We start from the raw sequence: 288358 nt of genomic DNA, 5'->3' as shown, positions 1-288358 counted from the left end.
CTGAGTATCTGAACACTGCTCTCAAGAAGTTATCATGTTTGCAGTCTGTTTTGAAGAAAAAATACAGATAGAACTGGGTTGTTGATGTGAGGAAGGAGGAAAACAAATATATCCCTTTTATTTCTTTAAAATTCAGTACTGGCTACCTATATTACCTGTCAAACATTAATAGAAATAACTACTTGGTAAAATAGTCCTGCTCTGACTGAAGGTAAAGATACATACAAATGCCACGACCCACAAATCGAGCTTCAGAGATATTCGTGCACATGGGTCCCTGGACTCAAGTACAAATGAATGTGCCAACAAGATTGCTCCCAACAAGGAAGCACTGGAAACATACAGGTGTCAGAAGCAGTAGGCAGTTGAGCGTTGATAGGCTAGATAATTATACAGCCATGAAGAGGAAGTATCCATGGTTACATTCAGTAACATGGATGAATATTACAAAAGAGTGCTATAAGAAGAGTAACAAGAATGTATACACACTGTTTATAAACTGTTGCTAAAGGATGCATACATAAATGTTAAAATAAAGAAAACAATAGGAAGAGCGACAAGTATACATGTGCTAAACTCAAGGATCAGTTGTTGAATCATCATAGAAGGTGGGGGCTTCCCTGATGGCTCAGAGGTAAAGAATCCACTCGCCAATGCAGGAGACGCAGGAGATCCGGGTTTGATCTCTGGGTTGGGAAGATCCCCTGGAGGAGGAAATAGCAACCCACTCCAATATTCTTGCCTGGAGAATCCCATGGACAAGGGAGTCTGGTGGACTAGAGTCCATGGGGTCGCAATGAGCCGGACAGCAGAATAGAAGACAGGCTGGGAGTTATCTTGGTGAGAAGGGGAAATGAATGAGAAGAGACACATAAAGACATCTGGGGTTCTGGAAGTGTCCTGTTTACCAGCCTGATTGGTGAATGCACAGGTATACAATGTATGATTATTTATTAAACTGGATATTCATGTATATACCTTGCTGGATAGGTTTCATATTTTTTGATTTAAAAGGTTACAATAAAAAGTTAATTAAAGGGCTTTTAAATGTTTATGGGAAACATAATTTCCTTTGTATTGTCTATAAAAATCTATATATCACTCTTATAACAGCCATCGTGGGCATAATTGTAATGTCACTGAATTGCTGGACCATATAACTCATACTTATGTAAAGAATATTGGAGAAACTAGAGATATGTAAGGGAATAAAATATCTAAATATGTCAACAGCAGTGATTTTCGCTGAATTAACAGTTTGCAAATAGACATCTGTGAGTCCAAGTTAAATAATGCTTTGTAAAGAGAAAACATAAAACAGAGAAAGCTGTAGCTCACAGCAGAAGATTCAGCAAACTCTAAGTATATTGATTTTTTTGTACTTAGAATAAAACTCCTGTCTCACACTTGATGCATGTTTGTAGGGCAAGGAGGAGAAGACTGAGTGATGAGGGAAGTGATTTTACTTTGCAAGTGCAGGCTCTGGAGGCCCGTATGATTTGCCATGTGGGAGGCAGAGTCCTTTCAAAAATCAGATCATCACAGCTGTCAGCCAGTCAGAAACGCAGGTTAAGCTGCCTTTCTAGATTTTGACATTGGTTAATGTGTTGTTGTTGTTGTTCAGTCGCTCAGTCGTGTCCAGCTCTTTTTGATCAACCCCAGGGACTGCAGCACTCCAGGCTTCCCTGTCCTTCTCTATCTCCCAGAGTTTGCTCAAACTCATGTCCATTGAGTCAGTGATGCCATCCAACCATCTCATCCTCTGTTGCCCCCTTCTCCTCCTGCCCTCAATGTTTCCCAGCATCAGGGTCTTTTCTAGTGAGTCAGCTCTTTGTATCAAGTGGCCAAAGTATTGAAGTTTCAGTTTCAGCATCAGTCCTTCCAATGAATATTCAGGGTTGAGTCCCTTTAAGATTGACTGGTTTGATCTCCTTTCAGTCCAAGGGACTCTCAGGAGTCTCCTCCAGCACCACAGTTTGAAGGCATTCATTCTTTGGTGCTCAACCTTCTTTCTGATCCAACTCTCACATCTGTACATGACTACTGGGAAAACTATAGCTTTGACTATACAGACCTTTGCGAACAAAGTGATGTCTTTGCTTTTCAATACACTGTCTAGGTTTGTCACAGCTTTTCTTCCAAGGAGCAAGAGTCTTTTTAATATAGTACATGCATATCCCCTGCATTAGAGATTATTACAAAAGAAATGTGTAGTATTGGTACTTCACATGGCACTGGGTTTGAGAAACAAGAGCCAGTTACAGAAATACAACGAACAATTTGATGTGTTATCAGCAGAAGTTACAGAATTACTCTGAGCAAAGAGAAACAAGGAGCGCCTGATCTTTACTGCACACCTGGGACTGTGCCAGTCTATTTCACAGGTAATCTCAAGCAATCTTACCAGCAGGGCTTCCTGTGAAGCAGGAACAAACCCCCAAGGATGATGGACCGTTCTCCCCTATTTCACAGACAAGGACACTGGGATTCAGAGCAATAAACTCACCTGTACAGAGTAAATGGCAGCATCTGGGAAAAGTGTGAATTTCAAGAAAAACTTAAATTGCTGTCATAGACAAGATATTAAGAAAATGCAAGGACTTCCCTGGTGGCCCAGTGGTTAGAAGTCCGCCTTGCAGCGCAGGAGATGCAGGTTCCGTCTCTGGTTGGAGAACTAAGATCCCATGTGCCACTGTACAACCAAGCCCAAGGGCCGCAGCTGCCAAGCCTGTGCTCTTGGAAGCCTGAAAGCCACAACTAGAGAGTTTGTGCACCACAATGAAAGATCTCACATGACTCAAGTAAGACCCAATGCAGCAAACTAAAAAAAAAAAGAAAGCTCAGATGCTTTCTACAATATACTTACTATATGTGAAGACTAAGCACTCAGCTTAAATAAATAAATATTCAAAACGTGACCCATTGCCAAGTCTTCCTGACTTCAAGACTTATTACATAGCTATAATAATCACGAGAGTGTGATATTGGTGGAAGGACAGATATGTGGATCAATAGAAATGAAACAGTGAACCCAGAGGTAGACCCACACACAAACAATTAATTTTTGAAAAAGCAGTAAAAGTAATTTAATGGAGGAAGAATAACCTTTTCAAAACATGGTGCTGGAGCAATTACCAGTGCATAGGCAAAAAACAAAACAGGGACCTTGACCTGATTCTCACATCTGACAGAAAAACAAACTTCAAATGTGTAATAGTTATAAATGTAAAACTCTGAAACTTTTAGGAAAAACATGGGAGAGGATCTAGGATAAAGCAAAATTCTTAGGCTTGACACCACAAGCATGGTCCATAAAAGGACAAATTGATAAATCTGACTTCAAAATTTAAAACTTTTGCTCAGCAACAGACCCCGTAAAGAGGATGAAAAGACAAACTCCAGAGTGGGAGAAAATATTTATAAACCATATAGGCAGCAAAAACCTGCTATCTGGAATATAAAGAACTCCTAAAATTCAACTGTAAAAAAAAAATTGAGCAATCTAATTAAAATATAGGCAAAAATCATTTCACTGAAGAAGGTACACAGATGGGAAATAAGCATACATGAAAATGTGCTCCACATCGTTAGCCATTAAGGAAATGGAAGTTAGAACCACAATCAGATCACACTCCGCACTGACCAGGATGGCAAAAATAAAAAGTAAAACCAGCACCAGGTGCTGGTGAAGTTGCAGAGAAACTCACTGATGGAAACATAAGATGGCACCACTCTGGAACCACTTTGGCAGCTGCCTAAGAAACTAAACATAAATGAAACACACAACCCAACAATTACACTGCTGGGCATTTATTCCACAGCAATGAAGACCTGACATTCACACAAAACCCTATAAACAAATGTTTGTAACAGTCCCAAACTGCCACCAATTTCGATGTCCTTCAGTCAGTGAAGAGTGAAACTGATGGGGCCAGGTACACAGCACAACTCCGACGGGTCTCCAGATTCGTCTTTGTGGGTGAATGACTTATCTTGAGGGGGGTCTTACACCTCTTCATTCTTGGTACGTCAATTGTTTTCAATCAAAGGCTGACCTGAGGCTTTGGCATTAGAAGGTTTCAAGAACAGTTTGAGGAAAATCCCTATTGTTGTCCAAGTGTTTAAGTTAGCCTGCCATCTTCAAAATTAAGGTGTAGAGTCATGAGCAATGTTTACAGTTTAGTATTTTCATGTCTTCCTAGTGCAGCAATTCTGAAACTTTTGAATCTCAGGACCTCTTTAAATTCCTGAAAGTTCTTGAGGATCCCAAAGAGCTTTTGTTTATATGGGTTAAATCTACTTCATATATACTATATTTGAAACAAACACCCAGACATATAAAAAGTTTTATTAATTCACTTAAAAGTAACAGTAAATAAATCCTCTGTGTGTTGACATAGATATTTTACTTAAAAGAATTATATTTTCTTAAACAACGAAACAGTGAGAAGGGTATCATTGTTTTCTATTTTTGCAGACCTCTTTCATGTCTTGCTTTGTAGTTTGCAGATCCCTTTAACAGCTGGGTTCTCATATTTGCTTCAATTTGTTGCAGTGTTTTGGTTGAGGTGAAGCATATAAGAAAGGCCAGCCTCCCACAGGTATGCAGTTAAAAAAGAGAGATCTGGGTGACCCTTTGGAAATGTCTTGGGCCCCCCAGAGATCTGTGGACCACATTGAGTCTGAGATCTGTAAATCCACACTGATCTAGTGGATTTCCTCAGATTTCATTTGTCTTCTTTCTTCAAGGTTGCAGAAGACACAAAAAGTTTGACATTGTGTTCAAGTTTTTGGAGGACTTAGTCCTTTTAGAGAGCTTGGGGAATAGTGCTTTCCAGGAGGCACTAGTGGTAAAGAATCCACCTGCCACTTCAGGAGACGTAAGAGATGTGGGTCCGATCCTTGGGTTGGGAAGATTCCCTGGAGGAGGAAATGGCAACCCCCTCCAGTATTCTTGCCTGGAGAATCCCACAGACAGAGGAGACTGGCGGGCTACAGTCCATGGGGTCGCAAAGAGCTGGACACGACTGAAGCAACGTAGCACACATGCATGCAAACCGAAAAAAGGATGATGAAGAAAAACAGCATCTCCAGAGGCTGTTGATGGAGAGGGGTAGGGTCTGTCTTTTCTTAAAAATCGTACCCTGAAGACAAGGTCTCAGTGAGCCCACAAGGGCCAGCGTTGGGGGCTGAACAAAGTCCGTGACCCAGCCCTAGTGCCCCAACGCACAGGTGACCCAGCCCTGGGAAAACGGGGCGTTTCCAGCAGCTCTGGAACCACAGTGTCTCTCTCAGCTTTCCTTGTAACAAGATTAGTCTTGCTTTTCCCTCCTCTTTATTCCACCGTCTTGCGGGCCACCTCTTGGCTTTTGCAGTAATGTGATTAGCTGGCCTGTGGCCCACACCGAGGCCACTGACACAAAGATCTCTGCTTAGCTGAGTGCACCTCTTTCCTAAACAGCATCTCAGTGTTTATAATCACAGGGCCATTGTGAGTGCTGGGATTCCAATAGGACAGGATATTTACGATACCGCCTACCTCCCCCACCTCCATAAAAGTCCATTCAAGGAGACAGTTGGAAAAGGAACAGAGACAGATGTGTGTCCTTCCCAGATGCTGACAGGCCTCAATTGTTCTGCATATGTAATGACTTTTTACGGCTCTTTGCAAAGGCCTCTTCTGACTTTTAAAAAGCTGCCGAAGTCAAATATAGGTAGTTTTAGTAATCTCCCCGGATGCTCCAGCTGCCTAGAAATCCTCTGTCAGAGGGTGTACAAAAAAGCCTGCCTCCCTTTCCTGTTTCATGGCTGTAACATTGATCCCTTAGTATTTATATATGACTGTTCATGTACATGCAAGAGTCCATAGCATCTTATTTGGAGAAGAGTCCTTTATAAACATTCAATGGTTCAATAATTGTTTTAACGGCAATTTATGTAATTAGAACATAAAGAAAATAAAATGAATGGAGAATGTAGACCCTCCTATGAAGTTTTTAACAAATATTTTAATGTTTCTATATTTCTGAATATAGAACTTTAAAGTTGAAAAAACTTTTCAATGTGGAATTAGCTCATTTGATTTTTATAGCCACATGATCTTGAAGGAACGTTTCTTTTTAAAAAATTTGTTTATTTTCTAATAGATAGCCAATGAGAATGTGCTGTATGGCTCAGGAAACTTGAACAGGGGCTCTGTATCAACCTAGAGGGGTGGGATGGGGAGGGAGATGGGAGGGAAGTTCAAAAGAGAGGGGATATATGTATACCTATGGCTGATTCATGTTGAGGTTTGACAGAAAACAACAAAATTCTGTAAAGCAATTATCCTTTAATAAAAAATTTATTAGTTAAAAAATTTTATTATTTTCTAAAAATTGAAGTATAGTTGCTGTACAATATTATATAGGTTTCAGGTATACAGTATAGTGATTCACAATTTTTATAGGCTATTCTCTTATTTATAGTCACTATGAATGTTCCCTCTATTCCCTGTGCTGCACAATATATCCTTGTAGCTCATTTTTTACCTAATAGTCTATACTTCTTACTCCCCTACCCCTATGTTACCCCTGAAACTTATTTCTTTTAATGCAAATTAATGCATTTGATAATTTCTGATGGATAAGATTTGTTCTGGTCATTTGGGTAGTTTAGGTTGAGCTGAACAGGAAAATATCCAGGATTGGAAAATTCTATCTGCGGTGCTGATCAGCTTCTTCTTTATTTATTTTAAAATGTCTATTTATTCATTTGGCTGCACCAGGGCTTAGCCGTGGCATGTGGGATCTTTAGCTGAGGCATGTGGGATCTAGTTCCCTGACTGGGGATTGAACCCAGAACCCCTGCGTTGGGAGCGCAGAGTCTTAGCCACCGGACCACCATGGAAGTCCCTGATCAGCTTCTTGCTGTACTCCTCTCACCTTAAAAATCCTCTGCTAAGAGTTAGCTCCCTTGGTTTGATCCCTGTGCATAGGGTCGCCACTCTGTGCTTCCGCTATGACTTCAGAGGGACACTCAGGAGGATACTGAGTGCCTCACAGGTCTGTTCCCACTGTCATATTTCTTCCAAAACCCGAAGCAGAAAAATGAATACCCGACTGATTTTAAAAATGGCAAAAGACAGCAAAGTCCTTGAAGAGATGCTTCCAAACCCAGACATTATTCCTCTGCATGCTAGGCCCAGTTCAAGTATCTTCTCATCGGTGAAGTCCTTGGCACCCTCCATCTGAAAATGCTCTTTTTCAGTCCTCATCTCAGTTAGGCGTGTCCAACAGTCTGCTGGTAAACGTTTAACAACCAGCTCTTTGTGGAGAAGGTGAACCCTGGTTTGTAGTGCTTGTGATGTAAACAGTCCTGCCTGGCTGACTTTAGTCCCACCAAGACGTCACTGGACTTCCCTGGTGGCTCAATGGTAAAGAATTTGCCTGCAATTCAGAAGCCCTTGGTTCAATCCCTGGGTCAAGAAGATCTCCTGGAGGAGGAAGTGGCAACCCACTCCAGTATTCTTGCCTGAAGAATTCCATGGACCGAAGAGCCTGGCAGGCGGCAGTCCGTGGGGTCAAAGAGTCGACACAACTGAAGCAACTTAGCACGTGCCCATGCGTGTGCACACACACACACACACACACACACATATATATACTTTTTAAGGGGCTTTCCAGGTGGCACTAGTAGTAAAGAACCTGCCTGCCAATGCAGGGGACGTAAGAGATGGGGATTCGATCCCTGGGTTGGGAAGATTTCTTGGAGAAAGGCGTGGTAACCCACTCCACTATTCTTGCCTAGAGAACCAGATGGACAGAGAAGCCTGGAGGACTGCGGTCCGTGGGGTTGCAAAAAGTCAGACATGACTAAAACTTTCACTGTCGTTCTTTTTCATATTCTTTTCCATCGTGGCATATCACAGGCTATTGAATATAGTTCCCTGTGCTACACAGTAGGACCTTGTTGTTTACCTATTCTCTAATATTCAGGCTTCCCTTTTGGCTCAGCTGGTAAAGAATCCTCCTGCGATGCTGCAGACCTGGGTTCGATCCCTGGGTTGGGAAGATCCCCTGGAGAAGGGAATGACTACCCATTCCAGTATTCTGGCCTGGAGAATTCCATGGACTCTATAGTCCTTGGGGTTGCAAAGAGTTGGACACAACCAAGCGACTTTCACTTCACATGTAATATTCAACAGTTTGCATCTGCTAATCCCAAACTGCTATGTGGTGCAGCCAAAAAAAAGGGAAAAAATCCAACAAAATAAAAGCACAAAATATGACATATGCTGATACATGTGGAGAGAGTGAGAGCCCTGATTACATTTAACATGTAAACACACTGATATGAAGTATTATTTTTCTTTGGACCTTAGACCAGTGATCTCATGGCTGATACAGACCTACAGTTATTTTACCACACTGATCCAAATATGTAAAGCACTTATTGTTACCATAAGCATCAAACATGTTTATTTGTTAAATGTTCATTAAATGTCCATTTAGGTTGTGTGTTAGTCCCTGCAGTCAGAGTGATTCTTTCTTTGAAAATGGTGACCAGAGGTCTCAATCCTATTTAGCCAAACCTATTACTAATACCTAGGAAATGCTCCCAATTCCTGGTCCTATAGGTGATGTCTCATCTAACATCTCCAAAATTTCTGGATTGGGCAGAAGTTACAGAAATTTCCAGTTTCTATTACAGGTTTTTTCCTGTGTTTTTATTAATTTAGGCTGTCATTTCCACAATACATACGTTTATTCTCAGAAGTGAAATCTGACCAAAATATAGATGGAAGCATTTTAAAAAGAATTTCATTCCAACTGCTTTAGCCATTCATCTATAATTATTTGGGGCATATATCAGAGAATCATTTTCTACTTTAGGTGAAGTATGACTCAGTCAACAATCTCTTGTGAGTGAATAACATCCTGGGATTCATGGCTGGTCCCCACAAGGCGCTGCTAATAGACTGATTCGCTCAGCTCCTCATCCTTGGGAGGAAGTCCAGCTTCACCCCTCTTCCTCCTCACCCCCCAGCCTCAGAAGGGAACTTGGGCTTCTGGTATTTATAGATAAATATACAGACTGTGGCCCAACACTGGACACCTGCATAAGCTCATAAAAGCGTCCCCGGTTCAAACAACCAGTTTTACATTCTTGGCCAGTTGTGGAAACCCCACCCTCACTGGGCTGAGGCAGCAGCAAGTTCCAGCTAAGGCACGCACACACTCAGCTTGTCTTGCTGGACTGACCGCCTCTCTAGGAACCAGATGGAAGCCATTGCTATGTTAGGATACCCATCACACGGACGAGCAGGTGGGGGACCCAGAGGGAGGAGACCCCAGAGGCGTGATTCGGGAGCCCCTCGGAGATGAGGACAACCTTCAAAACCAGGCTCTCAGTCCATCACTCCCCACACCCTGAGATTCCCCGTGTGAGATGAGTTGAGAGCTGGTTTTACCGGAAGAAAGGGGACATTTAAACCTTATCAATCATGCCCAACAAAAAACGCCCCCTCTTCCCAAAACTAAAATGCATTTGTCGTCAAAAGACCTTTTCATGAAGGCAGTTTTGTCAATACGCCATCTGGGCACAAATAAAAGGGTCCATTTGAATGCACGTAAATGCTGTCGGCATTCAGGTTGCTCAGACTGTGGGTGACAGTTGTGTTTTAGACAGTGCTACCTGCACCCGTACCTCTCCAGTTCCTCCTGGAAGCCAGATTGCTGCATCTCAAGGCTGCAGTTTCCCCTGCCTATAAGACAGAAAGCTGTGAGGCTCCAGGCTTCTTAGGTCAAGAAGAATTGATTTAATTTTTCTTATTCAACTGATTACTTCATATATAACATGAATAGAAGGCACTTATTTAAACGTATCTTTCCTGTAGTATTGTTGCTGTTGTTCAGTCAATTAGTTGTGTCCGACTCTTGGCGACTCCTCCCTGTCCTTCACTATCTCCTGGAGTTTGCTCAGACTCATGTCCATTGTGTTGGTGATGCCATCCAACCATCTCATCCTATGTCATTCCCTTCTCCTCCTGCCTTCAATCTTTCCCAGTATCAGGGTGTTTTCCAATAAGTCTGCTCTTTGCATCAGGTGGCCAAAGTATTGGAGCTTCAGCTTCAGTGTCAGCTCTTCTAATGAATATTCAGGGCTGATTTCCTTTAGGATTGGCTGGTTTGATCTTGCTGTCCAAGGGACTCTAAAGAGTCTTCTTCAGCACCACGGTTCGAAAGCATCATTTCTTCAGCAGTCAGCCTTATTTCTGGTCCAACTCTAACATCCATACGTGACTACTAGAAAGACCATAGTTTTTACTAGATGGACCTTTGTCAGCAAAGTTATGGCCTCCAAATTAACGATTTGCTTATCGGTTTTCTTTAAAACATTTTCTCCCAAGAAGATCAGAGGTGAAGGTTCTTCTGAGAATAGTTTCAAAGTCTATGGTACTTCCTTCCTGGAACACCACATGGTGGAAACAGAGCCCAGGAGCAAGTCTGGAAGAATCTGGATGGACGGGGTTGGGGTGGGCAGGAAGATGTCAGGCCCTCCTCTGCAGGATCCTGGCTCAATCCAATAAGAAATTGGAAGAGGGAGATGGAGAAAATATTTCTGTCTGGTTATATTTTCACATGGATGGGCCCTTTTTGAAAAAAATGTTAAGACCTCATGAAGAATTAGATATGGGCTTCCCTGGTGGCTCAGTGGTAAAGAATCTGGCTACCATTGCAGGAGACATGGGTTCAATCCCTGATCTGGGAAGATCTCACATACCTCGGAGGAACTAAGCCCGAGCACCACAACTACTGGGCCTGCGCTCCAGAGTCTGGGAGCCGCAACTATGGAGCCCACGTGCCGCAACTACTGAAGCCGGAGCGCTCTAGAGCCTGTGCTCTGCAACAAGACAGGCCACCGCAAGGAGAAGCCCGCACCCCACAACTAGAGAAGAGCCTGTGCAGCAACGAAGACCCAGCACAGCCAAAAAAGTACTTGAATGTTGGTTTTTTAGAAAAGAATTAGCTATTATAAAAAATAAAACTTAAAAAAATAAACTCCACATGTGACCAATAAAAGGGCCAGTGCAGTCACACGGGGCGAAAAACGACGTTTAGTCCTCTGATAAAACACTGCGAGATGTATGAATCATCCACACATATCCTTGGACGTGTCCTTTGATATTGGAATCTGAGTTTTATGATCTGCCTGTAATTAAAGTTCTGGGTTAAGTTTTTAAGGGAGAGAAAATTAAACACTTTAAAAGCCAACACCTTGTTTCTCAAGACGTAACCCGGGGCAGGTTTTTATGGTCGCACTAGGGTTTTAGTCACTGGCTGGCACTCGCATCCTCATTTTCATGTTGCTGCTAGCCCTCTTTATGGCAGGGTCTGTGCGTCCCGCAGGGGCTGCAAGTGCAGACCTGCCCGTTCAGCCTACGTAGACAGGCTCTGTGGCCACAGCTCGTCGGTCCTGGTCGTGGGGTGAGCACTGGACCTGCGACAGTGACGAGGGGTGAGGGCTAATACTAAAGAGAGTGGGCCAGGCTTGGAGGCGGCCAAACTATAAGCTGAGAGAAGTCAGAACGGGACACAGTCACTGTGTCTGAAAGAATAAAGAGCCTCTCTGAAATCACAGGTATCTTCACTGCCGCAGACACAAAGGTGTGCCGGGCCAGCTGGTACAGGCGCCTGAGAACCTCCCGGTACCTTCCAAATCAGTTATTAAACACAGCCATTCTTTTCTAAAGACATTTATTTATTAGGCTGTTTTGGGGCTTAGTTGTGGTGTGTGGGTTCTCTTCATTGCCACGGGTAGGACTTTTTGCTGCGGCAGGCTCTCTAAGTTGCAGTGTGTGGGCTTAGTTGCTCTGCGGCATGTGGGATCCTAGCTCCCAGATCAGGGATTGACCTCGTGTCCCCTGCATTGCAAGGCAGATTTTTAACCACTGAACCACCAGGGACATCCCCTAAAGAGTCATTCTGAACAATAAATCGTGTAAGAAAAGAAGGTGGTATATTCAAAGTTGATCACTTACTACTTGTCTTTTACTGCACTTTACTATTTATCTGTATTCTTGAGGTCATTGGATTATTGTGGAAACCCTATAAGGATGCTTTACTGGGCATCTCTTATCAACCCCACATTCAGTGATGTCACACATCAGTAGGTGGAAACCAGCCTTGGTGAGAGTGTGTGCACCATAGAAACTGGCAAAACGCTTGATTCATTGTTAAATCAGTCAGAGCTTGATTACGTATCAGGGCTTGATTTATTGTTTTGCTGATTGTCTAGACTTCAGAAAGTGATGGAGGAAATGTTAATACTGCAGATTAAACTGAGAAAGTATGTTATATGTATAACTGTTAAATTGTGAGTATCTGGAAAATTCAAAATGTATCCTTCCAGTATATGAAAATATTATCTGACGTGGTAAAGAGTACACACACATCACTGATAAATAACTGAAGTTTTGATAGTTTTTGTTGTTTTACTTTTACACTTGAGCAAAAATAGCAACTAACAGTTATGTTGGAACTATGTTTGTTCATCAGTGGCACCTCTAGGTTGGCTGTGGATTCAAGTGTGCAACAAAAATTAACGGACAGCATTCTGTGAGACTCAACTAGATAAATGGAATTTACAATCAATAGTATTACATATTTTTGGGGGGGAAGGAATAGTTAGGGACTTTGGGGGGTCATGCACACACTGCTATATTTAAAATGGATATCCAACAAAGACCTATTGTATAACACGTGGAACTCTGCTCAATGTTATGTGCCAGGCTGGATGGGAGCAGGGTGTCGGGGAGAATGGATACATGTATATGTAGGGCTGAGTCCGTTTGCTGTTCACCTGGAACTACCACAACCTTGTTAATCAGCTATGTACCCCAACAGTGAGGGACCGGGAGGCCTGGCGTGCTGCAGTCCCTGGGGTCTCAGAGTCAGACATGACTTAGTGATTGAACAACAGCACCCCAATACAAAATAAAAAGCTTAAAGTTTAAAAAAATTACATACTTTTTAAAAATTTGTAAATTATATCACGTCTATACATCTATTATATACACACCTATAATGTATAATAAACCTATATATTATTATACAATGTATAATAATTATGCAATAATAGTGTATAATAAACCTATATATTAAGTACATTATACACACACACACACATTTTTACCCCCTGAGAACTGATTGCTTAATACCTATTGCCTATGACTGTACATACTGGTGCAATGTAACGCCAGACTTGCAGAACTCAGACCACAGGCCACTGTGACAAGCTGAAACCCTTCTGATCTACCTCCCTCCATCCGTTTCCATATGACACAGAGAAAGAGCCCCTCAGATACATTCAGCAGAATTATGCTCATTTTAAACTTTGCAGTAGGGGCGTGGGTGGTGGTTTGCTTTGGAGCATTGCTGTGTTACGACCAGAAGTTTAAACAGATGCTAACATACCCCTACACACTGCAGAGCTAACCAGACAACTCGCCCTGATCTAAGTGGGCGGTAGCAAAGCTAAACCCACAGTAGGTTATAATTTAAAAGCCAGAAAAGCCGCAATCGTGACACATGACCAGCTCAAGACAGACAGGTGACAGTTTTCCTCCCCCCAAACTGCAGGAATCCCAGCTGTGCTGCAGGGACCCGGAGCCAAGCCTCATGATAGCTGGACCTCTGGGCAGGGGTGGTTGAGAGGGGCGCTGGGTGTATCCAGTCTTGCGCTGTTTAGTTTGTGAATAATACACTAACTCCTAATGGCTCACTGTCAGGTCACAAATAATTAAGGCGTGAGTCATCTGTAAAGCTGAAAGTGTCTGGAATGGCCTGTCATTCATAATGCAAGAGGAGGGAAATTTCCCTCCTTTCCCAGGTGGTCTGTGGTCACAGAAGCCCCTGCTTCATAGGTCCTGGGGCTCTGTGGACCCTGACCATCTCACACGTAAATGCTCTGTCCCCCACGTCAGACTCAGACACGGAGTCCTTATTTCATTAAGATCTGGTGGTGGCTCGTGAACAGTGAGGGTGGCATCTTCGTGGAAGATCAAATCCTTCCTGTCTTCACGGCACCTCCAGGTCCAAGTCAATCACAGCACGTCTCAGGCAGCACCTGGCTGCCCTGCCCCAGGTAGAAGGCCTTCTCTGATCACCCGTCACTGCAAAGGCCCAGCTCCACCCCAGGTGCGGGGGTGCTTGGGCAGACAGGACTCTATCCTCCAAACGAGGGCTAAGTAAAAGTCGCTCAGTCATGTCCGACGCTTTGCAACCCCAAGGACTATACAGTCTATGAAATTCTCCAGGCCAGAATACTTGAGTAGGTAGCCGTGCCCTTCTCCAGGGGATCTTCCCAATCCAGGGATCAAACCCAGGTCTCCCACATTGCAGGTGGATTCTTTACCAGCTGAGCCACCAGGGAAGCCCAAACAAGGGCTAAGCGGCTAGTTATCTCTGCTAGGGAAATCCTGTGTCTGCTTTGTGGGTGCTTTAGAGAGCTTATCTTTCTGTTTGTTTGTTTATCTTCCCAATCCAGGGATCGAACCCAGGTCTCCCACATTGCAGGTGGATTCTTTACGAGCTGAGCCACCAGGGAAGCCCAAACAAGGGCTAAGTGGCTAGTTACCTCTGCTAGGGAAATCCTGTGTCTGCTTTGTGGGTGCTTTAGAGAGCTTATCTTTCTGTTTGTTTCTCCTGATCGAAACCGCTTTGGCCCATGGACAAACCAGCACCAGAACTGACCCAGCAGCCTCAACTGAGAGTTGACTTGGGGGTTAAAGGTTACAGTTTTTGAGAAAGGCAGTCAAACATTAATGATGGGTAAACTTCTTTCCCTCTTGCCCCATGAGCTGACTGGGCGATCCTGTTTGTTCTACAACGTGGACAGTATTTGCTGAGGGTAATTGAAATCCACCGCACAAACAACCTCCCTCATCTCCTGCCGCCTCTGGGCCGCTGTGTCAGGTGAGCACCGCCAGGCGTTATCAGGCAGCCGGAAACAGCCTGGTCCTGTCCCCGACCTGCTCTTCATCAGCTCCCACACTGGACAGACGCTGCGTGTTCTGCCAGACCCGCTGGACCAGAGACTGGAGTGTCTCAGATGCTAGGAGCCTCATGGGTTTCTAGAGCTTAGTGTTGTTGTTGTTCAGTGGCCAAGTCTTGCCCCACTCTTCGTGATCCCATAGACTGCAGCATGCCAGGCTTCCCTGTCCTTCACTATCTCCCACAGTTTGCTCAAACTCATGTCCATTGTGTTGGTGATGCCATCCAACCATCTCATCCTTTGTTGTCTCCTTCTCCTCCTGCTCTCAGTCTTTCCCAGCATCAGGGTCTTTTCCAGTGAGTCAGTTCTTCACAACAAGTGGCCAAAGTATTGGAGTTTCAGCGTCAGTCCTTCCAATGAATATACAGGGTTGATTTCCTTACTGTCCAAGGGACTGTCAGGAGTCTTCTCCAGGACCACAGCCTAGAGTTTATACCTCACTTGCAAATATGCATCCCGTGGTGCCCAAGAAATTAGGGCATTTTCATCACCAGAGACACTGAGTTTATACCTGTCTCCAGCCCCCAGGCTCCTGGGTGACCCTGGGCCATGCTCCAAATTTGACATCTACAGTGTGATGCATTTCTTTGTTCATGGACATGTTTCCATGCTTGGAGCAGTGCCTGACACATAGTGAGTATCTGTTAAACCCCAAAATGAATCCTATTACCTCTTCCTTGGGGCTTCCCTGGTGGCTCAGATGGGAAAGAATCTGCCTTCTAATGCAGGAGACCCAGGTTCAATCCCTGAGTTGGGAAGATCCCCTGGAGGAGGGCACGGCAACCCACTCCAGTATTCTTGTCTGGAGAATCCTGTGGACAGAGAAGCCTAGCGGGCTTCAGTCTATGGGGTCGCAAAGCGTCAGACACGACTGAGTAACTGACACTTTTCACCTCTTCCTCACTGGCTGCCCATTGCCTTCATGCCACTTCCCATCGCTCCTGGGGGGATGTGGCTGTTACCTGGCCCGTGAGAAACAACCAAACCAGGCCAGCGGAGCTGGGAACTGACCCCTGTGGGCCTCGGCAGGAAGTCAGTAGGCTCAGAGACCCTTGTGGGCCCAGGGCTGAGGCCCAGCAGGTGCCTTTTCGTCTTCCAGGCAAAGATCAAGCTGGCCCACGTGGGAGTGCATCAGCTGGAGGAGAAGGAAGCACAGTCCAGCCTGCCCTGTGGACACCAGGAAAACAGCTTGTTGTAAAAATCAAACTGAATTCTTAGCTGCCTTTGAGAGCGTGGCCAAAGCCATCCATGACAGACCATCCCCTCATTCGAGCTGATGTCCCTTGGTGCCTGGGAACATCTACCCCATCCCAGGCTCTCACAGTCCCAAGGTCTGTGGTCCTGAGGCTTGGCTTTCCTAACACAGCCCAGAAGGCCTCCTGTTGGAGAAGGAGCCACACCTGTGAAGACGTCTGAAGGAACCGCATCTCTAGGCAGTGAGAGAAACCCGCATCAGCCATCACATTCTTAGAAACGTCTCTTGTGATGAGTACTCAGCAGGGAGCTTAGGCTCACTTACCTGAGGCTGAAGCTTGCATGCAGGAAAGCACACAGTGTCACCAGTCACAGCTGATACACGCCAGCAAAGCTGTGTACAAGAGCCCTGCGAACGCAGGTCATGTGGGCGCTTGGAGGCGCAGACAGCCTGAGCCCAGGTGTCAGCCACACTCTGAAAGTCGCCCCCAATGCCTTGCGGGTTCTCTCTGCAGGCCTGGAGAATGCGGCACACTTGTGTTTACACAGATAAAAGTTGGCCACGAGATGATTGATGCTCCCAGGAGCCACAGCATGAGTCGTTGACGCCTACAGATGGACATTCTGCATCTCACATCATCTCCGGTGAATCAGACACAGTGTGACTGCACAGCTTTGACAGCCTTGGAGAGCAATCCAATGTATTACTATTTTTCACCATGGTGCTAGCGCTCAGTCACTAAGTCATGTCCGACTCTTTGTGACCCCATGGACTGCAACCCTCCAGGCTCCTCTGTCCATGGGATTTTCCAGGCAAAAACACTAAGGTGGGTTGCCATTTCCCTCTCCGGGGGATCTTCCCAACCCAGGGATTGAATCTATGTCTCCTGTGTCTCCTGCATTGGCAGGAGGGTTCTTCACCACTGAGCCACCTGGCAAGCCCGTTTTTCACCACATAAAAATCCAAACCATATAGTTGGGGCAAATAACAAATCTTTGGGAATGGATCCTTATTATCCGATGTGGTTATTTACTTTGATCCACTCACAAACTGAGTGGATCAAAAACTGAATACTGATTTGATTATGTGCCTATAAAGGTAACCCAGGACCCAGACTGAGTAACTGTCCGTCAAAGTCTCTTCTGACAACAGCAAGCATTATAGCATGCCAATAACATTTTTATCAGGTAGTTAAGTTAATTACCTGTGGTAAACGTGTTAGTGAGACAAGCGCGGTTTGTTGTCAACATTTGCCGACCACTTTAAAACACTGCCCGGCTGTGTGGGAGGAATCAAGGGTACAAGAGTTTGCAGATGCGTGGACACCTGCCGGTGAACTGTAAAATCTGATGCAAGCTTTAGGCTGAAACCTGCGTGTTGTTTTTCCACCACAAGATGGCTCTGTATGGTTTCTTCTCAGAAGAAATATGGGCTTGTGTGGCAAATCTGTGTTTGTGAAGCAGCAGCAAGCCCTGGGCAATGGTCCAAACTGGATGGTCAGTTTTTAAAGGAATCTTCGTCCTATTCTCCATGGTGGCTGGACCAATTTACATCCCCATCAACAGTGTACGAGGGTTTCCCTTTCTCCACATCCTTGCCAACATTTGTTGTTTGTAGACTTTTTGGTCTGGAGAAGGCAATGGCACCCCACTCCAGTATTCTTGCCTGGAAAATACATGGACGGAGGAGCCTGGTAGGCTGCAGTCCATGGGGTCGCTGAGGGTTGGACACAACTGAGCTTCACTTTCACTTTTCACTTTCATGCATTGGAGAAGGAAATGGCAACCCACTCCAGTGTTCTTGCCTGGAGAATCCCAGGGACGGGGGAGCCTGGTGGGCTGCCGTGTGTGGGACCACACAGAGTCGAACACGACTGAAGTGACTTAGCAGCAGAAGCAGACTTTTTGGTGATGGCCACTCTAAATAATGATAGCTCATTGTGGTTTTAATTTGCATTTCTCTAATAATTAGTGATCCAACAATTCCACTCCTGGGTATATACCCAGAAAAATCCAAAAATACCATTTTGAAAAGATACATGAACCCCAGTGTTCCTAGCAGCGTTATTTACAATAGCCAGAATGTGGAAGCAACCAAGTATCCATCAGCAGATGAATGGATAAAGAAGATGTAGTATATACAAACAATGCATTACTGCTGTTCAGTCACTGAGTCGTGACGACCCCGTGAACTGCAGCACACCAGACTCCCTGTCCTTCACTATCTCCCAGAGTTTGCTCAAACTCACATCCATTGAGTAAGTGTTGCCATCTAACCATCTCATCCTCTGTTGCCTCCTTCTCCAGCTGCCTTCAGTCTTTCCCAGCATCTTTCCCAATGCATTAGTGCTCTGCCACAAAAAAGAATGAAATACTTCCATTTGCAGCCATGTGGATGGACCTAGAGGATATTATACTTAGTGAAATGAGAGAAAGACCAATACTGTATGATATCACTTCTATGTGGAATCTAAAAAATAAGCCAACTAGTGAATATGAAAAAAAGGAAACAGATTCACAGATAAAGAAAAACTGGTGGTTACCAGTAGGGAGAGGGAGGTAGGGGTAGGTGATTAAGCTACTATGTATAAAATAAACTCTAGGGATCATGGCATCTGGTCCCATCACTTCATGGGAAATAGATTGGGAAACAGTGGAAACAGTGTCAGACTTTATTTTTTTGGGCTCCAAAATCACTGCAGATGGTGATTACAGCCATGAAATTAAAAGACGCTTACTCCTTGGAAGGAAAGTTATGACCAACCTAGATAGCACATTCAAAAGCAGAGACATTACTTTGCCAACAAAGGTTCGTCTAGTCAAGGCTATGGTTTTTCCTGTGGTCGTGTATGGTATGGATGTGAGAGTTGGACTGTGAAGAAGGCTGAGCGCCGAAGAATTGATGCTTTTGAACTGTGGTGTTGGAGAAGACTTTTGAGAGTCCCTTGGTCTGCAAGGAGATCCAACCAGTCCATCCTGAAGGAGATCAGCCCTGGGATTTCTTTGGAAGGAATGATGCTAAAGCTGAAACTCTAGTACTTTGGCCACCTCATGCGAAGAGTTGACTCATTGGAAAAGACTCTGATGCTGGGAGGGATTGGGGGCAGGAGGAGAAGGGGACGACAGAGGATGAGATGGCATCACTGACTCGATGGATGTGAGTCTGGGTGAACTCCCGGAGTTGGTGATGGACAGGGAGGCCTGGCGTGCTGCGATTCATGGGGTCGAAAGGAGTCGGACACAACTGAGCGACTGAACTGAACTGAGGGATACATATCGTAAAGCACAAGGAATACAGCCAAGATTTTATAATAACTGTACATGGAGTATAATCTTTAAAAATTGTCAGTCAATGAACCTTGTGTTATGTTGTAAATCAACTATAACTCAATAATAAAGAAAGAAACAAACTCAGGCAAATGTTTCATAAGAGTGTTAAGGGCAAAAGCCAGAGCATAGGATACAATGAAAGACAGATAAAAATTGATAATTAAAAAGCATATACGTTAAAAAAATCCAAGAGCAACTTGAAAAATTTAAACATGATGGCAGAAAATATAACAACATAAAAATAGTATATAATATTTTATTTATTTTTAAAACTCCTGGTATTAGATATCCTTTCTTCATACCCGATGTGGACAGTTCTAACAGCCTACAGAATCAGTCCCTATCTTCCCCTTTAAAAAAAACGTTTTTGGCCGCACAGGGTCTTCATTGCTGCAGCGGGCTTTCTCTAGTTGTAGAGTGGGGGCCACTCTGTAGTTGTGGTGTGTGGGTTTCCCACTGAAGTGACTTCTCTTTTGCAAAACACAGGCTCCAGGGCGCCTGGGCTCAGTAGTGTGGCGCACCGGGTTAGTCACTCTGTGGCCTGTGGGATCTTCCAGGACCAGGAATCAAACTTGTGTCCCTTGCATCGACAGGCGGGTGCTTAACCACTGGGAAGTCCAGTATACAATATTTTAAAAACTCAGTAGAAAGCTTCGAAGGTAAAGCTGGGGCAATCTTCCAGGAAATAGATCAACATGAAAAATAAGAACGTACAGGTGAAAACATTAGAGGAGGAGCATCACTGAAGAAGTAAGCCAAGGAAACCTCCAAAGATGCCGGACATGGCTTTCCAGACTATGAGAGCCCACTCTGTGCCTGCCCCAGTGGTGAAAACAGGCTCTGTACATCTTTGTGAAATGTCAGAACACCGAGAGACGGAGAGGATCCTCAGAATTTCCAGTTTCATAGCAGGTCCTGGAGCCGCCAGTCCAGGTGAGGAGAGGTCAGACGTGCTCCGGCAGGAATTTCTCCAAGAAGGTAAAGCTCATAGAACACCTGATGTGTTGGAGCATAGTGAGGGATCACGACTGGCAGGAGATAGGTTGAATTAGAGATAAGTACAAAAAGCACAAAAGACCAGGTAAAAACAGCAACAAAACCCAGACAGGTTTTAAACTTGGTAAATTTAAAAGTTTTGCAGAAAGGAAAGAGACGTCACAGTTTACTGCCTGAATCAGCTGTGGCTAGCACTGATATAATCGTATTAGTAAACACATTGAAGGTGGTCTAACAAAAGCTGTGTCATAATCCCAGCCGTCTATGTGGTGACTAAGAGCACAGACCCTAAGGCCAGACCGCCCAGGCTGAAACCTGCGCCAGGTCATAATAATCCGATTATGAGCTGTGTCAGTGGGCCGGCCCGTCACTCTGACTCAATGTCCTTATCCGTAAATTGGGGATCATAACCGAACCTATTTCATAGGGCTTGGGGGAACAGTGAATGAATCAATACACAGGAAAGGCTTAGAACAATGCCTAGCCTGTGGCAAATTCTATACACGAGTAAACCTAGGATTTCCCTGGTGGTCCAGTGGTTAAGAATCCGCCTGCCAATGCAGGGGACACGGGTTCTATTCCTGCCCAGGAAGGTCCCATGTGCTGCGGGGAAACCAAGCCTGCAAGCCATACGACTGCGCCCACTGCACCCCAATTACTGGAGCCCACACACCCTGGGGTCTTCGTTGCTGGACCAAGTGGCTCAGGGTGAAGAATCTGCCTGCCAATGCAGGAGACGCAGGGTTGATCCCTGGATCAGAAAGTTCCACTGGAGGAAGAAATGGCACCCCACTCCAGTATTTCTTGCCTGGAAAATTCCATGAACAGAGGATCCTGGCAGGCTACAGTCCATAGGGTTGGGAAAGAGTTGTATATGACTGAGCAACTGAGCACACACTTTCACACGCTCTAGAGCCTGTGCTCCACCACAAGAGAAGCCACTGCAAAGAGAAGCCGGCACAGCAACCAAAGAAACGCCATGCAGAGCAACGAAGACCCACAGCAGCCAAAAAGAAAGAAATAAAACGCTATTATGTAACACATTCAGGTTTTGTTTTTTTTTTAAGATGAACTTGAGATACAGAAATATAATTTTTTTTTAAATATATATAGCATAGTTAGTACTGTTATTTATAACTGTTTAGGAGAATGGAGAAAGTGTGTGTGTGTGTGTTAATCTTCATATTCCATAAGAGAAAATCAACAGAAAATGCCTAAAACTTAAAAATCAAGAAGTAGCACTATGAAAATGTTATTCGAAATATAAAGAAACATAATGTACCCCCCTCAAAAACAAAAAAATAAGAAAAAGGCTGAGATGAGTATAAAATTGTTGCTTCTGGAGAACAAGAGGTTGGAGAGAGTCTGGGTGGAGGTGGCAGAGGCCTGTTGTTTTTTGGAATAAATCTCATAAAATGATTTGAATCTTGCTTTGCCGGAGCAGACCCTGGGACAGGATTTGTGGGCATGAAGGAAGTGCTGGAGGGGAACCAGTGGGACAGGGGACGTGGGGGAGGGGGCAAGGCCCAGCTTCCTGCCCCTGCAGGCAGAGTCGCTGCCTCTCCTGTCCCCCTGGCTAAGGCCACCACCCAACGGCCCACAGGTGGGGGGCCCTGCAGCCCCGGGGAGGGCCCTTGGGAGAGTGCTGGATGCTGGCGCCCAGAAGGCTGGTGATAGGACTCAGAAATGTAAAATTATCTGGGAGGTGGCCTTTAAATCGCTACAGGTCCTAAAAATCTAGTTCAAAACTCCTCAATTTGCATCTCAGAGCCAGAGGCTCCCAGACGTGTACAGCAATAAACCCAACTCACCCCATTCCCCCGGGGGGCTCCTGGAGGTTTCACAGCCGCCTTCCTAGGAAGATTTGCCAGTTTCTTTTCAAGTACCCAAATAGCTCAGTGTGTACTTTAAAGTAGGAAGCAAAGGACCATTTCAGGGCCAAGTTCTTCCTGAACCCCTGGAATCACGGGGGCGCAGACAGACCCCCTTTCCACGGGGGGCTTGAAGCTGGGTGGCTGCCACTCAGGAAATGCATGCTCATTACTTACTGTCCCCCTCCCCCATGCAATTAAATAAAAATGACTGTTTAATACATTTTACAAATATACAAATTTTAATCCAATTATAATATTCAAACAGCACTCTTTTGCAAATACAACCAGCAACAAATGATTCATTATTGCTTGAAGTAATTTTGCAAGACAAACCAGTCCTTTTGGTTTTCTCCCAGATTCACATAGTTTCTTGTATTGCTCAGTAGCTTTATAGACCTTATATGTGATGCCATGAATAACATAAAGTCTTTCTTCATAAACACATAGTCTTTCTTCACCAACCTTGCTGTCAATAAATGGGCAATTTCACTCTAACATTTTGAACCACCATCTAGCGCAGCAGTGGTCTGGGTGTCCGTGAGGTGTCACCTCGGAGACTCTGGGGTGCACCCCCTGAGCACCATGTGGGTCTGGCCCAGCACCTCATATAGAGATTCCCAATAAATACCTGGAAGTCCCAACCTTGACCCATTCTGTACAGATCCTCCTCCCTTCGTCGTTCATCACCGAGAGCGTCATAAATGTCACGTCTCTGTGGGAGGCGAGGACGTCAGTTACTTGTTTGTGGCTGAGATCGGCTGTCACACACCATCCCAGGGAGAACACACTTCCTTCTAGAGGACAGTACTGCCCCTCTGTGGCCTCCTGCCCTGTGGGATTCTGGAGGAGCCCCCTGAGCTGGAGACAAGCCCTACTGGGAAGAGCCATGAACTTCAGGACTTAAAATCATACCACAAAAAGCAACCAAAGATCTAAAATTCCAACCAGGCTGCTGGATCCATTAGTCTCAGCTGCCCCAAGTGTTACTTTTGAAAAAGCGTTTTCTACTCACTGTCTGGAGTAGGCATTCTTTTTTCTTTTTAAAAAATTTTTATTTTTTTAAACACCAAAACATTTTGTATTGGGGTATAGCCTATTAACTGGTGGCTCGGACAGTAAAGAATGTGGGAGACCTGGGTTTGATCCCTGGGTTGGGAAGATCCCCTGGAGGAGGAAATGGGAAGCCAGTCCAGTATTCTTGCCTGGAGAACCCCCATGGACAGAAGAGCCTGGTGGGCTACAGTCCATGGAGTTACAAAGAGTTGGACACGACTGAGCGACTAAGCATACATGCACGCGCACACACACACACACACACACACACACACACACACGGCCGATTAACAATGTTGTGGTAGCTGCAGGTGAGCAAAGGGACTCAGCCATACGTATACATGTATCCATTCTCCCCCAAACCCCCCTCCCAGGTTGGCATGTAACACTGAGAAGAGTTCCATGTGCTATAGGTCTTTGTTGGTTATCCATTTTAAATAGCAGTGTGTACATGACCTTCCCAGAGTCCCTAACTATCCCTTCCCCGTGGCAACCATAAGTCCATTTTCTAAGCCTGTGAGTCTCTTTCTGTTTTGTAAATAAGTTCATTTGTATCAGTTCTTTTTAGATTCCACCTATAAAGGATGTCTCATGACATTTCTCCCCTGTCTGACTTCACCCACTGTGACACTCTCTAGGTCCATCTGTGCTGCCACAAATACTACCATTTCATTCTTTTTTGTGGCTGAGTAATAGTCCATTGTCTATATGAACCATTTTCTTTATCCATTCCTTTGTCGGTAGGCATTTAGGTTTGAAGTAGGAATTCTTAACCTGAGTCCACATCCCATGAAACTGTATGCACTCCTTGTTTGTGGAGAGGCATGTGGGTTTTTTAATGAGGTCACCCTGGGGATGACCTCCCCACAACATCAGTTATAATGATGGGCTCTAAGGCTGACAGAGAGCTTGTGCTGTGCAGAGGAGTATAAATTTTTGCTACATTTGGTAGAGGAAATACTCACATAAACCAGTTTCTTTGACCCTATTTCCACTGGCTAAAGGAATGAGAAAAGGCCTGGAAAAGAGAAAGCCAGAACAGAACCATTTCAATGTTCTCCAGTTGCAAATAGACGATGGCATTTCCTCTTTTTATAAAGGGGCAGCAACCTACCCAGGAGAGGCAGCAGCTGTTTCAACATGTGCTCAAATTCCTATTTCTAGAAGATTAATACTTGAGATCAGCTATTTTCTCTTCTCCACAGGTAACTGACTATTAGTAGAGGTTCTTTTAAGAGTCTTGGGAAACTTTGTATTGATATTATCATAGACATTAGAGCAGTGGTTCTCCAGGACACATTCTGCAAGTTCTGAACATGGCCCCAGATGTCCCAGGGCTTCCCAGATGGCTTAAGAGATGGTAAAGAGTCTGTCTGCAATGCAGGAGACCTGGGTTCAGTCCCTGGCTCGGGAAGATCCCCTGGAGAAAGGAATGGCTACCACTCCTGTATTCTTGCCTGGAGAATCCCATGGATTCTCCACATGGAGCCTGGTGGGTCCATGTGGTCACAAAGAGTTGGATATGACTGAGTGACTAATACTTCCACTTTCCAGACGTTCCCAAAGATCCAGGAGGCCCCTGCTCTTCCTGTCTCTTCCCTCTGTCTGGAGAGAGATGGTTCCTATTTCTTTGTGGCACTGTTGGGAAAACTTTGGACTCAGTCAAGAAGAAAGAGTGATACAAACTGAGAAAACAGCATGTCGGGGGAGTAGATGATGGCTGGGTGTGAGTAAGGAAGGAAGCCCAGTAGACTTGGACCAGAGTGGTGGGATGCACAGTGAGGCTGAGTGTGGGGTACAGCAAGGAGTCGAGTCTTTATCCTAAAGGCTCTGGGATGCCACTGAAATCCCTGGCACTGGGGAAGGATCCCTTAGCAGTGGTGTGGAGAAAGGACTATAGAGCAGGAGCTGGCTGCAGGATGCATCTGGAGATCAGTTGAGACAACAGTGGAAGGAGATGCAGACAGTGGGGGTAAAGAAAGATGGATGGCTTTCATCCCTAAGGAAAACCAAGGAGCCATCCAAAAATGGGACGAATGCTTCTGCTCATCTCTGCCAGGAGGCAGGGCGGCATCTCTGTGGGCTCGATCAGAAAAGCTGATGGAGGAAATTATCAAACACGAACATCTTGCATGGGCTGCAGATAGAAACTGTGAACACTCAAGCACCTGACCCTGTGAGTAATCAGACAGCAATCAGGCCCTGCTCACTAGATGGAATCTGGCTGCTTCCGGCTTAGATGGATCTGAAGCGGGTGAGGGGTGACTAAGCGCGGGCCCTACCCCGGCCCGGCAATTACAGCCGCAGGAGAACACCGCAATCAGGCTAAAGCAAGAGGAGGGCTAATTGGAGCAGCCAGGCTGGAACTTCGTGGTGAGCAGGCAACCAAGTGGGGTGATCTTGGATCTCCCGCTGGTCACTGATGGTTCCAGGGGAAGTCGTGGGGGGAGGGGACGGTCCAAGAACAGATGCTTCCAGAGGGCGAGGACTCTGCTGACAGAGGACAGCTGGGAGCAAGGGCAAAAGAGCAGATGATGCCTGGGGACCTCTCTTGACTGCTTAGATGATCAGTGACCCCGGAGGCTCCCTGACAGACGAGGGAGATGGCAGTATCAGGGAATGTGGCCGATGGGCAGAATCTCTCTTGCTCAATCCTACCTTGGTCATCCTTGGGCTGACCTTGGTTCAACCCTTCACTCACTTTTTGTTTGAGCCAGTGTTTGAGAATGTAGTGTCATAATAGTTTACATAAAAAGCAGAGACACTACTTTGCCAACAAAGATTCATATTGTTAAAGCTATGGCTTTTCCAGTCAAGTATGGATATGAGAGTTGGATCATAAAGAAGGCTGAGCGCTGAAGAATTGATGCTTTTGAACTGTGGTGTTGGAGAAGACTCTTGAGAGTCCCTTGGACTGCAAGGAGATCAAACCAGTCAATCCTAAAGGAAATCAATCTAATATTCCTTGGAAGGACTGATGCTGACGCTCCAATACTTTGGCCACCTGATGCAAAGAGCCAACTCATTGGAAAAGGCCCTGATGCTGGGAAAGACTGAAGACAGGAGAAGGGGACGACAGAGGATGAGATGGTTGGATGGCATCACTGACTTGATGGACATGAGTTTTTGAGCAAGCTCCAGGAGTTGGAGATGGACAAGGAAGCCTGGCATGCTGCAGTCCATGGGGTTGCAAAGGGTCAGACACGACTGAGTGACTGAACAACAGCAGCACTTCATGGTTGGCAAAGGTGCTTTACATGTATTTTCTTGTTAATCTTCACTATCTCCGATGTAGGTATTACTATCTTCAACGGGCTGATGAAGAAACCAAGGTTCAGAGAGGTCAGTCAATTGACCAAGTTCCCAGGTGATGCCCATAACAACTGTGTGAGGAGAGAAGGAAAGCAAGTTGGGAAGAGTTGCCCAAAGTCATACGCAAGTAGTTAGTTGCAACTGGGGTTGAATCCAAAGGTCTTTCTTCCCCACGCCTATAAAAGAGGGAACAGAGAATTCCCTGGTGGTCCAGTGGTTAGGACTCTTCGCTCTCACTGCCAAGGGCCCAGGTCCAATCTTTGGTCAAGGAACTAAGATCCCGCAAGCCACATGGCATAGTCAAAAAAATCAACCAATAAAAAAACGTTCAGAGCTTTAAGTTAAATATGGGCTTCAGGGATGATGCCCTGGTGCCTTGCTTGATCTGCAAGGACAGTGGCCCTGGCTGACTGTTTTGGCTGTGCTGGACTGACACGGGAGAAGTAAACATTAGAAGAAAAGAATACAGTTGGGATTAAGGGACTGTATACTGCAGGGAAGTCCATATTTGAGCTGTTTTGTCCACTTATCACCATACCTATGTGCATTCTTTCATGCTATGTATTTGACTTTTGGATAGGAAGACAGTTGTGTGGTGGTTGGATGCTGGGTCAGAGTCCCCCTCTTGTCAGAACCCTCTTTGTTCAGCTGTTGTCTCCTTAGGGTGAATTCAGGACTATTGGAGTTATTTCGTGTGATGAAAGACTGACTGTGTGTTAGTGAATGCTGGGTAACAAACCACCCCAAAATTTAGTGGCATAAACCAACACACACCTATTATCTTACCATTTCTGCAGGTCAGGAGTCTGGGTGTGGCTTACCTAGGTTCTCTGCTTCACGGTCTCTCCCAGGCTGCAAAGAAGGAGGCAGCCAGGTTAGGGTCGAATCCCAGGGTCTGGCTGGGGCAGAACCTGCTTCTAAGCCTACACGGTTGTCAGCAGGATTCAGCTCCTCCATGGCTGCTGGGCCGACAGCCTCAGTTCCCTATTGGCTGGAAGGCCATCCTCAGTTCTTTGCCTTGTGGGTGTCTCCAGCATGGTAGCTGTTTTGTCAGAGTGCACAAGCCCAGAAGGGAATGAAGGTCTGGGAGGAAGATGAAATCCCATTATTTTGTAAACCTAACCACATCTCATTACCTTTGCCTTATTCTATTAGTTGGAAACAATTCACGGGGTCCAGTCTACCCCAAGGAGGGGGTGATTACACAAGGATGGGATACTAGGAAGCAGTGATCATGGGGGGCCATCACAGAAGCCTGTCAACCACAGGCCACGTGTAAGGATAGAAGGCATAAGCCAGCACAAGGTGGGGGAAAATATTTTTGAATTTTTTTTCTATAAAGATTTATTTATTTATTTGGCTGTGGTGGGTCTTCATTGCTGGATGTGGGCTTTGTCTAGTTGAGGCAAGCAGGGGCTACTCTTTGTTGTGATGCATGGGCTTCTCACTGCAGTGGCTTCTCTTGTTGCAGAGTACACAGGCTCTAGGCTTGCGGGCTTCAGGAGCTGCAGCATATGGACTCAGTGGTTGTGGTGCATGGGCTTAGCTACTCCGTGACATGTGGGCTCTTCCCAGACCAGGGATCAAACAAGTGTCCCTTGCATGGCAAGACAGATTCTTAACCACTGGATCAGGGAAGCTTGATTTTTTAAATTACTTTTTAAGTTGAGCTCTGAGCCAAGCACTTCACATGAACTGACTGTCTCGTATAAACCTCACAACAATGCTCTGGCATACATATCGCTATCCTCACTGCACAGATATCACAAAGTTCAGAGGAATTAAATAACTATCGTGTGGTCAAATAGTAAATGCTACAGACAGCAAGCAGAGTTAGGTCTGCTAAACTACCAAGCCCATTCTTTTAACCACCACCTTCACTGAGTTGCCTTTTTACCTGTGCACTTGAACGTCTCCTACCTGCCTCCTTCTTGATGGTCCTGTGGTCACCCCCTAGAGCCTGGACCTCCTATTCTGCTGATAACAGTAGCCTCTCAGTCTTCCTGACTCCAGGACTTTCTCTTCTAATCCTACTATAGACACTCTTTTCCTTCAGTACCAGTGTTAGAAGGTATAAGGCATGCTGGATAATGGGGAGAACTGAGGTCTAGAGAAGTCTGGGGAGGATCGATCCCTGGACACTTTTCTGGTGGCATCACAACCAACTGGGAAAAGCCAGTGCTCTCTTACTATAATACCTCCCGTCAGGGGACTGAGCATGAAAACTTGGGTATGGAGAAGCACCTGGGAAGAACAGATAGGTAAGGGGATGGGAGGCATCGGGAAGGCAGAAGCAGAGCGTGGGACTTGGCATGTGTCAGGAGAACGAGAGGAGGGAGGATGTGGAAGAGGTTTACCATACACCTCACCACTTCCAGGGCACAGTGGAACATAGATGAGACAGCCAGAACCACCACCGGGGGATACCATGTACGATGTTCACGGTCATAGGAAGGATGTGTGTGGACTTGTCCCTGGAGAGGGGCTGGGTCAGCAAAAGAGAAAAGCAGCATGTGAACACATGTCCCAGACACCCTCTCCCAGTCCTCCAGATACCTGACAAGACAGGCTATTATCCTCATGGAAGCCCTGGCTGGCTTTCAAAACTGCACTTCTTTGCAGGGTTCATCACCTTCAGACAGGGCTTGCTGAATGATTCAGAGTGATGAAGTTTGTGAAAAATACACACCTGGCAGAACATCACACAATCCTGTCATTGTTATTCTCCTCCAAGGATGTTCTTTAAATATGTGGTCCCCCAGGAACCAAGATACCCATACCATTCAAGCCTCTGAACAGAGCTGCTCAAATTCCAATTTGTATCAAATCACCCATAGATCTCTCGGATTCCAGAAGGTCCAAGGTTCCCATTTCTAATGATGCTGCTACTCCAAAGACCACACTCTTGTGCGACCAAGCCATAGAGCAGTGGTCCCAAATTTGTCTGCACGTTGGAATCACTTGGGGAATTTCCAGACTGTGGATTCTCGTTTTCCACTGCCAAAACTGTGATTTAATTGGTCCGGGATATGTGCTGGACTAGGAAGTTTTAAAATATCTCCACGTGATTTTAACCAAGTTTAGGAAGGAGGCACTATCCCGGAAATTGCGGAGGAAAGTTGTAAGAGCTTGCAGGAAATTAATCCATAAAGAAGGCAAACCCAAAATTTAATAGTAAGAACTGGATAGTTTGGATGATGCAAGGTTAGTACTCTGCAAAGGGTGGTGGCAGATGGAAAATACATATAAGCAGTGCTTAGGGGTCCATGGAGGACCCATGACTCGCGGGCGCCTTTTGCTGGGGTAGGACAAAGCCCTGAGCCCTTCATTCCTCGCCTCCGCTCTTCCCCGGGAAAGGTAGAGGCGCGGGCAGCCGAGAGGGCTCCCCGGAGCAAACGCATACGCCGGCGCGGGCGGGGTCTCTCGGAGCATGCGCGAGCGCCACGCCGGCGCTCCAACCCCGCCCCTCCGGGGTCACGCTCCCGGAAGTGCCGTGGGCCCACGCGTTGGGTCCGGGGGAGCGGTAGGTGGTCAGCGGTTCTGCGGCACGTGGGTCGGCACGTGACGGAGCGCTTGGCCCAGGGCAACCTGGAGCCGCCGGCCTCGGTGGCCGAGGCGGTGTCGTCCCTGACTATCGCCGATGCATTCGTTGCAGCCGGCGAGGGCGCCGCCCCGCCGCCCCAGGCGCCCCCTCGGAGCTTCATCTGTTCCTTCCCCAGCTGCAGCGCCGCTTACAACAAGGCCTGGAAGCTGGACGCGCACCTGTGCCGGCACACAGGGGAGGTAACCGGGCTGCGGCCACCGGGGGCGTGGCGTGCGGGCCTCAGACCTGGGGCAGCCAAGGCCGCCGCCCACTCCTTAGGTCAGGGGAGGATCGAGGACGCAGACAGGTCGTTCTAGGACCGAGAGATACCCTTGTCGTGGGTCCAGGGCTCACTAAGCAACGCTTTAATCTTTGATCTTGAGTGATGGCCAGCCACCGCCTCCCTAGAACTTGAGAATACTTGCAAGGTTGGAATACCCTCTCCCACCCTCACCCCTCTGGTGGCTCAGATGATCAAGAATTCGCCTACAATGCAGGAGACCCGGGTTCAATCCCTAGATCGGGAAGATCCCCTGAAGGAGGGCATGGCAACCCACTCCAGTTTTCTTCCCTGGAGAATCCCTTGGACAGAGGAGTCTTGGTGGGCTATATAGTCCATGGGGTCGCAAAGAGTAGGTCACGACTGAGTCGACTGACACTTAACTTTTTTCACTTTTCACCTCCCCAATTCCACCCCAATTGGCCTTCAAAGGCCCCGCCTCCTGGGACTGGAATGGCGGGAGAACTTCTGAGTCCTAAGGGTCTGCAAGCAGCCTGTGTTCATTCATTCGTAGTTCTGCACCATTCTAGCCCGGAGAGCTGCAGACCCGACAAGCCTGGCTTCTGGTGTCACGGACCTTACCGTTTAATCGGAACAGACCGAGGAATAAGTAGGAATGCAGCACAGTGAAGAGAGGGCTTCTGGAGGGCGGTGGGGAAAGCCCTCTCTTAACCTGAGTGAGAAGGAAAGGTTTCCGCCCTGCAGACACTTGAGGGAAAAATAGGGCAGGCAGAACTGCCAAAGGAGTGTGTGGTCCTGGGGGCAGACTCCGGGCAATGTGGTTGCGTGGGGGCACCATCCAAGGGGAACCTGAGGGGCAGGCCAGGAAGGTCGTTTGCAGACCAGGGTGCAGATGGCTTTAGAGCCTGGGTTTTGTTTTGAGGGCTGTAGGAAGCCTTTGGGAGGTCACAGATGAGGAAAGGACATCTCATGGAGGCCTAGGAATCAGTCCCGTTTCCTGGGTTTTTACCTTTCCTTTTAGACTCCTGGACTGTGTTTAGGATATTGGCACTCCCAGCTTCCTTCACGCCGGCTGGAAGACTCGGAGCCACGTCATCCCACATCCCACACGTCAGTTTGACAAGCGTTTTTCGAGCCTCCTCCATGCCAGGCTGTGCAGAGTCCTGTGTACCTGCCTGGCAACGCAGTTCTTGTCTTCCTGTCCACCTGCTTTGCCACCAGTACTGTCATCTGAGGCCGCGGTGCCTCCTTCCTGCATGGTTGTGGGGCACGTTTTCTATAGTTCAGTATACAAAACTGGTGATGTGGGGGACCCTTCCTCCCAGCTCCTGGGTCCCTAGTGGTGGTTACACGCTGGGCCGTGAGCTTTTCTGGGTGTGACACAGTCCTCCGTAGCTGTGCCAGGCATTCCCTGAGCAGATGATGGGCTTGTCCAAGATGACACAGAGCCTGCCCTGGACTCTGAGCAGACGAGAGGATGCTGGGGAGAGGAGGCAGGACCTGTGGACATGGGCTGTGCTGATAGCAGCCAGGAAACCTTTGAGGGGGCCACTGCCGAAGCTCAGTGTAGGTCAGGAGCAGCTTCACGAAGCTGTAGTGTTACTGTGGAGGCTGCCCCCCTTTCTCATACGTTGCTATTCCTAGGTCAGAATCTGCTGCAGCAACCTTGTGAGCAGCCATGGCAGTTTGGTCATGTAACCCCAGGCGGCAGGTGCTCAGCACTTACTGGGTGGAAACCACCTCTGCAGACAGAGTCCACGGCTTTGCCCATCACACAGATTAAGGCTTTAAATAACACCAGTGTTACTGACTGGGACGGGACTGACATTCTTTTTCTTTCCTTCCTGCTAGAGACCATTTGTTTGTGACCATGAAGGCTGTGGCAAGGCCTTCGTCAGGGACTACCATCTCAGCCGCCACGCCCTGATTCACACCGGAGAAAAGCCCTTTGTGTAAGTGGGGAACTGTCTTTGGGCCTTTGAAGTGGGTCGTATTTGGCACAGAAAATTGATCGATGACTCATGAGATCAAGAACGTGGGGCTTCTGCATCTCCTCAGAGGAGATTTGGTTTGGAATATGTGGAGGAGAGTCGGGGTTTTGTGTGTCATCGTGTGTGACAACTTCAGGGGTGGGTTCATCTGAAGGTCTCTTGAATCTGATCCTCTCAAATGCTTCCCTGGCAGATTGAGGGCTCTGCATCCTCAGGGCCTTTACGAACCAATCAGCTGCTGGGATAACAGACATAAGCATGAGAAAGTAGAACTGTAACAGTTTATCTTCTGTTTCTTTCAAAGAAGCCCCTGCTCCTTGCCATGCCAGTATTAATTTCATTCTACTCAGAGTTACTCCTTATCTCTGAAAGGGTGGATATACTATTTTTCTTTTAAATCGACTACTTTAAAGCAGTGGATCTAGAATTTGGGGTGCCTCAGAATCACCTGGAAGGCTTGTTAAAAAGATAGAAGAAGCCTGCCTGCTCATCAGGAAGGACCAGTTAAAGTATATGTATATCTATATGGTGGGATACTATACAGCTATAAAAAGGAAGGCAGGCATTCCCTGTGAAACTTGTAAGAAAATCTCCAGGGCTAATTAATTGAAAAACCAAGGTTCAGAAGAGGGTGTTTATCAGGCTACCTTTTTGTGTGTTAAAAAGAACCCGGAGGGTAAACAGGAAGACCTCTATTTGTATTTGCTTCTGTTTATATAAAGAAATCCTAAAAGTTATAGAACAAAACTTGAAATATTCTTGCCTGTTTTGGGAGCAGTGGGAGGCCTGGGTGGGTAGGAGGCAGGGGTGAAAGGATTCGTGCATTTGTGTCCCTTTTCATGCTTTTTGGTTTTTACTTATTAGTAAATGATGGCTAAGATTAGGGCTTGTAAAGGAAGCCGTGCTTCACCCATCAGATTTATGAAAAGTCATCACAATAAGAGCACATATTTTTTAAAAAGTTCACAGAGAATTTAGATAATTCAGGGTCAAGATATAGAAACACTTGTTAAGGGAACCTGTCCCAGCTTGGTGAGATGCTAGAGGCCACAGCAGTTATGGTTCCGCTCTGTCTGCTTTTTGCCTCTAATTATAAGCTGAAACCAGTTGTTTTTGAGGTCTTTTTGGAAGTGCAGTTTGTAGAGACATTTCAAGCAAAATTAAAGTGATCAAATTCTAAACTGAGAACAGCTTCAATGTGATATAAGTTTAAGCAGGGTGTGGGCTTTCGGAACTAGTGTTTCCACCTCTCCTCGGCCCACTGTACGTCTGCTGCACTGTGCTTAATTTCAGAAGCCTTACCTGAAAATGCATTTCATTACATGAAATCAAACTGAGATGCCTCCATGGTATGGCTTAACACTTCAAAATTTGTTAAAGAATATTTTATACTATATTTCAGAGTAGATAGCTTTTATAAAGTGGGAGGAGGTAAACATCTTAAAATTTCTCTTCCCTCGGTTTGTTAATATTTTGGTTTATACAATTTCATAACAGTTGTACAGCTAGTGGCTGTGAACAGAAATTCAACACAAAATCAAACTTGAAGAAACATTTTGAACGCAAACATGAAAACCAGCAAAAACAATATACAGTAAGTATGAATGATTTTATATGCTCAAATTCCCTAAATTTTATGTTTACTGCCTGTGTATCTAGAATGTTCATGAGCTAAATTTTGTCTGTCAAATATCTGAATTTAGTTTGACACTAGCTATAATAATATCATAATATTGGTATTGGTATTGTTTTGAAAGCAGACATTTTTTGCTAATTGTATTGTTGGTTCAGTTCAGTTCAGTTCAGTCGCTCAGTCATGTCCGACTCTTTGCGACCCCATGAATCGCAGCACACCAGGCCTCACTGTCCATCACCAACTCCCAGAATTCACTCAAACTCATGTCCATCCAGTTGGTGATGCCATCCAGCCATCTCATCCTCTGTCATCCCCTTCTCTTCCTGCCCCCAATCCCTCCCAGCATCAGGGTCTTTTCCAGTGAGTCAAATCTTCACATGAGGTGGCCAAAGTATTGGAGTTTCAGCTTCAGTGTCAGTCCTTCCAATGAATACCCTTCCAATGATCTCCTTCAGAATAGACTGGTTGGACCTCCTTGCAGTCCAAGGGACTCTCAAGAGTCTTCCCCAACACCACAGTTCAAAAGCATCAATTCTTCAGCACTCAGCTTTCTTCACAGTCCAACTCTCACATCCATACATGACCACTGGAAAAACCATAGCCTTGACTAGATGGACCTTTACCAAATGAAACATTTTTTGCTGTTTCAAACATGCTACTTTTTGAAGCTTCTTGAATTTTATAGTAAATGGGTGAAAGAAGGAAGAAAATAACCTCTGCAGTATTTTTATCTTGAAAGGATTCTGTTATGAACTGTTCTTTTTTTCCAAGACTAACAAACCTTTACTAAACAGTGCAGTTTTGAAGGTTGTGAGAAGACCTTTAAGAAACATCAGCAGCTGAAAACCCACCAGTGCCAGCACACCAACGAGCCACTGTTCAAGTAGGTACTTCGCATGGGTGAAAACCTCTTCAAGCTCAGGCAGAGATAAGATTAAAATGCACAGGTGGCGTGCACATGCTCAGAAACAGTTTCTTTCTTTTTTTTTTTTTTAATTTTATTTTATTTTTAAACTTTACAGTATTGTATTAGTTTTGCCAAATATTGAAATGAATCTGCCACAGGTATACCTGTGTTCCCCATCCTGAACCCTCCTCCCTCCCCATACCCTCCCTCTGGGTCGTCTCAGTGCACCAGCCCCAAGCATCCAGTATCGTGCATCGAACCTGGACTGGCGACTCGTTTCATACATGATATTATACATGTTTCAATGCCATTCTCCCAAATCTCCCCACCCTCTCCCTCTCCCACAGAGTCCATAAGACTGATCTATATATCAGTGTCTCTTTTGCTATCTCGTACAAAGGGTTATTGTTACCATCTTTCTAAATTCCATATATATGTGTTAGTATATTGTATTGGTGTTTTTCTTTCTGGCTTACTTCACTCTGTATAATAGGTTCCAGTTTTATCCATCTCATTAGAACTGATTCAAATGTATTCTTTTTAATGGCTGAGTAATACTCCATTGTGTATATGTACCACAGCTTTCTTTATCCATTCATCTGCTGATGGGCATCTAGGTTGCTTCCATGTCCTGGCTATTATAAACAGTGCTGCGATGAACATTGGGGTACACGTGTCTCTTTCCCTTTTGGTTTCCTCAGTGTGTATGCCCAGCAGTGGGATTGCTGGATCATAAGGCAGTTCTATTTCCAGTTTTTTAAGGAATCTCCACACTGTTCTCCATAGTGGCTGTACTAGTTTGCATTCCCACCAACAGTGTAAGAGAGTTCCCTTTTCTCCACACCCTCTCCAGCATTTATTGCTTGTAGACTTTTGGATCGCAGCCATTCTGACTGGCGTGAAATGGTACCTCATAGTGGTTTTGATTTGCATTTCTCTGATAATGAGTGATGTTGAGCATCTTTTCATGTGTTTGTTAGCCATCTGTATGTCTTCTTTGGAGAAAGGTCTATTTAGTTCTTTGGCCCATTTTTTGATTGGGTCATTTATTTTTCTAGAATTGAGCTGTAGGAGTTGCTTGTATATTTTTGAGATTAGTTGTTTGTCAGCTGCTTCATTTGCTATTATTTTCTCCCATTCTGAAGGCTGTCTTTTCACCTTGCTAATAGTTTCCTTTGTTGTGCAGAAGCTTTTAAGTTTAATTAGGTCCCATTTGTTTATTTTTGCTTTTATTTCCAATATTCTGGGAGGTGGGTCATAGAGGATCCTGCTGTGATGTATGTCGGAGAGTGTTTTGCCTATGTTCTCCTCTCACAGGCCCTGGGCCTGGGACTTGCACCAGCAGCAGTGCCGGTCCCCGCTCGCAGCCCTGCTGCCTCTTCTCGTGCTGCTGGTGGCCGGAGTGCAGAAGTGGTGCGCTTGTTCTGGCTCCCCAGAGCCAATGCATCTACAGCCCTGTTTTCACACCATCCCCTGGCAGCAGCATTAAGGAAACCAGACACAAACGATTCAGGATGGCTTGGGTATTTACCCCAGCCATCTTTCTCTGGCCATGGAGATGAGGTGTATTGTCCAAAGTACAAACATGGAAACAGTGTTTAATTTGATCACATAAGCATTAATAACAAAAACAAACTTTTTTTTCTGGGTTTACTCTGCCCAAGGCTGGTCAAGTGACTTGCATCTCATCTGCAACTACTGCAACTAAGTCTGAATTTGAAGTCCCAATTTTGTGACTGCTCTGGTTGTAGGAGAGGGGCTTTCCTGAGAGGGGCTCAGACAGCAAAGAATCTGCCTGCAGTGCAGGAGACCTGGGTTCCATCCCTGGGTCGGAAACATCCACCTGGAGAAAGCAGTGGTGACCCACTCCAGTATTCTTGCCTGGAGAATCCCATGGACAAAGGAGCCTGGTGGGCTACAGTCCCTGGGGTCACAAAGAGGCAAACACAACTGAGTGACCAACGCTTTTACTTTAGTTTTGGGAAGAGGAGACTGGCAGGGTGGGACAGCATACTGTTTATTTTAGTAGTTAGTTCTCTCTGCGAGTGGGTCGATCGGCTGACACTCATGTGTTGTTAACCCAGGTGTGCCCACGAGGGATGTGGAAAACACTTTGCCTCCCCCAGCAGTCTGAAGCGGCATGGGAAGGTCCATGAGGGTAGGTCCCCGTGCCCACCCTGACGGGCACAACAGCCGTAGTGTGTGTAATACTCTGATCTAGCTTGTTTTTGATAATAATTTTCCTTTCAGTCTAATTTGATTGTTGTTTATACTGAATATTCACAAAAGACAACATACCAATCTGTTTGTTTTTTAATAGGCTATATATGTCAAAAACAATGTTCTTTTGTGGCAAAAACATGGACAGAGCTTCTAAAACACATGAGAGAAACCCATAAAGGTAAGGCCAGGATGGGGGGACATGATAGAAATGTAATATCTGCCCCTGTAGAACTATTACACATGCTCGGGAAAGTAATAGATTATCATCTATTACTCTCTGTAGTATGTCTCTGTAGTATGTCTTGTTAAGCGCTGGGTCCCTCGGGTGTTGGACACATGATCAGAGAGACCCGTAGCTGCAGGTTCAGGAGGAGCTGGGCCGGGTCTCCAGGCCTGTGCTCACCTGGCATCTTAAGGCTCCAGCGGGGGAGGCACGTGGGGAGGCCCTGGCTGGAGTCTGTGGGGGCAGCTGGGGAAGCGTGCCCTCTGTGCCTGAGGACAAGGGAGCAGACGGGTCTGTGTAACTTGCTCCCCTGCCCGCAGCCCCATGCAGAGAAGCCCTGTGTTTAACAGGGCTGGGGAACCGTGTATCACATAGGAATGTAGGAGAGCTAAGGCAGACCTTCAAGAAGCAAGCACTGGAGTTCGCTTCCTCCACCCGACATTCCGATGGGTGTGTTGTCATCAGGCTTCTGGCGTCAAACCCATTATTTGATATATTCAGTGTTTGCTTTTTCTCTATGGTTAACGCTGGGGACGCGGGCTCCCCTTGCTTCTGCTCCCCCAGAGGACATAAGGTGTGGCGTGTGCCAGAAAACGTTTAAGCGCAAGGACTTCCTGCGGCAGCACATGAGGATGCACGCCCCCGAGCGGGACGTGTGTCGGTGTCCGCGGGCAGGCTGCGGCCGCACCTACACCACCGCGTTCAACCTCCAGAGCCACATCCTCTCCTTCCACGAGCAGCAGCGCCCCTTCGTGTGCGAGCATGCCGGCTGCGGCAAGACCTTTGCCATGAAGGTGAGCCCCGCCCAACTGCCCGCTTCGGGGACGGGGACCGCCCTTGGGTCTGCATCTTTTCTGCCAGGCTCCTGGGAGATGCAGGGGCCGGAGGGCAGGGGTCTGGCCCATCATTCTGGCTCCAGCGGGAGTGGTTCTCCACTAAGCTAAGCAAACACCAGATGGGTCCCTGCCCCTTGAAGTCCAGCCCTCAGCATGGCTGGAACCTGCCGGAAATGCACGTCCAGGCCCCGCTGCAGACCCACTGACTCAGAAGTCTGGGGGATGGGTCCACTCATTTGTTTTTTAACCAACTTCCCAGGTGATTCTTAGGTGACTAAATTTGTGACCCAGTGGCCGGTGGCACCATATGCATACTGTTAAAGAGTCTCCTGATGTCCTGGGTGTCCTTTTGAACTGGAATGGTCTGGGGATTGGGAACTGGGTGGGGTCTGAGAGCTTCGGGATGTTAGTCCAGATTTTGAGAGCAGGACCCCGACCCTGTGGACCTGTGCCCAGTTGGTGCTGTCACAGGCAGTGACTGAACTACAGTAGACAGTGGAGGGTGAGGGTCGTGGTCAGCGACAGGGCGGAGACCAGACCTGGGCCAAATTTTCCAGGGGTGTTGCGGGTGCTGTAGACACCGGGGCAGTTAGAAGAGTCTCCCTCCTTCAGCTCAGAAGAGTCCATTCAGACCTGGCCCCCTTCCACCCCTGCCCCCTCTGCAGGCGGGGACCACACACACTCCTAACCTGGGTCCTGCGGGAAGGCAGGGATTTCAGTGGAGGAGGGAGCAGTGTGCTCCAGTGCTAGAGGTCAGGTCCCTCCACAGAACAAAACAGAAAGAAGGATGTTGGTTTATCTGAGTAACTCATGGGACTTAAACAGACTCCAGGGATGTCTCACGAATATACTCACTGTCTCTCTCTCCTTCACTGCAGCAGAGCCTCAGCAGGCATGCCGTTGTGCATGACCCCAACATGAAGAAAACCAAAGTAAGTTGAGACTTAGCATGCTGTTAATTTTAAAACATTAATTGCTTAAACCAGATGCTAAATATGCTATTTGGCGTATTTTCAACTACTTATTAGTTTGTGAGTCTGTACGCCTATCGAAGGCAATTACGTGGAGTTCACATCCTTATTTACGACAGTTTTATTGTATGCTGCAGCAGTTGCATACCCGACAGGCATACGATTCTGATAGTTTTGATTTGGAATTAAAGTTAGTCATCCCTTGGTATCCACGGGGAGTTGGCTCTGGGACCCCCCAGGATACCAGAGTCTGCAGGTGCTTGAGTATATGTAGATTTCCGACTGTGCTCGTGTCCATGTGCCTAACCCCCTCCCCTCCTACCCCTGAGTTCCAGGGCCATCTGTATTTGCATGTAACCTCCGCACATCCTCCTGTGTACCATGAATTATCTCCACGTTACTTATGATACCTAATACAATGGAAATGCTGTGTAAATTGTTGTCAGCACACGGCAAATTCAAACTTTGCCTTTTGGAACTTTCTGAATTTTTCCTTTTTTAAAAACACTTTGGATGGGCTGTTGGTTGACCCAGCTGCAGAACCTGCAGAAATGAGGCCTGACTGGCTCTGTCTTCCTTATTCCCTAAGGTGAGGCCGTCTCGTGGGAAGCGGAGCCTGGCCTCCCGGCTCAGTGGGTACGTCCCTCCTAAGAGGACACAGGGCCAGGCTGTGCCTTTGCCCAGGAATGGGGAGCCGCTGAGCTGCATGGAAGGCCACGTACTCTCCACGTCGCCATGTTGACCGCAGCTGCACACCCGCCTGCGCTGTGTGGAGGACCACAGACCAGCCAGTGCAGCTCTCTCCCCTGGAAGCATGTGTCTATTAAAGTCACTGGGGCAGGACACCAGATGCTCTGTCCTTCCCGTCTCCCCCGTTCAGAGCGTCTCTTCTTGGGGTGTCCGGAGCTGCTCTCCACGCAGCCTCCTCCTTTTTGCTCAAGGGACGAAGAACACACATCACAGCCTTGCCTCCTCTGATGGGCTGTGGCCGGGATGAGAAGGTTGCAATTCCAGACATGGTCTGGACGATTCGATTACACATCTCCTCCTAGAAGAGGAAACAAAAGGCTAGTATAAAACCAGCACCTCTGATTCTTTCCAGTGTTCATGCTTATCTGATACCCATAAAAGCCAACATTCTTCAATTGCTATATAAGGGATCTGCTAAGTCAAATCGTATAGACCTGGTTAAGCTGATTGAAAACTGTACAATAACCAGGTGGTTATACAAACTCCATGTAACTAGTCCAACGCACTAAAGGTTTGATAGCTTTGAATCCCCTGTCATGACACTGAGAGGCTGTTTGACCCAAACCACCCTCTCACAAAAAGTGCAAAGCGGTGGGTTTGGGCACTGGCAGGGCCCCCTTATCCCCCTAGGTTGTCAGCTCGGTGCTGGTCCCAGCTGTCCTTCACAGAGTCACTGAGGTGGTCAGAAAAAGACACATGGTTCTAGAGATTCTGGGTGGGCTGGACTGGGCCCAGGGCCTGGGTCATTCTAGTCTGGAGCTAGGGCTGAAAACCACTGGAGTAAATGCTGCCTTTATCTGCTGCTGTGTAACTCCAAAAGCGAAATCCACAGATCCTCCACAGACTTATCCTGGGACTGTAAACTAACACGTTCTAGAAGAGTTTGACTTGAATGCTTCTCAGAGGCATTTATAAACAGGAATCGGACTTAAAAAGATGAACCCATACAGTCTCTAGTTTTCTTATTTAAATGTTAGACCCTCTACAATCTGTGAAGTAGAATAGTATATAGCCCTTAAGTGAGAAAGTAGTGTTCTCACATGGTGAAGTACTTAACGCTACAGTGGGAAAAAAGTGTGTACATTTTGCATTTTGAAAACCCAATTAGAAAGCTACCACCAAGACTGGGCGGAATTATTACTTTTCTCTGCCTTTACGTTTTCTAGGTTTTCCACAGCTGTATTTGTAAGTTCAGAAAACAAGCAGTGGCTCAGGCCTGTCTTCACTTACCATTTTGTCCTCGGGCTCGTCTGCACTCTTCCCTTTCTTTACTGTAATCTGGACTTTGTACTTTTTTTCGATCCACTGCTGAATCTGTTTACTCTTTGTGTCCAGATCATGTTGTCCAATATTTGAAGAAAAAGTCAGCTCCTTGGTCAGGGTGGGTCCTAGGTTGAAAGAGCGAGATCTGGGGCTAGTGTGTGAGGCCTGTGTTTATCGCACGCATGTCCTAAGGTCTACGCTGCTACAGGCCCTCCTGGTTTTAACAGTTTCACCCTCCAGTTAAATAGAGGAGACAGACACAAGGTGAAATACCACTTTTGCCAAGTAAGAGTACCTAAACAGGGAATGCTTCTGTTTATCATTACCATTGTTTGATGAAAGAACAAAGGAATGGTCCTTTAAAGAGAACCAGGTACTTTTTTTTTTTCATTTTGGGTGGTGTTCACTGTACTTTTTCTTCATCCTTTTTTAACTTAAATAAAAATAATTTTTCTAAAAAGATACACCTCCTTGCTTCTCAGAGCTCCTACCGGCTGGTTAGAGTCCTCTGTTAGCCCTTCCGCCACCTCTGAACCAAGCTTCTCAGGCTGTTCACCTTTTTTTAAATGTGATGCAGTTTGATGCCCTTAGCACTGCAGCGGGCCTCTTCTGGATATTTTTTGTTTTCTAGTCAATATCCCTGTTGCTAGATGTGTTGTCCAGAGAATCGACACATTCTGACCTCTAGTGATCAGCAGTTACTAGCCATCATGAAAAACAAACCTCTTCACTTAATTCAGCTCACGGCTTCTGTAAGGTTTAAGTGACAAGATGGTAAAACACGTTGAGTGTTCCTACCCTGACTATCACAGTGGGCATGGGGGATGCTCTGGGGATGACTTCAGAGTTAGGAAGAGCTTCTCTGTAATCAACTGCCTGCCTCTCCTCAGAGATGAGAGGAGAGAAGGAGGAGGGGACCCAGGGCAGGTGAGACGCCAGGACAGGACTGGGAACTCGTCCCCACCTCTCCCACACCTCACCCCATGCGGCGCTCTGCGGTCCCGGCCCTGGGAGGCCCCGCCACGGGGAAAAGAGGGGAAAAGAGCGCCCATCGTTTTGGCGGTGGTCGCCTTGTCTGTCTCTCATTTTGCACAGGGGTAAAGGAAGAGATGACGGATACAGAGTAGCAAGGAGAAAAGGAAAAGAAGTAAGTGGATGGAAAACACACTGGACACAGCAGTAAAACCGGATTCCCGTTACTCACCGCCTGTGTTTACAGGCACTTGGCAGATGCCCGATTTAAACTGCAGATCTGCCAGCCCGAGGGACATGAGAGCAGAGAGCAGGGTACCTACCCGGCTTGGGTGCGGCCCTCTCTGCCTCTCTGAGCCGCAGCCGCTCCTGGTGGATCTGTGCGCCCGTCAGGAGCTGGTACTGCGGGGGCTCGGCGCTGGCGTCCCTCTTCACCAGCCGCAGGTCCCGCTCAGCCATGAGCCTGATCACGTTTGCCCGGTGCATGTGGCCCAGGTCGTTGCCCTGCTCATCCAGCACGTGAATGATGCGCTCGTTGATTTTTCTCCCAACGCTACTGAAAGCCGTCTCGTTCTTTTTTTTCTTTGTCATCTCGTCCTGGGTGTCTTCAGTGCTAAAAGCTTTCGCGTGAATGAGGCAGGACGGTCTTGGGGGCTGCTGTGTGGGCGCTGGCCCCTGTAAAATGTATTTGCCCAAACATCTTCTGATGCAGTAATTCTCAGTCTTTACCGTTTGTAATGTTAACTTCTTGAGGAAAAGAGCAGCCATCCTATAAAGCAGGGAGAAAAGATCATTAAAACCCAGCCGTTCATTCCTTCGGGTTGGTGCTGTGGCGCACAGAGGCAGCTGGTCAGAGGTGAGGGAGAGGACACAGTGCCTCAGACAGCGCTTCTCGGGGACGCTCCTGGGTCTCCTGCTCGAGCATTGCCGGGGTGTGTAAGGCTGGGACTCCCTCTGGTCCGACTTTGATCCTCCTGGGCTGTGTATCCCAGCCCTCTTGCCGTCACCACCACACACACCCACTGTTGACCAGTAAATAGCACAGGAAGTGACGGGAGGTACGCACTCTGACTGCCCTGCCCCTCAGGTACCCAGGTCGATCCCTGCAACGCCATCCCTGCAGAGGTAACTGCCCGCCCAAGCCCAAGCCCTCCATGCAGGCAGCACCCTCGGGTCAGCACGTGCAGGACTGAGTTCCACCTGCCCTCCCGCCCCAGCTCAGGCCTCCTGTTTCTATATCACACACGCACTTCATGTGTGATACAGAGCTAAGCGATCCCCAGACAGCTAAGTGATCCTTGGCCCTTCTTTTTCTCTTAGCCGTTCATCAGCAGATCCCGTCGTTCCACCTCTAAAAGCCACCAGGACCCAACCACTCCCCACCCCCTCCCTTGCCGTCACCCACCCCCGAGTGCGGTGATCACCTCTCACCTGCGTCAGGTCCCAGCCTCCTGACCGCCTCCTGCAGCTGCCCTTGGCCCTGATGACCATCACCCATGCTTAAAGCACAGACGTCAGACAACGGCCCCACTGTGCTCACAGCCCTCCAGGGCCCCCGCCTCACTCCAGAGCCCTCCCCCACCCCACCCCACTCCGCCACAGCACCCAGCCCACCTCCTCCACTGACTCTTCCAAGCTTGCAGCTCCTTGCTGTTCTTGTAAACACTGTACACACACACCCCCACCCCTATGTGATCCTTTCCCTCAGATAATGTAGCTTTGTTCAGTTCTCGTCCACTCTGTAAATGACACACCCCATCCTTGCAAACCCATCACTTTGCCCTTTAAAAGCATCCACTGCTGACATTTATCTCCACACAACGTTCGTGATCTTCCCTCAGTAGAATGTAAGCTTCATGAGAAAACATGTCTGTCCGCTGGGTTAGGAGCACGGCAAGGGACCCACTGGTTCTAACCCAGCGCCTAGAGTCTGTCCCAGAACATGCAGCATCCTCAGTATCCTCATGGGGCCGATTCCAGGGCCCCCGGAGACACCCAAATCCACGGACACTCGAGTCCTGCATGTAAAACGCTGTGTGTTTGCATGTAACCTGTGTACATCCTTCCACATACCACATTGTCTCTAGGTTACTTACAAAACCCAACAGGGGAAATGATGTGTCAATAGCTGCCTGGCATAGCAAATCAGTCTTGCTTTTTGGAACTTTCCAGAGTTTTTTTTTCCCTGAGTATTTTCAGTCATGGTTGGTTGCATCCATGGATGCAGAACTGGTGGACACGGAGGACTGGCCATACGTGCTGAATGAATGTGTGAGTCAAAGGAGACGGTCAGGAGGGAGGCAGTGTCCGCAGGCATTATCCCGGGCCTTCAGGTGCATCACCCCACCCGCCACACAGAAGGCTGCTAAGTGTGGTATCTGTCTATTCTAGAAATGCTCAACTTTCCTCCTTATATCTTCTTCCTTTATTCAAAACTTAGGGTCTTTTTTCCCAGGAGTATTCGATCATATCACTGCATCAGCTTCTTCTGACGATCTTCTATAGTACCATCAGAAAATAGTCAGACTTATGAATAAACCTTGAATAAAATGACCCATGCTTTACCAAAGAAGAAAACAGTTCCTAGCTGGCATTTCAAATGTCCACCACCCTTCATGAGACCTGTGATGTTTCATCCACGGTGAATGAGGCGCCTGGAGTCATGCAGAAGGACCCCACCTGCAGACGCTGCAGAGGCCCCAGGATTGGACTGAAACTGGGTTTAAACAGCTGAGCCACATCAAAAAGTCTACAAACAATAAATGCTGGAGAGGGAGTGGAGAAAAGGGAACCCTCTTACACTGTTGGTGGGAATGCAAACGGGTATAGTCACTATGGAGAACAGTGTGGAGATTCTTTAAAAAACTGGAAATAGAACTGCCATATGACCCAGCAATCCCATCGCTGGGCATATACACCAAGGAAACCAGAATTGAAAGAGACATGTGTACCCCAATGCTCATGTTTACAATAGCTAGGACATGGAAGCAACCTAGATGTTCATCAGCAGATGAATGGATAAGAAAGCCGTGGTACATATACACAATGGAGTATTACTCAGCCATTAAAAACAATGCATTTGAATCAGTTCTAATGAGGTGGATGAAATGAGCCTATTATACAGAGTGAAGTAAGTCAGAAAGAAAAACACCAATAGTGTGTATTAACGCATATATATGGAATTTAGAAAGATGGTAACAATGACCCTATATGCGAGACAGCAAAAGAAACACAGATATAAAGAACAGACTTTTGAGCTCTGTGGGAGAAGGCAAGGGTGAGATGATTTGAGACAATAGTACTGAAACGTATATTACCGTATATGAACTAGATCACCAGTCCAAGTTCGATGCATGAAGCAGCCACTCAAAGCCGGTGCACTGGGACAACCCTGAGGGATGGGATGGGGAGTGAGGTAGGGGGGTGGGGGTTCAGGATGGGGGCACATGTACACCCATGGCTGATTCGTGTTGATGTATGGCAAAAACCACTACAATACTATAAAGTAAGTAGCCTCCAATTAAAATAGATTAATTTTTTATAATTATAATAACTAATCATAAAACACCATTAAATATATACCACTATGAAAAATTAAATAAATAGCTGAGCTACTTACTGCTCAACAGCAAACAATCAGACACTTATTCATGGAGGAAGCCCCCAAAGCAAAAAAAGCAGAAAAGTCTAAAGATGCTGGAGAAAACTTCTATTTATCATGAAAAAGCACACATGCCCTGTGTGATCATTACACAGGACAAGGGAGCAAATAAACTAGGCACAGGAAAAAGATGGATTTCAGAAGAACCCTGGAGTTTTCCTAAGACTGAAGACAGTGATTTTCTCTTCTCTATTCTTCCTAATTATCATTCTCTAATTTTTATAAGGAGGGGATATTTCTTATACTAATAAATTCTATGTATTTACAAAATAAAAACTGTTTCTGAAACATAACATAGGTTTTTTAAAAAGCTTTAAAAAGACTTTCCAAAAAGAGGAAAAGGTAAATAGTATATTTACCTTTATTTTTTTTAAAGCATCTTTGCTGCTGCTGCTGCTGCTGCTAAGTCGCTTCAGTCGTGTCCGACTCTGTGCGACCCCATAGACAGCAGCTCACCAGGCTCCGCCATCCCTGGGATTCTCCAGGCAAGAACACTGGAGTGGGTTGCCATTTCCTTCTCCAATGCAGGAAAGTGAAAAGTGAAAGTGAAGTCACTCAGTCATGTCCGACTCCTAGCGACCCCATGGACTGCAGCCTACCAGGTTCCTCCATCCATGGGATTTTCCAGGCAAGAGTACTGGAGTGGGGTGCCATTGCCTTCTCCGAAAGTGTCTTTACCGTTATTCAAATTTTTAAAGGGTTTAAACCTTCTTGACTTACACAGCAGTTATGCTTCAATACTAGCTGAATTTTGACTTTAGATCAGCGAAGTTGAAGATATACACATTTCTTCAAAATAAACTTTACATAGATAAACATATAAATACAGAGTTAGGGGGGAAAAAACCTGTGATATTAAATGTGAGAGACAAATAACAAATTCAAGTCATTAAGAAACTTTTAATCAGGAAAATTCTCAAACACGTACAGAAGAAAGAGCAAAAGGAAGGCCGAAGCATCCATCGCTCAGCTCCCTGACTCTCAGCACGCCAGCCAACGTGCTTCCTCTCCACCAACAACTGCTCCCTGGACCCCAACATCCAGTAACGACTTCACAGTAAATCCCGTCTCATCAATAGCCAATTGAGTACATCACCTCTAAGAGCTGAGGACTTGCTTATCTTCTGAATAACAACAGTACACATCCCAACTAATAATCATTCCTCTACATCATCAAATATCCAGGCTTCAGATGTCCCTGGTGGTTATCATTCTGTTTATGTTTCATTTACAACTTGATTGCATGAAGAGACTCTCACTGGCCAAATGTGTGATCATTTACACATCAGTGACTGAAATTCATTTCAACACACCAACCATGCAAAAATCCATGAAAAAGAAAGACAGTTTGCCACAACTCTACGTGACTAATACCCTGACTCCTTACTTTGGAAATTGGTCATTAAAGAAAAAGAACTAAGTATTTATCCTACCTTTTTAGGAAGAACTGTAATCATCCCCAGTCGATGAAGAAAAGTGTTCTTTAGAGGAGAATGCCAGCTAATATCTGGAGAAGAAAAGTAAAAGTTAATTGAAAACCACCATTTTCCCAACTCCAATCAGACCACTGATTCAGGCTTGTTGTTCAGTTTCTAAGTCGTGTCTGACTCTTTGTTCAGGCCTAGATGGTTGCAAACATCATTAGGTAAAAAGCTGATAAGGAAATAAGGAGTTCATGGGGTGCCAAAGGGTGACCCAAGGTACACTTCCAAATGGAAGCAGGAAACACATGCTCCAGCTGTCACCCCATAACAGGTCAGACTCAGCACTCTGATATCCTAACACTTGTCTTTTCGTGGGATGGGTGATCCTTCTGTGAAACAGGCCTGCCCAAAAAGGCTGAACCGGAACAGCATCAAGCCTCCTGGTTTTCAAGGATGTAAGGGCCAGACTCTGAGAGGAACAAATCAGATGACACAACAAGAAAACCACTGACAAATCCAGACTATGGGACAAGACCTCTGGCTTCACGCCTTACAAAAAAATCAGTGTCACTGGAAACTTGAATTAAAAGACTAAGGAGACATAATAATAAAATTCAATGATTGAAAAAGAAGCAATTAAAAAGACACATGGGGATAAGGGAGGAAGAACTACATATGGCCTAGATTCATGATGGATTAGACTCTATCAGAAAAGTACTATTTTCTCAGCCATGAAAATGGCATTCTTAGGAAATCTTAGGGAGTTAGTCACAACATCTGTTTACTTACTCTGAAATGGTTCAGCAGCAAATGTGATTATGGCAACATTTGCAGAAGCTCGATTATGCTTGTATGAGTGCTTAGTTGTTAGTCTTTCAACTTTTCTATGTTTAAATTTTTTTTTCATAATTAAAAAGTTCATTTTAGAAAGAACAACCTACAGGGAGGAAAAAATTCACTAGTCATGCCAATATGACTATTCCAGTCTGTGTAATTGTATATTTACTGTAATTTAATAAACTGGCACTCTGACTTTATGTATCCTTAACAAATACTTCTTTCATTAGCTGTAAGTCTATGTTTAAGCAGAGCCTATGTCTAAGGAACTTTACAAACTTAATGGTCTGACTTTTTTTTTTTTTTAATTGCAAATTGCCTTTCTTTCTCCATCTGGTTTTCATCAGATCAAGTCCAAAAGTGCCTTACCTGGTAAATGGTGATGATTTCAGTTTAAAGTAGAATGTGTACAATTTTCTGCTAACTGAAGTAGCTAAAAGCTAATGTAAGAAGTAGCTAAAAGCTAATATTTTGGAGAAGGGCTCTCAGAAGCTGGGGGCCCACCTGCATCATCTGGGGATGCTTTTTCAGAACACACGATGTGTCCTCACCCCTCTCCTAGTTAACAGCTCCAGGGTTAGGACCCCCAGAAAAAGATGGCGTAAGAAAGTGAGTAATAAAGCATTACAGTGTAAGTGGATTCAAGTAACTTACGCTGAGATGTCTTGGGCTACCCTTAACCTTTCAAGACTGATGCAAAATAGGAAGCCCGTTTCTCTGATGAGATGTCTTTGTCAAACATATAACAGCCTGAATGAATCAGATCTATCAAAATGAAAATGCTTATGTTCTTATGACAATACTGGTATACTTGGTCACTCCCACAACTATCGTTTCTGAGACATCCAAAAATATTTTAAGAGCCAGTTACCTTAAAGCCAGTTACTTAAAATGCACAATTTGATAGTATGAGATATCCATTTCTGATTTTGTATTTATTCAGACCTTACTGAAACCATGCTGTGCTGTATCAGCTGCATCTACTGGTAGTTTTAATTGAGTAGCTAACTCCACATTCTAGAGAGAAACAGAGGGCTTTTCGCTGTTGTTCTTAACTTACTTGAGACGGGATCACTGAAAAACTCCACATCCTCTGAGCACTGGAACAGACTGACAGGTATCCCCAGAGCCCGTCTCCTCTGGTCGTGGCTCCTCTTCTGCAGCTCCTGCTACTTTCTGTCCTCACTCCACTTCCCGGTGTTCTTCTGCATCATCCCTGACTGTCCTAGATGATATAAGAAAAAATGTCAAGTTACATTATTCCAGATGTACACAACAGGGGAATTGTCTTTGATCCATATATTCCATAAGAACTGGAATGTAAACATTTAGCCATAAAGTGGGCAGTCCTGAAATGTGTGGCACTTCCATCCTTCACACTGTCACATCAGTCTTCAGTTGTCTCAAAGGAATCACATTCTTTGAGGACTATTACCAAGTTTAAGCTTGTACTGCTCACCACACGACAGACCAACAAATCGACAGATGAGTTGTTGGGATGAGGAATGGTGACTTTGTTTAGAAAGCCAGCAGACTGAGAAGATGATGGACTTGTGTCCCAAAGAACCAACTTCCCTGAGTTAGAATTCTGACTTCTTTTACATGAAAAGGGAAAGGGGTAGTCAGGTTCCAGCCAGACTCCAGAGGGGATATGTTAATTTCTTCCTCCTTGCAGCCATTCAGAGGTGGGACTGGACAAGGTGTTTTCTGCGACCTGAACAAAGGTATTAGAGCTTCACCTGGGAGGCAGGGTTTCTAAAGATGGACCACGGTGTAATTTAAGCTTGCAGGCAACATCTCTTTAATGATTAACTGGAATACATTGGCGCTTCCCTATTATAAGGCAACTTTCCCCAACTTTCATTAAGAAAATGCTTAAATACTCAGAAAAGTTAAAATATTATACAGTCAACACCCCAATACTCATTCACCTAGATTCCACTATTGCTCTCCTTGGTATATGTATATTTACTCCTCTTTCCATCCATTTTATTATGTTTTGATACATTTCAAAGTAAGCTGCAGACACTGCTACACTTCACCCTCAAATACTTCAGCATGCATATCATTACCTAGAGTTCAGTATTCGTTTACAACTCTTATCATTTTGAGACAAAATTTACAAACAATGACATGTACAAGTCTTAAGCATATAATTTGACAACACCTCTGTAACCAAACTCCTATCAACTGACGAGATGAAGATAACTTCTATTTACTTGTTCACTCACTGCTTTTCTTTCCTACATAGCTGATATTGTATATTGATATCTATTATTTCCTAGGAGATTGGAACAAAAGTTACATGGATTCTAGTGGACTAAAACATTTATGCAATTAATTTTTCCAATTCTGATGACTTTCAAGAAGCCTCTGTCACGCCTTCCAAAGGAGTTTCACTAAGTCCTTCTGCCTGCAGCCTGCTCCCTGCCCCATGTGCCCGCTCTGGTAGGGGCTGAGCATTGCAGACCCCAGGCCTACAGGTTGCTGTCTGCTGGCTCTGGTTTTGCACAAAGTATTCTCCATACCGAGATGGGCTGTTTAAGAGCTAGAATAGTGACTAAAAACACTGGAAAAAGCCAACATAATATCTTGGCTAATTATTTAACCACATTTCTTTAGCCATAAAATTTTAAATTTATTTTTTAGTTATTTTATTAAAATAAGCATCCAGAAAACATTTTAAAAAAAGCTTTTAAATCCTGAGTTCAAAAAAAAAAAAAAAATCCTGAGTTCAAGACTCAATACTAAAATATGTACTTAATCCTGTATATAATTCTTCTAATCTGTCATCTCACCTTCCAGGACCCCCATCTCAGAGACCAGCATCTTTTCCAGGTCTGCTCTCCAGCACTCCCACAGCTAATCCAATACCAAGGCTTCTCAATGTTACTTCCAAACACTAATCAAATCCACCTACTTCTCTCCTTGTCCATCGCCACCACCCTCCTGAGGACACCTCCCACCATCAGTCTCCTAACTACGCTCTTGCACCTTGAACTCCTCCCCTCTGCACTGCTCGTGCTGGTTCCACACGCAGTGCCCGCCCACCTCAAAATTGCCTGCAGACTAAAGACCTACAGCTTTCAGGAGGCCAAAAGGCCCTTCCCGCCTCATTCCACACCAAACTTCCTTTATGCCTAAACCACACTGGCCTTGCTATCTTGAATGCTCTTCCCCCTTGGTTTAGGGAACTCCCTTCCTGCCGAGCGCTGCCTTTCTCAGGGAATTCCTCTGATCACCTCCAAGCCTACGCCAGATCTTCCCTGAAAGCGCCCCCGCCCCGCCCCCCGCATTTGTTTTTCGAGGTCAACGGTCAAGTATCCCCACAGTATAACCTCTCTTTCCACGATTATAATTTTGTGATTATTACTGATTCCTTCACTAGACGGTGAGTTCTGTGAAGCAAGGAACACACGTGGCATACCCTTCCCGGAACCGCGCCTGGCACAGTAAAACCTCACAGCTTGCCCTCGGAACTGCGGCTATTCAGAAAGAAAATGTTTTTACTTTTTTCAAGGAGCCCTATGCCGGGGAGCCCAGTAAATGATAAAAGGGAGTAAAAAAAGAAAAAGAAATCCCAGATGGTTCGGCGACTTTCCTCCAGCATTCCTCCTTGGGCGGCCTCGGAAAGCAAGGGTATACAGGTGTCTTCGCTGTCTCACCTGCCAGGCGCTGAGCCAGAGGCCGAGGGGCGGGGCTACGCGCGCCGAACGGACCAATCAGGTGCGCTTGCGATGGCCACGCCCACCCACGCGCCGCGGCGCGCCCGGGTAGGAGCCGGGCGTAAGCAACGTCCAGCGTGCGTGTGTCCCCGTACGTGCGCCATGATGGCCGGACGGAAGACGTAGGGGCCGAAAGGACGGGGGCCCGGCCTAGCCAGGGCTCTAAGACAACTTTACACCCCGGCCGCACTACGGCCGCACGGCAGCGTCTGCAGTCCGCCGGGAGGTGGGCGGCACTGGCCTTTCAAAAGGACGACGACACGGCCGAGCGCTAGGCCGCAGGCCCGCCCCTACGACCCCGTGTTCCCGCCGCAGGTTCCCTCACTCGCGCAGCGCCCCTGGCCTTTGGGTTTACCTGTGTCGAGCCGCCGATTGATGAGGTTTGGCGGCAGCAGCCCGCAAGCGGGCTCCCCGGTGAGACCCTCTTCGCCTTCCGTAGTGGGCGGGGCCTCGCCGGCTTTAAAGGGAAGGCGACGGTAGGAGGAGAGCGTTTCCGGCTGGCGGCTTCAAGTCCTCCGACAGAAAAGGGCGCGCATTGGCCGCTCCCCTGGCTCCAGCCGCCGCAGGTGGTGCGGCGATCGGAGGCCCGCTTCCCCTCGATCCCTTACGTTGGCGCCGACCTCAGTGTAGCTGCGTGCCCAGTGGGCTTACAGCTTGCATACGTCTTTCTTATTTAATAAAATACTACTTTGATAGGATGGTTAATCAGTTCAGTCCAGTTGTTCAGTCGTGTCCGACTCTTTGCGACCCCATGGACTGCAGCACACCAGGGCTCACTGTCCATCACCAACTCCCGGAGTTTACTCAAACTCATGTCCATCCACTCGGTCATCCTCTGTCATCCACTTCTCCTCCTGCCTTCTATCTTTCCCAACATCAGGGTCTTTTCCAGTGAGTCAGTTCTCATCAGGTGGCCAAAGTTTTGGAGTTTCAGCTTCAGCCTCAGTCCTTCCAATGAACATTCAGGACTGCTTTCCTTTAGGATGGACTGGTTTGATCTCCTTGCTGTCCACGGGACTCTCAAGAGTCTTCTCCAACACCATAGTTCAAAAGCATCAATTCTTCGGCGCTCAGCTTTCTTTAGAGACCAACTCTCACATCCATACATGACTACTAGAAAACCATAGCTTTGACTAGACAGACCTTTGTTGGCAAAGTAATGTCTCTGCTTTTTAATATGCTGTCTAGGTTGGTCATAACTTTCCTTCCAAGAAGTAAGCGTCTTTTAATTTCATGGCTGCAATCACCATCTGCAGTGATTTTGGAGCCCAGAAAAATAAAGTCAGCCACTGTTTCCCCAGTCCTGGGTGTTCATTGGTAGGACTGATTTTGAAGCTGAAACTCCAATACTTTGGCCACCTGATGGAAAGAGCTGACTCATTTGAAAAGACCATGATGCTGGGAAAGATTGAGGGCCGGAGAAGAAGGGGACGACAGAGGATGAGATGGTTGGATGGCATCACCAACTCAATGGACATGGTTTTGGGTGGACTCTGGGAGTTGGTAATGGACAGGAAGGCCTGGCGTGCTGCAGTTCATGGGGTCGCAAAGAGTCGGACGTGACTGAGTGACTGAATTGAACTAAACTGAGGTTGGTCATAGCGTTTCTTCCAAGGAGCGAGCGTCTTTTAATTTCATGGCTGCAGTCAGTGACAGTGACAGGATGATAACAAGCTATTTCATAAACAACTTTATACTTACTGTGATGGGAGCCCTGCCTTAAAGTTCAGGTGGACAGGCAGACTTGGGAAGTAGAGGCTCCCCTTGGTTCCCAGGTTAGGGGCGCTAGCCACCTGCAAGAGCACTGGGCCGGGTGGGGAAGGCCCACATGGCCCGCCACCCAGGAGAGCTCAGAGTGGTCAGCGTGTAACCAAGGGGACACGTGCATGGCAGGTGCATGGCATGTGCTGGCTCCAGGGATCATGTACCTGGTCTCTTCCCTCACTGGCTTTGGGGTCCACAAACCTGCAGCCCGCCTGGCCAGGCCTGCCCCTTTGGCCTCTTCTCCATAGGAAAGTCCTCAGTGGCAGTGGGAATACCCGGCTGGAGCTCTCTGAGCCCACCTAGGTAGAGAATCCTCTGGTTTATTTCAGAGCCTGTGACTTCTTTAGGGTACTTGTAATCCAGCAGGATGCATCGCTTTATTCTCATTAAATAGCTCCTCAAGCATTACCTCTTTGATCACAGATGAGGAAACTAGGTCAGTCTTGAATAGCTCCTTGAGAGCAATGAGCCAATTTTTTGTTTGCTCATCAAATCCACGGGGTCTGGCCCAGAAGGTGAATATGAACAATGAAGTGGTAAACCCAGGAAAAACTGTCTGCCTCAAAGGCTAATGGTTAGTATTTGCATGTTGACCTTTTTGAAGAGTTAAAATTTCAGTTTCATGTTACCAGGAATATTCTTTAATAACAACGTGGTTACTTAGTGTAAGTCTGGGAATGGAGTGCCCAGCACAAAACTTGGGAAATAGTGGGTGCTGACTACTGTGCTCCATGCTTTCCTTCTATCAAGTCATCTGCTGCTGCTGCTGCTGCTAAGTCGCTTCAGTCGTGTCTGACTCTGTGCAACCCCATAGACGGCAGCTCACCAGGCTCCCCGTCCCTGGGATTCTCCAGGCAAGAACACTGGAGTGGGTTGCCATTTCTTTCTCCAACGCACGAAAGTGAAAAGTGGAAGTGAAGTCGCTTCAGTTGTGTCCGACTCTGTGCGACCCCATAGACGGCAGCTCACCAGGCTCCCCCATCCCTGGGATTCTCCAGGCAAGAACACTGGAGTGGGTTGCCATTTCTTTCTCCAACGCACGAAAGTGAAAAGTGGAAGTGAAGTCGCTCAGTCGTGTCTGACTCTTAGCGACCCCATGGACTGCAGCCTACCAGGCTCCTCCATCCATGGGATTTTCCAGTCAAGAATACTGGAATGGGGATCAAGTCGTCTAATCTTCAGGAAAAGCCGATTACCCCATTTCACAAATGGTGGAACGAAGCCTGAAGAAGGTAAGTATTAATGGTTTGCCCAAAATCTGGCAGATAATAGACTCAAAAAAAAAAAAAAAAAATCCACTCAGGCAGCCCAGTGCAAGAGTTGGTGTTCTCAATGCTGAATGTCTCTTATGAAAAGAGTGAAGCAGTGGGGTTCAAGTCTGTGAAGATACTAAGTGAAATGTGTGGAACTGAATGAAGAGTTTAATACCCAAACTCAGGACTTAACAGTTTGGTGAGATTATGACCAAGTCGTCATCAGTAACTGGAGCTTCCTGTCAGCACCCCTTTTGCAGCCCCTCTGAAGTACGTGTAGCCAGAGTGGATGCTTTGAGGAGTTTTCTAGATTGCCGGCGTCAGGTGTCTCAACTTCAAGAGACAGACGTTAGTGCTCCTGGAAGGAGATGAGCAGAAAGGGTGGGTGTCACAGACATGCCCTCAGAGAGAGAAACAGGCTCTTTTTATCTCTTCTGAACTCTGCTTTGACCTCAGCTGAAATGGGACCAGACAGCTTTCAAAGAACCATTGAGAGTTTTGGACTCAGCCCCACTGGGGGCCAACTTTAAAGACCCTTGACTAACGAAAGTAGAGCGGGCAGCTGGCTTTTTCAGGACCCCTCCCTGTATTTATGGCCTCTGCCTGCTAAGGCTCCCTCCTTGGTTTGGGCATGTCATGTGACTAGGCCACAAAGCCCTTGGAAGCTGTCTGATTTGATATGTGCATGGAAGAGGGTTCTCAGTATAGAGAGCTTTCCCAAATGTTATTGTCTCTACCTATAATTCACCAAAAAAACCCTACAAAACCCAGAATGTAAAATTGTAACTCCATAATATGACTCACATCCTGGTGACTAAAATTCCTACATTTTCCACCACAGCGTAATTTCCACGTTATTTCCTGGTTGGTCCCTGAATGGCACATTTCCTCACATACTGCAGATATTGGTGTTTTTGCCCTGAGGAAGGATTAAAGGAAACAATTCTGTCCCTCTCCTTGCCTGTTAGCTTTCGGAGTCCGCTCTCTTCCCCCGTGATGCAGAGGGAGGCGTGGGAGACAGTTGCTTAGCCCCGGTCGTTGAGGTTCAGGAGTCTTTACTCTGTGATTTCATCAAAAGTTATTAACTGTAAGCTGTATCTTCATGATGCCCCAGTGACTGCAACAAATTAAGAAGCTAGTCTGATAATAGTCCTGTGTTTAGTTTGAAGTTATGTGGATGTGGCAAAGCTGGTCTGGGGTCAAATACTCAGCCTATTCTTCAACAAGTAGCTATTAATGGATTGTAGGTAGTTTATATACCCTCTTTCCACCATTCATTAGATTGTAAACTCCCATCAGAACCGTTTTGCTAAAACAAAAGAACGGGAGTCTATTACGTACAAGAACCTGTACAGTGCAGACTGAGTCCAGGGAGAGTGTTGACTTGAATGGCAGCCACTGTCTCATCTCAGAGCCATTTAGTAACGGAGAAGAGCCGTGCTCTGCTCTCTTGAGCATGTGTTTACAAACTTGTGGAAAGGGGCAGAGAAAGCACGGCATGCTCGGGACTGGCTGACAAAGTGTGACTTCAAAACCTCAGCTCTTAACACCTGAAAGCTGGAAGCCTTCTTATGACATCTCTACCATTATCCCCAGGCAGGACTGCGATGAATCCATTCTGAACATGTAATCAGCTAGACACTTAAAAAACAGAGCACCAAAACCCAGGCAAGGAGACCCAGCCCTCCGTCAGGAGCTCATCTCAGTGTTTTAAGGGGCTCAGGGACTCCTCCTTTACGAACCTAAATCCATCCGGCAGCTACTTCTGCTGGTTCCTCAGAAGAGCTGCACCATCTGGTGACCACATCTACGTCAAAACCTTTCACATACTCTTAAACTATTATTAGATTCAGAATAAATTTCTTTACCACGTGAAAAGTTTCCCATAACATTATATTCCAGATTAATCGTTTCTCTTATTGGAAGTGATGGCACCGGACTTCCCTGGCGATCCAGTGATTAAGACTCTGCACTTTCACTGCAGAGGGCACTGGCTCGATCCCTGGTCCAGGAACTAAGATTCCACAGCTGTGTGATGTGGTCAAGGGAAAAAAGTGATAACACCAATAATTGAAACATGACAGTGGTTGGGAATGACCAAAACAAATTTGTCGAATGAAATCGTGATGAATATTTTTTTAAAAGTTCTCATGTCTGCCAATACATGGACAAGATGGTTGGATGGCATTACCGACTCAATGGACATGAGTTTGAGCAAGCTCTGGAAGATGGTGAAGGACAGGGAAGCCTGGCATGCATGGCGTCTATGAGGTTGCAGAGTCAGACATGACTCAACAACAGAGTCGGACTCAACAACAGGTCTGCTAAGTAAAACATGTTTATATATGAAAGGTCCTTTAATTGTCTGTGAGAAAGCCTGTTATGCAACCAAATAAAGCAGAAAATCAGTTCAAAATTCTCCTTTGGAGAAACAACAGGGCCATATGCTTCCATTTCAAAGATGTTCCATTCAGGAGTGAGTCAGTTAACTTTGGTCATTTTGAAATACTTGATGAAAATAATTTCTGTTACCATCATGAGACGTCGTGTAGAAACACGAAGAGCTGGTGCAGAAAACCTTAAGAAACGTGCGTTGTCTTGTACTGTGAAGTCAGCCTAAAGCAGGACCAAGTCATGAGTATTCTCTGTGATAAAATCCACTAATGTGTTTAAACACTCACATGAGATCTTCTAGTTACAAGGCTGCTTAAAGAAGTCAGGGCTAACAGCAAATATAATGTTAGTGGTGAAACAAACTTGTGCTCCTGCCACTTCCCATCTTTGAGGGACATGGAATTAAAAATGGATCATTCCATCTTGGAGAGTCCTCGGCTGCGGAGTTTGATCTGTTCACTGCAGGGAGGAACACGTACAGTCCCACTGTGCGTTTCTGTCATTGGCTGCTTTCTCCCCTGCAAGTTGTTCAGTTGCAAAGATTTTAAAGGGTGATTTGCTGGCAGCCTGGGATGTATCCATGACCTTAGCAAAGTGGAAATGAAAGCTTTCAGTTTTTCTTCTTTTCTTTCTTTTTTTGCAACAGTAAAACTACCAATTTTACAGTCAGTTGAACAGCAATAGATGAATTTGTTTAAAGTCTGTGTTCACAAAGAAAACCTGAACTTTAGTGGCTTGAATGCCTGATGCTGCAGCGCGATCTTTGAAGGGCAGACACTCTTACAGCTTGCTCTAGGCCACTGTCACCTGCTTCTCTGCACAGGTGCTGACCCCTCGGTTGATCTGGGGCCTCCTGGCGGGGGAGCAGGAAAGCTGGGCCTTTGTGTGCTGCAGAGAACGCTTTTCCAAGGCCTGTGCCAGTTTTCTGCAGCGGCCACAGGAAGCAGAAGAAAGAAAAGGTTAAGGGCCACAACGAAGGTCAGAGGGGGTTTAAATTTAGTTAACGTTGGAGGTTATAGCTTTTAACAACAGCTTTAAGAAAACTGATTCGAAGATGCAATTTGTTTCTTCTTTGTCAACTGTTATTTTTTTTTTTATCCTATTGATAGTGACAGCTTAACAAAGTTTTTATATGCTAGAGGTTTTCATCCTTTTAGAGGATAATGGCCTGTTCCTAAAAAGAGATGCAGGTGGAGAACTTTATAAAGCTTCCATGACTTTCAAATTGGGAGCTTTAAAATAGACTCCCTGCTTGGCTGAGTCAAAAATAATCTGTGAGGGATGTTTAAAAAAAAAAAAATCTCTATTGGAAATGGGGGACCACTTTGGCAGTCAGATACAGAGGCTCAGATTTCTAGAACTTTCTTTGTATTTTGCTTTCAGCCATTCTAGGATAGTTTTCCAAGTTTTTATTCAAAATTACCAAAGACACCTCCCCTTATCTTTTCATATGTGTATTTCTTTAAATTTAGAGCATGGTATTGTTCATTGTATCTCTTTGTTAGCAAAAGAGATGGCCACAGATTTCTGTACATGCACTCTATGTTCCTGTCATTCTGTTAGTCCATGTTTTCTATTCAAGGATGGAAATGTTGTGGAAATTAGTCTTTCAAAGGAGAGTCATGTAAACTCTAGCTTCTCAATGGGAAACCCACACTGTTCAATAGGTATGATTACCCAGGGCTGACATTGAATGTCCTGTATCACACAAGGCCTTGTGTATTATTTAGCTGCATTTCTACCATATGTAAGAGGCTGGACTCTCTTGGAATGGGTTTCATACATTTATTTAGCTGGAGTTTTAAAATGCTGAGCTTGGGTCTATAGAGCTGTGCTTTCTATTGTATGTTGAGCAGGGTAAATGTGACCTGTACATCCAACTGCTGTCCTGTAAATGCAGCCATGAAATTAAAAGACACTTGCTCCTTGGAAGAAAAGCTATGACCAAACTAGACAGCATATTAAAAAGCAGAGACATTACTTTACCAACAAAGGTCCATATTGTCAAAGCTATGGTTTTTCCAGTAGTTGTATACTTATGTGAGAGTTGGACCAGAAAGAAGGCAGAGCACTGAAGAACTGATGCTTTCAAACTGTGGTGCTAGAGAAGACTCATGAGAGTCCCTTGGACTGCAAGGAGACCAAACCAGTTAATTCTAAAGGAAATCAACCCTGGAATATGCATTGGAAGGACTGATGCTAAAGATGAAGCTCCAATACTTTGGCCATCTGATGCAAAGAGCTGACTCATTGGAAAAGACCCTGATGCTGGGAAAGATAGAAGGTAGGAAGAGAAGGGATGAGAAGATGAGATGGTTGGATGGCATCACTGACTCGATGGACATGAGTTTGAGCAAGCTTCAGGAGATGGTAAAGGATAGGGAATGCAGGCATGCTGCAGTCCATGAGCCTGCAAAGAGTCAGACACAACTAAGCGACTGAACAACAACAACAACAACAAATGCATATATTTGACAGCATAACGATTTCCAGTTTGGTGAGGACTCATTTAATTATTATTTTGGAAATGAAATTCTTTGTATAAGAGATGTTAATCTTCCAGATACCTAAGCGTACCTCTCAAGTGAACACAAAACTTCCTAACATTTTGAATAAAAGTGTTTTATAGAATCGATTATAGACTTTACTGCTTTCTGACACATGGTATAATGAATATTGTTCTCAAGAATGGGAGTATCCTCAGCCATTAAAAAAGGATGAAATAATGCCATTTGCAGCAACGTGGATGGACCTAGAGATGGTCATACAGAGTGAAGTCAGAGGAGGAGAAATATGGTATGACCTCTCTTATATGTGGGATCTAAAAAGAACTGATACAAATGAATGTACAAAATAGAAAGAGACTCGAAGACTTAGAGAATGAACTTATGGCTGCCAGTGGGAAGGATAGTTAAGGAGTTTGGGATGGACATGTACACAGTGCTATATCTGAAATGGATGACCAACAAGGTTCTACTGTATAGCACAGGGAGCTCTGCTTCATGTTGTGTGGCAGCCTGGATGGGAAGGGAGTTTGTGGGAGAATGGATACATGTCTGTGTGTGGTTGAGTCCCTTCACTGTCTACTTGAAACTGTCACAACATTGTTAATCAGCTATACCCTGATACAAAATAAAAAGTTTAAAATAATAATGAAAAAGAATGGCAAAAAAAAAAAAAAAAAAAGAATGGCAGTCTTGCTATGAATACGTGTCTCCATATGGTGGTGTATATGACACTCCCATCATAATCAATGCTGCTACATGCCCAAACTGGCATGATTTTGAATTTGTGATTCTTTTTATAGATTTTCTTACTCCTCTCTTGCCATTATATTGCCAGCTACCCCCTGTTGCTCTAAGTGCCTTTGCATCTTTAATAGTTCCTAAAGTTCTGCTCAAGGTCAAGTTCAATCTCGTCTGGCCTCATGCAAGGGCTGCTCCATCCCACCTTATTCCAAGTCAGCCCACACACTGCTGCCAGGATAATCTCGTTTTAGTAAAAAGCTCTGTTCACACCAGTGCCTTGCTGGAGACACTGCCGGTGATTTTGCACGGCCTGCCTGCTGAAATGGACTGTGAGTTTCCACTGCAGGGTTTCTCACCCTCTGCGATGATCCATTAGCCTTTTGTAGTTGACAAGCTGCTCAATTTGTCTGTTCTGCCCAGACTCCTTTTTCCATCTTGGCTCCTGGACATGACCCCTGAGAGGGGAGCCTCACAGTCTAAATGTCCAGCCTGCAGACCCTCTCCAGTTCTCAGCTCACTGGACCAAGGCAGGACCTACAGCAGAATGGTCCATCCGCCATGACAGTTTGCAGTCAACGTGGGAGATTTGCTGGGTGTCAGAGGGCACTTGGGGCAGAGAAACTAATTGGATATCCATTCTCCTCTCCCAGGTTTTAGCTGAGCACATTTGTTGTTGTTCAGTTGCTCAGTCACGTCCAACTCTTTTCGACCCCATGGACTGGAGCGCTCCAGGCTTCCCTGTCCTTCACTCTCTCTCAGAGCTTGCTCAAACTCCTGTCCATTGAGTCAGTGATGCCATCCAACCATCTCATCCTCTGTCATCCCCTTCTCCTCCTGCCCTCAATTTTTCTTAGCATCAAGGTATTTTCTAATGAATTGACTCTTTGCATCAAGTGGCCAAAGTATTGGAGCTTCACTTTAGCATCAGTCCTTCCAATGCATATTCCAGGGTTGATTTCCTGTAGGATTAACTGGTTTGATCTCCTTGCACTCCAAGGGACTCTCAAGAGTCTTCTCCAACACCACAGTTCAAAAGCATCAATTCTTCTGTGCTCAGCTTTCTTTGTAGTCCAACTCTCACACCCATACCTGACTACTGGAAAAACTGTAGCTTTAACTAGACAGACCTTTGTTGGCAAAGTAATGTCTCTGCTTTTTAATATGCTGTCTTGGTTTGTCATAGCTTTTCTTCCAAGGAGCAAACGTCTTTTAATTTCATAGTTGCAGTCATCATCTGCAGTGATTTGGGAGCCCAAGAAAATAAAACTGAGCACATAGCTGCCCAGAATAAAGACAACTCTAATCCCCTGGGGCCCACAGGGTTTCATTTCCTGTCTTTGGATAACTCTTAAGCAGATTTTCTTTTTTTTTCCTTTTTTCTTCCCTTTTAAAAGTATATTATTTATTTCTCTATCTTTAGACTGCACCACAAGGCTTGTGGGATCTTAGTTCCCCGACTGGGGATCGAACCCATGCCCCTGCAGTGGAAGCTCAGACTGTTAAGCACTGGACCACCAGGGACATCCTGATGTGGATTTTCTTATCTGTCTGTCGATTGAAACCAAACATCTTTACAGCTTTAACCCTCTTCACCCTCCTCTGCTAAGCAGCCAGACCATGATTTGCTCCTATCTTCCTTGTGTTTTCTGTGTCTGCCATTCACACCCTGCCCTCTTTCTGGAATCCAGCCCAGCACCCTGTCCTCACGGAAACCTCCCTTCACCCAAGTGGGTGGGTTTTTCCGTTCTTCAGATCCTGTTATTTCTCATATGCTTGTTCTGTGCCATTTATTTTTCTCTGTCTCCTAATGCATTTACTTGGACGTTGGCACATCCCACCCTCTACAGTGTCAGCACCTTCAAGGCTGGGACCCTTGGTCCCTGCGTCCTGCAGAGAGGTCAGCCTCGGACCTGCATTTCTTTAATGCACATTAAGACTCTGTTGTGGGCTGTGAAGCACACACCTAAGCCTTTTCAGATGGGGGTCTCTGAATAAACTGTAGGAGCTCTGCTGCAGGATTTCATGTCTTCTAGATGTTTCCCCCATCTCTGCTCTTTTGGAGCTGACAGTCCTTAACCAGAGACCACAGGTGCTGGGTCACAATTTTAGCAGGAAACTTTCTAAACCACTTGGGAAGCTCTCTGAGGTTAGCATCTTTTGTTGAAACAAATTGCTATGCTCAGTAGCATGCCTGCTGAATTAGAAGCATGAACAGTTTATAAACTATTTATGAAAAAAGTCACAGGGAAGCTCAGTGTCTGTAAAGGGGTAATAGCTGGGTCTCCAAACTTTTGTGCTAATTACCATGTTATGGACTCTATAATTGCAACTGACATTCTGTATAATCATCACGCATGTGTGTATACTCAGTTGCTCAGTCGTGTCTGACTCTTCTGACACCATAGAGTATAGCCCACCAGGCTCCCTTGTCTATGAGATTCTCCAGGCAAGAATATTGGAGTGGGTAGCCATTCTCTTCTCCAGGGGATCTTCCTGACCCAGGCATAGAGCCTGGGTCTCCTGAATTGGCAGGCGAGTTCTTTACCACTAGTGCCTCTTGGGAAGCCCATATTCATCATAAGAATTGTCCAAGGATTATTAAACCATCAAACATGTATAACCTTGGGTTGACCTTGCTGCCTCTAAAACAGAAAGTTCACAAGGAACTAGAACACCCAGTCTTAATCACTTCTTTAACTTTCTGTACGTGGTTGATGGGTTTTTATGACTGTCATGGTCAAATGTTTTGATAACATGTAATGCACTCATATCTAAATACTTTGAAATTTTATATTTCATATCCTCTTTAAATCAAGATCTACCAAGATATTTTCATTTTATTCTATAGTATGCCAGGCTTTTTTAATGGATATAAAGTTGTGTATATGAATATATCAATTTAGATCAAGCTTGTTTGTTATTTAAATTCTCTGTGTACACTTTTCATTTATTTGAATTTTTATTCTCCATAAAAAACAAAAACTATCTAACTATAGAAAAATTTTTTGCAGGTACTTTTTTTCCCCCCATGAATTAGGCATGCAATTGAATCTCTCCCCATTGCCGCCATTTGTATTTTGTGATAAAAACATGATTAACCTCAGGCCAGAGAAGGCACTGGCACCCCACTCCAGTACTCTTGCCTGGAAAATCCCATGGATGGAGGAGCCTGGTAGGCTGCAGTCCATGGGGTCGCGAAGAGTTGGACATGACTGAGCGACTTCACTTTCACTTTCACATGAATCTTACTGTAAGAATCAGACATCATACAACAGGTCCATGTGTAATTATAATTGTATCTTTAAATGATCACTATGAGGGCATGCAACAGAATAATGAGAACTAATGAGGAGAAGAACTGCCCTGAAGCATGTGGGATCTTCCCAGACCAGGGATGGAACCCGTGTCTCCTGCACTGGCAGGCGGATTCTTTATCGCTGTACCACCAGGGAAGCCCCCTCCCCCGCCCCACATTTCTGCTGCGTCCTTTATAGGCTGTGACTGATGGCCTTTCACAACTTCTAGTATCCCCTTTCACACTCAGCCATCGTGTCAGGATCCACTGGTGTAGGTGAGTGTTTTACACTAGCAATAGTTTAAGTCAAACGTTGCCACTGACTTTACTGTTTGCAGATTAGAATGGATTTGAAGTTACTCCTTTGCTAATTGGCCACCAGCTCACTTGCTCTCTCAAGTCGGGGAGAGTTGGCTGCCAAGTTACAGCAGAGGGTGCATCACTCCCCAGACCTGATTAGGCCAGGCTCTCGCTTCTTGCTGGACTCCCCGAGTGTGGCCAGGGGGCTCCTATGGGAGCTTTGCACGCTTGCGGGGCTGCCGCAGAGGGGGACACCTGTTTTCCCAAGTGTCCAACTCTCTGTGACCCCACAGACTGTAGCCCTCCAGGCTCCTCTCTCCATGGGTTCCTCCAGGCAAGAATACTGGAGTGGGTTGCCATTCCCTTCTCCAGGGGATCTTCCTGACCCAGGGATGGAACTCGGGTCTCCCATATGCAGGGAGACTCTTTACCATCTGAGCCACCAAGGAAGCCCAAAGGTGTTTTTCTTTCCACTGGTGCTGGCATTAGTGAAAGTATACACCCAGGCTGAGAGACACATTCATACAGTGAACGTGACAGAGTTGGAAAAGAAAATGCGGGACGGCAGGGATTCAGCGTGGGCAGGAGGTTGGGAGAGCCCCAAGCCGACACTGGGCCAGGGAGGCTGAGCTGCCAGAGGGTGGACCCAGGGGCAGGTGGCAGGGGAGCAGGTTTGCTGCCTCATGAACTGCAGAAACGTGATGGTCGGTGAAAGAAGCCAGTCACAAAGGAACATGTATTGTTTTTCCATTTATAAGAGCCATCCCCAAATGACAACTATATGGAGACAAAAAGTAGATGATGCTTACTTAGAGCAGGAGCTGGCAATGGGGAAGGATTGTGAATAGAAAAGTTTTTTCTTTAGGTGATGGAAGCATTTCTAAGATTAGATTGTGGTCATAGTTATACAACTCTATACATTCACTAAAACTCCATTGTAAAAATGGGTGGACTTTACAGGATGTAAATTTTATGGTGTGTATTCATATTAGGTATCAATAAGGCTATTTTGGGGATGTTCCAGATGGCACAGTGGTAAAGAATCTGGCTGCCAATGCGGGAGACACAAGAGATGCAGGTGCGATCCCTGGGTCAGGAAGATCCCCTGCAGTAAGAAATGGCAGCCCACTCCAGTATTTTTGTATGGAAAATCCCATGGACAGGGGAACCTGGTGGGCAAGTCCATGGGGTTGCAAAGAGTCGGACATGACTGAACACAAGGCTATTTTTAAAAAGCCAAAGGATTTATTATTTTAATAATAATCCAAGCTCTTCTAGGAAAATATTATATAAAAATATCATTTTACCAAATTTCTATTCTTAGTATTACATCCATTTTATCTCACTCAGTGACCTGTAAAATGCTCACTGGGATGTTAAATATGAATGGCATTTTAATTTTTCTAAAATTATCATTCTGCAAAAAGGCAGCAGGTATTTATTTCAATTCATATGGTATTAGATAGGAATATATTTATTTTCCCCAGTGAGTCAGTATTCCGTGGAATTGAGGGTGATCAGATTTTATACTTTTGCCTTAGCAATTATGGCATTATAGCAGGATTTTCATAACTTGAAAGTATAATTGGACTGCCGCTGACAGGATACTTTATTACATAAAATGCAAATTAAAATACAGCTACATTTTGCATAAATTTTGAGTCAGTTTCAGTGAGAGAGATTTTATAAATTCAGCCTGAGTGTAAATAGAATTTCCTTTACAAATTAACCTGTATAAACAGTAATGCTTATTATTCCACAAGAACATAGATTTCATATTTTCACCACCAGTTGTCTAAACATTCTCGTGAGAGGAGACTGCACTAGAGCTGACGCTTCATATACAGTGTGTGAGTGTCCAGGACGCTCTGTAGACACTGGGCCTGGACATCGGTCCTGCAGATCCCACAAAAATCTCTATGTTTATCAGACTCTTTAGGGAAAATCTTGTCTTGCTGGTCGGCTGGTCTCCCTCCTGGTGCTCTTATCGAATCATTCTCACCTGCCCTGAGGACCCTTTCCTAAGAGGGAATCAGGCCTCAGAGGCCAGGAACTGTTTGGTGAACTGTGTCCCTAATTCCACAACAGAACGCCCCATGGGCTTCCTGAGGGGGGCAGCACACACAACCGTTAGCAAAGCCACACGCAAGAAAGCTGTGCAGGAGGGCCTCTGACCACAGCAAGGGTTTGTCAGTCAAGCACCAACACTGAGAAAAACGGCCCAGACAAAGGGAGTGCACGGGGCTCAAACCACCCTGGGAAGCAACTTCCTGAAGTCCAGCACTGGAAGTAGTAACCTACCTCCGCCCCCACCTGCTCCCCACCCCCCAGCCACCACACACACAGCCCCAGGCCTGGGGATGCCCTTGGGATAGCCCAGCGTGTTTCATTGGACCTGGTACTGTATTCACTGGATGTGGTGTTGTGCAGTCCCTAGACGCGGTGTTGTGTAGTCCCTGAACATGGCGTTGTATATTCACTGGATGTGGTGCTGTGTATTCACTGGACGCGGTGTTGTGTAGTCACTGGACGCGGTGTTGTGTATTCACTGGACGGGGTGTTGTGTAGTCCCTGGATGCGGTGCTGTGTATTCACTGGACGTGGTGTTGTGTAGTCACTGGACGTGGCATTGTGTAGTCCCTGGACATGGCGTTGTATATTCACTGGATGTGATGCTGTGTATTCACTGGACGCGGTGTTGTGTAGTCACTGGACACAGTGTTGTGTAGTCACTGGACACGGTGTTGTGTAGTCACTGGATGCAGTGCTGTGTATTCACTGGACGTGGTGTTGTGTAGTCACTGGACGTGGCATTGTGTAGTCCCTGGACATGGCGTTGTATATTCACTGGATGTGGTGCTGTGTATTCACTGGACGCGGTGTTGTGTAGTCACTGGATGCAGTGCTGTGTATTCACTGGACGTGGCGTTGTGTAGTCACTGGACGTGGCATTGTATATTCACTGGATGTGGTGCTGTGTATTCACTGGACACGGTGTTGTGTAGTCACTGGATACAGTGTTGTGTAGTCACTGGACACGGTGTTGTGTAGTCACTGGACATGGCGTTGTATATTCACTGGACGTGGTGCTGTGTATTCACTGGACATGGTGTTGTGTAGTCACTGGACGCGGTGTTGTGTAGTCACTGGACGCGGTATTGTGTAGTCACTGGACATGGCGTTGTATATTCACTGGATGTGGTGCTGTGTATTCACTGGACATGGTGTTGTGTAGTCACTAGACGCGGTGTTGTGTAGTCACTGGACGTGGCGTTGTATATTCACTGGATGTGGTGCTGTGTATTCACTGGACATGGTGTTGTGTAGTCACTGTATGCGGTGTTGTGTAGTCACTGGACGCGGTGTTGTGTAGTCACTGGATGCGGTGTTGTGTAGTCACTGGACGTGGTGTTGTGTAGTCACTGGACATGGTGTTGTGTAATTACTGTATGCGGTGTTGTGTAGTCACTGGACATGATGTTGTGTGGTCACTGGATGTCTAATTTGCAGCTTCAGCTTCTTGGAAAGGACACTGTAACTTAGCCCCAGCTGGGTGACCAGCCTTGTATACAGATCCAGGAGGGGCGAGATGCCAGCTATCTGGGGGTTCAGCCACCCAGGAACCCCCAGCACTTCCCACTCCCTGCTCCTGGCTGGCACGGGTCTGCTGCACCCCACTGCTACCACCTGGGGCTGTGGCTTTTCCTGCCTCCGTGGCTAGGGCTGGGTCCCAGCTGCTCTGTGAATCCTTCCCTGACATTCTTTTCTGAGGTCGCCTACTCACTGGTCTTATTGATGGAGGGATTCTGTTTTGTTTTTGAGAATTCTGAGTCAGAAAACTGAGCCTTGACACCTAGGAGTCCTGGTCTGAATCAAGGCCCCCTGTAGGTCCTACCTGACCCCAGCCTGAAGGCTGAATGGCTTCAGGGCATTAGTAATAATAATGATATAATATGTGATATATCTACACACACATATATGTGTACTGCCTACTGTGTGTGCCAGCTGCCCTTCTAAACATGTTACATCTATTGACTCACTCAGTTCTCATAAAAACTTTCTGATTAAGTACTACTCTTGTTCTTATATCAGTTCAGTTCAGTCGCTCAGTCATGTCTAACTCTTTGCGACCCCATGGACTGCAGCACGGCAGGTCTCCCTGTCCGTCTCCAACTCCTGGAGCTTGCTCAAACTCATGTCCATTGAGTCGGTGATTCCATCCAACCATCTCATCCTCTGTCATCCCCTTTGCCTTGTTCTTATATATTCTTTCATAAATAAGGATGCTGAGACAATAGAGTTTAAGTAACTTGCCCAAGGTCATACAGCTAATTAACAGCAGAGCTGGGATTAGAACCTCAGAGGTTTGTCTCCAGAGTTTATGCTCTTACCTACTGTACTACCAGTGAGAGTTAAAATAATATTTTATCTATGCATTTCATTTTATGTGGTATTTTATCTATGTAATAATAAAAATAGTGACATTATCAAATTGATTATACACCTATGTCTGACTTAAAGTGAGTTATAATCCCAGAACTTCCTTTAAAAACTTGTAGGGAGGTGATACTGAAAGTCATTTAGAGAGGAATATTTATGTTAGTTTATACTTTATTTTCAAAATTCTCTGTCTTCCGTGTGGAGGACAGAGCTCCGTTGTGAGATTTATTTGCCAACTCCATCTTTTACCTCCTAAGGTTCCTTGAGAAGTTAGTTTTTTCAAATATAAGTTCATTTATTTTAATTGAAGGCTAATTATTTTACAATATTGTAGTGGTTTTGCCATACATTGACATGAATCAAGTTAGTTTTAAATCTCTGGACTCTTGCTTCTTCATCCGTAAAATGGGATAATATTGTCAAAGAGTGCAAGGATAAAACAGGATAAATTATTTTGGAAACTATAAAGCAGCATAGAAATGTAAAGATATTCTTCATTTCCTGATCCCAAGTCCCCTCGAAATACTTCTCTCTGAGCATTTGCTGGGCATGAACTGATAAGGGGATAAGCTAGGTGAACCAGTGCTACTCCAGGTGTGGTGTGGGGACCAGTAACGCTAGCAGCCCCTGGAAGCTTCTTGGAAACGTTGTTTCGCGGTTTGTTCTCAGGTTTACCCATTCAGAAATTGATTGTGGGCACGGAGTCCGCAGATGTGCTCAACAAGCCCTCCAGGTGATTCTGATGCACGCCAAGGTTCGAGCAGCACTGGTGTGGAGTACGTTTAGTCCATTCGTCAACAGATATTGATGGAGTGTCTCTAGAAGGGGCCGGTGGCTGGGTCTGGAGGGTACGACAGAGATGGTCTCCTCAAAGAGGTCCTTCTCTGTGAACCACTTCTCATCCTTCAAGATGCTGCTCCAGGGCCCCCTGGAGGCCCCACTGTCCCTGGTGGGCGGGGCATGTCGGCCGCCGCTTTGTGGCCCCACCTTCTCCTCCACCCGTCCTCCCACCTGGAGGTCCGGCCTCCGAACTGGTCCTCCCAATCGCTCTGTGTTCGGTGTGGCCTCTGTGCTCCTGAGCGCCCTGGCCTCTGCCCCGGCGGCCTTCCCTCTCCTCCGCCTCCATCCTCCCGGGCGCTCAAAGGAGGCCTCCCAGCCCTCCAGTAAGTCAGCCACGTGTCTGTCCCTCTGCACCCACTGTGTGCCTCCACCAGGTCTTTCTCAGGTCATAAGGTAAGGCGTTTTGTGTCCAGTTTTCCCCTAAACTAGAAGCCTGTGTTTTAAATTTCTAGATCTTTGGAGCTTGATAACGTTCATGGCGGGAAGACCCGGGAGGTGGTGGGGGACAAAGCAGGGAAGTGGGGCAGGAGGGTTGGCGGAGAGCGGCGTTTGCCTTTTTCTTTGGAAGGCATCACCTCCATTCACCTGTTGTGCAAACTGGGTGATTTTGTCTTCCACGTGGAAGGGACCTTTCAAAGCCCAACTCTTGAAATGACCCACAAATGTAATTAAACTCTAGCTGTTTCTTTCGCATCTTCTACCCATAAGGCACTGTGGTGGCTGCAGTGAATGGTCCTGCCCTCAGGCAGCTCCCCATGGAACAGAAAAACACAGGGCCCAGCACCCCTGACCCAGCCAGAGGGTTTTTTTTTTTGATTAGTTGGCCACTTGGAACCCTCCGGAAGACATTCTAAGTCTTCGAAGCCTTCCTAAACATAGGGCTGGTGCCCCGACCCTCTGCAAAGTCCCCTGTTCATTCTAGAAGTTTGTGCTGGGAGCCCTGGCTGGGTGTGCAGTCCTGCAATCCTGGTTGCCTGTGCAGGGGCTGCTCTTTTGTTTGGAGTTGGGAAGTGAGAGGAAGCTGGTGGTGGGGAGATGGTGTGGAGTGTGGAGGAGACGGGGGTCAGTGGGGGAGGCGGGAGGGCCCCAGGGTGGGGTGATAAAACAGAGTTATGTTTCCAGAAGCACTGCGGTTCATTTGAAATATTGATTCCTGTGGGGAGGTCACAGCCCAGCCTTTGTGGTGCTTTCAGAGGAGCTATTTATACATTTTGATCTTTGTTTTGGAGTCAACTCCTATATTGGTGACACTCTGGCTTTGCTGAAGTAGTGTTTAAAAAAGAAAGTAGTAATTACTAACTTCATCCATGGAACAAAAGCTTTCTCATAAGCGTCTACTCCCACTGCTCGGGGAGGGCAGCTGGAATCCTATTCCTCTCTAGCTAAAGCAGCGTTCTTGGGATAAATTAAATAAAGACTCACATGCCCTTGAAATCTTGAGTTTTGGAGTCCATATAATGACTTTTCGGGCTTCCCTGGTGTCTCAGATGGTAAAGAATCTGTCTGCAATGCAGGAGACCCAGCCACTGATCTCCCTACGGGCCTGTGTGTGGCCATCCACGAGCAGGCTCGGCACAGACCACGGCCAGGCCATGGTGTCGCTTAAGTGGAAGGCAGGAAAGAGTGTGAAGAGTACATGAGCACCATACATAACAGTACACGGCAGCGTCTTTAGTGTTAAGTGAAGAAAATTTAAAATGCGTGTGTGTGTGTGTGTTAGTCTCTTGGTCACGTCTGACTCTTTCTGCTCCAATGGACTGTAGCCTGCCAGACTCCTCTGTCCATGGGATTTCCCAGGCAAGAGTACTGGAGTGAAAATGCATGCATATCATGACAAAAATAAGTAAAAATGTTATCATGTGGACCACAAATGAGACAGCATCTTTCAGTGACCCAGTTCCAGGGACTGGCAGAGTTAGAATGCTCCAGAGGGCGGCAAGGGTAAGTGCTCTTCCACGGATGGTTCACCAGAACTGAGGACATGGGGGACTTCAGGGTAAGCCCCAGGGAGAATGGGCCCCGGGTATGTTAGAACCTTAGGAAGTAAAGTCAGGAAGGTCCTGGGGAGTGTTTCCTTAGCAAATCTTTATTTTGTGGACCATCAGTGTGCTGAGATTTCTTTAGGTAGCCATGCCTGCTGAGTGATTGCCCCAGGTTTCAGCATCTGTAAAATATAAAGCTTCAGTCTCCCCTAAACAAATGTTACATCCTTTTCCGACCTTTAATCACAGGAATTATTAAGGGTGATGCGTTGTATCTTTTTATAATTTTTTATAAGAGAGAAATTAGTAGAGTCTAGATTATCTTTGTGATAAAATAAGGATCAGTTGAGTCGCTCAGTCACGTCTGACTCTTTGCGACCCCATGGACTGCAGCACGCCAGGCCTCCCTGTTCATCACCATCTCCCAGAGCTTGCTCAAACTCATGTCCATCAAGTCGGTGATGCCATCCAACCGTCTCATCCTATGTCATCCCCTTCCCCTCCTGCCTTCAATCTTTTCCAGCATCAGGGTCTTTTCCAATGAGTTGGCTCTTGCATGAGGTGGCCAGAGTATTGGAGTTTCAGCTTTATCATCAGTCCTTTCAATGAATATTCAGGACTGATTTCCTTTGGGATGGACTGGTTGGATCTCCTTGCAGTCCAAGGGACTCTCAAGAGTCTTCTCCAACATCATAGTTCAAAAGCATCAATTCTTTGGCACTCAGCTTTCTTTATGGTCCAACTCTCACATCCATGCACGACTACTGGAAAAACCATAGCCTTGACTAGATGGACCTTTGTTGGCAAAGTAATGTCTCTGCTTTTTAATATGCTGTCTAGGTTGGTCATAGCTTTTCTTCCAAGAAGCAAGCATCTTTTAATTTCATGGCTTCAGTCACCATCTGCAGTGATTTTGGAGCCTAAGAAAATAAAGTCTGTCACTGTTTCCATTGTTTCCCCATCTATTTGCCATGAAGAGATGGGACCAGATGCCATGATCCTAGTTTTTTGAATGTTGAGTTTTAAGCCAGTTTTTTTTTACTCTCCTCTTTATTTAACACTAGTGTGTTATTTGGAGAAGGCAATGGCACCCCACTCCAGTACTCTTGCCTGGAAAATCCCATGGATGGAGGAGTCCATGGAGTCGCTAGGAGTTGGACATGACTGAGAGACTTCACTTTCACTTTTCACTTTCATGCACTGGAGAAGGAAATGGCGACCCACTCCAGTTTTCTTGCCTGGAGGATCCCAGGGACGGAGGAGCCTGGTGGGCTGCCGTCTATGGGGTCACACAGAGTCGGACACTGAAGCAACTTAACAGCAGCGTGTTATTATGCCAGACTTGAGGCTAGTGTTAAATAAGGATGTTATTTAACTAGTGTTAAAATAAGGATGATCAGGATGAAATTCATAGTTTGACTTTGGAGAGTATTTTATTGGGAGACTACTAATTCTTTTTCTTAAATTTAATTGATTTATTTTTGTCTGCACTGGGTCTTTGTTGCCGTGCACGGGCTTTCTCTAGTTGCTGTGAGCGGGGCCCACTCTTCCTTGTGGTGCCAGGGCCTTATTATCGCGGTGGTTTCTCTTGTTGCAGAGCTCAGGCTCTAGAGCATTCGGGCTTCAGTAGTTGCAGCACGTGGGCTCAGTAGTGTGGATCCTGGGCTCTGGAGCACAGGCTCTTGCATCATGTGGAATCTTCCTGGACCAGGGATCAAACCCATGTCTCTTGCACTGATAGGCACATTCTTTGCCTACTGAGCCACCAGGGAAGCCCTGGAGGATATTTTTGTTTCAAAATCAATTTTTTTTTAAGGTTGAGGCAAATCACTACCTTTAAGTCAAATAATGAAAACAGAATTCATTCATCGCTCAAATCATGGGCACCCACTACCTGCCAGTGTTCTAGAAGCTGTGCACACGGCATAGAGGACCTGTGTAGGCACGTCGGAACTCAGCTGCCCCACCCGGAGTTTGAAGCTTGAAGAGAATGAGTAAGTGTCTCAGGGTTGAGCCAGCTGCAGCTTGCCGTTTCATTGTGGTTCTGACTTCCTGTTTGGAAGGTAGTTAGTGAAGTAGGGTACAGTTGATTCCAGCATCCAGAAAAAGACAGATATCGGAGACAGAGAAAGGGCAGTGGCTGTGGGGGGCTTGGGAGGGGAAGGGATACATAGCAGAGCTCAGAGGATGCTGAGGGCAATGAGAATACTCCGTGACCCCGTGATGGTGGGTCCATGTCCTTATACCCAGAAGATGGACCCCACCAAGGGTGAATCCAGCTAAACACTGGACTTTGGGTGTTGACGAGGTTGATTGATGTAGGTTCATTGATTGTAACAAATGCACCACTCTGGTGGGGGTGTTGATAGTGGGGAAGGCCCTGGCTGTGTGGGGATGGGAATTCTCTACTTTCTGCTCAGTTCTGCTGTGAACCTAAAAACTGCTTTAAAAATGTATGAGTGTGTTGGGGGTGGGGTGCTCAGTTGTGTCTGACTCTTTGTGACCCCATGGACTGTAGCTCACCAGGCTCCTCTGTCCATGGGACTCGCCAGGCAAGAATACTGGAAGGGTTGCCATTTCCTTCTCCAGGGGATCTTCTCGACTCAGGGATTGAACCTGTGTCTCCTGCACTGGCAGGCTGGTTCTTTTACTGCTGAGGCACCAGGGAAGCTCTCTCTAAAAAAATAGTCTATTGAAAAAACAAAACAAAACCTCAACAATGTGGAGTTCAAACCAATCTTTAATGATGGGTTAGAATATTCTGTGTTTATTATTTATGTTCATACATATATGTATGACATATGAAGTTCTCAATCAAAATAGTTAATCAGCAAAAGAAGAAACAGTTCAGAAAAGATGAGCTAGTCAGGTTTAGATGGCAGCCACCCTACTGTGTGGAATAATGCAGATCTGAATTTGGCTAACGACCTGACTGTAAGGACAAAGAGAAGTGTTTGGATACCAAGGTCTGAGCACCCTGGGTGTGGTTGAAGCCCCATGGAGCACTGGAAGCTGGGCACGGTATCTGCATTGCAGTGGAGGGAACTCCAGTGGCCCCCTGGACCGCCTTGGACTCATTGGATTCTCAAGGCACAGCAGGTGGGGTCCTTGGGTCCAGCGGCATCGGTGTCCCTGGGGCTTGTTGGAAGTGCAGGGACTCAGGCTCTGCCCCAGCCCTGCAGGGTCAGAATCTACGTGAAGTGTGAGATGCTCAGCTGGGGCCTCACCAGGAGCAAAGCCGAGCCTGTGGAGTTGGGGGCTGGACCTGCACAGCTCACGGTGCTTCCTGACCTTCCAGAGAGCACCTGTCTCCACGGGAGCCCAATGATAAGGGAGCACTAACCACTGGGCCTCCCTGTGGACGGCTGGGTGTGGGGGACCCTGGGTTTCAACACGGCCCTGTTTACTAGAATCCACAGTATCCTCCTTGAAGTGGTCACTTTGAGACTCACCCCAGGAGACTGCCTCTGTGGGCACAGAACCCAAGAGCTGAAATGATCTTATCTTAAAGAAAACACTGAGATTGCTGCATGAAAGGAGCTTTGGATCTTATCTGCAGAAGGCCTGTCTGTGTAAACAGCTACAACTGGAGACATCTGCTCCTTTAGGTGAAGTTTCCTGTGACCCTACCTCTGCAGCTCAGAGCTCTGTGGGGCCTTGTGGTTTTCTATCACTATCCTTCAAGGGGCGTTTCAGGTGGTGCTAGTGGTCAAGAACCTGCCTGCAATGCAGGAGACCTGGGTTTGATCCCTGGGTCAGGAAGATCCTCTGGAGATGGGAATGGCAACCCATTCCAGTGTTCTTGCCTGGAGAATCCCATGGACAGAGGAGCCTGGTGGGCTACAAGGTCACAAAGAGTTGGACACGTCTGAAGTGGCTTAGCAGGCATGCGCATCCTCCCAACCTTCTGGAAGATAAGAAGCCCCTCCTAACCTGTACATGTGGCTAGAATCCCTCCCTGCAAGCCTCTACTAGGAACAATACCTTTTATGAGTACTTGCCAAAGCTCTCGCAGCCAGAGGGGATGGAAGTGGATGGAAAGCCAGGTCTGGGTGCAGAGCTTTGGAAGATCTGCTGTAATTCTTCTGAGCGTGAGTGAGGGCACTGTGGGGGAGGGGCCAGAGCACACTTGCTCCCCTAAGTGCTGCCCACGTGCGGTGCTGCTTCCCGGGGAGGGAAGGGTGGGAGAAGGCTCTGCGGTTCCGGGCACCTTGTGCCTTTGTGACCCGAACCCTTCCCCTCGCCTCCATCAGCAGTCCCCCATAGATGCTAATGCTAACCGGAACAAGTGTGGGGAGGCAGAGGGTGGGGCAGCTGGTGGAAATCCTCACTAGAGGATTTGACATTGAACTTGACCATTGAACTGTTCCTGCCATGAGGAAGACCCAGGTGATGGCGGAATGGCACCCCTGGTTTGGGGCATCCTTTCCCATTCTCCCTGGCACTGTTCTCCCGAGGGTGAACTGAGAGAGCCCAGAGCATCTGCAAGCCTCAAGCCTGGGGCACTGGGCTCCACGGAGAGCAGTGCCCTGGGGGGTTACCGGGCATCAGGAGAGCAAAGGTTAGTATCGATACAAACACACAGATGACTGCAGAATGAGGAATGTTACAGGTGAACGCAAGCCGGGCATTCAGGTAGAGAAGGATTTGTTATAGGAAGAAAGGAAGAAAGTGACTGGCTTTAGAGGGAAATCAGTGCCCTCCCTTTACAGCCAAGCCTTCTTATACCCTATCAATGGGAAATCGTGCCCGGAAGGGAGAGGGCCTTAGTTTATCTTTAGCCCGCAGCTGGGATCTTGTGGTCACGTAGTCGAAGGGGTCTCACGGTCGGGTGGTCACGTAGTTTTGAGAAACTGGCACCAGTAGGGAGAAACAGGATATCGCCTTAAGGAAAAAACAGGATGCCCACCAGGGCAATGTGGCCACTGTGACTTCATCCCTTGTTTGTCAGGTCCGCACAATGAGCCATTTTTAAACTATATGCTATGAGCCCCTTGCGAACCCTAACAAGGAGTGTGATTGGAAATGCTGGTGTGGACCTTGCAAGCGTTGGTCGGTGAGAGAGAAACTGTGAACTCGCTATTTCAGACGCTTCTTTCAGATTCAGGGCTGACAAAGGAAGCCGGGTTATGTGGGGCATCTCCACTGGGATTTCCTTTTCGAATATCAGCCGGTCAGCTTCCTTCTATGCAAATCATTTTGAACATTTATCCTGCTTTTCATTAACACATTCTCCCAGGCCATCACCCCAGGCTCTCTCCTCTGAAGCATTTCACAGGCGAGAAAAACTCAACAGCGGTGTGGGGCAGATACTGCGTTTGTGGAGTTTGAGTTTTTATTCTGTCTTCTCTGGCTGCAATATGTTATTATACACTATGTCCACACCCAAGAAGCTTTTTTTTTTTCCAGTAAAGAACAAAACAGAGTCACAGATAAGAGAACAGACTTGTGGTTGCCAAGGGGGAGAAGGGTGGAGGAGGGATGGAGGGGTGGAGTGGGAGCTTGGGGTTAGTAGGTGCAAACTGTTGTATGTAGAGTACATGAAAAGCCAGGTCCTGCGGTATAGCACAGGCAACTATATTCAATGTCCTGTGTGTGTGCTTAGTCGCTCAGTCGTGTCCGACTCTTTGTGGCCCCATGGACTGTAGCCCACCAGGCTCCTCTGTCCATGAGATTCTCCAGGCAAGAATACTGGAGTGGGTAGCTATTCCCTGCTACCAGGGACCTTCCCGACCCAGGGATCGAACCTGGGTGTCCTGCACTGCAGGCGGATTCTTTATCGCCTGAGCCACTAGGATGTAATGATCCATAATGGAGAGGAATATGGGGGGAGGGAAGTGGGGGAGGAGGACAAGACAAAGCTGAGATTAGCTACTCCTGGGTCAAAAAGCCCCAGAATCTCAAGGGAGATCTGAATTCTCCCAGCAGCATGCTCTACAGGATGCTACTCTTGTCACCCCTCTGACGGGCCAGACACCAGGCAGCGCCTGAAGATAACTTGTGCAGGAGATGTGCTCATTGCTAAAGACAGTTACTGAGGACCTGTCAAAAGGCAGGAACAATTTTAAGGCTTTTGGAAAAAATTGACCAGTTGTCCTTCAGAAATATTGTACCAAGTATATATTCTCATCAGCAGGGTGTAATAACGATTTCATGGACTCTTTACCAATATTGCTTATTTCAAGTTTCAAAAACTTAGCCAACTTGCAAAACAGAAGGATATTTGAGGGTAGCAGTTCATTAATGATGAAGTCAAGCATTTTTTTCTAGATGCTTGTTTTTGGCTATTATGAATATATTTATTTGAGACCATAAAACAACTTTTGGCTATTTATATTACTTTTGAATGTTGTTCTACTCTATAAATCCTTTACTAATTTTTCTCACAGAGACTTAATATTTTTCTTGTTGATTTTTGTGAGCTTTTTATATGTGAAAGATACTAATTCCTTATCCTAGTTAATTCAAATATTCTCCCAGTTTTCCATTTGCCTTTCAACTGTGCTTTTTGACATGCATTCAGTTATTTGCCTTAAAATTTTCTTACTTTATTATGAATAATTTTTAATTTATAAAAATTAAAGTAAAAATATTTTAATTGTCAAAAACAATTTGTCTTAAAATTTCTTGCTTTATGCTTATATAAATTTTCCCTTGCTTTATTGAGATATTATTAATGTAAAAGATACACACATTTTAAGTGTACAGTGTGATAATTTGACACACATTTACTGTGAAATATTTACCATAATAATGTTAGTTAAGACCTCCATTGGCTTACATAATTACCTTGTGTGTGGGGTGCGGGGTGAGGAACAACAGTTAAGATCGACTCTTAACTTTCTTACATATCATATAGTACTGTTAATTATAGTTGTTGTTAAATAAGTTCTTATCTATTTAGATATCAGATGTGTACATTTCTCATGTCTTTTTGTTTATATTTTACTCCATATTCCCCCTCTCCAAATAAGTAATAAATTTTACAATACTGAAACATAAGTCCTGAGCTCAAATCCTGGCCTAGTCATGAATTCCTATGTGACTCTAGGCAAGTTAATGCATCTATTTTATAAATAGTAGTGTGTATCTATTGGAGAAGGCAATAGTGACCCACTCCAGTACTCTTGCCGGGAAAATCCCATGGATGGAGGAGCCTGGTAGGCTGCAGTCCATGGGGTCGCCAAGAGTCGGACACTACTGAGCGACTTCACTTTCACTTTTCACTTTCCTGCATTGGAGAAGGAAATGGCAACCCCCTCCAGCGTTCTTGCCTGGAGAATCCCAGGGACAGGGGAGCCTGGTGGGCTGCCGTCTATGGGGTCGCACAGAGTTGGACATGACTAAAGCAACTTAGCAGAGCAGCAGCACTCTCTCAGTCGTGTGGGGTGCCATCGCCTTCTCCGAGTGTGTATCAACCCCAAATTCCTAATTTATCCCTCCCCCTTCCCCTTTCAGTAACCATAAATTTGTTTTCTGTGTCTGTGAGTCTATTTCTGTTTTGTAAATAAATTCATTTGTATCAGTTTTTAAGATTCCACATGTCAGCAGTATCATATATTTGTCTTTCTCTGTCTGACTTATTTCACTTAGTATGAAAATGGACCTTATGATGGATCTTAGTCTGGGTCCATCCATTTTGCTGTAAATGGCATTATTTCATTCTTTTTTATGACTGAGTGATATCGTGAGTCTGAGTGAACTCCGGGAGTTGGTGATGGACAGGGAGGCCTGGCGTGCTGCGATTCATGGGGTCGCAAAGAGTCGGACACGACTGAGCGACTGAACTGAACTGATATTGTATTATATATATGTACCACATCTTTATCCATTCCTCTGTCCATGGGCATTTAGGCTGCTTCCATGTCTTGGCTATTTTAAATAGTGCTGCTATGAACATAAGGGTGCTTGAATCTTTTTAGAATTTTTCTAAAACTGAAGGATAGTGGATTTACAATGTTGTGTTAATTACTACTATATAGCAAAGTGATTCAGTTATACATATACATGCGTATATATACACATGCATTCCTGCTTTTTAAAATATTCTTTTCCATTATGGTTTATCATAGGATATTGAATATAGTTCTCTGTGCTCTACAGTAGGACTTATTGTTTATCCATTCTTGATATAAACCCTTAGATCTGCTCACCCCAGCCTTTCTCTCCATCCTTCTCCTAAGCCCCTCCCCCTTGGCAACCAAAATCTGTTCTCTAAGTCAGTGATTCTGTTATAGCTTCACAGACAGGATCATTTGTGTCATATTTTAATTCCACATATAAGTGATATCATATGATAATTGTTCTTTCTCTTTATGACTTAGTTCACTTGGGATGATAATCTCTAGTTGCATCCATGTTGCTGCAGATGGCATTCCTTTGTTCTTTTTTACGGCTGAGTAATATTCCATGGTATATACGCACCACATCTTTTTTATCCGCTCATCTGTTGATGGATATTTAGGTTGTTTCCATGTCTTGGCTGTTGTGAATAGTGCTGCTGTGAACATGGGGGTGCATATATCTTTTAAAAATAATTTTTATTTATTTAGTTCTGTTTGGCCGTGTTGGGTCTTTGTTCCTATGTGGGCTTTTCTCTAGTTGTGGTGCTTGGGCTTCTCATTGCCATGGCTTCTCTTGCTGCAGAGCATGGGCTCTGGGGCTGGTGGGTTACACTTACATTTGCGGGTTAGCAGTTACATTTCCCAGGCTCTAGAGCGCAGGCTCAATAGTTGTGGCCCTCGGGCTTAGTTGCTCTGCAGAATGTGGGATCTTCCCAGATCAGGGATCAAACCCATGTCTCCTGCATTGGCAGGTGGATTCTTCACCACTGAGCCACCAGAGAATCCCCAGATATGTTTCTGAATTAGAATTTTATCTGGGATATATGCCCAGGAGTGAGATGGCTGGATCATGTGCAATTCTATTCTTAGTTTTTTAAGGAACCTCCATACTGTTTCCACAATGGCTGCACCAATTTACATTCCCACCAACAGTGTGGTCGGGGGGTCCCTTTTTGTCCACAACAAGGGCTGTAGTTTTAATAACTTTGCAAAGTTATGGAACCCCCAATCACAGTAAAAAAAAACCAAAAAACTGATTTTCATCAAATACCGATTCTGTTTTGATGGCAAATATCTTCACAAATAAGACAACCTTAAAATGTTCTGTAATGTGGTGTGACACCGTTATTCTGGTGCTTACCAGGAAGTGGAGTCGACTCTTCAAATTGTACTTTATTCACCAGAAATAGGGACTTCTTTTTGCATCCTGTGAGGAGCTGTGACATGATGACAAGACACCTTAGCGCTGGCCAAAACCACAAAGCTCCATAGTTTTGGATCTGTGTGGATATTTTAAAAGTAACCCCCAGCCGTAACAAACAGCCTTCCCTCCTGGGGCCCAGCCCCTGGGCCCTCTGTGCCCTCCAGGTCCCCTTCGCTGTTCAGGCCTCAGGCCCTTTGCTCTAGTCCCACTTTGGTGTCTTTTTTATGCCTGAGACCCAGCATTGTGTGGGGGAATGTGTGCTCACAGAGGTGTGTTTCCTGACACCCCTTTAAACATTCCGTGTGCCCAGCTTGTATTTCCCTTTGGCTGCAAATAAGACTATTTGCTGAATGCTCCTGAAACCAGAAAGATAAGTATGGTTTATATAAAAAACAAGGCGGCAGGCAGCACAGGGATTGGTTGGCACCTCAGTCAAGTCATGGAGTTCTGGCCCCTTCTGCCGTCCTTGAGGTGCAATTTGCTTTGTGGACACAAGTATCAGCTTCTTATCCAAGAAAGAAGGAATGGAGTCAAGCTTTCTCTTTCTCTCGCTTCATCTCTCTTTCTTGTAGAAGCCCCCCACCCCCGTGTTTCTCTGGGCACCTCACTGCCCATCTTGGGCCAGGTGCCCCACCTTAGTTTAAATAATGTCAAGGAGAAAAGTAGACGAGCAAGGCTCTTAGACCAGTGGACAGAGCTCACCATTGACCAGACCACATGGTTCTGTGCATAAGAAAAGGGGACTAGTTATCTGGGAAGAAGGTCATCTCCGGTCAGCTGTAGGTCACTTTTTTCCTTGCCTTTTCCTTGAAGGTAGACCAAACATCCCAAGGGGGGGGCAAAGGTCCTGCCTTCTGTGTCTTTCTTGTCCCGTCTTTGAGTGGCTTGTCTGAAGGAAAGCTAAATAGATAGTTTGAAAATCATAAGTCCTGGGGCTTCCCTGCTGGCTCAGTGATAAAGAATCCGCCTGCCAATGCAGGAGATTTGAGTTCGATTTCTGCTCCAGGAAGATCCCAAATGCCATGGAGCAACTAAGTCCATGCACCACAACTACTGAGCCTATGTTCCAGAGCCCAGGAGCCACTACTACTGAAGCCACTACTACGGTGCCCTAGAGCCTGTGCGCTGCAAACAGAAAAGCCACCGCAACGAGAAGCCCACACGCTGCAACTAGCGAAAAGCCCGAGCTGCAACAAGGACCCAGCACAGCCAAAAATTAATAAGTAAAGAGATAAATAAAATGATTAAAACTATATATGTTCTGATATCATACTCAGCAGTAAAAAGACAAAATTATTGATAGATGTAATGACGGATGGATGTCACAGAGGGTTTTGTTATGATGAGCGAAAGAAGCCAGACACTAAACAGTGCATCCTCCATGGCTCCCCTCTCACGTAGATCTAGAACAAGAGAAAGTGCTTTTAGGAGAAAAAACTCAGAACAATGGTGACCTCGGAGAAGCGTGAGGATTACCCAGGAAGGGATACAAGGACATTTTCTGGGAGGAGGCAGTGTTCTGTTCTGTGATACAGGTGTGCTTCCCAGGTGGTTAGTGATGAAAAGTCTGCCTGCAGGAGGTGCGAGAGATGTGGGTTCGATCCCTGGGTCGGGAAGATCCCCTGGAGAAGGAAAGGGCAGCCCACTCCAGTGTTCTTGCCTGGAAAGTTCCATAGACAGAGGAGCCTGGTGGGCTACAGTCCATACTGTCGCGAAGAGTCAGACACGACTGAGGACGCACGCATACCTGAATTACAAGCTGTGTGCATTTCAACAGACATACATTTCACAATAGCCTTTGGGGTGGGCTTGGGGGGAAACATGTGGATGAAACTAGAATGGCAGGATGTTGCTGGATGATGGGAGCCTTCGTCATTTGTTTTTGATTATGTGTTGAGTTTTTCAAAATTAAAAAAAAAAAAAGTATTTTCTCCTATTTCTTTCATTCCATCTGGGTCTTTAGTGTGAATTCCTCTCACTGAGGCCCTTCTCTGCAAACATCTGGGTCACTGGGCAGAGGATGGGGTGCGGACTCTGCCTTCAGCACACCCTGAACCTTTGCAACTTGCGGCCTGTGGACACCTTGAAGCTGAGATGGTGGCTCCTCTGTGTGCCTGGCCCAGCGCACAGAGCCCTGCCAGAGGGGGCGCTCAAAAAATAAATATTTGAATAAATGAATAAGTTAACAGGAGAGTTAAGCCAATCTGGCTTAAACCAAGAGGTTTAAGCCTCTTAAACCCCCTGGAGGGACTGAGATGAGAAACTGGCCCCAGAGAGCAGAGTGGCACATCAAAGGAATCATTTCAACAATCCCAGACTCTTGTATCTTCCCAAACATAGAAAAGAGAGGTAAATTCCTTACCTTGAGACGTCTGGTTTTCTTTAGTTAGCAGGAATCTTTTGATGTTTCGATACCTGCTCTCTGTTGCAAAAACTCTCATCTGTCCTGAGCAGTCCCTCAGAAGTACCCAAGACGCTGTGTCCTGGGCTTAAGTCCTCAGTTTTGTCCACTGAATAAAACACCATTCTCAATGTTTAGGTTATGCATCTTTTTTTTCAGCTGACATTTCCCTTTTTTTTTTTTTTAACTTTTTTATTGAAGTGTAGTTGATTTACAATGTGTGAATTTCTGCTGTACAGCTGAGTGACTCAGTTATACATATATATACTTTTAAAATTATTTCATTATTTTATTTACTTATTTGTATTTTGGCTATCCTGGGTCTTCATCGCTGTGTGCAGGCTTTCTCTAGCTGCCGTGAGCTGGGGCCACTCTCCGGCTGTGGTGCCCGCGCTTCTCATTGAGGTGGCTTCTCTTGTTTCAGAGCACAGGCTCTAGGAGGCTTGAGCTCAGCAGTCAGGGTGCGTGGGCCCTAGAGTGCAGGCTCAGTAGTTGTGAATGGGCTTACTTGCTCCACAGCATATGGGATCTTCCCCGGACCAAGGATCGAACCTGTGTCGCCTGCATTGGCAGGCAGATTCTTTACCACTGGAACACCGACACTTCAATGGGAAGCTTTGGAAATACATCTAATCCTTCCTCACCCTTCATGATCTCTGCTTTCTGCTGAATGAGAAGGGCCTGTCGGACCACCTGGATGGTGGGGAAGAGGAGATCAGAGGAAGCCATGAACGGAAGCTTGGCTGTTGCATCCTAAGTTTATTTCCTAACTCATCCCAGCCCACGGCTGAGCTATTAGACAGCAGTGTTGGCTGGATGCTCGGTCCTCTCCTCGCTGGAAGTATTTCCTGCTAAGATAACAGCTGTCCGGGCCTCCCACAGAGAAGGACAAGACCGCCAGCCTGAAAGTGGTCCGAACATTGATTCGGTTCCAGCATCCAAGGGTTCTTCTGCCTCTGCTGTTTTCTCTTTTTAAATCCGATAAAGCTAAGGCAGGAGCAAATCTTACTGTAATAGGAAAAAATGAAAACAACCCCACCACAACCCAGCCCTTGGGCCTGTGGTTTCAGTAATTAGCTCAATGTGTTAATGAGAGTCTTCAGGGAGAACGGCATTAATTAATGGGTGAATCTCACTGTAATAAATGTATAGGCAATTTTCTAAATGCAGATGGCAGAGTCCGCCCTGATGGTCTACCTACAGCCACTCAATACAGTAAGTGTTGGAGGAAAGTGGTCCATTTGTGAAATGCTTCATGATCCTGATTAGGAGTGAAATCGTGCTGGTGTTTGCTCTCCTCTGTATTATTCATCTCTCCAGGCTGAGGATCCATTCTTCCCCCACCTCTGTTGCATCCTAAGGCTTTTTATTGCTCCCCTTGTCCTGAATGGGGAGACATGTCTCTCCTTCCTGGGGGGCTGAGCTGGACCTCCCTGCTTTGTGCGTTTTCTTTCTTGGTTTCTCAGCCCCAAGCCGGCCGGGGGTCTTTATCTCCTCTTTCTGTGAATACCATAAGTGGCTAGGATGTGGTCCAGTTGGGGATCAAGACACCATTTTAGAAAAGGTAGCTTCCAGGATATGTGACACTCCAAAGCCACCATTTCTTTAAGAAAACATTTGCTAGTAGTTGGTTACAGACACTTAAAAGAGACCAGTAAGGGGACCTCCCTGGTGGCGAGTGGATAAGAATCCGCCTGCCAGTGCAGGGGACACAGGTTTGACCCCTGGTCCGGGAAGATTCCACATGCCGTGGAGCAGCTAAGCCCGTGTGTGCCACAGCCATTGGACCTGTGTTCTCTTGAACAGGAGAGTCTGGAACCTAAAGGGCTGAGCCCATGCTCCCCAACAAGAGAAGACACCGCACTGAGAAGCCCACACACCTCAGTGAACAGTAGCCCCAGCTCACCCCAGTGAGAGAGAGCCGGCGAGCAGCAATGAAGACCCACTGAAGCCAAAAACAAATAAATACATAAATTAATTAATTAAAAAATTTAAAACACAGTCAGGACAGGGCACTAAGAAATGAATTCCTCTCTCCTTTTCACTAACCCTCTGGGTCAGGTTTACCGTCTGGTTTCACTTTAGAACCTGGGCTCAGATTTAAGAGTGTGTTTCCAGGCCTGCCTTTGGACCGGGCTGTCTCCTCAGGCTTCTCTTGGGCACACCACGGGGACGTCACAGCCACATTCCAGTTCAACTGCTCTGGATCAATAAACTTGAAAAACGACCCGGACGTCATAGCCACATTCCAATTCAACTGCTCTGGATCAATAAACTTGAAAAACGACAAGAAGTCAGAATTCATCGCCACCATTATCTAGACGATAAATCTGTTTAACAAATCTCTATGCACAAGATTCAAATTAATTGGAAAACCCAGTTAAATAGAAATGGCTTGGCTTGTGACTCTGTGTTTTAAGAATCAAAATGGGAAACTGCTGGATGGTCAGTCGTTGCTTAGGACGAAGACCCCCTGTTTGCCTCTGGACCAACTCCTTCACTGGGCGTTTCCCACACTCACTGCAGACACTGAGTCACCATCCTGTGCTTGGTGAACCTGAGAGGTGTTCAGGAGATGATGGAGTGATGGTGGTGGAGGATGGAGGATGTTCTGAGGCTCTTGCGCCTGCCAGTCTCTGTCTGACGCCCCCTGGAGGGAAGCTGAAGCAGCACATTCCAGGAACACCTGTTTGTACATGAGGTGGGATTCCCCCACCCCCACCCACAATGAGGAGTAAGCTAAATCAATCAGACCTTGTGTTCTGATGAAAGGATTCTGAATCCAGCACAAAAATCCAGGACAGTCACAGAAACTGTATGGTCCTGGAATCAACACATTATTTTAAAAAACTTTTTATTTCGTATTAGGGTATAGCTGATGAATAATGTTGTGCTCATTTCAGATGAACAACAGAGGAACTCAGCCATACATATCCATATCTCCATTCTCCCACAGACTCCCCTCCCATCCAGGCTGCCACAGAACTCAGAGCAGAGTTGCATGTGCTATGCAGTAGGTCCTGGTTGGTTGTCAATGAATTTTCTTTTTTAAGCACCGAAATGAAATTTGAGATTATGGAGCACTCATAGCCCAGATGAGAAGAGGTAGACTGAAGGGACTGGGATACTTGTTTCAAGCCAACTAGACAGAGTGGAAGGAGGCCCACACCAACTCCCAGCCTCCAGAGGAGCATACAGGTCTCCTTGACCCGGGAGGGGGCTGAGGCTCCCCGCTTACTGTTTTCTCGCCAGCCCTGAGGTGTGCACCCTTCTGGGGCCTCCACTGATGCACTGGCCTCGCTGTGCTGGACCTGGCCTAAGCCTCGTCTTTGGAGTCAACAGGTTGCTAAATTTAGACAAGAGCAGCAGATTTAGCAAAGTGAAGAAGCCACCATGGCCAAGCCAGGCCCTCAGAGGCTTAACTGGATGTAGTCCATGTGTCTGCCATAGTCTCCCACCCAGTGCCTGGGTCCTGGGGAGGCTGGGAGGCAGCAATCCACGTAGCAGTTACTGTGGGCTGAGAAGAAAGAGGCAAGTCTGACTCCCTCCTGTGCCGGTGGTTACTGGGAGCCGAACACGTGACAAACGGTGTTAAGAAAATCCTTGCTGGGAGTTTGAAGAGACACTGTGTGCAGGACCAGGAGACAATCAGCCCCCCACCTCCCCACTCCCCGGACCCTCCAACCAGAACCAGGTGTGTGCCGTCCCCTCTGCTATGAGAAAGCAAGGACCACGGACACTCAGCCTCCAAGCCTGGGCTGTGTCGCACACGCTTGCTGATCTGTTCTGAACAGTTCCATGACCCGAGTGAGCATTGAGAGGGAGACCATTGCCAGTCCACTCCGGGACCACATTCATGTACCACGGAAACAGCGTGGACCTGTGCTGGGCGCCCAGCCGGACAGCTTCATCTTTTACCATAACTCTTTTATTCAACAAATCTGTGACCGTCCACCTTCTTATCCCCCCAGGCACCAGTGCTGGGGATAAGACAGTGGGGAATGTGGATGCTTTTCCTGACCTCATGGAGCACGTGGTCCGGTGGCGGAGAGCAGGTAAAACGATTAAGTCACAAGGCCCCCTTTGCTTGTCCGATGAATACACCCAGTGATTTGTTACAGGGGCTTTTGGGTGCTAAGGGGACAGGTCTGTCTCCCTGAGGCCAGGATCAGGAATCTAGCCAGACTGCAGGCCCTAGATGGCAGAGGAATCGAGGGTCGTTTACAGAGTTAGACTGCCTAGGTTACAGTCTTGTCCCTGTCGCTCACCAGCTGCGTGACCTCTACCAAGTCTACCATGCACACCTGAGCCTGTTCCCTCCACGTAGAACTGGGCCCAGCGCCTGGCCTCTGATGGGGCCATGTCTGTGCTGGTGTCCAGGGCCAACTGGGTGTCTGGCACATGGGAAGTGTTAACTGTTGGCTTGCCAAGAGATCTTGGCCTGAAGTTTTAGTTTACTGAGGGCAGTTCAGTTTATTTGCTTAACAGTAACAACAATCTTGGCAGCTAGGGGGCCTGGTAGGTGATCAGGGAATATGATTGCAGAGTTCAGGCTGGAGGGGCAGGCAGGTCAATGGCTGCAGCAAAGAGAGGGGTGGCCCTGGACCCCAGGGCTGCCCCGAGACTCTGTTCGGCAGTTCCTGAGACTGCAGACTGGGGGTACCGTGGGGCAGCAAGAGAGAGGAGTGCTGGAAGCTACTGTGATTATGAAATCAGAGCGCTTTCCTGACTTTTCCGTCTCTTGTTCACCTTTAGGCAGAAAAACTGAACCGGGGCCTGGCTCACTCCTGTGTCGGGGCCTGGCTCACTCCTGTGTCTGAGCCTGGCTTCTCAGAGGAAGACAGGACGGGATGTTTTCCTCTCATTTTCACTGAAAGTGTGAGGAGTGAGGATGCCCGTCCTGAGCATGTCCTGAGGAGAGTTTAAGTTCCTAGTTTAGGTTCTAAAACTGCAATCTGAGCCCATTAGAGAGAGCCTGGGCTGCTGACTCGCACGGGAAAACAGTGCATTAGCCTATTTCCTTCCCGTAAAGACCTGTGAAAGCCAGTGTGATTTTTGCAGAATGAGGTTATTGCAGCCAGTAATCAGCTCGGGCAGCACCAGCAGGCCTGAAATCAAGCAGATGGGGTCAAGGCAGGCCTGTGTGCCAGAAAGGGGGAGCAGGGAATGAGGCTGTCTGCCTGGTGTGGGATGTGAGCGAATTTATCTGCATAGTCACAGTCACCCGAGGGCGTCAGGATCAGCCCCATTTTACAGACAGGGAAGCTGAGGCTCAACCCTCTTGGATTCTGGTCCCTGGCACTGGGAGTGGAGCAGCCTGAGGGAGGAAAAGCCTCCCAAACGAGATGGCCCAGGCTGGAATCCCTCCTCCACACCCACTGGCCAGGTGATCTGGGGTTGCATGTTCTTGATTTGTGGGAACCTCAGTTTCCTTAGGGGCAGAAGGGAAGAGAGAATGGACGTTGACAGTGGAGACTGGAGTGCGAGTTTGAATGGGGTGTGGAGACAAACGTCCTAAGTAACGTGGTTGGCTGGGCACGCTGTCCCTCTTCTGTTTGAGGCCCTCTTCTCTGTGTCTTCTTGGCCGTTCTGCTGTTGCGTGAACATCTCACGTGCTCCGAGTTCTTTACAGACCTGGAATATTTGTTGGTGTCCCATGTGTTAGAATCCCGAATGCCTGAACCCTCGTCTCAGCTGGAAGAGGGGAGAGATGGTGGGTGTGGCCAATGGGCAGTTATTGAGTGATATCCACAGAGCAGCCCACCCCCTCCATCCCATCCCTCTGGGCCATCACAGAGCACTGAGATAAGCTCCCTGTGTTATATATAGCAGCTTCCTACTACCAGATAGTGTATATGTGTCTATGCTACGCTCCCAATTCGTCCCACCCTCTCCTTTCCCCGCCGTGTTCACAAATTTGTTCTCTGTCTGTGCCTCTATTCCTTCTCTGCAGATAGGGTCATCATACCATTTTTCTAGATTCCATATATGTGTTACTATACAATCTTCGTTTTCCTTTTTCCAATTTACTTCACTCTGAGTGACAGACTCTATGTCCATCCACGTCTCTACAGGTGACCCAATTTCATTCCTTTTTATGCCTGAGTAATATTCCATTGTATGTATGCATCACAACTTTATCCATTCATCAGTTGATGGACCTTTAGGTTGCTTCCATGTCCTGGCTACTGTAAACAGTGCTGCAGTGAACACTGGGGGACATGTGTTTTTTTGAATTATGTTTTTCTCAAGGCATATGTCCAGCAGTGGGATTACTGGGTCATATGATATTTCTATGTTTATTTTTTTTTTTAGGAACCTCCATACTGTTCTCCATAGTGGCTATATCAATTTGCATTCCCACCAACAATGCAAGAGGGTTTTCTTTTCTCCACCTCCTCTCCAGCACTTATTGTTTGTAGATTTTTTTAATGATGACCATTCTGACCAGTGTGGGGTGATACTTTTTGTAGTTTTGATTTGCATTTCTCTAATAATGAGCGACGTTGAGCATCTTTTCATGTCTTTTTTGGCCATCTGTATGTCTTCTTTGGAAAAATGTTTATTTAGGTTTTAAACCCATTTTTGGATTGGATTGCTTGTTTTTTTTTTAATATTGATCTGCATGAGCTGCTTGTGCATTTTAGAGAGTAATCCTTTGTCAGTTCAACAAGGTATTCTCAGCTCCTCTGAGTGGCATTCCTCTGGGCCCAAGGAAGCGACCGCAGAAGGCTTAGCAGGCCGGCGTGCCTGGGAACGGGGTGCGGGGGTGCACTCCCATGCCATCCAGTTGGTGGTTGCCCCACTCGCTCGAGGGTGTTCTCTGCAGAGCTTTTCACCTGGTGGTTCGCTGTCCTGTCTGGAGCTCCTTGAAATGAAGACTGTCCGTGCCGGCGTGGTCCTCTCATTGTTGTCTCTGGTCTGTTTACTCCCGACTCTCTTTAGGGAGGAAAATGCTAGAAACCACATCGTAATGGGCCAATTAGTCCCAGTGCTGTGCGGTGTTGACTGTTTAGTTACCACCATATTGTGTACAGAACTAATTGTGGTGAAAGCAAATGAATGGTCAGGAAACAAACAGGCTACTAGAAAATAATTACTTGGAGTGTTTCTCTTTAGTACCTGTGCAGGGAATTCATTATAGTCAACAGCCTCTAAGCTGCTCGAAATAGTGGTATTTGTCATTTTCATAGAAACTTGATAATGACATTAATTTATCTTAATGGCCTGTTCTATTGTTATAAATAGTAAAATTAGCTCAAATTGTCTTGCTTCTGCTGGTTTTGGATGGCTGCAGAGGGCCCCACAGCCGCCGACGAGTAGATAATTTGGTGTACTTGACAGATTTCCAATAATTTGTTATGTGGAACATGAGTAATGCTAGTACCATTAATGTTCATTTTCCTCTAAATTCATTACTGCCCTTTTCCCTTTTATCTTTTTTAATGTCTGGGCCATTTTTCTGTATTTCAAGTGGAGCCACAGAGCCTATTCGTATTCAGCCAGCTATTAACATTCTGCACATAGCGAGCATCCCATAGAAAACAACTCTTTATGAAATGATGAGCCCGGTCGCTCTTTATGACAGAAAAACAGGCAGAAATGGGGTGCTTACTGGTATCAGGGCCTGGGTGTAATTAAGTCAAATGTAATTTTAAAGAAATTTAAATGTTTTCATTTTATGGCAAAGGTAAAATATACTCAAGGGAGACTCTAAGAAGGTGTAAATGCATTAACCACACTTACACCTCCCTTCCACATCACTCTTGTCTCAACTTCCCCGGGGCATTTATCAAAGGTGAGCAGGCAATGTTTCCTAACAAATTCCATTGTAATTAACCCCTAAGAAATAGGACGACTCATTTCATTTCTGTAAGCAGATATGTTGACATAATATCTGAAACAAATGTGAAGGCTCTTTATCATCTGGAAAACTCCTACGATTTGGTTTGTTCGCTTTTTCCAGATCTTTGTCTGTATTTCTCCCATTTACTGGGAGAGATCATAAAATCAGTTGCTTCTGTCCCTCAGCATTTTCTAAGTATGCATCCTCTTCTTTTGTGTCATCATGTGAAGGCTTTCAAATAATAGCCCGATTAGAGCTTTTTATCATTTTAATAATGGATATATTATGGTTCAGTTCAGTTCAGTTGTTCAATCATGTCCGACTCTTTGTGACCCTGTGGACTACAGCACGCCAGGCTTCCTTGTCCATCACCAACTCCTGGAGCATGCTCAAACTCATGTCCATTGAGTCGGTGATGCCATCCAACCATCTTACCCTCTGTCGTCCCTTTCTCCTCTTGCCTTCACTCTTTCCCAGCATCAGGGTCTTTTCCAATAAGTCGGGTCTTCACATCAGGTGGCCAAAGTATTGGAGTTTCAGCTTCAGCATCAGTCCTTCCAATAAATATTTAGGACTCATTTCTTTGAGGATTGACTGGCTGGATCTCCTTGCAGTCCAAGGGACTCTCAAGAGGCTTCTCTAACACCACAGTGCAAAAGCATCAATTCTTTGGCACTCAGCTTTCTTTATGGTGCAACTCTCACATCCATACATGACTCTTGGAAAAACCATAGCTTTGACTAGACGGACCTTAGCATGAAAAAAAAAGTGTGCACTGTTTACTCTGGACAAGAGAAAGGCCACTGCAATTCCAGGTGGGTTTCTTTTTCCATCCTGGGCAGGTATGTGCTAATTCCTAGCCTGAGTGCCTTGACCCACCCCAGGTTGAAACGCCCATGTGAGTACAGTGAGAACATCAGCATGTTTGGTGAGAAACAGACTTTATATTAAAGCTGCATCTTTTTTTAAAAAAAGAAACCTGACCAAAAAGAAAGATTGACTTTCTCAGGATGCTTTCTTTTCAAGATGAGGGGGATGCTCCTTGCTGTGTCTATGCAGAGCTCACCCCAGGCTAGTATGGTTCTACCGGAGATGCCAAGGAAAGAAGATGCACTGAGTTTTTAAAATGAGATGCAGGACACATCTGTCAAACCCACAGTCCCCAAAATGATGACTTTCTCGCTGAAATAGCAAATCAACATTTAAAGAACCTTTCCTAGTTCCTAGTCCCTTTCATAGGACAAGATGATTTCTTTTCTCCACGGATACAAACAGATTTTAAAATCGGCTTGTTCAATAAAATCACCCAGATGCACTCCTGAGTGTATGTAGGCCCAGGCCCTGCAAACCCTGGAGAGGAATGACAGATAATGTACTAATAATGTGATGTATCGGGCGGGGGGGCGATTCATAAAATATTTATCCTAAAGCAGAAAATGTGTCTGTCTGCCTTGTTCATTTATCAAATAATAGTTTAGGGGAATTAGGTACCAGCTGAATCCCTTAGTCAGTGTGGTTGGTCTCACCCAGAGTCCATTAGACCAGGTTATGTATCTGCTGAGGACGAGGCATCCTGTCAGCAGTGGTGCATAATGGATCATGAAAGATAAATGGGATTAGGCAATTGAATAATTAGAGGAGCGCCCACCAGCACGGTTCTAAGTAAAGGGCCGCAGGGATTTCCATTAGAAACCTCCATTTCACTGGTTAGAAATCCATCTGGGAAAATTTGGCCAATGCTGAAAGTTGGAGCCCAGTGCGGAACTAAGGAAAAAGAATCTCCCCCAGGGAGTATCCTGGCACCCAAATGCCAAAGTAGGGGTGATCTAGGAGACAAGATGTTGGCAAGCCTTGAGCCTTGCCCCCTTCCTCCACCTGAGTAGGTCTCCCAAGCACCTGATTTGACGGAATTGAGCATTTCCCTAGAGAAGGGGAGGTCTGATCTGCTCCTCTGTCCTCAGGCTTGGAGCCCTCGGCCATGCCTTAGGGAAGGGCTGTGCTGTGAAGGCTGTACCCTGGGGTTGTGCAGTAGACAACTTATACAACCGTATTCTGTCACCCTCCAAGGGCGAGACCTCCAACACTGAACGTGGTGCCTGGCACATAAAGGCTGCTCAAAAATATTTAATGAGTGGGCCTCCCTGGTGGTCCAGTGGTTAAGAATCCACCTGCTGGTGCCAAGGACACAGGTTCAATCCCTGGTCTGGAAAGATCCCACATGCCATGGGGCAACTTAGCTGTGTGTCACAACTACCGAAGCCTGTGTGCCTAGAGCCCATGCTGTGCTTAGTTGCTCAGTCCTATCGGACTCTCTGTGACCCCAGGGACTGTAGCCTTCGAGGCTGGCTCTGTCTGTAGGGATGCTCCAGGCAAGAATACTGGACTGGCCCTTCTCCAGGGAATCTTCCCAACCCAGGGATTGAACCCAGGTCTCCCACACTGCAGGCAAATTCTTTACCATCTGAGCCAGCAGAGAGCCCATGCTCCACCACAATAGAGGCCATCATGATAAGAAGCCCACACACCTCAACTAGAGGGTAACCCCGGCTCGCCACAACTAGAGAAAGCCTACACGCAGCTAAAAACATCTAGCCCAACCAAAAATAAAAACAAATATTTTAAGATATATATCTGATGAGTAAACAGTAGATGATTTTGACCTTTGCTAAATTCAGTGAGACACAAGAGAAGACAAACTGCGAACAAAGGTGGCCCCACGCTTGACAGAGAAGTGAGTGAAAGTCGCTCGGTCGTGTTCGACTCTTTGCAACCCCATGGACTATAGAGTCCATGGAATTCTCCAGGACAGAATACTGGAGTGAGTAGCCTTTCCCTTCTCCAGTGGATCTTCCCAACCCAGGAATCGAACTGGGGTCTCCTGCTTTGCAGGCGGATTCTTTACCAACTGAGCTGTCAGGGAAGATCAGAAGCTTTTCTGCAGATGCAGGCTGAGAAGAGAGTAAAATCTCGGGGCTCTTTTTAAGAAATGCAGAATGCATTTCCTCACTCAGGATTTATGGAGCAGCTACAACATGCTGGGATACAACACGAAACGCAGGCTCCCATCTAAGGAGCATTGTGTCCATTGAGGGGACGCCATGCCAGGAGAGAGGACTGTCCCCGACGCAGGGAGCCTGGGCAGGAGTCTCGCTGGTCTGGAGGACCCCAGGAGTCCAAGCCCACCTGTGTGCTGTGATGCCCGCACAAACATTCCAATGTCTTTTTAGTCCAAAGGGGTTGAACTCTATTCCAAAAGCCACTGCTGGAAGGAGAGAAGGTGTTTATTAAAGCTGCCACTACATGCAGAGGGAAAGGCAAACTCCCCTGGCCTGGCGTGGCCTCTGCTCGGCTAGGGGGCCTGGGCCAAGACACCGACCTTAGGCTTTAAGTCCAGTCTCCCCAGTGTCTGGGGGGTTGACCTGTCAGCACTCAGGTTCCTGGGATCCAGTGAAGGGCAGGGGCCCGAGTGTGCGGTGAACATGGACTCTGAGCAGATGCGGTTTGCTTTGCCCATCCCCTGGACACTAACACCGAACCTGCAGCTCTCATTCGTCAAACACACACACCTTATCGTCCACCACACGTGTTTGAGTTTGGTCACACTGGTTCTGTTTTATATTATAGAGAATGAGACTTAAGAAGGTGCAGCAATTTGCTCTCATCTGACAGTTAGTAAGTAATGACATAAGTGGGACTGGAACTCAGGTCTGCCCGGCACAGGGGCCTTTGGGCCTCGGGATTTGTTCAGCCTGCATGGAGGGGAAGTCCTGCACGACTGGGGACATGCTGGCCGTGTGCATATGACAGTCTCCGTGTGCCAAGCTCTGCCTGGTGGGGACATTTCCAGGCACAGTTGTTCCCAGGAAATGCTGCTGGAGACCTTCTCAGTGTGTGCAACCCATCTCCTGGATCCTTTTGGTCCTGAAAGCCAAATCCTGCAACTCCCCGTTCCATTCCCCCCAGACCCTGGCACCCGCCATTCTTTCTGCCTCTATGAACTTGACTACTCTAGGGACCTCATATAAGTGGAATCACACATTATTTGTCCTTTTGTGTCCGGCTTACTTCACTGAGCATCATGTCCTCAGGGTTTATCCACTGTGTAGCCTCTGTCTAGATTTCCTTCCTTTTTTAAGGCTGAGTAATATTCCATTGTGTGTTCACACCACAGTTTGCTTATCTGTTCATCTGTTGATGGACACTTGGGTGGCTTCTACCTCTTGATTACCATGAACAGTGCTGCTACACACACACACACACACTATATATATATATATATATATATATATATATATATATATATATGCTTTCTTAGATTCTTTTCCCTTATAGGTTATTACCAAATAACCTCGTTTATCTATTTTATATATAGTAGTGCGTATGTGTTAATCCCATCCTCTTAATTTATCCCCGCCTCCACCCTTCCCCTTTAGCAATCATCAGTTTGTTTTCCATGTCTGTGGGTTTTAGCAGGGCTTTCGAAGATTAACTGTTTGAACAACTGGGTTGAAGTTCTGTCCTCACTGCGGGGTGAGTGGAGGAGCAGTGTGGGGTCAAGAGCCTGGGTGTGGACTGATGCTGTGGGGGTGAATCCCACCTCTGCTGCCAGAGCTGCTATGTGACTTTGGGCAAAAGTTTATTCACCCTCTTGGCGACTCAGTTGCTTCATCCATAAAATGGAAAAGCAATAGAACATGCCTCTTGAAGTTGTTAATGGGATTAAATAAGTTATTGCACTTTTAGAATAACCCCTGACAATAAGTACATTAATACTTACTAAATATTAGCTATTATTGTCACTCAGTTTCTGCAATGATGTTTATTAAAAATTGCTCCCTTCTCCTTTGTTTTCTTTTTCCAGCTGATCCTAGTAGTTAAGGGCATGTATCTAGAATTTATGCTTTATTTGGTTGGTTATTTTTTCTGTTCTTAAGCCAATGTCACTGTCCTATTGATTATCATTTGGTTATATATTTTATAATTATCTGGGAAGTGAGTTCTCCTGATTCTGGAGAATTTTATTTTCCTTCCCCAATGGAATGTTCTTAGCTACTTAATTTTCCAGTTGGATTCTTAGTAAAATTCCTGTGAAAATTTTTAATTAGTTTTTGAACTGTATACTTTTTAATTAATTTTAATGCAATGTGAAGGTTACTCTCCATTTACAGTTATTACAAAGTATTGGCTATACTTCCCATTGTGTATAATACATCCTATCTTACATCCAGGAGTTTGAACTTTATCTGTAACTAATTGTAGTTTTAAAAATCTTTACTGTGTTGTATCTTCGTAGCTTGAAATAGAACCCAACACCCAACTTTTTAAAACTTCCTTTATTTCTCTCACAAGAATTTTATATTTTTCTTTCAACAGATCTTGAAATTGCCACAGTATGTTAATTTCTTTTTATTTATTTATTTTTTTAAATTTTATTTTTAAACTTTACATAATTGTATTAGTTTTGCCAAATATCAAAATGAATCCGCCACAGGTATACATGTGTTCACCATCCTGAACCCTCCTCCCTCCTCCCTCCCCATACCATCCCTCTGGGTCGTCCCAGTGCTCTAGCCCCAAGCATCCAGTATCGTGCATTGAACCTGGACTGGCATCTCATTTCATACATGATATTTTACATGTTTCAATGCCATTCTCCCAAAGCATATTCTTTTTTTTTTTAGCTGTACCACACAGCATGTGGGAACTTAGTTCCCCGACCAGGGATTGAATCTGTGCCCCTTGCACTGGAAGCACAGAGTCTTAACCACTGGGCCACTAGGGAAATCCCCTTCCAAGCATATTCTTAAAGGTTCTGTGAAGGGGATTGCCTCATTCACTATGTTTTCTGTTTATCTCTTGTATATTAGAAAGCCACTGATGGTCATAGATTTCTGTCAGTGTGTCAATTCTGGGAACCTGAATTACTTCCAGTAGTTTTCTGTTGGTGGTGGAGACAGCAAATTACAGTGTGTAGAACATGGGCTTTGGAGCAGACCAGTCAGACTGTACATATATCTCCTCTCGTGACCTCTGTGAGACAGTTAGGGCAAATAGCATCTTCCCTGAGTGATGGGGGCAGCAGTAGCTAGGAGGCCTTGTGCTGGAACTCTGGAACTTCTTTCTTTCTCAAAAACCATGTAAGCTACTGGGTAGACACCGAAAAGAATCAAAGGTAGCGTCTCAAAGAGATGTTTGCACCTGATGTTCATAGCAGCGTTTTCCACAGTAACTAAGAGGCAGAAGAACTCAAGTGTCCCCGGATGATGGATAAACAAGATGTGGTCTATCCATACAGCAGAATATTGTTCAGCTTTAAAGAGGAAGGAAATTCTGACACATGCAAAAACATAGATGAACTCTGAGGACATTGTGCTCAGTGAAACAAGCCAGTCATAAAAGATGAATACTGTAAAATTCCACTTACACGAGGTACCTAGAGTCATCAAATTCATAGAGACAGAAAATAGAGTTGTGACTGCCAGGGGCTGGGGGAGTGGGGATATGGAGCTGTGTTTAATGGGAACAAAGTTTCACTTCTGCAAGATGAAAAGCATTCTGGAGATAGATGGTGGTGATGGTTGCCCAACAACATGACTGTACTTAAGGCCATTGAACTGTACACTTAAAAATGGTCAAGATAGGGAATTTCGTTATGTGTATTTTATCAAAATTAGAAAATAATTCTTCAACATTGTAAGTCAACTATACTCCAATAAAAAATTTTTTTTAAGTAATTCTTTTAAAAATATCATAGGGCTTCTCTGGTGGCTCAGTGGTAAAGGATCCACCTGCCAATACAGGAAACGTGGGTTCGATCCCTGGTCCGGGAAGATCCCACATGCTGCAGAGCAACTAAGCTTGGGCACCAAACTACTGAGCCTGTTTCCTAGAGCCCATGCTCTGCAATAAGAGAAACCACTGCAACGAGAAGCCTGTCACCGCGACTAGAGAGCAGCCCCCACTTGCTGCGGCTAGAGAAAAAGCTGCATAGCAACAAAGACCTACCAGTCAAAAATAAATGGGTAAATTTTTTTAATACGTAAATAATTTTTTAAAATATCATAGAAGCTGGAATTCATTCTGGAAACACATCCTTAGCAGATGGGACTTAGTGCAATGAAACACACACTGTGCCTCAAAAAAATGTAGAGCTCAGGTCCACGAACGAACATGCAGTTGTGCAGTTTGCTCTTTGCTGGTATGCAAGAAAAGGAACCATGTTTGCCCCTTCCTTAGGTTAGCAGGCTGAATCTAAAACTTGACGTAGGCGTAAAGAATCAAGAATAGACAAAGAATTCTCAAAGAAGGAAAAAACAGAGGGACTTTCAGATCAAATATAAAGTCTCATTATATAGCTATAACCATAAGAAAAGAACGACATCGCCCCCCCCCCCATGTGATACCATGCCCAGAGGTAACTCCTGATGAAGAAAGACTTAAACATGAGAGGCAAAACTTAAATAAGTGCATGAGGCAGTGTAACCTAGGCATACAGAAGAATCCCTTGAAAAAGTCCCTCAAAGTACTAATTATATATGAAAAGATTGTAAATGCAACTACATTAAGATTAAGATCTCCATGCATGAAAACACGACATAAAGGAACTTTATATGAAATTCACAGTGGCATCCTGGCTTGGCTCTTGAAATGGCAAAAGGACATTGCTGGGGAAAGCGGTGAAGTCTGAGTGAGGTCAGGAGGACTTTGGGAGGCGGGCAGCCAGATGAGAGCCTGGAGCCCTGGGCATAGCAACCAGGGGGGCTGGAGTGCCAGGTACAGGAACACCGCCTCTGTCCCCTGTCTGCCGCAGAGCAGGGTGGTGGACCAGGGTCTGCTGAAACAATGGGGAAGGAGGTTCCAAAGTTCCCAGCACAGCATCTGTGCCCCAGAGGGGATTCGTAACCAAACACCTCCAGCAGCACTGGGCCACAATCTTCCCTGTGACTTTTTTCTGCTCAGAAGGACTGAAAGACACCTTCAGCGATGCGGGCTCCACAGCTAACAATGGATTAATGGGAGTGATAAATAAACAATGCTAAATCATGTCAGTTGTGTCTGACTCTTTGCAACCCCATGGACTGTAGTCCACCAGGCTCCTCTGTCCGTGGGATTCTGCAGGCAAGAATACTGGAGTAGGTAGCCATTTTCTCCTCCAGGGAATATTCCCAACCTGGGGATCAAACCCACGTCCCTTACATCTCCTGCACTGGCAGGTGGGTTCTTGACTACTAGTGCCACATGGGAAGCCCGTGTGTGTGTGTGTGTGTGTGTGTGTGTGTATGCCACAATTTCTTTACCCATGCATCCACTAATGGAGGCATAATTGGTTGCACCAATTTACATTCCCACCAACAGTTCACAAGGGTTCCCTTTTCTCCATATCTTCACCAATACTGATTTCTTGTTTTTTGAGATATTAGCCTTCTGACAGGTGTGAGGTAAGATCTAATTGCAATTAGGATTTGCATTTTTCCCAATGATTAGTGGTCTTAGGCATATTTTCATGTACCTCTTGGCTAAGGGACTCTCAAGAGTCTTCTCCAACACCGCAGTTCAAAAGCATCAATTCTTCAGCGCTCAGCTTTCCTTATGGTCCACCTCTCACATCCATACATGACTACTGGAAAAACCATAGCTTTGACTAGATGGACTTTTGTCAGCAAAGTGATGTCTCTGCTTTTTAATATGCTGTCTAGGTTGGTCATACGGAGAAGGCAATGGCACCCCACTCCAGTACTCTTGCTTGGAAAATCCCATAGATGGAGGAGCCTGGTAGGCTGCAGTCCATGGGGTCGCTAAGAGTCGGACACGACTGAGCGACTTCACTTTCACTTTTCACTTTCATGCATTGGAGAAGAAAATGGCAACCCACTCCAGTGTTCTTGCCTGGAGAATCCCAGGGACAGAGGAGCTTGGTGGGCTGCCATCTATGGGGTCGCACAGAGTCAGACACGACTGAAGCGACTTAGCAGCAGCAGCAGGTTGGTCATAACTTGTCTAACAAGGAGCAAGCGTCTTTTAATTTCATGGCTGCAGTCACCATCTGCAGTGATTTTGAAGCCGAACTTGAGCTTCTTCATTGTCAGAGGAGGTCCATCTATTTGTAGGGCTCCATGCCATGTGCTCAGTGACTTACCTTCCTTGTCTGGCAGAGTAACAGGCAGACCCAGGCGTCATTACTCATCTGTTACATAGTTCAGTTTTTATTTTGGAGGAACACTGAGTGTACATAAGAAAGGTTGCATAGCATGAATTATTTTCCCATTGGAGATTGAGCAACTCACTCAAATGGCTTCCCAACCCACACTGTACTGAAGTATCCTGTTTGTTCCATTAAACTATTCACGGGGAGTCAACCGGGGAGCTGCTGTTATTAATTTCAATGGAAAGCTAAAAGGCGGTTCATTTTCTGTAATTGCAGGCCCACGGCCTAAAGAGCCAGCAGAAGCTTTTAATCTGAGGCATTTTCCGAGGAGGATGATCAGAATTACATGGAACGTCTTTTGAAGGTGCATAATTATGAAAACCTCAATCACATTGCCATTCAAAGAGCCCCAACTATAGATGCAGGGAACTCGCATGCCGGGAACAAGGCAAATTGCAGTCCTGGAGACTCAGGACGGAGACGCGTCCACGGGGAAGGTCGGCAGTGTTTGCACACCTTGCCGTCTCTTGCACTGTGAGGATGCGAGCTCTCAGTACCGCTCCGGAGGAGGATGGAGCGCAGCGCAGCGCTCCGGTCTGGAAGGTCCCCGCCGCTGGGGCGCACGCACGCAGTCCCTCCGCGGCCTCCCGGTCCCCGCGACGCCGGGGTCACAGGCGCTCAGGCTGTGGGGTGGGGGTGGGGGCGGGGGCGTCGCCCTCCGTTGGCTGCCATGCCAGGAGCACAGACCTCTCCCCGCCCTCAAAGAAGGAAGGACGCTAAGAGCGCAGGGGGGCGCCCCGCTGCAGCCACCTCGCCGCCTCCACTCCTGTGGGGAGGAGCAACCACATACAGGAGAGAGGTCTGCACTCATTCGGAACTGAAATTCGATTTACACACCACACACACACACCCCACCCCCTCCACCGCCCCCCACCCCCGCTACAGGAGCGGCCCAGCAAAGGGGCCGCAGACATGGGGCGTGCCCCTGACTCCCCCCGCAGGCGTGCCAGCCCTGCGCACTGGTTCAACCTTCCTTCCCTGCCTCCCGAGGCGGGTAATGCCCAGGCCTTGGGCGGTGCAAAGTCATTAAGGATCACTGAACCAGCTGCGATCCAGGGCGGAGGGAAGCAGAGGGACCAACAGGAGAAAACGCGGGGGATCGGCAGGGATTTGTCCCGGGCAGGTCTCCCAGGAGAGCAGGGGTCAAGCCCCACAGGCAGCTGGAGACCAGCAGGTGATGGGTCCGCAGCCTTAACCTAAGTTAATCTAAGGAAAAGTGAAAAAAAAAAAAAGTGAAGGAGTGAGTCACTCAGTTGTGTCCAACTCTTTGTGACCCTGTGGACTGTAGCCCATCAGGCTCCTCTGTCCATGGAATTCTCCAGGCAAGAATACTGGAGTGGGTTGCCATGCCACTAAAGATCCTCCAGGGGATCTTTCCCACCCAGGGATCAAACCCGCATCTCTCACTGTCTCCTGCATTCGCAGGCGGGTGTTTACCATCTGAGCCACCAGGGAAGCCCTGCTGACTCCTCAGGTCACTGAATAAAGTCCAGATTCCTTAGCCTGGTGTCTCAGACCATAAAGAATCGGCCTGCCATGCGGATGACCTGTGTTGGATCCCTGGGTTGGAAAGATACCCTGGAGGAGGGCATGGCAACCCACTCCAATATTCTTGCCTGGAGAATCCCATGGACAGAAAAGCCTGGTGGGTTACAGCCTATGGGATCTCAAAGAGTCAGACACGACTGAGTGACTAACACTGAGGAACCAGCAGCAGCTTTCGAGCTGGGGAGCAATTGACCAGGTCCGGCCGGGCCTTGGCTGTCACCACGGCGGCACCCATGGAGGGGGCAGTTTCTCCACCATGCAGCTGGGGAAATACGAGGCAAACACTCACGCCTATGGGTGCTCGGTGGAAAATGTTTTTCAGGTGGAGATGGCTATATTTCTGCAGTTCTCCAGGTCTTATACTGAATTTCAGTGTCAGGCTCTTCATGTATGCAATCTCAGAGTTCTGAAGTACGCTTGAGGCTTTCCAAGACATGGTAAGGTCAGCGCCAAGAGCAGGGGTTGAGAAGAGGCCTCCAAGGACATTCTCCTGTTTAGAAATTAAAATGAGACATTTTGACAGCAAAGAGCTCCGATACACAGGATGGGTTGAACTCTTTAGGCTGGACACTATAAATCAAGAAAGCCAATCTTTTTCAGAATCAAGGACAAGAGGCAGTTACAACATAGACTTAGCATAGTTTGCAACCTTGCTGCTCTCCTTCTCAGCAGAGCTTTAACTCCTGGCTTCCCCAAGCTCCAACAGAACAGGATCATCTTTTCTTCTGACTTGGTCTGTATTTTTCCATTTGCCAGTTTGGGGCAAATAAGCCATTGGACCTCAGTTTTCTTCAGCTGTGAAATGGAAATAATCTGTACTGAACAGACCCCATAAGGTGACTCTGAGAATCAAATGGAAAATGTGTGATGCATGCAGAAAGTATGAAAGTGAAGCTGTGATGTGTATGGAAAATTATTAGACAGACGTGTGGGCTTCATTGGTGTCTTGCACTTGAACGTGTGGAGAGACAAAAACCAGCGAATTTGCCTAGAAATGATGTCCGAATGGGTAAGCGAAAATAGACACACCACACCCCAGTGTTTCCTGTGCAGACTCACAGTTCCAGTTTCAAATGGCCAGTGACAGCTTTTTTTTTTCCCCTCACTTCCAAACTTTTCTGTTGGTTGCTTTGTTGCTGTTAAAATGTCAAACATCCCTTACTCCCTTCTGTTCCCTCATTTCCATACGTTCTTCCTTGTTTGCTGGATGGTTTGAAAGCAGATCCCAGATGTCATGTCATTTTGTCCACAGATACCTGCATGTCCGCCAAATATCTTGCCAGTGCAGCCCGCATCTTCCTTGGGGGGCTCTATCCCCTCCCTTGCCCTCAGCCCTGGGTCTTCCCAGCCTCAGCCCACTGTGGAGTGTGTTCTCATAAAAGTCACCGAGGATGTGATCCAGAGATGGCGTCACAGTCTCATCCTCTGCTTCCCACCCTGGTGAATGGAAACGGGTGAGCCAGGCACTGTCGGGTATGGCGACCGACCCCCACTCCTGCAGGAGCTCACAGCCCCTGGGGGCACAGCCCGAAGGACCAAGGGCACTCGAGGGACAAGCAGGAACAGTGAGGGGCGGGCAGGGCTGCAGGCGGGGGTCAGAACTGGACAGGCCATTCTGCAAGCCTGGCATTGGGGCTGGGCTGGAAGTATCCACAGGGCTTGAGGGGCTGGGCTGGGGTGTCTGTGGAGGGGTCAGTGCAAGCACAGCCCGGCCAGGGCAGATCTCGGCAACACGTAGGGAACAGGACTCAGGTCTGTGATTCCAGGTGCGTGAGTGATCCTGCGGATCAGTGCATCATGTTCAGGAAACACGCACTGTTTGGGGAGTAGACGAAAGCTTGAGTTCAAAGGAATCTACAGTAGAGAACTCACTTGCAGCACGATTCCTGCTCATTCTCTCGGTGTCAAGGCGGCATCACCTCTTTGCAACACGCGTCACCGTCCTACACGCACCATCTCTAGAGTGGGCAGCCATCTAGTGAGGTGAGTGGTGTTTTCCTTTGACACACGAGACGCTGAGGTCAAAGGTTAAGAGAACTGCCCCCTCTTCTTGGGGAGGCAGTGGCCACAGCAGATCTAGGGCTTTGGCTCCATCCCCTGTGAGGAGCAGATACCCTCGCTCTAGGTTAGTGTCGTGTGTGAACCGGCCTCCGTCGGTGCTCCTGCTGCAGAGCCTGAGTAAGAAGTGTGTGTGTGGCGGGGGGAGGGCGGGTCCACATCATGCCCCAAGCTGGAGCCCTCTATGTCACCACTGTTGTCCTGGAGTGAGGTCGCCTGTGAAGGGATAGAAGCTTCCCGTGGTCAGTACACAGTTGACGCACAGCACCCAACCTGCAACAGCAGCCCTGTGTGTCTCCTTAGAGAGACCTCCCCTGACCCCCTCTCCACCCAGTGCATTTCCATCTCATGTTCTCCAGGTACCTGGCTTAACTGTCTTCATAGCATTTATCACCATCTAAAATTACTTTATCCCTTCATTTGATTGTTTATTATTCCCCTCTGTAGAATATAAGCTCAGGAGGTAGCTCTGTATTGGTAACTGGTGGATTCTGAGCATAGTACTTGGCATACAGTAGATGCTCAATAAATATTTTCTGGGTGAAAAGAGGAATCAGTATTTTTTGTATGGTACCTGCCTGATATTCATTTAGATATTAAAAGTAGATATTCATTTAGATATTAAATGGAGAGACTCACACCCCAAATTTCCCCAATACACCCAAATTTCCACACTTTAGCTGGGAAGAGGGACAGGGACAAACTGTAATAAACTCTAATAAAAAAGCCACTTACACTTAGAAATGAAGTAGTGAGGTCCCTATCATGGGAACATTCAAGCAGGTGTTAGATAACCATTTTATAGATGTGATTCCCATACCAGAAACAATTTTAAGGTTCTATGATTTGGGGGTCAATAGTGGGGAGAATCCCAGGGACGGGGGAGCCTGGTGGGCTGCCGTCTCTGGGGTCGCACAGAGTGGGACACGACTGAAGCGACTTAGCAGCAGCAGCAGCAGCAGGGATAGGCTTTAGTATATAGGGTGTGGGGACTTGATAGACACAAGGACATAATATTCTTTGAAATGACTTTATGGATGAGAGTGAACCATGGGTCAGTTCAGTTCAGTCGCTCAGTCATGTCCAACTCTTTGCAACCCCATGGACTAAGCTCGCCAGGCCTCTCTGTCCATCACCAACTCCCAGAGCTTGTTCAAATTCATCTCCATTGAGTCAGTGATGCCATTCAACCATCTCATCTTCTGTCGTCCCCTTCTCCTCCTGCCTTCAAGCTTTCCCAGCATCAGGGTCTTTTCTAATGAGTCGGCTCTTCGCATCAGGTGGCCAAAGTATTGGAGTTTCAGCTTCAGCATCAGTCCTTCCAATGAACATTCAGGACTGATCTCCTTTAGGATGGACTGGTTGGATCTCCTTGCTGTCCAAGGGACTCTCAAGAGTCTTATCCAACACCACAGTTCAAAAGCATCGATTCTTCGGCACTCAGCTTTCTTTATAGTCCAACTCTCACATCCACACATGACTACTGGAAAAACCATAGCTTTGAAGACAGACATTTGTTGGCAAAGGAATGTCTCTGCTGTTTAATATGCTGTCTAGGTTGCTCTTCAAAGGAGCAACCGTCTTTTAATTTCATGCAGTCACCATCTGCAGTGATTTTGGAGCCCCCCAAAATAAAGTCTGTCACTGTTTCCACTGTTTCCCCATCTATTTGCCATGAAGTGATGGGACCAGATGCCATGATCTTAGTTTTCTGGATGTTGAGCTTTAAGCCAACTTTTTCACTCTCCTCTTTCACTTTCATCAAGAGGCTCTAGCTCTTCTTCATTTTCTGTCATAAGGATGGTATCATCTGCATATCTGAGGTTACTGTTATTTCTTCTGGCAATCTTGATTCCAGCTTGTGCTTCATCCAGCCCAGCGTTTCTCATGATGTACTCTGTATATAAGTTAAATAAGCAGGGTGACAATATACAGCCTTGACGTACTCCTTTCCCAATTTAGAACCAGTCTGTTGTTCCATGTCCAGTTCTAATTGTTGCTACCTGACCTGCATACAGATTTCTCAAGAGGCAGGTCAGGTGGTCTGGTATTACCATCTCTTTCAGAATTTTCCATAGTTTGTTGTGATCCACATAGTCAAAGGCTTTGGCATAGTCAATAAAGCAGAAATAGATGTTTTTCTGAAATTCTCTAGCTTTTTCAATGAGCCAACAGATGTTGGCAATTTGACCTCTGGTTCCTCTGCCTTTTCTAAAACCAGCTTGAACATCTGGAAATTCATGGTTCATGTACTGTTGAAGCCTGGCCTGGAGAATTTTGAGCATTACGTTGCTAGTGTGTGAGATGATTGCAATTGTGTGGTAGTTTGAACATTCTTTGGCATTGCCTTTCTTTGGGATTGGAATGAAAACTGACCCTTTCTAGTCCTGTGGCCCCTGCTGAGTTTTCCAAATTTGCTGGCATAATGAGTGCAGCATCATCTTTTAGGATTTGAAATAGCTCAACTGGAATTCCATCACCTCCACTAGCTTTGTTCATAGTGATGATTCCTAAGGCCCATTTGACTTTGCATTCTAGGATGTCTGGCTCTAGGTGAGTGATCACACCATCGGGATTATCTGGGTCATGAAGATCTTTTTTGTATAGTTCTGTGTATTCTTGCCACATCTTCTTAGTATCTTCTGCTTCTGTTAGGTCCATACTATTTCTGTCTTTTATTGTGCCCATCTTTGCATCAAATGTTCCCTTGTTATCCCTAATTTTCTTGAAGAGATCTCTAGTCTTTCTCATTCTGTTGTTGTCCTTTATTGCTTTGCACTGATCACTGAGGAAGGCTTTCTTATCTCTCCTTGCTATTCTTTGGAACTCTGCATTCAAATGGGTGTATCTTTCCTTTTCTCCTTTGCTTTTCGCTTCTCTTCTTTTCACAGCTATTTGTAAGGCCTCCTCAGACAACCATCTTGCTTTTTTGCATTTTTTTTTCTTGGGAATGGTCGTGATCCCTGTCTCCTGTACAATGTCACAAACCTCCCTCCATAGTTCTTCAGGCACTGTATCAGATCTAATCCCTTGAATCTATTTCTCACATCTACTGTATAATTGTAAGGGATTGATTTAGGTCCTACCTGAATGGTCTAGTGGTTTTCCCTACTTTCTTTAATTTAAGTCTGAATTTGGCAATAATTCCAAGATCATGATCCAGGCTTCATGATCTGAGCCATAGTCAGCTCCCAGTCTTGTTTTTGCTGACTGTATAGAGCTTCTCCATCTTTGGCTGCAAAGAATATAATTAATCTGATTTCTGTATTGACCATCTGGTGATGTCCACATGTAGAGTCTTCTCTTGTGTTGTTGGAAGAGGGTTTTCTTGGCAAAACTCTATTAGTCTTTGCCCTGCTTCATTCTGTACACCAAGGCCAAATTTGCCTCTTACTCCAGGTGTTTCTTAACTCCCTACTTTTGCATTCCAGTCCCTTAATGAAAAGGACATCTTTTTTGGGTGTTAATTCTAGAAGGTTTTGTAGGTCATCATAGAACCATTCAACTTTAGTTTCTTCAGCATTACTGGTCGGGGCATAGACTTGGATTACTGTGATATTGAATGGTTTGCCTTGGAAACGAACAGAGATCATTCTGTTGTTTTTGAGATTGCGTGGAAGATTGCATTTTGGACTCTTTAGGCCTGTGCAGAACTGTAAACCTCACCTTCCAATCACCTCTCCCCTTGCCCACAGCCCCCATGCCCCAGCGCCTGCCTTTCCATCCCTCTTCGCGTGAATACCTCGCCCCTCGCCTTCAGTGGAGCAGGTCTGAGGCTTAGTCTGCAGTCTTCTTGCTTTGATACCTTGTGGATAACCCCCACTTTGCTGCACACCCCGGCGTCCCTGTGTTGTGGCTCCCCATGTGGCAGGCACCCGGACCTGGTTCATTTCTGTAACAAGGTGAGACAGGAACTCTTTTTCCCTGAGAACATTTATAAATTATGCGCAGGCCAACTCTGCTGTTGGCTGGGTCCACAGGCTGGGTCCCGGGAGCAGGAGGCTGGGGAGGGTGTGGATCTGCACAAACGGCCCGGGGAGAGGCAGGGGCCAGTCCACACCTCCCGTGACCTCGGACACTCTCAGGTTGGTTCTGAGTCCTGGGCGACAGAGTACTGTTTCATAGAATCTAAGCAAAGTGGAGAAAAACTTTGCTTTTTAACAGCTGCCTCCACCCTTGGAGCCTCCCATTGGGTAGTCGTTGCTTCTCTTCCATCAGAGTCTAAGCAGTAGCACTTGCCCGGCCTTTCTAGGACTGGTGACCAGTCTGTGGGCAGTGCCAGGAGGTGTGGTTGTTGGTTCACCCCTAAACCCGAAGCTCTTGGGGAAGCAGGTGAGAACTGATCGAAGTTGGTAAATAGGCCAGCTTCATGACTCGCAGGTGAGAGGGAACAGAGCTGGGGGAGTTTCTGTGCTCACTGCGGGGGGTGTGTGTGTGTGTGCAGTGCCCTCAGGGTGGGAAGTGTGCCCCGGCCCACGGGCAGGGGTGGCAGGGCCCCCATGGGCTGCTGGTCTACTCCTGCACTGAAGAAGTTTCTCCATCTCTTACTTAGCTCTGTACGGACAGATCCTGGGCCCTGAGCGTCTGTACCTTACTTCCAGAGAGGTTCTGTGTTGCCATAGAAACTAACTGGTGGCTTAGTTAAATGGCACAGATTTACACTACAAAATAGCAAAGAGCTTTCTAATAAGGACTCTGAGGAGCTGAAACCTTCCCTTCAGGCAAAGAGACTGACAGGAAAAGCTCCCTTTCTGAATTCCTAGCCTGTGACTAGGCGGCAGTCTAGTGACTTGACTCCACCAAGCCGGTGGAGTCTCTAGGGCTTCACGTATCACCAAGTGCAGACAAACAGAGGAGAGTCTGGGTTATGAAAGAGGAAGTCAGGTGTTCTAAAGCAGTGATCCAGACCCGTCTGTGTCTCATGCACACATAGGTGCTAAATAAATTCTTGTTTAAAAAAACCACGTGGAAAAGAAACCCTTCAATCGCTTGAAGGTGCTTGGGTATTTAAGGCAATTTAACCAGTGTATGTCTGCATGCAGCTTCAACACCCCGCCCTCCACTTATCTGACACCTTGACTTCACTTGGCACTTTAAGAATAGTTATCTTACTTAAGCTCTAAGCTTTAATACTGCAAACTGGTTAAATCTGAATGAATGGAGTTTCACTCTACATGGTAGAGTTTACTGCACCACTAGAGTTTCAGGCAGGATAAATGGGATGATGCGGCCTTAGAAGCTATCCAGGGTGGTTAACTTCAGATTTCATTTTAACTATCCATTTGAGAGGGCTTCCCTGGTGGTTCAGTGGTAAAGAATACACCTGCCAGTGCAGGAGATGCAGGTTCAACCCCTGGGTTGGGACGATCCCCTGGAGAAAGGAATGGTAATCCACTGTAGTACTTTTGCCTGGAGAACCCCATGGACAGAGGAGACTGGGAGGGCTACAGTCAATGGGGTCGCAAAGAGCCAGACGCAACTGAGCACGCATGCACACATCCATTTGAGAAATCGTAAAGCAGCAGTCCACTTTAACACACAGGAGAATGGAAATCGGGAAGGTGCAGCAATAGAATTTGGAGGCGCCGTGGTCTTGTAGGGCTCCGTGGCCTGAAAACCAATCCTCCAGACCTGCCTCCCGACTCTTCCTATGGGACCTGTCTCTGGGCTTAACACAAGCTGTCCTTGCTCTGGACAAGCTGCTGACAATGATCTCTGCAACTGCCCCCTCCCCTGCATCCCCTGCAAATGAAAAACTGCTTTAGTGACTTCAGACAGCTTGGAAGCTGGCAACCAAGTGACCACGGCACTGCACTCACACTTCTCTGAAACCTCTCCTGACATCTGGGCTGTAGCACCAGCTGCCAGATTGTCTAGGTCAGCAGTCCCCAACCTTTTTGGCATCAAGGACCGATTTTGTAGAGGACAATTTTTTTTTTTCAATTTATTTTCTTTTGGCTGTCCTGAGTCTTCATGCTGTGGGTGGGTTTTCCCTGGTTGCCACAAGAGGGGGCTACTTTTCTCACCTTGGAGGCTTCTCTTGTAGAGCATGGGCTCTAGGCCCATGGGCTTTGTTTCTCTGGGGCGTGTGGAATCTTCCCGGACCAGGGATGAAACCCGTGTCCCCTGCATTGGCAGGCAGATTTCTTTCCACTATGCCACCAGGGAAGTCCCGTGGAGGACAATCTTTCCACGGACTGGGGTAGGGAGGTGGTTTCGGGATGATTTAAACATTTATTGTGCAATTTATTTCTATTCTTATTACATTGGCTCCATTCAGATCATCAGGCATTAGATGCTGGATGTTGGGGACCTCTGGGCTAGGTCAATATGTTGCCTTTATTCCCCTTCTGGCCTATTTCCTACATGTGGTGTTCTTTTTTTTTTTTTTTTAAGGTATAATTGTCCTGCAACTTTAGCTTCAGGTGTACAAGATTTGACATTTGTATACATTGCAGAATGACCACAGTAAGTCTTGTTAATGTCATCACTGTGCATAGTTAGAACATTTTTCCCTGTGATGAGAACTTTTAAGATCTACTTGCTCAGCAACTCTCAAATAGAGAAACAGTATTAACTATAGTCGCCATGCTGCACTTTCCATCCTCATGACTTATTTTTAAATATTTTTAAAATTTTTATTTTGGAATATAGTGGGGCTTCCCAGGTGGTGCTAGTGGTAAAGAACCCACCTGCCAATGCAGGAGACATAAGAGATGTGGGTTTGATCCCTGGGTGAGGAAGATCCCTTGAAGGAGAGCATGGCAACCCACTCCAGTATTCTTGCCTAGAGAATCCCATGGACAGAGGAGCCTGGCGGGCTACAGTCCATGGGGTCACAGAGAGTTGGACATGACTGAAACGACTTAGCACACATAGGTTGCTTTACAGTGTCGTTTCTGCTCTATCAACACAGTGAATCAGCTATATGTATACAAATATCCCCTCCCTCTGAAGCCTTCCCCCCCACCACTGACTTATTTTACAGCTCCAAGTTTACACCGTTTGATCCCTTTCACCCGTTTCTCCCACACCTGCACCCCAACTCGGGCAGTCTGTTTTAACATTCCACATATGAGATGGTTTGGTATTTGTTTTCTGACTTATTTCACTTAGCGAGATGCCCTTGGGGGTCCATCCATGCTGCCCCATATGGGAAGATCTATTTATTACGGCTGAACCGTATTTCACTGTTTACATACACCATCTTCAGCCACTGATGGACAGGTAGGTGGTTTACAGGTCTTGGCTATTGTGAATAGTGTGGTGGTGAAGATGGGGGTGTCAGTAACTTTTCTCCTCGTGTTCCTTGTGGGACATGATGGTGATAAGAACCACTACTAACGGTAGCACTACTAACGGTGCTGGTGTCAGCCTTTCTGTATTTCACGTAGTTATAAACTAAATCTAAACAAATCTTGTCTGTTCAGAACAATCATAACGATGAATTGGAGAAGACAAGGAGGGACCACAACAGTGGTCCCCACGTTAGACTGCAGGGGTGACTGGAGTCGACAGTACAGGAGGGACAGAGCTTGGGGGTGGAGAGGGAGGCTTGGAGGAAGAGCACTTCACTGGGAGAAGCCGGACACACTTGGGCCAGGAGGTCAAGGGCAGCAGCGGGGGTCATAAACCTGAACAGCAGGTACCTTCGACGGGGCATGGGGACATGGTGTTCTTACTACCCCAAACCACAACCCACCTAATCACGAGGAACAGCAGACAGTGCTGATGGAGCATGTTCTACAATGTCCCTGACCATCCTCTTCAACACTTTCAAGATCCTCCTCAACAAGGGAAGTCGAGAGGAGCCTCACAGCCAAGGAAAGCCTAAGGAGACTTGACAACTGGTGGTTCATGGGACCCTGAAGCAGAAAAGCCCAGGAGGCCCACATTTTCCCTCTGGGATAACGGGTTCTTCAGAAGGTACAGAATCTGGTATTTAATGTCTAGTTTTAAAAATTGCTTGATCTGCCTGACAAGTTTTCCAGTGCACATCCATGTCTGTTAAAAGTTTTGTTGTCGCTCAGTTGTGTCCGACTCTTTGCGACGCCATGGACTGCAGCACACCAGGCCTCCCTGTCCTTCACCATCTCCAGGAGTTTGCTCAAACTCACGTCCATTGAGTCAGTGATGCCATGCAACCATCTCACCCTTGGTCAACGCTTTCTCCTCCTGCCCTCAATCTGTCCCAGCATCAGGGTCTTTTCCAGTGAGTCGGCTAGTAAAATCTTTTAGAAGAGAGGAGCTCACCCTGAGAGATTGATAATGATTTCTCAAGTTGATGTCACTTGAGCCAGGCCAGCCACAGTGACACAGGAAGGTAGGGGGTGGGTGTGGGTGGTGGGTTAGCAGAGAGGCAGAGAAGGCCAGGGCCAGGTGTTGGGGAGCCTGTCACGTGGGGCTGTCATTCTGAGAACACAGAACCACTGGTCTTGTGAACAGGGTGAGGACGTGGTCGGTGATGACTGGGGTTGGGGTTTAAAGTTACGCTGATGGAGGGGAGTCTGGATTGAAAGAGTGGAAGCAGGCAAGTGCTTGGGAAAACATGTTTCAGGTTTGGAATTCAGGGCCCCTATAGCAGTAGGGTTTCCCTGGTGGCTCAGAGGTTAAAGCATCTGCCTGCAATGCAGGAGACCTGGGTTCGATCCCTGGGTCGGGAAGATCCCCTGGAGAAGGAAATGGCAACCCACTCCAGTATTCTTGCCTGGAAAATCCCATGGGCAGAGGAGCCTGGTGGGCTACAGTCCATGGGGGGTGGCAAAGAGTCAGACACGACTGAGCGACTTCACTTCACGTAGCAGTAGGATGCTTGGTCTACAGACTATAGGATTACAGGGCATCAGCGTGTTCAGAATGCCAAGGTGGTGATCAAAGATGGTGCTTAGAACTATGCCTAGAAGTAGGTGATCGGAGCCATAATAAATACCAACACAAAGGCCTGCTGAGAGTCATCACATGGAGGTTCATTCTCTCGAAAGTGGGGAGTGGAGATGAAAGTGGGCAGCATTCAAGCTATGCCTCCAAATATGGGACCATGTGAGCAGGCAGAGAAGGGACAGCATTACAGGGACACAGGAGGGAAGATGACCAGCGTGCGTGAGGGGGGGACCTGGGGCAGCTACTGGAGTGATGGGAGTAAGTGTGGCTGCAGAGCCGTAGAAATCCTGACTGAGGCTGGACCAGAGGCCTCGGTTTGAACTTACTAGGAAACTGGGAACCAACTTGCAACTAAAAATAACCTTTTTTTTTTTTTTTTAATGCAGGCAGTACCCAAAGTTCTACAAGGATGGAAACCCCAGTGAGGACCGCCTGAGAGGTGCTGTGAGAGGAAGGGGTGAGGAGACCAGCGTCGCATCCAACAGAAATGCAAGGTTAGCTACCCTGGAGATTTACTTTCCTAGTAACCACATTCAAAAAATAACAAGTTGGTGAGGTTAATAACTTTATATTACACAATACATCCAGGGTATTAGCACTTCCGCACGTGGCACCTGCCACGTTTCTGGTGCTCAGTGGCCGCCATCCAGAGGTCTGGCACAGGCTGACAGCCCGACAGTCAGAAGGGAGCGAGTGGGCTCCACCTTCAGCAGTGACAATCAGAAGACGGATGTGTGGTCCCGAGGCATCGAGCTTGGGATGCTGTAGTGTGACACAATGCCACAAACAAAAGTAAGGACCACACGAGTCTGCACCTGCGGTGCAAGAAAAGACACTGCTGCTCTTGTGGAAAGGATGATTTTTATTTCCATCCTAAATGATTATCACATTATTATTTAAACACATTTGAAAAATCCTGAAGTAATGTAAACTGAAGGCACAGAACAAATCAACACATTTAACTTGAGATGAGGGGATTTGAGTATTTTTTTTCAGTAACAATAAATTATGAACAAGTTTCCATCACCAAACATCATTCTGACCGAAAGCTCTGGTCTTTCATAGTAAAACCAAATTAGCTTAAGTTGACTTCAAGATTTCCACAGTAAAATAATATTGGAAAAAAGTCGCCCCTGGGTCCACTGTAAGCCTTTTATTTATAACAAAGTGGTGGTCAGGATGTTTGCTGATGGACTGCCACTCACCAAGGATGACACATTCTTTTAAAATGTTTTAAAAAATAGCAAAATGGGCTACAAAATTCTGTTTGGGGAACAGGGGAAAAAAAAAAACAAAAAACTTGTTCCATGTCAATTAGAGTAACAAGTAACAATACCAGACTGCTTCAGAAGCCAGTCACCATAGAATAGTAACACACTGCAAGGGGCATTCCACTCTATCTTGGTTAACTATTGACCTTAGAGTGTCATAACAGTCATTGTTGCCATTTCTTATTTAGTAAAGAGATATGTTTAAAAAAACAATTTAAAAACTAACTGGAATAATCTGTGACACGCTACAGAAATGATGCAATGGCTAGGTTTTAAAGTAACGTGGTCATGCTTCACAATATACTGTAGTGTTCTAAAATACATTCTCTGATCATTAACACCGTTTATTACAGAGGGCACTTGTAAATTAGCTCAGATTCTGAACTAGGTTTATAAATGAAACTTTTCAAGTATACATAATATCCATAAGGTAGAGACTTTCCTCTTATTCACTCCATGTGTTCTTCCAGGGGACAACTGTGATGATTAAAGGATAAACAAAATGGGCTGGTCAGTTTTCAAAAACATGTCAGAAAACATGAGACAGTCTAGTGATCAAGGACTGATTGAAAGGTTTTTTTAAAATCTGGAGTAGGTGGTTTCAGACATTAATATCTTCCAGACTTTTTCCTGAAACAAGTAAGTGTATAACATAAGTAAAGCAATAATGGGGGAAATTAAGGGCTTCTAAAACACTCAAGAGAATAAAATTTAAAAGGCCTATCTTCTACTTAGCTGTGATATATGAGTGTGCATTTAATAGCAATATGCCTTTATTTTTATCATCTAATTGCATAAATCACAAAAACATTCCCAGCCAAGTTTGCTGATAGAAGTATAATACAAACTCTAGAAAATGATTTTTAGCAAAAACTGCTTCAAAATTTTCCTACATAACAAAACATTCCTTTGGAAATGAAATCTTTTAGACTGTCAAGTAAATGCAGCTTTTACCATCTCTAGCACTAAACTATAATTACCTCCCAAATTCTTTTTTCATTGGATAATATTATCTTTTATTCTGCAGTATTCTAATAATGGTACATTATTTTAAAAAAATGCCTTTAGTAGTCTCAGACTTATGTCTTCATCTATGAGTACTGAGATGAAAGTAGATACAAAATAAGCCAGAAAAATGACCTTTTAAACAGTATCGTTTGAAATGTTGGCACAGATGAAAATGGGGAGCGGCTTTTCCACACTGAGCAGGCGGCCACTCACAGCACTGGCCACCCAAGTGACAGCCCACTTGGCCTGTCTCGGGCACATGAAACTCATTTTATGACTCAGTGACTGAAAACAGAGCTACTGGAAGCCACCTGAGGCAGCCGGCTGGCTCACAGTTTGGGCAGACTTCATTCTTTATTACAGCTCACATTCTGACAACTGAGAACCTGGATTCTGAAAATGTGACCCCACAAGGGTTAGGGGAAGACGGGTTCTGAGCTGAGAGAAATGTGACAAAACTCAGGGGAGGAGGCATTTAAATATTAATAACAAAAGGACAAGCCTAGTGGGTTTGGCCCTGTGTGTCCCAGCTGCGTCAGCAGGCCCTAACAGAAACTTGACAAAACCAAAGGGGTTTCTTTCCAAGACCTAAAAAAAAGGAAGCTGTTCGACTTAACACCAAATTCAAAATCTACACCAGGCTGCCAGGCCAACAGATGACGGTCAGCGTGACTTTGTTTCTCTGCTCCTTCAGCATGGGGACCAGTGCCGAGTGGCTCATGCCCACGGTCGACAGGCCGTTCACAGCCACGATCATGTCTCCACATCTGGACAACAACAGACAGAAAGAGTCAGTGTTTTCACGGTATCAGAAATGTTGTCCTGAGATTTGTTTGGCACACTTACCCATTAACTGTCGATGATCAGGCTATATGACTTTCTTTGAGAAATATCTGGGTGATTTTTAAGCCTATGTTGGCTTTCCCTTGTCAACACCCCCATGCCAGCCTCTCCTGTAACTGGTGGATGATTTCAAAGGAAAGCAGAGTAATTTTCACAGAAGCTTAAGCAATGTATAGTTAAGAGAATACATCTGCTGCCTCCTTTAAAAATATCACATGATACATTTGGAGGGGGCTGCTATTTTCATTGTTGATTTTTTACAGCCCATTCATTCAAGGCTTCAATTAAATGAGACCCACACCTCTTTCAGCCAAGGATGCTTACTGTCCTTCAGCTGAATTATCACAAATGGATGGTGAATCTGAAGGCCTTTCTATCTTTTATAATTTTTAGTCTTTATTTTGAATATGAATATGTTACTTTCTTGTGATCTAGTTCAACTTCTTTTAGGAAGTGGAAGTTAATTAGTCTAAAATTCACATGAGACCCAGACTGGTTGAACCCTTGGCTGAGAGAACGGTTATTTCATCCCCGCCTCCCACTCTTTTCTCTGAAGTGATTTTTCCATCTCTACCAGGTGATAGTGGGGTCTGGAGCACACTGACCCTGATGCATTTTCCTCGATATTCTCGAGCTGTTGTTCTGTTTGCAAAATGTAAACTCCCCGATTTGTGCAGCACTCTGACTAGGATGTCAGCATCCACTTTTTAAGAACTGTTTCTTGCATCCAAAATTAGGTCCCAAGAACTTACAGTCACCTGTCTCCTCTGTCTGTATAATCTCTTGATGGAATGCCTCTTTCTTCTCATGGTGCCTGAGCTCTGAGAATGGCGGCACGGAGGCTGAGAGGGTACTTTTTGCCCAGTGGTGACAATGGCAGGGGCTGAATGGCCTAGACTCCTAGATTAATTGCTGTCAACGACTTCCAGCTATTTGACTATGGGCAGCTTTTTTAACCCGAATCCTCAGTGTCTTGCTTATAAAATAGTAACACCAGCAGCACCTACCTCGCGGGCCCATAGCCAACACCTAGCACCGCGCCTGGCACGCACATCATCTATCAATACTGATGAAACCTCTACTACGAATGCAAGGCCCCACGCTGGCTGCCAGGAATCTAACACAAAATGCAACAAAATCCCTCCCACGTGGACTTGCATGAATTGAGCGTTATGTTGACATAAGTGCTGTAGAGAAAGTCCCCTAATGACAGGACTGGACTCAGGTGCTCAGGGCAAGCTTCAGGTCACAATGTGTCCGCGTGACTCTGCGTTACTGTTAATCTCACAACAGGCACTGACCTGTGGTACCAAGATGCTTCAGTCTAGATCAGGCCTGGCAGATCTGTCTCTGTAAAGGCCCAGATGGTAGGTTACCATCCTGGGCTCTGTGAGTCACTGGTCTTGGGACTGGCCACTTGGCTCTGCCATCACATCTCAGAAGCAGCCCGGGGAGATAGGTAAACGAGGGAACGTGGGTATGTTCCAATAAAACTTTATTTACAAGGATGGACAACAGGCTGGACTTGGGAGCTGACCTTGGTCTAGACCGTGTCCATCACAGTAAATGCAAACCACATCATTAAGCACAATAAGACTCACTTTAATCTTCCGTCGTAATAAGCAGGGGTCCCCAGGACGATGGTTTTGATGAAAAAAGGCTGATTGGTGTGGTTCTCTTCGTATCCGCCGACGATACTAAAGCCCCAGCTTCCCAAGTAGCTTCTGCGTAAGACTATGTCATGGCAGCTATGAAGGGCACTGTCAACAAGAGACCAAGAAAAATTAGTGTGAGGGCTTTTTATAGCCTGTTCATCTTTGTTGTAACTCCACACCATGGTCCGTGCATCCATTACGGACGGGGAGCAACATACAACATGCTAGAACATGTGCTCTGGTTTCTTAGCTCAATGAGCAGCATTTAACAGAACACTGACACCAGTGGGCTGTCATCTGGGGCAACAGCTCTGCTGTCCCTGGTGGGTGGGGGCGGGGGCCCTTCCACTGTGTGTGCTGGCATGTACACACACCTGCTTATTTGCATTGTTTGATCTTCTGCAGAAGATTCAGAATAACGAAAACAACCTGTACTGTCCTAAAACATCAGGCCAACACATGGGACTCCTCTCTACTGGAAGCCTTTTTACACATTAACGACCAGAGATGTAGTAACACCACAAGCGTGGTGGGATCGCAAAGAGACAGACACAACTTAGTGACCAAACACCACCACAGTTGATTTATAATGTTGCTTTAGGTATACAGCTAAATATCCCTTGTTGCTATGTTTCCCCTTTGGTAACTGTAAGTTTATTTTTGAATGTCTGTGGGTCTGTCTTGTAAATAAGCTCATCTGTATCATTTTCTTTTTAGATTCCACATATAAGTGACATTATGTGATATTTCTCATAGTCTGACTTCACTCATGATAATCTCTAGGTCCATCCATGTTTCAGCAAGTGGCATTCTGTTCTTTTTGTATGGTGAGTAATATTCCACTGTACTGTGTACCACATTTCATTATCCGTTCCTCTGTAAGTGGACATTTAAGTTGCTTCCATGTCTTGGCTATCGTGAGAAGTGCTGTTGTCAACACAGGAGTGCATGTATCTTTCTGTATTATAGCTTTGTTTGGATATATCCCCCTAGTGGGATTGCTGGATCACATGGTAGCTGTTTTTAATTTCTTGAGGAACCTCCATACTATTCTCCATAGGGGTTGTAGCAGTTTATATTCTCCCCCCCACAGTGTAGGAACTTTCCTTCTCTCCACACACTCTCCAGCATTTATTAGTAGACTGTTTGATGCTGGTCATTCTGTGAGGTGGTACCTCACTGTATCTTTATTTGCATTTCTCTAATAATTAGTAATGTTGAACACCTTTTCATGTACCTACTGGCCACCTGTATTTCTTCTTTGGAGAAATGTCTATTTAGATCTTCTGCCCATTTTTTGATTGGGTTGTTCTTTGTTGCTGCTGTTTCAGTGTTTAAGCTGCTTATATCAATACATTTTAGAAATTAAACCTTTGTTGGTCACGTTTGCAAATATTTTCTCCCATTCTGTAGGTTGTCTTGTTTATGGCTTCCTTCGCTATCCAAAAGCTTGTAAATTTGATTAGGCCCCACTTATTTTTGTTTTTATTCCTATTGCCTTGGGAGACTGACCTAAGAAAACATTGGTATGATTATGTCAAAGTGTGTTTTGCTTATGTTCTCTTCTGAGTTTTATGGTGTCCGGTTTTAAGTCTTCAAGCCATTTTGAGTTTGTTTTATGTCTGGTGAGTGGATGTGTTCTAACTTCACTGATCTGTATGCAGCTGTCCAGCCTTCCCAACAGTACTTGCTGAAGAGACTCTTCCTCATTGTACACTCTCACCCCCTTGGTCGGAGGTTACCTGGTTGTAGGTGTGCAGGTTTATTTCTGGGCTCTGTTCTGCTCCATGACCCATGTCTGTTTTCGTACCACTACCATGCTGTTTCGAGCACTGCAGCTTTGTAGTATTGTCTGATGTCTGAAGGACTATGCCTCCTGCCTTGTTATTTTTCTTCAGTATTGCTTTAGCAATTCTGGTATTTTATGGTTCTATATGAATTTTAGGATTATTTGTTCTAATCCTATGAAAAATGTCATGGGTAATTTGATAGGGATAGCATTAAATCTGTAGATTGCTTTGGGTAGTATGGCCACTTAAACACATTATTGACCAGAGACGTATTAATATGTCTTTTGTCACGCAAAAGTATATTTGACCAGAGACATTTCAATATTCACTTACATAACAAATTGCCAGCCACAGGTGGTGGTGGTGGTGTTCAGCTGCCCAGCTGTGTCCGACTTTTGAGACCCATGGACTGCAGCACGCCAGGCCTCCCTGACCCTCACCATCTTCTGAAGTTTGCCCAAGTTCATGTCCGTTGCATTGGTAATGCCATGCAACCATCTCATCCTCTGACGCCCTCTTTTCCTTCTGCCCTCAGTCTTTACCATCATCAAGGGCTTTCCCTGGAATTACCTTGCTTTCTCTATGATCCAGCGAATTTGGCAATTTGTTTGGTTTTGGTATCAGAGTGATGGTGACCTCACAGAACGTCTTTGGGAGTGTTCCTTCCTCTTCAGGGTTTTGGAAGAATTTGAGAAGGTATGGTTTAATTTCTTCTTTGTATATTTGGTGTGAAGCCATCTGGTCCTGGACTTTTGTTTGTAGGGAGTAGATGGGAGGAGAGTTGAGGGAGAACATATACATGCATATATATGGCTGAGTAACTTCGCTGTGCACCTGAAGCCATCACAGCATTCGCAATCGGCTATACACCAATATAAAGTAAAAAGTCTAAGACAGTAAAATTACAGATTCTATTTCACTTCTAGTAATCTAAAATTACCTATTTCTTCTTGATTCAATTTTGGTGGGCTGTATGTTTATAGAAACTTATCTGTTTCTTCTAGATTGTCAAATTTGTTGGTATTTAATTATTCATAGTTCTTTTGTATTTCTCTCATGTTTTTTTGTATTTCTGTGGCATTGGTTGTTATGTCTCCTTTTATATTTCTTATTTTGCTTATTTGGGTTCTCTCTTTTCTTCCTGGTGAGGCTGGCCAGAGATTTGTCAATCTTGTTTATCCTTTCAAAGAACCAGTTCTTGGTGTTGATTTTTTCCTGATTTTTTTAAAATCTCTATTTTATTTCCTCTCTGATCTTTTATTTCCTCCTTTCTGCTAACTTTAGGTTTTGTTTGTTCTTTTTCTAATCATTTCAAGTGGTAGGTTAGGTTATTTCAGATTTTTCTTGTTTTCTTGAGGAAGGTCTATATTGCTTTGAACTTCCCTATAATTTTGCTGCATTCCCAGATTTTGTATGACTGGCTTTCTCTATCATTTGTCAAGGTATTTTAAAAAACTTCCTCTTTGATTTCCTTGTTGACATTGATTTTTTAGTAGCGTGTTGTTTAGTTTCCATGTAATTGATTTTTCTTCTTTTCTGTGGTTAATTTCTAGTTTTGTACCATTGTGATCAGAAAAGATGCTTGATATAATTTCTATACTCTTAAATTTCTTGAGGCTTATTTTGTGCCCTTGTATGTGGTTAATTCCTAGAGAATGTGCCATGTGCATATGAAAAGAAAGTGTATTGTGGGTTTTTTTAAAATGTAATATCCTGAAAATAGAAATTAAGCCTGTTTTGTTGTATCATTTAGGATTTCTGTTGCCTTACTGATTTTCTGTCTAGAAGGTCTGTCCATTGACATCACTAGGGTATCAAAGTCTCCTACTATTATCGTATACCCATCATTTTCTCCCTTTATGTCTGCTGATATTTGTTTTCTGTATTTGGGTGCTCCTGTATTAGATGCATGTATGTTGATGAGTATAAAATCCTGTTCTTGTATTGATCCTTTTATCATTATATAGTGTCCGTCTATCTTTCTTTATAGCCTTTAAAGTCTATTTTGTCTGAGTACTACAGCCCCCACTTGCTTGTGATTTGTTGCATGAAATGTTTTTCCACCCCCTCACTTATAATCTGTGTGTTCTCTGCCCTAAAGTGGGTCTCTTATAAGCAGTATATTATAGCCTCTTGTTTTTTTTTTAATCCAGCTGCCACTCTGTTTGACTAGAGCATTTAGTCCACTGATGTTAAAGGTAATTTACTAAGATATGTATTTTGTTGTTAAATTGATCACTCATGTCTGACTCTTTGCTACGTCATGGACTGCAACGCGCCAGGTTTCCTGTCCTTCACTATCTCCCGGAGTTTGCTCAAACTCATGTCCATTGAATCAGTGATGCTATCTAACCATCTTATCCTCTGTTGCCCGCTTCTCCTCCTGCCTTCAATCTTTCCCAGCATCAGGGCCTTTTCCAATGAGTTGGCTCTCACTGGAAATTTTACAGTTTGTTGTGATCCACACAAAGGCTTTAGCGCAGTCAATGAAGCAGAAGTAGATGTTTTTCTGGAATCCCCTTGCTTTTTCTATAATCCAACAAATGATGGCAATTTGACCTCTAGTTCCTCTGCCTTTCTAAATCCAGCTTGTACATATGAAGTTCTCGGTTCACATACTGTTGAAGCCTAGCTTGAAGGATTTTGAGCATTACTTTGCTAGCATGTGAAATGAGTACAATTGTGCGGTAGTTTGAACATTCTTTGGCATTGCCCTTCTTTGGGACTGGAATGAAAATTGACCTTTTCCAGTCCTGTGGTCACTGCTGAGTTTTCCAAATTTGTTGGCATATTAAACACAGCACTTTAACAGCATCATCTTTAAGGGTTTGAAATAGCTCAGCTAGAATTCCATCACCTTCACTAGCTTTGTTCTTAGTAATGCTTACTAAGGTCCACTTGACTTCATACTCCAGGATGTCTGGTTCTAGGTGAGTGATCACACCATCATGGTTATCTGGGTCATTATGATATTTTTTGTACAGTTCTCTATGTATTCTTGCCACCTCTTCTTAGTATTTTCTGCTTCTGTTAGGTCCATACCGTTTCTGTCCTTTATTGTGCCCATCTTTGGTCAAAATATTCCCTTGATAGTTCCAATTTTCCTGAAGAGATCTCTAGTCTTTCCCTTTCTATTGTTTTTCTCTATTTCTTTGCAAAGTTCACTTAAGAAGATTTTCTTATCTCTCGTTATTCTCTGGAACTCTGCATTCAGATGGATATATCTTTCCTTTTCTCTTTTGTCTTTCGCTTCTCTTCTTTTCTCAGCTATCTGTAAGGCCTCCTCAACCAACCATTTTAGCTTTTTGCATTTCTTTTTCTTGGGAATGGTTTTGATCACTGCCTCCTGTACAATGTTATGAACCTCTGTCCATAGTTCTTCTGGCACTCTATCAGATCTAATCCCTTGAATCTATTTGTCACTTCCACTGTATAATCATAAGGGATTTGATTTAGGTCATCCCTGAATGGCCTAGTGGTTTTCCCTACTTTCTTTAAATTAAACCTGAATTTGTCGATAAGGAATTTATGATCTGAACCACAGTAAGCTCCTGGTCTTGTTTTTGCTGACTCTACAGAGTGTTTCCACCTTTGGCTGCAAAGAATATAATCAATCTGATTTCGGTATTGACTATCTGGTGATGTCCATGTGTACAGTCATCTCTTGTGTAGATGTAAGAGGGTGTTTGCTATGACCAGTGCGTTCTCTTGGCAAAACTCTGTTAGCCTTTGCCCTGCTTCATTTTTTACTCCAAGGCCAAACTTGCCTATTACTCCAGGCACCCCTTGACTTCCAACTTTTGCATTCCAATCTCCTATGATGAAAAGGACATCGTTTTTGATTTTTTTTTTTTTTTTGGTGTTCTAAAAGGTCATTATAGAACTGTCCAAGTTCAACTTTTAGTGGTTGGTGCACAGACTGGGATTACTGTGATACTGAATGGTTTGCCTTGGAAACGAGCAGAGATCATTCTGTCATTTTTTGAGACTGCACCCAAGTACTGCATTTTGGACTCTCTTGTTGACTATGACAGCTACTCCATTTCTTCTAAGGGATTCTTGTCCACAGTAGTAGACATATTTATTGTAGTATATATGTATTTATTGTCATCTTAAACTTTGTTTTCCCATTGATTTTATATTTCTTCTTTGTCCCTTGTTTTTTCTTTTTGTTTTTCCTTTTGTGGTTTGATTTTCTTTTGTATTATATTTACATTCTCTTCTTTCTGGTTTCTGTCAATCTATTTTATATTTTTGATTTGTGGTTATCTTTTTTCAAGTATGTTACCCATTTCCTGTATCTATTTGCCTTAGACTGGTAGTCATACAGCCTCAAATTCATTTTAGAGGGGAAAAAAAATCTACATTTAATTACTCTCCTCCCCCACATTTTATATAATTTTGATGACCTCTTTTATATCTTCGTGTTCATTCTTTTGTTGTTCAGTGTGGTCATCACTTTCATGGAATTATTTTTTATTTCTTTTTTTTAACATATTTTCGACTGGGGGGGTTCTTTGCAGAAATTTAACACCTGTGCTGGCAATTTGTTATGTAAGTGAATATTGAAACACCTGCATTTGAGTAAACTCAAATCGTATCAGCAACTTTTTTTGCACTTAATGTATTTATTTGAAACTTTGTATATGTCCTACTGTAAAGCATTCTCGTATTTCATTAAAGCATGGCAGGCAGTGTGGCGGATTCCTCTGTTCAGGGGATCACAACATCTATTACAAAAACATAGTGTTTCACTGTGCTTTTCCCTGGAAGAGCAGACGCTACACTTTCTGGTGGCTTTTTTTTTTTTTTTTTTTTGTCCTATGGGTGGTATTTCTTCTAGAATATGTTCTTTTATCTTCCATGATAGTAAACAAAGTGGATCTTTGAGGGGGGTTCTTTTAGAAACACAAAATTTCGTGATGCATCAGTTTTGAAAGGATCTGCCTGCCAATTCAGGAGACATGAGGAGTGGGTTCGACCCTTGGGTCAGGAAGATCTCCTGGAGGAGGAATGGCAACCCACTCCAATAAATTTTCCTGGAAAATTCCATGGACAGAGGAGCCTTGCAGGCTACAGTCCAAGAGGCCACAGAAAGTTGGACACAACTGAGCACATTAATTGTATTACTCTCTAAAAACATATGTCTCTGGTCAATGATATGTTAATCTGTGTACTGGCTTATATAAGTGATTTATTTTCCACTTATGATTTTCTCTTCCCTGTAGATTGTTACTTTTTTTTTCTATTTAGAGAAGACCTTTCGATCTTTCCTTTCAGATATGTTTTCAGTTCGGTCGCTCAGTCGTGTCCAACTCTTTGCAACCCCATGGACTGTAGCACGCTAGGCTTCCCTGTCCATCACCAACTCCTGGAGCTTGCTCAAACTCATGTCCATCGAGTCGGTGATGCCATCCAACCATCTCATCCTCTGTCGTCCCCTTCTCCTCCCGCCTTCAATCTTTCCCAGCATCAGGGTCTTTTCCAGTGAGTCAGTTTTTTGCATCAGGTGGCCAAAGTATTGGAGTTTCGGATATGTTTAGTATTGCCGTATTCTTTAGTTTTTGCTTGTATGAGAAATCCTTTCTCTCCCTCTGTTCTAAATGATAATCTTCCTGGGGAGAGCATCCTGGGTGGTATAGTTTTCTCTTTTCAGGACTTTTGAATTTATCTTGCCACTACCTTGCCTGCTGCCATTCCTGCAGAGAAGTCAGTTGATAGCCTTGTGGGGGTTCCCTTGTAATCAACTTTTTCTCTTGCTGCCTTTAGGATCCAATCTTTAACTTCTGTCATTTGTATTATACTACATCTTGGTGTAGGTCTGTTTGGGTTTAGATTGTTTGCAACCCTCTGTGATCCCTGAACCTGAGTATCTATTTCCTTCTTTAGGTTTGGGATATTTTCAGCCATAATTTCTTCAAATACATTTTGATTTCATTTTCTTTCTTCCCCTACCAGAGTCCCTACTATGAGTAGACTGGCACACTTTATATTACTCCATGGCACTCTTTATTGCTTTCACTCCATGCCCCCCTCCCCCCAACTTGGCTCTCTGCTGTCCTGACTGGGTGATTTCCATTATTCATTCTTCCAGGCCATTTATTCATTCTTCTGCATTATTCATTCTGCTATTCATTGCCTTCAGCTCAGCTTTTGTCTCTGCAAATGAGCTTTCTTATTTTTCTTGGTTTTTCTTTATATTTCTAGTTCATTTTTACTCTGCATTTCTGTCCATAGCCTTTCTTAATTCCTTCAATATTTTCATCATCTCCTTTTTAAAACTGGTGTCTATAAGACTGAAGAGGTCTTTCACTGTTTGTTCTTTCAGGGGAATTCGCTTGGCCTTTTAACGGGAAACGGTTCCTCTGCTTTATTTTACTTCTATTTCTCTCATTCTGAGTTTAGGAGAAACTGTGGTCTTGGGGGGCTATTTATATGAAGGGGCATCCCTGTGTCACTTGTGAAGGTTTAATATATTTGGTGTGAGGGCTGTCTTTAGCATGAATGCCTGCCGCCTCTCCTCAGTGTGTGCCGGTCAAGTCCCCTTGATGGGTGTGTACAGATGCAGTGGCTGGCCTGCTCCTGGAGTTTCTAGTGGCAGGGGTGGTTTGGGCGCACCCCCAGAGCACATGGTGGGTGTGGAGGCAGCTCGAGACCACTCTTGGAGTCCCAGGGGAGCAGCGATGGTGGTTTGTGGCTGTTTCTGGCATCTGGGCAGGTGGTGGCTCACATGATGGTGTCTTGTGACCATACCTGGAGTCCGAGAAGGAGATGGCAGCAACTGTGACCCTCCTGGTGTCTGGGCAGGCAGCAGTGGTGGCTCATGGCGGCTCCTGGATCCTGTGCAGGCTGTGTCCTGCCCTCTGTGAGTATGCATATGGGGAAAACGGCGGGTCCTGCCCCTTGCCTTGCACATCCCCAGACACTGGCACCTGGTCTCAAGGGTGGCCAGCCATCCTCCGTGTACACCCTCTGTAGTCGCAGCAGATGCCCACCACTCCCCGGCTGTTTCTGCACAGCCAACCCCAGTCCTCTCCCGGGTCTCATTTCTGAAGCCCAAGATTCTCTTTGCCCTTTCAGCTCTCTGAAGTCGTCTGCCAGCATCCAGCAGGCACTCTGTAAGACTCATTCCATGTGCAGATGCATTTTTGATATGTTTGTGGGAGAAACTGAGCTTCAGGTCCTTCTACTCCACCATCTTGACCACTTATCTGTTTTTCGTTCTCAGGATTGCTCTATTTGAGGCCTTTGTGCTTCCATACGAATTTTAAAACTTTTTGTTCTAGTTCTGTGAAAAATGCCACTTATAGACATTGCATTGAATCTGTTTATTGCCTTGTACTATATTGTGTATTTCTCACCTAAAATCTTTGTTGCTGTTCCTGGCACATCAGAAAATGCTCTGAACACAGGAAGAAGTGCTGACCCCAAAACTAGCCTGGGATAACAGAAAAGGGGAGCTACAAGTAGCAGGGGTGTTTCTTCAGGACTTCACTGGTCCTGTCCTGACCAGAGGCAGAGGTACCTGTGCGGAACTGCTCAGCGTGAGGGTGCAACTTCACACAAAGACTTTTGGGATGAGTGTTTATAATCAGTTAGGCTCCTTCTCAGGGCCAACATCTCACAACTTAGATGGCATGTCTGTAGGAATTGAAAAGCATTATAGCTATGTTGACTTTTTAATGGGCAGAAAGATCACTTTTGGTGCTTGAAATAAACCTATGAAGCAGTTAATCATCTCTGTTGTAAAAAAAAAAAAAATCTTTCTCCACAAAAGCCCTATAGGTCCCTGTGACAGTAATTCTATTACAATTTTGGGCCTTCTTTTCCCCGTCTTATCCTTTTAACCAAGAGGACAAGTCAGCAAATTAAATTAACTAAGTTCAATAATGTTCTTACTTTTTTCTGTTATTCTTTATGTGAAAATACTTTATAAACCGTACAGCACCATATAAATGCTATTAGTAATTTATTCCAAATGAAACCAGATGGCTCAGAAACTGGTACATTCTTACTACTTAAAGAATCAATCATTTTCACACTGGGTTAGAAGAATGTTCTGTCATAGTTCAATTTCAGTATTCTTCTCTACAGTAAGAATCTAAACTGAGCTGGAAAAGAAGATGATAATATAATGGGCATCCTCCCTGCCTCAGTACCAAACCACACAGCCATGGTCTGGAGGTCCCAAACATCTCATGACCAGATACTAACCAGCTGAAGAATGTCCTGGCTGGTCAGCTGGTCAAAAGCCATGACCTCTTTCTAACAGGGGTTAAGAGCACGTACTCGTGAACATCAGTGACTTGGCCTACAGTCTCTCTATGTCCAATAAAAACTCAGTTTTATATTCCTTTTAAGGAAGAGTTAAAAGGATTAAGAAAGGGCTTTTAGAACAGCTCTGGGACAGGAAGACACTTTGACCTGGTTTTCCCAGTGGAGACTACACCTGAGTCTCAGCATATGTCAGAGTGAAGGTAAAGGACAGTCTTCTGAGCAAGGAGAATGAACGCCCACTCTCACGGCAGCCCACGTGGGAGCCTCTAGTAGCACGTGTCAGCACCTCCCAGCAGTGTCAGAGTAAGGCTGGTAAAGGACAGTCTTCTCAGCAGGAGACCGAATGCCCACTCTCATGGTGGCCCATGTGGGAACCTCTAGTAGGGGTCATTTTTATAAGCATATGTAAATCTCTTCAGCTTAGTTCTTATTGTTAAATTTACCTTTTTGACTCTAATAATCTAAGAAAAACTGGGGGCTTCCCAGGTGGCTCAGTGGTAAAGAATCTGCCTACCAGTGCAGGAGACATGGGTTTGTTCCCAGGGTCGAGAAGTTTCCCTGGAGAAGGAAATAGCAACCCACTCCATTATTCTTACCTGGGAAATCCCATGGACAGAGGAGCCTGGTCTACAAACCATGGGGTCACAAAGCACAAAGAAAAACTGACCTGATTTGAAGTCGTAGCTGCTGCTGCTGCTAAGTCGCTTCAGTCGTGTTTGACTCTGTGCAACCCCATAGACGGCAGCCCACCAGGCTCCTCTGTCCCTGGGATTCTCCAGGCAAGAATACTGGAGTGGGTTGCCATTTCTTTCTCTAACACATGCATGCGACCCCACAGCTGGCAGCCCACCAGGCTCCTCCGTCCCTGGGATTCTCCAGGCAAAAATACTGGAGTGGGTTGCCATTTTCTTCTCCAATGCATGCATGCTAAGTCACTTCAGTCATGTCCGACTCTGTGAGACCCCATAGATGGCAGCCCTCCAGGCTCCCCTGTCCACAGGATTCTCTAGACAAGAACACTGGAGTGGGTTGTTACTTTTATCTAACTAAAGCCTCTTTCCTTCCTCATTAACTTTGCTGTGCTACACCCTAATAAAGGCTGTAATGACAATTTTCCATAAAAGAACAGAAAAGCCTCAGCACCTGGGCAGCCCGAGCCACATGACCCACGACGGGGACCAGCTAGCGTCGTACTCGTTCTCGCTGACGGTGCTGAGTGGCTCGTCCAGGCCCTGGGCAGCCTCCTCCACCACCTGCACCTCCAGTGCTTTCAGGGCCACTGTGGGGGATGTGGCACTGGCTTTCAGCATTGCCACAGCCTCACTGTGGCTTAAATTGGTCAAATCAATGCCATTGATGTTCAACAAGATGTCACCTGTTCAAATGAAGAAACAAGGAAAATGAGTTACCAAGTGGTTACTTCCCTATGAATCCTGTTATCTGTAAACTAATCAACAAAGGTTAGGTCCAAAATCTCTGATGAGATAAGAGACCATTTTTCTCTTCTTTGTAATTCTAGAATACTGAGGAAAAATCCAGTTCACAGAGAACACTCCCAAACAATTCAATTTTTTTTTTTTAAATGTAGTAATATACAGGAAAAGTTGTGGCTGTGGGATTCAGTCGGGTTCATGTCGTCAGTGCTGGTGTAGCAGCGGACAGGCCCTGGACACTGTCATTTCTCTATCTACAGTTCCTTCCAATTAAGAAAATGATTTGATCTTTTGCCCTAGAAATGGATTTTTAATACATTCTAGGCGATGGCACCCCACTCCAGTACTCTTGCCTGGAAAATCCCATGGACAGAGGAGCCTGGTGGGCTGCAGTCCATAGGATTGCGAAGAGTCGGACACGACTGAGTGACTTCCCTTTCACTTTTCACTTTCATGTATTGGAGAAGGAAATGGCAACCCACTCCAGTGTTCTTGCCTGGAGAATCCCAGGGACAGGGGAGCCTGGTGGGCTGCCGTCTACGGGGTCACACAGAGTCGGACACGACTGAAGTGACTTAGCAGCAGCAGCGGCAGCAGTTTATATTTATACAGTTTTATACATCTAGACAGTTGTACATAGCTCACGCAGTGCAAACCTATCAGAGTATGTAGAGAGGGTATCCTTGGGCCAACACAAATGAAATTCATGATTCGAACATGTCCTGCTTGAGGAAGAAAAACAGTGTCTGTTGCTAGGCTGAGTAATATAATGAAAAAGAGCAATGCAGCTTATATAAAAGGTTAGGAAGGAAAGGATTAGTTTTAATAAGCACAAACATTTGTACTAAGAAAGTCCAGAGTAATCCTCTCCTAATTCATTAAAGCAAACATTCTCTTTGTAGAAAATTAAATATATATATATATAAATAAAATTACCTCAAATTCCACAACAGAATGAATAACTTTACAAAAACAGCCTTATAAAGATATAATTCATATACCATTCAATTAAAGTCTGTGATTTTATGGTTTTATAGTCAGAGATGTACAACAATCACATGTCATTTTTAGAACATTTTTATTACCACCTCCAAAACCCTATACCACTAATCTTAAACAACTACTAATCTATTTTCTATCTCTAAAGATAGATATATAGACATATAAATATAATTTGGATATTTCATATATATGGAATCATGTAGTCTTTTGTGACTGGCTTCTTTTACTTAGCATGTTTCCAAGATTCATTTCTACTGTACAGTAGAATGTGGGAATACATCATTCTTTTTTATGGCTAATTAATATTCCATTGTATGCATGAATCACATTCTCTTCATCCATTCACTAGTAAATGGACATTTGGGATGTTTTTACTTTTTGGCTATTATGGAAAGTACTGCTATAAACCTTCATGTACAAGTTTTTTGTGAACATATGTTTTCATTTTTCTAGGAATGGAATTGCTGGGTCATATGAGAACTGTTTAACTTTTGAAAGAACTGCTAAACTGTTTTACAAAACAATCGTACCATTCTGTATTCTTGCTGGCAAATTATAAGTCAGTTTCTCTACATCCTTGCCAATGTTTGTTATTGTCTTTTTAAACTATATTCATCCTAGTGATGAATTTGCATTTCCCTAATAACTAGTGTCACTGAGCATCTTTTCAAATGATTATTGGCCATTTGTGTATCTTCTTGGGAGTAATGACTATTCAGATCCTTTACCCATTTTAATATTGGTTTATCTCTTATTATTGAGTTATAAAGGTTCTATAAGTACTCTAGATACAAGCCCTTCATCAGATACATAATTTATAGATATTTTCTCCGATTCTGTGGGTTGTTTTTTCCCTTTAATGATGTATCCTTTGCAGCACAAAAATCTGTGATTTTGATAAAGTTCAGTTTACTGTTTTAGATTTTTAGTTGATTTACAATGTCATGTTAGTTTCAGGTGTACAGCAGTGATTCAGTTTTATATATATATATATAAATACATAGATCTTGAGCATCTTTTCACATGCCTTTTGGTCATCTAATGTCTTCTTTGGAGAAATATGTTTAGATTATCATCTGCCTGTTTTTTGATCGTTTTGTTGTTTAGTTTTTGATATCTGAGCTGTTTGTATATTTTGGAGATTAACCCCTTGTTGGCTGCATCGTTTGCAAATATTTCCTCCCATTCTGTAGGTAGTCTTTCTGTTTCGTTTATGGTTTCCTTTGGTGTGCAAATCTTTTAAGTTTAATTAGATCTCAATTGTCTTTATTACCATTACTGCAGGAGATGGATCCAGACATTGCTTCAGTTTTCATCAGTGTTCTGCCTATGTTTTCCTCTAGGAGTTTTATAGTATCCAGTCTTACATTTAGTCTTTAACTCATTTTGAGTTTATTTCTATATATGGTGTTAGAGAATGTTCTCAATTCATTCTTTTACATGTAGCTGTCCAGTTTTCCAAGTACCACTTACTGATGAGACTGTCTTTTCTCCAGTGTATATTTTTCCCTCCTTTGTAACTGACTATAGGTGTGTAATTAATTGACTATAGCATTTATTTCTGGGCTGTCCTGTTTCATTGATATATTTCTCTTCTGTGCCAGTGTCATACTGTTTTGATTACTGTACCTTTGTAGTATAGTCTGAGTTCAGGCAGCCTGATTCCTCCAGCTCTGCTTTTTTCTCAAGGTTGCTTTAGCTATTTCAGATATTTTGTGTTTCCAAACTTTTAGTTTTTTTTCTAGTTCTGTGAAAAATGCCATTGGTAATCTGATAGGAATTGCACTGAATCTGAAAATAAACAAACTCCTTTTGACAATACTGATTCTTCCAATCAAAGAACATGGTATCCATCTCTCTATCTGTCTCATTTTTTATTTCTGTCATCAGCATCTTATAGCTTTTAGAGTACAGGTGTTTTGACTCCTTGAACAGTGAAAGTGTTATTCACTCAGTCGTGTCTGACTCTTTATCATCCCACGGACTGTAGTGTGCCAACCTTCTCTGTCCATGTGATTTCCCAAACAAGAATACTGGAGTGGGTTGCCATTTCCTTTTCTAGGGGATATTCCCAACCCAGGGATTGAATCCTGGCCTCCTGCATTGCAGGAAGATTCTTTACTGTCTGAGCTACCAGGGAAACTTGTTAGGTAGGTTTATTCTTGGGTATTTTATTCTTTTTTTATCTTTCATTGTTAGTGTATAGAATTGCAACAGATTTCTGTGCACTAATTTTGTATCCTGCTACTTTACTGAATTCACTGAAAACTACTCCAGTAGTTTTCTGGTAGCATGTTTTGGACTTTCTAAATATTAATATGTCATCTGCAAAAAGTGACAGTTTTACTTTTTTTCCAATATAGAGTCCTTCTATCAGACTGTTGTAGCCTGGACTTTCAAAACTATATTCAATAAAAATGGTAAGAGTGGACAACCATGTCTTGTTCCTAGTTTTAGACAGAATGCTTCCAGCTTTTCACCACTGAATTTGTTAGCTCTGGGTCTGTCACACATGGTCTTTATTATGTTGAGGTAGGTTCCCTCTATGCTCATTTTCTGGAAAGTTTTTTTTATCATAAATGGGTGTTGCATTTTGTCAAAAGCTTGTTCTACATTTACTGAAATAATCATATAGTTTCTATCCTTCAATTTGTTAATGTTTATCAACCTGATTTGCAGATATTGAAAAATCCTTGTACCCCTGGGATAAATCTCACTTGATCATGGTATATGATTCTTTAAATGTATTGTTGGGTTCAATTTGCTAATATGTTGTTGAGGACTTTTGAGTCTATGTTCATTAGTGGTACTGGTCTTTAATTTTTATTTTTTTGTGGTATTTTTGTCTGGTTTTAGTATCAGGGTGACAATGGCTACACTGAGTTTGGGAGTGTTTCTTCCTCTGCAGTTATTTGTAATAATTTCTGAAGAACAGGTGCTAACTCTTGTCTAAAGTCTTGGTAACAGACTTATTTATTGGGAGTTTTTTTTCTGACATTCAATTTCAGTACCTGTAATCAGTCTGTTCATATTTTCTATATCATCCTGTTTCAGTCTTAGGAAATTGTACTTCTCTTAAAAATTTGTCCATTTCTCCTAGATTGTCCATTGTATTGGCTTATAGTTGCTAGTGTAGTCTCTAAAGTCCTTTGTATTTGTATATCTGTGGTGTTGGCTGTTAACTTCTTTCTCATTTCTAATTTTACAGATTTAGGCCCTCTCCATTTTTTCCTGCTGAGCCTGGAAAAAAGTTTATCAATTTTGTTCATATTTTCAAAGAACAAGCTTTTAGTTTCATTGATCTTTTCTACTGTTTTTGTTTTTACTGCTTGTGTTTTTGGTATCATATCTAAGATAACCATTGTTAATCTACTGCCTAATCAAAGCCATGAGGATTTACATTTGGTTTTTTTTTTTTTTAATTAGTATACATGTGTTCCCCATCCTGATGGTTTTCTTCTAAAAGTTTCACCTCTTACATTTAGGTCTTGGATCAGTTAATTTTTATATATGGTGTAAGGTAGGGCTTCAACTTCACTTTTGGAAAATAGCTTTTAAGATTTACTTTTCCATATGAAACAAACCAAATATATTGAGAATGCTATTTTTACAACTACTACCCCCCATACAAATTATATAGTATTGACTGTTGTTTAGTTGCTAAGTCATGTTGAAATCTTGTGACCCTCATGGACTATAGGCTCCTTCTGTCAATGGGATTTTCCAGGCAAGAATATTGGAGTGGGTTGCCATTTCCTTCTTTAGTAGTATTGATAGGGGTTGTGAAATTGTGAATGAATTAATCCCTAAAACCACTACCTTTTTATTAAGTTTATCTTCTGCTCGACCTCTTCTGTGAGCTTCCTCCCACTCAGACACCTTGATAGTCAGCAAGTGTATTTCTGCTGGCAGTTAGTAAAATCAAGAGAGATAATCTTTCCAAGTATCTAGTCTGCCATAATGCTGGGAACATAAATCTCTTAGAGGATCTTTTCCAACATAAAGTAACCCAACAGTCTAAGTAACTGTTAGAAAGTAACAGAACCATTATTAAGCTCCAGCAGTTTCCCTTTACATTAGGAATTTTTCTAACCTTATAGAGGCCTTATGCTTCCATACGTAAAGCAGTGGTCCCCAGTCTTTCTGGCACCAGGGACCAGTTTCACGCAAGACAGTTTTTCCACTGGGATTGGGGGTGGGGGATGGTTTGGGATGATTCAAGCACATTACATTTATTATGCACTTTATTTCTATTATTACATCAGTTCCATCTCAGATCATCAGGCATTAGATCCTGGAGGCCAGAGATTCTTGATGCAAGGGATATTTTAAGAAGCTATGCTTAACAGAAACCTTTGTTAGATATACTTTATTTGTAAGAATGCAAGCTGAGTTTGAGAGATGTGGTGAAACTGTCCAAGCCCCTAGCTTACCTCTCTTGATTCTGCCATCACGTGCAAGGCAGCCATGAGGTGGCACACTGGTCACAAAGATGGGCAGTTCCCCACTCTTACTTCCTCGGCCTCCAGCTACTGTCATCCCAAGGGACTCATGTGGTTCTTTCTTTATAGTAATGTGTTTTTCTTGGCATGTTACACACTGGGCAAGATCCTAAATGTGAGAGGAAAAACTTACTGGATAATAAATAATATATATAGGCAAAGTAAAGACAGCTGAAGTAAAAATTTATGTGGCAATTATAAAGACATTAAAAAAAATCACTATAGCATTGAAATTTAATACACTTTTCTTCACAGGCACAGGAACCCTGTGGATCACAATGGCAAACTCTGGACTACTGTCTCTTCACATGACTGTACATGGAACTGAAACACTCAGGGCTGCTGACACAGGCAAGTCCAAGTAAAACAAGGTCATCATTTATATATAGTTACCATGAGCTCCCAGGTTGGATCAATCTACAAAAGTAAATAATGAACTTGAATTTTAAGATCCTGAAGAGAAGCCAATTAATTTTACTTCCATTTTTCTCTTATATTCTTTGAGAGAAAAGTTGACAGTAGTATTAAAGTGTGGATTTTACTAACTGCCAAAACCAAAAAAGCTACATACTTATCTTCTGATTCTGACTAACAAAGGTTATCAGAGCACTCAGTCATGAAGCAGATGCAAATATACCTTCAAACCTTTTATGAAAAACTAAAAGGATATAAAATAATTGAATTTTTGAAGTTAATGACAGGGAAATAAATCCCGAACGAACTATATTCTCAAGGAAAAGCTATTTTTATTGACATCTGTTACTGTTACTTATTACTGAGATACTCTTGATAACCAATTTTCTTTTGAAAATAGAATTCAATAAAATCAAGGTACATATATATAACAGGAATATTAAAACAATATTGAAGACTTACTGTGTGCAAAGCTCATGGATTTTATGCATTATTGTTTAAGTTTACTTGTTTTTGGCTGTGCTGGGTCTTCATTGCTACACAGGCTTTTCTTTAGTTGTGGCAAGTGGAGGCTACTCTTCATTATGGTGCAGGAGCTTCTCATTGTGGTGGTTTCTCTTGTTGCAGGGCACAGGCCCTAGAGCACAGGCTCAACAGTTGTGGTGCATGGGCTTAGTGGCACATGGGATCTTCTCAGATCAGGGATCAAACCCGTCTCTCCTGCATTAGCAGGCGGATTCTTTACCACTGAGCCACCAGGGAAGCGCTATATACATTATTTAATTTAATCTTCACTGTGGTCTTCAAAGTAAGTGTACTATTGCCCCCCCCCAGCCCACTTTTATAGATGAGGAAACAGCTCAGCTCTTGTAACTTGTCCCAAATCATACAGCTCTTTAAGTCTCTGCACAGGGATTTGAGCAGATGCAAATATTTGAACATGTGCACATAATATGATGCACTCCGTATACATATGTTTGTGTGTGCCCACACCACACCACACCACTACTATCCCATAGGGAAAGCTAACATAAGAAGGTTTCCAACATTTAGCAACTATGAGAAAATGCAGGTAAGAATTAACATTATTAACAATATCAACAATAGAAATATGAGTTTATGGTTACAGAACTGTAGCACTCCTTTATTGACATGATTTGAAAGCACTGACATGTACCTATCTGTTAATCCAGCCCCTGAAACTGCAGGCCCATGTCCCTTTCTCTGATCCTAGAACACACATAACTCTTGAAATTTTATTTAAGGGAGCTACTTGCAAGAACTGGCTAGCACTCCTAGAAAATGTTATGACCTAATAGAAAACTTGGAAATGTCTTAAGCCTGTTTAAAGGTATGAAATCTATCTTAGTATCCTTCAAAAATGGACAAAACCCACTTTGTTAAGACAACTCCTGTAAATTCAGTAGTCTTAAGTATATTTACAAGCAATTTTGGCTTTCAGGTATTTAATCAATTAGTTGTTTTAGTTGTCTAGAGGGCTCAGATATACAATTTCTCCTTGGGAATGGAACCAAACCAAACTTTAAAGATTATACTCAGTATACTTCAGTTAAAGTTCTAAATCATACAAATGTTTATCTAAGCAGCTAGAGGCCTAGTAGCAGGCTCATGTATGCTGTGATTTTTACAATGATTATAATCATCTGAACGGGTTTTTTTTGGGTGAATTTGTGTTTGTTTTCCCTAGGAGACCCTTTTTCCAAATCAGGATTTTATATAACAAATGCAGTATTTTAGTAGTAAATAGCTAACACTTAAAAGTATACTTCATATGGTTGTTCTAACCAATCAGATTTGCAGAGTACACAGTAATGCTAAACTTATTCCATTTAAAATGTTGTCATGTAAGTTCAGTTCAGTTGCTCAGTCATGTCTGACTCTGCGACCCCACAGACCACAGCACTCCAGGCCTCCCTGTCCATCACCAACTCCTGGAATTTACTCAAACTCTTGTCCATTGAGTTGGTGATGCCATCCAACCATCTCATCCTCTGTCATCCCCTTCTCCTCTCGCCTTCAGTTTTTCTCAGCATCAGGGTCTTTTCAAATGCGTCAGTCAGTTGTCATATAACATTAAAGACAACAAGATTTAGCAGGAGAGTTAAGAAAAAAAAATATTTGCCCCAAATAAAATAAGCAGAGTTTTCTATACGAATGTTGGAACGACCAAGTACAGTTTTTTACATGTCTTAAAATTATGTACATACACTCATATCTCAAATTACTGTAAAATTCAATGATATAAAATTCAAAAACAGATTCAGTAATCTATTTTTGTCTTATGATTTTTTAGGAATATACATTATATGCATAAAGCAAGGACCAGCCGTATGAAACAACTATTTGAAATTCCTATTAAAAACAGTAAGTCCTTTTTCATGGTCATCACCATGAAGGCGAAATTACAGGTTTCCTTCATATACTTCAATTTCAGTTCAGAAATGAGAACGAGCCTGTGGGTACAATTTCTTACAAGTATTAACTAAACCAGAAACCAGTGACAAGTCTGTACTTAAGCTAGGAAACCAGGATACACCTGACAGGCCAAAAATACTTCTGCTGTTAAGGGGTGCTTTTCTCAGGGTCCCTGTGACATTCCAAAGGTAAGTATTCTCTCAAATACTCTCCTTACACTAAGAAGTCATTTGAACACACAGGGAACTTCCTGTGGTTTTAAGCAGACCAACAGATGTTTTTGTTTAATAAAGAAATTTAATTTTACTTAAAGAGATTGACTGTGGAAGCTCATTTAGCAAGAAGGAACTACAAACCCTCTTTAAATTTCTGCAACTTAAGTGAGACAGTATCAAAATTCTCAGCACAAGTAAAAGACCTTGGAATATGTTACAAAACCAGTGAAATACTGAAGAAGCAGGGATAAAACATACAAGAATTTTAAAAAGATTTAGGGTAGTCTTCCTATTCTAGAAGATAAAATTATATGCTATACATGTAGCTGTCAAAATTTATGAGTTATGTGTTTAATATTCACATGTCTAATTCTGTTTTAGGCAAGCTACCTATAGTTGCTAAGTACAGGCTGTCAATCATTGTCTTCATTATGCCTTTTCAATTATGTAAACTTTACATTTAAATGAGCAAGTTAAGTCCCACTTTCAAACAGAACTAAACAAACCAAAGATTTTTCTGGACAATTACTTCTCATTAATCACCTGGCAGGAGGCCTTCCCCACCAAGAAACTACTGACTGAGGGGCTGAGACAGGCACTCTCCAAAGTGGCAGGATGCACACACTGCACAAACACTTCTGTGCACCTTCTCCAGGAGTGCACAGCCCTCATTAAAGTCTCACCAGCTTGTAATGACTTATCCTTGGAGGGTGGATGAATTCAGAACCATGAGCAGGCGCCTCACCTTATGCGAGCTGGGTCTATTGTAAGGCAGCGTCTGTGTGTGGTGCTGGCTGCTGCTCTGAGTTCCTGCCTCTCGGACGGTGCTTCCAGGCTGGGGTTTCCCTGGTCTGGCAATTGTTAAACTCACCCTCTCCCCGCTGGCCTGGAGGAAATACAGACACAGCCACCAGTCATTACCGATGTTTCTCATTTCACAGAGCACAGGTACTTCCCATCACTACGCCAGCGCCTTGCCTGGGGTGGCTGCAAGTGCCTGGTGGCAGGAGGAAGGGAGCTGGTCTTGTGAGCTTATGGTTCAAGGTGTCTGCCGCAAAAATACACACACAGCTCTTGGACAGACCCACCCCAGAACCCCCTCCCCAACAACCCAGGCAGAGCAGTCCACCTCCCCAAGGAGGTGTTCTCCCTCCCCAGGACTTCTTGAAGGGTAACTCTCTTTTAAAATGAAAACAAAACATGCAAGTCTGTCAACAGGAGATGACTGAGTCAATCAGCTGGTGAAGATCAGGACATAGTTCTACACTTACTTTCATAGTTAGGATGTTCACAACATACTGCAGACACAAAGCTGCGAATTCAGAACTCTGTGGACATATACACTCAGGAGTTTGTAAGGATGTTCTCCAAACAATGTTGACATTGCTTGCAGTGTTTAGTGCAAAGTCAATTTTAACATATTTTCAATATTTTATCTTCAGTATTTTATTTCCACTTTAGACACAGAATCTATGTTATTTTTACAGTCCTCAATAAGATGATTGGAAGTGAAAGTTGCTCGTTGTAGCTGACTCTTTGTGACCACACGAACTGTAGCCTGCCAGGCTCCTCTGCCCATGGAATTCTCCAGGGCATCTTGCCAACCCAGGGATCTAACCCATTCATTTTTCTCAAAAAGAAACTTAAATTGAGCAACTTGAGTTTTCTATGCCTTGGGGAAAAAAATCACAACACAAATTATGATGTAACTATTTAAATTATAAAAATCCAAATAAATGTATTACTGATGAAAAACTTTAAGTGTGTTTTCTACCTGTGTAACTATATTTTCCACATTTTGGTTAGAAATTTAGAACACTGCCTGAGACACAGTCAATATATATTGCTCTCTTCCTGGCTATCTTACTGAACTGACTTCTCACTTCAAAAAGCATATCCAACTCACTCATTTCCTTTAACAAATTTCCAAACTGGGTTAACTACCCCCCCACACACAAGATAAACTGTTCTTAGCAGGGCAGCAGCTGATGCGACCCACAGGTATAGCCCCTGGTGCCCTGAGTGCTGCCTCTGATGTGAGGGAATGTCAAGGCATTCGATTTCTTTAAGCTTGACGTCTATGAAACAAGACCAATGCCTGAACCTCCTGTCAGTGCAGTATGGCTGTGAGCATGTTTCCTGAAGGCTACATTTAACCAAAAAGTGAAAAAAAAAAAAAATGGAGTAGGTTAAAGGGGAAGTGAAACTTTCTCTTAGTCTTAAAACCTCACTGTTATTTAATTCTATGTACATACACATATTTCATGACTATCAACCTACCTTAATTTCAGATATTCAATTAACGGACGCTTGGTTTCCACTGCAATATTTGTTGTGCCTGCTTAAAAAAACCCATTTTGCTTTACCTTCCTGTAAGGCTGTGGGAAGCCCCCCATCTCCCCACTCCCCCTTAGATGCCATGGCATCCTAGAACCTAAAGATCTTCTCTGGTTTTTAACTCATCTGTTTTGATGCTGTTAATGAAAACACATTTCTTTTCTCTAATAATGACAACCTACTTCCAGAAAATATTATATTTAAAAAAAAAAAAGACACTATAGAGATACTCTGAAGAGTAAGTTACCTTCCCCTATTTTTATGGACTGAGAAGTGCAGGGGAGTGGAGACACAAGGTGAGTCGCACCCTCGGTGACTACAGCCCCTGGGGTCTTGCTGCTCCCACAAGTCCACATGTGAAGTGTGGACACCACCACCGGCCACCTGACACCAAAGGGCCTTTAGAAACAGCCCACCTAGAAGGTCACGGGGGTGCAGATCAGCTGGGAAGAGGCAGGACTAGCGTGGATTAGACAGTGTGGAAGAATTTAGGTGGCCTGGCTGGATGGTGAGGTGACGTCGCACCACCCCAGACCGATCGCTGTTACCTGCTGGTGAGAACGCGCACTGAACTCCGAGGGGAGACTAGGCAAGCGCAGTAGGCACAGGCAGGGCTCACCTGGATGATCTGGGCAGCCAGCTCAGGCGTCCCGTGCTTCAGGTCGTGGCCATTGATAGCTAGCACCCGGTCGTTGCTGCTCAGCCGGCCATCCTGGGCCGCCAGCCCGCCTTCCAACAGGTCAAGGATGAAGACGCCCGGTTCGTCGGTTCTGCGCACGAGTTTGATGCCTAGCTGCTCAGCAGAGTCCCGCTTGTGCAGCACCACTGGGAAGACCTCCTCCCGGGGCGAGCTGCCCTCGGGGTGGCCGTGCGCACGGCTTCCGAAGCGCCTCTCGCGAAGCACGGTGAGCTGCAGAGTGCTGCAAGGCTGCGACAGCACGGCCCGGGCATAGTTGTGTGACACACTGCTGATGTTGTAGTTGTTGACCTGGAAAGAAAGCATTAGGACAACTCTCATTTTGCCAAGTTGTGGAAATGTGCAACATTTCCAAAGGAGACCAACCTTGTGAAAAACATATACAGTCATTATTTACAAAGAACGCTTTACAAAGACATTCTAAAAGACAGACTTCCTAAAATTAACTTAAAATGAAGAGCAGTATATAGAGATTGGTAGTTCAGATCACAGCCTTTAATGATAGCTGGATAACCTGTGGTGGATTTCAGAGCTTGTTTGAGTGTCTCATGTGTAAAATGTGTTTACCACTATCCACTCCACCGAGTCAGGATGAGCCTAACTAGTCAACATCAGGTATGGCAAGGGGTGATCAAAGACTAGCTCTAGTGGAACAGAAACGGAAGGTCTACTGGATTACAAGTTTGCTTGATCAAATGAAATCCACTTAAGTTAGAGAAAATAAACTTAAGGAAACTGATGCATTCCAAATGTATCTCATTTCAGATGAGTGACTTTTACTTTAAAGCAGATAATCATAATTTCACTCTAATTCTTTGGCTCACAAGTGTAATGTATCTAACAAACATAAGCATAATTTAGTACTCACAGAACACTTATTAAACTTTGTAACTCTGAAATAAGTACAGTGACTGATCCTTGGACATGTAACATCACTAAGAAAATACACTCAGCTCCAGTTGTTTACCCAATGGGAGGAGATTAGCTCTTGTATTTTTCACAGTGAGAGCTGTTCCCAACCCAATGCAACAGTGAGGGGGATAAGGCTCTGGCTGAGGTAGGTGTGATCACCTGAACTCCTTACATTTTTTTCATGTTAATCTACATGAAGCGAGGCCTCCCCACTTCCTGTTAATCTAGGGTTGATAGTTCTGAACACTACTACCTTGAAATGTTGTTTATTTTGGCCTGTTGATGTCTTTAAAACTTCAAATTCATAGGTATCATACACAAACTTGCTGTTCTCTCAAATCTGAGCCTTTTGTGCATTTGGTAGCTACCCAAGCCCTCAATAAGAACACTTTATAACACGGGATCAAGTACATAATTAAAGCAGTGTCTAAAAAGACTAGTCGGCCATGGATCCATGAATCAAAAACCATTCTTTCTGTCTATTCAGCTAAAAGCGACCTAGCTCTCAGCTCGTATTTGTCTTTCTTGCATTCAGATATCACATGACTCTGGCCAAAACCCAGTCGTAGCCATGCGAAAGCATACAGCCTCTTAACTAGCCTTGAGCAGTAGGTGTGGAATATCCCACAAGGGAAAAAAGTTTTCCCTCATGAATGTGTGGTTGCTGGAAAAATGCAGAGAAAGAAGAGACCAAATAAATTATTGTTTCTAGGCTTTGTAAAAGCAGTGCCAGAAGAGTAAACTCTACCATTTTGGTTAAATGTGCTTTGTACCAGTGTAATCAACACATGGGGCTTCCCTGGTGGCTCAGACAGTAAAGACTCTGCCTGTAGTACAAGAGACCCGGGTTCCATCCCTGGGTCGGGAAGATCCCCTGGAGAAGGTAATGGCAACCCATTCCAGTATTCTTTCTGGAGAACCCCATGGACAGAGGAGCCAGGCGGGCTATAGTCCATGGAGTCACAAAGAGTCGGACATAACTGAGCGACTCACACTTTCACTTCACTTTCAATAAACACATGGCTGTGGTTATTTTCCTTTAAAACTGAACATGCCTCAATCATTGATGATAACTCCAACTGAGAACACTCATTCTTCATAATGCTCTTAAAAGTTGTATTATCTTTAATTGTGACACTGATGTAATTTATACCAGCAGTATTTTTCTTCCAACTGCTCAAAAGGCTGCATCACAAAAGGCCCTGAAGGTATATGGGTCTCCTAGTCAAAGAGCCTATTTAGCAGAAGAAGGTGTGTGTTTAATGTGGGAAAACCAAAGCCACACCTGTTACTGCAAATAGTTTGCTAAAATAAAAGCACAGGCTTGGAGCTCTTTGCTCTATAAATATACCATCTTCACAACTCTCGGGTATTTTCAAATTGGGCTCCCTGTACTGTTTATGTAGCTCATACAAAGATAGAGATAACCAGATAGTAACAAATTCCAAGAAGCCTCCTTTCCCGGTATTCACTTCTGCTGCTGCTGCTGCTAAGTCGCTTCAGTTGTGTCCGACTCTGCGACCCCATGGACTACAGCCTACCAGGCTCCTCCGTCCATGGGATTTTCCAGGCAAGAGTACTGGAGTGGGTTGCTATTTCACTTCTGAGTGACCATTAATACTCCACATGTGGGTGAGGGGTGTGGCTTTACTTACTGATTCCAGCACAAACAGTCAAGAGGCCAAGCAGAAGTCTAGGCCCACAGTAGCAGAGATCCTTTTGAATTCATTAATCAGGTTATGTGTTCATATTTTGTTACCAGTTTGAATCATTAAACTGGATTTCAGATGACTATTACTAGAGTTATTAGTATTATGCCTCCATAAATAACAGTGCCTTGGAATTTCTACAGTGTAAATGTATATAGCTTTGAGTTAATTTTCAAAAAATATAGTCAATAATTTCAGATAACTGTAATGTTGAGTTATAAGGATTCAGTTATATTACTTAACACAATTCTCTAAAACAGAGGAGTAAAAAGTCTACTGCCCAACTATATTAGCTAACAAAGCCTAAAAAACTATTTAACCTCAGTTGTACTCAAACAAATGCAAATGAAAACAAAGTATTTATTTTTACCTTTAAAATTTAGAAAAAGAGTACCTAATGCTAGTATATCACTATTGGCAAAAAAGAAAACAGAAAAACCCATGTACACTAACAGAATGGCTGGCAGTTGGAGAAAATGGGACCAAAAAAAGACAATATATGAGCTGCAGAAAAGGGCAGCTGGGCTCTTTTCTTTTCCTGAACCGCCCGCATGTCAGGATGTGGGGGCAGCCCGCAGACCCAGCCTCGGGGCTGGGAGTACAGGTGAGGTACCCACAGGTTTTGCCAGCCTTGTACAGCTAGAGACTAATGTCATAAGGTGAGAGCAATCACAGCTGTGCAGTGAAGCGTGCGCTTACTGGTAAACACTGCACAGTCAAGAAGCTGAGTTTACATAAGCAGGACTGTGACGCTTCCTGTACCCTGTTTCTTCTTAGTATTTCTAAACAAAACCCTGCTGGAAAGTTCCGTCTGTATCAGCCGTGCTAAGGGTTTGGGGTCCAAGTGTTACAGTGGGGATAACATACCTGAGGGGCAGCATACACCTAGGGGTGAGGAAATTCCTAGAGGTTCCAGGTTTACTTCAATAAATGAGGTGGTTATGCCTGGCAGGATGTTAGAGCCACATCCACTCCATCAGGGTGGCTGCGGTCACACAGAAAAGACAAGTCCACTTACACAGTGCACTGTCCTGATGTGCCAAGTGATGAATGGAGCAATGAAGATGGTCAGTGGCTCACATAAGGAGAGGGGAGAAGGGCTAAGCAGAACTGGAAGGACGAAGGTGGACAGCCAGCACCAGGCTGGAACTTTATCCCACACAGAAGCCTCACCTCCCTCTCCCCTTAGCCTTAAGGCTAAGAAAACACCACCTGTCCCGAGCCAGCTCTTGGGAAAGGGGAGAAATTGCAAACAAATTCTGACACACTTTGCATATAAAAATAGCAAAACTCACTTACATACAACACAGGTCCCACAGTACCACAATGTTGTTCTAATCTCATGAGTAAGAACGAGAAAGCGCCAAGGTGACAGAGGAATTAAAACGAGTACCTGAAGAATCTGGTCCCCGGCAAGGAGGCGTCCGTCTTTGGCGATCACCCCATCGCGGTAGACTTCCTGGATGACAATGTTAATCAGTGGCGTTTCGTTGCCACCCACAATACTAATTCCTAGCCGAATAAAAGGATTAGACCGGTGGATTTCGATGGTGGTGATTTCACCTTCTGGTAAGCTAAGTGGTTGTGGTGTGGCTGCCGAGTTAAAAGTGAGAGAAAAATAGATGGAAAGAGAAACAACATTTTATATCTTGATTATCTTCAGGCAAAGAAGTCATATTACATTAACAGCTATGCAATACCACTGGATAAGAAAACAGAATGACAAACAATATCTGTGTGCTAAGATTATCTGAACATTTCTTCTCCTAAAGGTGATCAGTAAATTATTGCAACCAGCTACATACCAGATCATGAGGGGTGACACAGAGATCTGAAAGTTGTATTAAGAGAGCATCACCTCATCCTAACTGATGAGACAGTCTGGAGGGTGGTACGTGTGAAAGTCACTCACTTGTGTCTGACTCTCTGTGACCCCATGGACTGTACAGTCCATGGAATTCTCAAGGCCAGAATACTGGAGTGGATTGCCTTTCCCTTCTCCAGGGAATCTTCCCAACCCAGGGATTGAACCCAGATCTTCCGCATTGCAGGTGGATTCTTTACCAGCTAAGCCACAAGGGAAGCCCAAGAATATTGGAGTGGGTAGCCTATCCCTTCTCCAGCAGATCTTCCTGACCCAGGAACTGAACTGGGGTATCCTGCATTGCAGGCAGATTCTTTACCAACTGAGCTATGAAGGAAGCCCCTGGAGGGTGGAACAAATGTCAACAGTGCACAGCAGTATAAAGAAAAGACAGTTCTCGTATGTGGTCACCACAGGGTGAGAGGGAAGTCACACAGGTCCTGAGAAAGGGAGCATCTTAAAAAGGGGTTACGGCTGTGGCAGGCAAAATCTGAATTTGTATGAACTTCTTCAAGAAAAGTATATTTAACAGTAATTTAAGTATTTAAAAGTAAATACCCAGGGCCAACCACCAAGCTATGCCCAGGAGCCACGACTATAGGCTTTCCTAGCGGGCGGGAGTCGAGGGGACCACCAGAGCATCGCAGCAGTCAGAGGAGTGGCCTCGGCGTCAGAGACACACCCAGTCCTTCTCTGGCCGCACATGCTGACCGAGCAGTCTCTCCAGATTCTCCCTGATACAACCTCCTCACGGCACTGACACAGGTTTTGGGTCAGTTAGTGGATGGAGAGGCTCTGGCATGGAGCCTGACACAAGAGGCACTTAACTGGGGTCATTATTTTTGTTGCTCTTGTTATTGTTGTTTTCTTAGTCAAGAAGTGACAAGCAAACGTTTGAACACAAACACAATAAGACGCAGTTTAACAACCAGTGAATCTTGGACTGAATATAAGAGGGAGTGGAAAGGTCCCCTTTCTTGGGCTAAGTTCCACATCCTGCTTCCAAGCTGCAAGCTGTTAGAACTGTACCCCTAAAAGGGTGACTTCTGTGGTATGTGAACCATATCTCAAAGTTAATTGTTTAAAGAGGAAAACAACACATGTGGGAGGGCAGCGGGGAGAGGTGGGAAGGAAGGAAGGAACGCCTGATTTGAGACAAGGTGGAGAACAGAGGCGGGGGCGGCACGTACTGTCCCCAGCTGGGCTCTCTTCAAAGGCGGGGTTGTCCAGGCCGGGCTCCTCCGTCCAGGAGGGAAGGGATGCCGATGTCAGGGTCCGCCCTGAGCAGTCCGTTTCGGGTGATAAAGCAGCTGGAAGGTCTGTGACAGTGGTTCCATTTTCATTCTCGATCTCCATCTGAGTCTTACTAGTTTTTCGTTTCTCTAGGGCAGCTCTCCGATGAGAAGCTCCAGGACATCTAGAAAGACAACAGCGGGTGGTTTCCAGCCGGTGTGAAAGGGAAAAAAAAAAATGACTAATAGTTTGTACCCCAACTAAACAACAGCAAAGGCTTCTATGCAAAAAGCACCTAGAAGTACCCTCAAGCAGTACATAATTCTGATCTTAATTTACACAGAAACTAAGTTCTTACCACTCCATGCAGCAAATTTAAAACAAGGCATCTGCACAAACAAGGGTTTGGTATATCTCAAAGAATACTTCAGTAAGAAGCTGTGTTTAGAATATATTAGTACCAGAAATACATACACAGTATACAGCACTACAGTAATCTCTGCCCTGTGAGGGCTGTCCTGAGGCTCCAGTTAATCCCCCTTTTCACAGGGTAGATGGCTGAACCGCAGTAGTAGGAACGAGCACCTTTCTCCACATGCCACCGGTGCCCTGCCTCAGACCCTGAGCACTGCTGGCCTCTCTGCTCTTGCAGCCAACACTGCACCTCACCCGCTAGGAGCAGAGATCCACATGAAGCTTCACCAGCTGCGGGAAGCTCAGCCAAGGCTCAGACTACCTACTATGACAGACACGGAAGCAGGTGAAAATATACCTCCTGGTTTGTAAAAGCAAAGCTGCAACAGGGGAATTACAGGTACGCTATGAAACTTAAAGAAGGTATTTCTAAGTTCTGGGGAAACTTCCATAAGTACCAAGAAATAAGAACTGTTACTTGGCTTGTTTTGACTTATTTAGGCAAACAAAGGGGGCAAGATACATGCTTGTTTAAACATTTAAAGAAAGTCTTATACACGCTGGAAATGCTGCAAGGTGCCAGCTCTTTTCCACATGACACCTCGACAAGACACAGGATGAATAATGAATGCCGTCTGAGGAGTGAGCAGGAGGAGTCAGGCATCTGTGAAGGAGAGGGCCAGGCACACACCCCCAGACCCTGACATAATTCCACAGACCCCATCGACTCTCCTACTGGGGGAAGAAGTTTAGAAAAGGTGGGGCAGGGTAGACGACAGTCTTGTGTTCAGGATTGCAGTCCTTCATTCAATGACAGCATTCTTAAAAAATCTACAATTTCAAACAAATTAAGTATAGAATTAAATTCAATTAAAGTATAGAATTCAATTAAAATTAGAAGCTATTCTCTAAGGATATGAGTAATACACGGAGAAGGCAATGGCACCCCACTCCAGTACTCCTGCCTGGAAAATCCCATGGACGGAGGAGCCTGGTAGGCTGCAGTCCATGGGGTCGCTAGGAGTCGGACACAACTGAGTGACTTCACTTTTACTTTTCACTTTCGTGCGTTGGAGAAGGAAATGGGAACCCACTCCAGTGTTCTTGCCTGGAGAATCCCAGGGACGGGGGAGCCTGGTGGGCTGCCGTCTATGGGGTCGCACAGAGTCGGACACGACTGAAGCGACTTAGCAGCAGCAGCAGCAATGAGTAATACAATTTCCCACATGAACCGAAGATTTATTTTAGGTCCTGGATTTAAGGTCTTGAGAAGGTCATTATTCAGTCTCTCTATTCGGCACTCTCTCCTGACTTGCTTTCCCTTCACCTTGCTTATAAGGGGCACAGTGGACGTTCTGCACTGCACTGCGAGGCAGCGCTCCACGGAGTGTTTCTGTAAGGGCCTGGCGAATATTTTTGAAAATTATATCACTGAAAAGATTACTTCTGTCGAGAAGTAATTAGAATTTAAAATACTTATAACTAAGATAGGTAAAGATTTAGTTCTCAAAATATATATCATACACAAATATCTACACAGACTAGAAAAAAGGACTAGGAACAGGAATTGAAGAGGAAATACAAACAATATGAACACCTGGGAATTAGCCTAACAAATGACTAAAAAAATCCTACAAAGTAAATAATCATAAAGGCTAAGAAATAGTTATTAAATACAGAAAAACAAGTTTAAAAAGCAAAACAAATTTGCTAGAGAGGTAAAGAAACGGGTCTATATAAGTTCCCAGTAGGAGAGCAAATTGGTAACAGGAATTAAAGACATTAAACATGATGCCATACAAACATACAAAAGAATAAGCCTGCCTAGCATCAGAAGAAAGTTAGAGAGGGAACCTTTGGGAACACCCATGTTTAAATACGATGAACCAGTTGAGCAGATGGAGATAGAACAACCACACAAGAGCAGCAACAAAGAAAAAGCAGCCAACTGTGTCAATGCCATGAAGGGGCAAATAAGATAAGGGCCACAGCACTGGTTTGATCTGGAAATGAGAAGGTCATAGTGACCTTAGAGAGAACACTTTCAGTGAGGAGGGCAGACGCACAGACCAAACACATGCAGCTCTGTTAACAAAATACATGCATTCCACAAAATCTGCACAGAGCTTAGGGGAAAGAGGGCTGGGGCAGACCATGCAAAACCAGGGTGTCTGGGGATGGGGATGGTGCTAGTGGGTACAGGGCTTCTTTCTGGGGTGTTGGCACGTTCTAAAAATTAGACTGTGATGATGGTTACATAGTTCTGTGAATATATTAAAAACCACTGAATTGTACACTTCAAAAATAGCTGAAGTTTATGGTAGATGAAATATATCTCAATAAAACTAATTTTTAAACAAAAATTAGGGAGCGAATAGACCAGAGCAAAGCTGACACAGGTGGCCAGAGTCAGTGTCCCTCCCATCTGTAAACATTTGGACCTGAAAGAGAAAGGAAGACACCAGCACGTGTTGAGTGTCTAAGCTGTGCCTGCTGCTGTGTAGACGTTATGGACAGTATTTCACTGAATCCTCACAAGCGCTCTATTATCCCCATTTTACAAATGGGAAACCTGAACTAAGCCAAAACCATAGAGCTATCAAATTACAGAGTCAAAACCCAAACTCAGATCTGACTTCAAACATGCCTGCTCTTTATAGTGAATCATACCCAGTTCATTCTTACAGAGTCCCATCTCTGTGCCTTAAGAAAACATAAATTGCATTCCTTTCACAAACTTCTGCCTAGAAACACAGTCATAGAATGTTAGAGTAAGAAAGGCCTTGGTAACACAAAACTCACAAGCAACAACAAAACCTCTGCTTTTCAAATGGTGCATTTAACAGTAACAACATAAACCGCAACTGGCACCAGGAGGCAGGTAACTGAGTACACTAGGAGGCTAGTGTGGACGCTATTGAACGTGATTAAAAACAGCAGGAAACAAGTGCACACTGACCCAAGTTACATGCCCTGAACAAGATGGGGGTAGGTGTGCACTCGGTGCGGGTGGAAGGGGAACCCTGAGACAGTGGGGGGCCCTCACCACGGGCGCTGGACGCAATGTGACCGGCCATAGGCCGGGCACTTGTCCCTCCCCAGGGAGGGCCCTCTACATGCAGGTGTGTCTTTAAAATTTTCCTAAATAACTCCCAAAGGCTCTTGCAGCAGCCAGAGCAAACTGAGGGACTTCTTTCCTACTGAAGGTTGTAATTTCACCCCCCTATTCTGGCTCTCCTTATGGAGGAAAATCGCATATGAACTAGCTTGATTTATGGCATAGTGGCACCATTCCCTGATATACGATGACTCACTTTAGGAGATGCAGAGTGTAGCAGAACACACTGTATTATTAGTAGCAGTGTTAGTGGCGGTGGGGCTGGCAGAAGGGGGCGGTGGGGGAGTGGCAGCGGCAGGAACAGTAGACGTAAGATACAATAGCTCATGATTAAGTGCCAGCACAATGCCGGGCACTTAATGAAGCTCAATGAATATGAGCATCTTAGAACCAATAAAAATGATAAAAATAGTTACGGATTATAGCATGCAAAAATCAATTTAAATGGCATTAGTAAAATTGTTAGATTGGGGTATCCGAAAAGCCTCTCCTCCATAAAGCCATGCGAACACTGGGAAAAATTGTTCAGTACCAACTATTACTGAACTCTGGAAATAAGCCAGGGTTCAGTAGCAATCTGGAATGCATTTATTTAAGAAAAATGACAGTTTCAGCAGAAGGTACATGTGAGCTAAATTTTTGTGTACCAGTGAAATCAAGTCCATACTAATCTGAACTGGACTGTTGAAGTTAATACGTTAATTGTAATCCCTTAGGCAACCACTAAGAAAACAATTCAAAAAACAGGTATGAACAGAAACGACAAAGGAATTAAAATGGCATTCTTGGAAATATTATTTAACAAGAACAGGGGAAGAAGTAGATGAACCTTTAGAGAAACTGAAAAGAAATTATATATATAAACAAATAAAATAAAAAATATATAAATTCTATCTTGTTGGTAATTACATCAAATATAAATAAATTAAACACTCCAATCAAAAACCAGTAATTGGCAGGATGGATTAAAAAGAAACAGGATCCAACTATATACTGTCTACAAGAGACACATTTCAAAGATACAAATAGGTTTAAATCAGGAGAGAAAAATATATACAAGCAAACAACATCAAGAGTTGAATGGGTATACTAATTTCAGACAACGGAGACTCTAAGACAAAAATACTTTCTAGTGACAAAGAACATTCTACAATAATGAAAAGGGTTTGATTTTTCACAAAACTATAACAATTATAAACAAACACAATAGCAGACCCTCAAAGTATTTACATGAAGTTCAAAATGACAGAATTAGAGGGAAAAAATAATAGTTTTTAAAAAAAAGAAAAAAAAAAAGCCTAGGATGTCTCCATTCCACTTTCAATAATGAATAGAATAATTAGACATAAGGAAAAGAAGAGAGACTTTTAACAATATTATATATCAACTAGACCTAAGATAAATCTATAGAACACTCCACCCATCAACAGTAGAACACACCTTGTGTACAAATGGAATATTTTCCAAGACAGACTGTGTGCTAGGCCACTAAAAACAAAAAGCCTCAATAAAATTTAAAGTATTAAATCATACACATGTTCTCCAATGACAATTCAAATTGGATCAAAGACCCAAATGTAAGAGCTAAAAGCGTAAAAGTCTTAGAAGAAAACAGGCGCAAAGCTTCATTACCTGGGATTAGGCAGTGGTTTTTTTAGCTATGACACCAGAACTACAAGCAAAGAAAGAAAAGATAAAATGGACTTCATAAAAATTAAACTTGTTTGTCCTTCAAAGGGCACAGGAAAATGAAAAGGCAACTGACAGAATAAGAGAAAATACTTGCAAACCACATATTTAATAAGGGTCAGAATACACAGAGACTGTTTAAAACTTACAAAAAGACAATCACTTTTAAAATGGACTAGTGACGTTAAGCATTTATTCATGAGTTTATGGGCCATTTACATATCTTCTCTGGAGAAATATCTACCTAAATCCTTTGACCATTTAAAATTGTATTGAGTTTTTGTTCAGTTGTAAGAACTCTTTATATATTCTGGATACTAGACCCTTACTGGATACGATTTACAAATATATATCTGTTTTTTACATCATGTAGGACAAAAAAATGCTGGTGAGCATGTGCTAGACACAAACTTCTAAGTTACAAACTGAATTTAAAAGAGCAATCTTCTCTCAGCGTACCCTGACCCTTAAAGGCTCAAAACCATGTTAACTTAACTAGAGAAGCTCTCAGCACAGAAAGACTTCTTTGAAGTTTTTCTCTGTATTGTACGTTCTTTTAGAATACTGTTAAACTCAAGTTCTAAGAGGAAAAGAAAAAATGGTTCTGAATTTTGCCATAAACTAGGGCACAAATGATCAATTTAAAAAAAATTATCACTTCAATTACCATAAGCTTTAAATGTTAAATTGCTGAGGATAAGGCAGGATGGGGTTGAGAGGGGAAGAGGAATCCTCACAGTTGATGTTGCTTGGCAGAACTTCATAAGGCAATTACTAAAATGTTACATGCGTCATACAATATATGTAATATTTCTTGAGGGCTTTAGTTCTCCCTTCAAAGATGAGCACTTTTCCATGTCTTCTAAAATTTTTCATTGCTTTCCTAATATATAATCAGTTAATAACTAGTAATTTTATTTAAAAATACAGTCATCTTTCACAAATGTTTTACTCTTAGCCCTAGGACAAAATGTCAGCTGTTCTCAAACTGAAGCAGATTTCTTAAGAGTAGAATTTTGTTCAAATAGGGAAGGTAATTTTGCACTCAAAACTACCAGATTTAACAAACTATTTCTGCTAATAAAATTATCATAATTCTGTGTCTCATGACATCACCCTTATTGCTAGTTTGTGCTGGTTTTACATGACTGCACATTTTTTGTTCTCTCCCCACAAAGGGAAGTTTATGCCTCAAATCTGGGGGGTCTTATGACTGACAGCATAAGGGATGCTATGTGACTTGAAGGCTAGACCATACAAGGCCATGCAGCTTCTCCAAATTTATTGGAACCCATGTGAGAACTTAACGTAGCTGGAGGCCACTGTGCTGGAGAGGCACCTGGAGGCTCTCCTGTGGACGAGTCCTGCCTGAGCCCATGCCTCCTGTGACCTCCATCAATGTGCCAGACACGTGAATGAAGCTTCTGTCCTGGATGTAAACATTCCAATGCCAATGGCTGCAGTCCTGGGCTTTCAGTTCTCAGCTGTGACCCAGAGTGGACAGAGCAGAGACAAGCCAGTCCTGCTATGCCCTGAGTCCCTGGGACTCACCGAATCGATGAGTGGAATGTTTCCATGCGCTCACTGTTTTTATCTGGTTATATTTGCAGTGGTTGGTTTCTCACCAATACTGACATTTAACATTTGTGAGGTCAGTCAGGCAATAGGTAAGTGAAATCAGGGTCTTCCCTGGTGGCTCAACAGTAAACAATCTGCCTGCCAATGCAAGAGATACTGGTTTGATCCCTGGGTCGGGAAGATCTCTGGAGAAGGAAATGACAACCCACTCCAGTATTCTTGCTTGGGAAATCCCATAGACAGAGGAGCTTGGTGGACATGGGGTTGCAAGAGTCAGATATGACTTAGCAACCAAACAATAGATAACCAGAACACAGATTAACAACTTAACTGAACAAACGTTAGTTCTAATTTTGATAATCAGCAGTCACTCTTAGCTCTTTACATCAAGCAAGTCACCTCACCTTTTTAAATCATTCACCTTTTTCAGTGTTATCTTTCAAAACACAAGCCTAACACATTTTGGAAATGATTAAATTAGTAGCTCAAATATTAATAAGCACACTTGGAAAGTGGAACTTTCAACTGGACATAACTGCTTAGCTTTTATCAACCTATAAGTGAAGGGACAGTTTGCAGTTCCCAAGTTTTTACATCATCAACATAACAGTTTGACAGAAAAAATTCATGATACTTCAACTACATATTAAATTCTTGTATGCATTTTAAGTAAACATTGCTACAATAATTGTGTAATTTTTATCTTACTGCTATCAAAATAATTAACTGAGACTCTGTTCAGTTCCTCTAATATCCCAAAACTGATGTTCATAAGAGCCAGAAAAGAAACATTTCTTAAAAAGAATACTTCTACTGAGAGAAAACGGAAAAGCCTAAAATCTTCAACCTCAGCCACAACCAGGCCTGAACCAGACAGCAGACTCAAAAGTCTGGGTCAGTTTCCAGGAAGCCTCTGTTACTGTGTTCAGATTCTATGCCTGCTGGTGATCAAAGGAAAACACCACATGCATTTTCAAAAGTGTACACATTTATCCCACTCTTAGTTCAGTGGAGCTTAAGTTTAAGCAATTCCTTTGTAAATCTTCTCATTCTTTCTCATAAATGTAAATTATTTCTAATCAGTATACTCATTGTATAACACTGATATTTAGGATCAGAATGAACACATATTCACATATATATCAAATGTTTACTACCACACAGCAGAGAATGGGATTCACTCTGCGTAAGGCCAGCATGGTATGGCAGAACAGTAAGCAGGAACAATGAAGTTTAAGTCTAACCATGCTTTTACCTATCTCCAACTCTCTGTGACTCAGTTTCCTGATTTGTAAAGTGAGGGGATGAGCTTAGATTCAACTCTATGATTTCAAGTGTGAGTACAGTGACAAGCTGTTCTATACCAGACTTATACTATATTATTTCTAAATCCAGTATCTTACATTAAGCCTTGTTATTCACAGTTACTGCAGATTTACACTGCACAAGTGGTTTAACTATGAAATGTAGACATCAATACATTTATTTTGGTCATTTTATATGATTATATCTAAGAAAAGGTAAGTTTTAACCCTTCCCAAAGTGTATAAACAATGTTAAAGAACAAGTCTTTTATTAAAGTCAAATGATAAAAACTCACTAAACAATCAGCTGAACAGATTACTTCACCCTTTAAAAAGCCTTTGTTAGTAGAACAAAAACCCCTACTAAAATGTTTCCAACCTCTAGTTCTTGTTCAGTCTAGTTCCTGAACATAGAATTTTATAAGATTTTAAAGAATGAAATCATGGATACAGGCAGACCTCATTTTACCGCACGTCCTTTACTGTGCTTCAAAGATACTCCATGTTTTACAAATTGTGGCAGTCCTGTGTGTCATGAGATGATGGCTTTCTTTCCTAGCAGTAAAGGATTTTCAATCAAGGTGGGTACATTTTTACCTAATGCTGTTGAACCCTTCCTAGAGCACAGCACAGTGTAAACATAACTTCTTTCATAAGCACTCGGAAACCAGAAAGTTCCTGTGACCCGTGGTGTTATGCTCCCTGATGTTCGCTTTATAGTGGTGGTCTGGAACCCAACCTGCAACATCTCTGAGGTGTGCCTGTGCCCATTTCCATGTTGTAGCAATGTTGTCATTTTTAACAGCTGCATAGTATCCCGATGCACTGATGGACCACTGTTAAGTAATTAGCTTGACCCCAATTTATTGAACTCTGCACAAGGTTGCAATGAACATCTTTATATACAACGTTCCCTCCTTTTGGATTATGTCCTTAGGATGAAATGCTAGGTAAGATGATACTGACAGTTCCAGTTTTGAAATAAACTGTGAAACTGCCTTGCATATCCTGCTACCCATGTGAATATAACAACTTCATATTATACCACCAAAAACACTGATAGGGGGACTTCCCTGGTGGGGGCCTGGGTTTGATCCTTGGTCAGGGAACTAGATCCCGCATGCTGCAACTAAGACTTGCAATGGATACAACATGGCCACAACTAAGGTCCCACACAGCAGAATAAATAAGTAAATATTATTTAAAAAAAAATACTGATAGGTATAAAATGGTACTTTCTGTCTAGGTTTTATATTCATGTTTCTGATTTCTGTCTGCTTGTGCAGCCTTTCCACAAAGCCTAGAGCCACGCTCTCCCTTTCTCTTGCTCACCTGTTCTTAAGATGGCCTTCCAGGTCACAGCGCTGCATCACATCATGGCACACTGAAGAAAATGGACATGAAATCAACAATTTGTCCAGGAGTTTATGAACCAGAATGCTAGACTTCTTACACGACTTAAAGTGGAGTTTCTTCCGGTCCAGCGGACAGAAATCCTTCTCCTGTAGGAAGTTTCTGAGGCACTTGCAGCAGAAGGTATGTCCACAGGGAGTGTCCAGCGGCTGCAGCAGAGGCTGAAGGCAGATATGGCAGACCAGGTCGTCATCCACTTCATCCTGGTAATTGTACAGGTGGTTTTCCCGCGTCCAGTGCTGCTGGCCACATTCGAAACACAAAGGGTTGAAGGAGGAGGACGAGGTCTGTTCCACAGACCCCATCTCGTCACTTGTGGTTCCCATTGTGAATCAACTGCAGCAGTTTCTGTATCTTCATATGCTGGACTTCCACCAAAGGTTTGGTTTCCTTTACAAGTCAGTGATGCTGTCCTTTAAAACCCAGGCCTGGTTTTCTAAACTAGACAAAGCAAAATAACCAAAAAAGTAATTAATATCAATCAACATAGGTTAAAAGAATCAACATAATATTAGCAGTTAACATTTTATTAAAAATTTTACTAAAAACTTTTTAGTAAAAAATTAAAATTTAGGTCATGTAATAAATTAGCCATTAAAACACTAAAAAAAATGAAATTAACTAGTTTGCTTGTTGGCTAAGAAGAATGACTTACCATGCCAAGTTATTGGTAAGAAAAGAATTCAGGATTAAAAGCAGAGAAGTCATATTTATATATGGTGTAATACAGGAATCACATGTTCTACTAACTGAAATCACTCAAGACTTCACTGTTTAATGGTAGTTTTAATGCCAATTAATCTGTACAGTATGCTAACAGTGCAAATTGTTACATACATATTATATGTAACATGTTTGCATTTGCTATCCCAGTCATGGCGCCCTGCTTCTGATGGATTTTTACACATTTACGGTGCCATCCCAAAGATGGTGTCTTTGGAAGGATAAGTCAGTATCTGTGAAAAAATGACCTTTGCTCTACATTGTTTAGGAAAAAATGGATTTCAAAGAACCTATGTATGATTATAATATTCTCCCTCTAATACAGATTTTGTCTGTATTGGTAGATATGGCATATATGAATGACATCTTGGCAAACTCCAATATATGCCATTAGGAGAAAAAAACCTGCTATAATTCAATTACAGAGATAAGCCATGTTATAAATGTCAAGGCTTACTCAGCGCAGGGTGTGTGTGTGTGTGTGTGTGTGTGTGTGTGTGTGTGTGTGTACATGTTATGTGTCTCCTCTGAGACTGCAGCCCACTCCAGTGCAGGGCCAGCAGGGAAGGTTCCATACCTCTTGCTACTGCAGGACCAGGGGTTAAAAGTTCACCTCCAAAGGCAGCAGCTATGTTAACTCTGAATATTTACAGACCCTGGTAGGAGCCAAACACTGAACAGGAAGAGAGGTGATGTAGGGAGAGGATGGTTAAGAAAGCTCAGTGTGAAAACTAAAGGCACTAAAACTCCTATGAAAGTTGTGCACAGGACACTGTGCGAACACAGAGAAAGTGGAGAAGAACTGGTATCTAACTCAGTTTGGTTTTGTGGCTGCTGGGCAGTGGCAGGAATCAGTGGCCAGAGGAGAAAATGGACAAGGGCAGCTCGACTAAGTCACACGTGAACTGGCACAGCAATTTGGGCACGTGAGCAGGTGAAATGGTGAAGACAAGAAAGGAACTCAGGGTAGGGCAGTCCTGAGTACCTGGGGTCCGGTACCAGATGAGAAAGAGCAGACAGCATGTTAATGCTGCTGGCATTTGTCTCTGTGATAATTCTCCCCTGATCATCCATACATATGTATATATTAATATATATATATATATATGCCCAGAAGATGATGCAAATCACCTAAGCTTTTGCATATGATAAGTTTGCAGAAGAAAGCCTGGCTTGCTGCCTGACTATGCTATTGTATTTCTTTGTGGAGTATTTATCAGAAAAACAATATTAACATTTTAAGAGATTTAACAAGAACTGCCACGAACTATGAGGTGGTGGAACAAGATTCAGTTGGCATAGCTGATTCAGATCAACTGTGTTTTCAAAAGCAATTTAATAAAATAATAATAGTAGCTTGTGACCTTAAACAACCAGGACAGCATTAAGATAGCAAACACTTCTCATATTCTGTAACTCATGGGCCTTACTCTGAGCACCATAACTTTTGTCAGTACGAGGTATGTGAGATTGTGGAGAGAAACAAAATTTATCTCCGGCAAACAGACTACTTCAGTGTAGGCATTTTAACACAGGATGTCCACAGACTCTTGTTTCCTACTCAAATAGCAAGAAAATCCATATATCCCTTGCTCTTCTTGGTTTGTGATAGCATTAACGCTCATTTTTTCTCAAGAAAATATACTGCAATTCTGACCTCCCACATAATGACTAAGGAAGCATTTCTCTTAAGGCACTTATATTTTAGTTATTTGCTAAATCTCTAAATAACTTTTAGTTCTTTATTTTTATTTTATCACAAAACCTTTTCATGAAGAAAAATAACACGCTCCCATTTAAAATTCCAAGTAACAATTGCATCGTCACAGCCAGCCCAGAAATGTCTCCATGGTACCACGACACGAATGTTAATTGAAAATGTATCAGGGGTAAATCACTAACATATTCATGTAAGTATGGATTAGAGAGTGTCAAGACCATAGACCCTAGAAAGTTAAGAGTACATATACCCTGGAGCCAGTCTGCAAGGTGTTCAAACCCTTGTTCAGTCACTTACCAGCCCTGTGGCCTGACTGGACTTCTCTGTGGCTGTTTCCTGCTCACAAGTAAAATGAGGTGAGTGACGGTGCCGATCTCAGAGGGGTGATACACAGAACAAACAGGCACGTAATACGTGCTGTTCACATATGAGCTCTCACTACTATTATCAAAGATAAAGGAATAAACGTTCAGACAGATTTTATGATTGGCTCAAAGCCACACAACTTACAGTTACTTAGTAAGAGAGAAGGAAAATAAATCCAGTTCCTTCTTGTTTCAAAATAACCCAATAGTAATTGGCTACCACCGGTGGCTCAGTGGTAAAGAATCTGCCTGCAATGCAGGAGGAGTGGGTTCAATCCCTGGGTGGGAAGATTCCCTGGAAGAGGAAATGGCTGTCCACTCCAGTCTTCTTGCCTGGAGAATCTCATGGACAGAGGAGCCTGGTGGGCTACAGTCCATAGCATTGCGAAGAGACGGACACAAGTTAGTGACTGAACAACATTAAGTAATTACATGAAAGAAGAAAGGTATCTCATGAAAGTCTTAGTGTATGAATTTTGTGAAGACCAGGGAGCCTGAGCCTGCTTTTCCAACCCCCAGCCCAACTCCTCTCCTTACAGCCCAGGACTTAATTCTACTTTGGGAGCAAGTCCATGATAATGGCTCTTACAGCATTTCACACCGTCATCCCTCACTAACTGTGAGCTCCTCATGACCTGGGCCTCCCATAGCGGTGAACCTCCGTAAATGTGGAGTGACCAACTGAGTAACAAAATGTTTGCTCACTCCTGCTAGTTACGTGGCTATAAATACACTTATACATACAGAAGCATATGCCCATGTTTAATTTTGATTTCAGATATTCTATGAGCAGAATCTGAAATATTAAAATACAAGTTAAATACTAGTTTTAAATACTCTCCAAAACATAAAGACAAAATGTTGCAAAATGTGTATCTTCACAAGCTACATTATTTGTATCTAGTATTCCAGGAACACAGTATACAGATTAGTCAGTTCAGTTGCTCAGTCGTGTCCAACTCTTTGTGACCCCATGAACCACAGCACGCCAGGCCTCCCTGTCCATCACCAACTCCCGGAGTTCACCCAAACTCATGTGCATCGAGTCGGTGATGGCATCCAGCCATCTCATCCTCTGTCGTCCCCTTCTCCTCCTGCCCCCAACCCCTCCCAGCATCAGAGTCTTTTCCAATGAGTCAACTCTTCGCATGAGGTGGCCAAAGTATTGGAGTCTCAGCTTCAGCATCAGTCCTTCCAATGAATACCCAGGACTGATCTTCTTTAGGATGGACCGGTTAGATCTCCTTGCAGTCCAAAGGACTCTCAAAAGTCTTCTCCAACACCACACTTCAAAAGCATCAATTCTTCAGTGCTCAGCTTTCTTTATAGTCCAACTCTCACTTCCATACATGACCACTGGAAAAACCATAGCCTTGACTAGACGGACCTTTGTTGGCAAAGTAATGTCTCTGCTTTTCAATATGCTATCTAGGTTGGTCATAACTTTCCTTCCAAGGAGTAAGCATCTTTTAATTTCATGGCTGCAATCACCATCTGCAGTGATTTTGGAGCCCCCAAAAATACAGTCTGACACTGTTTCCACATCTATTTGCCATGAAGTGATGGGACCAGATGCCATGATCTTCGTTTTCTGAATGTTGAACTTTAAGCCAACTTTTTCACTCTCCTCTTTCACTTTCATCAAGAGGCTCTTTAGTTCTTCTCCATTTTCTGCCATAAGGGTGGTGTCATCTGCATATCTGAGGTTATTGATAATTTCTCCCAGCAATCTTGATTCCAGTTTGTGCTTCTTCCAGCCCAGTGTTTCTCATGATGTATTCTGCATATAAGTTAAATAAGCAGGGTGACAATATACAGCCTTGACATACTCCTTTTCCTATTTGGAACCAGTCTGTTGTTTCATGTCCAGTTCTAACTATTGCTTCCTGACCTGCATAAAGGTTCTCAAGAGGCAGGTCAGGTGGTCTGGTATTCCCGTCTCTTTCAGAATTTTCCACAGTTTATTGTGATCCACATAGTCAAAGGCTTTGGCATAGTCAATAAAGCAGAAATAGATGTTTTTCTGGAATTCTCTTGCTTTTTTGATGATCCAGCAGATGTTGGCAATTTGATCCATGAACAGTATCAAAAGGCAAAAAGATAGGACACTGAAAGATGAACTCCCCAGGTCAGTAGGTGCCCAATATGCTACTGGGGATCAGTGCAGAAATAACTCCAGAAAGAATGAAAGGATGGAGCCAGAGCAAAAACAACACAGAGCTACAGATGTGACTGGTGATAGAAGCAAGGTCTGATGCTGTAAAGAGCAATACTGCATAGGAACCTGGAATGTTAGGTCAATGAATCAAGGCAAATTGGAAGTGGTGAAACAGGAGATGGCAAGAGTGAATATCGACATTCTAGGAATCAGCAAACTAATGGATTGGTATGGGTGAATTTAACTCAGATGACCATTATATCTACTACTGTGGGCAGGAATCCCTTAGAAGAAATGGAGTAGCCATCATAGTCAACAAAAGAGTCCGGAATGCAGTACTTGGATGCAATCTCAAAAACGACAGAATGATCTCTGTTCATTTCCAAGGCAAACTATTCAATATCACGGTAATCCAAGTCTATGCCCCAACCAGTAATGCTGAAGAAGCTGAAGTTGAACGGTTCTATGAAGACCTACAAGACCTTTTAGAACTAACACCCAAAAAAGATGTTCTTTTCATTACAGGGGACTGGAATGCAAAAGTAGGGAGTCAAGAAACACCTGGAGTAACAGGCAAATTTGGCCTTGGAGTACGGAATGAAGCAGGGCAAAAGCTAATAGTGTTTTGCCAAGAGAACGCACTGGTCATAGCAAACACCCTCTTCCAATAACACAAGAGAAGAATCTACACATGGACATCACCAGATGGACAACACTGAAATCAGACTGATTATATTCTCTGAAGTAAACAGATGGATGCTATTAAACTGGCTGGGAATATTACAACACATTTAAATAGCACTGGAGAGGGAGTTATAAGACTGTTTACCACCTAACTCCAGTCACTATTAATATGCTTGCTCTTCCTGGTTTATGAGACAAGACTATCCTGGTACATCTTAGAAACTCAGATGGAGGGTAGTTTTCAGTTAATCTGCACACTCTCAAACTATGTTATTCAGATAATTTCTCTTACTGTTACTTTTCATTTAGGCTCAAAGGGTCCTCATTGGCCCTAACCTGGAAGATCCAGCCCAGGATAAAAGATGATAAGGTAAGAGTTAGCACCAAAGTATGGCTGGGGTGGGTGGGGGTGGGGGGTGGGACAGGACACAACACGTCACCGGTTCCTCTGACATAGCTGAGAAAACCTCTCCTCTCTCTTTAAGTCTCAGCTCTGCCTCTACCTCCTGTCAGATCCCATCAGGCTCCTTCCTGCTCTCAGGACCATGGCCTGCCCTCCTGTTCCTGCTGCTCTGTACACACGCCTTCCTTTTAGCAGTTACTACCTTTGCATGCTTGTTTATCTGTCTTTGGGCTTCCCTGGTGACTCAGATGGTAAAGAATCTGCCTGCAATGCAGGAGACCAGAGTCAGGAAGATCCCCTGGAGGAGGAAATGGCAACCCACTCCAGTATTCTTGCCTGGAAAAATCCCATGGACAGAGGAGCCTGGCGGGCTGTTACAGTCCATGGGGTTGCAAATGGTTGGACACGACTGAGCGATTAACACTTTCACACTTTTAGCTGTCTTCTCACCTCTTGGAGGGTAAAGACAGTATCTGCTTTCTCTCTTGTATTCCCACATGTCAGCACATACTATGCAATAAAAAAACTGAGACTGAGCCTGAAGTACAGTCCTGAGATGTATTATATAACTATGTAAATATATGAGAAAATCTTGTATTAACCTGTGGTCCTGCAAGTGGTCAACATACTGGACCCTGCACTATGACCATAAACACACTAGGAATAAGGTATTACTTCCTTTAATCTTCAAAAGTCTGATGAAAATTTGCCTCTTTTTTTTTTGGCTTGATGATATCAATACCACAAAATTTTCTTGTATTGTCTATGTTACATATCAGCTCACACAGCTACCTTTGTATAAAGCCGCAGTTGTCAACCTTTCACACCTAAGGATCCCTTTATCCACCCTGGACAAGTCTGGCTATTTCCAAAAAAACTCCAAAACTACCATGCAATCCAGCAACTGTACTCCTGGGCATTTATCTCAAAGAAATGAAAACTTATGTTCGCACAAATACAGGTTCAGCCTTATCTGTAATAGACCCAATTCAGAAACAACCCAGGTGTTCTTCAACAGGTGACACGCCACATGACACGGCTCAGCAGTAAAGAAGAACGAACTACTGACGTGCACACCAGTCTGGATGGACCTTAGAGAGTTATGCGGGGTGAGGAAGCTGATCTGAGAAGGCTGCATACTCTATTATTCCATGTACATAACATTCTTGAAATGACAATGCAACTAAGTTAATTAAAATGTTTATGTTTATTCATTTGTTAATAAAACAATAAAGCTCACTTTTACACATTAACATTTTTATGAAAAATAACTTTTTTTCAAAATTGAAGAACACAGTGAGGGGAGGCCCTGTTTATGAAGCATGTGTTTTGCAGATCTGGAGTCTTGTCTATTTCTTTCAATCTGCTGTGAGCTCACCTGTCAAGTTTCCTCTGGAAACTCTACTGGACCCTTGTGAGAGACAGAGTGAAAAGGGAAGGATACATCTTAGCGTTCCTGGGAAAACAGTTTTGGCCTTGTAGACCCGCTGAACACAGGGTGTCCTGGGTCACACGTGGACATGTGGCACAGAGTACTGAAGGGTTCTGACACCCTCTTCCATAAGAAGAGGTCCCAGTCAGCAACCAACACAACTTTTTAAAAAGACAAAAACCGAAAAAGGCAAGATGTGGAGGTGAGCGCATGCTGGAGAAGTCTGCCTGTCCTAGAATGGAACTCTCTCCCCAGAGCCTTCTACCCTAAAGATGTGTGTCTGGATATTTCTCTGTACATACGGAGTACTTAGCATATTCTATGAGACCCTAACAGAAAGTCTATTCTTCAATTAATTAAAATTTATTTCCTACTGCAAGACATGAGGAAAAACCCAAATACCAGTTTCCAACAACTCCACATCTATAATTTATAATTCTCTCATTGTCGACATAAAAGTGTGATTCAGCACACTCAGTGATATGCCTCCTTTTTCCTTTTTATGAAGTAGAAATGCCTGAAAAACCATTTTAAAATTCTTAAGATGCTACTTGTAGTTAGATGTACCCTATTTAGTAAGCTAGAAAATTAATAAGCTAAGAAAAAAATGCTGGAGGCTATGAAACTTAGGCTCTGAATTCCATGCCAGCTGGGTAATTAGGTCACTACACAATTCATTTTCATTCACCACATGTTTATCCAGAGTCTACTAGATGCTGGAATTACAGAGAGATTCTGGTATCTTGGCTTCTTGTCTGTGTACTACCAGCTATGTTTAAAGAGTAACTGACCATACACATACACACACACATGGAGTTTAAATCTTGCTCATCATTCTCATGATTTTATATCTTTTTATACACAATAAAATACTTACTGATATGTTGTATTTATCTTCTGGTCCTGACAACTGTTATTGTTCTTTGATAACTTTAATAGTCTCCTAAGTATTTTATAAAAAGGAGGTTAAATTGTGGCTGCCAAAGACTTTGCAAATTTCAAACATCCTTCTGCCTTTAGTTCTTCTAATTTTGAACCATTAAGCTATGAAAACTTTTCTAATGCAAAAACCAAACCGATTACCTACACAATTCCTGTAGGCTCAGAGAGTTATACTTCTAAAAATTATACTAAATGATGTTAGAGTAATTTTAAAATAGAATTGATATAAAACTATTTCAAAAAGGAAACACACCATATGGAACACTAAACATTTCCAAACAGGTAAGACACACTCCCACAACACGTGATGGCTTCGCAGCAGAGCTCAGCACAGCACCAGCTGACAGAGATGGTTGCCTAACATCTTACAGACGTCACAAATTCAGGAGAGTTGCACGCTACAGAAATGACACGGTGGGGGTATGAGGGGAAGCAGTTTGCATAGGTCTAGCTTTATTGCATGTGATGTTTACCAGCTGGATATAGTTTTATACTTATTTATTATGACATTCAAAATCACTGTGGATGGTGACTACAGTCACCAAATTAAAAGACGCTTGCTCCTAGGATACGACAAACCTAGACAGTACATTAAAGAATAGAGATATCACTTTGCTGATAAAGGTCCATAAAGTCAAAGCTATGGTTTTTCCAGTAATCATGTCTGGATATTAGAGTTAGACCATAAAGAAGGCTGAGCATTGAAGAATTGATGCTTTAAAACTGTGGTGTTGGAGAAGACTCTTTAGAGTCCCTTCAACTGCAAGGAGATCAAACCAGTCAATCCTAAAGAAAATCAACCCTGAATATTCATTGAAAGGACTGATGCTGAAGCTTGAGCTTCAATACTTTGGCCACCTGATGCGAAAAGCTGACTCACTGGAAAAGACTCTGATGCTGGGAAAGACTGAGGGCAGGAAGAGAAGGGGGCAACAGAGGATAAAATGGTTAGACAGCATCACTGACTCAATGGACATGAATCTGAGCAAAGTCCAGGAGGTAGTGAAGGACAGGAAGCCTGGTGTGCTGCAGTCCATGGGGTTGCTAAGAGTCAGACATAACTGAGCGACTGAACAACAACAATATGACATTCAAAGGCAAATGTTCTAATTGTAATAAATTAAATGATTGATTTTCTTCTTAAGGGTGAAAACTTTCAAACATTTATCTTCTTGCACTAAGTTTAGAAAACATTTGTTTTCAAATGATTGATAAAATTCTTATTTTCCAGGTCTTTTCAGTCCCTAATTTCTTTAAGTGTGGACCAGAACTCCTCCATCAACTCTGTGATCCAAGGAAGCCAAGGGCATCAGAAAGAGCACTGCTGGAGGTTTGAAATCTGGCTCCACCCGCCAGTCACTAGCAACGTGACACCATAACATGGCACAGCAATTAGAAGTTTATAAACCTCAACTTCCTCATGTTAGAAATAGTATCTTGCTTATGGCACAGGATTACTGTGAGGCTAAAAATGTTACACTGCCAGAAAACCCTCCCATAGACCACAAGGCATTGTAACACAAACTTCGGAGTAGATTAAGGCCTGTAAGGGACAACGCAGATAAGAGCAGACAGCTGGCTACTGGGTGGCCCGGGCTCCTTCCACTAGACTGGTCACAGGAGGAAAGCATCTGATGCTTGGCTCTGAGACCAGCAACCAGGCTGTCCCGCTCAGCCCTCCTCCTCTCTAGGCTTCCCCTCTCTCTCCCTACAGACCAGCGGGCCACACCAGACAGACTCTAAGTTACCTACAGGTCCCTCATTCCATGATTCTAGAAATGTGCTTGAGCACACATTTGTTCCCAAAGGACAAACATTTTTCTTTACTGTTACCCAGCGCTGTAATTCGGAGAAGGCAATGGCACCCCACTCCAGTACTCTTGCCTGGAAAATCCAATGGACAGAGGAGCCTGGTAGGCTGCAGTCCATGGGGTCGCTAAGAGTCGGGCACGACTGAGCGACTTCCCTTTCATTTTTCACTTTCATGCATTGGAGAAGGAAATAGCAACCCACTCCAGTGTTCTTGCCTGGAGAATCCCAGGGACAGAGCCTAGTGGGCTGCTGTCTACGAGGTCGCACAGAGTCGGACATGACTGAAGCGACAGCAGCAGCAGCAGCGCTGTAATTACTGTAAAGATGATATAAATCCAAAGCTTATCAGGAGGTTTTTTTGAGTTTCTTTTTTGTTTTTTTATTTTCTTTGATTTTTATAGTACCAGACACTTATCTCCTGACCTGAAAGTTTCTCTTTTTGCAGACAAGTCTATGTACAAGAGAGGAGGGCTAGATATAGAACTGGACATCTCCCTATGTTTATTATGGTGCTACAACGTCTGATGCTATAGTGCTGTAAGACAAAAATAACTTCTTCCTGGCTCCCAGAAAAATGCCATTTAGGAGACGCAGGTACATCTATCTGAAGGACCAATACAGTTAGCTTGTCTTTTTTTTTTAAAGACAAGTGTAGGTAATTGTCAGTAGTATAAACACATGGTTTTAGATGGCAGATTTTGCTCCAGTTAATCTTGTATTTTCCCATTAAAGAAACATCCGAAGCTACAGAAAAAGGACAAACTCTTCAGCATTACTTTCTTCAATAAATGCAAAGAAATCAGCAGGACACTTACTCCTCTGTGATCAAGCCCACACAATAAAATAAATGAAGTAGAACTAAATCACAGACAGAATAGGTTTTATGGTGGTAATATTACTAATAATTAAGATTCCCAGGCTTCATTATCTTAACTGTGAGCAAGATATAAGAAATTTAAATGCTCCAGCTTTCTAAGCTCATTTAAGGACATTGATAATTAAAAGAATAGATGCTATTTAAGATACTCAGTTTGTCCCAGTTATCCAGTTATAATTCAATACATACAAGAATGATCAGCTCAAGACCAGACTCAAAGGACCATCACTGAGTGGCCAGATCTGGTACTTTCTCAAGACCAGGTGACATGCCACGGTGTCAGGCGCAGGGACCACAGCCTTGCTGGCCTTGGTGTGTATCCAGAATGACTCTCGTGTGTTCCCAGAGGTCGTTCTAAATGATTAAAATGAGTTCTTTGAGTTAAACACAGTTCTAATACTGAGAAAAATCAAAAGGGATATCTTCATGTGATGAGACTCGTGGTCCAGACTCAGCTGTGTCACAGATAAAACCACCCTCCAAAGTACAACTGCCTACGTCACATGACGGGAAATGTCTGGACCATAAAGCCAGCAACTGTTAAGGGGCTGTGCTGTGTTAGGATGATCAACAATGCACCCTAAATTACATTAGTTTCCCAAGTTTCAGAAACAGAGTCAAACAAAATCCCAGGTTTTACATGTTTTGTAGTTATTATCTGCCTTTCTGACATTTCCACTAGGAAACTTTAACAAACAAAATATTCAAAAGCAAACTAATTACTCATCTCCATCTCCCTAACCTTCAATCCCAGCCTCCCTTTCAATCTCCCATCCTCCCTCCTTTCCATCCCTCCATCCGTCTGTCTGTCTGTCCAGGAGTTACTAAGAATCTTCTATGAGCCAGGCACTGTTCTAGGGCCAGGCATTCAGCCCTGAACAAAAACAAAAATCCCTTCCCTTGTGAAGTTTACATTCTGGGTGGGGGCTGGGGAGAAGATAGATAACACACACACAAAATAAATAAAATACTGGGAGAAGGAGGGCTTTTTAAACAGTGAAAAATTCACTATGAAGGTGACACCTGAGTTAACACCACAAGGATGTAACTAGAAATCCACTAAGCCACATAGTTAATATCTGGTATAGAACATTTATTATAGACATAAACATTCTATACCAGATATTAACTACATGGCTTGTTAATAGTAAGGATAAAGGCCCCGAGCTGAGAAGGTGCCTGGTATGTCCAGGGAATAGTCAGGAGGCCCGTGTGGATGAGAGACACAAGCAGAGAGAAGGAAACGCAGCAGACCCTAACAGAGGGTCACTTTTACATGTTATGTAGTTTTACATACATAAAAATCTGGATCGCTTTGGCTGCTACGCTGAGAATAATCTGAAAGGACCAGAGGCAGAAGCAAGCAGGAACCTACTAAAATACTCTAAGCAAGAGATGACAGTGGACTGAACCAGGGTGCACACAGTAGAGAGTGGGAAGTGACCCAATTCTGGATCTACTTTGAAGGCAGATTGCTATGATTTGCTGATGAATAAAATGTGTGTGTGGGCTGCCGGCGGCAGAAGTCAAGGATGATGCCAAGGCTTTTGGTCTGAACTGGAAAGACAGAATTAATACATCTGACATAAGAAAGTCTGTAAGAGAGTAGGTTTAATGGGTATGGCCAAATTCACACAGGGTCTATTGGAAATGCCTGTTAGACCTCTAACTAGACACACAGAGTAGGCAGTTCAGTATACAAGTCCAGTTCAAGCGAGAGGACTGGGCTGGTGATATAAATTTAGGTGATATAAATTTAGGAAGCATCAGTGTGTAGATGGTACAGAAAGCCATTCAACTGGGAGAGATCACCAAAGAGGAGTGGATTAGTGTAGAAGAGAAGGGGTCTGAGGACTGGGCCATGGGGCATGTTCGGTATGGTGAGGCCTAGGAGAGAAGGAGGAACCAAACCGAGCAGGAGTGGTCAGTGCAGAAGATCGGGAGAGCGTGGTGCCGACCAAATGTACAAAATATTTCAAGGAGGATGGAAAGATTAGCTGTGTAAGATGTGAGAGGCAAGTAAAATAAGATTAGGACTGAGAATTAATCAAGCGTGGGATTTAGCAACACAGCATTCACCAGTGACCTCGACAGGAGTTTTGTGGACCAGGCATTTCCCAGAAATGCTTCCTGGGAAAGAGTTTAAGAGACCACCTGGAAAAGAGGGATGAGAGCACCGACAATCGTTTTGAGAAACTGTGCAATATAGAAAGGGAAATTCTGTATCCTGGGAGGAACTGAGACTCTAGCGGGGATCCCCTCAACAGTTAACAAAGATGTACAAGTTCATTATTTGCATCTACACGTCCCTAGTTACTTCCTTCTTGGGTCAGACTTCTCCTTCACTTGGGCTCAATATTCCATTCTTTTTGGCAACCTTTGTCACTTATTTCATCTTTCTTCAACCTCTTCTAATGTTTTCCCTTCCACATAAAAGAAGTTTACATTTCACTAACTTGAACAATGAAAACAAAATACTCCCCTACAGTTACTACCCTTTTCCCCACCTTCATTTCACCTCCAATATTTCTGAAATACACGACCATGCTTGCAGTCTCCATTTCCTGATCCGAAGGGCCTCTACCCTCTCCAATTGCTGAGGCTGATTCCACTCGTGGTCGTCGTGACTGGCTGCCAGCTCCAATGGTCACCTCCCAGTTCTGAATTGTACTTGCTCTCTCTGCACCATCACTGATTTCCCTCTCCTTGAAATTCTTTGCTCCGCTGTCTACATTATGCCACTCTGCTCTGGTTTTCTTACTACATATCACTCTTTTATGACAGCTGTCTGATTTTTTTGTTTTTAGGCAAACTCTAAAAAATTTAAATTGTTGGGCCAAGAGAAAAAGTCTTCTGATTCACTTCATTAAACTGCTCTCCAACATGGTGAACAAAATTTTGATTCCTACTAGCCGTCTATGGGGTCGCACAGGGTCGGACACGACTAAAGCGACTTAGCAGCAGCAGCAGTGCTAGTATGATAACTTCTCCCAAACTCTTTTCAGTTTTCAGTTCAGTCGCTCAGTAATGTCCAACTCTTTGTGACCCCATGAACCACAACACATCAGGTCTCCCTGTCCATCACCAACTCCCAACTCCCGGAGTTCACCCAAACTCATGTCCATTGAGTCAGTGATGCCATCCAACCACCTCATCCTCTGTCATCCCCTTCTCCTCCCGCCCTCAATCTTTCCCAGCATCAGGGTCTTTTCCAATGAGTCAGCTCTTCCCATTAAGTGGCCAAAGTACTGGAGGTTCACCTTCAACATCAGTCCTTCCAATGAACACCCAGGACTGATCTCCTTCAGGATGGACTGGTTGGATCTCCTTGCAGCCTAAGGGACTCTCAAGAGTCTTCTAATCCTGATTAATTTTATTTTTTAAACGTTTATAAATCTGACAGTTGAAATACAAAATAACACCTCATTTTTTCTTTAATTAGCATCTCTTTGAGTCTAGTTAAATTTATGATTACTATACTTATTTCTCTACGGAGTGCCTCTATATCCTTGGCCTCATTTTTTTCCTATTGAATAGTGGTGTTTTTCTCAATTGATATGAACAATATATTAAGATAACAATCCTTTATCACATTATTATAACTACTTTTCCTCCTATTTGCTTTTAGTTGTCTACAGGCATTAAAAAGTTGTCAACTTTAATGTAACTGAATGCATTCATTTTCCTCTTTAAAAATTCCTCCACTACTCTTAACCCCTCCTCTATAACAAGATGAGGGCTTCCCTGGGGCTCAGTGGTAAGGAATCTGCCTGCCAGTGCAAGAGATGCAGGAGACACAGGTTTGATCCCAGGGTCAGGAAGATCCCTGGAGGAGGAAATGGCTACCCACTCCAGTATTCTTGCCCGGGAAATCCCATGGACAGAGGAGCCTGGTGGGCTACAGTCTGTGGGGTCACAGAGTTGTACACAACTGAGTGAGTGAGCACACTCACATATAACAAGATGAGATGAAGATTTGCCTCTATATTCTTCATTTGCATAGTTTATTTTAAAACATAACACTCAATTCAACTGGAATGCAGTATGAAAACATTTTTCTCTCCCAGTAGATAACTGTCCTAATTCTTGTATATCTAACTCACGCTTATGTTCAGAAGCCATATCATTACTTCTCCCTAACCAATCCTATTACTGTGGTTGCTAACAACCCTTCTAGACTTCTAGCATCCTGTAACCGGGGCCAGGGAATCCAGGGTCTCTCACCCACTGCCTTATCCCCTCCCTCTCCCCACCCCTCACTGGTCACCAGGTTCCTATCGATTCTACCTCCAGAATGTGTTACCCCTGCCTCCTCTCCCCTGATCCCCACCACTGCTCTGTTATCCACTGCACTGGCTCCCTGAGCCATCACTCAAGGTTTTGCAAGCTTCTTCCTCTCCCATCATCCTTTACGACACTGGCATCCAAGCACCAGTGATATTACTGTCCCTGCTGAGTACTCTTTTGGAGCCCCAACTGCTTCTACAAAATGAAAGCCGAAGTCTCAACTTGGTGCCTACACCCTTGGGATCTGGCTCCTGTAGTTTCCTCTCCTGACACAATTCCACACGTTCTGTGCAGGGCTGAACCAAATGACCCCTGCCCTCAGCATGCTGTTCTCTGCCTGGAATGTCCTTGCCTACCTTGCTGGTCTGCAGAACCCCATGCATTTAAGGACCAGCTCAAGAGACCCTTGGCTACGAAGCTCTTCCTGATCCACCAGAACATAATTACGTACGCTGTCCCTTACGTCAGTGTGTCATTACTACAGTCACTGTGTTCTTCCTCACTGCTGGCGTGAGCAAGCACTTGCTTGCATGGGTCTTCTCTACAGACCAAGTGTCCCTTTAAAGACAGCAATCAGACATGTATATACTGCTGTATTTAAAACACATTACCAACAAGGACCTACTATACAGCACAGGGAGCTCTGCCCAGTATTCAAATGGGAAAAGTATTAGAAAAAGAATAGATACACGTATAGATATAACTGAATCACTATGCTGTACACCCCAAACTAACACAACATTGTTAAACAACTACACTCCAATATAACATAAAAATTAAAAAAACAACAACAAGAGTCAAGCCTCATCTTCATAACCCTCAATCTCTATATCTCTATTTGGAGCACTCCTGACAAAGTATATGGTTAATCTCAAGAAACGCAGAGGGGATGAATGAACAAATTTCCTCAAATGTCGCCTGCCCCACCAAATCCCGATCCTTTTCTAGCATTTTTATTCCCACTGTGTCTGTCCTAATTCAGGTTCCTATGACTTCTTGACTATTTCCTGCCTGCCTGCCCTTTCACTTCTCCATCACTAAGGTGATCTCTACACAACTATGATTCTATCATTCCCCTCCAGAAAAAAATCTGATTCTAGGAGAGAGATCAGGGCTTCCCTCATAGCTCAGTTGGTAAAGAATCCGCGTGCAAAGCAGGAGACCCCGGTTCAATTTCTGGATGGGGAAGATCCGCTGGAGAAGGGACAGGCTACCCACTCCAGTATTCTTAGGTGTTCCTGATGGCTCAGCTGGTCAAGAATCTGCCTGCAATGTGGGAGACCTGGATTTGATCCCTGGGTTGGGAAGATCCCCTGGAGAAGGGAACAGCTACCCATTCCAGTATTCTGGCCCGGAGAATTCCATGGACTATACAGTTCATGGGGTCGCAGAGTCGGACACAACTGAGCGACTTTCACTTTCAGGAGAGCAATCAGGCATCTTAACAGGATCTGTCTGTCTCTGTTACCCCACATGAATGCTCTAGCTGGATGCTGCTGCAAACCATTCCCTGATCACATGCCTCACCCCATCATGCTCCCAGCAACCAGGGAGGTGGGAACTCCTCTCTGACAGGATGGGTTCTTCCTGATATGGTTCCTTCCTGTCTCCCTCAATCCCCTCCTCTCCACACCCCACACCACACTCCCCTCACCAATTTCTCAAGGCCTCCGTTGTCTTATATGCATACTTCCTTATCTTCTTAGAGCAGACATAACTTTTTATCTAACAATTCATTACCATAAATGGTGCTATAAATAAGTCAATTTTAGTTTTTCATTTTTCTGCCACGCCCCTCAAAGCTTGTCCTCACACAAATACACCCCCCAAACTCTCCATCTGTTGCTGCTAATCTGTTCTAGGCTGGGCATTCAGATACCCCAACCCATCAGGAACCATGCATTAAAAAGCAGCCAGTGGTGAGGTCTGGGAAAGGAGCAGAGTTCGTGGCTTCAGTGCCGCAAACTGGACACACACCTCTATCGATGGCTCTGCTCAGTCTCTTCCCTCACTCTGTCCACAGCCTAAGTGAGCCACTCACAGACCAAGATGCCAACTTTCAGATGTACTGTGAGACATGTAAGTGCCAAACCAAGAGACTGAACAAATCACGTTCTCACTTGTTGATGAGCCCCTTACTCTCAATTATATAACCGTTTGATGGTCTTTGCCACTGCAGAGTCACTATTCATTGCCTCAATCTACTTTTATAGTATTTTATACTTTACAGATTTTACCTATGAGATTCACCATTTCAGATACAACATAAGGCGAGAGATTACAGGAGGAGGAAACTCGCTTCAAATCATACTGCAAAAAAGGGTTATAGAAAATGTTCCTACTCAACATCCATTTTAAAATACAAGATGCAGATTCTTGTTAGGTTTCTCAAAGACAGTTCCCGAACTTGTCCTTAAGTTTTGTGCTGTGTCGTCCTGATAAGGGCCTCCAACTTTTAAGAAATGATAATAATTATCATTAAATATTTCAGTGGTTTTATCACTAACATTGAGACATTTAAACAAGGACAACCTAAGAAACAAGAGATTCCATAATTCTTGACTGTTCTTAAATCTTAGCTCTAAATAAAACAAAATCTAATGGTCTTATTGAAAGAACACTTCTTGAAATTTTAGAATTAAATTGTACATATAAAACAGCTATCTGACATAGTCACTTACCACTCCTCCAAAACTTATATATTGTTGCTTCTTTCTTCAAATTTCTCTATTTAGAGAAGTGAGTTAGGATTTTTTTTAACTTTAAAATATCTGTTGCTTAGCAGTCCAATATGAGAAACTGTTCTGTTTCTAGAAACAATCTGACTGAATCTGGATTGATTTATAAACAATTACACAGACACACACACACACGCTTTAACACTTTTAGGGGAAAAAACTAACTTAGGATAGGTGTTCAACATAAGCTACTAAAACACGAATTAAGCAGAACATTTTTCTCTAATTACTGGAACCTTATATCATTTCCCCTATGTACTAAAAATACTCAGAATTCATTATAACACTTCAAAATGCATCTTCACTCTTAAGAGTGCCTATAGTCTTGACTAGCAGGAAACCTAGTTTGCAAAAAACAAAACTTATCCATATTTCCTAGGTCTTTACTTAAATACAGAAGTTCAAAAACTGTACTTTCCTTAAAAAAAAAAAAAAAATCAACCAATGGATTCACCTAAACACTTACTTCATACTACAAACTATCTCATATTCAGGTCATTTCCTGTTATTAAGCATGTCCTAATATTTCAAATCCTGGAAGATGATGCTGTGAAAGTGCTGCACTCAATATGCCAGCACATTTGGAAAACTCAGCAGTGGCCACAGGACTGGAAAAGGTCAGTTTTCATTCCAATCCAAAAGAAAGGCAAATGCCAAAGAATGCTCAAACTACCGCACAATTGCACTCATCTCACACGCTAGTAAAGTAATGCTCAAAATTCTTCAAGCCAGGCTTCAGCAATTCGTGAACCGTGAACTTCCAGATGTTCAATGTTCAAGCTGGTTTTAGAAAAGGCAGAGGAGCCAGAGATCAAATTGCCAACATCCACTGGATCATGGAAAAAGCAAGAGAGTTCCAGAAAAACATCTATTTCTGCTTTATTGACTATGCCAAAGCCTTTGACTGTGTGGACTGCAATAAACTGTGGAAAATTCTGAAAGAGATGGGAATACCAGACCACCTGATCTGCCTCTTGAGAAACCTATATATAGGTCAGGAAGCAACAGTTAGAACTGGACATGGAACAACAGACTGGTTCCAAATAGGAAAAGGAATACATCAAGGCTGTATATTGTCACCCGGCTTATTTAACTTATATGCAGAGTACATCATGAGAAACGCTGGGCTGGAAGAAGTACAAGCTGGAATCAAGATTGCCAGGAGAAATATCAGTAACCTCAGATATGCAGATGACACTACCCTTATGGCAGAAAATGGAGAAGAACTAAAAGGTCTCTTGATGAAAGTGAAAGAGGAGAGTGAAAAAGTTGGCTTGAAGCTCAACATTCAGAAAACGAAGATCATGGCATCTGGTCCCATCACTTCATGGGAAATAGATGGGGAAACAGTGGAAACAGTGTCAGACTTTATTTTTGGGGACTCCAAAATCACTGCAGATGGTGAATGCAGGCATGAAATTAAAAGACGCTTACTCCTTGGAAGGAAAGTTATGACCAACCTAGATAGCATATTGAAAAGCAGAGACATTACTTTGCCAACAAAGGTCTGTCTAGTCAAGGCTATGGTTTTTCCAGTGGTCATGTATGGATGTGAAAGTTGGACTGTGAAGAAAGCTGAGCGCCAAAGAATTGATGCTTTTGAAGTGTGGTGTTGGAGGAGACTCTTGATAGTCCCTTGGACTGCAAGGAGATCCAACCAGTCCATCCTAAAGGAGATCAATCCTGGGATTTCTTTGGAAGGAATGATGCTAAAGCTGAAACTCCAGTACTTTGGCCACCTCATGCAAAGAGCTGACTCATTGGAAAAGACTCTGATGCTGAGAGGGATTGGGGGCAGGAGAAGGGGACAACAGAGGATGAGATGGCTGGATGGCATCACTGACTCGATGGACGTGAGTTTGAGCGAACTCCGGGAGTTGGTGATGGACAGGGAGGCCTGGCGTGCTGCAATTCATGGGGTCGCAAAGAGTCGGACACGACTGAGCGACTGAACTGAACTGAACATGGTATAAATAGCTCAATACCATATGCTTATTGCTTTCCTAGATGCTGACTGTGTCCTTTCAGCTGTATTTTGCAGTGGCTGGAGAAGTTCAAAAACACCCATGAGAAAGCACCGTGTGGTGGTTGTACATGGTTGGGTCGATGTGTGGGAGTACAGTGCACCATATGTAAAATATTATTTAATTATATAACAGCTCATAGTTAGGCTGTGTACTATTTTTAAAGTAGATGAAATGCTATTAACTACACAAATGTAAATAGAAAATACTAGCTGTAGAGTGTTTAATAATTGAAAAGGGCAATAGATGAGTCAGTCTTTACACAATATAATTCACAAGTGCTCAGACTATGAATATCAAATTTCAAAGTTAGAGGAGAAAATAAAAAGTTATAGCAATGATATTACTGAGTAGTGAATTATTGATTTTGTAGAACATTTTCCCTCAAATACTATCATCTTCTTTTAGCTACTCAGGCAACTGCCCCCCTTTTAAGGGGGTGGTGGTGGTTTAGTCGCCAAGTCACGTCCAACTCTTGTGACCCCATGGACTGGGAACCTACCAGGCTCCTTTGTCCATGGGATTCTCCAGGCAAGAATACTGGAGTGAGTCGCATTTCCTTCTCCAGGGAATCCTCCTGACCCAGGAATCAAACTCAGGTCTCCTGCATTGCAAGCAGATTCTTTACAGAGAGCTAGAATAGGGAATGATTACATTTATCGCTTAAAAACATTTACTTAAAGATTTTAAAGCCATCTATTATACCCATTTACATCAGTTAACTATAAATCATTGGCCAACTGGTCAAAAAAAAAAATGAACTATTTTAGACTTTAATATATCCTTTCTATAATTTAAAACTCAGCATGTAGAACATTAAAAGCAGTACTGACTGAGATGTACATCACAAGTGACTGATTTTCTTATGTTTACCTATATGTGTTTTCAAAGTTTTCTAAGATGGCCATGTATAACTTGTACAATAAAAATTGTTTGTTTATTTAAGAAGCAATGCATACTCTCCAAATTAATGGAAAAAAAACAAAGTGTGAAACTGGTCAATGAAAAAGGGAAAGAAAGAGCACCTGCACAGGGACAGGGGCAGACAGGCGTCCCTGGCTTCCCAGTAAGTGTGCAGCACCCCGCAAGCTGACGGCAGGAGCACCATGCAGCTGCAGCAGACAGGTGTTCACAGTATCTTCAGCAGGGTTATTTCCTTCAAATGCCAAACATAAAATGTCTGCATTTAAACTCTCTCCAAAGCGGTAGATTTCAGTAACATATCACATGAGGTGTTTGTTACAAGAGGACGGGTTAGACCACAAAGACATCTCAGAGGAAGGAAATCACAGAAAATGTCCCTTTCCGACTCCAGGAAGCTACCTATCCCCGTAAGTGCTTTGTCTAGAAGTCCACGCACTCGGAGGACACCACCCAAGTAGCCGGGCATGTGACTGTGACCAGAAGCCACCCCTCCCCACTTCCCCAGGAGAAGTAACTGTGAAGGTCCAGAATTAGGCCAAATGCCCAAGACTGCTGTGACAAGAGGTCATGTAGTTGTATCTAACCTTTTTACATAAAAAGGATTCACCAGATTTGTGGAATTCTATCTGTGAAGATGTCTCTACTGAGAACTAAGGGTCCAATTTTGACCCTCTCCATGCCAATGAAAAGCATAATAGTCAAGAGAACATCTTTGATCAACTCAAAAGGGTCATGCCCAGTTATCCTATACCCTTAAGATCGTATCCTCTTTACATCTCAGATATAACTGCAACAACCTACTGTTACTAGTCTTGGACCATTCCAGTCCACTCAGCACTAACCCCAATCACCAACGGCCCAATAACATTAATTAATTCACACCCTCACCACAATTTCCACATTTCCAATAATGTTGCCTAACTACTTCTATTCATATTCATTGGAAGGACTGATGCTGAAGCTTTGGCCACCTGACGGGAAGAGCTGGCTCACTGGAAAAGACCCTGATGTTGGGAAAGAGTGAGGGCAGGAGAAGAGGGTGGCAGAAGATGAGATGGTGTTAGATAGCATCACCAATTCAGTAGACATGACTTTGAGCCAACTCTGGGAGATAGTGAAGGACAGAAAAGCCTGGTGTGCTGCAGTCCACAAGGTCGCAGAGAGTCAGACATGACCTAGCAACTGAACTACTTCTATTAAAAATATATATTATGTAAAGTATTTAAAGTATATATTACATTATCAATGATAACTTCTGTTAAGCATAAGAAAACCAGGTTTTCAAAAGTAAAGGTGTTAAAATGGTAGATGTTATTTTATTTCAAGTTAAATAATTCTACCCATATACAGAAACAAGAAGGAAACTTCTGGCTTCTGAGAAATGTACTAGTCTTTCAAATTATCATCTCAGGATATTGTTTCTGAATGGATTGAGCATTTTGAGGCCACTGATGTTATACTTTAGTCAATTAAACTGCACCTAACAAATATTTACTGAGTGCCCACTCTGTGCTAGGCTGGGTACTTGGCAAATAAAATTGAATATCTATCTGTGATTCTATTAATCAAACAGTTTTTTAAGTCTCTATTTTCAACATATTGTGTATGTTTTACAGTAGTTTTCAAGAAAACTAACAGAATTGATCAAAATTGGAAATAACAAAAGAAAAGCTTCAGATTTATTTGTGGTTCTTGCCAGATAAATTGTTTTCCATGTACACCCTTTTCATTTTAATTCATTTCACTGGAATATGGAAAGTAGATAGACACTCAAGTTAAAATGGCTATAAAATGAAAACCTTTGATTTACAGAACAATATTAGAACAAAGGTCAAATATTCATTAAATAAAAATATACTTTCAATTATATACTATTTATTTTTACTTATAAATTGTGAGGATGCCTCAATCTACATGATTGAAGTTCTAGCACACAGAATTAAAGATTTGTTATTATTACACAACTCTCTACTTTTAACAAAGCTCAATCAACTATTTCTAAAAAAACTCTAAAGGAAAAGACAGTGAGAAGGAAAGGATCCTATGAAGGTACATGAGACATACACGTGATTAATTAATGGTCTCATACATTTTGTTTTCTTAACCGTTTTTTTTCCTTTTCTATGTCCTTTCCTTCCTCCATTTCAATACTACCTTTCCACCCTTACCTATTTCCTTTTGAAACAAAACCTCTTTAAGGAAATAAATCTCTATCAAGTGATATAGAACAGTCAAAGGAAAAGTAGATTTGCGCAGGGTTTTAGGATGTGGAAATAAAAGAAAAGAGGGGCAAGAGGGTAAAAGAAGGGGTTCACAAACCAAAACCATCACAGACGTATCCAAGAAAACAGACCCGTAAGTGAACTTTTCTCCTATGTTCCATCAAAATATACATATGTTCCCTATAATTCAGGTGAGTTTCTCAGTCATAAATCTAAGAATTTCCTACTCTCTCCCCAATTTACTGTTTTAGTCTGTGAATTATACTCTGCTGAAAATAAAAGGTCTTTCAAGATTTAAAAAAAAAAGAAAAAAAATGTCCATCCTCAGCAGGAGTGTGGTCTGAGCCCCAGCCTTCTGCTTTGAACAACCAGGGCTCTGGGCTAGACAATCCATTAAGCTTCTTTCAGCTCAAACACTCCGGGAAGCACATTGATGGATGCGGAGTGGGGGACTGTTCAGGAGAGGAGTCACAGCATTGTTTACAACCAAAGGCAAACACTGTGCTCAACACCTAGGGACCATATACCTGAGTGAAATGTCAATCAATGCCCAATAACCTCAACGAAAACACAGTGTAGTCAGAAAAAGACTGAGAGGCAGGCAACTAAAATGAGAATGAGTGAAAGGAACTAGAACATGTGATGGGACAGAATTATTAGGATTTCTGCTGTTAGACAAAAGGGATATGACTCATGTCATAAAGTAACACACAGTCTTAACAGGGATTAATGGGGGCAATTTTGACATCTAGAAGGAATGGGTTTCAGGAGATAATTGTAAGAGCTAATATTTATTTACCCTCTATCAGGCATGGCATTAACTAAACTGGGGAATTAACAGATTCAATCCTCATGATAACCCTGAGTTTGATATCATCAGCATCCCCACTTCTCAGATGAGGAAACCGAAAATAAGAAACATTAAGTTGCCCAAGAGCCCAAAGCTAGTAACTGATGCAACCACGATTCAAATCAGGCACTCTGACTCCAGAGCTATAATTTTAAAAGTACATACTGTACTTAATTAAGTACAAAGTAAATATGTAGAGGTAGCACACACTCTCTGGTATATACACACACATAAATGTATACACAGACATACATATGTTCATGGGTTTCCCTGGTGGCTCAGTGGTAAAAGAATCTGCCTGCAATGCAAGAGATGCAGGTTTGATCCCTGGCTCAGGAAGATCCCCTGGAGAAGGAAATAGCAACCCACTCCAGCATTCTTCACTGGAAACTTCTATGCACAGAGGAGCCTGGTGGGCTATAGCCCATGGGGTCACAAAGAGATGGACACAGCTGAGCACACATGCACACACATATAGTCATACAAATAAATGGATGATAGACCTATATGAAAATAATTTATCTTCTGCTGTTCGCATCTGAGAGGCTTGTTTCCAGAAGAAAACACATGCTGCTATTTATAGAAGGGCCAGAATGCTGGATGGACCTGATTTCTTAATCTCACAGGAATTTTCCACAATTTTATATTTTAATTTTTACCATAATAAAACTTTCAAAATCGACATTCCTTTTTACAACCACAAAATTAAAATACCTTTGTGTTTCTGCATTCAGATATCAAAATCAATCTGAATAAATATAACCATAGAGCATCTCCATTTTTGAGCTGTTCATCAATCTTTCTAAACACTTTCTGGAAAACATCCACTTATATCTGCAGTGGAGCACAAGGCTCTGAATGCCTTCTTAAATAAAAGGGTGGCCAGTCAGCCCTCTGTATAGGTAGATTCTGCATCTGCAGATTCACTGAAACCAATCAACGTCAGGTGGAAAATATCCAAGTAAACAAATTTCAGAAAGTCCCCAAAAGGAAAACCTGAATTTACTGCAAACCAGCAATTATTTATACAGCTTTTTCAATATATTTATAACTATTCATATACCATTATACCATCTGGAAATGATGTGAGGTATATGAGAGGATGCGTACAGTATTATATGCAAATACTATGCCATTTTATATCAGGGACTTGAGAACCCCTGGATTTTGGTGACCTTGGGGGTCCTGGAACCAGTCCTCATGGGTACCAAGAGAGTACTATGTGAGGGTTTTAACTATGTTTAGAGCTTTCTTCCTGTGCCTTTATAGTACAAAAGGAGCCTTTATGCTTCCTCATGGCAACGACACTGCCATCCAAGGCCATCTACTACTACTGTGTATATTAATGTCTCAAAATCTATATTCCCATCTTTTTTTTTTTTTTTTTGCCAATAGCTCTGGGTTTTATAATTTGAGATACAACTATCTCTATTCCCTACTAACATCCTCAGTGCAGTCTGACCTTAAGATTCCCAGTAAGAGAAGTCCACTTATTTTACAGACAATATAATTCTGTTCTAACAATGTAAATGTCAACTAAAACACTTATTTACAAAGCATTCATTAAGAAAGAAAACAAAAAAAAGGAACAAAAACAAGTGACAAACAATACAAATAAAAGCAAACAACAAAGGTATCTACTCAGAACAATCCTTGTGTTTTAGCAACTCTTTGCTCTCTGGCAGACTATTTTTAATAAAGAGCTTCAGAAGAACACCAGGAAAAAAAGTGAATAGTTGACAACTTTCCTCAAATTTTTACACTTGGGATGGTAAACTCGAGAAACACAGATCTAAATATTTAAGTTTCTGGGTGTTGGTTAACAATGGCAGCAAACATCACCCAGAGACTATTACAGCAGCCCAATCTTTTGCTTCCTGTTTCCATGGAAACTGACTGAAGGCAAAGAACCTAACAGTAAAACATAATGCATTTTTTTAATTCACCTTGTTGACCCCTTTACTTTACTAAACATGGCACATAACAGGTACAGAAACTGACTGCCAGAAAATTCACAATTCATTCAACCCATATTTGTCAATCATGCTGCCTGCCACGCACCGGGTGACTGTGGAGCACTCACAGCGCCTGCCCTCACAGAGCTTCTCCAGTGCAGACACCAAGCATCCAGGGACACAGATGTGTAAGAGCCAGGAAGAGTACATAATGTGTTATTAGAAAAGCGTGACAAGGAGGCTCAAAGTACTTGAATGTCAAGGAAACAGAAAGAAAGCTCATTAGAAGGTGTGAGGAAAGCTGGGGAGTCTGCAGGACACAAGTAACTCACAAAGCGCCATGGACAATGTTAAGGATTCGGGTGTTTATCCTATAAACAGAAAGCAGCAACTGAAGGGTTATTTATGGAGACTGACATGACAAGATTTGCATTCCGGATATACTAATGGATGGGGAGTCTGGTTAAAAAGCCAGCAGAGTAAAAAGCCAATTTGAACTCATACGGTGGAGGTGTAAAGGGAGCAGTCTGAGAGATTTAGAAGGTTAGATGGATGAATTAGATATTGGGGGAGCAGGGCTGAGGGCAAGAGAAGACGTCTGGGTCACTCTCGGGCTTTTAAAACAGACAGCGGGCAGTGCCATTCCCTAGGGTCTGGTGGAGGAGAGGTCATAACATAGTGTGACATAACTGTGAGAGACAGCCATCCCAATGGGGACCCAGGTCCCATGGGCAGGCGAGAGGACAGGTCTGCACGAGGGATGTACGGAGTTTTTAGTATATGGAGGCACTGAGGCCATGGAAAGTAGGTATAAGGTCATTGAGGACAGAGGGTAGTGAGAGAACAGGGAAAGGACCAGTAAACCTCAATACTTACTAATGTCACCTTCTGACTTGTGTTTTGTAACAAACATCCACTGTGGACTGTTAAGTATACCTCAAGAGCAACATAAAAGAATATAATTGATCTTGAGCTTATTCAACCTGTCCATCTAAATTATTTGGTAGAGAAAAGGATCAGGAAGATCATCAGGCAGACAAGGACCTGCTGCTGCTGCTGCTAAGTCACTTCAGTCGTGTCCAACTCTGTGTGACCCCAGAGACAGCAGCCCACCAGGCTCCCCCATCCCTGGGATTCCCCAGGCAAGAACACTGGAGTGGGTTCCCATTTCCTTCTCCAATGCATGAAAGTGAAAAGTGAAAGTGAAGTCGCTCAGTCATCCAACTCTTTGCGACCCCATGGACTGCAGGCTACCAGGCTCCTCCGTCCATGGGAGTTTCCAGGCAACAGTACTGGAGTAGGGTGCCATTGCCTTCTCCGCAGGCAAGGACCAGAGATGCCTAAACCACACTACACTTACAGGACTGAGAAAACAAATAGGAGTCACAAAACAAAACTATGTGGGGGGAGGTGTCTTCCTTCATAGTTTGATAAAACAAAATACATACCTAGTTGTCTCAGAGATAGCATAACATGTTCAGAATCAAACCCAAGATCATTTCCACCAAAACTCAATCCCCTCTAGTGAATAAGGTCCCCAGCACTGGTTATGTGGTCATGGAGAGTGTCTGTCACTCAGTTGTGTCTGACTCTTTGAGACCCCATGGACTGTAGCCCACCAGGCTCTTCTGAATATGGGATTCTCCAGGCAAGGATACTGGAATGGGTAGCTATTCCCTTCTTCAGGGGATCTTCCTGACCCACGGATAGAAGCCGGGTCTCCTGCACTGCAGGCGGATTCTCTACCCTCTGGGACACCAAGGAATCCAGAGACTTAGAGGCTGTCTGTGATGCGGCCCTCACCCTCACCTCCCGCAACTGGCCCATTATAAAGTCCTACCAATTTCACTCTGCAGAATTTTGTTCTGACTTAACTTTCTAACTTTTATATCTTACAATCCTCACTGATTTCACTTCTCCAATCCACAAATTTTCTCACTTCCTTTAAAGTGTCATGCACTATATACTATACACAGTGTCATGTGTATCCATATACTACACGAGGATAAAAAGTGTATCTGACAGATTAAGAAGAGCCGTCCCTCAGAGCACTAACCACCTAACTAGTAGGTAACCATTACATAACGACACAGAGTCATAGAAGCCTAGCTGTGAACTCACCAGGCAGGAAAGAAGCCGCAAAACAAGGGCTGTACATGCCGGGGGTGCACATGGGTGGGCGTCTCCGTGTGGGGTGCTTCAAGCTCCCAGTAGGGTGACAGCCAGAGTTGTCATTCAAACGGTAGTTATTGCAATGATTCATATTTGCACTTCTACAGTTCTGCCCAATAACACCTCACAACCAAAAGGAAGGCTGTATACAGTGAAAATATTAAAGCCTTCTAGGGTGATAGTCTTAAATCACTAAAACAATTTACTTTTTTCCCCTCCACATCTAACACTGTATTCTAATCGAATTCAAGAAAAAGACTGCTTTTCCCTTTCTGCTTTTAGAATAAAATCAATGCACTCAACACTTCTCAAACTGCAAAGTATCCTAAGAGTGCCCACTACAAATGTTAATGCTGTAAATATACAACCTATAGAACTGATGAACACTGTAAGATGCACCAAGACATTTCAAATCAGCAAGGAGATTTGCTAAACAAGTAGTTTTTAATTCACCATAATTTTTAGCAAATAGGCTCTAATAACTAAGTTTTTTAGCAAAATATAAAATGTACCAAACAGCTACTTTTCCATGGCTGTAGAAATCAGCAAATGCTCCATTTTCTCTTACGTCGTCATAAAGATAATTAAATTTTTATTATGTTCAGCATACCCTTTAAAAAGGAATAAGCAACAGGGTATGATGTATAGTTTAAAAAAAGTTCAAATAATCTTTTTTTTTCTAGAATCATAATCAGCAGAGAAAACCTCTACATGGTAATGTTTACATGTTTCTCAAGAGAAACAATTTTTCTTGAAGTGCAGTGAAGTCACTCAGTCGTGTCCAACTCTTTGCTACCTTGTGGAGTGTAGCCTACCAGGCTCCTCCGTCCATGGGATTCTCCAGGCAAGAATGCTGGAGTGGGTTGCCATTTCCTTCTCCAGGGGATCTTCCCGACCCAGGGATTGAACCCGGGTCTCCCGCATTGCAGACACTTTAACCCGAGCCACCACATGTTTCTCAAGAGAAACAATTTTTCTTAATGTAATATAATTCAGATGAGACCAACAAATGACTAAGTTAAATTTCAAAAAGACTAGCAACAAGATCAGATCAGATCAGTTGCTCAGTCGTGTCCGACTCTTTGCGACCCCATGAATCGCAGCACACCAGGCCTCCCTGTCCATCACCAACTCCCGGAGTTCACCCAGACTCACATCCATCGAGTCAGCGATGCCATCCAGCCATCTCATCCTCTGTCGTCCCCTTCTCCTCCTGCCCCCAATCCCTCCCAGCATCAGAGTCTTTTCCAATGAGTCCATTCTTCGCATGAGGTGGCCAAAGTACTGGAGTTTCAGCTTTAGCATCATTCCTTCCAAAGAAATCCCAGGGCTGATCTCCTTCAGAATGGACTGGTTGGATCTCCTTGCAATCCAAGGGACTCTCAAGAGTCTTCACCACCACCACACTTCAAAAGCATCAATTCTTCGGTGCTCAGCCTTCTTCACAGTCCAATTCTCACATCCATACATGACCACAGGAAAAACCATAGCCTTGACTAGACGGACCTTTGTTGGCAAAGTAATGTCTCTGCTTTTCAATATGCTATCTAGGTTGGTCATAACTTTCCTTCCAAGGAGTAAGTGTCTTTTAATTTCATGCCTGCAGTCACCATCCGCAGTGATTTTGGAGCCCAGAAAAATAAAGTCTGACACTGTTTCCACTGTTTCCCCATCTATTTCCCATGAAGTGGTGGGACCAGATGCCATGATCTTAGTTTTCTGAATGTTAAGCTTTAAGCCAACTTTTGCACTCTCCACTTTCACTTTCATCAAGAGGCTTTTGAGTTCCTCTTCACTTTCTGCCATAAGGGTGGTGTCATCTGCATATCTGAGGTTATTGATATTTCTCCCAGCAATCTTGATTCCAGTTTGTGTTTCTTCCAGTCCAGCATTTCTCATGATGTACTCTGCATATAAGTTAAATAAACAGGGTGACAATATACAGCCTTGACGAACTCCTTTTCCTATTTGGAACCAGTCTGTTAGCTAATTTAAATCAAGGTACAGTCAGTATGTTTAAAAATGTCTGTATAGATACACACATGGGTTTATAGGCGTAAAGCATAGCTAGAGAGAAAAAACTAGTGATAGTCAACTTTGGAGGAGCTGGGTTGTTGGAAAGAAGAAGTGCAAGTATCATTTTCATTAAGTATCTATTTGTACAGACTGACTTTTATGTGTGTTGGGGTATGCCATGGCAGGAGCACGTACAAAAGGAGATAAAGTCAGAGGTAGGGCTTCCCAGGCGGCTCAGTGGTAAAGAATCCTCCTGCAATGCAGGAGACGAGGGTTTGACCCCTGTGTCAGGAAAATCCCCTGGAAAAGGAAATGGCAACCCACTCCAGAATTCTTGCCTAGGAAATCCCATGGACAGAGGGGCCTGGCAGGCTACAGTCCATGGGGTCGGACACGACTGAGTGACTAAACAATAATAAATTCTAGCAGCCATGCTTGGTTCTCACATACATGAAATTAAAAAGCTAAGTGAACAAACAAGATGTCCACATCAAAAATAAAAACAATTTTATGAAGCACTAAAAATGAAGTAGTATCCCCAAGATAACGCCTTTTCTTCACTGCTTCATCTGTTTCAAAAATAAGTAAAACACAAGCCTAATATTAAAGTACTGTATTTATCTACAAAGTGACTTTATATCCTAAAAAAGGGAGAAATGCAGTGACTGCTGCATAGTAAGAATCTTTTTCAGGATCCACAACATAGTTTATACCTATTCTACTTAAGCTCTTTGAAATGTCCAGGGTTGTAACACTTTTCTAAGAATCAACATACAGCTGTAATAACACCAGGAGATACAGACGACTTTGTGTTTTCTTGTATTTACTTGCATTAGTGCTGCTCAGGGGAAATCTGCTATTGCATTCTTTGTTTCTAAAAATGCTCTGCAACGTCAACTGATGAGTCATGGGTCACACTGAAAACTCTTCTGTACCAAAAAAAGCAGGGCATGAACGTCTTACACATCAACAGTAAAGACAGTCTCACCAGCTGATATATAAAGTGACACAGACGATGGATTTTTGAAATGATGTGAGAACTTTAAAATAAAACTGCAAAGATTGATAAAATCATTTTCCCTTGATCCCTTTCCTAATAACTGGCAGGGCTCTGTTTTTCCTAATTCAGAACCTACAAACAGTAAGTGCTGTTGAGAGACTGACAGGTACAAAGTCAACAAAGCCTCAGCTCCATGCAGAGCCAGATTATCTGAGACACAGTTTTCCAGATGCCCTGCATCTCCTCTTCCTTCCTTCCCACTTCTGCTTTGAAGTCATTTGACCAGGTAAAAAATCTCCAGGAGAGGGTACGAAAGGGCAAGAAACAGATGAGACTACTGGTATCCTTTGGGCAGTGTTAGCAAGAAGTTTTCCTGGTGAAGAAGACAACTAATAGCGAAAATATTAATAGCTGAACCTGAAGACCAGCTGTAGCTTTTAGCCACTGGTGTAACAGATCGCTGAGATCTGACCACACTGTCTGATTTTCTTCCCAGTATTTGTCACTATGCTTCTCATTAATCTGCCTGCCCCCCTGCATGTAAACTCCGTAAGAACAGGGATCCCACTTTGTCTTGTTCACTTAACTGTCTTACCACCTAGAACAGTGCCTGGCGTGTAACAGACATTCAATAAATAGTCAGCAGGAGAAAAGACACCTCAGCTGTCTCCAGACCAACAGTCATAAAAATACTGAAATTTGCTCGAGACTACTCTTTACCTTTGTTGCTATTTAGCCGCTCAGTTGTGTCCAACTCTTTGCAACCCTATGAACTGTAGCCTGCCAGGCTCCTCTGTCCATGGGATTTCCTAGGCAAGGACACTGGACTGGGCTGCCATGCCCTCCTCCAGGGGATCTTCCGGACCCAGGATTGAACCTGTATCTCCTGCATTAGCAGGTGGGTTCTTTACCACTGAGCCACCACAGTGGCTCCCACTCTTTACCTACAATTTATAACTGTAATTATCAACTTTCACCTTGCCACAATACTCTCTATGCTTATGTTTTACCATTTAAATACCATATTTGCATCAAAATATAGTAACTGTAATAAAACTGTTATCTGATTCATCTCAATTTCTGATTTTTTTCAATTCTCTTTTAAGAAAATAGAAAGACATTCTTTAAGATGGTGATGTTACTACTTTAATATTGAATTACAAATATTATCAAGAACATCAAGCTTTATCTCCCACATAGATTATCTTTCCTTAAATCCTAGTATGCTGTGAGAGCAATCTGTTTTCTATTAACAGAGCAATTTTGTTTTCAAGAAGCTCAAGTAACCAAGAGTAATTCTTTATGGACACGTAAAGAACTCTGTACTACGAATAAGCATTTTCAGAAGTACCTAATGGTCTATTTTGCTTTCTTTCAGGATCAGGTTTGATTTACCGCCTCTGAATCCAAACTATAAAGAAGGAAAATTAAGTCACATTGTCACAGACTAAAATCACACTGAGCAACCTTATAACATGTAAACATTTTATAAGAAAAAAGTTAATACACATTAGATATAAGCTGAGACTTTATCATCCTTCTGTATCCTACAGAATGGTTTCATTAAAAAAATTTTTTAGCTACCATATATTAAAACTTACCATCCAGATTTTCAGAATAAGTCCTGAAAGTTTTCTTAACGTTATTATATACCTTCAAAGGGTTTCCCTGGTGGCTCAGTGGTAAAAAAAAACTGCCTGCCAATGCAGGAGACGCAAGAGACACAGGTTCGATTCCTGGGTTGGGAAGATCCCCTGGAGTAGGAAGTAACAACCCACTACAGTATTCTTGCCTGGGAAATTCCATGGACAGATGAGCCTGGTGGTCTACAGTCCACAGGGCCACAAAAGAGTCAGACACAAATTATTAAACAACAACAAAACCTTCAAAGGTGGACAAATCATTCAAAGATGCCAACTAATATACTCCATATACCTGGAAAAAGAACAGGTCAGAGATCCAGAAAAACTATATCTATTTTTAACAAACTCTGAAATTAGTCTATTGAAGTATCAATTAATGTATCTCATCTATAATGAAAGCACAGAGCCTAAAATTAGAGAAATTAATGAGATTAATAAATATTTCATATGAGATCTAATTGCAATGGATACTTCTGAAATCTTACTAAAGGGCCCCTGACAGAATGGTCTTAAAAGGCAGACTACTGACCTTACATATTTAGTAGAAGAGACACAGAAAGCAACCATATGCAGTCTGATACCTGGCTCCTTCCCAATCACCTTATGTAGCTTCAGCTAGCCTTAGGCTGCTGACTGTTTCCATACTGGTGTCTCTCACAAGTATAAGATACAAAAAGGAAACAGAAATTCCAGTTGAAAAGCCATTAAACTTTGCAGCAGGCCCTTGGCATCTGTGGTCCCCTAGTGTTCTTGCCTGGAGAATCCCAGGGACGGGGGAGCCTGGTGGGCTGCCGTCTATGGGGTCGCACACAGTCGGACACAACTGAAGCGACTTAGCAGCAGCAGCAGCAGCCTCAGGCCGGGTAGTACTGCAGCACTATTTATTGAGAAGAAAAATCCACAAATAAGTGGGCCCACACAGCTCAAACCCCTGTTGTTCAAGGGCCACCTGTAGTAAGTACCATTTGAGAACTGTGTCCTTCATCAATGTCATCCATTTCCTCCTCCCACTAAAACAATTCCATGTATTTCAGACCTTTTGCTTTTACATACTGTCTCAAAAATATGTTCAAAATATTTTGTTTGGACCCTTACTTACACCATATCCAAAATACGATTCATCTGGGTTTTAAAAACTATGAAACTCCTAGAACAAAATATAGGGAGAATGTTCCATGACATCAGATTTGATAGAGATTTCTTGAATAGGACACCAAATGCACAGGAAATAAAAGCAAAAATTGACAAATAGGATTATATTAAACTTTAAAACAAAAGACACACCAATGAAGTGAAAAGGCATTCACAAATTTGTATCTGATAAAGTGTTAATATCCAAACACAGAAAGAATGCCTACAAATCACCAACAAAAATAAAATAACACAATTTAATAATGGGCCAAAGACTTGAATAGACATTTCCCCAAAGATGATCTACAAGTGGTCAACAAGCATAATGAGAAGATGCTCAACATCACTAATCAGAGAAATGCAAATGAAAACCACAATGAGGTACCTCTACATACCTGTTAAGACAGTTACTACTGAAAAAATCGGGATAAAAGGTTGGTAAGGATGCAGAGAAAGTGGAACTCTTGAGTCCTGTTGTTGAGATTTTACAACTGTATAGCAGCTATAGAAAACTACTTTTAAAAAAATTAAAAGTAGAACTACCACATGATTCAGCAAATCCATGTCTAGGATTGAAAGAACTGGGATTCAAAAGAACTGAAAGCAGGATCTCAAAGAAAGATCTGTACACTCATGTTCACTGCAGCACTCATCACAACAGCCAAGAGATGGAAGCAACCCAAATGTCCATCAACAGAGGAAGGGTATAGACATACAGAAGAATATTCAACCTTCCGAAGGAAGAAAATCCTATCACATACTACATCATGGATGAATTGTGAGGTCATTATACTATAGAAAGTGAAGGAAGCCAGTTTCAAAAAGACAAATACTATATGGTTCTAATTACATGAGGTATTTAAAGCAATCAAATTCATATAAATGCAAAACAGAAGGATGGTTACCAGGGACAAAGGGGTAAGCAGAAACGGGGAGCTGTTGTTAAGGGTCCAGAGTTTCAGTTCTGCAAAATGAGAACATTCTGGAAACATGCTGTACAACAATGTGAACACACCCCAGACTCCTGACCTGCATTTAAAGTGGTCAAGATGGTCAATTTTATGCGACATGGTTTTTTTTACCACAATAAAAACTGAAGCAGTATAAAATACTTTTGTTAGATTATTATTATCTTGATAAGATTCCTTTTACTTTACACACTGAAAATTTAGTATCTGCACTAAGATCAGTTCAGTCAACTCACTCATGTCCGACTCTTTGCGACCCCCCAGACTGCAGCAAGCCAGGTTTCCCTGTTCATCACCAACTCCCAAAGCTTGCTCAAACTCATGTCCATTGAGTCAGTGATGCCATCCAACCATCTCATCTTCTGTCATCTCCTTCTCCTGCCTTCAATCTTTCCCAGCATCAGGGTCTTTTCCACTGAGTCAGTTCTTTGCATCGGGTGGCCAAAGTATTGGAGTTTCAGTTTCAGCATTAGTCCTTCCAATGAATATTCCGGACTCATTTCCTTTAGGATGGATTGGCTGGATCTCCTTGCAGGCCAAGGGACTCTCAAGAGTCTTCTCCAACATCACAGTTCAAAAGCATCAGTTCTTCATCGCTCAGCTTTTCTTATAATCCAACACTCACATCCATAAATGACTACTGGAAAAACCATAACTTTGACTATATGGACCTTTGTCGGCAAAGTAACATCTCTGCTTTCTAATATGCTATCTAGGTTGGTTATAGCTTTTCTTCCAAGGAGCAAGCGTCTTTTAATTTCATGGCTGCAGTCATCATTTGCAGTGATTTTGGAGCCCCCAAAAATAGTCTCTCACTGTTTCCATTGTTTTCCCATCTACTTGCCATGAAGCGATGGGACCAAATGTCATGATCTTAGTTTTCTGAATGTTGAGTTTTAAGCCAACTTTTTCGCTCTCCTCTTTCACTTTCAGCAAGAGGCTTTTTAGTTCCTCTTCACTTTCTGCCATAAGGGTGGTGTCATGTGCATATCTGAGGTTATTGATATTTCTCCTGGCAATCTTGATTCCAGCTTGTGCTTCATCCAGCCCAGTGTTTCGCATAATATACTCAGCATAGAAGTTAAATTAGCAGGGTGACAATATACAACCTTGACATACTCCTTTCCCGATTTGGAACTGTCTGTTGTTCCATGTCCAATTCTAAATGTTGCTTCTTGACAACAGCTGAGAAACCTGTATACAGATTTCTCAGAAGGCAGGTAAGGTGGTCTGGTATTCCCATCTCTTGAAGAATTTTCCATAGCTTGTTGTGATCCATCAGTCAAAGGCTTTGGCATAGTCAATAAAACAGAAGTAGATATTTTTCTGAACTCTCTTGCTTTTTTGATGATCCAATGGATGTTGAAAATTTTATCTCTGATTCCTCTGCCTTTTCTAAATCTAGCTTGAACATCTGGAAGTTCACAGTTCACATACTGTTGAAGCCTGGCTTGGAGAATTTTGAGCATTACTTTGCTAGTGTGTGAGATGAGTGCAATTGTGCGGTAGTTTGAACATTCTTTGGCACTGTCTTTCTTTGGGATTGGAATGAAAACTGACCTTTTCCAGTCCTGTGGCCACTGCTGAGTTTTCCAAATTTGCTGACATATTGAGTGCAACACTATAACAGCATCATCTTTTAGGATTTGAAACAGCTCAACTGGAATTCAATCACCTCCACTAGCTTTGTTCATAGTGATGCCTCCTAAGGCCCACTTGACTTCACATTCCAGGATGTCTGGCTCTAGGTGAGTGATCACACTGTTGTGGTTATCTGGGTCATGAAGATCTTTTTTGTATAGTTCTTCTGTGTATTCTTGCCACCTCTTCTTAATACCTTTTGCTTTTTAGGTCCATACCATTTCTGTCCTTTATTGTGCCCATCTTTGCAAGAAATGTTTCCTTCGTATAACTAATTTTCTTGAAGAGATAGGCTATACGTGTAAAATATAGTTGAGCCTTAAACAACAAAAGTTTGAACTACATGGGTCCACTTACAGCTTGTTTTCAACAGTAAATACTACAGTACTGCACGGTCTGCATTTGAAATCATCCGATACAGAGCACTGTGGATAGGGAGGGTTGACCCTAAGTTGTACATGGACTTTCAACTGCCTGGGAAGATCAGTGCCCTTCATCCCCACATTGTTCAAGGGACAATAAACCGTATAACCATATTTCAAATACTTAATATAAAAAAGTCAAATCTTATTAATTATATATATCAATATAATTATATTGACATGTTAACACATTACACATTTTAAATATTTAATTGTAAAATATTTCATTACTTTTTAGGAACAATAACTAGAGGAGACGTGAGGTCAATGGTACTTTGTTTTACAAGTTTGGAACTGGAGTATATTTGTAGGTGAAAAAGCCATCAGGGAGAAAGAGACTCAGTACAGAAGGGGGTTGATGAAGCTCTCCTAAAAGAGACTCTGAAGGATGGAATCATGGGCACATGGAAAAATGAGCCTTTAACACAACTGAGACTTATTCAGACAAGCTGGAAAAGAGAGGGACAGAAATCTACTAAAGCAAACCAGGTGCTCACGAACTGATCAGATTATCTGCAGGCTGCAAAAGAGAGGGTTTGATAAAAGGTTTCTGAATGAGGACAGTCTAGAATCATTCACGAGAAAGGAAGAACAAGAGCCTGATTAGGGCCAACAGGGCCCACATGACCCGGCCCTACCTACCCCCCAGGCCCTATCTCCCATCACACTTTCCCAACTCTCTGCTACCCACCTCCTCACCATCCTGCAAAGTGCCACCCCCCTCTGCTGCTTCCTCTGAGAAGGCTTTACCTGTAACATCTACACAACCAGATATAGGTTCAAAGACAACTTCCTCGGGGTGGTTCCAGGGACAGCCAGCTCCCCAGAGACTAGGTTAGTTTCCCTTGTTATACCCCTGACAACACCCCACAACACCCCATACCACAGGTACCCAACCAAAGGTGAACCACACCTGCCATGTTAAATGTTCCAGCAGCCAAGTGAATGAACTAGTTTGAATATTTTATTTCACCCAATATATCCAGGATATCATTTCAACCTGTAATCAATATAAAACTTACTGAGCTATTTTAACATTTTGGGTACTAAGTCTTCAAAATCGGGAAGGGTGCAGTGACAGCACATCTCAATTCAGATCAGGAACGCTTCAGGAGCTGCACATGCAGGTAACTACCGTGCTGGACAGCACAGCTCTCTCTCTTGTCAAAGCACTTACTGTATTTGTGACTATAATGTGTGCTGCTATTTGTCGAATGTCCATCTCCTCTAGAATGTAAGCTCTGTGAGATACTCTGGCCTGCTGAACTCTGGGCTCAGTGTCGCAGCACTCAGTAGGTGCCAAATAAAGGGAACTGCCTGAGGGGAATGCAGGGAAGGGGCTGTTTGAGAGGTGATTCCCTGCGCCTGGCCTTCTAACAGGATTGCCAAAATAACTCAGGGAGAAGCAGAGTTAATGAAGCAGGCACAGAACAAAAGCAAGTTCAAGCGAAGCTAAGGTGCCAGGGAGACATATTCCAGGTGCTTAAATATAGATCCCACAGATGTTAATACAACAGGATGGGAGGTGGGATAAACAGGATGGCAGGCAAACTGTCCCTGCCCAAAGGGCACCGAAGAGGGACTGTGGGTGTGAGACAGCTGGAAGGACAGACTCAGAGGCTGCGGTCAGAGGACAGGATACAGAAACGTAAGGTCTAATGTGGAGAACTGGGGGAATGTCCAAGGACAGTGGAAGTGAAGGTCGAGGAGAAGAGGAGACCAGGTACTTGAAGTCAGAGGTGTTCGTCATGCTCTGAGATGATGTGGGGGTGGCCATGGAGGGTGGAGACTTGAAGTGGGATCTCAGTTCCCTAAACAGGAATCAAACCCAGACTGTGGCAGTGAAAGCACCAAATCATCACCACTAGACCACCAGGGACTAGTGGCCAGAAGCAGGGTCCTGGCTCTTGCCTTCTTTGCAAAGGAATTTTAGCAAAAAGACGGAAAAAAGAGAAACTGATAAATTGTTTATTAGAAAAATACATGCAGGTGAGCTCAGAGAAAGAGTCAGGTGCTTTTGGGGTGGCTTGTTGTTTAGTCACATCAGAGTCCTTTCTAATGAGCTGGCTCTTCACTTTGGCCACCTGATGCAAAGAGCTGACTCATTAGAAAAGACCCTGATGCTGGGAAAGACTGAAGACAAAAGGATGAGACTGTTGGATAGCATCACCAACTCAACGGACATGAGTTTGAGCAAACTCTGGGAGATGGTGAAGGACAGGGAAGCCTGGCATGCTGCAGTCCATAGTTGCAAAGAGTAGGACATGACTCAGTGACCGAACAAGCCATGTCCAACTCTTTTGTGATCCTATGGATTGTGGCCCACCAAGCTCCTCTGTCCATGGGATTTCCCAGGTGGGATTTCCCAGGCAAGATTTCCCACTAGAGTGGGTAGCCATTCCCTTCTCCGGGGGATCTTCCCAACTCAAGGATTGAACCTGTGCCTCCTGCATTGAAGGCAGATCCTTTACCTCTGAGCCACGTGGGAAGCCCTGGTTGCTATATGGAGGCAGTTTTCTGGGTCTTTGTTTCCCTCCGGCCAATTACGTTGCTTTAACCCCACACTTGGTCTGACTCATGGCCCTCCCCTGTGTGTCTGTGTATCTTTTAGCCAAGATGGATTCCAGCGTGAAGGTCTCTGGGAGGTTGACTGGACATATTAAGGGCTAGTGTCCCCTCCCTTGAGGACCCTTTCTGCGCATGTGTAATCTGGGATACTGCCTTGACCACAAGAATGAGGAATGTGCGACCTCCATACCTAGCTAGGGCTCAGCCCTTCTCTGCTCCTGCCATCACTGTTGTCTTGGCGTCCACAGGAGACTAAATCCAGCTGCTTATCCTGTTCCTGTTATTATCTTTGTCTCAAAGCATAAACAGGAGTCTAGTTGTAAATGTCTAACCCAGGGTCCATCTATCTTCTGCCTCAGAATGATTAACTCTGACTTAATGTCTTTTAAGATTTTAACCTTTCCAAGGGCAGAGAACGTTTTGTGTCCCACACAGCCCAGTGTCGATCCCATCATGTATGCTGCTTGTTGAATACAATTAAATTGGAAGTCTACAAACATTAAGATCATGTGGAAGAAAAGTGGAAATAGTTAGAATAAAACAATGAAATAAGACATAAGGACTTCAATTTATTTGCTCAATAATTAGATAGTTCAATTGAACAGGATTAAGAACTCTGATAAAGGATTAATTTTTAATTTTGGTAGCCAAAATCCCAATCTGAGGGGTAAAGGGGGCACGGGGTACAAATATATACCAGACTTAATTTACTTTTATCAGTAAAACAAAGTGATAACCAACAGAGCCTTTGGGAGCTTTATTAAAGCCAAGTAGACACCTGTTTATAGTTGGTAAAGAAACTGCCTGCAATGCAGGAGACCCAGGTTCAATCCCTGGGTCAGAGAAGAAAATGGCAAACCACTCCAGTATTCTTGCCTGGAGAATCCCATGGACAGAGGAGCCTGGCAGGCTACAGTCCATGGGGTTGCAAAAGTCAGACACTACTTAGCTACTAAACCACCAACACCAGACACCTATTTTACATAAGATACAGGTCCTCACAGTTTGTTTATAAACATTTTTTTACAATGCCCCCTATTATATACTTTAGGGAAATTTGCTATTTAAAAGAACTCTAAGATTACTTGGATGCAATCTCAAAAATGACAGAATGATCTCTGTTCGTTTCCAAGGCAAACCATTCAATATCACAGTAATCCTCGTCTATGCCCCAACCAGTACTGCTGAAGAAGCTGAACGGTTCTATGAAGACCTACAAGACCTTTTAGAACTAACACCCAAAAAAGATGTCCTTTTCATTATAGGGGACTGGAATGCAAAAGTAGGAAGTCAAGAAACACCTGGAGTAACAGGCAAATTTGGCCTTGAAATATGGAATGAAGCAGGGCAAAGACTAATAGAGTTTTGCCAAGAAAATGCACTGGTCATAGCAAACACCCTCTTCCAACAACACAAGAGAAGACTCTATACATGGACATCACCAGATGGTCAACACCGAAATCAGACTGATCATATTCTTTGCAGCGAAAGATGGAGAAGCTCTATACAGTCAGCAAAAACAAGACTAGGAGCTGACTGTAGCTCAGACCATTAACTCCTTATTACCAAATTCAGACTTAAATTGAAGAAAGTAGGGAAAACCACTAGACCATTCAGGTATGACCTAAATCAAATTCCTTATGATTATACAGTGGAAGTGAGAAATAGATTTAAGGGTCTAGATCTGATAGATAGAGTGCCTGATGAACTATGGAATGAGGTTTGTGACATTGTACAGGAGACAGGGATCAAGACCATCCCCATGGAAAAGAAATGCAAAAAAGCAAAATGGCTGTCTGGGGAGGCCTTACAAATAGCTGTGAAAAGAAGAGAAGTGAAAAGCAAAGGAGAAAAGGAAAGATATAAGCATCTGAATGCAGAGTTCCAAAGAATAGCAAGGAGAGATAAGAAAGCCTTCTTCAGCAATCAATGCAAAGAAATAGAGGAAAACAACAGAATGGGAAAGACTAGAGATCTCTTCAAGAAAATTAGAGACACCAAGGGAACATTTCATGCAAAATGGGCTCAATAAAGGACCGAAATGGTATGGACCTAACAGAAACAGAAAATATTAAGAGGTGGCAAGAATACACAGAAGAACTGTACAAAAAAGATCTTCACGACCCAGATAATCACGATGGTGTGATCACTGACCTAGAGCCAGACATCCTAGAATGTGAAGTCAAGTAGGCCTTAGAAAGCATTACTACAAACAAAGCTAGTGGAGGTGATGGAATTCCAGTTGAGCTCTTTCAAATCCTGAAAGATGATGCTGTGAAAGTGCTGCACTCAATATGCCAGCAAATTTGGAAAACTCAGCAGTGGCCACAGGACTGGAAAAGGTCAGTTTTCATTCCAATCCCAAAGAAAGGCAATGCCAAAGAGTGCTCAAACTACCATACAGTTGCACTCATCTCACACGCCTATAAAGTAATGCTCAAAATTCTCCAAGCCAGGCTTCAGCAATATGTGAATCATCAACTTCCTGATGTTCAAGCTGGTTTTAGAAAAGGCAGAGGAACCAGAGATCAAATTGCCAACATCCGCTGGATCATGGAAAAAGCAAGAGAGTTCCAGAAAAACATCTATTTCTGCTTTATTGACTATGCCAAAGCCTTTGACTGTGTGGACTGCAATAAACTGTGGAAAATTCTGAAAGAGATGGGAATACCAGACCACCTGATCTGCCTCTTGAGAAATTTGTATGCAGGTCAGGAAGCAACAGTTAGAACTAGACATGGAACAACAGACTGGTTCCAAATAGGAAAAGGAGTATGCCAAGGCTGTATATTATCACCCTGCTTATTTAACTTATATGCAGAGTACATCATGAGAAACGCTGGACTGGAAGAAACACAAACTGGAATCAACATTGCCGGGAGAAATATCAATAACCTCAGATATGCAGATGACACCACCCTTATGGCAGAAAGTGAAGAGGAACTCAAAAGCCTCTTGATGAAAGTGAAAGTGGAGAGTGAAAAAGTTGGCTTAAAGCTCAACATTCAGAAAACTAAGATCATGGCATCCGGTCCCATCACTTCATGGGAAATAGATGGGGAAACAGTGGAAACAGTGTCAGACTTTATTTTTCTGGGCTCCAAAATCACTGCGGATGGTGACTGCAGGCATGAAATTAAAAGACGCTTACTCCTTGGAAGGAAAGTTATGACCAACCTAGATAGCATATTGAAAAGCAGAGACATTACTTTGCCAACAAAGGTCCGTCTAGTCAAGGCTATGGTTTTTCCTGTGGTCATGTATGGATGTGAGAGTTGGACTGTGAAGAAGGCTGAGCACCGAAGAATTGATGCTTGAAGTGTGGTGGTGGAGAAGACTCTTGAGAGTCCCTTGGACTGCAAGGAGATCCAACCAGTCCATTCTGAAGATCAGCCCTGGGATTTCTTTGGAAGGAATGATGCTAAAGCTGAAACTCCAGTACTTTGGCCACCTCATGCGAAGAGTGGACTCATTGGAAAAGACTCTGATGCTGGGAGGGATTGGGGGCAGGAGGAGAAGGGGACGACAGAGGATGAGATGGCTGGATGGCATCACTGACTCGATGAACGTGAGTCTAGGTGAACTCCGGGGTGTCATCAGTTTAGCTCTGAACGAGGCAATACCCCTACAGAAACCTTTCTTCCCAACTACACCCCACAACAATCACAGTAAAAGGGGAGAAAAAGGGAATCATGCAAATAAATTACAGCAGCTGGCACTAAAATCACTGAATCATAATGGCCATAAATTCTGTTCCGGTATCTTCTATAAGAACATAGAGTACTTTAAGCAGCTTGGCTGGCTCAAATGCCTCTTTTGTTTTCCCTCTGACCAATGACTGTTCCAAAGATTTCAGTATGTCTGTGGGCCAAGACAGATCAAAGTCAATGGATCCAATTCATTTATTCATGCCTACACTAGTATCTTTGGTTCTGGGACTTGGGGACTCTACTGCAGTGACCAAATCAGGATCCCTGCTCTTACGAAGTGTGCATTCTAAGGACAGAGCCTACATATCTGCCTCTTTAAAAGCACACTGACTGGATGCTTCTATCACCATCACCATAATGTACATCACCAACATTTGCTTCTTAAAAAATTCCTCTTAACAACTTCTCATCAGTGAATACACAAAACAGCCGTTTCTTCTAACTCTACTGACCAAAAAACTTATGTAACCACAGATTTTTTCAGTTTTGTACTTTCTGAGGAAGAGAGACGTATGACAGGAAAGCTGAAGGGGACTGAGTTTGTCAATCTCCCAGGCCCCTTAACAGAATCATTTTAGGCCTGACTAAGTCTTCTACAACTGTACCTGTACATGCAAGATATACACAGATATGTATTTAAAATATGCTTATATACATCTATTTTTAGAACCAACATTACTTCCTAAGTAAACCTATTAGATGAGACCTCTGATTCCTCTAGAAACCTTGGATTTTGATACAGGAAGGTAGGCCTAAAGTGAACTTTGGCCCCAGGAAAAATTAAATAGCTCTGCATAATAAAATTTAAAAGTACCGGGATTTTGAGGGGAGCAATCAAAAAGGAGAAGAGGAGGCAGGGGATGAGGGCAAAGGGCCCACCAGGTTACAGGAGCCTTGAGTTCCCTTGTGATGGTGACCAAAACAGATTTAGAGCTAGAGACGCCCAGCATGTGGCAGCAACTCTCCTGGCACTGCAATAATGTAAACTTCCCCACTCCTACCCCCTGCAAATCTCCCTAAAGCTGACCACACCCTAACCCTAACCCTAACCCTAGCTTTATGTGAGCTCTTGATCTTTTTATCTTCCATTCTTTCCTAGCTCCTGCCTGACACATCTATCTAATAACGGCATCACAGATTCAACCACCCATGTGTACCTCAGTGGGTTGGTCCCAAACTATCTTCCTTTCCCCACCCCTACCACGAACTGTTCCTAACTGTTTCTTCTCGTAACTTCCAGCATTCCACTAGCTCTTTAATGTCATAACCACTTCAGGAACAACCAATATTTATTGAGCACTTGTAATGTGCTAGGTACTCTGCCAAGGGCATTAATGCATAATTTCATTTGATACTCAAACCCCACTAGACAGGTATACTTCATTTTCTAAATGTTAGGAAACCAAAGTTCAATGAGGACAGTAGTGCTCAGAGTAAGTGATGGAATTCAACCCCATTCTGACTCCACAGCCAGCTTAACCAGTATACTCCAATGCCCCCAAGTCAAAAACCCTCTGAACCATCCCTCTCATTAATCATTCGTAGTCACCTATCTGGTTGGACCAATTATACCTCATGGATGCCGCATCATCTCTACTTCCACTGCCTTCATAGAGAACAAAAAACAGCATCTACCAAGTCCTTCCTGTGTGCCAAGCACTATTCTAAGTAACATACATGTTTTTCAAGCTTTATCCCCCAAATCCTATGAAGTGAAGACCCTAAAGAAGAAAAAGGTTACGTAATGAGTGACAGAGCCAGATCCAAACCCAGACAATGTAAACTGAGAAGAGCTGAGCACTTAAACCCTCCAGGATTTAAGAGGCCCTGCACCGGCTCCCTACCTCCCATCTGGACCCCCACCAACCTTCAGCCTGCCGCAGACATCCTTCTGGAAGGCAAATGTTATCATGACATTCTCCTGCTTAAACTTGGCAGCTCCGTATCGCTGACTGGATCAAGTCCAAATTTCTTAATTTGGCACACAAAACCCTTTATGTTCCTGTTCAACCCAGTTCAATAAATATTTGAGTGCCCACTGTAAGCAAGGCCAAGTGCTAAGTGCTCCGAAATGAATAACACATCCCAGGCCCTGACCACGACTTCAACCGCAGACACCATGTTCTTCAGCCAGAGTAACCAGATGCGGCTCTCATAAAGCAACCCCCTACACGCTAGTCCCTTTGCAGAGAATGAAAATCCCCCAGCCACCTGAAGAGTAAGTGCAGGTGTGAGGCCTTCCCTAACAAACTCCAGGCAGAAATTCTCCCTCTTTTAAGGTCCCTCAATACCCGCTCAAATCGCTTTCAGGTGGCTGGTCGAAGAGAGGCATATATCGGCTTCCAAACAGCACTGTGAGCCAGTTCAGGGCAAGAGCTGACCCTTGCCAAGCATGTCCGGTTTGCAGAAGACACTCATTTGCTGAATGAAAAAATAATAGAAAAAGCATAACCTGATGAGAAAAGGAGAGGAACAAGATACAGAATTAGGAATGGTAACACACAGGGGGGCCACATTAAAAGCAGCAGCAGTTATTTTGCCTGGGTTACAAACAGGCCTACATTTTTCCTCCTATGGGAAAACTCACGTGCAGGACTTGGACAAGCTAAAAGGCCACAACTTTTGTTATTCGCGGCTCCAGAAAGCTCGGACAGGCCAAAAAGGATACAAGATGAAAGTCCGTTGTCTAAAGGGGTGAGGAGATGGGAATAAAATCTATCCAAGTAAATAATATTGACCTACTGGGATGAACTCAACAGGGCTACGTCACAGTATGGTGCAAGGAAGAGAGGGAAAAAAAAATCAAAATCTGTCCTGAGACTAATTTAGAAATCAGTATGACTGCGGCCAGAATGCGAAATTTTAAAAGCGAAGACAGTTGCAATAAACCAAAGCTCATAACTGTTTCCCCCTTCTGAATCGCCACTGCTTTTCGCTCAACTTCGTTTCTGTAATTTAAAAAGCAACCATCTACCAGAGTTAAGCCCAGGCATGAGCGTACTATAGCTCCTGGCATATACTGAACGTCTTGATTCATAACCATAAATGCACACAGAAACCTCCGAAGAGACGCTACATCTAAGCCGCAAGTCCTTCGTCTAGATCTGGGCATGAGGTTCTAAAAAGCGAGCGAGGTCCTTTCTGAACGGTGCTTTGTGTGTGGCTGCTTCCAAGTCAAGGGCCGTGTTTTGAAATTACCCCCCTCGAGGGTGTCACGTCTCTCTTCCAGCCTCCAGGGAAAGGTGAGAATTCGCAGGCAACAGGCTGGGACGGAGTGTACGACTTCGCCCCGCTCCTTTCAAACGGGGACAAGTCCGGGTAAGGCAGCCGGTGGCTCTCTCACTCAGGGGACAAAAATATCACCCCACCTCTCCCCTCCCTAAAACCAGAGCATACGACGCAAAAAGCTCGGCCACCCGGCGGCCGGGACCCCCCAGATTGTCAGAGCCGAGGCCGCCCGCCGGCGCCCGGCAGCCCCGCGCCCTCCTCCCTGGACCCCGTGTCCCCGAAGCCCGGCCCGGCCAGGAGAGCTCGAAGGACGCAGCGGCCGCCCGCCTCCGCCGCCTCCCGGGCGCCGCGACGCCCCACACCCCACACGCCGCCCGCACCTGAGGCGCGGCCGGACCGCGAGCGAGCGCCGAGCGTGGCGGGCAGGGCAAAGTTACTCACCGGGTGAGCCCGGCTCCCGCGCCTCAGCCGAGCGTGGGCTCCGCTTCCGCGGCCCCGCTGAGGGAGCGCGGGGGCCAGCTGGCCTCCGCTCCGCCGGGACCTGCCGCCGCCACCGCCGATTTCCTGGCAAGGAGCAAACTCTAGTCAAGACTTCGCTCCTCAACCGCCCCTGCTGCCTTCCCGCGGGCGAACGCCAGGGCCGAGCCACGCAAGCCGACACGCACCCCGGCCAATTGGCAGCGGCACAGGGCGGGGAGGGGGCGGGCCACAGGGCGGTTCAGCCTATCCGAGAGCGCGGGGGGCGGGCCGGGCCCGGGCCGTCACTCCGGGTTAGAGTGAGCCCGCTCCGCCCCCAACTGCCGCGCGCCCTCCCTCCACCCTCCCCACCCCAGCCATCCCCTCTGCTGTCCGCCTTGAAGCCCCCGGCACCGGGCCAGTGCCGCCTCTGCGCTCAGCACCGACCGCGCGAGGACAGGGGAACAGCTGGGGGAGGCGGAGAACATCTAGGGGGTCGGGGTGGGGTACGAGAACAGGTGGCGCCGGAAAGCTGGACTGTGGGCGTGTCGGGCGAGAGGACAGCGGGGGTCGGGGTGGGGGGAAGGGACGGGAGCTGGCGGGGGGGAGGGGGGACAGGAAGGGAGAAGGGGGGTTTTTGGTAAAGAACACCTGAGGGGTCGGGGCGCGGAAAGAGAGTCTGGGTGGTGAAAGGCTGCCGAGGCGGGGGCACGAGCACCTGGGAACGAAGATGAGAGGGAGGTTATGCGGGTGAGGTTGAAGAGGCCAAAAGGGTGAAAAGGAAAGGACGTGTCCAAAGCGAGGCAGGACGTACTCCAGGGAGAGAAAAAAGATCCAGGAAGGAAAGGATGGGGATGCGAGATGGGGACAGTTTACATCCAAACTCGCTCATCCTCACCCCCACTCCCGCCTCCCCCGCGGCAAAAATAAACAAACGCTTGTCCTTTGACCCAGTTGAGCTGTGAAATCATTCAAGATCGCGGATGAGACAAATACCGTCTTACACGTGCATCTTGTACTGTTGTGAAATTCATCAAAATGTATCGATCAACTATAGCTGTCCGTTGTCCCCGGAAAGGCCTCCCGGGGCGGGCGGGGTCCAGCCTGGGATTAATCCCGTCCCCCATGGGGCCAAGATCTTCCCCGGTGGCCCAGATGGTAAAGAATCCGCCTGCAATGCAGGAGACCTGGATTCGATCCCTGGGTCGGGAAGATTCCCCGGAGAAAGGTATGGCAATACTCCACTCCAGTATTCTTGCCTGGGGAACCCCATGGACAGAGGAGCCTGGCGGACTACAGTTCGTGGGGCGCAAAGGGCCGGACATGACTGAAGCGACTGACAATGCTACACTGCCAGGGGGCCAGCAGCAAGTCAGAAAGAGGCTTGATCCTGGCCCCAGGGGGAAAAGGGGATCTGGGGGAGTCAGGTAAGGCCCCGCCCCGTCTGCCATCACCTTAGGGGGCAAGTGCCAAGGGCCGAGCTCTGGCGCCCACAGGCAAGTCTCGGCCTCGGGGCGGGGCAGGAGCCCGGTTCCACCTGTACGCCACCACCAGTTCGGGGGGCGGGCTTACTCAGCAGCTCAGGTGAGCCGCTCAGGCTCGGCCACCGCCCTCCTCGCGCCGGGGGCGGGGCCGGGGCGGCGGCCAGGGGCGGAGCCTTCACGCCCCGCCCAGCAGCCGGGCCCTGCCGCGCCGCTGCGGCTCCTCCCCCCTCCTTCCGTCCGCACTTCTTCCGTCGGTCCTTCCTTCCTGCCTGCCTGCCTGCCTGCCGCGCCCGCACGCTTCGAGGCATGGGGCAGAGCCTCCGGCCCGCCCGCGCCACCTGAGGATCCCGGAAGCCGCCCCCGCCATGGAAGAGGACCAGGAGCTGGAGAGGTAACGGCCGAGGGGGTGGGGAGGGCGGGAGGAGCGGGCATTGCCGGGCCCTGGGAGCCGGCGGCTGGCTAGGGCCTCCGCCTCCGCGGCCCGGCCTGGCAGCGAGGGCCTGACAGGGAGGACGGGCGAGGAGGGGGCGCGGTGGGCGCGCCAGGGTGGGGAACGGGGCCCCGGATTGGGAAGGGGTGGAGAAGGGGTTAGCTGGATTGCTTGAGTGGAGACGCTCAGTGCACTAGATACCAAGGAGGGAAGACGGGTTGTTAAAGCGGAGTTCAGTCCCCAACGGCCCATCCCCGTTAGGAACAGCCAGAGTCAGTAAAAGATAACGTGCACCTGGCCACCGTTCCCCGAGTGATAGGCTTGGCCTGTGGGCCAGGCCCAGGCCACTCCTCTGGGCCGAGCGCTAATTGGTCGTCTCTGTGCGCCGAGTTCTTTTTTTCCCCCGTGCTTGGAGACTCTTCTCAGACTTTCTAGTTTCCGTACCTCCTGTAAACGGAAACCGTAGTTGGAAAACTGCATGTTGATGAACTTTAGTTTCTGTTTTTATCATCTGCTTTTCCCCCCACGCCTTTCAACTCCCCTTTTCATCCTTTAGCAGGACCCACCCTATTCTAATCCTGCCCCTCTTCTTGTGACTCTACCAAAAGAATATTTTAGTAAACTTTTTGTTGAAGGACACTCCCCTTGGTCGTCATGTGGACGGCCAAATGGAGTAGGGAGAAACTGGAGGCAGTAAATTATTTAGTGGTAGAATAGATGGAGGCAGGAGAAGATAATAATAAGGGCTAATGCTAATAGTTCTGTGTAATTGGAGTGCATTAGAGCAGTAACCTGTTGCAATTGTGATAGATTTTTAAAAAAAAGCTAGTTTCAAAACCGTACTCAGTATGATCTCATTTTTATAAAAACTATGTGTGTAGAAAAATGTCTGGAGTGAAGACCTCAATGGCTGAAGGCGAGAGGAAGACAGCCCTGGAGATGGTCCAGGCGGCTGGGACAGATAGACACTGTGTGACATTTGTGTTGCACGAGGAGGACCACACCCTAGGAAATTCTCTTCGGTACATGATCATGAAGAACCCAGAAGTGGAATTCTGTGGTTACACCACAACCCATCCTTCAGAGAGCAAAATTAACTTGCGCATACAGACCCGAGGTGCCCTCCCCGCGGTCGAGCCCTTTCAGAGAGGCCTGACTGACCTCATGAATGTCTGCCAGCATGTGCTTGACAAGTTCGAGGCCAGCATAAAGGAATATAAAGATCAAAAGGCCAGCAGAAACGAAGCCACATTCTAGTCCCTCACGCACCATACAGGGAGAACTGACCTCTAGGATGTTCTGTATGTGCTCTTGGCAAAAGAAGTAAAAGATTGTGGTGACAGCATGATGTGACCTGCAGAAAGGCCTGCTTCTAGTTCATAACTCATCTTAGCGGTTGGAGTCCCTGCGAGAAACTGTATTCTTCTAATAAATTCCCTCTTGTACTCAAACTGATTTGAGTGGTTTCTGTTCCTTTGTTCTGGAGGTGGACTCTTAGGATTTTGTGGGGTTTTTTTTTTTTTTTTTCATTTTAATTGAACCAAGGTTTAAAGTGAGGAAACAGATAACCAGGCACCTAGAGAAAGACCTTGATGGAGGAAATTAAAAGGATTTCCCTCCCCTAGTCACAGGAGAGGGAAAGATGCTGTAGAGCAGTGGTCCCAACCTTTTGGGTACCAGGGACCGATTTTGTGGAAGACATATTTTTCCATGGACCACGGATGGGAAGGATGGTCTCAGAATGATTCGAGAGCATTGCATTTATTGTGCACTTTATTTCTAATCTAATGCTGCTGCTGATCTGACAGGAGGTACCTGCCTGAGGCGGGGAGTTTCAAGACCCTATGCCATAGAGCATGACCCCACATAGGCTGTGGATGGTTTAGAAAAGAAAGGTGGGAGTGAGGGGAAGACTTGGCCTCTTCCTAGATATTTTTTAGTAATTTATGAGAATTGCATCCTTTGCTATGATTGGCAGATTGTGCAAGGGAGGAAAATAATTTGAGAGAATTCTGGTTTCATGTGAGAGAAGTTAGGTGGTCTCAGGCTTCATCTTTATGGTAGTATTTAGAGGAAGATTCCAGTTTAGTGCTGTAATTTCAGGACCCTAATATAAGAGGAGACAACTGGGATGACCAGATAACATTTTCAATTCTGGGTAGGTATCTCAGTACAGCCCAAGGTTCCATGAAAAGAAACAGTATTTGAGAGAAAGTAAAGACAGGAGGAAAATTGAATGTGCAGAAAATGATTTTGGGGGAAACCTAAAATACTGGTGAGTCACACTTAAGAACTGCCCTACTTACCTCTTCAACCTTGTGTCTTATACCTGTCCTACCCCAATTTGAATGATAATTCAGCCTACATATCTGTCAACCTTAGAACCTCAGCACCCCACCCCAGCCCCACCCTAGTAATCTGAGAGGGGACTCTGCTTTAGGTATGGAAGTCAGAGAGGATCTCCCAGAGATCACAGGAAGAGAAGGAGCTGGCCGTGCAAAAAAGAAAAGCATTCTGGGGGAGTAGCACTTGGAGAACTCTGAAGCAGAACACCAGTGGTCTGAGGAATCAAAGGCCTTGAAAGGAGATCTGTGTCTAGAGCAGGGCAAGCAGGGAGGACAAAGGCTTGTGATAGGCTCCAGGGGAAGAGCTCTAGGGCAGAGACTTTGGAAAGTACAAGGGGAAGGCATCTGGGAATCTGACGACAGTGTGGTGGAATGGACTGTGGAGAGGCCAGGGTAGAAGCAGACGAACTATAAGAGCTGGAAGGTCCAAAAGCTAGTGATGGAGACGAGTGGATTTGAGATACGTTTGCGAGCCAAATGGTACAGAATTGGTAGACCTCAGGAAGTGGGTGTAGAAGATGAGGAAAGAGAAGGATGATTTCCACCTAGATTTGAGGCTAAATTTACTGAAATGGGAAGCCTAGAGGGGAAAATTCGTTGGGAGGTGGAGTGATGGAAAACTTGGGTTGCAGGGATGGGATTGGTTGGGAGGTGGAGAATCAGAAGTTCCATCTTGAATGAGGTAATCAGTAGATATGAGTTGAAGGCCATCAAAGAGATTCAAGTAGAGATCAACTTTGTTAGTTCTTGCCACAAAGATGAAGTAAATGCATAAAAACTGGAGTGATGAAGAGAGTCCAAACCAAGCCTTGAGCAAGCTCAGTATTTAAAGGTTGGTAGAAGATCAACCAGTGAGGTGGTGCGGAAGCTTGTAGAAAGTCAAGTTGTGGAAGACAGCGCTTTCAAAGAGAAGAGTGATGAATGAGTCACATGAGGACAGAAAAAATGTCGGCTGAAATTAACAGAGAAGTCACTGGGCAGCTGGCAGCATTAGTTTAGTGCCTACAAAGGCTAAATATTAACTCTGGTAACAGAAGAATGGTTTCGTTTGGGTTTTCCAATAAAGAAAATATACTGTAGGACGTTAGAGGCTAAATTTAAGTGGGAGCAGGAGTGGGTGGGGAAAGATCAAAAGTTCCAGGGCAAGGACAGGGAACATTCTCCTAGGGTGACAGACAGTAAGAAACAGTTAACAGAAAGCCAATGTCAGCATAAGGAACTTAGCACTTGAAGACACAGGGAAGTCCTAAAGGGATCAGTGGGAAATGATCAGACACTTGTTTGCCTCTTCTAAAGTTCTGCCTATGAGTAGTTCAGTGGGGACCGGAAACAGGATAACTTAAATGAAGTTTAATACCTATGAGCCAAGACCTGTCAGGAGATGAAGGCCAAATTTAGTTAATTAGTGGACACAGCAGTGCAGAATGGTGACAGTAGACTGAAGTAATCAGTAACAGTACCCATGGGGGATGCACCCACTGGTGGCCACCCGCCACATCTTGTGGCCTTTTTACTCCTAAAAGGGCTCATCACTCATGATTTGGCATGGAGTCTTGAATCTGTTTGTTGTTTAGTCAGTTCAGTCTTGTCCGACTCTTTGCGACCCCAAGGACTGTAGCCCACCAGGCTCCTCTGTCCATGAGATTTCCCAGGCAAGAATACTGGAAAGGATTTCCTCCTCTAGGGGATCTTCCTAACCCAGGGATCAAACCCACGTCTTCTGCATTGGCAGGCAGATTCTTTTACCACTGAACCACCAGGGAAACTGAAGTGAAAGTGAAAGTTGCTCAGTTGTGCCTGACTCTTTGCGACCCCATGGACACAGTCCATGGAATTCTCCAGGCCAGAATACTGGAGTGGGTAGCCTTTTCCTTCTCCAGGGGATCTTCCCAACTCAGAGATTGAACCCAGGTCTCCTGCTTTGCAGGCGGATTCTTTACCAGCTGAGCCACCAGGCAAGCCCAGCCCTAAACACAGGTTCTTACAAAAACACCTTCACAAGGCAGGTGTGTGAAAGGAAAAAACAGGGCAGGGCAGGCAGGATAACCAAGAGTCCTGGAGACCAGAGAAGAATCTTTGCAAAAAGTTTGTCAGAACCTAAGGGAAGGCAGAATTGGTCTATGAGAAAGTGAGGGAGATTGATATGAATCATGTATTTACTTAAATAAACTGAAAAAACTTACTCAGTATTTCTGATTTACTAACAGCAATAATATCAATGGTTCAAGCTCAAATTCTGTTCATCTATAAAATATCTATGCCTTTTAAAGAGGCAATTATTAAATAAAATGATTATATGCTAAAGGCTTTATTAATATATAACAACTTGAGTACTTGCCAAGCACTTCCCACTTTCAAAGCACTTTACAAACTATTTATAAATTGCATACAGTTGCAACATCTAAGTGTTCTAATTGGTCATTATAACGCATAGGTGCCTGTAGAACCTCTGTGGAGATGAAAAGGTGTCTACCTAGAAAGTAGTCCAATCAGTGTCATTCTGAACCAGTGTCTCACATTTTTAGAAATAATGAAAGCACACCAAGTTCTGTGGCCACCGTTCCTCACCCTTCTTTTTGTTTCCCTTAAACATGTTGTTAAGACTATAGATAGTCTCCAGATCACGAAAGTCATCTTTTCCGATAAGCAAAATTTAGAACCAGAGACAACGTTTGTACTAGCCCTCAAACTGGGCTTCCAGGAAATTTGCCCAAATCCACCGGTCTGCTTTCAAGTACTTATGACCCCAGATCTAGCCCTTCTGTGCTCAGATTCTTAATGCTGATTTTTCTTTTGCCATTTGAAAGTGTATAACCCAGGTGGTGCTACTGGTAAAGAACCCACCTGCCAATGCAGGAGACATAAGAGATACGGGTTCAATCCCTGGGTCAGGAAAATTTCCCTGAAAGAGGGTATGGCAACCCACTCCAGTATTGTTGCCTGAAGAATCCCATGGGCAGAGGAGCCTGGTGAGCTACAGTCCATGGGGTTGCAGAGTTGGACAGGACTGAGCAAGTAAAGAACAGCAGCAAGTACGTACCTAGTAGTGGTATCAGTCCTGAGACATGGTGGAGACGAGAATATGAGTCTGCCCTCCAAAGCCCCCTGATTTTGAAGAGGACAGACAAGAGCCATACACATGAAAAAGGTAGCCAGCTGCATTTACAGTGAAGTGCCCTAATGTGCAGTGTAGGGCATTACCTGCTGAACACAGAATGGAACTGGTGAGGGACACTCCTGTAGCAGAGATCGTTCCATGCACACGCAGTCTGCCCGCCACTGCCCTGGGCCCTGGAGAAATTAAACCACACAGGCAGTGTGCCTTCCAGTAACTCATGGAGCACTGAAGCAGGCAAACCTGTGAAAGACTTAGTGCTCCAAGATAAACGGTTTCCTTTTTCCCAGTGTAAAGAAGCCATTACAGATTCTCAAGCTAGGGAATGCCCATGCCGGATGGACGAGGGGGAGGAAACGTGGGAAGACAGTGTGGGTCACGGGGCATTTGTACCAGTCCAGGTGTAATGTAAGGAGGGTACCATTGTAGACGTGGAGGTAAAAAGATGGATACCAGAAAGCTGCTGGAAAAAAAAATAACGTGGAGCCAGAGTCCGCCAGGGAAGCAAGTGAGAGGCTGTGCACAGCCCCGGTCCTTCAGCCCAGCGTTTTGCTACCACTGCCTCCCAACCAAAACCAGCACAGCGGGATTCGTGAGCTCCTCTCCCCACCTGTCCTTGCTAACGAGTCCACCCTTAACCTCCTTCCCTGCCTGTCAGAAGAGCTGCCTTTAACAAGGTCTGGACTCCAGGGCTACAGATGTGGACACTGAGGGTGGGGAGAGGAAGTCGGGCAGTGAGCTGACCAGCCCTTGCTGCCCCCTGCCCATACCACGCGGCTCTCCTCAAAGGGAGCATCGCCATTCATTCATTCATTCATTCGTTTGGCAAAATGAGCACAGTTTAGACGCAGACATGGTTTAGGTACCAGAAGGACAGCAGGGAACAAGCTGTCCCATGTATGGTTTGTTTTCTGATGGCAGAAGTAGAAAATAAAGAACTAGTGCATCCATAAATGCATCATGTAATTAAGGTAGTGATGTAAATGGGAAGTGGAGGAGTCATGGGCTTGGGGGAGAAGGCACTCAGAGTTCTGAATATCTAAGAAAGGCTTTTCTGAGGTGGCGACCTGAGCAGAGAAAAGGAGAGACCGTGGAAAAATGAGAATACACTCGGAATTTCCTGGGCGATAAACTAAAGTTATTCAGCCAAGAAAAAGCAGAATGATGAACCTTTTCAAAGGAATAAACTTTCAGCATTGGATGTATGTGTAGTTTTTATTAGTACCCAAATTCATATCATTTATCTTTAATCTGTATATTAATTACTAGTAATGATAGTAAAGAATTTGAGTTAATGTGTGGGGCAGTAGGGTATGGTCACAGTTTGGGATCCACGGATAGGTGTATGTGTATTAAGAGAGTTGACCTTAATTTCAGTTTCAGCATTTTTGAGAGAAGCACATCTTTCTTAGAAGCAGAAGTGAACGTGCTTGGAATCCTGCACCCCTTTTCAGGCTAAATAACTGAGTTAAGAGCTCACACTGTTGGAATCACGCTGCCTGAGTCTTGGTCTCGGTGCTAGGCTTTTTAGCTGTGTTACCCCAGACAAGCTGTTTGACCTCTCTGTGCCTGAGTTTCTTCACCTGTAAGATTGGGATAACAATACTTACCATACAGGGATATTCTAAATATTAATTTAGATAATAGAGTCAAAGTGCTTAGGATAGTATCTGGCCCATATAGCATGCTTTCAATTAGTGTTAGCTGTTGATATTATTGGGCTTCCCTGGTGGCTCAGAGGGTAAAGCATCTGCCTACAATGTAGTAGACCTGGGTTCGATCCCTGGGTTGGGAAGATCCCCTGGAGAAGGAAACGGTAACCCACTCTAGTACTCTTGCCTGGAAAATCCCATGGATGGAGGATCCTGGTAGGCTGCAGTCCATGGGGTCGCAAAGAGTTCGACACGACTGAGCAACTTCACTTTCACTTTTCACTTTCATGCATGGAGAAGGAAATGGCAACCCACTCCAGTGTTCTTGCCTGGAGAATCCCAGGGACCGGGGAGCCTGGTGGGCTGCCATCTGTGGGGTTGCCCAGAGTCGGACACAACTAAAGCAACTTAGCAGCAGTGTGGAAGGTTATTAGTCTGCTAAAGCCATTGCTTTTTTTAAAAAAGATAGTTTAAATAAAATAGCATTCCTAATATAATTGAATATAGGTAAAAATCGAAGATAAGTGGATTGTTTCTTCTTTTCATGAAGAAATTAAGATTCTAATGGAACACGCACAGTCTTCCTTAAGCTGTAAGACAGAGGTTAAGCAGGAAGGAAAAGTAAGTTCCATAGCAGATGGATTCCTGGTTTGGTGCCAAGTACGTGAATACTGACGGGGAATCAGGGTTCAAGCTATATGCCAGCCAAGCATCGAATTGCATAAAATGTAATATATCAGTATTTTATCTGCCAGTGCTCCATAGATTCCATGTTTGCTATGTAAGACTCTTAATAAATGTCAAAAAGAAAAGCTACCACCCACGTGCTCTTCTTAGTTTACATGCTAACTTGGGTCAAATGTCAGAGCAAGTGCAGATAAAGCCCAGAACAGTTCTGTCCAAAGGGCTCCTAGAGAAGATGAAGCTGCCCAGAGCATCTAGTCAGACGGGCTAGACCGGCTGGCTTTTAACAACAGTTTGTGGTTTGGAGGTTTGGGTTTTTGGTTTTTTCTTTTTTAAGGGTGAAAGAGGCTTTCTTCCTAGGGGCCTCTTTGGACAGGACTGGGTAGAGGTGAAGTGTAAGGACTCTGAAGGCAGGGCCTGGTTGTCATCTCTGCTTCACTGCTTCCTAACTTGCAAACGTGTGGAAGAGCAGCCTAGCCTTTCGGAGCCTCAGTCCTCTCATCTGTAAAATGGAGCTAGTAGTAATACTTACTTTACAGGGTTATGGTGAAGTGTAAATGCCCTAAAGCACTCAGCACAGTTCCTCGTAGACTTAAGTACTCAATCATTAGCCATTACTGTTACCATTGTCGTGTTGGCCGCGTTGAAGACAGTCAGTGGTGGCTAGAACAGCAGCCTTCTAGAACTGGGCATGTCTCTATCCGCAGGGTCCCTCCCTGTTTCTTCTCGCCACATGGCCAGCTGGGACCGCAGGCCATGCTGGCCTTCCCGTTTCTTTCAGATTTGCCTGGAGTGTTCCATCTCGGGGCCTTGGTGCTTGCCCTTGACTTCACCAGCCCCCTTCCCCAAGTCTTCACCCGGCTGTCTTTCCAGAGTACTTGCTCAGGCCATCCTTGACCGCTGTGTCAGTTACCCATTGCTGTGTAACAGACTGTCCTAAAACTCAGCAACTGAGGAATCTAATTGGAGCTAAGGTAGAAGAATCTGACTCAGGACTTCTTGCAAGGCTGCAATCAAGGCATCATCTGGGCTGCAGCTTCTCAAGGCCTGAACAAGGATGATTAATTTCCAAGCTCGCTCACGTGGGACAGCCTTGCTCCAGGGCAGCTGGCTTCCCCCAGAGCAAGAGATCTGGGAAAGAGGGAGAATGCAAGATGGAAGCTGAGTCTTCATACCCCATCTCAGCAGCGACAGCCCACCACGTCCACCCTGTTCTGTCTGAGAGAAGTGGGTCCAGCTCCTACTGGGGGGAGGAGATTGTACACGGGCAGGAATACCAGGAGGTGGGGATCCCCAAGACCATCTCAGAGGCCACCGACCCACAGCTGCCTTCTCCAGGATAATACATGTGCATCCATCCAGACCGCCCTCACTGTCTGTCCCCTGACCTGGCTTCATTCCTCCCTGGTCCTCACGTTAACTGACGTCATATTCTGTATCTCTCTGTTTATTGTCTAATTCCACTTGAACATCGACTTCCAGAAGGCAAGGGCTCTTTCCCTGTTTGCCTTTGTGTCCCCAGCACTTGAAACAGGCCAGGCAGGCAGCAGGCTTTCATTCATGCTAGGCCAGTGAACAAATGACTGTGTGTGCGTGACTTGAGTGTGAGTGAGCACGACTGCCCCGGCAGGGAGGGAAAGCTGTGATCACACTGACATGACCATGTACACTCACAAGCTGACACTTGCAAACTCAGCCGGGACAGTGACAAGCTCCAAGAAGAAAAGGAATTCTCGACAAGCAAGGAAGCAGGCCCATCCTGTGGCTTCCAAGGGAGGAAGGGCTGAGGCGTTAGCATCACGGAGCAGCTCAGTGAAGGTGGCCACGTCTGGTGACCCCGCTCTCTGATGTCTTCTCCGCGAGAGCCTTAGGTGCTGACCTCCCTCACCACCTCTCCCATGGCGCATTTGGTACCTTTCCTCCTGTTGGTATAAAACATTCATTACAAGAGCGAATAGAAGATGGGCATCCTGCACTTTTAATTGCACTGAATCTGAATTTGTGAGGCTGAGATAACTATAAGCTCAGGGATTGCAAACCACCAGCTGGTAGTTGATGGTCTTTAGCGTCCTCTGTCCATACGGAGGTGAGCACATGCTGGGATGGGCGGGAGGAGTTCATTAGGCAGAAGGTGGTCGTGACGGGAGCAGGCAGAGGCGGAGGTGCTCCTAGTGGAGCAGTCTGCACAGGAGGAACCAAGCGGATCTCACACACACTGACGGGGCAGAGGAGTGCAGAGAGCTCACCTGAGCCTAGCCCAGTGGGCTCTGTTGTTTTCTCTGGGTCTGGAAAGGAAAGGAAATGGCTCCCACTGAGTGCGTCGCACAGTCGTGAGCACTGACCCCCAAGGCAGTGGCGGCTGGTTTTGTGAGTGCCTGCTCTACACTTTACACACCTACTGCATGTCACCAGATTTGGGGGGTTCGCTGATCGATAACACTTCAAAGAATAAAACCTAATAGGGTGAACTGTTGTAGAGTTGCATAGTTTTATTTCGCCATTGAAAATCAACTTTGTTCTGGTTCGAAATTGTCAGAAACCCCAGTCACTATGTGGCCTGACAGCACGTGGAGGCCTGCAGGGTGTGTTTTCACCCCCTCCGACAGTCGGTCGGGCAGTTAGGTTCTGACACGGTCGGCCTGGAGGTGGTATCAGAGCGCGCTCAGACCCTCAAGATTCTCCTGCCCACCCCCGCTTCAGACGCTGGTTGCAAATCCAGGTTATTACTCGTGCTTCTGACCTACTGCCTGAAAGTTCCCATGACCCTTTCCCTGGGCTCAGTTAATTCATTCGAGTGGGTCACAGAAGGCTTTCCTGCCCACCCCCGCTTCAGACGCTGGTTGCAAATCCAGGTTATTACTCGTGCTTCTGATCTACTGGCTGAAAGTTCCCATGACCCTTTCCCTGGGCTCAGTTAATTCATTCGAGTGGGTCACAGATTTCAGAGAAACGTTTACTCCCTTTTATCGGTTTACTATAAAGGATACAGATGAAGAAGGACATGGGACAAGGCCTGTGGGAAGGGGTGGGAGTTTCCACGCCCTTCCTGGGCACTCCACCTCTCCTCAAATCTCCATGCAGTCACCAACCGGAAGTTGGAGAATCGAAGGAGAACCGGAAGTTCTCCACACCCTGTCCTTTCGGGGTTTCACTGAGGCTTCACTCCACAGACACGACTGATTAAATCATTGGCCCCTGGTGGCTGAACTTCATCTCTAGCCCCTCTCTCCTTCCCAGGGGTCTGTGGATGGGACTGACAGTTCCCAGTCTCTAATCACTAGTTGGTTGCCCTGGGTGACCAGCCCCCAACCCCAGGTGGTGGTTCAGTCAGAGTCGTGTCCTACTCTTTGCGGCCCCATGGACTGCAGCACACCCGGGGCCTCTGTCCTCCACTCTCTCCTGGAGTTTGCTCAAACTCAGGTCCATTGAGTGGTAATGCTATCCTACAGCTCACCCTCTGCCACGGCCCCTTCTCCTCCTGTCCTCAGAATGGGGGGAAAACCAAACCTACACTTCTTTCAGTAAATTAGCATACCTAAGACCTAAACAGAATTAAATTACGCATTCTGTAATTTGACATCTGTTATGCCATGTTCATCACATTGGCTCCACACTAAGACAACAGAGTCTTCAGTTTTCTCTTGGATCTTCAAAGGACTTGGTCCACAACTCTTAATGTCTCACCACCACTTGGTAAATTATATGGGATCTCAGAATGAATTTTAATTGGAGCTTAGATTTCAAGATAAGGGTCACGTATCATAGAGATGCCTGATCTAAAATCATTTCAGATCCCGGTTTGCTTGCTTACTGTGTTCTGCATACTTGCATACTTAAGCATAAATCCTGGTGCTTGGAATACTTAACAGGTTTTTTATTCAGAAGTGATTAATATACAGTTGGGGAAATAAGTATCAATTATCATCTCATTCCCTGAAGATAAAGAAAGGCGACTATTCTCATCTAGTTCAGTGTCCATGAAAGTAAAAGAGTCCAACTTATGTTCTCCACAGACCTTGTAATCTAAGCCTTCAGAACTTGGTTCTATGATTGTTCTCCTAGTTTTTTGTTTGTCTACATGGCAAACATGGTACTTTGTCATCAAATGGATGAGAAAAAAATGGGGATTCTAGGGCCTTTTAATTAGAAACTATTCTGCTGCTGACACATCACTAAACACCCAGGAAATGCAAACTAAAACCATGTGAGATACTACCTCCCACCCATCAGAATGACTGTTATCAAAAAGACAAGAAATAACAAGTGCTGGTGGAGGATGTGTTAAAAGAGAACCCTCCTACATGGCTAGTGGGAATATAAATCAGTGCAGCCACCATGGAAAATGGTATGAAGTTTCTTCGAAAAATTAAAAGTAGAACTACCATCAGCCCAGCAATTCCAGTCCTAGATATTTATCCAAAGAAGATGAAAACATTGATTCAAAAAGATATGAATTCATTGCAACATTATTTACAATAGCCAAGATACAGAAGCAACCTAAGTGCCCATTGATAGATGACTGGGTAAAGAAGATGTATGTGTGTGTGTACATACACACACAATGGAATATTATTCAGCCATAAAAAAGAATGAAGTCTTGGTGTTTGCAACAACATGCATGGATCTAGAAGATAATATGAAATAAGTCAGAGAAGGACAAATATTGTGTGATTTCATTTATATGCAATCTAAAACACAGAACAGATGAACAAACATAACTAAACAGAATCGGAGTCATGATACAGAGTAAAAACAAGTAATTGCCAGAGAGGAGGGATCTGGGGAAAGGAGAGAAAATAGGTGAAGGCTATCAAGAGGTATAAACTTTTAGTTACAAGATGAATGAGTCACATTATGAAATGCACAGTATGGAAATACAGTCAGTAATTATGTACTCTCTTTGGTGACAGATGACAACTAGGCTTATCATGGTGATCATTTTGAAATGTTTAAAAATATCAAATCACTGTGTTTATGCCAGGAACTAACATAGTGTTGTAGATGAATTCTACTTCAAAAACAAACTCAGAAAAAAATGATCAGATTTCTGGTTTCCAGAGGCAGGAGGTGAGGGGAGAAGAACTGGATGAAGGCGGTGAAGGTACAAAATTCTAGTTATAAGATAAATAAGAACTAGGGATGTAAGTACAGCATGACAACAATAATTAACAATGCTGTGTTATATATGAAAGTTACTAAGAGTAAATCCTAAGAGTTCTCATCACAAGGAAAAAAATTTTTTCCATTTTTTTTTTTAACATTGCCTCTGTATGAGATGATGGATGTTCCCTGAATTTATGGTCATCGTTTCATGATGATGTATATGAGTCAGAGCAGTACATTGTACATCTTAAATTTATATGGTGCTGCATGTCAATTATATCTTAATAAAACTAGAAGAGAAAAGAACTTATTCTACTGAAAATGTCAGTCTTTAAAAGTGTCAGCCTACAGGTGTGTCACCGCCTGCTGCCCAGACTTCTAGCAGTCAGGGGTTCCCTTTCTGTTTTCTTGTTGTAATAAGTTGGTCCCCATCTGAGGGCAGTGTGCTTCATAGCAAGCCAGGACATGAAGAATCCAGCTAGGCTTATTTCTAGCCAAAAGCAGACACGTAACAGTGACTGTAAAGTAAGAAGACCAGCCAGGTGGAAAAACCAGTTTAAATCTCCTTCAAAGTAGATGGTGTTTTTCCCATTTATAGAAAAAGAAACTGAGGCCTGGAGAAGTTAAGTAACCGTGCTGAGTCTGCACAGCTAGTAAGTGGATATGAACGCAGGGCAGCCCAAGCCCTGAGGTCCAGCTGTCTGTGTCCATGGTGTTTCCTGCAGACCTCCCACAGGTTCACAGGAAGACAGCAAAGCTCTGCTGGAGTTTATGTTCCAAGAGGTCAGTTTGAGAGATGGCACTGTTGACAAGTAACCCTTGTTGACTTCTAAGTTCAAGCTGAAACATGTTGGAAATGGGGCTGTTTTCTGTTAACCTTAACCGTGAAAAGAGTCACTTGAGTTAGAGACTATCTGGTCAAGAACCTAGCTTCCCAGATGGCACAATGGTGAAGAACCCCACCTGCCAATGTAGGAGACGGAAGAGATGGGAGTTCAGTCCCTGGGTCGGGAAGATCCCCTGGAGGAGGAAATGGCAACTCCCTCCAGAATTCTTGCATGGGAAATCCCATGGTCAGAGGAGCATGGTGGGCTACGGTCCATGGGCTCGCAGAGTCGGACATGACTGACAGACTGAACGCACAAAACTTGGTTCATGAAAACATCATTTTCCTTACTATCAAACTTCATGGGCATCATCTTTAAATACATTAACTTGTAATCAATGTTACACCAAAGCAGCACTTCAGTTGAGTCGCTCGGTCGTGTCCGACAAAGCAGCACTTGATCATCCTCAAATGTAGAAAACATCTTCATGGATGGGATAAAATCAGGGTGTGTGTGAGCTGAAGGCTGTCTGGATGTGGAGTCAGAGCTGTCCAGGTCAGACCAGGTGTTCCCTGACCCGCTGACCCCGGACGAGGGAGCCTCCCTGAGCCTTCCTGGTCTAACGGATAAAGGGAACAATAGCTTTTAAAAGTTCTTCTGAGGGTCAGTGAGATAATATGTTCTGCTATTAATTACTATGCACCTGATAGATGCTATTATATAGTATTTTTGTGTTTTAGTTAACAGTTTAATGTAACAATTGATACTGTAGACCCACACTTAAAATTATTCTTAAAACCTTACATTTGTTCAGTTCTTTATAGTTACAGAGTAATTATATAACTGTATTTGATCCTCATATAAACTCTGGAAGGGTAGTAGAAATATCTTCATTTTATAGATGACGTAACCAAGATGACAAGGTCACAGAGTCAGTGAGGGCAGCAGTGGAATCACCCTCTCTCCACGCATTGTGGCTGTGTCCTCATTTTTTTAAGGTGACCCGAACATGTCCTTGATTCAGACCTAAGAAGAGGGAACTGCTGACTCCCTCTTCTAAGAGTGTCGAGAGATGTGGTAGAGAACATATCAAGGTAACTCTGCTCAGTCTGAACTTTCCAGGTGAGAGGTTCTGCTCTGAAGGGTGAACTGTCCAGAGCATGTCCCCGTGTTGGTCACGTCCTCCGGGGAGTTGTCCAGCTCCCGGCTTTGCACAGAGCAGACGTAGTTCTCCAGTGAACACGCTGAACTGTTGGAAAGGCTGAAGAACCAGGAGCACCAGCTTTCTTTTTGTACACATGGGATAGGACACTTTCACATTACATGCTTCTGGTCAGGGAGTTCATCGGTCATGGCCGTGTGAGGGCTTTGTGTGCCCGCTGGGTCTGCCCATCTCCCTATCGGCCCCTTAAAATCTCACTCAGTGTCATGAGAGGATTTGGGGAGCTCTGTCAAGCAGGCTGGTGATTTTGATATCAGGTACACTGTACACAGAAAATCTCCTCCCACTTCATTAACCACAGGAAGATAGAATTTCCTTCATATTCTTTGCATTGATAAACAATCCCTCAGCTTCTCATCAAAACAGAATTATGTTCCCTGGAAATCCAGTGGTCAAGAATCCACCTGGGAATGCAGGGGACACAGGTTTGAACTCTGGTTGGGGAGCTAAAATTCCACAGGCCCAGGAGCAACTAAGACCCAGTGCAGCCAAATAAATAAATATTTAAAAACAAAACAAAAAGCTGGAATTGTGCAGCAGATAAAAATTAACATTCTGGAAGTTTTTCTTTACAGAGAATAAATGGAAGGAGATAATTGAGATTAAAATAAAAATGCTGTGGCAAATTCAGATACCTAAGTGAGCCCTGTCCCTCCAAAGGAACATCAACACAAAGAAAGTCCTTTACACGTCTCATCTCTTGAGTTCTCCTAACGCCTCTGTGAACAGGGCTTAGTCTGCTTTCACGGAGAGGAAAGGTGCTCAGAGAAGGTCCTCAACTGGCCCAGAGCACCCAGCGGCTGGTGGGGCTAGCTCCCACCGTACCACACTGTCCTCCAAGGTAAAACACAGTTTCCACAGTAAAAGCTTTTGATTTGTCATGCTTTGAAGTTATTAATTTAGGTCCTTTTACATAGGTTTCCATTTTTATATGACTAAGCAATCATAGCAAATTATTCAAGTAACATTTTCCAGGCTGGGTGAGTTTCAGTCAGAACTACACCTGAATAGCAGCCAGTGCTGGTCCTCGCAGTGTTACACTCCAAAGGTAATGACCTTGGACTTACGGTCTGTCTTGTCCTAATTTCTCCCCAGGATGACAAACATGCCATCTAGCTTCTAGGGAGAAGACAATAATTGTGAATCAAATAATTGTGAATTAAACCCCCCCCCCACCAAAAAAATATCAGGTAACTAGTTTAGGCAAGTTCTTAACCTCTAAACCATAATCTCCTTGGCTTTATCCAGAGAGCCATCTAAGTTAAGTAGTACACTGAACTTCAATAAACATTTTCCTCAACAAGACACTACTCCCCACGTTAGGTCTGTGTGTCTAACCGCTCAATTCCATGAACTGTATTATAGGACTCTAGAGTTTTCCCCCAAAGCACTTGTATGTATATTAAATAAGTTTTGTTTTGTTTTTTTTAATGGGTTTTAAAATTGCCTTGTCCTACTTAAATACATTGTTAGATACATTAGCCCCTGAAAATCAACTTGAAAACTTGACACTAGAGGGTTTACAAGAACATACTGGCTGTTTTCAATAAATTATTTTGTACTGTAGATCCTAGCATTTAGTTACTGATGTGGAAGATGTCTGTGCGCGTGTGTACTCTTCGTTTTCAGAAACTCTCCCTGCCAGTTTTGTAGGGTGAAGCACCATCTCAACGTTCTCCTTGATCCCTGGAGTGTGAAAGACAGGGCACTCCTGGCACTCAGGAGGTGGCAGGGTGTGGAGGTCCACACGGCAGGGTGGGGGAACGCTCACTGCCCTGGAGTGGGCCGTACCCTCTGTCTTCATCTCTTGCCTTGTCCTGAAAGGCCCCAGGCAGCTGTTGAACCTGAGCTGTTACCTGAAAAACACAGGCTTTCTCTCCCTCCCATCCCATCATGCACTGCGGGACTTCTAAGAATTAGAAGCATCAGTATGTTTTCTTCCTGGGTTCCACATTGCTTAATTCCGCTGTAATGAAAACAGTTTTTAAAGAGCAGGCATTGAGTAGAAAATCCTACACATTCTGGAACGTTCTCTCTTTGTCTTCTCCAGTCCTTGGCTCTTAGCTCCAAGGATAGTTTATAATCACTTGATGAATCAGACATCCACAAGGGGTGGACAGCTTGTCTTCGGCAGACTGCTGCAGCCTTGACACCACTCAAGGAAACAGCTTCCGCGGGCTGACCAGGCTTTCCACCGCACAGGCCACATTCAGGGCAAAGAGCCAAGGACTCTGAAGCGCCGTCCAGGATGGTCTACAAGAGCCTTGGTCTCTGGTGTGAAATGAAACGCTTTTAGGATTAAGAGTGATTTATAGACCACACTTTCAGTGAGGTGGTGTTTCTGGTATGTGGTGTGTTTATCAAAGGACAGCATTCCAATGTAGAGGCAAACCTTTGAGGCTTTATACTGGAATATTTTCTTTTGTATCAACTGTTGTGATTTTTTTTCCTTTTTGCATTTGAAACAGTTATTTGGTGAGAGATGACAAAAATGTTTGTCATTTGGTAAGAGACCTCAATAATTATTTTGACTTTATGTCCTTTGACCAAGTTTATTTCTCCCAACTAGTCTTTCTGTGGAAGGTGTATATACTTTTAAGCTTAACTGACCTATTGAACAGGCATGTTGTTCCTGGCATGGTGTGATTGATGGGCTTTTCTAGTCAGAACTGACTAATTTCTAAGGTAGTTCTCTGCCATCCCCATCCCATCTCCACAGAGTTTTTCCAGTAAGAGCTGCTTTTCTTCATAACACACACGATTTGTTGTTTAGTCACTCAGTCATGTCCCACTCTTTTTCGACCCCATGGCCTATAGCCCACCAAGCTCCTCTGTCCATGTGATTTCCCAGGCAAGAAAACTAGAGTGGGTTACCATTCCCTTCCCCAGGGGATCTTCCGATCCAGGGATGGAACCCCAGTCTCCTGCATTGGCAGGCGGATTCTTTACTGCTGAGCCACTGGGGAAACCCCATACACAGCTTACCATGGCACGTTTAACTAAGTCTTATAATTGGAACTGAAAATGAGTCGCTGTATTTTCTGTGTGTGTATTTTCACTGTATTTTCTTAATCAGGACTTAAGAATAGATATTTGTAGAAATGCTACTTTGACGATGAGGTGATTCCTGTGGTGAGATGTTTTGTGAACTGAGAAATCAGGTTTCCCTCTAAAAAAATAAACTATTAGGAATTGGTCCCCATGTCACCTGAAGAAGTCATCTCACAGTAATAACACCCCACCCTCAGAGGCCACCCCGGATGGGGAGGTGTGGACGTTTGAGAAGGTCCACGTCCAGGTGAAGGGCCGGGAGCTCGCTCTCACGGCAGCAGTGCTTGTCGTGAGCACAGAACACGTGCGGCCACCCCTCTCCTTGCTTCCTCTTGCTCAGCTGAGCTGCGTGAGGCAGGGGTCTCGCCTTCCCACACCTCAGCTAGCCTTGGAGTCAGCTAAGAGTCACTGCCTGGGTTCACGTCCCAGCACCAGTTTCTCCAGTTTTTCTTATCCTCCCCTTATCACTGAAATAGTAGTCTCTTAGAGCAGTCGTGAGGGTGAAGTGTAAGATACATGGTCCACTGTCAGTTTTCATCATATTCCTGGGGTGCATGTTAAGAGCTTATCTAGTATGTTGATATTCAAAGGAGAGTCTCCTTGAACCTGCACAGCCCCAAGTATCACAGACACATGCGAGTCCGCTGCCGGGGCAGCTCCCAGCCCAGGAAACACCCTCCTTGTGTTCCGACATGTGTCCTCAAGTGAAGAAACAGTGGGGTCTGTGGCGATGTGGGGCTGTGCCCTGTTGACCTCAGAGCGGATACTGCCTCAGAGTCCAGGAAGGATTTGAGCCACAAGTGATCGAAAGAGAAAAGACACATGAGCATGTCAAGATCTTCTTATCAGCATGAATGCAGTAGGTTTTGCCATAAGGAAATATCGTTTCCCAGTCGAGCCAAGTTTCCATTTGCTTGCTTGTCTCAGGATTTCAGGTCAGTGTTCTGGAGGTTCTCATGACTTGACTTTGTTCAGTATGAGGAATAGTTATACTTGGAGACTGACTAGTATTTGTAATGTTAAATCAGATTACTCAAGCATTTGTCTGAGTCCATAACACTTTCTTTCACCATTTCTCAAGAAAGTATGTACAGATGTCTTTTTTGAGCAATTACTTGATATTTAGCTTCTCTGGTATTACTTCTTTTAAAATCTCATTTTCTTGTGTTCATTATTTAACTTCTATTGTTTCCTTGTAGTTGCCTTGAATATCTCGCCTTTTGTCTGGGCATACAAACATGTCCAGGGCATGCCCAAAGGGCATATACCCTTTGTCTATACTGACACAGTTAACATTCAGTCAAGTTATGTGAATAAAAAGGAACACAGATCCGGATAAAACTCAAAACTAATTTGTTTGACTTTGGACTTTAAGACAATTTTGCACCAGATTTGCGTCCCCACTTGGATTTTATTTAAGCCGCTATTATGATCAGTTTACATTCTGTAAGCGTGTACCAGCTGGCTAATGGAACGAACAGACAGGCCTGAGGAAGCCGCACTCGGATGGAAACTGGCCATGGATGATACACACATGGATCATCGAAAATTGACTGCAGTTTGTTCCTATGCCCAGAAAGCTGTCTGCTTAATGATCTGGCTTCCTTGGACTTCTTGTCTCCATTGCACTGTCTGTTCTCATACAATGAATTTGTTTTACAAAGAAGCCTTTAGGATGTGTAAATGATCTAAGTATAAAAATTATGGCACTTAATTTCGTGTCTGAAATTTCATTGTTCAAGTTCTCCTTGTACTTAGTTCTTGTATATTCTCCTGTTTGCTTTTCCTATACTTTAACTGCAGTTTATAACTCCTGCTTCACGATCTCATTAAAAACTATCTTGTTTCATGATGCCGATGCTTCGTCATCTTTGATCATTTCAGTATCTGGCCTCTATGATACTGTGCAGTAGGAACTGACTTTGTTATTTCCTTACCCAGGAATTCGTTAGTCAAGAGTTCTAGGGAAAACAGCAGAGGCTACAGGAGTGAGGAAAAATACTTGACTTTTTTTTTCCTCCTTGATTTTGAAGGTGATGTTGTTATTTCAAGGACAAAACACAGGACAGCTGGGAGCTGTCGTTTTCCTGTTCGGAAGGAAAGCCCTGCAGCAGGAGCATGTGAGGAGTCAGGGGTGTGAGGCGCCAGAAGGTCCGCATTCCCAGGACCAAGTCTGAGCCCCCAGGGTCCCTCCTCCCCTTCTCCAGCTCTCTGAATGAGTGTGAAGCAGTGGCAGCTCTGTCAGATCCCTTTTCTTCTTTTCCATTTATTTTGTGCCTTTTAATGATAAAGAGAAAACAGCTTCTCCAGGTCTTGCCATGCTTGTGGAGGAGACAGGAACTACAAGCAGATGGAGGCAGGCAGCCTTAAACACGCTGGACCTTTTGTTCTGTTCCTCTTCCTCCTGCTCTCTGTGTCCCCACTACCTCCTTCCTCATCTGAAAACTGGTATTGACAACTACATAGTCACGTTCAGATAGGGCAGTACTTTGTAAACTGTAGAGCTCGTAGCAACATGAGTTGCTCCATGTTGCAATTACCAGGTCCGCCCCAGTCACAGGCAGCCTGCTGGGCCTGCGTCGCGGCTCACCTGTCACCCCTCCCATCACTCGTGAGCTGGTACATGCCAGGTGGTCCTTCTCATACTCATACCTTCTTTTCTCTTGGACTATTATCATAAAGCAGAAGGTATCCTTAATTGTGGCAGATCAGGTTAACAGCAGCGCTGGAGACAGTTTTAAGAGGAATGACAACCACAGAAGAATCACATCCAACCACATCCTCTTGAAAGTGCCTGGATGGGTCTTCAGGATTTGGACAAGGGTCCTGACTGAGCATTGTCTCCTGCAGATGGATGGCATTTCCACTGTATCACCACACAAAGTGGCTTTCGTAGGCGCATATAGAAAGCCAAGCAGACGTTTTACCAGTTTTTATGGGAGAATGCATCCTGGCTCGTTTGTTCATGACTGGGGCCCTGCACAAGCAAGTCCTCTCCCTAATGATTTTCAGTGTTTCTGCTGTCAGGAGGGAAGACACGTGTGGATACAAGGATGACTGACTTCCTAGTTGTTTTTGTTTGTTGGTTTTTTGAAAACTACCGCTCTAATTGATGGGAAGGTAGGGGTGCATTTGGAATATTTTTACCCTTTGATTACTATTATTTTTTGTTTACATCTATAAGGGTGAAGTAGGGATCTCTGTTTTGGAGCCAGACAGGATAAAATTTTCCTGAAATGCCCTATGAGGCAAAGCCCTCAGATCACATCAGTAGGATATATTATTATTTTAAGGAGATGGAAGAAGGCTGTGTGGCGACCAGCTGCATTTAGTATTCCTGACAGCGAGGGGCTGGGCTGTGACCCCTGGTCTGAGTCCAGGGGTGAGAAGTGGGCAAGTTGGTCCGTGTTTCTGTTTTTCATCAGCCCATCAGTGGGCCCTCCCAGGATGGACCAAAAAGCATCCAGCTGCTGAGTTAGCTGAAGTGACATTTTCTGAAGATCTCACTATTAATAGGAGTGTATTAAAACATATGTAAGTTATGTTAATATAAAAATAGCCAGATATATCTGCTGAGGACTAAGAGGGTGGTGAAACAGTTTGAAAGAATACTGTTAGAAACCTGGAGGTAAATACAGAGAAACAGATAAAAAGGAGTTGAAGTTGAAGTTCTTGGTGGGTAGGGAAGGGTTGATGCCTTCAATTTTTTCTTCATTGTTTTTCTTCTTTATGGAAAGGATTTCTTTTTAATTTTTATGTATTCAAAACTGTCAACCATTTAAGAACATTTTTAAAATTTGTCCCCTAATTTTGAAGTTTTATGCCTCTAAAGCTGTTCCTTTCCCAGAGTCACATATGTGGGATATATAGATTTTCAGAATATAGTGGGGTGACGACCTCTCAAATTTCTTCCTTTTTTTCCCACCAGGAAAGCGATAGAAGAGCTGCTGAAAGAGGCAAAACGTGGGAAAACAAGAGCAGAAACAATGGGACCAATGGGCTGGTAAGTACTTGAGTCATCATCCTAAAAATGTAAAGATATGTAAATATACATTAAAGAGAAAAGTTTGCATTAGCATGCAGAGGGAATGTAGAACCATGGGTGTAGAGGCGATCACCCAGAGACAGGTGGTGGAGGAAGAACACTGCTGAGTGCTGTGGCCAAGGAACAGTGGGCAGAGGGGTGCGGGCCAAGAACACCTGTCATGGTGTCAACACCCTCCCGCCCACAAGTCCCCGAGAGATGGGTCGACCTGGCTGTGCCTGAGGCCACCAGAGTGCGAGTAATATTACGTCCGTGTTCGTTGTTTAAGAATTTCTGACTTAATTATAGTCCTCAATAAATTAAAATTTACTTGTAAAAATTCTAATTTTAAGTATTTTGGTTTTGTGACAATTCAGCTGTGTACAACAAAAGTTTAACCTTTGCTTTTTTTTTTTTTTTTTTTACTAAACAGAGCTTGTTAAAACTTAATATAAACAAAGGAAGAATTTAACCTTAAAAACCACATCTACTCTTCTAAGTGTTACTTTAGCAATAGCATTTGCATCCAATAAATATGCTGACTTAGATGTTTTATCTACAATTTAAAATTCACTCTAATGGAGTGCTGTTAAACAGTGTAAAATGTAAAAATGGGATGGGAGTACAAGCTAGGTGTCTGGATTTGACTCTTACAAGAACAGGGCCTACATCAGATACAAACCAAGGTTAAAGTCAAAGAAACGGAGGGAAAAGGCAATTCGTAAAAATCAAGCAACATAAAATAAATGGACCTAAATGTGCCATATAGTAGACAGCTTAGCCACACACAGAGGAACTATTTCAGGTGATCTGTAAAACTTGACTGTATTTCCAAAAGACAGACAAGAACTAGAAAGAAACTTTAAATTGTTTCTCTAGTCATCACATTGTTAGTAATAATGTTGATACTGTTATTCTGAAAATACTCTATAGTAGGATAAAGCGAGTAAGTAAATATTTGTTATAGATACTAAGGTTTTTAGTATAAAAGCTACAAATATAAAATTAAAGACATAAAAATCCATAACCCTAAATTTTAATTGGTAATACCATTATGAAGTTGTACTAGATTTTCACTTTAGAAGAGAAAGAAAGGGCTTCCCTGATGGCCTAGTGGTGAAGAATCCACCTGCCAATGCAGAGGACACGGATTCGATCCCAGGTCCAGGAAGATCCCACGTGCCATGGGGTAGCTAAGCTGGTGCACTGTAGCTCTGAGCCCACTCCCTAGAGCCCAGGAGCCACAACTACTGAAGCCCATCACCCTGGAACCTGAGTTCCACAACAGGAGAAGCCACGGCAATGAGGAGCCCGTGCACTGCAACTCAAGGGTAGCCCCTTTTTGCCACAACTGGAGAAAACCCACACGTAGTAACCAACACCCAACGCAGCCATAAATAAATAATGTAAAAAAGAGAGAGAGGAATAAGCTTTTCTAACTCTGTCCACAGAAAAGCCCTAGAAACAATGACCTTCCACTCAGTAGCAGTGAGTACCCCCCAGTACCCGGAGATGGCATATAATACTACAGTGGTGTATACAAGGCCGTGTCTCACTGACAGGAGCCAGAGATCCTTAGAGAAATAACTGGCTGCAGATCCGAGGCTGAGCCTGCACGCGAGCTGGCACAGCCTCCTCACAGCCTCCAGCACCACCCGCACTCCCTGTGCCAACTGCACATTCAGGGAGTTCCCAGAGCAACCCTCAGCCTCAGTGATCTGCTAGAAAAACTCATGTAATTCACAGAAAGCTATTATACTTACGGTTACAGTTTATTACAAGGAAAGCATACAGATTAAAATCTGCCAAAGTAAGAAATGCAAAGGGCATGGTCTGGGGAGGTTCCAGACACAGAGTTGCTATTGCCCACCCCCCATGGAGTCAGGACAGTTACCACGACCCCCCAACCCTACGACCAGCATCAACCTATGGCAGTGTACTTGGCATTCTGCCAACCAGGGAAGCGACCCTGAGCCTCAGGTGTCCAAAGTTTTCACTGGAGTTCCTCTCTGTAGGATGATTGATAGATTGCTCACATGACTGATCTCAGTCTCTTGCCCACCAGTGCCCCAGTAACCCAGATCCCCACCCTGAATCATGTAGACTGTCTCTCTGGCATGGGCAGCCCTCACGGTCAGGTGTGGCCAGCTCCACCCCAAGCAGAGACAATTCTATCAGGTATGACGTTGCCTCCCAGAATTGATATTACCTCCCAGAAGCCAGGGCAAAGTCCAGACCACTCTGTGGGCAAGACCACTGTTTACTGTGCAGTCAGGACACACATAAAGCCGAGCCAGAAAACCTTATCATATCAGAAAGTAAAACTTTCAAAGACTACAGTAGTCAGGTCAGAAAGACTGGGAACCAACTTGAAAGGCCTCCTGGTAATTGAATCATCAAAAAAATAAAGCTGTAGTGGCAGAGATACCTAAAACATGTCACAATCCATAAGGTCATAACAATAATCACATCAGGAAACTCAGTGGTCCCTGTTGGACGATGCTAAGGAACCGAATCATTGTTTGTGTAACTGATAAGCAATGAGAAAGAACCAAGTATTTATCCTTTTGCTTGTACAAATTATACATCAAAGTTATATAACAACTGATGAAAGAAAACTTCTTTATAGAATTGCAACTGTTAAATGTGGGACTGCAGAATAAGATTATCATCATTTGTATTCTCAACAACTCCATCATAAGACAATCTAATTTAAGAACAGACAAAAGATTTGAATAAACATTTCACCAAAAATGATATCAAATTGGCCAATATCTTTTCATTGGCATATGAAAAGATCCTCAAATCAGTTACTAGGAAAATGCAAATTAAAACCACAGTTTTTCACTACAAATGCACTAGACTGACTAAAATTTAAAAAGACGGACAGCAGCAGATAAAGAGGAGGATCTGGAATAACTAGAATGCTCACACATTGTTGGCAGAAATGTAAAGTCATACAGCCACTTGGAAAACAACTGGCAGTTTCTTACAATACGCACTCACAGAATTATTCTTCTAACCGCTGACCAGAGGATTGACAATGTAAGCCCACACACAAATCTGTCCAGTAATGTCCACGGCAGTTTTACTCGTGATAGCTCAAAACTGGAAACAGCCCACATGCCCATCAGCTGATGTGTGGGCACACCCTGGTGATGCCCATACATTCCATACTAGTCAGTAACACAAAGGAGCAGAGCTGCTGATAACACTGCGTGGATGAGTCTCAGACGCACTGCGCTCATGAAAGAAACCAGACTCAATACATGACACCGTGTGAGATTCCATTTATATGACCCGGAGAAAAGCCAGAAAAAGCCAGACCCAGAGGGACAGAACCCACTCATCGCTTGCCAAGAGGTGGGGGCCAAAGGACTGCATTTACTGCCCAGCTTTTCTGGGTGATGGAAGTGTTCTGCATCTTGATTGTTGTGATTATAACATGACTACACACATTTGTCAAGACTCATCACGCTGTTTACTTAAAAGGATAAATGTGATTCTGTGTAAGCAGACAGTAAATATGTCTGCTTATACAGAAGACAGACGTATAAATTTATGATTTAAAAATTTGATTATTTAAATGATTTAAAAATAAAAAGAATGTCATTATTCTACAATCCCTAATGATAGACTGAATCTAGGCAAAGCTCTGTCTATGACTTGCTAAATCTATCAGATGAGAAGCTGATGGGGAACCTTCTGATGAGTGGGTCAGGCTGATGACACTGGACTCATCCATCGATCCTTATACCACAGAAAGGTGCAATAGGAAGAGAGTACCACCACTTATGAGACATCCTTGTAAAGAACCTGAATCTGATCAAGTCTCTAGTGAGAACTACTAGTTGGCAGGAAATAGAGGTCAGAGGAACATACTCAATGACTGTAGAGATAAAATTACAGAAATGAAAAATATGAGGAATTCTACAGGACAAACAAACCAGTTTCTTAAACAAATGAATTCCATGGCAAAAAGGGAGGAGGAGTACCCCATGAATTAATAGATCTGAGACAGCTCTAAGTGTAACCTTGTCTGCATTCTTATCCAGACTCATTGAAACAAAGGTATGTAATGATAGAAGGAATTGATGTGGACTTCTGTTTAGCTGTGATTATAGTACTGCTATTATTTTTTTAAGCTGTTATCTTTCAGAAATCCATTCTTACGTTTTTATGGATGCAGTGATATAATGAACTGCAAAGATCAAGTGTGGATCAATCTGTATGTATGTAATCATTATAGCAGATACCCAAAAGGAGCAACTGGTCAACTACTGGTGGGCGGTGGTCTGCTTTTCTAAGCATCTAGAAGGTTTTTACATTTGCTCTAAAATTTAAAATAGAATTAGAGCAAGTGACACTCTTTTTTTCCTCTTGGATATTCCGTAAGAGAGATCTCAAGTGAGGCAGTTGAGCTGTTGCCAGAAAGAGATTGCTGAACTAGAGAAAATGCAAGTGGGATGAACTTTTTTTATATCATAAAGAAAGAAACCATTTGGTGCTATGTACTTCCTTGGACATATTTCAGCAAAAAGAATCTCTTGAGAAGCTGTTCTTGACAGACGCCTTAGAGAAACTGAAGTATTGGCCCGTGTGACTTCCTTTCAGTCAACATAAAGGAATTTATAAGCACAAATTTCAGAAATTTGCTCAGCTTCACGTTCTACAAAGCTGTATTTATTTGGTCCCATTCACTTTGGCTGATCCTAGCCCAGTGTAATAATCGAGTCCAGTGCCCGGGTAACTTCCGCCTTAGACATGGAGAGGCTTGTACTTTGCTACAAAAAGTCCCAAAGGTTGGATTTGACAGAAAACGATTCTCCAGTTTTCGTAATGCAGTTGTTTTAAAGGGAATGGTATTTTGGGTGCTTTTCTGTTTGGCTTGGGGTCAATCTGGTGACATGGGTGAGCACTCCTACATTTTCTGATATTTTATGTCAGTAGCGAATCATTTCCCCGGCCTTGAGCCAGTCACGCGGTGTCTTTATTCATTTAAACGTCTGAGGGGACCAGCACTGCCCTTCCTCGTCCTGGGCCCAGTGGTTGTCGTCTGTTAGCACACAGGACGCTGGGCATCCCGCCCCTGCCTCCCGCGTTCACCCCGCTTCCTGCCCGGTTACGAAAGTGGGTGGGGAGCCCCGAAGGAGCGACCGTCAGCTCACATGGTAGCGGAGACGACCTGTATGGCTGAGGGAGCAGGGGCCCAGGGGCCGTGCCCTGTCGTACGTTCCAGAGCCCCTGCTGCTCACACCCCTGCTCTGACCCTCTCCTTGTCCCACCTTCTGTCCCTCCTGGCCATCGCCTCAAACACAGGCAGCCTGGGATGTATTTTTGCTGCAGGACCTAGCATAATGCCTTACACATGAAAAAGCCTCAGATTTTTAGAAATCAATACTGCAGATACAGATGCACATATGTGTTGGCTAGTCATTACTTTTAGGTGTAGTGTTGGAGGCGGAGTGTATTGAAAACCTACCTCATTACAGAAAAGCTGTCAGCACACTGGTCGCCAGGGCTGCTCCCTTTGGGACAGATGCACAGAAGATGGTATGTGGCGTTGGGTAGGCTCGGAACACCAGCCCTGTGGGAGCCCAGGTGAGTCTGACACAGACAAGGACAGGGGCACAGAACACCCTGGACACACATGACTTGGAGATCTATGAAGTGCATCAGGCCATGGGAGATAATGGTGGTTCTTTCTCTGTTTAGGGAAGCAGGGCCTTGGGGTCAGGGAGGCGTGCTCCATGCATTGTACCCTGATCCAGTCCTTTGTTTTGCTGCCAAAGCCCTTCCCATACAGCATTTTATTTTCCATTCTGCACCTCCTTTGCATGCTCTCAGATGTACGTCTGAGGTAACAGCCACAGAAAGAAGCCCAGCTACAATCCCCACAGCCCAAGGAGCCAGGTGATCCTGGATCTTGAGCCTGCAGTTGGTAACAACTCAGCTCGTCTAAGGCGCCACAGTCACCATAACCACCCACGGTGCCACAGGTGCTAATCTGGCAATCGAATGCCTCAGTCACCTGAGAAGTTCTTGTAGAGTGTTAAAATCCCTATAGCTGCACTGCTCATCCTTAATTACTCTGCATTACTCGCAAGCATACAAAGAAAAGTGCAGAATGGAAGATAAAATGCTGTGTGCCTGCATGGGAAGGGCTTTGGCAGCAAAACAAAGGACTGGATCAGGGTACAATGCATGGAGCCCGCCTCCCTGATCCCAAGGCTCTGCTTCCCTAAACAGAGGAAGAACTACCATCATCTCCCCCGGCCTGACGCATTCGCAGATCTCCAAGTCACGTGTGTCCAGGGTGTTCTGTGCCCGCTCCTTGTCTGTGTCAGACTCACCTGGGCTCCCGCACGGCCAGTGTCTCGAGCCCACCCGACGCCACATACTATCAGCTTCTATGCATCTGTCCTGAAGGGAGGACCCCCCTGCTGGCTACTAACTGGGGTCGTGCCGGAAGGATGGACTCTGGAGTCAGAGCCCTGGTTCCCGTCCAGGCTCCATACCCTCCCAGCTCAGGACCCACAAGCTTGCAGCCTCCTGTGCATCTGTCAGAGAGGCGATGGCAGGAGAGACGGAGGGAGGCGACGCTGGTGACAGGAATTACCCGTCAGCATGGTCTGCACCCTCCTGGTTCTCACTGGCGAGTGGTCACGTACCACTTATTCGATGGGTCACATTCATGAAAGTCTTTTAGAAATTGACATGGCAGCTCTACGTCTGCAGAGTGTTGGATATTACTACCTCTGTCCAAAGTATTAAAATCAGAAAGAAAGAAAAAAAAAAACATTTATCTTCCCCCTGCTGTTCTCTGCACTTGTTTGAAACAAGGCTGTCATGAAAAACAAAACAAAACAATCATGAAAAACAGTTGACTGTTTTTCATGAGTGGAGTCTGATTACTGCCAGGAGAAAGTGCCTCATTTTTGTGAAGGACGTTCCATAGCACGCCTACTTGGGAAATGGGGAGAGCAGGCTGAAGAGCTGACACTCCTGGCCTCAGTCCATCTCAGTCTCTGCCAGGGCAGGCGAGACCCCTCCTCTCAGGCTCTGCATCAGCAGCTTTGAAAGCAGAAGGAAGTTGCTTCACTTTTTGGTTTAACATGGATAGAACGCCAGGTCTTGAGTCTGACACTGCTGTCATGGGTACTTTCTAAAGCAGTTTTAACGCATCTCATTCTATTTATAGAATTTCATATCCATTTATGTTGTTAGCACCTTAAATCTGGCTCTCCCCATGTGAGCTAGTATAACTTTCTAAAATCAAAAATGAACCAAAAATAAGAGTAAACAGCCAGGGTGAGAAGGTTGACATTGTGGGGTCACAGCTCCGCAGCTGCACACCCCGTGGCCCCCACCCTCATCCCGGCACAGCCAGTGACAGAGCCGCTGCAGACGCGCCCAGCAGCCAGGCCTGCGCCCACGCCCCAGGGCTCACACTTTCCCCACAAAGCTGACATGGAAGAGGCTTCAGGACAGTTGAGGATCTAAGACTAGCGTATTGTGTCATCTCAAATACAGAAAAAAGTGGCACTAAAAGAGAGCTGAGACACAAGAAGTCAGAGAGCAATGAAATAATTTCCTAATGTGGTGAAGGAGAGAACGGTCATTTTCCAAAGGGTCAACAAACGTAGAGAACATGAGACACTCCAAACAGGAAGGGCCCTTTGAGATCACACATCACTCCAGCCTCCAGTGTTATTGTATCTGAGGAGTATCTATAGATGGAGTTTACGGGTCATTAGGAAATGCAGATAACAAGCTCAGAGGTCATGCCCACTGGCCCACTGGCTCTGACATCAGTGGAGAATTGAGGTGTCCTGGAGAGTGAAGCTTGCAGATATAGAAGCTTAACCATTTTAAGCACCAAAACTTTAAAACTGTAACCATTTTTATGAACATTTCTGTAAAATATCTTATTTTTTTCTTGATGGCTCAAGGTTTTTTTTTTTTAATAATTTTTTTTTCATTGAGAGACATCAGATATTCTGCTATGTTCTTAATTAACTTACTATCTCAGGTGATTTGAGACTTAGTTGTCTTGAGTTTCCATCCTGGACAAATCCTGAATATATGAATTTGAGTGCTATATATATTCTCTTTCATGAAAGGAGAATGAACAGTAATAACATTACTTTACATTATTACTATAATGAATAGTAATAAGAAGGGTCCACAGTCCCTTGTTTAAAGCCCTCAGATCCAGATAAGTTTCTTAGAAAGGTACCATAGCACAGACAGCGTGCACGACAAGTACCCCCATGGTATGTGTTCAGCACACAGTCATGTCCCCAGCAAAGCAAATGAATGTTACCCCAAAGGGGACACATATTAGAAATAAGTGCCCAGTGTCAGATTAGGTCAGGTCTGGCTGCCAAATAAGTTGTGTCCAAAAAAGGAACTTGGTTTTCAAATTTTGGAATCATGCATAAGAAATCACAGACCCACAGGTACCATTTATCAGGAATTTGCTCTATGCCAGGCACTGTGCTAAGTGCTTCGTGGGTTATCTCACTCAACTCCTGCAGTAGATGGGTGATTCTGTTAACAAATAGAAAACTGAAGCACAGAGGTATCTGGTAACTCTCAGGATCCCAGAGCCAGGGAAGCCGAAGGGCTAGGGTATGCACCAGAGCAAATCTCTACTGAGTGCCTGTTACCTACCAGGCATTGTTGCGAGCGCACATTCAGCCTCCACCAACCTGCCCTCTAACTCGGTCACTATGGTGGTCCCCATTTAACAGAGAATGGGCAACAGGGAGATGATCTGACATGCCCAAGGTCCAGTCTGATAGTGTGACCCCAGAGCACATGTGTGCACCGTGTTGTATGAGTTCGTTGCAGAAGAAAAACTGGTGATGAGATTCAGCAAAATTAATTACTATGTTACAGACCAGAGCTCAAGGCCGAGAGAGAGGTTCAAGTTTTCACTGTGTGCGGTTTTTGTTTGTGTAGCCAAATGAAAGATTGGCTACACCTGAAAAACAAATACTGCATATGTAAATATGTGTCAACATGTAAATTAATGATATGATCAGTGACATCCTTCCTCCTGGGTGAACTTGAATCATGAAGCCCCTGAAATGTACATGGCCCAGAAGTTCGCCTGGAGGGGAGATGTGTGGCCAGAGCTCCCTGGCAAAGCAGGGTTCTGAAACAGAAAGTCCTTAATTAGCAACTGAGTTTTTCAGAGGGTAAAAGGTGGTTATTGCATTTTAATAGACTCTTTAGATTATTATTTTTTATTTCTAGGGTAGATCATGTAGATCCAGTATTCAGGGTATAGCAGGAGATACTTTTTTTGTTCCTCACAGAGGGATTTACCCTTATTCTTTGATATTTAAAAGCAGGCCACCATAAACATAAACCTGCATTTTGAGTTAACGCCTAGTCAAATCAGGTGTAATGGTAAAGGGGATAAATGACTCAGGAATTTAAAAAAGGAATTAAATGACTCGGGTGATGTGTGTTGTGGTCAGTACCTGTACACACATTGTGTGTATTCCTTGGCTTAATTAGTCCCAGCCTGGAAGACAGGGTCAAGGTCTAAAGACAGGGTCCAGCCAGTCTGTCTGGGAATCTCAGTGTCCTGGGTTTTCCCCCTTGTACTCGGAGTTTACACTAGGTGGCATGCAAGGAAAGCTGAACAAATTCAGAAACTTGACTCCGGGGAAGCAAGATTCTTTGGCACAGGCCCTGATGGGAGGGTTCGGCTCTGGAGTCCACATTTGATTTGTGGTTGTTCTCTCTTTGCCCCCAGGATGAAGTGTCCTCTTGCCGGGACAAATAAAAGATTTCTAATTAACACAATTAAGAACACCCTGCCCTCCCACAAAGAGCAAGACCATGAACAAAAAGAGGACAGCAAGGAACCGGCGAAAAGCCAGAGCCAGAAGGAGGAAGGGCGCCAGAAGCACCGGTCTCACCCATACAAGCACAGTGTCCACACCCGGCGCTCGCCGCCCGGGAAGCGGGGGAAGCGGGGTGGCCACGAGAAATCGCAGTCGCGGTCCAGCAAGCGGTGAGGTGGGGGCCCGGGGCCCAGCGAGACCCTCCCAGCGCCCGGGCCTGGGGTGGTGCGGAGACACCAGGACGGGTTTACAGCAGGGCCTCCGTCCTGACGGCGGACAGTCACCCGAGGCTCCACGAAGGAAGGAGCACAGCGACCTCCCTGCAGGTTTAAGCGGCTTCGGCGGTGTAATATTCATTCGTCTGGGTTTTTTTCTGTCTTGTTTGGAAGTTGGTTTCAAAATAAATCTAGAACTTACAAGTTTTTGGAGATTATTAAAACTAGTTCCAGTTTTTGTTTTTGTTTTTTGATGTGTTGCACTTGTGGTCTTTTCTCAGAATTTCTCAAAACAGGAAGATACTTGTCGATCCTATACTTTTTAGGGGTGATGATTTTAGAAACCTGGCCAGTGACCATATTTATGAAAAGCTGTAGCCCTTATTTACCCAGAAATTCTTGAGAGCTCTGCACCCATTGACCTTTAAATGAACAACGTAGGAAAATCTCAAAATCCTTTTGAATTTAGCGCCTCCCCCCACCATCAATAACCAGGGGTTAAAAAACTCTCTCTTTCCTTGTGCATTTTCAAACTCATTCCTGAGATAGAACAATATGTACGTTTTAAGTGGTGCTTTTAAAAGAACCTTCAAAAGTTAAAATTCCTATTATTTTCGTGCTATGTCTTATTTAGCTAAAGACATACGATGCCACTCTTAGGTGTTGTACAGTTGTTTCAGAAATCTGAATTTTAAATAAAAGTGTGTTTACAATGCTTTTTTTCTGTTTTTTTCAATATCAGTGTGGCTCTGTTTTTAACATACAATTATCATTACTCACACCTGTATTCTTCCTTTTATACTCAGAAAAATGTCACCAAGCACGCTCTTCCCCCATCCACGAAAGGAAGAAGAATCTCTGTTCACACCACCCCCCACCTCCCAAAGCATCCGAGCTTATGCCTGGCTGCTCCCAGATAATCACTTGACGCAGCCCTGCTCCCTGCTTCCCAGCAGCAGAAAAAAACCCTTTCTAAGTGCTAGAAAGGAGACCGTCCGCAAAGTCAGCTTCAGGGTGTTCAACAGACCCACTCTGCCCCCGCCTCAGAGCCGCCCGCCACACCTGTTCAGCCTGCTCTGAGTCCAAAGCTTGGGGCTTAGACCCAAAGCTTCTGCACAGCCCTGTTCCCCAAGAACCCAGCCTCACCCCCATGACTTTGTACAAACACCCTTTCCTCTCAAACACTGAAAAGGGACCGTTTGGTTCATATGACTTTATCCAAGTCCAGTTACACATTAGCCTGTATCATTTGTGCTAAATTTGAAATGTTTTGTATTTAAACATCTATTAGAGACAGCACAGAGTTGTGGTTTTTAAACACTTCTAAGGGAGAAGGCAATGGCACCCCACTCCAGTACTCTTGCCTGGAAAATCCCATGGACGGAGGAGCCTGGTAGGCTGCAGTCCATGGGGTCGCTAAGAGTTGGACACGACTGAGCGACTTCACTTTCACTTTTCACTTTCATGCATTGGAGGAGGAAATGGCAACCCACTCCAGTGTTCTTGCCTACAGAATCCCAGGGACTGCGGGGCCTGGTGGGCTGCCGTCTATGGGGTCGCACAGAGTCGGACACGACTGAAACGACTTAGCAATTAAGTAAAAGTTGAACTCTCTCATTTGTCTACGTGCCCTGAATTTAGAGCACACTGGCAAGCTCATTATTCTGAAAAAGGGGATGATCATGATAAGCATGTTCTTCCCCTCGACAGTAAAGGAAGTGCTTCAGCCTCATCACACTTATCTTTCTCAGACAGCTGTGTTAAAGGACAAGCATTCCTCAAAACCATTTTCCCCTTAAAAACCTCCACCCCACTTCAGAAATTTTTATTAGAGTCTTTAAAACTTTCATCAGGGCTTCCCAGGTGGCTCAGTGGCTAAAGAATCTGTAATGCAGGAGATGCAGGTTTGATCCCTGGTTTGGGAAGATCCCCTGGAGAAGGGCATGGCAACCCACTCCAGTGTTCTTGCCTAGAGAATCCCATGGGCAGAGGAGCCTGGAGGGCTACAGTCCATGGGGTCGAAAAAGAGTCAGACACAACTGAGTGACTAACACTTTCACTTTTCACTTTTCTCTGAAAAACCTATATACCTATGCTTTGACCTCTGATGGGCAAAATAGATCTCAGAGCTGAGAGGTTGTTCCTGGGTTATAATCCTGAATTCAGCTTGAATAAAATTTTTCATTTCTTTTCTAGATTTATTTTTTTAATTTTTTTAAAATTTATTTTTAATTGGAGGATAATGCTTTACAATACTGTGATGGCTTCTGCCATACAACAACATTAATCAGCCGTAAGTATATACGTGTTTTCCCTCTTGAACCTCCCTGTCACCCCCTATACCATCCCAGATTGTTGACAATAAGCATACAATCCAATTCAACTGCAATTTTAAAACCTAGCAAGTTTTAACAAGTTTTCTCTAAAATTTAGATGGGACTGCAAAGGACCTAGAGTAACCAAAACCATTTTGAAAAAAAAACAACGCTGGAGGACTTGCTCTATCTCACTTCGAGGCTCATTATAAATTTACAGTAATTTGGAGAATGTGGCATTGACATCAAAATGGACAAACAGATCACTGGAACAGATGGAGAGTCCAGAAACCGACTGCACATGTATGTTACAATGACTTTTGACAAAAGCAAAAAAGTAAGTTGGTGGGGGGTGGACTTCTAGGATGACAGGATGAGGACTTCTGCAGAGGGGCTCCCAGTGAAAACTATCTAAGAAACAATTATTTAAAGTCTCCAGAAATGATACTAAGGGCACTGCAGCACATACACTTTTTTTTATAAGTCAACAAAGATATAGTAATAGTGATAGTCTGGTTTTTTAATCACACCCACTCCCTCCCCTCTCCCAGTTCAGTGGCACAGAAACCCCACTCCAGACTTGCGTGGCCTGGAACACAAATCTCGCTCTGCCCCCAGCATGTAGGCTGTTCTCCCAGAGGGCGGGATGCCAGCATTTCTCATCGTGTCCCCAGACACCCGTTGTTGAGACTAAGTTCCGAGCAAGAGTGGCCAGGAGATGAGGCTGCCTCCTCCCATCTGGTTCCCACTGGGACACAGACTCTATCGGTCACAAAGCCACTGGGAGTTCTGAGTCCCTGATCACCCTCGCCCCGGCTCATGAGACAGTGGTTCCACGTCAAGAAGACCTGAAGCCACTGCACCCACCTCTGCCTCCTGCTCAGTTCCTAAGGTGGGGGTATAACAGATAGAAGCACATCACTGTCCATATACCACTTCCCAGTTCCAGAGCCCTGGCTCAGAGATTTTTCTGGAGGAGGAAGCAGGCTATAAACAGATAGCTCCTAGCCTCTTCCCAGAGAAACTGACTTTGTTTGCCAAAGAACATGGAGAAGTTCGCGCGTAATGATGCATTCAAAAACTGGAGATTGTGGTGAGAAATAAGAGGATATTGGTAGATTTGTTGAAGACAGAGGCTAAACTGAAGACTCTTAGTTTGCTGTAGAGAACTTGGGGTGGGAGCGGGGCGCTGGGAGTAGCTCTCCTAGGATAATAACAAATATCAAACACTGATCTCAGGAACTATTTGGTTTAGTCTCTGGAACAACTGATGCCTTAGAGCATTGTTGAAAACAATAGAGCAATTATCCTACAAGTTGTGGAGCTTAACAGCTAGGTGCAATCAGGGGAAAAGACCGCCAAAAAGAAGCCCTGCCAATGCACTGTCATCCAGGGCAGCTGGGCACACTCAAGGCTGCACACCATTGGTTGAGAAGCAACATCAAAGGTTTAACACTCCATGTGTTTGTGTAAAATAGACTTCACTGAAATAAAAGTCACTAAACAAGCAATGGAGAAGGAAATGGCAACCCACTCCAGTATTCTTGCCTGGAGAATGCCATGGACGGAGGAGCCTGGTGGGCTACAGGCCACGGGGTCGCAAAGAGTCGGACACGACTGAGAGACTTCACTTCACTTTCACTTAAGCAATCAAGTAAATGGAAGCGGGGACCACAACCCGGAATTTCTATCCTAAACTATCTAAAATGTCCAGTTTCCAACAAAATGTATGAGACATACAAAGAAACAGAAAAACATGACTTACACATGGCGGGGGGGGGGGGGTGGTGGGTGGGGGAAGCCGACAACACAAATTGCCTGTGAGAGTGACCAGATGTTGGATTTAACAGTTAATGGAGACTTCAAGTAGTTATAAATACAGTATGTTCAAATAACTAGTGGAAACCATGGTTTACAAAATAAAGGAAGGTATGCTGACAATGTTACATCAAATAGCTCGTACCAATAAAGAGATACAAACTTTTAAAGAACCAAATAAAAATTCTGGACTTAAAAAGTACAATTGAAATGAAAAATTAACTAGAGAGGCCCAAATTCTTGCAGAACAATTTACAAACCTGAAGTTGACAGAGACTTTGCAAGCCAAAGAACAAAGAGGAAAAAAAGAATGAAGAAAAATGAACAGAGCCTCAAGAAATGTGGAATGCCATTAAGTACATCAAGATACATGTAAGAGAAATATCAGAAAAGGAGAAAGAAAACATATGTGAAGATATAATGGTTGAAATCATTCCTAATTTATTGAAAACACTAATCTACACATTCAGAAAGCTCCACAAATTCCACAAAGAAATCCACAGATAGACATGTGACAGTTTGAAAAAAAAAGGCTGAAAGGCAAATATAAGGTGAAAATCTTGAGGTGGCAAGAGAAAAAAGACTTTCCATTTGTAAGAAATTCAATAAAGATTAGCAATTGACTTCTCATCAGCAACAGTAGAGGGCAAAAAGCAATGGGATAACATAATCCAAAGGAAAAAAAAAAAAACCTGTCAATCAAGAATCTGATATAGCAAAGCTATCTTTTAAAAAACAAACAAACAAAAAAAGAAGACAAAACAAAGACATTACCCAATAAACAAAAACTTAGGATGGTCGGAGGATATAAATCTTGGCCCAAATAAAAATTTTCAAGTAACTCAAAAAAAAAAATTGAGTTTGTTTTTGGCACACACAGTATAATTTTTTCACCAAAAGCAGTGACCCCAGAGGGTAATTTGAATTCACATAAATAAACGAGCACTGGTAAATGTCACATAAACCAAGTAGAGAGTGCTTCACCTATTTTAACTAAAAAGTCTCAGTAAAAATGAAGGTTCAGTTCAGTTCAGTCGCTCAGTCGTGTCCGACTCTTTGCGACCCCATGAATCACAGCACACCAGGCCTCCCTGTCCATCACCAACTCCCAGAGTTCACTCAGACTCACATCCATCGAGTCAGTGATGCCATCCAGCCATCTCATCTTCTGTTGTCCCCTTTTCCTCCTGCCCCCAATCCCTCCCAGCATCAGAGTCTTTTCCAATTAGTCAACTCTTCACATGAGGTGGCCAAAGTACTGGAGTTTCAGCTTTAGCATCATTCCTTCCAAAGAACACTCAGGGCTGATCTCCTTCAGAATGGACTGGTTGGATCTCCTTGCAGTCCAAGGGACTCTCAAGAGTCTTCTCCAACACCACAGTTCAAAAGCATCAATTCTTCAGTGCTCAGCCTTCTTCACAGTCCAACTCTCACATCTATACATGACCACAGGAAAAACCATAGCCTTGACTAAACAGACCTTTGTTGGCAAAGTAATGTCTCTGCTTTTCAATATGCTATCTAGGTTGGTCATAACTTTCCTTCCAAGGAGTAAGCGTCTTTTAATTTCATGGCTGCAGTCACCATCTGCAGTGATTTTTGAGGTAGTGCATCTCAAATGGAAAAGTTATGAAACTAATACATGACACATGAAACAGTGTGCTATTTTTATAAATCCAATGTTAAAACTTTTGTTGGGCTTGGGGGAGAGGTTATTTCAGGTAACTGAGAATTAGATGCATACTTTGTAATAGAGTGAATACTTTCCTATTCTGAGAATTATTATGTTTTTAAATGGTTTGAAAAAATAAGACAACCAAGAGTATGCAAGAGAGACCATGTGGGCCTAGAGTCTAAAACATTTATATAGCTCTTTACAGAAACCATTTGCCAACCTCCATTTAAACATTTTAGCTTAAAATATGTATATATACATTTTATTCACTTACATAAGGGGGCTTCTCAGATGGCTCAGTGGTAAAGCATATGCCTTCAGTGTAGGAGATATGGGTTTGATTTGTGGATTGGGAAGATTCCCTGGAGAAGGAAATGGCAATCCACTTCAGTATTCTTGCCTGGGAAATCCCATGGACAGAGGAGCCCAGCAGGCTACAGTCCATGGGGTCACAAAAGAGACATGACTTTATGTAATTATAAAATATAGTAAAAATACATCTCTATTCTCCTCTCTTAAATTATTTGAAAAGCAATTGAATGAAACAATATGTATTTTTGATCCTGTAACATATAGAAGTGTAATAATTTTGCCAATAACAACATAGATGAGGTGAGTGAGCACACAGCTAGGTTGACCTAAAACAACAACATAAGAGTTGTTCTTGAATTCATAAGAATGAATCAAGAAAATCTGAAATGATCAATGGGAAGGTTGATATAACAAAAGCTATAAATATACTTTTAGTCAGCACCAGTGCCACATGCTCAGTTCTGAGCACCAGACCAGGCAAACTTGGTCCCAAGAGCTGTAAAATGATGGGGTGTCAGGGGAGGCCTGAGAATGGGCATTTGCAGCCACTCCAAGGTAAAGTGGACCAGCACACACTCACCCATTCATTCCTGCAGGTCCCTGAATGCCCTGTACCCCTCCTGGGAGGAGACGTCTTACATAAACTGGGGGCTACTCTCCACAACGGGAGACAAGCTAGAGTCTGGGGTCCCCATAGACAAAGGGCACAAGATAATGAATGACACTGATGGCTGAGGACAAACCTCCCCAGACAGAGTGAGTCCACCTCCCTGAGGTGAAGCTCAAGGTCTGGGACCAGGGACAGATGGGATGAGCTGTCAGAGCAAGTCCAGTAATAGTCCATCTAAAACCCAGACACACATGACCCAAGAGAAAACAGTACCCTCGCCATCAGGGGGCCTTGTTGGGCACTGACTGCCCCTGTACAAGACCTGATTGGCTAGGGCCTTATTCGACCATCCAATCGGCCTGTAATACCCCCATTCTTCACATAAAGAAACCCAGTGGGGAATGCAGGATGGTACAGATTGTTTTGTTGCTCTTTAGTCATTAAGTCATGCCCAACTCTGTGACCCCATAGACTGTAGCCCACCAGGCTCCTCTGTCCATGATATTTCCCAGGCAAGAATACTGGAATGGGTTGCCATTTCCTTCTCTGGGGATCGAACCTGAGTCTCCTGGATCTCCTTCATTGGCAGGCAGATTCTTTATCACTGCATCACCAGGGAAGCCCCACAGGACCTCAGGGCAGTAATGAAGCCCCTGAAGAAACACATCCAACAGTCCCTAATCCCTACACCCTACTGGCCACTCTCCATCCAGCAGGACCTGGTATTCTGTGTTAAGATTTATAAGATGCCTTCTGGGGCTTCCCTGGCAGTCCAGTGGTTAAAACTTTGCCTTCAGATGCAGGGGTTGCAAGTTTGATCCCTGGCCAGGGAACTAAGATCCCAAAATGCCTCTAGAACAACAACAACAACAACAAAAACCTGAAAAAAACAGATGCAATATTGTAACAAATTCAATAAAGACTTTAAAGATGATCCACATCCCCACCAAAAAAAATCTTTTTTAAAAGCACTTTTAAAAAAAGACACACCTCCTATATTCCATTTGCCCCAAAGTCACACAGAATTTTTGCTTTTGAGTGGCAGGACCCAAAGACACAACAAAAACAATACTTCCGGACAGTACTGCTCCAAGAATTCAAAAATTCCCTCATCATCTTTGGGGAAACAGCTAAAGGCCTAAAAGATCTACATCTGAAGGAGGGATCCCCTCCTCCAAAACGTAGACATCAGTCTGATCGCCAGGCCTACTAAGGAAGCTTCCGATAAAAAATACTGTAACCACCCCCAAACCACCTAGCCAATAAAGTGTATGAAGTGTCCAAGAAAAGGGTTCAGATATCACAAACCAGGATCACTCACCTGGCAGCATTCTCAACAGAAGGTCAGGGAAGCCCACCTTAGGAGACGGGAGACGCATATGTAGCCTCACCCCTCCTAGAATTAGAAGACTTCTTGGGGGTCTCCTGGGGATGGCAGCACCTGGATCCCCAGCCCTAGTCTAGTAGCTAAGCCTCTACTTGAAATGTTGAATGGAAAGGATGATGATCCTTCTAAATGGAAACCAGAATTCAAAGGGGCCTTTTGAGAATTGAAACAGCAATTCCTTCAGGCCCCCGTCCTGGCCCTCCCAGACTGAGCTACTTCAACAGAGATCCAGGAGGCCAGCAGCGGCCAGTTAATGACCACAGGAGATACTTCTTTCCCCAATTGCAGCTTGTCAAGCATAAGGGAGGCTCATCAAAGAACTCACTCCAGGAGGGAAGCCTTATATCATTGGTTAGCGGGGTCACGGTAACTCCTGGCATGAAAGGTATAGTCAGTGGGATTGTCGAAACACGCCTGACTCCCTTCTCCACCAAAGCCCCAGATAAGGACCATTCAGATCAGGGGGACATACCCTGGAGAAGACTGACATACTGATCTCATGCTGAGGGCAGCTGGCAATTTCAGGTATCTCTTGGTGCTAGTAAACACATTTTTTGAGTGGATAGAAGAATTCCCCGCTATAACTGAAACAGCAGCTGAAGCGGCTAAGGCAGTAGTAAGAGAGAGAATCCCCAGGTTTGGGCTCCCAGGATCCCTACAACAAATGATGGTCCAGGACTTGAATCTCAAGTGACAAAGGGGATGGCTGGACCTTCCTCTCAGCCCAGAGACCTCAATCAATAGAGAAAATAGATCAAATCAGATCTGGAAACAGGTGTTAGCCAAGCTATGTCAGGAAACTCTGACTGCCCTACTCCACATGCGGTCAGCTCCAGGTTAAGTGCCCTTGAACTTAATGGGAAATGAACTCCCATTTCCACAGCTGGAGAGAAAAGACACCTCAGTCCCCTTGGAATGGAACAACTCAAGTGTGCGCTCCAGTTAGGAGAAACCAGGAAAGCTGTCATGGAATATGGGACCCAGTTGTGCTTGCACTCACTGACCCAGCCCCAGCCTTCCAGCCAGGAGCCTAGGCGCATCTGAAAACCTGGAAAACCAGCAGCCCGCAAGCCCTGCTCACCCCTAAGTGGAGCAGACGCCACCTGGTGACCTTCACCACCCTCCCCGCTCTGAAGTCGCAGGGGCCACTCCATGGGGACACTGTACTCTAGCTAAGAGGCCCCCAAGCCCCAGCCTCCAGAGAAACAAGCTGGGGCCACGGGCCCCTTAACCACTTGCGTGAACCATGCTCTGACCTGGAGCTTCTTTTCCGAAATACCACCAAAATGGGCCAGGGACACTCAGGTGCATCCAGCCCAAAGACCTGGAGTCCTGCCTTTTCAGGAGAATGTGACAGGTAACCACTGTTCTCTTGTTGATATCTGAGCATGTATTTTAAACCATCTCCTTTGTCTCCAAGAGGTTAGACAAATGGGAGTGGAGGGATTCATCACCAGCAAAGCCCATGCACAATTCCAGGAGAATAAAAGCAGAATCTGGGTAATAAAATCAAGTCTGACCTTTTCTTCTTTTCCTCAGTGCTGAGTCTAGTGTCGCCGGCTCACAGGCAGCCGCGGGCAGAGACCTCGAACCTGGCACTTCAGACCAGGGTTCCTGATGGGTAGTGGCTGCACTTACACCTGGGCTCAGAGCTGTGTGCAAAGAGCCCTGCCCCCTCATTGCTAACCGGGACCCTATAAAGCAGCCCTGCCCACAGCCTACAGGAGAGCCTATGCTCTGGACCAGGACCTCACACCTCTCTGTTCTCTGATCAGGGAATAAAGCTTTCCTTTGCTTCCGAATCTGACTCAGTCTCGTTCTGTTGACTCAAACAACACCAGGCAGGTGGCCCTCCTTGGGGCCAACTCGGAAGGTTCAGTGACACGTGCCTGCTCTTCCCACCTGGCAGCAGAGAGGAAGCACCCTCCCTTCCACTTCTGGGGTAGTGTGAGATGAAGCCACCTAAAACAGAAAATTTAAATAAGTACCAAAATCTCATAATATAATACCACAAAGTTCCAGGTTGCAGTAATAAATTACTCATTATATCAAGAACCAGGTAGGTCTCAAACTGAATGAAACAATCAATAGAGGACAATATCAAGATACCATCGGTAATAGAATTCTCACAGACGTGAAGCGAACATCATAAAAATGCCTCATTGATTATAAGCACTCTGATAGTGAATAAAATAGAGCAGCTCAACAGAGAAATAGAAGGTGTAAGCAAGAGCCAAATAGAAATTATAATAACCAAATTAAAATCTCAATAGAAGGGCTCTACAGCTGAGTGGAGAGCCCAGATGAAAGAATCAGTGAACTGAGAGATAGAAATTACCCAAACAGAACAACAGAGAGAAAATTCTGAGGTGAAGAAATGAATCACCAACATATTGCTGGTGGGAATGAAGAATGATTTGGAATTTATATATAAAAATATATTTATATTTACATATATATATTACATGCAACTGCCATATAACCCAGTGATTGCATTTCTAAGTATTTAGCCTAGAGAAATGAAAACTTATGTTCTCACAAAAACCTGTACAAAAATATTTACAGCAGCTTTATTCATAATAGGGGCTTTCCTGGTGGCTCAGATGGTAAAGAATTTGACTGCAGTGTGGGAGACCCAGGTTTGACCCCTGGGTTGGAAAGATCCCCTAGAGAAGGGAATGGCAGTATTCTTGCTTGAAGAAGCCCATGGACAGAGGACCCTGGCAGGCTGAAGTCTATAGGGTCACAAAGAGTCAGACACGACTGAATGACTTTCACTTCAAGCAACAATAAGACCAGATGTCCTTCAATGAGTGAATGGTCAAACAAAAAGCAGTATACATCCACACCATGAAACACTACCCAGCAATGAACAAGAGCAAACTACAGATACATACCCTGGTTGAATCTCCAAGGAATTATGAATGGAAAATCCAATCCTAAAAGGTTGCATATTATGCCACTTAAGTGACATTCTTGGAACGACAAAATTATAGGAATGGAGACTAGGTTAGTGGTTGGCAGCAGTTTTAAGGAAAGAGCGAGAGTGAGGAGAATAAAAGAGTGATGAGATATCCTCGTCGTGGTGATGGAAATGCCCCATGCCTTCACTGATGGATGCCCGTGTCCTAGTGGTGATACTGTCTAGGGTTTTGCAAGATGTTACCATTGGGAGAAACTGAGTAAAGGGTACAATAGACCCTCTCTGTATGAGATCTTACAACTGCATCTGAATTGATAATTACCCCAAAATGAAAAGTGTAAATGAATTAAAAAAAAAAAAAAGACAAATCACTGACTAGGAGAGGTTATTTGAAATACAAAACAATATTCTTAAAGAATATTTTCATTAGATATATAATTGGGGGTTGACATTCTTTTTTCTTCAGCATTTTAAAGATGTGTTTTCACTATTTCTGACCTCATTGGTTCTGGTTAAGTCTGCACCCATGTGAATAATTTTCCTCAGTTCAGTTCAGTCCCTCAGTCATGTCCAACTCTTTGCAACCCCATGGACTGCAGCATGCCAGGCTTCCCTGTCCATCACCAACTCCTGGAGTTTACTCAGACTCTTGTCCATTGAGCCGGTGATGGCGTCCAACCATCTCATCCTGTCACCCCCTTCTCCTCCCACATTCAATCTTTCCCAGCATCAGGATCTTTTCCAATGAGTCAGTTCTTCGCATCCAGTGGCCAAAGTATTCGAGCTTCACCTTCAATATCAGTCCTTCCAATGAATATTCAGGACTGATTTCCTTTAGGATGGACTGGTTGGATCTCCTTGCAGTCCAAGGGACTCTCAAGAGTCTTCTCCAACACCACAGTTCAAAAGCATCAATTCTTCAACGCTCAGCTTTCTTTATGGTGCAAGAATACATGTACATACATATACATGACTGCTGGAAAGAACATAGCTTTGACTAGATGGATCTTTTTTGGTAAAATAATGTTTCTGCTTTTTAATATGTTGTCTGGGGTTGTCATAGCTTTTCTTCCAAGGAGCAAGTGTCTTTTAATTTCATGGCTGCAGTCACCATCTGCAGTGATTTTGGAGCCCCCAAAATAAAGTCTGTCACTCTTTCCACTGTTTCCCCATCTATTTGGGGAACCAGATGCCATAATCTTTGTGTGTTTTTTATTTGTATTTTATTTTTTTAATTTTTAATTAAATTACTTTATTTAATTGGAGGCTAATTACTTTACAATATTGTAGTGGTTTTTGCCATGCATTGACATGAATCGGCCATAGGTGTTCATGTGTTCCCATTCTGAACCCCCTCCCACCACCCTCCCCATCCCATCCCTCAGGGTCATTCCAGTGCACCAGGATCTTGGTTTTCTGAGTGTTGAGTTTTAAGCCAGGTTTTTCCACTCCTCTCTTTCACTTTCATCAGGAGGCCTTTTAGTTCCTCTTCACTTTCTGCCATAAGGGTGGTGTCATCTGCATATCTGAGGTTATTGATATTTATCCCGGCAATCTTGAGGCTTGTGCTTCATCCAGACCGGCATTTTGCATGATGCACCCTGCATATAAGTTAAATAAGGAGGGTGACAATATAGCGCCTTGATATACTCCTTTCCCAATTTGGAACCGGTCTGTTGTTCCATGTCCACTTCTAACTGTTGCTTCTTGATCTGCATACAGATTTCTCAGGAGGCAGGTAAGAGGTTCTGGTAATTTTCCTGCCTTTGAGTAAAGTGTTTTTCTGTGTTTTTAAGACTTTCTCTTTGGTTTTCATAGATCTCACTGTAATGTGCCTAGATGTGGCTTCCTTTATAAATTTCTTGTTTGGGATATACTAAATCTCTCATAATTATGAATTTATATATTTCCACAGATTTGGAAAGTTTTTTCTCACTGTTTCTTCTAATATTTCTTGTGCTTCATTCTCTTTCGTTTTCTCCTTTGGAGAGTCCAAGTCTATGTAGGTCAGACTTTTTTGTATTAGTTCATAGTCTCTGAAGCTCTATTAACATTTCTTCTTCAGTTTCTTTTTCTTTTTTTGGAGGAGGGAGGGACTCCTTTTCAGATTGAATGATCTTTTGTTTGTTTTTGGTCACTCTTCAAAGCCTTTACATAGTTGATATTTTTAGCTTTATTGAGATATCATTGATATATGATAAGCTGCATATATGTTAAGGTATAATTTGATGTGCTTTGGGATATATTTATACCAATGAAACATCTATCAAGAAGATAAGCAACCTATCTATCACAGTCAGAGTATTCTCATGCCCCTTCTAACCCATCACCCTACTCTCTTCCACACCCTCTGTCCACTGATATCTTTTCTATAACTATAGATTAATTTGCATTTTCTAGAATAATGTTGACTATAGCTTCCCAAGTGGTGCAGTGGTAAAAAATCCAGTGCAGGAGATGCAAGAGATGTAGGTTTGATCCCTGGATTGGGAAGATCCCCTAAAGAAGAAAATAGTAGGCCTCTCCAATCTTCTTGCCTGGGAAATCCCATGGACAGAGGAGCCTGGCGGGCTACAGTCCATGAGATCGCAAAGAGTTGGACACGACTGAGCGACAGAGCATGCACACACACACACACACACACACACACACACACGAGAAGTCCCTAAAGCTTGGGGCCTGCCTGATAATGTTATCACAGAAGGAATGTCATGATGATTTCCTCCACTGCACTAACCTGGAGCTGCCTCTCCATAGCCCAGTATTAGGAACATCTCAGGCAAAGAGGTGAAGACGGCTCCCAGGGGACTGGCAAGCTTGGAAGGAAATGGCAGGTGCGGTTTTGTGCGGGATCAACTTAGCTAAGCTGGAGCTGAGTTTCCCAGAATCCCCTTTCTGTGTGGTTTTGTTAAGACTGGCTGCAGGGAAACTTGTACGTAACTTGAATGGGGAAACCGAAGTAGCACCCTTGAAGCCCAAGATGGAGGGGCCTGCACGTGGCTGCCGATGGGCAGGCCTCCTTCTCCACTAGGGTGGGGTATGGGGGGTGCCGCTGGGCCTATGGTTCCCCCAGCTCCTCTGAGCTCCAGGCCAGAGCCAGATGCAGCTCAGTAAGGAGAGGGCCAGCTTCTTCCGTGGGTTTCCCAGGCCTCCTGGGTGAGGGACAGGCACAGGTCCAGGTTGTCTTCATGGGTTCTAGTTGGTTCTTGCAGGTCTGGCTTGCCTCTGTCCTTTTTCACATCTGGGCTTTTCCCTGACCGCCAGCCCTGCTGGCCTACAGCAAAGTTATGCCCACCACCAGACAACAGAGTCAAGCTTCCCATGGACATTTCACCAGTTCCCATCACTATAAAAACATCCAGTGCCCACAAAAGTCTTTTATTCCACATCACTCGTCATGGCTCTGCTTCTTGAAATGAACCTTGAGTGATATCGCCTGGCAGGCTGCAGTGACCCTGTCTGGTTGACGGGAGGGAAGGACCTTTTCATTGCTTTGGAAAACAAAATTCCAAGTGATGAGCTTACTTTAAAAATTTACAGAGTTCTCAGTAAATAAGTGGACAATTCCTTATTGTTAGAATTATCTCCTAGGAAGCAACTCTTAAGAACCTCAAACTTAAATCTGACACATATTTCTTGATAAACATAGCTACAGGACTTCCTTTAAATACTTTGCAAAAATTCTGGACTTTTAGGAAAATAAAAGAAGTCAACCTCCAATCAAAGTATAACATTAACCTCAAATTATTTCTATTTAGCTATATCCTCCCCCCACACTGCCTTTTACAAAGCCACTTGAGAAATTCCATTTGACAGGGGATATTATTACAGTTTGTAATGCCCAACATCAGGGCAAGACTTTTTTTCCTCTTTTGTAAAATCAATTTGAGTTATTTACAATGAACTTAAAAACCATGAACTTTAATGAAAAAGCTTGACAGGTTTGATGTATGATAGACTAAAGTTTCCAAAAAAAAAATTTTTTTTTTTCTTTTTTGGCCGTGGAATAAAAACATGGGTCTAGCCACTCGGTCTCTTCTCATAGAGCAGTGAAACAGAGTTGCCTGGTGATTATAAAATTTCTACAGAAAACTAGTTAACAAAAGAGATGTAAATGTTTTTCCATCAATGGAATAATGTAGCCAGAGGGGGCTTCATTTCTCCCCAACAAATAGAATCGGTTTTTGTGTGTTTGTCTGCAAGCTAGTTACTGATTACATTACGTCGTTTATTCTGTCCAAGTAGCTCCTAATAATTATTTTTCAGGAGATCCACAAAATAGATAGGTACAGCATGCTCTCGCCAAACACTGGATCCTGGCCACAGATGGCTTGACTTACGAGATGTTGTTCAACACATTCCTTCAGGCCTTCCATTGTGGTTGCACCCCAGCTCCTTGTTTTGTTAATGACTTTGCAGTTGTTGTAAGCAGTTTCTCAAAAGTAATCTTCAGCCCAGTGTTTACTTTGACCACTGGCTGTTGATTTAGAAGGAATTCTCTTTTCAAAGGAAATCCCTCCACTTTTCCTGTGCCTACAGGCAAGGCAGAATAATTGTCGTGGCACCCGGCCCCATGCGTTTAGAGCTTTGAAATGATCACAAAATTACTTTTCCCCTTTCATTTATTTTCCTCTTAAATCCTGTTTTACAGTAATCATTCAAATGACTTCACTACATGGTCAGCCAAATAATGGCTTTAGGAGGCTGGCTATTTTAAATAGTGAGGACTAAATAGCCACTTCTCAGTACAAACCTTTTAAAAAGTATTTGTTTAATGAACATGAAATGTCTAGAATATGAATGCAAATGCATCAGAAATGCAATTACACTTTTTCTAAAAACCTTTTATGCAAAAAAAAGTAGATTTTATTCCTTACTTGTAACTTCCTTAAAGATTGTATTTGTAAATGTCTCCACATGAAATAAAAAGGAAAAGAATATGGCAAGATTAGAAAGGAAAACATCTTTTAGAATTGTTAGAGATATCTACCTAGTGACTTACTAATTAATATTAAATTATTGACTTCACAATATAAATATCAAATTAGTTCCTTAGCTGAGAGAATCTCTACACCCTGTGTTATATCGCTTTCATAAATTCTTTGACTCTGTTGTCTCTTTATGACGATGTCATTCATTGAGACTAATATTTAAACTACAGAAAGAATAAAGCTTGGCTCACTCAAAATTTGTTAGACTTTTCCTTAAACTTGGTAATTTCTGTTCAACAGCCCTTCCCTCCCCAAACTATGACAGCATGCTGTGCTGTGCTAAGTTGCTTCACCCATGTCCGACTCTTTGCGACCCTACAGACCGTGGCCCGCCAGGCTCCTCTGTCTAGGGCATTCTCCAGGCAAGAATGCTATGGGTTGCCCATGCCTTCTCCAGGCGATCTTCCTGACCCAGAGATGGAATCCGCATCTTTTTCATCTCCTGCATTGGCAGGCGGGCTCTTTACCACTAGCGCCACCTGGGAAGCATGGCAACAACCAGTTCAGTTCAGTTCCTCAGTTATGTCTGACTCCTTGTGACCCCACGGACTGCAGCACGCCAGGCTTCCCTGGCCATCACCAACTCCTGGAGCTTGCTCACAACTCATGTTCATCAAGTCGGTGATGCCATCCAACCATCTCATCCTCTGTCATCCCCTTCTCCCCCTGCCTTCAACCTTTCCCAGCATCAGGGTCTTCTCCAATGAGTCAGCTCTTTGCATCAGGTGGCCAAAGACAGATAGAAGCTGGGTGAGAACATGCCTCCTGACTAGGCTTCAGCGAAGATGGGCTCAGGGAGCCCTTTAATTGCTGAAGTGACTCACAAGTCCTATGATGTCCAAGAGGCTGGTAAAGCTAGAAATACTCAGATATAGTCAGAAGGAATTTAAATAATTGATTAACTTTGTCATTTAAAAATCGTATTAAAAATTTGGGGGGTCTAAGATAACAAATTTGTGAAACGTTTCATTTTTTTTATGTGTGTATGTACAGCTGATTCATATTGTTGTACAGCAGAAGCTAACACAACACTATAAAGCTGCTGCTGCTGCTGCTGCTAAGTCGCTTCAGTCGTGTCCGACTCTGTGCGACCCCATAGACGGCAGCCCACCAGGCTCCCCCGTCCTTGGGATTCTCCAGGCAAGAACACTGGAGTGGGTTGCCATTTCCTTCCCCAATGCATGAAAGTGAAAAGTGAAAGTGAAGTCACTCAGTCGTGTCTGACTCTTCACGACCCCATGGACTGCAGCCTACCAGGCTCTTCCATCCATGGGATTTTCCAGGCAAGAGTACTGGAGTGGGGTGCCATTGCCTTCTCCGCACTATAAAGCTACTTCAATTAAAACATAAAGTTAAAAAAATTGGGAGGGGGATAAATGTTTTGTTTGGAAAATGTCCAGATGTAGGAAGAATGCCAGAACTAGAAAATCACTATTTGGCAGTAATCGTTTCAGTTAAGAATCATCAACTGCTAAAATTCGTGGATGAAAACAACATGAGAAAAAAGATATCTGCACAGTTTCAACATATCTTTGCCTGTGTTGTTATTGTTCAGTTGCTAAGTCGTGTCTGACTCTTTGAGACCCCAAGAACTGCAGCATACCAGGCTCCCCTGTCCTTCACTATCTCCCAGAGTTTGCACAAATTCACGTCCACTGAGTCGGTGATGCCATCCAACCATCAACCATCTCATCCTTTGTCGACCCCTTCTCCTCCTGCCCTCAGCCTTTCCCAGCAAAATGGTCTTTTCCAATGAGTAGGCCCATTGCATCAGGTGGCCAAAGTATTGGCGCTTCAGCAACAGTCCTTCCAATGAATATTCAGGGCTGATGTCCTTCAAGATTGACTGGTTTGATCTCCTTGCTGTCCAAGGGACTCTCAAGAATCTTCTCCAGCACCACAAATCAAAAGCATCAATTCTTCAGCACACAGCCTTCTTTATGGTCCAACTCTCACAGCTGTAGATGACTACTGGAAAAACCATAGCTTAGACTATATATCTTCCCCATAGGCTACTTATTAATTACAAATGAGGAAAAGAATTAAATTCCAGTGGAGAAGCCCGGCCTCACTGAAGACAGTTCTTTTGCCTCTTTCCTGCTTGCCCATTTCCATTCCCCTGTAACCTTGAAAGAGCCTAATTAACCTGTTGATACTTTCCTACATAAAAGGAAGAATAAAGAATTAAGTAGTTAAAGAATGACTAGCTCTTTCCCCTCAAGAGCACCCTTAGCAATCCTGCAGGCAGATCCTGTGGGTGAGATCACTTAGGAAGACAGAGTCAGCCAGTGTGCTCACAGTGGGCAAGGGTGCAGGACCCCACCTCCTGCCTTGATGACCACTAAGATTCTTTGCCCGTTAAAACCTGTCGTGGCTGGGACGTCCCTCATGGTCCAGTGGTTAAGAATCTTCCTCGCGATGCAGGGGAGGTAGGTTCCATCCCTGGTCAGGGCAGTAAGATCCCATATGCCACAGAAGCCCGCCAGATACAACTAAGACAGTCTGCACATTGCAACTGGGACCCATGTGGCAAAATAAATAAATATCAAAACAAAAACTGCATGGCTGAGCAGAAACCTTGGAGATAGTCTCAGGACGTGAGTTCACCTTCTCAGTAGCTTGATAACTTTTCTGATTAAAGCACCTTTCCTTTCTGTTGACACCTGCCTCTCCAGTTACTGGATTTTGAGCGGTGAGCAGCCGAACCTGAGTTCCATAACGTCACCACTTGAACCAGAGGTCCAGGTTAACTTCATGAATCAGGGAACAAAGCAACACATGTGCTTCCGAGGACACATGGAAGTTTTCTGGCAGCCCTACCACAAGTGTGGAACTGAATCTGATCACGGAGAAACATCAGAAACATCCAGATCGGAGGATGTTCTATAAAACAGCTGGCTTGTATTCGTCAGAAGAGTCATGAAAGACAAAGACTGGCTGGAGGGCTCCTGATTAAAGATGACCAAATAGACATGGTGACTAAATGCAATTCACTGTGGAAACGACCATCTGAGTCTGACAGTGGGGACACAAAGTTCAGAGATTCAGAGGCCGGCCTACAACATCAGCTTATAATGTGACCCATCTATGGGATCCAAACAGAGGCACACGGGTCAAAAATCAAAAACTGATTTTTGTTGGAGGCAATTTTGTATAGTGAGAACCTATGAATTTTAATAGAACAAAAGTCACGGGCTACTGAATACTGTATTGGGCAACACATAGGCTGAGTGGGGAAGTAGAAAACATGCACACAGGTGGGGACGCCAGAGGAGTTGTCCCTGTCCCCCCGTCCACCAGCCCCATGAATGCTGTGACAGTTGATCCTGGCATAGAGTGCGGTTACCACACTGTGTAAGGATCAGTGTTCGCCTGAAACAGCACTGCTATTCACGACAACCGAGACATGGAAGCAACCTGAATGTCCACCAATAGGTGAATGGATTACGAAGATGTGGTGTATACAGTGGAATACTACTCAAAAAAGATAAAAAATGAAATAAGGCCATTTGCAGCAATACAGATGCATCTAGAGATTATCATACTAAGTGAAGTAGATCAAAAAGAGAAAGACAGATACTGTATGATATTGTTTATACGTGGAATCTAAAATATGACGCAAATGAACTTAACTATGAGAGAGAAACAGACTGACAGACACAAAAAACAGACTTGTAGTGGCCAAGGAGAAGGAGCAAGGGGAGGGGTGGGCGTTCGGGATTAGCAGATGCAAACTATTACATATAGGGTGGAGATACAACAAGGTCCTGCGGTAGAGCAGAGCAAACTACAGTCAATAGTCTGTGATAAACCATAATAGTAAAAAACATGAAAAAAAATGCAGATCCCTTTGCCATACTGCAGAAATCAACACAACACTGTAAATCAAATACTCTGGAATAACATTTTTTTAATGCATTTCTCTTTCCCACAAATGCCTGAGATGAGCATGAAAGCTTAAAACCTTCATTTTGCAAAGTTTGGAAGTTGTGTTTTGACGTCAGGAAAATAGGAACGTTGGGACCTGAATGCTTTCTTGCTTTGGGACAACCGTTTTAGTCCATTTAATTCTGATTACACTTGGCTTCAATATGAGATTTAAGTGAATTTAGAGTACTTAGCAGTCTCTCTGTTTTTCTATGGCCTTGGTCCCAGACACTTACAAAACATCAGCTGTGCATTTCTGAGAGACAGTTGCACACACAGAGGTCCAGGTCTTGGCAGACCTGCTGGGAAACCGAGACAGATAGAAATAGAGGACTCGGATCTGTGGTCACGCTCTGCTACAGTACCCAAAAGCAAGACTGCTTCAAGGGAGAGCATTAGACAGTGAGTGTTAAACAAAGTTTCCAGAGCCAGAATATCTACCAAGTGGGGATGCAGTGACTCGTGGTTTCGCATCTAAGGCGGACAGGGAAGACTGTTGGCCGTATGCTGATTCGGTTCTATTTTAGCCATTTCCTTCATCGGTGCCTAATTAGTAGAAACTTCCCCAAAGGAGCTAAGGTTCACTAAGGCTTTTCATTTGCAGGGGAGAGAGAAACTGCTGAAGGGGAGCCTGACAGTGAATTGTTCAAACTATATCTCTGTTCAGTGTGTCCAATACATTCTTGAGGCAGGTGCTCGAATTCACAGGCTCTTTAGAGAGAATTTAGCAGCCCCAGGAATATACTGGGTAAGAAGAAAGGAGGGGCCGGGGGTGGGGTGGGGGAACCCACAGCATGAGCTGCTAGGAGGGAAAAAGCTAATCGCAGGAACTTGCCTGCCGGGGAGAGGTGCAGCTGTCAGAGCGCTAAGGTAATGAGTCTCAGACCAAAGTGGATTTTGCAGCAGAACTGTGCTCTCCGATAAATAGCGGAGCTTGAACTCCAGCACCACCCCGCTATTCCGTGGTAATGCCCCCATTTTGGCACTGACTGGGTGGTCTTAAGCCCACTGCCACCCTGGTTACACCGGCCACACCAATCAAGGCCCCGCAGCTGAGACCCTGCCTGACCTGACTCAGGAGCCTCTTTCAAACTCTGATTCGCTCGTCTGTGTGGGATGCTTTTTTCGCTACTTTTATTTATGGGATTACATAAATGAGCCATTAAAAATGTAAATCTTCAGGACAGTGGAATAATACAGATTTAAACAATCAGCTCAGGGGCGGTACAGTACAGAAACAGCCCTGCACCCACCCTATCGGCAAATCGTGACTATGGCAACAATAGCGGGTGACGGCAAGGACCGAGGGGAGAGGGACAAAACATCCCACATGGTGGCCGTCACTGGCACCAGAGAAAGATTAGGGTGTTCTGTTTTTTTTTTTTCTAAAAAGAGTATTAGAACAATGATGAAGATGTGCCATTATGATCAACAAAGGAGGGGGCATCCCTCACACGCTGCAGTCAGGCACAGCACAGAGTTGAGAAGTTTATCCCCCGCTCATGGCAAAGTATTTAACCCTTTTGTGGCTTTTTTGCAGAAGCTAAGAAAACAAAAGGGAAGGGGATGAGTTGGGACAGAATCACTCTCATCCCCTCGTCCAGTTGTGATACTTTTAGGTTAATGTTTTTAACTCTGTTCCTACAAGTGAAATCTAGGGGAGCCTCCCCTCCACATAGTCAGACCAGAGCCACCGTTGCCATCTTGCTGCACTGAAGGGCAGCATGGTGATGTGAGGTGGCGGGCGACCTGATGACCTGGAGGGCCCCCACACCGCAGTGGGTCCTGAGGCCCCTCTGCAGAGCTGGAAACCACTGTCCTCTGCCAAGGTCCCCACCCCGCCCCTACCATGACCATCCTGCGGCTCCGATGTGGAAAGGGGCAGCATACTGGGAAGGGTGCCACAGGGAACACGCAGCATGGTGGGCGAGAGGCCGGGGTACCCGGCGGAGTGGGTGCCCCAGGGAGAGGAGACTTGCTGTGAGCCCAGGTGAGACTCTCCCTTGCGTCACACCCCTGTGGGCAGGTAGGGACAAGGGCCCCTTAGAGCCTGTCCCCTTACAGTGTGCTCGTAGCACACACAGTCTAGAAGTTCAGGTTGGGTGGATGATGATTACCGCTGCCTCTGTCCCTTGGAGATCAGCTAGGCCTGACCTCTGTGTCCTGGTCTCCTGGGCAGCCTTTCTCTTAGGGCTGCCTCATTGCCTCTCTGGCTGTATCCCCCATCCCCCAAATTCACTCTGGACCCACCTTCCTCATTGGCTTCTTCTCCTATTGTGCCCTTGTAAACGTCCAGCCACTACCCGGAGAGGTGGCTCGGAGCTTTGTAAGATACAGTCCTACTTCCCGAAGCCCAACCAGACTGGGGAGGACACGGCCAGTTCGTAGCTCTCTGGGGAGGCTGAGGAGAGGGGACGACATGCGCCAAATGACCCCTCCCACCCAGCTCACTGAAAGCTCCTGATCACGGAACTCTTGGACCTCTGAACTCGGAGGTTGTGATGACCCTCCAGAGAAAGGGTTCTCAACCTCTACCACGCGCTGGGACCATCTCCAGGACATGAGGAAATCCCGAGTCCTGGGTCCAGCCCCAGACATTCTGATTTGGCCAGCCAGTGCAGAACCTTGGAATCAGGCGGAGAACCACCGGTCTGGAGATAAAACGGTTGTGTGAGAATTGTCTAAGTGGACACAGTGCTTTCATCCTGGGTGTTACAGCGACTGCACTGTCACAGTTTAGGACAGTTGGGCGCAGAGTTGGCAGAGGGGTGTGGACAGCATGCGGGCAGAGCCCTGCAGAGTCGGACGGACTAGCTGGGTTAAGCCAAGTGAATGTGAACTAACAAGAACCATCACTGAGCAATACAAGTTGGGAACAATATCACTGATGCTAAATCCATGTGCACCAAAGAGGCTCTGCAGGAGAAATGATGAGGTTGTATATGTGTGTACATGTGTATGTGTGTGCATGTGTGTGCATGCATGCATGTGTGTGTGCATGTATGTGAGTGTGCATGTGTGTGCATACATGCGTGCGCATGTGTGTGTGTGTGTGTGTTGGGGAGGGTCTGGGAGGACAGGATGGATGAGACAGGCAGACAGAGAGGGAAGCACTCACTGGAGGAAAGGCTGAAGTCCCTGCCCCAACTCTGTTGCTCTTTCCCCTCCTGGGGCCTTGGCTTTGGCACTGCTCTGTCCCACCTCCCACCACTGTGTGATGCTGCCCCATCAGCTACAGTAACGTGGTCCTACCCAAAGCTCTTCCCCAGAGCCCCATCTGAAAGACACTCCTATATTCACAGAAGACACACACAATACAAAGGGCTTACAAGCACACGACACATTTTCAAGGTGCACATAGATAGTAAAAGAGGTTAGCAGTGACCATAGTTAACCTTCAATCATTTACATAAGGAGTGGAAAGTCAGGCTACAGAAAATCCAGAGGTATTTTCTAGTAAGTTCTGGAATGCAATTTTTTCTTTATCATACCTGTAACGGCAGATTGGGAGTCTTTTGAGGGCAGAGACTATGCTTAATGTTTTTATTCTGGTAAGAAAGGAACTTGCTTGTAATAGGAATGGTGCATTAATCTTTGCTGCACAATAATTATTCAGTTCAGTTCAGTCGCTCAGTCATGTCCGACTCTGCAACCCCATGAATCGCAGCACGCCAGGCCTCATTGTCCATCACCAACTCCCGGAGTTAAATTCATGTCCATCAAGTCGGTGATGCCATCCAGCCATCTCATCCTCTGTCATTCCCTTCTCCTCCTGCCACCAATCCCTCCCAGCATCAGAGTCTTTTCCAATGAGTCAACTCTTCCCATGAGGTGGCCAAAGTATTGGAGTTTCAGCTTTAGCATCAGTCCTTCCGAAGAACACCCAGGACTGATCTCCTTTAGAATGGACTGGTTGGATCTCCTTGCAGTCCAAGGGACTCTTAAGAGTCTTCTCCAACACCACAGTTCAAAAGCATCAATTCTTCAGTGCTCAGCTTTCTTCACAGTCCAACTTTCACATCCATACATGACCACTGGAAAAACCATAGCCTTGACTAGACGGACCTTTGTTGGCAAAGTAATGTCTCTGCTTTTGAATATGCTATCTAGGTTGGTCGTAACTTTCCTTCCAAGGAGTAAGCGTCTTTTAATTTCATGGCTGCAGTCACCATCTGCAGTGATTTTGGAGCCCAAAAAATAAAGTCTGACACTGTTTCCCCCATTTCTCCATCTATTTCCCATGAAGTGATAGGACCGGATGCCATGATCTTAGTTTTCTGAATGTTGAGCTTTACACCAACTTTTCCACTCTCCTCTTTCACTTTCATCAAGAGGCCTTTTAGTTCCTCTTCACTTTCTGCCATAAGGGTGGTGTCATCTGCATATCTGAGGTTACTGATATTTCTCCTGGCAATCTTGATTCCAGCTTGTGCTTCTTCCAGCCCAGTGTTTCTCATGATGTACTCTGCATATAAGTTAAATAAGCAGGGTGACAATATACAGCCTTGATGTACTCCTTTTCCTATTTGGAACCAGTCTGTTGTTCCATGTCCAGTTCTAACTGTTGCTTCCTGACATGCATATAGATTTCTCAAGAGGCAGGTCAGGTGGCCTGATATTTCCATCTCTTTCAGAATTTTCCACAGTTTATTGTGATCCACACAGTCAAAGGCTTTGGCATAGTCAATAAAGCAGAAATAGATGTTTTTCTGGAACTCTCTTCCTTTTTCCGTGATCCAGCGGATATTGGCAATTTGATCTCTGGTTCCTCTGCCTTTTCTAAAACCGGCTTGAACATCTGGAAGTTCACGGTTCATGTATTGCTGAAGCCTGGCTTGGAGAATTTAGAGCCTTACTTGACTAGCATGTGAGATGAGTGCAATTGTGTGGTAGTTTGAGCATTCTTTGGCATTGCCTTTCTTTGGGATTGGAATGAAAACTGACCTTTTCCAGTCCTGTGGCCACTGCTGAGTTTTCCAAATGTGCTGGCATATTGAGTGCAGCACTTTCACCGCATCATCTTCCAGGATTTGAAATAGCTCAACTGGAATTCCATCACCTCCACTAGCTTTGTTCATAGTGATGCTTTCTAAGGCCCACTTGACTTCACATTCCAGGATGTCTGGCTCTAGGTCAGTGATCACACCACCGTGATTATCTTGGTCATGAAGATCTTTTTCTTACAGTTCTTCTGTGTATTCTTGCCATCTCTTCTTAATATCTTCTGCTTCTGTTAGGTCCATACCATTTCTGTCCTTTATCGAGCCCATCTTTGCATGAAATGTTCCCTTGGTATCTCAGATTTTCTTGAAGAGATCTCTAGTCTTTCCCATTCTGTTGTTTTCCTCTATTTCTTTGCATTGATCGCTGAGGAAGGCTTTCTTATCTCTCCTTGCTATTCTTTGGAACTCTGCATTCAGATGCTTACATCTTTCCTTTTCTCCTTTGCTTTTCGCTTCTCTTCTTTTCACAGCTATTTGTAAGGCCTTCTCAGACAGCCATTTTGCTTTTTTGCATTTCTTTTTCATGGGGATGGTCTTGATCCCTGTCTCCTGTACAATGTCACGAACCTCCGTCCATCGTTCATCAGGCACTCTATCTATCAGATCTAGGCCCTTAAATCTATTTCTCACTTCCACTGTATAATCATAAGGAATTTGATTTAGGTCATACCTGAATGGTCTAGTGGTTTCCCCTACTTTCTTCAATTTAAGTCTGAATTTGGCAATAAGGAGTTCATGATCTGAGCCACAGTCAGCTTCCGGTCTTGTTTTTGCTGACTGTATAGAGCTTCTCCATCTTTGGCTGCAAAGAATATAATCAATCTGATTTCAGTGTTGACCATCTGGTGATGTCCATGTGTAGAGTCTTCTCTGGTGTTGTTGGAAGAGGGTGTTTGCTATGACCAGTGTGTTCTCTTGGCAAAACTCTATTAGCCTTTGTCCTGCTTCATTCCGTATTCCAAGGTCAAATTTGCCTGTTACCTTCCTACTTTTGCATTCCAGTCCCCTGTAATGAAAAGGACATCTTTTGTGGGTGTTAGTTCTAAAAGGTCTTGTAAGTCTTCATAGAACCATCCAACTTCAGCTTCTTCAGCATTACTGGTTGGGGCATAGGCTTGGATTAAGGGGAAGTCAAAACTACAATGAGGTACCATCTCATACCAATCAGAATGGCCATCATTAAAAAGTCTACAAATAATATATGCTGGTGAGGGTGTGGAGGAAAGGGAACCCTCGTACACTGTTGAAATGTAAACTGGTGCAGCCACTATGGAAAACAATATGGAGGGTCCTCACAAAAGGAAAGCAGAATTGCCATATGATCCAGCAATCCCACTCCCCAGAATATATCTGGAAAAAAACCATAACTGAAAAAGATCCATGCACCTCTATGTTCATAGCAACACTATTCATAATAGCCAAGATATGGAAACAGCTTAAATGTCTGTCAGCAGACAGACGGATAGAGAATATGCATAAAGAACATAATGGAATACTATTCGGCCATTAAAATGAGCAAAATAATGCCATTTGCAGCAACATGGATGGACCTAGAGATCATCACACTAAGTGAAGTAAGTCAGAAAGAGAAAGACAAATAGCATATTCCACATATCACTTATATGTGAAGTCTAAAATACCACACAAATGAACATGTCTTCAAACAGAAACAGACTCACAGACATAGGGAGCAGACTCGTGGCTGCCAGGGGGAGGGGGTGTGGGGGCGATGCTTTGAGAACAAGGTCCTACTGTGCAGGACAGAGAACTATATTCAATATCCTACGATTAGTCATGATATTATTTCTGATTATTGTTTATCCATTGTGCATATAATAACAGCCACTAACTCTAAATTCTGCAACCATTGCCCACCCCCCAGTCTCCTCCCCTTGGCAGCTACAAGTCTGCTCTCTATGTATGGGCTTCCCTGATTGCTCAGATGGTAAAGAATCGGCCTGCAATGCAGGAGACCCCAGTTCAATTCCAGGGTTGGGAAGCTCCCCTGGAGAAAGGATAGGCTACCCACTCCAGTATTCTTGGGCTTCCCTTGTGGCTCAGCTGGTAAAGAATCTGCCTGCAATGTGGGAGACCTGGGTTCAATACCTGGGTTGGGAAGATCCCCTGGAGAAGGGAAGGCTACCCACTCTGGTATTCTTACCTGGAGAATCCCATGGACAGAGGAGCCTGGTGGGCTTCCGTCCATGGGGTCACAAACAGTTGCACATGACTAAGTGCCTTTCACTCACATCACTTACTCCTCAATATGTATAACTGAGTCATTTTGTTGTACAGTAGAAATTAACACAACATTGTAAATCAACTATCCGTTAATAAAATTTAAAAAACCTTTGCTGCATAAATTAAATAAATGATCTACTCACTCAGAAATTTGGGGTGGGGGGCTGGACTAGAATACTCCAACTATCCTGAATTCCTTATTTCCAGAAAGCCTTCTGTTCTCTTGGCCCTCCACACCTTTGCACACTTGGTTGCATCTATTTGGAATTCTCTATCATGTCCTGGCCTCTCTCCCTCCTCCAGGATCCAAATTCCAAACTGCAATCAGCCTCCAGTTTCAGCCAAGTGAGGCTCTCCCTACCATCAGACCCTCCTTCTGCCCTTGGACTCACTCCATCCCCCGGAGCACACTGTTGTGAAGCATCTTTCTGTTTCTCTGTCTCCCACTGAAGTACATGCTCAGTGAGCCTCCAGGACGCTTTTATTTATTGGCCTCAGTGCCTGGCACTGTGGTACATTAATTTATAAATTTTATGCATAAATGAATGAGTGAACACAGAAGTATCTATTAGTTAAGGTGTACATAGTTAAAAATTAACTTAAGAACCCTGGGTCCCTAAGTATAGAAGTTATTGGGCAGTTTACTTTTTGCAACTGTTGCCTTTCCTATTTTGGTTCTAGTTCAGTTCAGTTCAGTCTCTCAGTCATGTCCAACTCTTTGCGACCCCATGAATTGCAGCACACCAGGCCTCCCTGTCCATCACCAACTCCCGGAGTTCACTCAAACTCACATCCATAGAGTCGGTGATGTCATCCAGCCATCTCATCCTCTGTCATCCCCTTCTCCTCCTGCCCCCAATCCCTCCCAGCATCAGAGTCTTCTCCAGTGAGTCAATTCTTCACATGAGGTGGCCAAAGTATTGGAGTTTCAGCTTTAGCATCAGTCCTTCCGAAGAACACCCAGGACTGATCTCCTTTAGAATGAACTGGTTGGATCTCCTTGCAGTCCATGGGACTCTCAAGAGTCTTCTCCAACACCACAGTTCAAAAGCATCAATTCTTCGGTGCTCAGCTTTCTTCACCATCCAACTCTCACATCCATACATAACCAGTGGAAAAACCATAGCCTTGACTAGAAGGACCTTTGTTGGCAAAGTAATGTCTCTGCTTTTGAATATGCTATCTAGGTTGGTCATAACTTTCCTTCCAAGGAGTAAGCATCTTTTAATTTCATGGCTGCAATCACCATCTGCAGTGATTTTGGAGCCCCCAAAAATAAAGTCTGACACTGTTTCCACTGTTTCCCCATCTATTTGCCATGGATTTTAAATAAATGAATGCATCAAATTACTGGGATAATAAAAATAACCAGCACATTACAGTGTCTGCCACATGCCAAACTCATCTTTAAGTGCTTTTCATACAGAAGACTTCCTACTCCAGACTTTATGTTTGACTTACTTTAGTCTGGATATCCCACACCTTCTGATGAGAGATACCATGATTATTTATTGTTGCTTAAATATATTAATACATCTAATCAATTTCGTACAAAAATCAAAACCATCATGTGAGTTGGAGAAGAGAGGTTTTTTTGCTCAATTTAGAGCTTGTACAAAGATATGATTTTTCTATGAAACAACATCAAAAGATATAAGACGGCTTCCCTGATGGTTCAGTGGTAAAGAATCTGCCTGCCAATGCAGGAGACATGGGTTCAATCCCTGACTTGGGAAGATCCCACATGCCAGAGAGCAACTAAGCCCATGTGCCACAACTACTGAGCCTGCGTCCTGGAGCCCATGTGCTGCAACTGTTAAAGCCAGTGCACGCTGGAGCCCCTGCTCCACAACAGGAGAAGCCCCCGCAATGAGAAGCCTGCACATCGCAATTAGAGAGTAGCCCCTACTTGCTGAAACTAGAGAAAAGTCCTCTCAGCAACAAAGAGCTAGCACAGCCAAAAATAAATAAATAAAATTATTTTTTAAAAAGATCTGGGAAACAAAAAACTGTAAGTCTTGAAGAAAGATACTTTCTGTTGAAATTGCTCCTATAAAAGCTTCTTTTCAATCCTATTTTCTATAAATTAGGGCTACAGAGCAGGAAGCAGCATAGCTCATCCAAAACTTTGTGGCCAGAGGCAATCATTTTCATTTTCTAAATGTTTTTCCATGTTGAGAGAAATGAAAACTTCCTTATTATGAAAACCATCCTCTTGGATTCTTCTTCTTTTCAGGTTGGGGAGCATCGTTAAGTGATGTGGAGTTCACAGGGCTGTTTTTTATTGTGAGCCAAATGGTTTAAAGAGTGAGGATTAGGCCCAAATTGATTTCTTTTTGCTGCTTCAATCCTCGAGTTGGGAGAGAAGCCTTTTGATACTATATGAAAAGTGGTGCCTTCTGCCAGGGCTGTGTTAATCTGATGGTGAGGGTGATGGTGATGACGGTGAGAATGGTGAGGATGATGGTGAAGATAGCAATGATCATGGTGAAGACGCTGGTGGTAAAGAAGGGGAGGAAGAAGGAGAAAGGGAAAGAAGAGAAGGACGAAGAGCAGAAGAGCTACCTATCCAGCTGTTGTTCATCTCCATTATGCTGCATTTATTGCTGAACCTGATGGCAACACTGATTATTTTTCTTAATATTAGAAATATTGTGAAACTACAGAAGATTCTGGAAGAATTTCTACTTGGTCTTTTGTGATAAGTCAGGAATGTTCACCTGGGTAACGCTCTGTCGTTTTGTCTTGTCCGTTTTCTGGGCCCTGGGCACTTGGCAGGCAAGATGGGAGTTGGGAGCTGTGGTTTTGTAATGACTCCGGAGGGCGGGTTCTGTCCAGGATTTCTCTGCCCCTTTTCACTGAGGAACTTGGATTGATGTGTTTAGTTGTTTATCCAAAAATGAATAAACAAAACGTAGTGACCACATTGCCTCTTCTTTCTTTATCGTTTACTGTTTTTAAGCAATCATCATTTTAAAGTTACCATCAATTCACCTTCTATATTTTGCCTTCTTAAAGAAAAAAAAAAGCTAAAGCCCACTAACTAGTTTAAAAGAGATGATACAAACAAAGCAGGCTTTTTCCTCCCCATGAACTGTGTATATAATTACTTGAATCACGTTGAATTTCACCCATATGCTGGGGAAGGAAAAAAAAACCAGCAAAAATAACTACTGTGAATTCAAACTGCAAGTGAATGGAACCAGCCTCATTCATAAATGTCATATGAAGCTTTGGTTAAAAAGGCAAGTCTGTCATTCCAGGGACAGCAGCTGTTGTTATGTTGAACAAAATGGATACAAATGGGTATTATTTTAAAGTGAAATGCTTAATTTCAGGCCTAACAAGCACAGTGTCCTCTGTGTAGCCCTGTGTCACACGAGCCGGGGTCTCCGGTAGAGGGCTTGATTGCACAGGACATCAACCTCGCAGGCTGCGGCCGACGGACCAGCAGACACACTGGCGATGTCTGAGTTACTATGGCAATTGCAAAATGGGGAGGCCTTTTCTTCTTTTCCCCATCTCTGCGTGCAGCCACAGCCTGCTCCTGAATAGGCCACATCTGCAAAAAGTTTTAACACGGTACTCAGATAAAGAAAGGATCCCAAAAATGAGCACTGACCCGTCTCAAAAAATGTTGCAAATTTTACACACAAGAATTGGGGAGCCAGGCCACTTTGCACAGGTTATGTCATAATGCAAACACAAAGGGATAAAAGCACATGAAGGCTTTGCTGTCAGATACTGAGAGGAGGGAACAGCAGAAGTAAATGACAGCTTAAATGCAGATGTAAGGAGAAAAGTCAAAGATGGGTGACAGAAAGTTACTGGTCAATGAATAAGGGAGAAATTTCAAACACACACACAAAAAAACAGACAAAAGGGTAAAATACAATAAAATCTATCTATAGAGATTTACTGAGAAAACCCCCCAAAGCATATTCAGCAAATCTTAGAACTATGAAACCCTGTGAAACCAACACATGGCTCTTCAGACAGGGTCTTTGTAGACGTTCGGCATCCCACCACTGTTTCCATGCAACCCATTGCCAGACAAGGGTGTTTTCAGACAACGACAGAGCCTCCGGGGGAACTGGTGGTTTAGACAAAGCTTGGAAAAAGGGATGTTTGCTGATAAACACTACAAAAAAGTAGGTATAGACGATCTTTGGAAGCAAGCCTTTCTTGGAATGGAGGGATCAGCTTATACTAATTCCTGAGCTGTTTTAGGTGGAAAAGACCCCCACCCCACCAACCTCCAGCCCCCTACACACTTCAAAATGTGACACTTAGGTTTTACTTGAGTCTCCTCATCTCTCCCTGGTTTCACAGTGATGAGCAGTTTTCCAGAATGGACCTTCCTGCCCATACCTTTGGCATGAGAGGTTCCATCTTTAGGCTTCAGAAGAACACAGCTCATCCCCCATGTTTCCCCCTCCCCCGCTCCAACCCCACCCCATCAGCACAGGGTCAGGGATGAACCATTCTGTCTCAAAAAATCCAAGTTCCTAGAAGAAGCAAAAATACTGAAATTAATCTTCACTTCTTTTAACTTAAAGAGCTATTCAGGGCGTGAAAGCAGTTGGAAAAGACTTGGGTGGGTAGCGGACTGAAAAGTTGCCATTTGCAAGGGTTGAGACTCCAAGGGAAGAATACTCTTAAATAGCATGAACTCCCCACAAAAAGTCCACAGTGCTGAAAGGCGTCCGGAGTCCAGTAAAACTGACACAACATTTCACATTCATTGACTCTTGTTCTTTTGGGGGAGTCTTCGTATGAAGAGAGAGAGACAATGGCAGACAATAGCGCTACCTTATCAAAGTTCAGTCATGCAGCTATTTCAAATACTTTAACTGCTTGTCAATAGGTCTTGCAAGTCTCTGAGATTCTAAACGTTCTGTCACATTTGTGTACTAACCACTTAAAGTTCTGCTAAAGCTTTGTGACCTGGACTGCCTCCTCTTTATGTGGGTCAAAATGCAAGGCAAAGCCATTGTGTCAAACGGCCTTCATTAAATTCATTGATTTGACCTGTATTTTAAAGACCAAAAGTCAAATGGAATGGGAAGTTAAAGTTCCCATACAAAAATCTTCTCCTGGGCACTTGTCGGCTTCCTTGAACTCTCTGGTGTGGAGGCAAAGGACATTGGCGAGGCTCTTTGGAGTCTAGCTCGCAGCTACACAAGTTTTTTGGCGAAAAGTTGGAGTTTGTGTTGCATTTTATGTAAGAACAAAACAAACGCTAAGGTTGAAGGAAGCTATTGTCTTGAACTTGATTTTCTTCCCAAAGAGGTACTGATAGTTTGTCTGCCTTATACAGCATCCTTGCGAGGGTCTGTTCTGTGTTGCTCTGCACAGAGGTCTCTGTTCCTGCTCAGAACTCTCTGAATGAATTGTCATTCTTTTCATCAATATGCACTTTTTGGACTTAAAATGAGGTTAAATTTTCTTTTGGACGTTTTGAGGCACGTCAGCATTCAAAGCCCTATCTTTTCCTTGGTGTGTTTTTATGGCTAAAATGGCCACAAACAGTGCTCGTTGAAAACAGGGGGTGGGGTCCTGGTGGAGGGAGTGGGAAACAAGGGAAGAGGAATTTTCAATAAAAAACCCAGAAAAGGGCCCTTCATCTATAAGTCTACAACAGCCTGCTATTTCTCCTCTCTCTCTCATTTTTAGCCTTCATCATTCTCCTTTACTTTCCAATTTAAAAGAATAGAAAAACTGGTCTTCTCTGGTGGTCCAGTGGCTAAGAATCTGCCTGCCAATGCAGGGGACATAGGTTTGATCCCTACTCCGGGAAGATCCTACATGCCACGGGGCAGCTAGGCCACTGCGCCACAACTACTGAGCCCGAGCTCTTAGGGACCACGAGCCTCAATTGCTGAGCCCATGAGCTGCAATTACGGAAGCTCACACATCCTAGAAGCCACGCCCCGCAACAGGAGAAGCCCCCACAATGAGAAGCCCAAGCACCTCAGCTAGAGAGTAGCTCCCACTCGCCGCAATTAGAGAAAGCCCGAGCATCAGTGAAGACCCAGCACAGCCAAAAATAAATAAATAAATATTAAAATCTTTAAAGAGGAGCAGAAAAACCATCCACACATTTCTTTGTAGAAACACAATGCAAATCCAACTGTTGGTACCACCTACTAACTACCATAATTCTGGAGATATTTTTTCCCAACTAATTCAATAAACACAATAGGGCCAGGAGAGAAGATGGCAGATGCACCATTGACATGTGAATCTCAAGGAAGGTTCAAGACTCAAGGAGTCTGAACCTCAAGGAAGCAGTGTGCCTGAGACTGCAGAACAAAGTGGACAATGGGCTCCATGTCAAACCAAGAAGGAGCCAAGAGGCCCAGGGGGTAGATGAATCACTTGTGAACATCACAAACCTTCTAGGACAGAGTTCTTGAAAGTCACAGAGACATTATCTCTGTGCCCATAAAGCCCTCTTCTAACTGTTGCCATGGGCAACGATGACCCGGTACAATGACCTAGCGCCGCTGTTGAACGAGATATTCTCATCCTCACTCGATAAAGCGGGAAACTGAGATCTGAAGGTCAAGTAACTTTTCAAGATCACCTACTGAGGAATAGAACTCAGATGTGTGTGACCACAGAGCCCACACTCATAGGGAAACTGTAAAATCTTCCAATTGCCAGTTCCTATGAACCTGTGAGTTTGGCTGAGAGCTAGGAAAGACTGCTGCTGCTGCTAAGTCGCTTCAGTCGTGTCCGACTCTGTGCGACCCCATAGACGGCAGCCCACCAGGCTCCCCCGTCCCTGGGATTCTCCAGGCAGGAACACTGGAGTGGGCTAGGAAAGACTACATTAGATTAAATACTGGTAAGTACCGACTGGGGGTCACTGCTGTGAGATAAGAGATATTTTCCTAAGGCTACTTTTTAAAATAGAATAAAAATACATTTCTTGTGCTGTGCCGTGCTTAGTCTCTCAGTCATGTCTGACTCTTTGCAAACCCATGGACTGTAGCCCTCCAGGCTCCTCTGTCCATGGAGATTCTCCAGGCAAGAATACTGCAGTGGGTTGCCATGCCCTCCTCCAAGGGATCTTCCTGACCCAGGGATCGAACTCAGGCCTCCCGCATTGTAGGCGGATTCTTTACCGTGTCTTATGACAGCTGTAAATAGAAGTCAGGAAGGTAAGCCCAGAAAGTTAAGTGTTTGCTCTGTTTACCTGTGTGCGTGCTAAGTCGCTTCAGTCATGTCTGATTCTTTGTGGGCTACCCATGGACAGGCTCCTCTGTCCACGGGATTCTCCAGGCAAGAATACTGGAGTGGATTGCCATTTCCTTCTCCAGGGGATCTTCCTGACCCAGGGATCAAGCCCACGTCTCTTATGTCTCCTGCATTGTCAGGCAGATTCTTCGCCATTGGCACCGCCTGGGAAGGAAGCCCTTGCTCTGTTTACCCTCAAAGAAATAGCAAAATTACACCCATGTATGAATCCCCAGAGTATGGTCCTTATGATGGGGACAGAGAGCGGTCAGATGAGCCCCGAGGGGCATGGGCATGGCCATTGTCCCCTGTCCCTCCTCAGGCTATGTTGCTCTGCTTACCTGGGACCTGTGGTCTCCCCACCTCCTCTAGGACAAAGTCTGGGTTGATTTAACATCTCTGGAAAGTTCCTGCCTTGCTTCATATTTTTCTACAGATCATATTTTCTCCTGGAACACAGTTCTGAGTTCAACATTCATCTTTTGGAGACGAGGACACTTGGGTCTTATGGTTTGTTGCCTCCAGGGCAGGTATATGGCCTGTGTTAAAAAGGCAATTTTTTCCTTTTCCTGCAACTGCATATTTGGATGTGTTGCCACTGCTTCTGTTCATTACTAGTTTAAGAAACCCAGAGCCAGGCCCGTCTCCTCCTGAATTCCAGAAGGGTCAGGCTTCTGCCCTTGTGGGTCCCAAAGCAAGATCACCCCTGGGGGCCTAGAGGAGAGAGTGTGGCACCAAAGAGGATAATTCTTGAGTCTTAAAATCTGATGGATTTTGCCCTGCTTGGTTTTGGACTCACTTGGGACCCATGACCCGTTTCTTCATCCTGATTTTTACCTTTGGGAACAGGAATATCTGTTCAGTGCCTGTTCCATTATAGCATTTTGGAAGCACACAACCCCTGTCCGTGGAGAAGGCAATGGGACCCCACTCCAGTACTCTTGCCTGGAAAATCCCATGGACGGAGGAGCCTGATAGGCTACAGTCCATGGGGTCGGGAAGATGTGGACACGACTGAGCGACTTCACTTTCACTTTTCACTTTCATGCATTGGAGAAGGAAATGGCAACCCACTCCAGTGTTCTTGCCTGGAGAATCCCAGGGACGGGGGAGCCTAGTGGGCTGCCATCTATGGGGTCGCACAGAGTCGGACACAACTGAAGTGACTTAGCAGTAGCAGTAACCCCTGTCCGGTTTCACAGCTGGAGGGAAACTTCACCTCCAGAGGAATCATACCTGAGTCTTACCCATACCTGATTCAGACCATCTTTAGATGAGATTTTGGACTTAGAGTTGATGCTGACATGGGCTGATCTGGGGGCTGTGGGGATGGGGGATGTATTTGCATGCAAAGAGGACATGAATTGTGGGGAACCAGAGGGCAGAGAGTTACAGGCTGAATTGTGTCCCCTCTCAATTCATATGTTTGAGTCATAACCTCCAGTATCTCAGAATGTACCTATATTTTGGAGATTTTGTTCTTGTTGCTGTTCAGTTGTTAAGTTGTGTCTGACTCTTTGTGACCCCGTGGACTGCAGCATGCCATGCTCCCCTCTCCTTCACTATCTCCTGGAGCTTGCTCAAATTCATGTCCATCGAGTCAGTGATGCCATCTAACCATCTTATCCTCTGCCACCCTCTTCTCCGCCTGCCTTCAATCTTTCCCAGCTTTGGGATCTTTTCCAATGAATCGGCCCTGCCCATCAGGTGGCCAAAGTACTGGAGCTTCAGCTTCAGCATCAGTTCCTCCCAATGCATATTCAGGGTTGATCTCCTTTAGGATGGACTGGTTTGATCTCCTTGCAGTCCAAAGGACTCTCAAGAGTCTTCAACACCACAGTTCGAAAGCATTTTGGAGACAAGGTCTTTTAAAAGACAATTTAGTTAATGTGAGGTCACTAGGATGAGCTCTAATCCAACCATGTGGGTGTCCTGATGAGACGGGGGAAATCTGGACCCAGACGTGCACAGAGGGAAAACTACGTGAAGGCCCAGGGAGAAGGTGACCGTCTATAAGTCAAGGAGAGATGCCTCAGAGGACAGCCAACCTGCCATCACCTAATCTCACCCTTCCAGCCTCCGGAACCATGAGAAAATAAATTTCTGTTGTTTAAGGCATCCACTCTGTGGGACTTTCTTATGGCGGCCTTAGCAAACAACTATACTTGATTCCAATGTCACAGACCAACATTACCTTTTTAAAAACATTCTGACCCGTTTCTAGGGTTTTTGTTGTTGTTTGTTTTGTTTGTTTTAATGTATTTGGCTGCTTCAGGTCTTAGTGATAGCCTGCAAACTCTTAGTTGTGGCCTATGGGATCTAGTTCCCTGACCAGGGATTGAACCTTTGGTAGAACATATTTTAATACAGGAAAACATTGCAGAGAAAATGCAAATTAGCTATAATTCCATAAGACTGAGAGAATCACTGTTAAAATTCACTCTATTTAAAGGCTGACATCTATCTGTCTATCTGCCTAATAAAACTGGAGTCATCCCATACCTTGCATTTGTACAGTGTGATTTTCACTCAGCATTATATTATGGTGTTTTCCCACATGTTAAACATTCACCAGAGACATTTAATGACTGCACAATTTTCCACCCTGTGTATGTACCATTATATATATATATATATGTGTGTATATATATATATATATGATATATATATATATATATAATAATTCCCCTTTGGACATTCATTTATTCAAATATATTTGTTGAGCATTCTCTATATATTAGGTACTAGCAATATAGTCATAAACGTAACAAGTCTTTGTCCTCCAAGAGTTACCATTCCAATGCATAAAATGTTGTAAATGAGTAGTTAAATATATAATATGGTGCCAAGTTATGACAGTTATATGAAAAAAGATGAAGCAAGGAGTTCTAGGCTAATATAACAGATTAAACACATGCATTCAACTTAAACCCTCTGGAAACACCACTAAAACCATATAAAGTGATTTTTTTTTGAGACATAACCCTGTAGAAGGAACTCCCAGGTGGTCCTTGTGGTAAACAGCCTGCTTGCCAATGCAGGAGATGAAAGAGATGTTGGTTTGATCTCTGGATCCAGAAGATTCTCTAGAGGAGAGCACAGCAACCCACTCCAGTATTCTCACCTGGAGAATCTCCAGGGACAGGGGAGCCTGATGGGCTACCGTCCCTGGGGTCTCCAAGAGTTGGACATGACTGAAGTGACTGAACACGTAGCAGCAACCCTGTAGAATTCTAGAGAACAGGAGACAAACAAAAGTGAAATTTAGGGGTCCTAAACTGGAGAGACAAACAGCACCAAATGTTGGGAAACTAAGCAAGCTGAATCCCTCCATCTACTCCATTTGTATCACAGATCTCTCAAAAGGCAAAGGGACTAGAAGCGCCAGGTCACTCTGGAACTGGGGGTGAAGGAAAGAAATTGAAACAAAGAGGAGAAAGCATTTAGGAAGCAGCTCCACCCCAGGACCCCCACACCCACCCTGATCCACTTGGCATCAGTCCTCTCCTGTCATAGAAGGTGAGATGTTTGCTGTGTGAAGAGGAACTCTGGGGACCTCCTAATGGTCCAGTGACTAAGACTCTGTGGTCCCCATGCAGGGGGCCCGGGTTCCATCCCAGGTCAGGGAACTAGATCCCACGTGACGCCGCTAGAAGACCCTGCATGCCACAGCTAGGAGCTGGTGCAGCCGGATAAATAAATCAAAGGGGAGGGGACACATGTGTGCCTAGGTTTGATTCGTGCTGATGTATGGCAGAAACCAGCACAACGTTGTAAGGCAATTATCCTCCAGTTAAAAGTAAAGAAATTAATTAAAAACAAATACAAATAAATATATATAAAAAAGAATAACTCTGGACAAGAGGACTGGAGACAGTGTGATTCTAAGAATAGGAGGATTAGGTCCTCTTGTGCTTAAGGAATGCCAAATGCTAAAGTTCCAGCATTCCCTCTCCACCCTGCTCTGCTTCCCCCACACCCTTACCAGTTACATTCTCCCACCTGGCTCCCAGAACATGCACGGCCAGACTCTAACCCGCCAGACAGGAGACTGGGAAATCTTTTAGTCCAAGAGTTTAAAATAAAGATACGGACATGGGCGGTTCCTCGGCAGTAGATCCAATGAGAGACCACTGTAGGGTGAACCTCAAAGTCAATGGGTCCATTCACAGCCGGAGCTTCCAAACAGGGTTACAGACTCAACTCTAGATCACTAGCACATGTCAAGGACTAACCAACACCCAACAACACCCCAAAACAGGAAAGTCGTTTGGAATGAAACAGACACCAAGAAGAGAGGAATTCTACAAGTTTATCTGAGGATAAAACAGTAGACAAAACTGATAAAACCCTTACCCTCGTGAGGGTAAAATCTTTGAAGTAACCCAGGAGGATTTCCTGGCAGTTTGGGCAGGATGAGGTAGGAAACAGTGAGAGGAGGTCAGTTTATTCAGTTGCTCAGTTGTGTCCGACTCTGCGACCCCGTGGACCACAGCACGCCAGGCCTACCTGTCCATCACCAACTCCCGGAGTTTACTCAGACTCATGTCCGTTGAGTCGGTGATGCCGTCCAGCCATCTCACCCTGTGTCGTCCTCTTCTCCTCCTGCCCCCAATGTTTCCTAGCATCAGGGTATTTTCAAATGACTCAGTTCTTTGTGTCAGGTGGCAAAGGATTGGAGTTTCAACATCAGTCCCTCCAATGAACACCCAGGACTAATCTCCTTTAGGATGGACTGGTTGGATCTCCTTGCAGTCCAAGGGACTCTCAGGAGTCTTCTCCAACATCACACTTCAAAAGCATCAATTCTTCAACACTCAGCTGTCTTAATGGTCCAAATCTCACATTCATACATGACTACTGGAAAACCATAGCTTTATCTATACGGACCTTTTTTGGTAAAGTAATGTCTCTGTTTTTTTTTTAATATACTGTCTAAGTTGTTCATAACTTTTCTTCCAAGGAGCAAGCGTCTTTTAATTTCATGGCTGCAGTCACCATCTGCAGTGATTTTGGAGCCCCCCAAAATAAAGTCTCTCACTGTTTCCATTGTTTCCCCATCTATTTGCCATGAAATGATGGGACTGAATACCACAATCTTACTTATTTGAATGTTGAATTTTAAGCAGGCATTTTTGGCTGAGAGGAGATCAGATTCTGCTATAATCTTGGGGTGGGACTCATAGGATTTGCTAATAAATTCAATGCAGAATATGAAAGAGGGGAATTAATGGTGACTTACAGATGATGCCAAGAGAAGAAAGAATGGAGACTTGAACATGGTTTGGGATCTATAGAAACTGACTTGTCTATTTTACATTCAGGCAGAAATATCATTAGGCAGAGGCATACAAGTTGGAGTATAAGGAAGTATTGGAGTATAAGGAAGAAGTCCAGACTAGAGACAAAAACTTGCGAGGTCATTATTCTCCCTTCTGTGCCTCTCCATGCCCTGCTCTCTGGATCCGCTGAGGACAACCATTCCATCAGATGAAAGTACTCTGCTGTGATCTGCAGAGAGCTCTTACAACTCAAAGATAAAAAGACAAATGACCTGATTAAAATCTGGGCAAAGGATCTAAATAGACAGTTCTCCAAAAAGGATACACAAATGGCCAAAAAGCATGTCAGAAGATGTTCAAAGTTGTTAGTTATTAGGAAAATGCAAATAAAAACCACAGTGAGGTACCACTTCACACCCACTAAGTGAAGTGAAAGTTACTCAGTCATGTCTGACTCTTTGTGACCCCATGGACTATACAGTCCATGGAATTCTTCAGGCCAGAATACTGGAGTGGGTAGCCTTTCCCCTCTCCAGGGGATCTTCCCAACCCAGGGATCAAACCCAGATCTCCCGCATTGCAGGCGGATTCTTTACCAACTGAGCCACAAGGGAAGCCCTTACACCCACTAGGATGGCTACAATTTAAAAAAAAAGAATAAGTGTTGACAGGGATGTGAAGAAATTGGAACCACTGTACATGGCTAGTGAGAATGTAAAATGTTTCTGCTGCTATGGAAAAATTTGGGGGTTAAATCTTTTAAAGTTAAATATATAATTACCATGTGATCCAGCACTTTTATTCCTAGGTTTATACCCCCAAATAATTGAAAACAGATACTCAAGCAAGCACCTATATACACATGTTCATAGCAGCACTCTTCACTGTAGCCGAAAGGGATAAACGGCTCAAATGTCCATCAGCAGATAATGAATAAACAAATTCTGGTATATACAAACAATGGAATGCGATTCAGCCATAAAAAAAGAAAGAAGTGGGCTTCCCTGGTGGTCTAGTGGTTAAGAATCTGCCTGTCAGTGCAGAGTACGTGGCTTTGACCCCTGGTGTGGAAAGATCTTACATGCTGAGAAGCACTGCCGTGGGGACTCTGGAATCCAGAGGACTGGGGACTCTGGGACATCCATGGAAGCAGAGGTGTGTTTCAGCCACACTTTGTTGTTTTTTTTTTTTTAATTTTATTTTATTTTTAAATTTTATAATACTGTATTAGTTTTGCCAAACATCGAAATGAATCCGCCACAGGTATACCCGAGTTCCCCATCCTGAACCCTCCTCCCTCCTCCCTCCCCTACCCTCCCTTTGGGTCGTCCCAGTGTACCAGCCCCAAGCATCCAGTACCGTGCATCGAACCTGGACTGGCGACTCATTTCATACATGATATTATACATGTTTCAATGCTATTCTCCCAAATCTCCCCACCCTCTCCCTCTCCCACAGAGTCTGATCTATACATCGGTGTCTCTTTTGCTGTCTCGTACACAGGGTTATTGTTACCATCTTTCTAAATTCCATATATATGTGTTAGTATACTGTATTGGTGTTTTTCTTTCTGGCTTACTTCACTCTGTATAATAGGTTCCAGTTTTATGCATCTCATTAGAACTGATGGCTAACAAACACATGAAAAGATGCTCAACATCACTCATTATCAGAGAAATGCAAATCAAAATCACTATGAGGTACCATTTCACGCCAGTCAGAATGGCTGCGATACAAAAGTCTACAAGCAATAAATGCTGGAGAGGGTGTGGAGAAAAGGGAACTCTCTTACACTGTTGGTGGGAATGCAAACTAGTACAGCCACTATGGAGAACAGTGTGGAGATTCCTTAAAAAACTGGAAATAGAACTGCCTTATGATCCAGCAATCCCACTGCTTGGCATACACACTGAGGAAACCAGAAGGGAAAGAGACACGTGTACCCCAATGTTCATCGCAGCACTGTTTATAATAGCCAGGACATGGAAGCAACCTAGATGCCCATCAGCAGATGAAGGGATAAGAAAGCTGTGGTACATATACACAATGGAGTATTACTCAGCCATTAAAAAGAATACATTTGAATCAGCTACACTTTGATACCCCCCTCTAGGGGCTGGCCTTGCCCCTCTCATTTAGATCCCCTGTGGCTTCCACTGTGGGCTTCCACCAAGTACTTGGCCCTTGGCCACCTCCTTCCAAAGGCCACTTCCAGAGCGGCAGGAGCTGGGCTGGGGCTGCTAGCAAATGCAATCAGCATGAAGAGACCCTCTCCTCTTTCTTTTTCTTTGAAGCCAATCCTACTTCATAAACAATTACATTTCACTTCAATATATTTTTTTTCAGTTTTTAAAAATTAATTTTTTTTCCTGGAGTATTTCTCAGAGCCTTTTATTTTTTTTCCCCAACCTAAAAATTTACCTTTTATTTTATTTTTTAAATTTATTTATTTATTTTAATTTCTAGGCTAATTACTTTACAATATGGTAAATATGTATGGTTTTTGCCATACATTGACATGAGTCAGCCATGGGTGTACATGTGTCCCCCATCCTGAACCACCCCCCACCTCCCTCCCCATCGCATCCCTCAGGGTCATCCCAGTGCACCAGCCCTGAGCACCTTGTCTCATGCATCAAACCTGGACTGGCAATCTGTTTCACATATGATGATATCCGTGTTTCAATGCTATTCTCTCAAATCATTCCACCCTCGCCTTCTCCCACAGAGTCAAAAAGACTGTTCTTTACATCTGTGTCTCTTTTGATGTCTCACTTATAGGGTCATCATTACCATCTTTCTAAATTCCATACATATACGTTAGTATACCATATTGATATTTTTCTTTCTGACTTACTTCACTCTGTATAATAGGTTCCAGTTTCATCCACATCATTAGAACTTATCCAAAAGCATTATTTTTAATGGAGGATAATCGCTTTGCAATATTGTGTTGGTTCCTGCCATGTTAACATGAATCAGCCACTTTCCTTAGAGCTTGTCTGTATGCGCTGGACTTTGTGTCTGAAGCAGCCAGGACTGAAAAACCAGGTTCTGCTCGTGGTTTTAAAAGTAACTGCAGACTTCCCTGATGATCCAGTGGTTAAGAATCCACCTGCCAACGCAGGGGACATGGGTTCAATCCCTGATCCGGGAAGATCCCACGTGCCGCAGAGCACCTAAGCCGGAGCGCCACAACTACTGAAGCCCTTTCACCCTAGAGCCTGTGCTCCCCAACAAGAGCAGCCCCCGCAATGAGCAGCCCCTGCCCGCAACTAGAGAGTAGTCCCCTTGGCTCGCCACAACTAAAGAGAGCCCCTCACTGGGTGGGGGCGGGGCGGGGGAGGCTGTCCTGGGCGTCGGAGGACACAGGACAGCACCCTGGCCTCTCCCCATCCCCATTGGATCATAAAGCATCCCCCAGCCCAGCTGACAAACAAAAATATCCCCCAAATGTTCCTGGGGAAGTTGGGGGCTGGGAGGCTGGCAAAACACGCTCCTGGTTGAGACCCTCCTGCCCTTGGGTACTCATGCTGCTGGCTCGCTCTCTCTCTCTCCGCTTTTGCACTACAGCTCCTGAGAAGTTAAGATCTCTGAGACAAAGCCTGTCTCCACGATGGCACTGCCCAGGCTTCCTGTCACCATTCCCACATGCTCCATGGTGTACGACCCCCTCTTAGGGAGCTCCAACGGCCCCGGGGGACTCAGCTTAATCATCCATTAGGCTCCCTTTCAAGAGCATGTGCATCGGAACTCCACACCCCCATCTCCCAGGAGTGAAGTCCCCCCATCCCTCCCCAGACAGACACAGAGCCCCTGAGCTCACTCTGCCCTGCTGGACTAAGACGCGGGGTTCCTGGGGGAACACATACCCCCAGGAGGCTGTGAAGAGAAATCTGGGGTCTTTTCCTGCTTTTTCTCTTCACTGCTGACCCTCAGTGGAGAGCAATTCCTGGCACCAGTGCCCCCAGCTGTCTAAAGGGAAGCTGATTTGCAGGTCTCTAAGATCTGCCCCATCCTCGAGTGTGAAAGTGAGAATGAGGAAAAACATCATTTCTTTTCTCTCTTCCTTAAAAACCAGTTGAACCTTTATTTTCAAGTAGTTAGAATGCGCCGTACTGGAGAAGGAAATGGCAACTCACTTCAGTATTCGTGCCTGGAAAATCCCTATGGACAGAGGAGCCTGACAGGCTATAGTCCATGGGGTCGCAAGAGTTGGACACGACTTAGCGACTAAACCACCACCAGAATGCGCCATATGTGCAAAGTAAAGGCGCTTCACAAATATGAACCCATTCACTCTGGCGGCCCTGTGACCCACCTTTCCCCCAGAGGATGAGTCCCTCAAGAGCCCCTCCCCTTGGATGTGGAATTAAAATCAGGAGATTCAAGGTCTCTGCACGCCACAACATGGTCATCAGGGGCCATGTTTCCCGCTGCGTGACCAAAACAGCAGAGGAAGCCAGTGTGCTGAGAGCAAGAGGAGGAAGACCCAGAGGAGCAGAGAGTGGCAAAGACTGGCCTTAAGTTCAAGCCCCAGCTCCCAGTACATTTTTCAAGACTAGGATGGATCCTTGTCTCTGGGACTTCTGACCCACTCCTGGATTTTCACAACAGACTCACATCACATTTTACATTGGACAGTTAAAGTTGGTTTTCATCTGAAAGACAATGAGAGACTGTCGGTTACTGAGAACCAAAGCACAACCATTCTAGGGAAGAGAGACACTGATTGGCCCTCTCATGGCATCCACGTTTCCCATCGCCACTCTGAAAAGACTCTAAGATGAAGATTTAGGTGAAGTCAGGATGCAGCTCGTGAAAGCAGAGGCCTAGGGTTCTCTCTTGCCCTTTCAGGAGGGAGCAGAGAAGGAGCAACTGGATGTCAAAGTCTAGGATGAGGAAGCAAGGGAACCAGGCTCCTCTTCTGGGGGAAGCCTCACCCCAGGCCCCAGGGGTTGGGGGGATGTGAGGCAGAATGTGAGCAGGTGAGTCAGAAAAGGCAAAATCACAGGGAAGGTGGTGAACCCCAAGGCGGGGGAGTGCTTGGCTCTCAGTGCCCAGGGTCAGCGCCCAGCTCAGGCAAGGAGTCCAAAGCACAGAGTCAGAGAAGCAGGGCTGGCCCAGCCATCAGAAACTCTCCTCCAGCTCCTGCAGTCACTGTCCTCAAAGATATGACCATTCACATAAGTATTCTCTTCCTGCCTGTTTTCAGGTCAGAAAATCAGGCCATGGACTTGATTCATTCATTCCAATGTCTGGAAGCAGCAATCAGCAGAAGGGAGCGCCTGTCCTCCAGGTGGAGCTCAGATCTGGCTGGATCAGGGAGTCACCTGAGCTCGTCGGTGGATACTGAGCACTTGGCTCCTGGACACAAACCCTTGGTTCACTCGCTGTGTCTGCTGTCCAACCCAAAGCACGTGCTTATTCTTTGACACTTGGTGTTTCATGCATTTATCTGACCAACATTTATTGGAAGTCCTCTATGTTGGAGATATCTATCTGTCAGCACTAGAATAGACGGGAGGCGGGCACCAATTATTTTTATACCAACCCATTTTTCATGGACCCCAGAGGACTTTTTTACTTAAAGACTGAAAGAGAATAATAACAGATGACATGTATTTGGGCTTCCCAGGTGGTGCTAGTGGTAAAGAACTCACCTGCCAATACAGGAGACGTAAGGGACGCCTGTTTGATCCCTGGGTCGAGAAGATGTCCTGGAGGAGGGCATAGCAATCCACTCCAGTATTCCTGCCTGGAGAATCCCATGAACAGAGGAGCCTGGTGGGCTACGAGTCTGTGGGGTCACAAAGAGTCGGATATGACTGAGTGCTAAACACCTCTGTGCCTCACCTCACTCCAAATACACAAAGACCTATAGGGAGGGTGCTATTATTACCTCCATGCTACATCCAAGGACAGTGAGTGGAAGGTTAACTCGCCCAAGGTCACATAGCTAACAGCTGACAGGGCCTGAATTTGGAAGCAGACAACCTGACCCTACAGCCTGCATTCCCAAATTCTACATTATCATGCAGAGGGGAGCTCAGATCTAGCTGGATCAAGGAGATGCCCAAGCTTGTTGGTGGAGTCTGAGGACCTGGCTCCAGGAAACTGACCTTGTTCCATCCCTGTGCCTATTGTCCAACCCAAAGTGTGATAAGGCGTGAGCGTCACTTGGTGGAAGGAGCCCGGTGGAAATAAGCCCCGGCCTCCCGCAGACACTCCAACCTTCAAGATTCAGGCAAATGCCCATGGAAATGTCCAGTGGTCACCTCCGTGGCCAATCATCTGGGCTCTCTTTGGAGAAGATGGACTGCATGGGCAATCCATCACGGGCTGCCGGAGCCGCTGGCCACTGGCTCTCCTCGCCTGCACTTATCTCCGTAACATCATCCAGTTTTTTAGACTTTTCCTAATTAAGAAAGGTTCCCACCAGCAACAGCAAAAGAAATCCTCACCACCTCTTTCATTATCTCAGCTTTTCTTCCCCTTAATTACTATTGAGCTCCTGGCTGATTAAATTAGTTTGTTGAGGTCCTTTCTGAAATCTTGGGGAAATTATCTAAAAAATCATGAAATCAATTCCCTTACGCTGTTTTAATCCTTTATGCCCTGGGCTCAAAGAAGGATGGGCAGACAAGTGCAGGCCCTCTGAGAAGTGTGCAGCCCTACACTGCTGGCCAGGCTGCCAGGGTCTTTGTGGACCATCTGGGTCAATTTCCTTCCAAGTAAATGAAATGCAAAGAAAAATTCCAGCAGTTTTTCAGCTGCCGGCTGCCCAGCTGATTAGCATGACAGAGGCTGGGAGATGAGGCCTGACCCTCTGCACTTCCCCTCATCTCATTAAGTTGTAACTCCGCCGCCGCTGCATTCATGGTGTTTATTGACGCTGAAAGGCGTCTTTATCCAAAACTAGCTAAATTCACATTCAGAGTTTTTACTTGGAAGTCTTGCCTGCTTCAGCCTCCACATGAAAGTGAACCTATTGTGGCAGGCCCATGTGTCCTGCTGATTCTGAAACAATCTGGAGGTTTTCCCAAAAAAAAAAAAAAAAAAAGGTCTATTTCACCGGCTTGTATCCCGCCATCCTCCTCGCCCAGCCTCCGAAGGCGCAGGGGCACCCAGCGCAGGAAGAGGTAGGGGTGCGCGTGGGAGGAATCCTAGAGCCAAGTTCTAGGATGCCGGGGGTCGGGCCCTTGAGAAGGCTCTCTGTTGGGATGACTCCCTCAGCTGTAGGTGCCTGGGTGGAGGCTCTATGATTTCTCACAGGGCCCTGGCTCCGCGGAGACCTCTGGCTGGGCGTACGGGTCCCTGACCACATCTCCCGTGTCTCCCTCTTGCACGAAGCATTTGAAGGGCCGTGTCCCTCTCTTTCGGGCTTCCCTGGTGGCTCTGCATCCACTGTGTGTGCTTAGTCGCTCGGTCATGTCCAACTCTTGGCGACCCCATGGACTGTAGGTAGCCCACCAGGCTCCTCTGTCCATGGGATTCTCCAAGCAAGAATACTGGAGTGGGTTGCCATTTCCTCCTCCAGGGGATCTTCCCAATCCAGGGATCAAACCTGCGTGGCTGGCACTGTCAGCTGCGTTCTTCACCACTGAGCCACCAGGAAAGGCCCCTACATGCATTACCCACCTAGGACAACATATGAAGACAGTAGCCTCGATTTCTTGCCGGGGCTGGGGGTCCTCACTGATTTCTGGCTGGAGTGTTTGCAGGCCTTAGAATGATTCACTCAGGGTCAAGGCCTCCCCCGGTTTTCATTTAAACACATTCCTACAGAGGACTTATGTATACCCCCAGGAGTGCATCCACTCAAGAGGAGGTGGAATTCAAGAAGGGGAGGCAGTGATTATTACTGATAATTCTCTGGTAGGTTATGGTCAACACTCTTCTTTCTGCTGCTGTTGGGTTTGTAGGTGGGAGAGAGCTTTGGGATTGTGTCTAATGAATAATCTGTGATGAGTGGCTTTTTGACGTGAAAGCAAAGCCTGAAGACTCTTGTGGGCAGGGGTTTCTGTGGGTGAAGGGGTGGGTGTCCTCCAGCGCCTTCCTGAGACCACCAGCTGCCTAGAAAGCACTTTTTAAATCAGGTGCACAGCACTGGCCACTATGGCGCTTTCCAGTCTGCAAATCAATCCTGACCTTCACTTCACAGGGTCTGTGCCAAGTGTTGTAGTAGTTAACAGTTCTCTTTAAAATCTTCTCCTGCACTGTGTTTTCTTTCAAGGCTGCTTTAGTAATTCAACGGGCTTCCCTGGCGGCTCAGCTGATAAAGAACCCGCCTGCCAATTCAGGAGACACAAGAGACGTGGGTTCAATCCTTGGGTCAGGAAGATCGCCTGGAGAAGGGAATGGCAGCCCTCTCCAGTATTCTTGCCTAGAGAATCCCATGGACAAAGGAGCCCTGTGGGCTATAGTCCATGCATTCAAAAAGAGCTGGACACGACTGAGTACACACACCTTAGTAACTCAGCAGGTGGGTCACTTTATAGGTTGGTCCCGAGCTCCCTGGCTAACTGATGCTAACCTTTGGTTTCCCCTTCAGCAGGTCAGCAGGAGGGGGTGGGTGGAGCCCAGTCTGAGAGGCAGTGACCAGCGGGGGCTGCAGGAAGGGCCGTCAAATGAGCGTGGCTTGCTTGGCTCAGGATGTCCTGCCAATCCCACGAGGCTTACACCTGGACAGGAGCAAAGGAGGGTGCCAGGGAGTGGCCTGGGCAGACAACAGAGCTATCCCAGGCCAGGCCTCCTGACCATGGGCTGTAAAGCAGGATGGTCAGGTTTGAGGGTCGAGACCATGTCTGGAGGGTGACTGCAGAAATGATGATGGGCGTGGATAAGCCAAGTGAGCCTGCCTGAGTCGCTGAGTGGATGCTGCTGTCCAGAAACCTGCTGCTGCTGCTGCTAAGTTGCTTCAGTCGTGTCCGACTCTGTGCGACCCCATAGATGGCAGCCCACCAGGCTCCCCTGTCCCTGGGATTCTCCAGGCAAGAACACTGGAGTGGGCTGCCATTTCCTTCTCCAATGCATGAAAGTGAAAAGTGAAAGTGAAGTCGCTCAGTTGTGTCTGACTCTTGGCGACCCCGTGGACTGCAGCCTACCAGACTCCTCCACCCATGGGATTTTCCAGGCAAGAGTACTGGAGTGGGGTGCCATTGCCTTCTCTGCCAGAAACCTGCAGAACCCAGTAAAAAAGGCACCATCTGAATAACCACCATAAAAATGTCTACAAATAACAGATGCTGGAGAGGGTGTGCAGAAAAGGGAACCCTCCAACATGCCTGGTGGGAATGTAAATGGGTGCAACCATGATGAAAAGCAGTATGGAAGCTCCTAAAAAAACTAAGAGTTGCCATATGATCCAGCAATCCCATTTCTGGGCATATACCCAGACAAAACTATAATTAGAAAAGACACAGGCAGCCCTGTGTTCACTGCAACACTGTGCACAGTAGCCAAGACGTGGAAACGACCTAATGTCCGTCGACAGGTGAATAGATAAAGAAGATGTGATGTGCGCACACACACACACACACACACACACACACACACATAACGGAATATTACTCGGCTATCAAAAAGAATGAAATAATGCCATTTGCAGCAACATGGATGGACCTAGACATAATCATATAAGTAAGTCAGACGAAGACAAATACCATATGATACCATTTATATGTGGGATCTAAGATATGACACTGATGAATTTATCTACAAAGCAGAAACAGACTCATAGTCATAGAGAACAGCTTTCTGGTTGCCAAGGAGGAGAGGAGTGGGGATGGATGGAGTGGGAGTTTGAGATGAGGAGATGCCAACTATTAGTATAGACTGGATAAGCAACAGGGTCCAACTGCACAGCATAGGAACCATATTCAATATCCCATGATAAACCGTAATGGAAAAAGACTATGAAAAAGAATATATATATGCATGGCTGACTCTGCTGTACGGCAGAAACTAACATAACATTGTAAATCAACTAAAACTCCAATAAAAAAATTTTAAAGGTGCTATCTGACAGGGCATCAGACCCTTCACTCCTCACGACGACCCCTCATGTCACAGATCAGAAAACTTACACCAGGGATTCACTGTCACAGAGCCGAGGTCGGAAGCCACCCTCAGTGACCCCAGAGTCCGATATTCTTTCCAATGCACTTTCCCGTCTCTTCCACCCCACACATTTCTCACTCAAATGTGGGGCAATTATAGTCTCTCAAAGAAACAAAAACACCAGCCAGGGGATCTGCACACAGGGCATTCGGCAACCCTGCAGGCACATCTCCTTGATTCTACCTGCTACGGGCACCTGTGCTGCCTGACACCGTGTCTGCCTGGCCAGAAAGCAGAAGGCACCGGCACCAGAAGGCAGGATAAAGGCCCCTCGTGCCCTCCTCCATTTCCACAGAGCACTGCTGCAGACCACTGGGGCACTGGGCTTGGGCCGAGGCCCCAGTGCCCCCACTGGGGCCGTGGCTCTTCTGATCTGCTCTATGAGCCAGGCTGCACCATGGACCCAACAGGCGAGGCCCCAGCTCTGTTGCATCCCACGCCCTGGCCCTCCCTCACCTGATCACCCCTCACTGTCCATCCTGCGGGAGACGAGATGACAACCGAGTACCACAGGCTGACTCTCAAGGGACAGGTCTCCCCACAGTGGGTCGCAGGGAGCCATTACTTACCAAGCCTTTGAAGGGGATAATCAGTTTTGACCCAATTATGGGCTTCCCTGATGGTCCAGGGGCGAAGACTCCACACCCCCAATGCAGGGGACCCAGGTTCCATCCCTGGTCAGCAAACTAGATCCCATGTGCAGCAGTTAAATCAGAGACACCCGTGTGGTGCAACTAAGACTCGGTGCAGCCAAGCCAATAAATAAATATGACCAAAAACCTTGGCCCCAGTTTGGATCCCAGGCAATAACAGTGCATCCAGTGTACCCTACACAGCCAATCCAGCAGCAACGGTGACAGGCGGACTCTACACCAGGCGCTGTGTTACATACCTTACAGCTGTCTTGTGTGTTGAATGAGAAGAGGACATTGTTACTGGATCCAGCACCAACTGGGCCGAGGTCTCCCTCACTCTTCAAAGTGTAGCCACGAATCAACGGCACCAGATCTTCTAGAAGCGTGTTACAGAAGGAGAACCTCAGCCCCCACCCCAGTCCTCCTGCCCAAATAAGAAATGATTCTCATGCATTTCAAGTTAGAGAAGCACGGACCCAGGATTCTTTTTAAATCTAGGATAAGGAAAGAGTATGATTTTTTCCCCCTTAGGGTTTTTAACTCAAATAAGGCTGTACGTAGAGGACTTCTGAGCAAACTTGGAGCTTCTCAAATTTATGTTTCCTTTATACTTGGTAAGAGGTTTTCCAAGACTTTTTGTAAAGCTTATAATCCCTCTCAAGGTTAAAAAAAATTATTTATTTATTTAGCTGACTGGGTCTTAGTTGCAACACGAGGGATCTTCATTGCAACACATGTCTTTAGTTGAGGCATGTGGGATCTTCATTCCCGGACCAGGAATTGAACCCGTGTCCCCTGCATAGGAACCACGGAGTCTTAACCAGCCAGGCAAGTTCCAAGAGAGTAAGTACTTTTGATGATTCTTGGAAAGAACATGGATTCTGGCTAGAATCACTAATTGTGCAGAGAGTTT

The 288358-nt window shown here is 44.5% G+C and overlaps 5 protein-coding genes across 9 annotated transcripts; 3 read left to right on the top strand and 2 right to left on the bottom strand.

Moving 5' to 3' along the window:
* Window positions 1–29027: 29027 nt before the first annotated feature.
* Window positions 29028–40274, top strand: GTF3A (general transcription factor IIIA). The gene is made up of 10 exons (XM_061434368.1): window positions 29028–29056; window positions 30056–30578; window positions 32471–32571; window positions 34108–34204; window positions 35041–35129; window positions 37238–37311; window positions 37474–37554; window positions 38164–38393; window positions 39314–39367; window positions 39996–40274. Exons 1-10 carry the CDS (start codon window positions 29028–29030, stop codon window positions 40146–40148), a joined length of 1431 nt encoding a protein of 476 aa, XP_061290352.1. The 3' UTR covers window positions 40149–40274.
* Window positions 39513–52600, bottom strand: MTIF3 (mitochondrial translational initiation factor 3). 4 transcript variants are annotated; one of them, XM_061434900.1, is made up of 6 exons: window positions 52394–52600; window positions 49374–49538; window positions 47486–47559; window positions 42715–43160; window positions 41387–41544; window positions 39513–40454 (listed from the first exon to the last, which is right to left on the bottom strand). In XM_061434900.1, the coding sequence occupies exons 4-6, from the start codon at window positions 43157–43159 to the stop codon at window positions 40236–40238; spliced, it is 822 nt and encodes a 273-aa protein (XP_061290884.1). In that variant the 5' UTR covers window position 43160; window positions 47486–47559; window positions 49374–49538; window positions 52394–52600; the 3' UTR covers window positions 39513–40235. The 4 variants fall into 4 exon arrangements, with proteins under 4 accessions (XP_061290884.1, XP_061290886.1, XP_061290885.1 ...); XM_061434902.1 differs by lacking the exon at window positions 52394–52600 and adding an exon at window positions 51979–52069; XM_061434901.1 differs by lacking the exon at window positions 52394–52600 and adding an exon at window positions 51741–51972.
* A 61001-nt stretch (window positions 52601–113601) lies between these two features.
* Window positions 113602–203022, bottom strand: LNX2 (ligand of numb-protein X 2). 2 transcript variants are annotated; one of them, XM_061434895.1, is made up of 10 exons: window positions 202930–203022; window positions 155793–156314; window positions 146315–146541; window positions 144654–144853; window positions 140562–140930; window positions 138351–138491; window positions 134472–134649; window positions 128747–128978; window positions 117483–117641; window positions 113602–115805 (listed from the first exon to the last, which is right to left on the bottom strand). In XM_061434895.1, exons 2-10 carry the CDS (start codon window positions 156197–156199, stop codon window positions 115670–115672), a joined length of 2049 nt encoding a protein of 682 aa, XP_061290879.1. In that variant the 5' UTR covers window positions 156200–156314; window positions 202930–203022; the 3' UTR covers window positions 113602–115669. The 2 variants fall into 2 exon arrangements, with proteins under 2 accessions (XP_061290879.1, XP_061290880.1); XM_061434896.1 differs by lacking the exons at window positions 155793–156314; window positions 202930–203022 and adding an exon at window positions 148580–150760.
* Window positions 203023–204734: 1712 nt separating this feature from the next.
* LOC133258382 (protein POLR1D-like) lies at window positions 204735–237674 on the top strand. The gene is made up of 3 exons (XM_061434898.1): window positions 204735–204819; window positions 226786–226860; window positions 236654–237674. The coding sequence occupies exons 1-3, from the start codon at window positions 204794–204796 to the stop codon at window positions 236916–236918; spliced, it is 366 nt and encodes a 121-aa protein (XP_061290882.1). The 5' UTR covers window positions 204735–204793; the 3' UTR covers window positions 236919–237674.
* On the top strand, window positions 204736–206309 carry LOC133258381 (DNA-directed RNA polymerases I and III subunit RPAC2). The gene is made up of 2 exons (XM_061434897.1): window positions 204736–204819; window positions 205740–206309. Exons 1-2 carry the CDS (start codon window positions 204794–204796, stop codon window positions 206113–206115), a joined length of 402 nt encoding a protein of 133 aa, XP_061290881.1. The 5' UTR covers window positions 204736–204793; the 3' UTR covers window positions 206116–206309.
* Window positions 237675–288358: the final 50684 nt, after the last annotated feature.

Source organism: Bos javanicus, chromosome 12 (genome assembly GCF_032452875.1).
Source record: "Bos javanicus breed banteng chromosome 12, ARS-OSU_banteng_1.0, whole genome shotgun sequence".
Classification (NCBI taxonomy): domain Eukaryota; kingdom Metazoa; phylum Chordata; class Mammalia; order Artiodactyla; family Bovidae; genus Bos; species Bos javanicus.
Note: the sequence above shows the minus strand (reverse complement) of the source record. Positions and strands in the feature narration are given on the sequence as shown.

What these genes read in the sequence shown, in the direction of transcription:
- GTF3A (XM_061434368.1), top strand. Translation starts at nt 29,028, where the DNA reads ATGGAGAAGCACCTGGGAAGAACAGATAG. An exon ending in GCATGGGAAGGTCCATGAGG is followed by an intron (nt 37,312 to 37,473) that starts GTAGGTCCCCGT and finishes GTTTTTTAATAG; the next exon opens with GCTATATATGTCAAAAACAA. An exon ending in CCAACATGAAGAAAACCAAA is followed by an intron (nt 39,368 to 39,995) that starts GTAAGTTGAGAC and finishes TTATTCCCTAAG; the next exon opens with GTGAGGCCGTCTCGTGGGAA.
- MTIF3 (XM_061434900.1), bottom strand. Translation starts at nt 43,159, where the DNA reads ATGGCTGCTCTTTTCCTCAAGAAGTTAACATTACAAACGGTAAAGACT. An exon ending in GAGGGCCGCACCCAAGCCGG is followed by an intron (nt 41,545 to 42,714) that starts GTAGGTACCCTG and finishes CTTTCAACCTAG; the next exon opens with GACCCACCCTGACCAAGGAG. An exon ending in ACGAGCCCGAGGACAAAATG is followed by an intron (nt 40,455 to 41,386) that starts GTAAGTGAAGAC and finishes TTCCTCTTCTAG; the next exon opens with GAGGAGATGTGTAATCGAAT.
- LNX2 (XM_061434895.1), bottom strand. Translation starts at nt 156,199, where the DNA reads ATGGGAACCACAAGTGACGAGATGGGGTCTGTGGAACAGACCTCGTCC. An exon ending in AGAGAGCCCAGCTGGGGACA is followed by an intron (nt 144,854 to 146,314) that starts GTACGTGCCGCC and finishes TTAACTCGGCAG; the next exon opens with CCACACCACAACCACTTAGC. An exon ending in TGGCTGCCCAGATCATCCAG is followed by an intron (nt 138,492 to 140,561) that starts GTGAGCCCTGCC and finishes TATTTCCTCCAG; the next exon opens with GCCAGCGGGGAGAGGGTGAG.
- LOC133258381 (XM_061434897.1), top strand. Translation starts at nt 204,794, where the DNA reads ATGGAAGAGGACCAGGAGCTGGAGAG. An exon ending in GAGGACCAGGAGCTGGAGAG is followed by an intron (nt 204,820 to 205,739) that starts GTAACGGCCGAG and finishes CTATGTGTGTAG; the next exon opens with AAAAATGTCTGGAGTGAAGA.
- LOC133258382 (XM_061434898.1), top strand. Translation starts at nt 204,794, where the DNA reads ATGGAAGAGGACCAGGAGCTGGAGAG. An exon ending in GAGGACCAGGAGCTGGAGAG is followed by an intron (nt 204,820 to 226,785) that starts GTAACGGCCGAG and finishes TTTTCCCACCAG; the next exon opens with GAAAGCGATAGAAGAGCTGC. An exon ending in ACAATGGGACCAATGGGCTG is followed by an intron (nt 226,861 to 236,653) that starts GTAAGTACTTGA and finishes CTTTGCCCCCAG; the next exon opens with GATGAAGTGTCCTCTTGCCG.